The sequence below is a fragment of the Coregonus clupeaformis genome, chromosome 21 (assembly GCF_020615455.1).
Source record: "Coregonus clupeaformis isolate EN_2021a chromosome 21, ASM2061545v1, whole genome shotgun sequence".
Taxonomy (NCBI): domain Eukaryota; kingdom Metazoa; phylum Chordata; class Actinopteri; order Salmoniformes; family Salmonidae; genus Coregonus; species Coregonus clupeaformis.
In genome coordinates, this window is record NC_059212.1 from 57,964,345 (window position 1) to 58,247,963 (window position 283,619).

General features: G+C 43.8%; 18 protein-coding genes, 1 long non-coding RNA gene and 1 other non-coding gene across 43 annotated transcripts; 8 read left to right on the plus strand and 12 right to left on the minus strand.

Moving 5' to 3' along the window:
- Positions 1–376: 376 nt before the first annotated feature.
- LOC121535764 (sodium/potassium/calcium exchanger 2-like) lies at positions 377–20,434 on the minus strand. 7 transcript variants are annotated; one of them, XM_041843028.2, is made up of 11 exons: positions 20,334–20,434; positions 17,658–18,782; positions 16,326–16,388; positions 7,415–7,447; positions 6,459–6,567; positions 5,734–5,826; positions 4,962–5,032; positions 4,669–4,806; positions 4,422–4,511; positions 3,752–3,918; positions 377–3,487 (listed from the first exon to the last, which is right to left on the minus strand). In XM_041843028.2, exons 2-11 carry the CDS (start codon positions 18,597–18,599, stop codon positions 3,238–3,240), a joined length of 1,956 nt encoding a protein of 651 aa, XP_041698962.1. In that variant the 5' UTR covers positions 18,600–18,782; positions 20,334–20,434; the 3' UTR covers positions 377–3,237. The 7 variants fall into 7 exon arrangements, with proteins under 7 accessions (XP_041698962.1, XP_041698961.1, XP_041698960.1 ...); XM_041843027.2 differs by having other exon boundaries at positions 4,962–5,035; XM_041843026.2 differs by having other exon boundaries at positions 6,444–6,567.
- Positions 20,435–27,236: 6,802 nt separating this feature from the next.
- Positions 27,237–33,039, plus strand: LOC121535767 (DNA repair protein complementing XP-A cells homolog). The gene is made up of 6 exons (XM_045206030.1): positions 27,237–27,822; positions 28,109–28,394; positions 29,211–29,316; positions 30,425–30,590; positions 30,957–31,074; positions 32,311–33,039. Exons 1-6 carry the CDS (start codon positions 27,817–27,819, stop codon positions 32,463–32,465), a joined length of 837 nt encoding a protein of 278 aa, XP_045061965.1. The 5' UTR covers positions 27,237–27,816; the 3' UTR covers positions 32,466–33,039.
- tmem132a (transmembrane protein 132A) lies at positions 32,772–44,726 on the minus strand. The gene is made up of 9 exons (XM_045206029.1): positions 44,551–44,726; positions 43,754–44,300; positions 42,950–43,102; positions 42,424–42,619; positions 41,941–42,084; positions 38,783–38,985; positions 37,479–37,698; positions 37,043–37,234; positions 32,772–36,838 (listed from the first exon to the last, which is right to left on the minus strand). The coding sequence occupies exons 4-9, from the start codon at positions 42,550–42,552 to the stop codon at positions 35,960–35,962; spliced, it is 1,767 nt and encodes a 588-aa protein (XP_045061964.1). The 5' UTR covers positions 42,553–42,619; positions 42,950–43,102; positions 43,754–44,300; positions 44,551–44,726; the 3' UTR covers positions 32,772–35,959.
- Positions 44,727–53,964: 9,238 nt separating this feature from the next.
- Positions 53,965–61,120, minus strand: LOC121534747. 2 transcript variants are annotated; one of them, XR_006657204.1, is made up of 6 exons: positions 60,813–61,120; positions 57,111–57,517; positions 56,715–56,822; positions 56,154–56,204; positions 55,810–55,878; positions 53,965–55,634 (listed from the first exon to the last, which is right to left on the minus strand). It is a non-coding gene; the product is annotated as an uncharacterized LOC121534747 (transcript). The 2 variants fall into 2 exon arrangements; XR_006657203.1 differs by having other exon boundaries at positions 56,706–56,822; positions 60,813–61,119.
- A 4,416-nt stretch (positions 61,121–65,536) lies between these two features.
- vps37c (VPS37C subunit of ESCRT-I) lies at positions 65,537–74,673 on the minus strand. Of its 2 annotated transcripts, none has more exons than XM_041843036.2 (5): positions 73,839–74,673; positions 72,201–72,309; positions 70,558–70,729; positions 67,847–67,929; positions 65,537–67,483 (listed from the first exon to the last, which is right to left on the minus strand). In XM_041843036.2, the coding sequence occupies exons 2-5, from the start codon at positions 72,291–72,293 to the stop codon at positions 66,773–66,775; spliced, it is 1,059 nt and encodes a 352-aa protein (XP_041698970.2). In that variant the 5' UTR covers positions 72,294–72,309; positions 73,839–74,673; the 3' UTR covers positions 65,537–66,772. The 2 variants fall into 2 exon arrangements, with proteins under 2 accessions (XP_041698970.2, XP_041698969.2); XM_041843035.2 differs by having other exon boundaries at positions 73,541–74,488.
- Positions 74,674–74,816: 143 nt separating this feature from the next.
- si:dkey-9i23.16 (uncharacterized protein LOC571915 homolog) lies at positions 74,817–82,263 on the minus strand. The gene is made up of 6 exons (XM_041843038.2): positions 82,126–82,263; positions 80,036–80,129; positions 79,525–79,638; positions 75,778–75,834; positions 75,286–75,456; positions 74,817–75,152 (listed from the first exon to the last, which is right to left on the minus strand). The coding sequence occupies exons 2-6, from the start codon at positions 80,111–80,113 to the stop codon at positions 75,027–75,029; spliced, it is 546 nt and encodes a 181-aa protein (XP_041698972.1). The 5' UTR covers positions 80,114–80,129; positions 82,126–82,263; the 3' UTR covers positions 74,817–75,026.
- Positions 82,264–82,368: 105 nt separating this feature from the next.
- On the plus strand, positions 82,369–93,655 carry tmem176 (transmembrane protein 176). Its single transcript, XM_041843037.2, has 7 exons — positions 82,369–82,491; positions 82,826–82,968; positions 83,417–83,527; positions 83,758–83,814; positions 87,193–87,363; positions 87,735–87,851; positions 93,326–93,655. The coding sequence occupies exons 2-7, from the start codon at positions 82,843–82,845 to the stop codon at positions 93,383–93,385; spliced, it is 642 nt and encodes a 213-aa protein (XP_041698971.1). The 5' UTR covers positions 82,369–82,491; positions 82,826–82,842; the 3' UTR covers positions 93,386–93,655.
- Positions 93,656–94,838: 1,183 nt separating this feature from the next.
- Positions 94,839–97,654, plus strand: si:dkey-9i23.14 (L-asparaginase). 4 transcript variants are annotated; one of them, XM_041841329.2, is made up of 7 exons: positions 95,108–95,148; positions 95,483–95,619; positions 95,780–95,875; positions 95,976–96,136; positions 96,279–96,362; positions 96,594–96,756; positions 97,410–97,654. In XM_041841329.2, the coding sequence occupies exons 2-7, from the start codon at positions 95,485–95,487 to the stop codon at positions 97,560–97,562; spliced, it is 792 nt and encodes a 263-aa protein (XP_041697263.2). In that variant the 5' UTR covers positions 95,108–95,148; positions 95,483–95,484; the 3' UTR covers positions 97,563–97,654. The 4 variants fall into 4 exon arrangements, with proteins under 4 accessions (XP_041697260.2, XP_041697263.2, XP_041697262.2 ...); XM_041841328.2 differs by having other exon boundaries at positions 95,135–95,220; XM_041841327.2 differs by lacking the exon at positions 95,108–95,148 and adding an exon at positions 95,155–95,274.
- Positions 97,655–99,479: 1,825 nt separating this feature from the next.
- On the plus strand, positions 99,480–101,425 carry tmem109 (transmembrane protein 109). Its single transcript, XM_041843039.2, has 3 exons — positions 99,480–99,946; positions 100,128–100,230; positions 100,974–101,425. Exons 1-3 carry the CDS (start codon positions 99,746–99,748, stop codon positions 101,330–101,332), a joined length of 663 nt encoding a protein of 220 aa, XP_041698973.1. The 5' UTR covers positions 99,480–99,745; the 3' UTR covers positions 101,333–101,425.
- Positions 101,426–105,283: 3,858 nt separating this feature from the next.
- On the minus strand, positions 105,284–119,046 carry wu:fc21g02. The gene is made up of 10 exons (XM_041843043.2): positions 118,816–119,046; positions 114,434–114,479; positions 112,780–112,982; positions 112,416–112,497; positions 111,612–111,896; positions 107,271–107,470; positions 106,563–106,643; positions 106,247–106,381; positions 105,630–105,731; positions 105,284–105,535 (listed from the first exon to the last, which is right to left on the minus strand). The coding sequence occupies exons 2-10, from the start codon at positions 114,477–114,479 to the stop codon at positions 105,461–105,463; spliced, it is 1,209 nt and encodes a 402-aa protein (XP_041698977.2). The 5' UTR covers positions 118,816–119,046; the 3' UTR covers positions 105,284–105,460.
- Positions 119,047–123,106: 4,060 nt separating this feature from the next.
- Positions 123,107–131,349, plus strand: LOC121535774 (pre-mRNA-processing factor 19). The gene is made up of 16 exons (XM_041843041.2): positions 123,107–123,342; positions 123,670–123,819; positions 124,043–124,119; positions 124,813–124,954; positions 125,196–125,266; positions 125,506–125,574; positions 125,801–125,842; positions 126,082–126,156; positions 126,404–126,479; positions 126,718–126,827; positions 126,993–127,148; positions 127,298–127,367; positions 128,467–128,640; positions 129,721–129,803; positions 130,521–130,626; positions 130,940–131,349. Exons 1-16 carry the CDS (start codon positions 123,324–123,326, stop codon positions 131,035–131,037), a joined length of 1,518 nt encoding a protein of 505 aa, XP_041698975.1. The 5' UTR covers positions 123,107–123,323; the 3' UTR covers positions 131,038–131,349.
- Positions 131,350–132,120: 771 nt separating this feature from the next.
- tcirg1a (T cell immune regulator 1, ATPase H+ transporting V0 subunit a3a) lies at positions 132,121–157,273 on the plus strand. The gene is made up of 21 exons (XM_041843040.2): positions 132,121–132,466; positions 137,370–137,492; positions 141,319–141,397; positions 141,613–141,761; positions 142,029–142,124; positions 142,574–142,638; positions 143,499–143,625; positions 143,848–143,930; positions 144,086–144,179; positions 144,686–144,898; positions 147,427–147,580; positions 147,691–147,830; positions 148,168–148,325; positions 149,315–149,405; positions 149,849–149,967; positions 150,796–151,009; positions 151,654–151,767; positions 152,138–152,221; positions 152,470–152,590; positions 156,037–156,208; positions 156,635–157,273. Exons 2-21 carry the CDS (start codon positions 137,376–137,378, stop codon positions 156,717–156,719), a joined length of 2,475 nt encoding a protein of 824 aa, XP_041698974.1. The 5' UTR covers positions 132,121–132,466; positions 137,370–137,375; the 3' UTR covers positions 156,720–157,273.
- Positions 157,274–157,403: 130 nt separating this feature from the next.
- On the minus strand, positions 157,404–179,982 carry kdm2aa (lysine (K)-specific demethylase 2Aa). 5 transcript variants are annotated; one of them, XM_041843044.2, is made up of 21 exons: positions 179,821–179,982; positions 173,164–173,302; positions 172,833–172,911; positions 172,636–172,682; positions 170,220–170,398; positions 169,915–170,021; positions 169,654–169,747; positions 169,324–169,477; positions 168,198–168,313; positions 167,926–168,052; positions 167,348–167,589; positions 166,842–166,919; positions 165,225–165,476; positions 164,470–164,604; positions 163,876–163,959; positions 162,867–162,899; positions 161,501–162,699; positions 160,559–160,722; positions 160,210–160,356; positions 159,112–159,327; positions 157,404–158,973 (listed from the first exon to the last, which is right to left on the minus strand). In XM_041843044.2, the coding sequence occupies exons 1-21, from the start codon at positions 179,980–179,982 to the stop codon at positions 158,792–158,794; spliced, it is 3,936 nt and encodes a 1,311-aa protein (XP_041698978.2). In that variant the 3' UTR covers positions 157,404–158,791. The 5 variants fall into 5 exon arrangements, with proteins under 5 accessions (XP_041698978.2, XP_041698980.2, XP_041698979.2 ...); XM_041843046.2 differs by lacking the exon at positions 179,821–179,982 and adding an exon at positions 178,371–179,447; XM_041843045.2 differs by lacking the exon at positions 179,821–179,982 and adding an exon at positions 176,596–176,786.
- Positions 179,964–186,232, minus strand: zgc:165520 (uncharacterized protein LOC571872 homolog). 5 transcript variants are annotated; one of them, XM_041843052.2, is made up of 11 exons: positions 185,891–186,232; positions 185,174–185,248; positions 184,903–185,002; positions 184,633–184,707; positions 184,331–184,401; positions 184,054–184,162; positions 183,476–183,549; positions 182,920–183,054; positions 182,685–182,795; positions 182,020–182,111; positions 181,374–181,459 (listed from the first exon to the last, which is right to left on the minus strand). In XM_041843052.2, the coding sequence occupies exons 1-10, from the start codon at positions 185,918–185,920 to the stop codon at positions 182,034–182,036; spliced, it is 858 nt and encodes a 285-aa protein (XP_041698986.1). In that variant the 5' UTR covers positions 185,921–186,232; the 3' UTR covers positions 181,374–181,459; positions 182,020–182,033. The 5 variants fall into 5 exon arrangements, with proteins under 5 accessions (XP_041698984.1, XP_041698983.1, XP_041698985.1 ...); XM_041843050.2 differs by lacking the exons at positions 181,374–181,459; positions 182,020–182,111 and adding an exon at positions 179,964–180,059; XM_041843049.2 differs by lacking the exon at positions 182,020–182,111 and having other exon boundaries at positions 180,670–181,459.
- Positions 186,233–190,531: 4,299 nt separating this feature from the next.
- Positions 190,532–196,329, minus strand: LOC121535779 (GTP-binding nuclear protein Ran). 3 transcript variants are annotated; one of them, XM_041843054.2, is made up of 7 exons: positions 196,222–196,329; positions 194,321–194,379; positions 194,003–194,087; positions 193,317–193,442; positions 192,917–193,104; positions 191,086–191,256; positions 190,532–190,881 (listed from the first exon to the last, which is right to left on the minus strand). In XM_041843054.2, the coding sequence occupies exons 2-7, from the start codon at positions 194,345–194,347 to the stop codon at positions 190,837–190,839; spliced, it is 642 nt and encodes a 213-aa protein (XP_041698988.1). In that variant the 5' UTR covers positions 194,348–194,379; positions 196,222–196,329; the 3' UTR covers positions 190,532–190,836. The 3 variants fall into 3 exon arrangements, with proteins under 3 accessions (XP_041698988.1, XP_041698989.1, XP_041698990.1); XM_041843055.2 differs by having other exon boundaries at positions 196,210–196,306; XM_041843056.2 differs by lacking the exon at positions 196,222–196,329 and adding an exon at positions 195,641–195,713.
- A 434-nt stretch (positions 196,330–196,763) lies between these two features.
- LOC121534750 lies at positions 196,764–198,603 on the plus strand. 3 transcript variants are annotated; one of them, XR_006657207.1, is made up of 5 exons: positions 196,764–197,010; positions 197,258–197,877; positions 197,988–198,145; positions 198,253–198,364; positions 198,453–198,490. It is a non-coding gene; the product is annotated as an uncharacterized LOC121534750 (long non-coding RNA). The 3 variants fall into 3 exon arrangements; XR_006657206.1 differs by lacking the exons at positions 197,258–197,877; positions 198,453–198,490 and adding an exon at positions 198,574–198,603; XR_006657205.1 differs by lacking the exon at positions 197,258–197,877.
- An 11,023-nt stretch (positions 198,604–209,626) lies between these two features.
- On the minus strand, positions 209,627–213,608 carry LOC121534751 (C-type lectin lectoxin-Thr1). The gene is made up of 6 exons (XM_041841330.2): positions 213,518–213,608; positions 213,204–213,303; positions 211,675–211,799; positions 211,174–211,323; positions 210,744–210,852; positions 209,627–210,024 (listed from the first exon to the last, which is right to left on the minus strand). Exons 2-6 carry the CDS (start codon positions 213,280–213,282, stop codon positions 209,882–209,884), a joined length of 606 nt encoding a protein of 201 aa, XP_041697264.2. The 5' UTR covers positions 213,283–213,303; positions 213,518–213,608; the 3' UTR covers positions 209,627–209,881.
- Positions 213,609–257,353: 43,745 nt separating this feature from the next.
- On the minus strand, positions 257,354–263,067 carry ndufs8a (NADH:ubiquinone oxidoreductase core subunit S8a). The gene is made up of 7 exons (XM_041843057.2): positions 263,004–263,067; positions 262,038–262,082; positions 261,562–261,627; positions 261,194–261,283; positions 260,589–260,761; positions 258,514–258,642; positions 257,354–258,230 (listed from the first exon to the last, which is right to left on the minus strand). Exons 2-7 carry the CDS (start codon positions 262,078–262,080, stop codon positions 258,099–258,101), a joined length of 633 nt encoding a protein of 210 aa, XP_041698991.1. The 5' UTR covers positions 262,081–262,082; positions 263,004–263,067; the 3' UTR covers positions 257,354–258,098.
- Positions 263,068–263,312: 245 nt separating this feature from the next.
- si:dkey-9i23.8 (galanin receptor type 1) lies at positions 263,313–266,099 on the plus strand. Its single transcript, XM_041843058.2, has 7 exons — positions 263,313–263,598; positions 263,761–263,903; positions 264,236–264,425; positions 264,731–264,869; positions 265,185–265,349; positions 265,669–265,750; positions 265,885–266,099. Coding segments are annotated over exons 1-7 (933 nt in total). The 5' UTR covers positions 263,313–263,597; the 3' UTR covers positions 266,098–266,099.
- Positions 266,100–266,134: 35 nt separating this feature from the next.
- tmem187 (transmembrane protein 187) lies at positions 266,135–267,524 on the minus strand. Its single transcript, XM_041843059.2, has one exon. It carries the CDS (start codon positions 267,404–267,406, stop codon positions 266,642–266,644), a length of 765 nt encoding a protein of 254 aa, XP_041698993.1. The 5' UTR covers positions 267,407–267,524; the 3' UTR covers positions 266,135–266,641.
- Positions 267,525–283,619: the final 16,095 nt, after the last annotated feature.

The window sequence follows — 283,619 nt, forward strand, 5'->3', positions numbered from 1 at the left end:
TATTGACCAAATACTTATTTTCCACCATAATTTGCAAATCAATTCATAAAAAATCCTACAATGTGATTTTCTGGATTTTTTTCCCTCATTTTGTCTGTCATAGTTGACGTGTACCTATGATGAAAATTACAGGCCTCTCTCATCTTTTTAAGTGGGAGAACTTGCACAATTGGTGGCTGACTAAATACTTTTTTTCCCCACTGTACATATCAAATTTGTATTCTTGAGTAACCAAATCTACAGTGTATGCACCATTGCACCCTGTAATGAATATTTGTATATTATATTGTAGTGGAAAACATTTATTGGATAGTTTTGATTGGTTAGTTTTGGGTGATTTGATTCTGAAATAAAGCTATTGACACCTACATTTCAAACAAAGTTTCATTTAATATCATATGACATTTTATACAGAATGACTGATATGATTTTTACAATATTATACATGATTCAAGTATACATGATTATGATTCATATACATGATTCATACTTAAATATATGGTATGTAACAGAAATATAAAAGCCTTGCCATTCATTGTATGTTATGTATTATTATGATAGACTTCCACGCCATCCATATAGTTCTGTATATTGACAGTTTTTCCTTCCTACTCATCCATACATTAAATGTTACACATGCATAAGATCAATTGAAAAAATATCAAGAAATTACATACTAATTTATATGAAAGTGCTTTCTTTATTAATGCAATGTGGATGTCTAATGTTATGAAGTTATCTGTAAACTAAAAGTGTTCTATAGATATCAATAACATTAAACCCTAAAGCAGTGGAAGCAATATTGGTCTAAATATAAGATGGAATTATCATATTTTGAGTTTACATTACAGTTTTCAAACTGTTTGTATACATAAAAAGTGCATACATGAGAGAAAACCAATTGACAATGATGAAATTGGCTTAGAGAAATTGACAAAAAGTGACGGGGGATACAGTAATAAATGGAAAATTGTTTAACAAAGATAATCCATTATTTTAGTTGTGAATAAAGTAGCACATTTATTTTGCCTATTCAGTCTCAGATGGTTCAATTATTACTGTTAAAAATCACATTTAGTATATCCCAGCGAGCAAAACTGGTTCAAAAGACGTTGTTTCCATGGCAAAACTGTTCGAAAATACATATTTTCAACCAGTTTTGCCCACTAGAATGTGATAATATAACAAATCAATGTTATGGTACAAGTATGGCAAAATTGGGCTTGTCATCTTAAAAATGATTTATAAGAAAATGACTTAATTGTGGTGATGCACATACTGTATGCTTCATGCGCTAGAGCAGGGCTCTCCAACCCTGTTTCTGGAGAGCTACGGTCCCGTAATTTCTCGCTCCAACCTTAATCTAGCGCACCTGATTCTAATAATCAGTTGGTTGATAAGCTGAATCAGGTTAGTTACAACTGGGGTTGGATTGAAAACCTAGGTAGCTCTCCAGGAACATGGTTGGAGAATCCTGTGATAGAGATATGTTTTGCCATTGCCAGTCAAATGGTAAGCACCGTATAGTAATGGTAAGGTAAAAATTCTGAAGGAACTAAATAGTTTGACATTTCATTGTTTTATGATCGATCTTATAGTGGAGAAGAAACCTATCAATTTTTTTACAGAATAGAACTATTGATTATTTTGAGAATATAATTCAAATGCTATTTTGCTTTGGTCAATATGAAATCTTAAACCCCTATTCTGTTCAGTTGATCAGAAGTGAAAAAAACAGGATGTTATTCAGATATACATGTTACTGTTTGCTGTATTATACAGAGAAAACAAGCAAACAAATAATGTATAAAAAATATATATTTAGATGTTCCTTATATGATTCTGAAGTATACAAACTGTATCAAACATGGAAAACTGATAATTTGTGCAGAGTTCACAACCCCTTTACATGTTTTCCACTTCAAATGTTAAAGGGGTTGTTGTACACTGAAAGTGATTTAAAATAGTGTGTCCCTACATCATACGGTGTACTGAATTTCACACCTGTCGACCATTTTAGCTATTTACATTTGTCATGTTCCACAGCTGATTTGCATATAGAATAAGTGGAGTACTGTGTATATATATTTTACCAAAAAAATTGTATTGTTACATTTTCAACCATAAACATGTTGCAGCATTAGGAACAATAGATTTACTCAACTGGATTCACCTTAATATTAAGTGTCAACCAAGTTGTAAAATATGGGTTGGGGTTAAGAAACAGAAGATAAACTAACATTAGAAATACTATATTATATTTACTTAACAAAATTGTCCCAAACAAAAACAACCCTCTTCATATTACTACCATGTTCTCATCATATACATTTTTACCTTTCCAAACTTTGCAAATTCATACAACCATGTTCCAGTTATAAACCATATCAGAACTGTACAAATTCTAGATTGTGATTTGAGAACAGAAACCTTTTGGGTTTTGCAATTAAGCATTTGTAATATAAATACAACTGAAAACTAATTTACAAAAATCAAGAAAAAGACTTCCACTTGATCCATGCAATCTACAGACACTCTTATAGCAAGGACATGTGCAAATTGGTCTCGATTTGCTGCAGTTCAGTAAACTCGATGAAAGCTAAGGAGCCTATCTTCTCTTTGAACTACCTGTTGGTGGATCCAACCATGTTCATCATGCCTTGACATTTCTTGCATCCGTTGAACTTCTCTTCCATTTCTCTGCCACTTTCTGGTTAGGACATGCAGGACCTTTTCCAGAGCTCCACTTAATACAGTTATCAAAGTTTTTGAGCCCGATTGACAGTTGGACAGTTGATACCTGACTAATTCAAATATATTCTCTAATCATATCACAAAGTCCTCTGGATTGGAGCAACCAGACGTGGTCCCCTACTCTCCATCATGGGCGCGATTACAATCGCCTGTCTGTCAGTCAACGACGGATTTAAACCAATGGAAGCTCTCGGATGTGGTCATGTGACGCGGAGAGAAACCCATCCCATTGGGCAGTAGCATCATGAATCAATCACTCATCGACAGGTCCGTCTGCCCTGCTCAAAGTTCACGACTTATAATCCGCAGGTTGTGCTCAGACATTTTAAATGAATCAATCAAGTCAGGCTAGTTTTCTACTGCTCCTCCCAACGGAAGCCCCCATTGACAACAGGAGGATAATCTGAGTGTGTGAACTCTATGTGTGTGTGTGAGAAAAGGTGCGTTTGTGTTTCCAGGGGGTTGGTGTTAAAGTGGGGGCTTTCAGATGGAGATGGGACACACGATGACCTTGTCTTCCAGCATGACGCTGGTTACCAGGAAGAAGATGTACAGTAAGAACATGAGTCCTCCGAGCACCTTGCTCATCTTCCACTTGCAGGAGGCGATGGAGATGATGACGAAGAGTAACATGAGGAAGAGGAGCACGATGGCGCAGAACAGGCCATTGCTGCTCACCTGCACCTCCTTGAATTCATTGACTAGGCTGTAGATGAGCCAAGGGAACGGCAGGCTGGAAGGGTAGACAGCGGAACAGAGAAATCACATGGACTGTTACTGTCTAGAGTAGACTATATGGTGTTAAAGTGAAAACAGAGTTGCAGTTGATCCTTTGACTTCTAGGGTGACATTTTCATCAGACAAAAGAGCATAGATCTGTGCAAAAAATACTGTAACATTGCAAATGTAACCAGCTTGCCCGAGAAAACGTCAAAAAATGACTAATTCATGCAAACAGGAGTTGAAGCATTTTAAATGTGCTTTTGGACTGACTTACCCCACAGTAATGTCAAATATGTTGGAGCCCACTGAGCTGGACACAGCCATGTCACCCAGGCCTTTCCGTGCTACAATGACACTGGTGATTAGATCAGGGATTGAGGTACCAGCTGCTAATATGGTCAATCCCATGATCTCCTCTGTAATCCAGAAGGTCTCTCCAACCTGAGAGTTAAAATGGATTAACTACATTGTTCAAACAAAGACGAAGAATCAGATTTGGAGTTATGACGACTGGAAATAGACATGGCTGAAACTCAATGGAATGACTGGATCTTGTTTGGATTGGTTGGCTCTTGTTCTATAGTCGAGGTTAACGCTGATCTGACTGTGGAGCTAGTAGGTTTACTGGAGGTGGTTGCTTAGCTGTTAGGATTATGTGTCGTGGTCACACGTAGACTGATATGCTGCCACCATTATCAAAAGACCATAGGTGAGGTGAGGTAATGAGTGACACATTTTTGCCCTTATAACAGTCATCTCAATTCTAGAGTAAAGAATCATGTCAGCTCTATTCATGGCACTTCTACCTGCAACGTTCCACAACATTTTACTTTGGGCCCTCCTGAACGCAACCCTGTCCTGTATCAGGAGTCGAAACAATAAAAGCAAACCCTATGTTTTGATTGGCTCAGAATGAAAGTGACAGGTGTCAGAGAGGGGCTTACCTGATGAGCCCACCACACCATGAGGTAGGAGAAGGCAGCAATCCAACAGATGGAACCAATGAAAGTTATGGGGAAGAACTTTGTGGAAGTCTGAAAAAAAAAAAAGGATGTTTATGAAAACGTTCAATGTCTTTTTGAACCGTCATAGATTTTCACAAATCAATCAACCTACCAACCAATCAATCAACCAATCATAGCTACACCCCAAATGTTAATGTGGTCTGAGGAGTGTAGCAGCTCCACTTACCTCTCTCCTGACATCCGGCAGAGTGAGCCACAGAGGGAAGACGATGGGGAGGATAAGGAGATACGTTACTCGTTTGCGGTTCGTCGCCGGCCACTCCAAACTCAGAGGAGCATCCTCATCTTCCTCCTCCTCCTCAGCCTACCAAACAGAGAGGGGTGGGGGGGGGGTTAGAGAGTAACAGTGACAGAAATACCAAGGCTATAAAACATATTCGATTTCAATCCAGTGTGTGTTAGTTACTCTCTTGAACATCATGTCACTGATTTTGGAGGTATTTGGTAGACAAAGCATACCGGTCCTATATCGCCGTTCGCGGGCGAAGTGACTTCCACTGTTACGTTGGAACTGTTGGGGATGTTTTTGTCTGCTTAGCGAGACAAAAAGAGAGAGGCCAGGAGTTAGACTTGAAGGAGAGACAGTGAGAGGCTCTGGAGGATGCAATACAATATATATTATGTATATACAGTATATTTAAGCAATAAAGGCTGAGGGGGTGTGGTTTATGGCCAATTTACCACAGCTAAGGGCTGTTCTTATGCACAACCCAACGCGGAGCCCTTAGCCGTGGTATATTGGCCATATACCACAAACCCCTGAGGTACCTTATTGCTATTATAAACTGGTTACAAATGTAGTTTTATCATACCCGTGGTATACGGTCTCTTATAAACTGGGTGATTCGAGCCCTGAATGCTGATTGGCTGACAGCCATGGTATATCAGACCATATACCATTTGTATGACAAAACATTTATTTTTCATGTTCTAATTACGTTGGTAACCAGTTTATAATAGCAATAAGGCACCTCGGGGGTTTGTGATATATGGCCAATATACCACAGCTAAGGGCTGTGTCCAGGCACTCCGCGTTATGTCGTGCCCTAGAACAGCCCTTAGCCGTGGTATATTGGCCATATACCACACCTCCTCAGGCCTTATTGCTTAAATATACCATGGCTTTCAGCCAATCAGCATTCAGGGCTCGAAACACCCAGTTTATAATATAGTAGCTAACACATATAAAGTATTGAAACATATTTACGAACATTTAAAATGTAAAGCTCACCTGCGACACCGTTGGGTTTTTCCCCGTCCCCGCCATCTTGACATTTCTGTTTGGCCATCTTGTGAAGAATGGAGGCCTTCTCTTTGAATCGCCCTGAAACACAATCATTGCTATATAGAGTCAGTGATAAACCCCAACAATATGAACCTAGCTACGAATTCCCCACTAATGGAAACATATAACAAAACATTACAAATGATCAAGACTTCCGCCGAGGTTGCATCCCCTCCTTGTTCGGGCAGGCTTCGGCGTTCGTCGTCACCGGCTTACTAACCACAGCCGCCCCAATTATCATCATCACATTTGTCTTGTCCTTGTGGGTGATTGTTTGAATGTGAGAGTAGTGGAGCTCGGTGGAGCTACTCGTACCATTTTGTTGCCAGGGGAAATATTTCCCCTGTGCCTATGTATTGTATGGAGATACCGTTACAGTGTATTGCCAGGGTAGATAGTTTCCGCTGTGCCTGTTTCGTTTGTCGCTAATCCAGCGTATTTTGTGTAACGAAGGAATAAACTCTGTATTCGGTGAATACCCTCCTGCGCCTGACTCCTTCCATCACACTCAACACACATTATTTTATTTTATGTTTCCATTCATGAGAATTTATGAAAACATGCCTAATACAGAAACATATTGAAACAAATATATCAAATATAAATATTGGAAGTGTGTCTATATTGAAGGTGTGTCAAAAAAACCATTGTTTTACCACCCAGTCCCTCACCCTCACTGAGGGGGTCCAGTGTGTGGATCATGAGCTGGAAAATGCTATTCCTCATCAGGGTGTTGTGGAGGGAGGCCGATGATCCTCCTCTCTGGAGACGGGGCTTGGCCTGCAGTGGAGACCAAGGGCATTAGCTGCTTTAACATCTCTATACCAGATGATCATCTATAGCTTCAATACGATAATCTATGGCTGCAATACATAGCTCTAATCTTTAGCTTCAATACTAGATCATCTATAGCTTCAATACATAGCTCTAATCTATAGCTTCAATACATAGCTCTAATCCATAGCTTTAATACAATGCTTTAATCTATAGCTTCAATACATAGCTCGAATCTATAGCTGCAGGGGTGGAGTCAATTTGGTTTTCAATTCAGTCAAGTGAACTGAAATTCAATGTATGAATTGAGTTTCGATTTTACTTTCCTGGATTGACCCCAACCCTGAACTCACAATGCATCTGTGTCTTTGGTACAGAGTGGTGTAGCAATGATGCAGTTGAACACAGCGGTTTGCACAGTGAATGCACAGCGTGACATGTCAAGTGAGTGAGTGTCAATAATGAGTGCCTTGTAGTGCAAACCAGATCCATATATTTAGAGAGTTAGGCCAACTTTTGTTCTAATTCCAGACATTCAGTTACATAGCATTGTTTAAATATTCCCCATGTAATGTTAATGGGGAGCTAACATGGCTGCCATAGAATGTTGAAGTGTCATGTAAATGTGTCATAATGCAGAAACGGCATTGGCCCAACACTCTAAATACATAGCTCTGGTGCAAACTAACTGACACATTTGTAGACCTTTATATTTCATTGTATGCATGCAGCATTGCTTTCTATGGCAACATGCTTTCTGTGCTTGCTTAACAACACTGGATATTCAGTACTGTCAATATGACAGACACATACAAGTACAGATTAAAGATGCCACAACAGAACATAAACATACCGTCAACTTGTTCTCGTCGTCACCCGTGCTTGCCTTCAAAGGAAAGAAGTAACAAGAAAAAGAGACAGACGTGCATGTATGAAGTCACACGAAAACAGAAAATATAATCTGCCAAGAAATGCTAGTTATTGACAACACAATGTAGCCTAATGAATGAAATAAAAGCAGCCATCATGCTAAATTATCAGGATATCAAACTGTCAGTAGGCAAGACAGTTTCAGAATGATCCATAGAGAATGTAAATGTTGTAATGCAGCTGGGAAGACATGGCGGCTCAGGGTGTTGCCAACACAAAACCTACAGATGCAGCTCCTCTAATCTAAAGCCAACAGTTCTTCAGAGGACATATACAGGACAGTTGTGGAGACAGAATCCCATCTACACAACAGTTTGAGAGAGAAATTAAATTGAGAAAGCATACTGCTTTTATGTTTGGAATGGAAGGTACAGTATGATACCATAGCAAGCAGTAGGTTTCCCTGTCTAAAATAGGACAGCCATTTGTGAAGACTCATTTGAATGGGATACATTGATGAATAGTATGGGACATGTATAGCAAAACATGCTAAGATGACATGGCGTGTTGGGAATGCACGAAGCAAAATGCAAAATATCCTATGATTGTATGAGAACATTGGAACATTTGGTTTGTGCCGTGTGGCGTACCTACATACACACCACTGTTGCACAACGTAACGTGCCCTTTCTGTTAACTTCTATAGAGGATTGCTTTTGGATTCCTTCTAATGATATATTTAGAGGACTGCATAGTCTTCAATAGTTAATAACTGTAGACACGATGAGTAGACTAGAGGGTAGGGTGCTGCGTATACTGGTTAAGGTAACGTTTGAATTTATAATGTACAGTGCAGTCAGAAAGTTTTCATACCCCTTGACTTATTCCACATTTTGTTGCGTTACAGCCGGAATTCAAAATTGATTAAATTGTTTTTGTTTTTTCATCCATCTACACACAATACCCCATAATAAAGTGAAAACGTGTTTTTAGAAATGTTGGCAAATTTGTTGAAAATGAACTACAGAAAAATGTAATTTACAGAAATATTTACATCCCTGAGTCAATACTTTGTAGAAGCACCTTTGGCAGTGATTACAGCTGTGAGTCTTTCTGGGTAAGTCTCTAAGGGCTTTCCACACCTGGATTGTGCAACATTTGCCCATTATTCATTCAAAATTCTCCAAGCTCTGTCAAAATGGTTGTTGCTATACAATCATTTTCAGGTCTTGCCATAGATTTTCAAATAGATTTAAGTCAAAACTGTAACTCGGCCACTCAGGAACATTCACTGTCTTCTTGGTTAGCAACTCCAGTGTAGATTTAGGTTATTGTCCTGCTGAAAGGTAAATTCCTCTTCCATTGTCTGGTGAAAAGCAGACTGAACCAGGTTTTCTTCTAGGATATTGCCTGTGCTTCGCACTATTCAGTTTCTTTTTTATCCTCCCCAGTCCTTAATGATTACAAGCATACCCATAGCATGATGTAGCCACCACCACGCTTGAAAATATGAAGAGTGGTACTCAGTAATGTGTTGTATTGTATTTGCCCCAAACATAACACTTTGTATTCAGGACAAAAAGTGAATTGCTTTGCCAAATTCTTTGCAGTATTTTTTTTGTGCCTCGTTGCAAACTGGATGCATGTTTTTGATTTTTTTTCTTCTGTCAATTAGTAACTACAATGTTGTTGATCCATCCTCAGTTTTTTCCTATCACAGCCATTCAATTCTGTAACTGTTGTAAAGTAACCATTGGCCTCATGTTGAAATCCTTGAGCGGTTTCCTTCCTCTCCAGCATCTGAGTTAGGAAGGACACCTGTATCTTTGTAGTGACTGGGTGTATTAATACACCATCCAAAGTGTAATTAATAACTTCACCATGCTCAAAGGGATATTCAATGTCTGCTTATTTTGTAATTTTTTTTTTTATCTACCAATAGGTGCTCTTTTTTGTGAGGCATTGGAAAACCTCCCTGGTCTTTGTGGTTGAATCTGTGTTTGAAATTCACTGCTCGGCTGAAGGACCTTACAGATAATTGCATGTGTGGGGTACAGAGATGAGGTAGTCATTCAAAAATCATGTTAAACACTATTATTGAGTCCATGCAACTTATTATGTGACTTGTTAAGCACAGTTTTACTCCTGAACTTATTTAGGCTTGCCATGACAAAGGTGTTGAATACTTATTGACTCAGGCATTTCAGCTTTTCCTTTTTAATTAATTTGTAGAAAAATTGGAAAACATAATTCCACATTGACATGGCCAGTGACAAAAAATCTCAATTTAATCAATTTTAAATTCAGGCTGTAACATAACAAAATGTGGAAAAAGTCAAGGGGTGTGAATACTTTCTGAAGGCACTGTAAATCATGTTTTTACACTGCTGCTACTCGCTGTTTATTATCTATGCATAGTCACTTTACCCTTACCTACATGTACAAATTACCTCGACTAACCTGTACCCCTGCCCATTGACTCGGTACCGGTACCCCCTGTATATAGCCTCGTTATTGTTATTTTATTGGGTTACTTTTTATTTTATTTTTTACTTTAGTTTATTTAGTAAATATTTTCTTAAGCCCCCCGTGTAGCTCAGTTGGTAGAGCATGCCGTTTGCAACGCCAGGGTTGTGGGTTCGATTCCCACGGGGGGGCAGTATAAAAATGTATGCACTCACTAACTGTAAGGCGCTCTGGATAAGAGCGTCTACAAAAATGTATTTCTTAAACTGCATTGTTGATTAAGGGCTTGTAAGTAAGCATTTCACGGTAAGGTCTACACCTGTTGTATTTGGCGCATGTGACAAGTACATTTGGATTTGATTCGAATAACTTCAATACAACCCTGTGCAAAGACAACAGAACTGTGCAACACCTCAGGAGCTTGCTGTGCTCAGACACATTGTTATACTATAGCTAACTATGTATCTTCACACCACAAAACAAGAGAATAGGAATGCATGACAATCCTAGTAACATGTACCTTTTAAAACGGAAGAAGAAACATCTTGAATTATAGGAGCTAAGAGTTTTGAGTTACAGGAGCAATTTGACTAACCAGACATAGGCCAAGTATTAGCCACACTGTAGTCAACTACTGTACGTTTCAATTCTAAAATAATAGATTATGATTACCAATAAAAAATACTGAATTTCAACTATTTTCTTGAATTAGCAGAGTTAAAAACCCTGAACAGCCCTGTTATTTGTCTACCAGAAAATGGGACAATTACACAACCATTTTGTATCAATGTAGACTGAGTCATGTAGTCTAGTTAGTGCTTTCATTGGGGTTAGGAGGATCCATCCATAGGCACTAGTAGCTGTCTCTCAAAGTGTTAGCGGATGAGCGTTAGCCATGTGAACGCCCAAACTAACTAAGGCTTTTCCAGTAAGGCAGGCTAAGGCCCTGTGCTGTGTTTGATTCCCGGCGGTTGGCTGTTGCCTAATGCTCACATGGCCCTAAGGGTTATTTATTAGGCATTGAGCCTAATAACCTGCAGAGCATCTGCTGCCGGAGCTTAAGGTTAGGAATGGATGGACTGACAAGATGGAGAGCTGCTGGAGGTTTGCATTGTAGCCTGGTGTACTGTGGCAGGCAGGTAGCCTAGCAGTTAAGAACATTGGGCTAATAACCGAAAGGTCGCAGGTTCGAATCCCCGAGGCAACTAGGTGAAAAATCTCTCGATGTGCCCTTGAGCAAGGCAATTAACTCATTGCTCCTGTAAGTGGCTCTGGATAAGAGTGCCTGTTCAATGACTAAAACGTCAAATGTACAGACATGGTGCTTTTTATCCACTCTGAAACCACCGCCAAAACACTTTCACATTTCCAACCGGTCCCGTTCTCACCACACTGACCAGTTCGCTTAACAGTTGGTCTGCTGTGTCTAATCTGATCTGAAATGGGCACCATTATCATCACTAGCACATAAGCATTTCACTGCACCTTTTATACCTGCTGTAAACTGTGTATGTGACGAATACATTTGATTTGATGTTGACAGGACATTAACACTGACAGTACGAAAATGGATTCTTAACAGAACTCCCACCTAGGTCAGGAGGGGAGTGGGTTTGGAGAATAGGTTGCTTAGTTTGCAGAAACTTTAGGTTTTCGTCATAGCCACAAATAGGGTAGCAACAAATTGGGTAGCTGCAATACAAATATAGCAATAATATTTAATAAATCCATCTTTGTTCAACTGAAAAGTCATTGGCCTTATACTATTCTATAGCTTATAGCAGTAACCCTTTACTGCAGTGGGCTAAATCAGGGTCACACCGAGTATTTCTTGGTAGTCTTAAACAAATCTACGTTGAAACAAAGGTATACACCTAACACACATGGTTATGGGCTTAAAAACAAGAAGACACCTGTATCATGTCAGAAATAGAGTTGAAATGTATTCAATTTTCAGTTTGCGTCCCAATATTACACTTTATATACATCACAGAAGACTTAAATATAACAAAACCGTTTGACAAGCTTATTAATTATGAAATTATGAACAAAAAGTACATTCCACCCATGAGGCCACTAGAGGGCGATTTGGTCATTTGACTGCAGGAAAGTATATATATATATATTAAAGAACAAATCATGACTCGACAAATTCTGTAGGCCTATCTAGACAAACATTTTATGAGGTGAATTATGTATGAGTCTACATATAAAAACTAATACCAAAAAGATACCAAAAAGAAAGGAGCACAGGATGAACTGTGATTAACATAATCATAATAGAACCTCATCAAGTTGATAGTTATTAACTTTTGACAAAATCATAGCAGAGGCATAGATGTCTCTAGCTACAGAATATGGGATTGAGTAAACAAATAACTAATAGGTGATCCATTTGATCCACAAACAGGGTAATTGAAGTTAATTAAAGTTAATTGAATAATAGGGATCTTTTTCACTGCCATTGTTTTTATATAAAGTAGCTTGGGCTCCCTAACTAATTTTATACCTCTGCAATAACCATGGAAACATACGTATTTGTTTTACTTTAAGTACTATTTTCCAGAAAGTGTTTTTGCTATAGAAGCGCATTCAAACACTAGACATGTCCTCCTAGCTAACACCATATTTACAAAAATCCTGGGGAATGGCTTGGAGAGGGAATTTGCAGGGTTTTCATACATAAACATACATGCAAACACACAAACTGGACATACATACATACATACATGCACACACTGTACTATAACAAATATCTGGAAGAGAAAATCAACATATATATCAAATGCATATTATTTACTTCTTTCAGGACGTCAATAACAGGAAATAGTCTGGAATTCAATCAAACTTGCACTGCAGAGGGGTAACTGCACCATTGGAAAGTGCTTGTTATGTAATGTGATTAATTAAAGTGTAATCAATTCAAACTGCCAATCAAAATGGTATTTAAGTTCTTTATAAGGAACATATGAAGCTTTTGAAATAAGTATAATTCACAGTATACTGCAGCCAGAAGTGCCAGAAGGCTGACAGCCAGCCAGGGCTCTCTGCAAAGCCGGGAGTTTTTGCAAGGCTCCTTGCAAGGCAGAAGTCAATTGTGTCCACCTGACCCACCAAGCTCCCAGACTTAGAGAGGATTAATCCACAGAGATAACCGTATTTAGAACGGTAATTTCAAACCCTTCATGGGAACTCTCACAACAACCTTCACATGTCACAACGTGACATTTGATTCACACCTCACACTTTTATTACACTTATTTTATATTGGTTGAATATTGGTTGTTACTTGGGTGGGGTTACAACCCTTAAGGGTCACAGTGTCCATCAAGATATTGGATATAGAATAAAGTTTTAAGTGTATTACCGGTACCCTTTCTGCATGGGAAAGAAGTTAACCCAATCACAATACAAGTACCCTTTTAGTTATAATTAATAATAAAGACTGGAGCATAAGCAATGTAGACAATACAGACATCAGCTGTTTTTATGGTCTTCCCTATTTCTGAGCCAATGAAACACACTGTAGCATATTGGTCAATTGTGGCCCTGGGGTTTAGCACAGGAACAGGAAGTGAACCCTCACAATAAAGGTAAACATTATACTAAAGCAGGGCTCTCCAACTCTATTCCTGGAGAGCTACCCTGCTGTAGGTTTTCGCTCCAACCCCAGTTGTAACTAACCTGATTCAGCTTATCAACCAGGTAATTATTAGAATCAGGTGTGCTTGATTAGGGTTGAAGTGAAAACCTACAGGACAGTAGCTCTCCAGGAACAGGGTTGGAGAGACCTTTACTAAAGATTAGGGAAGCATGGCCATTTACAACATGGTCCACAACCATTTACATGTGATTGAGAGGCATGATTAAAAGGAAAATGTTGATGGAAATACGTGAACACTGGTGGATGCTTTCTATTTAAAATGTCAGTGAGGATTTTGCCCTGCAAAATAAGCATGTAGTTTTGTCTCTTGCAAAAAATCTCAGGCAAATGCTTAGATATTCCAATTCCTAGTGCAGTCAGATCATGCTGGTTAAAAGCTCTTACATGTGAGTTCCAATGTCCATACTAGCATACTATTTAGAATGCATTCCCAATACATTGCTTAATTCTAAGTACTGTATGCTAGTGTATTATACTGAACAAAAATATAAATGCAACATTAAACAATGTCTACGATTTTAATGCTGTGTTCATAACCAAGTGGGAAGGACATAATTACCAGTTGTGAAGTCATAAATACCAGTTGGATGCATTCATGTGCTTTGAACTTTGTTAAGAAACGCTGATTGGCTAGTGGCCAACAAGATGCAACAACCATGAACTAAAAGTACAGCTATCATGCTTGTAAACAAATGATAGTGTTCGAAAACCATGTTAATAGATTGCTAAGGAAAACAATGTTTAGTTGTTACATTTAACTGCCGAAAATGCTGTTATTTAGGTATTTTCCTTAGTAGGTGACGTCAGAGGTCAGCATGTGGGAGAAGTTGGAGCTCAGGGATGATAGACAAGTTTCCCACTACTAATTACGAGTTGGAGGGTCATATGTGGTAAATACCACCTTCCCATTTGGTTATGAACGCAGCATTAAGCTTAGGAGCGTTTTAACGATGCATCGTTCCTATAACAGCTGAAGATCATGCATTTCTCAAAACACCACATAGAGAAAACGTTCAGGAAGTGTGTTGTTGGATAATGTGTCGATACTGATAGGATCGAAAGAAATCAGCTTTCTCCTTTCAAGTCATTATAATTATTCCACAGTACTGACGACAGATCAGCTTCTATAGAGATATTATCACTTATGGCTGCAAATATTGAGGCAGCTTATTCTAACGCTAACCCTATAATAATGCACTAGATCACAAATTAAGTATTGCGCACGTTGTTACACAACATTAAATATAGTGAGGCAATTACATACAGTCGCCTACAATTAGCAAAAAAACTCAATTGATTGAACATTACATTTATTTTAAGATGATTTAAATATATAGGCCTATGTAGCCTATACTATACTTATATTTTATTGCAGTCATCTCTTTTAATTTGAAGAATATTTGTATCCCTTGCTTGTTTGTAACAATTGCAAAAACATTGGCTAATTTGTTCTGAAGTTCTGAAGTTATCGGCGGCCGGTCACAGAGATACAGATAGGCCTAAACAATCTTGATGCTATGTTAAGATTTTCTGTGTATAAAGTGATGCAGAAGGGCAAATAAGCATCTAATGACACACTTAGCTCTTCTACGAGTGGTCTGGAGGCAGTTGGTAAATAGTGAGCGTTTTCAAGTGCAACTTTACTAATGATGGTTTTGGGAAACAGCTCGGAGCTTTAACGATGCTCTAACGATAACAATGAACTTAGCCTTGAGATGCTTTTGGGAAACCGGGCCCAGCCCAGGAGTCAGTCGCTTTATATTTGCTGTCGTCACAAATGGTTAGATAAGGGTTTAAGAAGGATTGGAGTCTTAGAATAATCAAGTATGGTGAGTTCTTCCTGACTTCCACCATGTTACATATCTATACATCTCTCTCTCTACACACATATATATATATATATGGCTTGGGTTAAAAGCACAGACTTTACTTTGAATGACAAAACGATAAACACATTTTTTTTTTTTTTTTAACGTTTACAAAGTGTTGGGTGAGTTTTGCTCTCCACACCAGCAGTATCACCTTGCTAAAATTAGCTGTGGTAAATGGATTGGAGGATTTGCAGAGGGATTACTTAAGAACTACAGACATATGAGGGCAAGCAAGTCGTACATCATGTGCCGGCTGGTTAAAAAAAAAAGCCCCAAGGAGTCAGACCAGTACAAGGATGAGAGAATCCTTGTGAACAGGGCAGTTTTCTCAGAAGGACAGAATACAAACAGAGATTCTATATCCCCTCGATGATAGAAATAGTAACTTGCTCTTCAAGTTTGGTTTAATAATGGCACTTGTATCTCAATGTTAAAATCCGAGGTGTAAACTGAACGTAGCACACATCAAATAACTACTGATCAAATACTGTATGTTGTGTAAAGATGTAAGAGAAAAGTTTTCTGCTACCCACTAACTGTTGCTGTCACTCCAACATTGGTCCTTACATAAAGAAAACAATTTGGCTCGTAATTTAGTTATCATGAATTCATGTAAATGAATTGAAAAGTACTGCTTGCTGGAATCATATATCAAACCTCTTGCTAGATATTTCTTTACAATATCTAGTGTGTCTCCATGTGTGACGATGATAATAATTAGTACGTATGGATATTATTTTCTTCTAAATGCCAAATACAGGCCTATAATTTAGTACAAATTGTACAGGAGTATTAAAGTATAAACCCCTGAAGATCTGTAATTGGGATGCAATACAGGTAAAAAGCTACAGGTAAGCCCTAAGATTCACAGTCAACATCCAGCTAGGGTTCACCTGTGCTCCGTAAGAGTGTGACTCTGAGTATATAACATCTGAGAGCAATGAATCAGACTCCAACTGAAGACAAAGACAAGAACACAGCAGGTTGGACACATGTAGGAGATATGCCACAACAGTAGAGTTTTGAATGATAATGATACATCTTTTTTATTTATTCGATCTATATCTATGCACATCAATTTATTTGCTGTGTCTTTTGGGGTTGGCCCTAAATATTTTATCCCATGTAAATGTATGTATAGCCTCCTTAAAATCTGAAGTTGGGTTGTTGTTGTTTTTTTTACATTAGGGCCAGCATTTCTGGAAAAATACTAGCTAGCCGATCTTGATAATAAAGTAATGATGTTTTGTACATGTGGGAGTTTTAAGAAAACGGTGAATGCTCAAGCTACTTTAGCCTACTGTCTTTATCTCAACTCTGGTCATGAAGAGATATTTAATGAATACAGTTGTTGAGAAGTTGGTTCAAGGGGACACACTGTGCGGTGCACATTATTGGGCCTATCCACTCAAACATGTCTATCCTTTGAAGAAATGTGGCCGCACCAAACTACCCTCTGGAGCCATGTTGATAATAAGAATTGGAATCTCAAAACATTGAGAGACCTTGTCATAGCAACCACCCTCCCCCATTTGTAGCCCATTACAGAAATTGACAATTCCTGGTATAAGTCGATAGTTGGTTCGTTCCAATGTTTAAAACTCCCTCAGATAACCACAGACCACTGAATTCAGTAAACCAGTTAATGTGTAACCGATTTCCTATAGGTCGATGAATGTCGAAGTTAATGACAAAGTTAATAAATGGTGTGTAATTACAGTATCTATCATCAAGAAGATCAAAAGTCAACATATTCAATACTTAAATGTCATATAAATATATCTTAAACATTGGTTGTGTAAATGTGTCTTGTGTGTAGTAGTATGTTTAAAACGTTTAAGGGAAAACTAGAGTGCGTAAAGTTAGTTGACTGGCTACTGCGACTACTGTATGTATGGTGAGACAGCTTTGCAAAGGGATCAGAGGCCTGGTGTTTAATATGGGAGTGGATGGAACATTCCATGGAGCCACCTGCTTGGCGGTTTGACTTAGTCAGCACGAATAGGGAGGGCCATCTCTGTGTGGCCATGCACAGGTGACATGCAGCTAAACCCAATGTTAATCCCTGGGCAGGCAGAGGTTTGGTATCTGTCTGTCTACCTGGCCTGCAGGGCGACTTTTAAATACCCTTCCCTTACACTGCATGCGTGCAGCCTCCTGCTAAAGATGAAAGGAACGTGAGTCAAGAATACATCTGTGGACGAAAAGGTGGCGGCAAAACTCACCTTAGGAGCGGCCTCCAACTCATCCACTTGGTTCTGGCCCAATTTACTCTTTATGAAGGTCTCTACATCTGCATTGAACTTCATAAATGTCACATAACAAACGTAGCACATCAGCAAGCCGATACTTTCCCACAGAAGGATCTGGTTATCCAAAAAGAATATGATGAGCATCAACAGGCCAATGATGTAGAAGGAGACATCTCTAAAGAGGGGCCACCAGGTCAGCTGGAGAACCTCCTTGGAGAACAACGCGCACATCCCGATGACAAACAGGATGTTGAACACGGCCGAACCCACAATGGTTCCTATGCCCACATTGCTGTGGGAGATGAACACCCCGATGACGGAGGTGAATAGTTCCGGCGCAGAACCCCCGGCTGCCATGAAGGTTGCCCCGGCAACGTCATCCGAGATCTGTAGTTTCTCTGTGATCACAGTCAGGGCCGGGACAAAGAACTCGTCGCACACAATGGCTAAGGCGATGAACATGTACAACATCCCAAACATGTGCAGACACACGGCCCCCTGCCTTCTCTGCTCCAGGTCGAAGAGATCTGTGGGGTAGTCCCCCTGGTTCATCTCGTCCATGGAAGACTTCATGGCCACGGGCATGTCCTCCATCATGGAGACATTATGGCCTCCCTGGTGCTTGGTGGTGAGCAGAGTTCTGTGGGGGGCCGACTGCAGTAGGTCTCCCTCGGACATAGCAGCGGGGGAGGAGGAAAGTAGATCACCTCCATTTCCATCAAGCCCCATAGAAGAAATAGTCCACTGGAAGGCACCCAACGAGAAGACTGTGCTGAGGGTCACGATGCTGAGGACGAACGCTAGAATCCTTATGGGCCTCAGTTTTCTCCGGACGTGGAGGTAGTGATGCCTTCTGCTCAGGGGGAAGGAGTCCTTCTGGGACCACATGTCAGCACCTGGGAGCATCAGTTCCATCGCTGTTGCATAGGTGGAGGTTGAGGCTCAGGCTGGCGGTGAGGCTGCTCTGACTCTGGCTGGTTTAGCACTAGCGCTTGCCTTACGGTGTCGAGGAGAGCATAGTCCTCTAAACACAACAACTGACGGGGCCCTGACGTTCTCCAGGATCTGGGGCATATAAAGGTTTCCTCATATTAGTATCTGGAAAACACAAATGGGGAAGAGAGAGGATTATTACAAGGCAAATCATCACATCACTCACATCTATAGAAATATAAATAGGCCCAATGTGAACCTTAGTTTAGACTAAGTTATAGGCCTAGATTTATATACACTGAGTGTACAAAACATTAGGAACACCTGCTCTTTCCATGATATAGGCTGACCAGGTGAATCCAGGTGAAAGCTATGATCCCTTATTGAAGTCACTTGTTAAATACACTTCAATCAGTGTAGATGAAGGGGAGGAGACAGGTTAAATAAATATTTTTAAGCCTTGAGACAATTGAGAGGTATGGTAGTAGGTGTCAAGAACTGTAACGCTGCTGGGTTTTTCACACTCAACAGTTTCCTGTGTATCAAGAATGGTCCACCACCCAAAGGACATCCAGCCAACTTGACACAACTGTGGGAAGCATTGGAGTCAACATGGGACCAGCAACACCTTGTAGAGTCCATCCCCCACAAGTTGAGGCTGTTCTGAGGGCGTGCAGTGCAATATTAGGAAGCCCTGTATCTCAACATTTACTGTACACCTACCAAGGATCAGTAAGCTATAGGCCTAGTCCTTCTTTCTTGGAGGGCCGCTTAAATAAAAATTGGCACGTTACTACGGGCTAAATCGGTTTCAGGGATTGTTCAGCAGTATCTCAGGGACCGGTGCCGCTCACGGACCAGGGGTTGAGAAACACTGCGATAGATCACTATTTTCTGTCCAATCTAATGTATATCCTCTAGTTGGTGTGTTTGTACATTGGCCTAACCATAAATTAAATAATTCTGCATTACTTTACAGATTAATCCTACCCGGCTATGTTTAATACTTGTAAACTCGCTGACTTTAAAAAGCCTGTCCTGTCCTGTCCTGTTGAAAATCAAATCTCAGCAGCTCTATCGCTGAATGGCATTCTCACACAAATCAATGCCATTGCTTGATCAAACATAATAGATATTGATTTCGAAATATGAATACTTTGCATGAAGCAAATTATTAATATACATTTGGTTGACTTGATTACAGTTTGATTTCTCCATGTACCTGTATCAGTGCCCACGAGCTAAGCTTAACCAAGCTTAGACTAGGCTATTATGGTTATCAAAACCCTGGGAAAGTATCTTGAAAATCTTTCCAGTATCTTTCAAACGTGCATCTATTAGTGAAGTTATGACAGAGCAGACATCTAAAAACAGAAGTGTTAGGTGAGGTGATAGATGATAGATGCTTATAATTGTTAAACCAATTAGGCTAATTTAGAACCAGCAAGCTTACAGTTCACATTTTTCACTGGCAATTTCCTCCAACGATAAGACTCAAAAGGAATGTAAAACCATTGTAAATAGCAAAGATATCATTAGATCAACAATGTGCCCTGTTCTCTTGCATCTTTGCATAACCCAGACCAAAGCCAATCAACTTATCACCTAGTCCACCTTGCAAACCATCATCCAAACCAATGCAATATCAAACCAAAACAACAAAAATAAATAATCACAAAACAATGCATAACAATTGAAATAAAATTAATAATTTACCACACTTGCATTCTACTGTCGGACGCTGTATAGAAGAAAAGAAGGTAGGTGGTGAGGAATTTGCCAGTAAAGCCAATCCTGAGTGACAAGTTCCTGTAGGCTCCAACTGTAGATTGTGTATAGCTAATGGAAATCTGCTCTAGAATTTCCTTAGCACCGAAGGGGTGGAGCTTACAGACACTAACAGTCAAACCTATGGTGAGGTGACTCCTCCCCCTCTAACTTGTGTACCTGCCTACCTGCCACGTGACATGAATCAACCTTACCTAAGGTCTTCTTCTGTCTTTATTTGACTTGAGGTGAAAACATGAGATCATGTTGCTTGAAAGACCAGAACCCAACCCTATTGATAGGCCTTATCCTACCAGGCCATTGTATTGTAGCCTGGCCTCAAAAACTAGACGTAACATAGTAAACTTTGGTATGGTTACATAAGACAGTTTGTATAGTGTACTAACCAAAAGATCTCTACCGGTAGGTTGATACACATACACTACATTACCAGTATGTCACCAGTATGTGGACACCTGCTCGTCAAACATCTCATTCCAAAATCATGGGCATTAATATGGAGTTGGTCCCCCCTTTGCTGCTATAACAGCCTCCACTCTTCTGGGAAGGCTTTCCACTAGATGTTGGAACATTGCTGCGGGGACTTGCTTCCATTCAGCCACAAGAGCATTAGTGAGGTCGGGCACTAATGTTGGGCGATTAGGCCTGGCTCACAGTCGGCGTTCCAATTAATCCCAAAGGTGTTCGATGGGGTTGAGTCAGGGCTCTGTGCAGGCCAGTCAAGTTCTTCCACGCCGATCTCAACAAACCATTTCTGTATGGACCTCCCTTTGTGCACGGGGGCATTGTCATGCTGAAACAGGAAAGGGCCTTCCCCAAACTGTTGCCACAAAGTTTGAAGCACAGTCTTGAATGTCATTGTATGCTGTAGCGTTAAGATTTCCCTTCATTGGAACTAAGGAGCATTTTGTATATATAGTGTATCTAGATAAGTAAAGGTCTTTGTTAACTACTGTTGATGGTATGAAAGTTGGACGCCATTTCTGATGTTAAAGGGATACTTCGGGATTGAGTCAATGAGGCCCTTTAGCTACTTCCCCAGAGTCAGAAGAACTCGTGGATACCATTTTTATGTCTCTGTGTTCAGTATAAAGGAAGTTAGAGGTAGTTTCACGAGCCAATGCTAACAAGCATCAGCACAATGACTAGCATTAGCACCATGAAAAACAGCCCCAGACCATTATTCCTCCTCCACCAAACTTTACAGTTTGCACTATGCATTGGGGCAGGTAGTGTTCTCCTGGCCTCAGATTTGTCTATCGGACTGCCAGATGGTGATGCGTGATTCATCACTCCAGAGAACGCGTTTCCACTGCTCCAGCCACTCCAACCGATGCTTGGCATTGCGCATGGTGATCTTAGGCTTGTGTGCGTCTGCTCGGCCATGGAAACCCATTTCATGAAGCTCCAGATGAACAGTTATTGTGCGGACATTGCTTCCAGAGGCAGTTTGTAACTCGGTAGTTAGTGTTGCAATCAAGGACAGACGATTGTTACGCGCTACGCGCTTCAGCATTCGGCGGTCCCATTCTGTGAGCTTGTGTGTCCTACCACTTCGCGGCTGAGCCGTTGTTGCTCCTAAACGTATCCACTTCACAATAACAGCACTTACAGCTTACCGGGGCAGCTCTAGCAGGGCAGAAATTTGACAAACTGACTTGTTGGAAAGGTGGCATCCTATGACGGTGCCACATTGAAAGTCACTGAGCTCTTCATTAAGGCCATTATACTGCAAATGTTTGTCTATGGAGATTACATGGCCGTGTACTCGATTTTATACACCTGTCAGCAATTGATGTGGCTGAAATAGCCGAATCCACTCATTTGAAGGGGTGTCCACATACTTTTGTATATATCGTGTATCTAGATACAGTGGGGGAAAAAAGTATTTAGTCAGCCACCAATTGTGCAAGTTCTCCCACTTAAAAAGATGAGAGAGGCCTGTAATTTTCATCATAGGTACAAGTCAACTATGACAGACAAAATGAGAAAAAAAAATCAAGAAAATCACATTGTAGGATTTTTAATGAATTTATTAGCAAATTATGGTGGAAAATAAGTATTTGGTCAATAACAAAAGTTACTCAATACTTTGTTATATACCCTTTGTTGGCAATGACACAGGTCAAACGTTTTCTGTAAGTCTTCACAAGGTTTTCACACACTGTTGCTGGTATTTTGGCCCATTCCTCCATGCAGATCTCCTCTAGAGCAGTGATGTTTTGGGGCTGTCGCTGGGCAACACGGACTTTCAACTCCCTCCAAAGATTTTCTATGGGGTTGAGATCTGGAGACTGGCTAGGCCACTCCAGGACCTTGAAATGCTTCTTACGAAGCCACTCCTTCGTTGCCCGGGCGGTGTGTTTGGGATCATTGTCATGCTGAAAGACCCAGCCACGTTTCATCTTCAATGCCCTTGCTGATGGAAGGAGGTTTTCACTCAAAATCTCACGATACATGGCCCCATTCATTCTTTCCTTTACACGGATCAGTCGTCCTGGTCCCTTTGCAGAAAAACAGCCCCAAAGCATGATGTTTCCACCCCCATGCTTCACAGTAGGTATTGTGTTCTTTGGATGCAACTCAGCATTCTTTGTCCTCCAAACACGACGAGTTGAGTTTTTACCAAAAAGTTCTATTTTGGTTTCATCTGACATTCTCCCAATCCTCTTCTGGATCATCCAAATGCACTCAAGCAATCTTCAGACGGGCCTGGATATGTACTGGCTTAAGCAGGGGGACACGTCTGGCACTGCAGGATTTGAGTCCCTGGCGGCGTAGTGTGTTACTGATGGTAGGCTTTGTTACTTTGGTCCCAGCTCTCTGCAGGTCATTCACTAGGTCCCCCCGTGTGGTTCTGGGATTTTTGCTCACCGTTCTTGTGATCATTTTGACCCCACGGGGTGAGATCTTGCGTGGAGCCCCAGATCGAGGGAGATTATCAGTGGTCTTGTATGTCTTCCATTTCCTAATAATTGCTCCCACAGTTGATTTCTTCAAACCAAGCTGCTTACCTATTGCAGATTCAGTCTTCCCAGCCTGGTGCAGGTCTACAATTTTGTTTCTGGTGTCCTTTGACAGCTCTTTGGTCTTGGCCATAGTGGAGTTTGGAGTGTGACTGTTTGAGGTTGTGGACAGGTGTCTTTTATACTGATAACAAGTTCAAACAGGTGCCATTAATACAGGTAACGAGTGGAGGACAGAGGAGCCTCTTAAAGAAGAAGTTACAGGTCTGTGAGAGCCAGAAATCTTGCTTGTTTGTAGGTGACCAAATACTTATTTTCCACCATAATTTGCAAATAAATTCATAAAAAATCCTACAATGTGATTTTCTGGATTTTTTTTCCTCAATTTGTCTGTCATAGTTGACGTGTACCTATGATGAAAATTACAGGCCTCTCTCATATTTTTAAGTGGGAGAACTTGCACAATTGGTGGCTGACTAAATACTTTTTTTCCCCACTGTAAGTAAACAGTTAACTACTGTTGATGGTATGAAAGTTGGACGCCATTTCTGATGTTAAAGGGATACTTCTGGATTGTGTCAATGAGGCCATTTAGCTACTTCCCCAGAGTCAGAAGAACTCGTGGATACCATTTTTATGTCTCTGTGTCCAGTATGAAGGAAGTTAAAGGTAGTTTCACGAGCCAATGCTAACTAGCATCAGCACAATGACTGGAAGTAACTTCTAGTTAGCAACTTCCTTCAAACTGCGCGCAGATACATAAAAATGGTGTCCACAAGTTCATCTGACTCTGGGGAAGTAGATAAAGGGCCTCATTGCCAAAATCCCGAAGTATCCCTTTAAGTAAGTAAGCCTTGTCTGAGGCTCCTGCCCTTTGGGCCGTTCTGGCTATCTCCTGATTTCTTTGTCTACCTTTAGTTGAAAGCACTGACTGTAAGTTGCTCTGGATAAGAGTGTCTGCTAAATGACCAAAATGTAAATGTACTACACTTGTTGCACATTTTCAAAGACATAGCTTTCGTTAAAGGAAATGTTTATGACGTCTACTGTGGTAACGTCAGTGAACTTTAAAGCCATTGAGATGCTTTTTTAATTTTTATAAACAAAAATAAAAGAATATCTGGTTTATAATACAATGTCACCAAGACTCAAAAGCCACACTGTGTTCGCTATAGGCCTACAGTACTAGTCCATGTGTATAATTGGGCTTCTGTCAAAGACCTGTCCTTACGGAGGCTCATCGTCATATGGCGCTGTAAGTAAGCACACTCAGGGATGGACAGAGGGCAGGAGTGTGGGGGGGGGTATTAGAATCCTTCCAACAGCTTTTTCTTCTTCTTCTTCTTCTTCTGGAGACTAAAGCTGGTGGTGGTGAGGTCAGGCTAAACACGTGAGCCATTAGCGCTGTAATGCTCTGCTGCCTCTCTGCTGAAGGTGAGCTCAACTTATCTGACATGCTCTGGCTCTCTTTAGGTCTCTCTCTCTCCCCCCCCGCCTCCCCTTGGCCGGAGGCCACTTACATAGCTAGGCCGTGAGGCAGCAGTTAGCCATCACCTGTTAGAAAGGTAGAATGAGGTGGAGAAGAAGGGACATACCTTTTTGTTCTGCTGTGTGCCTGGTCTTTGGCTGTGAACCTGTTGGCTGTACAATGGCATGCATATGGATTTCAGTACAGGAACCGTGAGCCTTTTGACACAGAAATCTTTACAGAATGAATACAGTACATGGTTTTCAAACCTGCGCCAAAGTAATGAACATCATCAAATGCTCTTGTCCAATAAAAATGTCCCGGTCCTCCCCTTTATGTCAACCAGAGATTACAGTACCAAAGACAACAGTCAGCAGTGCTCTCTATTACCATGCCGAGATAAAATAATATGCTCCTGACTTTTATAACTGTAAGAAGGTACTGTATAGCAGAAGTATAGGATAGAAATGTAGTAGAGAAGGGCAGTAGTCACAGGAGGCTGGTGAGGGGAGGAAGGCTCATAATAACATCTGGAATGGAGTGAATGGAATGGTTTCAAATACATGGAAACCATGTGTTTGATACCATTCATTCCATTCCAGCCATTACTATGAGCCCGTCCTCCCCAATTAATGTGCCACCAGCCACCTGTGCTACTAGTATACAGTATAAGGTAGTGTCTTTGCCCTTTGGCCCTAGATGACATGGGGTTGTGTGGGAAAGCAGCTAGGCTACTTTACAGGTTAGGTTACTTTGAAGCTGACCTTGGTTAGGCCTATGTAACCACGCCATCACGGCTATATTAAGAAGAACCAAGGCAGGCTAAATATATTACATAACGGCTAAATTGTCATTTAAGATAGAACTCTTATAATGTGCAAAATGAGGTGTTATAAAAAACAGGATTCTTATTTTCCTTTAAATGTGAAATTATATTAATTATTTTTTTAATAATTGTGTTTTTAGAGGCATGTAAGGTCAATGCCAATTTGTCAATCAAATCAAATCAAATGTTATTTGCCACATGCGCCGAATACAACAGGTGTAGACATTACAGTGAAATGCTTACTTACAAGCCCTTAACCAACAATGCAGTTTTTTAAAGAAAAATGTAAAATAAAAAAGTGATCATTAATAAAAATTAAAAATTAAAGCAAATAGCTAAAGAGCAGCAGTAAAATAAAATAGCAGTAGGGAGGCTATATACAGGGGGGTACCGGTACAGAGTCAATGTGCGTGGGCACCGGCTAGTCGAGGTAATTGAAGTCATATGTACATGTGGGTAGAGTTAAAGTGACTGAATAGTAAACAGAGTAGCAGCAGCGTAAAAGAGGGGGATGGGGTGGGGGGGGGGGCAGTGCAAATAGTCCGGGTAGCCATGATTAGCTGTCCAGGAGTCTTATGGCTTGGGGGTAGAAGCTGTTGAGAAGCCTTTTAGACCTAGACTTGGCGCTCCGGTACCGCTTGCCGTAATCCCAAGGGTTCAAAAGTTACTGCATGAAGCAATGATGTCATTGACATTGGGACCACAAGCATATGGAATACCAATATACCCTACAGTAAGTCTCTATTTAACACTCTGAATTGAACTGTCTTCTATTCGTGATCCCATATTAAGACTGTGTTGTGCTTCTAATATATGGGGGGAAGATAGTCTCTATTCCAGTGTATTGGCAGTGCTCACCGTGATACCCTGAAAAGAGCAATAGATTAATGCAACTCTGTGAAAATGAGATTAAGATCGGTAATGACTAAAGCTCCTGTGCTGCGCTGCTTTAAATAGATGCTAAGCATTGTGTATGGACACCCTTAATGGGTTACTGCAGTGGTTTTTCAAACTTTTTCAGCGGGGACCTCATTTTTTCCGTCAGAATTTCTGGGGACCCCATTCCACCCCAAATCTCATGACACAACCTAAAATCTGTATATTTTGATTTTTACATCAACAAATAACCTTTGATTCAATACATTTTCATCTCTTATCAAAATGAAATACATTTACTCAATAAATGTAATTTTTCAAATTATCTTTCTCAAAAACGTTTCTATATTGTCCCATACAATAATCTATACTCTTAATGTTTTGTTCCTTAAAAAAATATAAAAGTGTTTTTTTGGGCCACCCCACTGCAGTTCCCCCAGTGGGGTCGTGACCCCAACTTTGGGTTACTGTGAGAATGACCCTATGTTGCTAGGTAGGAACCATTACCATATTAGCCTATCTATGTGTGGACTACCTGATAAGAGTCTCTGGAAGGAAAGAGAACATGGTGGGTCATGGTAGAATAGAATAGAATAGAATACAATTTAACTTGATTGTATTTGTATTTATTATACCTACAATAATTATTTAAAACATCACATCATACACAACGTCATGTCTACTCGATGACACATTCCGTTAACTTAACTTGGTCTTTTCAATAAATTGTCTCGCATTCATGAGCACTAGTTTAAAACAAAGAATAAACATTTATAATGAACAAGACAACAGCCAGGTAACACTGCAGGTAGAGTCAGAGTCCTATGTTTAGCGCTTTACCAAGCAGAGTTATTGCTACAGGAAGCCAATTACATCGGATATGGCACATTGCCACTGGATCTTCCAGGATATGGACCAGCATTGAGGACATGGACAATAAAGAACAGGAGAAAGCTGTGAAGACCTAGTGGTTCTGGGTGAGGATGGTATATGTCCACTCTCCGGCGACACCTCGCGGTCACATAGAGAAGCAGTAGCAGTTTCATAACAGGGCTTTTATTTTGACGTGATAAAAACCCGGAAGTTGGTTGTGCAACCGACGAATGGCAGCCGCCAACATCTCGAACACACCGCTGTGTCCACGGGTTAAAAGTGAAAACACAAACAATTGTACCCCTCTTAGAGCTATGCCATCTGTCTTGCTGCTAAAAAACGTTTCTTATTTGCAATTTCTAAGACGCAGGAGATTTTAGCCTACAGCTAAGTTAGTTAGCGATGGATCTGTTGGAGCCCCCCTCGCGGTCACATAGAGAAGCAGTAGCAGTTTCATAACATGGCTTTTATTTTGACGTTATAAAAACCCGGAAGTTGGTTGTGTATCCGACGAATGGCAGCCGCCAACATCTCGAACACACCGCTGTGTCCACGGGTTAAAAGTGAAAAAACAAACAATTGTACCCCTCTTAGAGCTCTGCCAGCTGTCTTGCTGGTAAAAAAAACGTTTCTTATTTGCAATTTCTAAGACGCAGGAGATTTTAGCCGACAGCTAAGTTAGTTAGCGATGGATCTGTTGGAGCCCCCCACGCCGGTGAAGGATCATGCTGCTTCTCCTTCGGAGTCCAAAGCCAAGAACTGCGATCTGTCCCCCGCTATGAGAGCCAAGATCGAACGAAACAGACAGCGGGCTCTGATGCTGAGGCAAGCCCGACTGGCCAGCAGACCGTCAGCAGGAGAAGGGGGTGGAACCTCGGCTAAAGTCGCCAAGACAGTCGACTCTGGAGGAGGGTTCTTCATTGATGAAGAAGAGGAGGGACAGGAGGAGCAAAGGACAAAGAAAGTGGTGCATCAACCAGGTATGTGCGTTTATAGTCAATCAAATACGGAAGGGGGCAGTATTCATATTTGTTGCATGATGTAAACATTAGAATTAATCTTATCTGCAGATCCTCTGCATGTCTGGTGTAGCAGAGAAAGATGCATTGTTGGTTCACTTGCGGCCCTTTGTGGATTCATGTAATACCACATGCCAGTTGCTGAATGGAGTCAGTTTCTTTCAATCAGGTATTACAGACGTCCCCTACTATAAATTATGTCCATAATACGTTATTCATTGCACAGTGACAACCAACCAACCACTATCTGAATGACTAGTAGATCCGTTTTTACTGACAAGACACCTTGGCTGACCTCTCCTCCTAGCACTCTCTCTGCACTGATTGTGATTCTGGATACGTGTGTGCTCATTTCATATGTATATACTGTATTTTACTGTATTTTGCTGTATTCTAGTCAATGCCACTCCGACTTTGCTTGTCCTAATATTTATATATTTCTTAAGTCCATTCTTTTACTTTGAGATTTGTGTGTATTGTTGTGAATTGTTAGATACTACTGCACTGTTGGAGCTAGGAACACAAGCATTTCACTACACCCGCAATAACATCAGCTAAATATGTGTATGTGACCAATACAATTTGATTTGATTGGCTAAAATGACTCAAATGTAATAATTTAAATATACAAGTAGTGTGTAGACAGTGTTGAGCCTGGGTGCCAGTCTTCTTGCCATGACAATTCCACAAGTCGTTTTCAAGAGAGCAGAGACTAACTGGCATTCAAGCTAGTGCTGAGCTCTACTGCTCTCTCTGACTCTGTCCTCCTCTTCCTAGCCCCGGTGATGGAGGCCGACTATCTGCTGTGTGATGACTGTGACAAGCCGTTTATGGATTCCTACCTCAGCAACGGCTTCGATCTGGCAGTCTGTGACAGCTGCAGGTAAAGTCTTACTACTTGTGTCAATGACAACAAACACAAATAACTATATTGTAATATACTGAACAAAAATATAAATGCAACATGTAAAGTGTTGGTCCCATGTTTCATGAGCTGAAATAAAAGATCCCAGAAATGTTCCATATGAACAAAAACCTTTTCTCTAAAATATTGTGCTCAAATTTGTTTAGATCCCTGTTAGCGAGCATTTCTCATTTGCCAAGATAATCCATCCACCTGACAGGTGTGGCATATCAAGAAGCGGATTAAACAGCATGATCATTACACAGGTGCACCTTGTGCTGGGGACAATAAAAGGCCACTCTAAAATGTGCAGTTTTGTCACAAAACACAATGCCATGGATGTCTTCAAGTTTTGTGGGAGCGTGCAATTGGCAAGCTGACTGCAGGAATGTCCACCAGAGCTGTTGCCAGAGAATTGAATGTTCATTTCTCTACCATAAGCCACCTCTAAGGTCGTTTTAGAGAATTTGGCAATACGTCTAACTGGCCTCATAACCGCAGACCACGTGTAACCACGCCAGCCCAGGACCTTCACATCTGGCTTCTTCACCTGCGGGATTGTCTGAGACCAGCCACCTGGACAGCTGATGAAACTGAGGAGTATTTCTGTGTGTAATAAAGCTCTTTTGTGGGGGAAAAACTAATTCTGATTGGCTGGGCCTGGCTCTCAAGTGGGTGGGTCTATGCCCTCCCAGGCCCACCCATGGCTGCGCCGCTGCCCAGTCATTTGAAATGCATAGATTATGGCCTAATGTATTTATTTCAATTTAATGATTTCCTTATATGAACTGTAACTCTGTAAAAAAATAAAATAATGTTGCGTTTATATTTTCGTTCAGTGTATATATCATTGTACAGTGTGCTTCTCATAATAGTGTTCACATATGTCCAGGACAAGTGGATCAGCATAACAGGTTGATTGCTATTACCACATTCACTATAAACTGAGTGCACTGCAGTATTACATACAGTACGTGCATTGTATTGCATTGTGCCTTTGCATTGTGCTTCAATGGTAAGAGGATGCAAAAATGCATCTGAACAAGTATTCTATCTTGTCTTCCCTCTGTTAATGTCCCCCCATCAGAGACAACGAGGTGAAACACAAGCTGATGTCCCGTACGGAGGCTAAGCAGCTCTACCTACTGAAGGACTGTGATCTGGACCAGAGGGAGCCAGTGCTGAGGTTTGTCCTGAGGAAGAACCCACACAACCCTCACTGGGGAGACATGAAACTCTACCTCAAGCTGCAGGTAGGACGAGCTAACCGATACCAACCATCACTGGTTCTAACCGGCTGCTTTTCCTTAGCCTGGTTAAACCAGACTGAACACGCTGCTCTCACCAATATTGTTTCAATCAGTTTGAATGCCAGGCTAGCTTTCCCTCACCTTGTCCTCAACTGACTGCCACTGTATCAGTTTCCCCCTACTATTGTTTGTTTACCTCTACCCCACAGTGCGTTCCTAGGTCGTGTTCATTAGGCACCAAACGGAAGAAAACTGACTGTATTCAGTTTCAAAATGTCGGATGCATTTCTTAATGATGAATGCGTATTTAATGGTAAATATGTATTTAGGTTATCTAAGTAAACATGATGTTGTGCTGTGTGTTTCCAGGTGGAGAAGCGCTCCTTAGAGGTGTGGGGCTCCGAGGAGGCCCTGGAGGAGGCCAAGGAGTCCAGAGAGGAGAACAGGGAGGTGCAGAAGCAGAAGCGCTTCAACAAAAAGGTCAAAGGTCAGTAACACTGTTTTCTAATCCTCACTCAGACACAATGCCATCTCAATAAATAAGTCACTGTAATAGGAATTCCCAGATGAGCAATTGTTGGTAAAGTTAATTTTAGGGGAGCAGGGAGCCACCACCTAGCACAGAAGCAGAGGAAATGTCTAACTGACCTCTTGGAGACAGGTCCTTTATATCCTAATCAGACAGAACCAAATGTTCTGTAAACACCAGCCCGAGAGGCTTGTAGTCTAAACAAAAAGGCAGTGACTGGGTGTGTTCGTAAATTAAATCTGGAGTGCAAGAGTGCCCTCTGGGCGTTCATAAATTCAGAGCGTTGTCAGATTGTCCATTTGTAAATTCAGAGCATTTCGCTCTCGGAGCGTTCAGAGCGCACACTGGACACTCTGGCCCGAGGAGTAGGGTTGATCTGAGCGTTCTGGCCTCACAAAGGCAGTCAAGCACCCAAGCTAACTGGCTAACATTGGCTAGCTTGCTAGCTCCTGCCAGACACATGAGAGAACACCTCACTCTGAACATTTTACTCGCCCTAGCAAAGCTGGTTAGGCTGTTTTCGTGTTATCCAGAGCGTTGGTGACTGTAACTGTGCTGCTGGCAACAATTTAATTACACTTTTTTGCCGACGTTTACTGACACCGGCCATATTCAACGGGTGTTGAGTGTTGTAAATTCATCAGTTATTCTGCGCTCTGGCACACTCAGATGAAAGTGCTCTGAAATCGGAGTAGATAGCCAGAGTGAATTTACGAACGCACCCACTGTCAGCTGCCCAGAATAACAATACAACAGTGAATAATCAGTGTGTCCTCGGTCCTTGTACATCCAGTCTGGCGTCAACCACTATCAACAGATATGAGAATAATCCATAACATTCAGTATCAAGTCTAGTGACCATCAACCTGCACCTTGAGTGTCACAAATAGAACACAGGAAATCATGTGTATTCCAGAAAGGGAAAATACATTTATATGCTACACATTGTATTAATCACTCTAAACTGAATATGAACATTACTTCATTATTGACTTAAATAAAAAAGCTACACACCGTGCTTGCCATTATATGTGTGTTTACTGAGGTTATGTATCAGAAGGCTGTAAACACAAAAACACAAGTGATACCGGCAAACACAGTGTGCAGGCTTTTCTTTTGAAGTCATTATTGAATAGTTCCCACACACCTGTTATTGATAATTTATTGGATTGTTCTTTTCTCTGTTGTGACCAGAGCTCCGTCGTGCGGTGAGGAGCAGCGTGTGGACAAAGGACACCAGTGCTCACCAGCACGAGTACGGCCCTGAGGAACTAGTGGATGAAGAGGAGGATCTCTACAGGAAGGTCTGTAACACCTGTGGACATGAACTGACCTATGAGAAGATGTAGCCTGGTGTCCTTTAAACCTTATCCCGGAGGCTCACAGGGTGAGTTATTTTTTTGTGGACCACTGGTAATACACCCGACATGTAAACTGAGATTCAAATGACTGATGCCTCATACTTGAGACATGCCTTGAAGCTGCAGCAAGGAGGCCTACCTGGAATCGTCTCGGCACATGCCATAAACAAAGCCACCACAACACTCAAACAACATGGATGTACTTGAGTCTATCTACAACACCATCAACACATTTCTACAGTGAAGTGTTGTACTCCTCAGAAGCTGTTGATAGCTGTTGTTATCTGTTATCTACTGTTTAGCATGTTAACTTCCATTTTGTATTGACAATTTCTAAGATCATGTTATATGTAGAAGGATCTGCATGTGCAAAATAAATATATTTTTCCATAATGTGATCACTTTTTTGCATCTGTACTTGACTTGTTTTAGATCTGTAAACAATCTCTAAAACAAATGTGCCGTGTTGTGCTCTTGGTTAAGATAGATTGATAGAGAATGATTGTATTAATTCAAAATCAAGAAATTGATTTCATTTGCATTAAATTAATAGAAAATGGTAGTCCAAACTTTCTTTTTCTTTCTGCTGTAAAATCACGCTGTAAATAATGGGGTCGTTTTATGATCTGCATTGTTAGATTTTGATCGCATGCTCCAAACCGTGCTCATACTTGAATATTTGTGGTCCATCCCAAGCTTCTGAAGCAACCTCTGGTCATAACTACCTGCACGTAGTTCATCTAATGAGTCAAGGACTCCATTGTCCAGACATCACTAAAGGGAGCAACTGAAAAGGTACAATATGAAAAAATTTATGCACTCACTAACTGTAAGTCGCTCTGGATAAGAGCGTCTGCTAAATGACTAAAAATGTAAATGTAAATTACGCCACCATTTAATTTGAATTGTACTATTTTTGTCCAACAATATAGTTACTGTAACGTATCGTCTGACATCTATGCAAATGAAATCTGCTATACAGTAGTTATTGGACGCAACTCCGCATGTCACACTATATCAATTCAAATGCGGTGCTTCATGGTTTACTTTCTAGTAAGGTGGGAATGGGTCTAAAGCAGGGATCATCAACTACATTCAGCCGTGGGCCAATTATTTTTCTTGAGCGGTTTGTCGTGGGGCCGGAACATAATTACAAATAATTTTGGAGACTGCAAATTGACCGCAAGAAGCCCAAACAGATCTATTTGACTGAAACATAATCATTTCCAACATTCCTTACATTTGTATACGATCACGTCTCTCTATTATGCGTGGGAATACTTGGGAACAGATTTCCAAAATTAAAATCACTTTTTGCACAGAAAACTTGGGGGGCCAAATAAAACCACCCGTAAGCAAAATTCGGCCCGCCAGTTGGGGGATCCTTGTCTAAAGGCTACTGTAGGTCTATATCCTACCTAAAATGTGGGTACAGGCTATAGACTTGTACTGAATTGTTTCAAAGAGATGTCCTGTTCAGAATAACAATCTGTAAGCTATGATATTGATAATGTACTGTAATGACATGAGCTTTTGCTAGACTGGCTTGTTGGAAAGATCATTATAATTATTTCCCCATGCGGTCAGTCACATCAAGCCCATGGCAAATTGACCATCATATTTCTTTAGGGGCTACATGAATGTGAGGTTTAAACTACTGCATTCACATCTTCAACGCTAGTGCAATACACCTAGACAATTTAATACATGTTCCAAACTGACAATGTGGGTTCATAGCCTCACTCATGCAAAGTTAAGACTAGCAAGTCAAACACTTACCCAGCAACTAATGAGGTAGTATGCCTGCAGTGTGGGTTCAGAATGGGGGCTCTGGCCCCCTGGGAAAAGTGGGGAGAGGGGTGTTATAACAGAAAAGAGATTGGGGAGTGGTGTGCCGGCCAGAAGATGGGCAATAAGTGGGGGCGGTTAAATCCTGGGGTTCCCCCCATGGTTCCAGAACAGTCACCAGCAGCGGTTATGAAGGGAAACCTACGGTAAACGTTTTTTTAATAGGCAAAAATAGCGATTAAAACACTAATTGTCTACTCTTTCCAGAAGTTTCCCTCCATCACCACTGGTGTTCACAGGAAGGGGAACCTCAAATATTAAACCTTCATCAGTTGTCACAGTCCATCAATCATCAGTGTCAACACAACCACAGGCTCTACCTGGGATTGAACCTTACACTTGAGCCAATTCTCATTCACACTAAGTGGCAACATGGGAGCTGGAAATAGTGCTCTGTTAGTGACCTCTACTGGTCAGGTCCATAATCCAAGAAACACCTTGAGACTGGCGCTTGAGGCAGACAACCCACATGGGGTGGAACTAGCTGGAGAAGACTGCCAGGAACAGAGTGCTCTGTGCCACCCAGCATCAGTTCGAGGTAGCTGGAGTTGGATACATAACATCTCTAGGCCAGCCATATGGGCCAGCCAGCTCTCCCCCAGACACTTGTCTGGAGGTCTGGCCAAACACAGCTAAACTCTGGACAGATTGACTGATAAATTAGGCCAGATAAAAAATAAAAATAAAAGGTTGATCAAGGAATCAAACTATTTCCTAATTAGCACTAAATCAAACGCAAAAATAAATATTGTATTACTAGGAAATCATATTAAGTTAATTTACAACCTTTGCCAAGCAGGAGAATAACATGTTTCACATGAGTTATTCTATAACGTCTATTTACAAGTGGGTTTTCCTTTTGGTTGATGAGATCAACCAGAACACTAGAATGTGCAGGACTAGGGTTGCAAATTCCAGTAACTTGCCCCAAATTCCCAGTTCTTACAGAAATCCCAGTTGGAGAATCTCTGGAATCAGGAGGGAACAATCATGTGTATGGGAGTCATCCCGGCGGGGAATTTGGGGAAAGTTACCAGGATTTTGCAACCCTATACTATTCCGTCAATAGGCCTAAGGGCTTGATTCAATCCGTATCACCAAAGTTCAGCGCTATAGCGTGCTTGAAATGTAAAGGTAATTTCCGATTGAGCTGACATATGCAGCGTTTACCGTGAATTCAGTCTCTGCGAACGTGGGAACATTGCCTTTAAAATTCAATTGCAATATAAGGGTGAACTTAAGCTATACGGATTGAATTGAGCCCTAAATCGAAAAGATATGACAACAAATTGTACATGTGAAATAATACCAATCAAATAAATGTGGCAGATGTGTACGTGCATTGTTTCTGCACACATAATTAACTTCTGTTGGATAGTTACTGTAGATGTGCGATGGTAGATAGACAAACATTCAGAAATAAATAACTGAGAAAAAGACTAGCCTTATACAAAGATGACATTAAGATACATTGTTGGTGAAACAGTGACAAGAACATATAGTACATTTTCCAAAGAATGTTGATTTTATCAACAACCTTTCTCTCCTGAAAAAAATGGCACCCTATTCCCGACACAATGCACTACTTTTGAGCAGGGCTTTTAAAGGGATTAGGGTGCCTATTCGGAGCAGCCTTAATGGTCAATGCTTTGATCTGGCTGCTCCTCTTTCTCTGCTGGAATAGTCTCAGGAAGTGATATTACCCTGGGGTATGATGTTATTTTCTCGTTCTTTTCTGCAACATCCTTCTCCTCCTCCTTCTCCTCTTCTCCTTCCTCCTCCACCCCCTCCACGTTCATGTCCTTCCTCCTCTTCCTCTCCCTCAAAGCGCAGGGCAGACAATTCACCAGGAAGAGGAGTGCGGAGAGGCAGAGGAGGGAGAGAACTGCCCCGACACCCAGTTCCAGCTCTTTATCCCCCAGTTTCTCCTCCCTCTCTCTCTCCACCCCGGGAGAGAAGTACACAGCGCTCTCTTCGTGATTCGGGGTCAACACCGCTCTCTCCAGGTCGTTCCTGGCGACCATCCCATCGCCGGCCTTGTCATAGTAGTCGTCACCGTTGACGGCGGTGACATTCTCTATGATGATGTCATTGTCCGGGAAGTTGCTGTACTGAACGTCCCTGTCCGACGACTCCACCAGCATGTCCGAAATATCGAGCAGCTGAAAGTCTGCCTCCTCGCTCCCCATTGGATGAAGGTCAGAGTCCAGGTTCACCCTGATCCAACCAGATCCTTTAGCCAGACTCCTGGTCTCGGTTCCTTCCCTCGGATTGGCCAGGTCCCCGTCGACGGAGTTCGCCATTGGCTTGCAGGTGGTGACCAGGAGTTCTGCTTTCAGTAAAGGCCCGCCCCCTTCACCCTGGGCGACAACACGCAGCGACGGACCGGGCGTCACGGCAACTACGGTCTCGGCCAATGAGGAGAGGCGAAGGCCGAATGTACCACGGCTGAAGGCGGAGAGCAACGTGGCGCTATCATCACTGAACTGGAGCCAGACACTGATGGACGCTTCCTGAAGGAGAAAGAAGGGCAAGGGAGCGAGAGAGAAGCAGAGAGAGAGAGGGTGAGAGAGAGAAAGAGAGAAATGTTCAGTGTCATCTCATACTGAAGCACAAATGTCCTACCATTGAAGCAAAAACGTCCCACTGAAGTTACTGTTATGTAAAACTAAAACGTTTCAGTGAAGTTAGTGGGTCAAGAAAAACACCCGACTCACCTGCCCATGGTTGTAGAGAACGTTGTACGCTGTCACTGTTGCTGTGACAACAGCAGGATGGGCAGGGCTTGCATTGATTGACATACCGAGTCCTCCCACAACCTGCACTGAGAGGTCACCTGGGGTCACGGGTTCAGAGGTCACGATGACATCACAGCTACCCAGCACACCATCCCATTGGCTTGATATGACCTGAGAGACAAGAGAGGGGCATCAATAAAGTTATTGGCTGTTTGTATCTTGTTCGAGTTTACTTTCCTTAGGTAATAAATATATTTGAAATCTTACTCCTAGTCTCATGGGACCTACTCCCATTTGGTCAGATCTCATCATTGATAATGACCATCCCTCAACTAAAATTCACCATGCTATTCAAAATACCGTCAACTGTAGAGTTACAACATCATATTACTTGTTCGTATTATATGATACTCACATGAACTGAAGTTTTCCCTGGGTGTAGACCAATCAGATTGCTCTGCTTGTCGAGGACCGCCACACGAGGATTCTCTACCCTCAGCCAATTACGGACCATCTCTGTGGCATCCACGAACCAATCGGAGGAGCCCAGCAGGTAGGTCAGCTGACCCTGGCCCCCCTGAGCACTGAACTGGGTCAGAACCTGAACCGTGGACCTCTGGTACACTGGAGAACAGCTGGGGAGCAGGGAAAGAAAGGGAGAAGGGAGAGAGGTAGAGAGAGGGAGGGAGGGATAGATGAGGAGAAGAGAGAGATATTACACAAATCAGAAGCTGGGCAAAACCAGAAATGGAGACATCATAATCTTAAATATGTTAATGGTATAGGGGTAAATTCCATTTAAATTCCAGTCAATTCAAAAAGTAAACCAAACTCCAATTCAAATTTTGCTTCATGAAAAGCATTGAAGATATTTAAAATTGGAAATCTCAAACCTGGTTGAGATGTGACAGCAAGTCATAATGTTAGCGTAAAATCTTTTGAGCAGGTGCCATCTAGGAATAACATGTGGATAAAGCAGAGAGCTTATTTTAAGGCTCTGGGTTAGGGAATTAGTAGTCTCCTCTACCAGCTGTGTGCCTGTAGTGTTTGTATGGTGAATGGAGCTTTTTGGCAGTAGACCTTGGGTTTGTCTCAAATCGCACCTTATTTACATTTACATTTTAGTCATTTAGCAGATGCTTTTATCCAGAGCGACTTACAGTTAGTGAGTGCATACATTTTTCATACTGGCCCCCCGTGGGAAACGAACCCACAACCCTGGTGTTGCAAGCACCATGCTCTACCAACTGAGCTACACGGGTCGTGTTGGGCCCTATATAGTGCACTACTTTTGACAAGGGTCCATATGGCTCTGGTCAAAAGTAGTGCACTATATAGGGAATAGCGTGCCAAGTGGGACACAGCCCTTCACTGTTCCACCAGCCATTCCTGGTTTGGTGTTTCAACTTCCTGCTCTGTCTTGAGCCAGATAAAGATGGATTAGAAAAGCAGCTTATGCTAAAGGGAGACCAGGAAGTAAACTGGAAACACATTGCCAGGCCGTCATTGTAAATAAGAATTTGTTCTTAATTGACTTGCCTAGATAAATAAAGCCGAAATAAAAATACGTACAAATGTGAGTTCCAACTGTTCCAATCCCCATCATTCTATCAGCTGCTTTAGGAATCTTGATGTTAATGACATGACCGTGTCTAATCCTTCTTTATGTCATTCCTGCTCAGTGTGTCTTCATCTTTCTCTAGAGGCACTAGGACTCACCCGTTCTCCGTGTAGTGGTTCCAGCCCTCGATGGCGCTCAGCTCGTTGTCGGACAGTGAGACGCGCAGCGGGACGACAGGAGCCCACACGGACAGACACAGGGACCCACTGAGCGTGCCCAGGAGAAACTCCACCCCCACACAGGTGCTGCCCACCCCTGATTCACTTCCATCGACGAAGAGGGTGGAGCAATCGCTTGACACCTTTTAAATCAAATCAGAGTGTGATAAAGGGAGTGGAGGAGTGGGTGTGCTTGTGTGTCAAATCAATCTAAACAAATCTAATTTAATTTGTCACAAGCTTCGTAAACAACAGGTATAGACTAACAGTTACGGGCCCTTCCCAACAATGCAGAGAGAAAGATAGAAAAATAATAACACGAGGAATAAATACACAATGAGTAATGATAACTTGGCTGTATACACGGGGTACCTGTGGACAGTTGATGTGCAGGGGTACGAGGTCATTGAGGTAGATATGTACATATAGGTAGGGGTAAAGTGAGTAGGCAACATGATAGATAATAAACAGTAGCAGCAGCATATGTGATGAGCCAAAGTGTTAGTGCAAAAGGAGTAAATGCAGATAGTCCAGGTAGCTATTTGGTTAACTATTTAGCAGTCATGGGTTTGGGGTAGAAGCTGTTAAGGGTCCTGTTGGTTCCAGACTTGGTGCATCGGTACCGCCTGCCGTGCAGTAGCAGAAAGAACAGTCTATGACTTGAGTGGCTAGAGTCTCTGACAATTTTTTAGGCCTTCCTCTGACACCGCCTGGTATAAAGGTTCTGGATGGCAGGGAGCTTGGCCCCAGTGATGTACTGGGCTGTCTGCACTACCCTCTGTAGTGCCATGCGATCGGATGTCAAGCAGTTGCCATACCAAGTGGTGATGCAGCCAGTCAAGATGCTCTCAATGGTGCAGCTGTATAACTTTTTGAGGATCTGAGGCCCCATACCAAATCTTTTCTGCCTCCTGAGGGTGAAGAGGCGTTGTCGTGCCTTCTTCAGGACTGTGTTGGTGTGCGTGGAACATGTTAATTCCTTAGTGATGTGGACACCGAGGAACTTGAAGCTCTCGACCTGCTCCACTACAGCCCCGTCGATATGGATGGGAGCGTGCTCGGCCCTCCATTTCCTGTAGTCCACGATCAGCTCCTTTGTCTTGCTGACGTTGAGGCAAAGGTTGTTGTCCTGGCACCACAATGCCAGGTCTTTGACCTCCTCCCTATAAGCTGTCTCATCATCATCTGCAAACGTAATAAAGGTGTTGGAGTCATGCGTGGCCGTGTAGTCGTGGGTGAACAGGGAGTACAGGAGGGGACTAAGCACGCACCCCTGAGGGGCCCCTGTGTTGAGGGTCAATGTGGCGGATGTGTTGTGGTCTAACCTCACCACCTGGGGGTGGCCCGTCAGGAAGTCCAGGATCCAGTTGCAGAGGGAGGTGTTCAGTCCCAGGGTCCTGAGCTTAGCGATGAGCTTGGAGGGCACTATGTTTTTGAACACTGAGCTGTAGTCAATGAACAGCATTCTCACATAGGTGTTCCTCTTATCCAGATGGGAAAGGGCAGTGTGGAGTGCAAAAGAGATTGCGTCATCTGTGGATCTGTTGGGGCGGTATGTGAATTGGAGTGGGTCCAGGGTGTCAGAGATGATGGTGCTGATGTGAGCCATGACCAGCCTTTCATTGTTGCATGGTTCAGTGTTGCTTGTCTCAATGCGAGCATAGAAGGCATTTAGCTCGTCTGGTAGGCTCGCGTCACTGGGCAGCTCGCGGCTGGGTTTCCCTTTGTAATCCGTGATAGTTTGCAAGCCCTGCCACATCCGGCAAGCGTCAGAGCCGGCGTAGTAGGTTTCGATCTTAGTCCTGTATTGACGCTTTGCCTGTTTGATGGCTCGTTGGAGATCATAGCGGGACTTTTATAAATGTCCGGATTAATGTCACACTCCTTTAAAGTGGCAGCTCTAGCCTTTAGCTCAGAGCGAATATTGCCTGTAATCTATGGCTTCTGGTTGGGATATGTACGTATGGTTACTGTGGGGATGACGTTGTCGACTCATCGATGCACTCGTTAATGAAGCCGGTGACTGATGTGGTAAACTCTTCAATGTTATCGAATGAATCCCATGAACATATTCCAGTCTGTGCTAGCAAAACAGTCCTGTAGTTTAGCATCCGCTTCAGTGGACCACTTCCGTATTGAGCACGTCACTGGTACTTCCTGTTTTAGTTTTTGCTTGTAAACAGGAATAAGGAGGATAGCGTTATGGTCAGATTTGCTAAAGGGAGGGCGAGGGAGAGCTTTGTATGCGTTTCTGTGTGAGGAGTAAAGGTGAACAGGAGTTTTATCACCTCTAGTTGCACAGGTGACATGATGGTAAAAATGAGGTAAAATGGATATCAGTTTCCGTGCATTAAAATCACCGGCCACTAGCAGCGCCGCCTCTGGATGTGCATTTTCTTGTTTGCTTATGGCCCTATACAACTCGTTGAGTGCGGTCTTAGTGCCAGCATCGGTTTGTGGTGGTGAATAGACAGCTAGGAAAAATATAGATAAACTCTCTTGGTAAATAGTGTGGTCTGCAGCTTATCATGAGATATTCTAACTCAGGCGAGCAGAACCTCGAGATTTCCTTAACAATAGAGATTGCGCACCAGCTCTTGTTAACAAAAAAACACACCCATCTTATTACAGTTCTTCAGGTCCCGTTGATAGGGTAATCTCAGACGGAGCCCATCCAGTTTGTTCTCCAGTGATTGTACGTTCGCCAATAGAACGGAGGGTAGAGGCGGTTTATTTGCCCCCCAACGTAGTCTCGTCAGGATGCAGACTCATTTGCCTCTCTTGCGCCGTCGCTTCCTCTTTCCAGTCCCAGGGATTACGGCCTGGTCCAGAGGTGCCGACATCCAGAAGTGCCGACTCGTTGATGTAGAAATTGTCATCCAAATCGAGGTTAGTGATTGCAGTTCTGATGTCCAGAAGCTGTTTTCGTCATAGGAAATGATGGCGGGACATTATGTAGTTAAAAAAGTTAATATCAGCGTAAAAAAACACACAAAATAGCAGAATTGGTCAGGAGCCCGTAAACCGGCTGCTATCCACTGCAGCGCCATCTTGTGTATGTGTGTGTGTATACAGTATGTACAGTCGTGTCTGGTTACCTTGATGATATCATCATTTGACGACTGACATTTCACCGCTGCGGTGACATCAGACACCTTCCCATCATGCCCCACTGCCAGCACAATGACAGGAAGCGACACGGGCTCGCTGGTCAAGATGGCCGTGTTGATGATCGTGCCACTCTGTGTGTTGATGACAACAAGTTCAGATTATTGGCCTTATTTAGGAATAAGCATATTGAGCTTTTTAAGGCAGAAACAGTCCACCAAAACACTAAGGGATCCGTAGATGTATGGAGATGTACTGTAGCTATCACGTAATCCAGTATTCTACGGCATTGTCCATACATACAGACAATGTAAACAGAAGAAACAAATACACTGTGGGCCAATTTCCCGGACTACAAGTTCTGGGTTAAGAGGCATGTTTTTTTCGGAGTAAGAGTTTTGGACTAAGAGGCACGTTCAATGGAGATTCTGTGTGCCGGAAAACTGGCTCTGATTGAATAAAGTTCTACCTACCTCAGTAATGGGAGAGATGCCCACTATGTCTCTGTCAGTGAAGCAGAAGCTGCTCACTACTCCGCCGTGTGGTGGCGGAGGGTTATTACGGCCTGAGTACTCTACCCACCAGCTAGCCGATACAGTCATGGCAACCCCGAAACTCCTTCGCAAGCCGTCCACTGACAGACAGGCAACCTGCTGCAGAGCAGACAGACTGAGGGAGAGGAGGCGAGAGGACGGCGACAGGAGAAAGAGGGAGGGAAAAGGGTGAGGAGAGAGAGAGAGAGAGAGAGAGAGAGTAGGGAGAAGAGTGGGGAGGGTAAGAAAAAAGGGATTTGATAGAAAAAAGCACAAATGTTGGAATATTTAATAGAGTAATATTCTCTCACATATGTTGTATCACTTGCATGCGATTTGAATAATGTATCTAGTCAAAAATGTAACCGACAAGTCACAAACCGGTTAAATTGAATAGGTTCCCTCACTGAGGTAATATTTTACCAGAGTAATATTTTGTACAGTAATATATATGATAAAGTAATACCTGTTGCTGTCAGTGTGTCCGGCCAGTTTGTGGCAGATGATGGAGATGACATCATGTTTGGAGCCCTGGGTTCTCTCCAGGGTCACAACCCAGAGGTCAGAGTTCAGAGAGCGCTGGGCAACCAGAGACAAAAGGCCTTTCTTCACCTTCAGTCTGGAATAGATACATACAGATAAAGTGCGAGAGTAAGTGCAACTGAATGTTTGATAAGAGTGTCTGCGAAATGACTAAAATGGAAATTAAGATTACTTTATTGTTCAACCGAAATTTGACTTTTAACCCAACCCCTCTGAAAGACACATACAGACACACACATATACAGGTTTTGGAGAGGAGTGGGGGGCTGTCACACTAGGTGCCCAGGGAGCTGTTGTTGTGGGGTGTTACGTGCCTTACTCAAGGGCACAACGGCAGACAATGGCATCTAGGATTTGATACCAGCAACTCTCCAGTTGCCAGCTCACTTCCTGCCAGATTTTTCCCATCGGACCCAGGATTCGAAGTGGCTGGTTTGCCTCTCTAACCGCTAGGCTACCTGGCGCCCCCAATGTAAATGTACGACAGACTGTATACATACTATTCATACTAGACAGATACAGTGGCAATGAGAGAAATGGTTTGCGAAAAGTGTCGAAAATATGAGCATCCAATGGCTTTGTGCTCGATATCCAATTATAAATACAGTATTTATCAGTAAAAGAAAATAATCTGCACGCTGCTATGTTCCTAGATGTGCTTAGGTCATGATCAGGTCTCCCTTTTCAGTTTGCTGGATTATCACTTACATCAAAGAGCATCACTTACCGGATAACAACAAACTCTGCACTGAAATTGGCCCTCAGGTTCACAGAAACCCCTATTGGCTGTCCCGTGCGGACCGGTCCCCTGCGATAGCGAATCAGCACGTTGGAATCCAACCGTAGCTCCTCCTCTTCCTGTCCGTTGGAACAGCCTATTTCCTCTTTGGTCCTGTTGGAGTCTTTCCCCTTGTTGTAGAGTCCCTCAGAGTCACAGCTCCTATATAAAACAACTGTCTCTGAGACTGTGGTAATTTGTCTTCCACACACCTAGGGGGTGCTAGTTTGAGGTTGGATGCTGTGCCGAACAATGAGTAGTACAGCTGGATGCGGTCTCTGGCGTGGGCGGGGCTGTATCTGAGGGCGCCCGGGAAGGGGATGCCACCGGCTCCAACGACGACAACAACCTCGTGCCGTCGTCCCCGATTACGGGTGCGGTGTCGGTGTGTGTGCCTGGCGGGCTGGTTGGGGCCGAGGTAGGGCTGGCTGGTCTGGTCCGCCTCAAACCAGTTCTTAGGTAGGGTCAGGGTCACCACACATAGACCCAGTGGAGGCTGGGAAGGAGAGAGGAGGAATGGATGAAGAGAGTGATTGGTGAGCGTTCGGTGTCATACTTTACATAGAACAGGACATCTCAGTGTATTGGCCAGGATAACAAACACACAATACAACACATCCATCATTTAGAGTCCCACTAGAGTTCCAAAGATAACTTTCAGTCAGGTTTCAGTCTTTTGAATGGTCACAGGTGAAGGTGGCTAAATTGTAGAGTGTGCACGTACGCACGCGCACGCTCCCACACACCTGTGTGATACACGAAGCCTTCTGCTCCTCGGTCTCTTTGAAGGCGTGGAGGGTGATACAGCTCCCTCTGCTGGTGCCCCCTCGTACATGGAACAACACCCGCACCCTGTACCTCTCCTTCCCTCCTTCATCCTTCTCTCTCTCCACGTGTTTAGAGAGGAGAGACGCAGACAGAGGAGGGGAGAGGGGGAGGATGGACCCAGAGACCAGCTGAGGAACGAGAGAAGGAGAGAGAGAGAGGGTTACACTGTTAGAGAGAGGGTTGGAGGGAGATCTATGCGTTAAATATTATCTTGCAACTTCTTAACCTGAGGACACACAGGAATAATATAAAATCTATGGAACTAAGTCTCAAAATGTATAAGCAGAGATCTACAGCCTTCTGCTGCTTGACGTTGATCCCAATCCCCATTGATTTACCTGGGTGACAGAGTAAGGCCCGAATGAAGCCCGGACCCCCGCTTTGGAGGCTGCCCCAGCCGGAGGCACCAGGAGCAGGGACTGGGAGAAGGCGAAGGGGCTGGAGTTGGAGAACAGTGGGCCCAGATCAGCCTGCGACAGGGGCAGAGCGTGCCAGGGAGGGGGGACCGCGATTTTGGCCGGGAGGGAGAGAGGGAGGGGAGGCTGGGCATGGGACGTGTGTACTGGTGGATGAGAAAAAGAGAAAGACAGAAAAAGAGAGGAGAGAAATATAGACGTATAGATGTCTGTATCTCTTCTCTTTGGTATATGAGTATTTCACATCAATTGTTAGGCCTACACCTACTATAAATCACAAATATCAGCTATTTTAAATACATGAAAAGGGTATCAACTAAATTGTTGGTATATATACAATAAACCAGTGGAGGCTGCTGAGGGGAGGACGGCTCATAATAATGGCTGGAATGGAGTCAATGGAATGGTATCAAGCACATGATACCATTCCATTGACTCCATTCCAGCCATTATTATGAACCGTTCTCCCCTCAGCAGCCACTGTTGTACACTCATACAAAAAGAACCTCACTCACCAAATACTAGGAGCCAATAGAGCACAAGCACCTTCACACCCTCTCTCCCCCACGATACACTGGGGCAGCTGAGCTCACCCATCACTGCACCCCTGAAGGACCCCAAAAACCACACAACCCAAAAAGTGTCATAACATCCTTACAGCTCTGAGGCGTTGAGAGGTGTTGTGATGGTTCAGGTTCACACGCATAACAAATCACTGGTCATTCATAAACCAGTAGGTCCTATATCATCAATATCCTCATGAAACGGTAGGCTTTAGTTTGAAGAGTCTCTCATCTCTTTAGTGGTTGACAAAACAGTGTCCTACTACATGAACCACATGTACACTGACAGCGCCTCATGTAATTACAACTATCAAAACTGAAACGTGAAATATTATATTTTACATAATTCTGTTATATAGTTATTTACAAAACTGTCCCCAGCTGTCTGTGCTTAACAACAGAACTCACCTGGCAGGTGTTGTCCTCTCATCGGTGGGTGATGAGCCAGAAATAATATACTCTCTGATGCGTTCCTTCTCACCTCTTTTTTTCTCTTCAATCCCTTCTCTCTCTCTCTCTCTCTCTCTCTCTCTCTCTCTCTCTCTCTCTCTCTCTCTCTCTCTCTCTCTCTCTCTCTATCTCTTCACTCCCTTCTGTCTCTCTCTCTCTCTCTCTCTCTCTCTCTCTCTCTCTCTCTCTCTCTCTCTCTCTCTCTCTCTCTCTCTCTCTCTCTCTCACTCCCTTCTGTCTCTCCCTCTCTCTCTCTCTCTCTCTGTCTCTCTCTCTCTCTCTCTCTCTCTCTCTCTCTCTCTCTCTCTCTTCTCTTCTCTTCTCTTCTCTTCTCTTCTCTTCTCTTCTCTTCTCTTCTCTTCTCTTCTCTTCTCTTCTCTTCTCTTCTCTTCTCTTCTCTTCTCTTCTGCACCTGTGTCCAGGCTGTTTCTCTTTATTTCAATCCCGTGATTGTTCGCTTCTCTTTCATGTTCTGTTATTGTATGTTCAGGGCTTCCGTTCCTGTCGCTGTTCCAAAGTTTATTTTAAAGTGAAGTCATCTTTAGTTGGTTGGTATGTGGTGGTTGGAACTGCAGAGAAGATAATTCCAAGTCCAATGCAGAGAGATTTTAGATCATGAAAACACTTTTTTTATTCAATTATTGTTCTTCCCCTTTTCTTGGCAGTTGAGAATTATTTCTCTAGATTTTTGCGAATCTCTTTGATCTTTAGGTCTTGTCGATGTGATGCAGTCTCTTTTCCTCCCTCGCTGTGTGTGCCAGATTCACACAATACGGATTTATTCATTTAAAACGGTGAATAATCCCTCTCTCCCTCTCTACCGCATCCCTCCCCCTCCCTCCCCCTCTTCCAATCTTTCTTCTTCTACCCTCTCTCTTACGTACTCCCCCCTTTCTCTGCAAGATTGATTCACCTTCAAGTTTTAGCTGAGCACTCCCCCTCCCCCACTCTGTTTCTCTCCATCCATCCTCTCTTCTCGTCTCGGAGTGATTTCAACTCTGTTCAGAATCAGATGGTCTATGTATCTGCTGTATTAAGCCGCTCATGTTTAATAGTTTAATAATTTTTAGGCTTAATTCTAAATGCGGTGCATCAGGGGTTGAAACCACTCTCCTCTACCCAGTCAGTCTCTTAAAGTAAATAAATCCCTTTCAACTTTTCTTTTTTTTCAGCTAGTGGCCAGATAGTTGTATATCTTTATATGTTATCTGACTCTCTCTCTCTGTGACATTGACACTTCCATACCCTGACTGCGTCCTGAACTATTTTCTGGTCAAAATTAGTGCACTATGTAGGGAATAGGGTGCTATTTGGAATGCAGGCCCTGTGATGTTGTTTGCTGCAGAACACGGATATGCCTGTTTCTCTCCCTCTATCTAGCTCTCTATCCTTCTGTCATCAACCCATCCAACCTTTATCCCTTGTTAACCCTCTCTACTTACCTCTCACTATCCTAAATGAACTCTCTCCCTCTCTGTTGATCTCGCTCGCTCTCCCTCCCTCCCTCTCTCCTTTCATAATCATGGTTTGATTAAATGACAGATCTGTAAGTGAACCCGCTAAACCTTTCTCCCTGTGCCTTTCCCCCACCTCTTCTCCTCTCCTCCTTGCTTCCCCCAATCCCTCTCTCCCCCACAACTCTCTCTCTCTCCCCCACCACTCTCTCTCTCTCTCTCACCCACTACTCTCTCTCTACCCCACCACTCTCTCTCTCTCCCCCACCACTCTCTCTCTCTCTCTCACCCACCACTCTCTCTCTATCCCACCACTCTCTCTCTCTCTCTCACCCACCACTCTCTCTCTACCCCACCACTCTCTCTCGCTCTCCCCCCACTATCTCTCACTCCCCCACCAGTCTCTCTCGCTCTCAATTCAATTTCAATTTAAGGGCTTTATTGGCATGGGAAACATATGTTACAGTTTTTCTCGATTGCTAATACACATTTCTTGAAAGCTGCTCTCTTTTTCTCTTAACTGTGAACACAAAACCCAATTTTCAAGCTACATTCACAAAACCTCAGACTCTTCTTGCAAAACCAAACTTTCACCTCAAAACAGTTCAATCTGTGCTCAAAACTGAACTGTTGTCAAATCGTGCCCCGAGTCAATCAAAATAAAAAACACTACTGAACAGTCACTAAACACTACGTAGAAAAATAGAAAACACAATGCTCAGGACATGAAGCTGGAGAAATAAATGTTTATTGTTCACTGTAGGCTAAATGCATGTTGCAAAACAAAGACAAACCTGTGCATTTAGCACTTGTACAAAAAGACAAAACAGAAATCGTGTGCATTTACATGTAGCACATTTTACAGTAAGCCCAAATATACAAATAAGTGCATTACTCAGCCACAGCATCATGTCTCCATACTGGGTCAGGCCACAGGACTTCATCCACATCACAGGCCACATTTTGTCTGGCCAGGCAACGGGGGAAAAAACCCCTGGCATGCCGTATCCAGGCTTGGCATGCCTCCACACCTATGTCACCACAGGCAAGTCCCATGGCTTGCAGGAGATTTACCCTGGTGTAAGGTTGGTGTTCATATACCTTCCACCGCCATGAGGAGAATAATTCCTCAATGGGGTTTAGGAAAGGGGAGTACGGTGGAAGGCAAAGATTGATAAAACCTTGGTTCATATTGTACCACTCTCTAACCTGGAGGGGCTCTGTGAAAACTCACATTGTCCCAAACAACAACATAGATGGGATGCTCATCCTGCTGCCCTAACAAAGCATCTCGCATGTGATTGAGGAAAATGAGGAGCTGGTGAGTGTTGTAGGGCCCCAGGTTGGCATGATGGTGGACAACCCCATGATTGCTGATGGCAGCACATAATGTGACATTGCCACCACGCTGCCCAGGAACACCAACAATGGCCCGATGGCCAATCACATTACGGCCTCTCCTTCTCCTTTTGGTGAGATTAAACCCAGCTTCATCCATGTAGATGTATTGATGGGGGTCTTTCCATTGCATCCAGTTGAAAAACCCTCTGTAGAAATAGATATAGTTTTGTAAGTGATACGGAAAAAAGTGATTTAGGCCACTACATTAAATCACTACTTAGAGTAATCAACATTGAATGTGTCTGCATATATGCCAACCTGTACATACTGGAATCTTTGCTCTTTGACTCTGTCTGAGTTGCGATCAAAGGGCACTCTGTATAGCTGTTTCATGCGCAGTCTGTTGCGCTTGAGGACACGATCAACAGTAGAGAGGCTGACACTGTTGATACCCTCAAAATTTAAATGGTCCTTAATGATCTTCTGCTGAATTTCGCTCAGTTTAATGGCATTGTTCTCACGGACCATATCAACAATTAGGGTCTCTTGGTGTGGGGAGAACATACCTGTCCTCCCACCCCCATGTGGCAGTCTTTCAATTCTACAAAAAGAGAACATGGAGTTACAAAAAATATACATGGAATACTAGGCCTACAAACAGTTAGACCAACCCTCCATTACAATACTACAGTACATTGGTACAGTGATGTACTGAAACATATATTTACTTACAGTATAAAGTATGTCATACAGTAATTGCTGTCAACATTTACATACTGTACTATAATGTCAAAAAAAGGTAATTACCTGTTCTCTTCTCTAAATCTTCGGATTATGGTGGACACAGTGAATCTACTGATGTTTGGTTGTACCCTTTGTCCAGCCTCCCTCATGCTCATACCATGGACAAGAACATGGTCAATCACAGTAGCTCTGATTTCATCAGATATTACTGTTCTTTGTCTTCGCTGACCACCTCGACCACCTCGACCTCCTCTTACACGAACTCTTCCTCTCAGATTTCTATCCATTGTAAGGCCTCACAAACCAGTGCTCTCTGAACTGGCTTACTCTATATGTTCCCTCACATCATTAGCCACAAGTGTGATCAATTTTGAGTTGTTGTGTTCAAGTGGTGACACCTGTGCTCTAATTGTGTTTGACTTTTGTCACCTGTGCTCACCATTATGCAGCACGGGTGCATCACAATGAAAATGTGTTGGCAAGTTATGTCTAAACAGGTGAAAAGTGCTTATGGTTTTGCCAAAAGAGTGATTGATTCAATCAGTGGGTTCAGGCAACTGAGCATGTGGTTCAGACAATAGGGTTTAGTGTTTTAGCAATTGAGAAAAACTGTAAAATTGTCAAAGCAAGTGAAGTAGATAGTAAACAAAAGTGAAATAAACAATAAATATTAACATTAAACATTACACTCAGAAGTTCCAAAAGAATAAAGACATTTCAAATGTCATATTATGTCTATATACAGTGTTGTAACAATGAGCAAATAGTTAAAGTACAAATGGGAAAATAAATAAACATGAATATGGGTTGTATTTACAATGGTGTTTGTTCTTCACTGGTTGCCCTTTTCTTGTGGCAACAGGTCACTAATGTTGCTGCTGTGATGGCACACTGTGGTTTTTCACCCAGTAGATAAGGGAGTTTATCAAAATTGGGTTTGTTTTCGAAATCTTTGTGGATCTCTGTAATCTGAGGGAAATGTGTCTCTAATATGGTCATACATTTGGCATGAGGTTAGGAAGTGCCGCTCAGTTTCCACCTCATTATGTGGGCAGTGTGCACATAGCCTGTCTTCTCTTGAGAGCCAGGTCTGCCTACGGCAGCCTTTCACAATAGCAAGGCTATGCTCACTGAGTCTGTACATAGTCAAAGCTTTCCTTAAGTTTGGGTGAGTCACAGTGGTCAGGTATTCTACCACTGTGTTCTCTCTGTTTAGGGCCAAATAGCTTTCTAGTTTGCTCTGTTTTTTTGTTAATTCTTTCCAATGTGTCAAATAATTCTCTTTTGGTTTTCTCATGATTTGGTTGGGTCTAATTGTGTTGTTGTTGTTGTCCTGGGGCTCTGTGGGGTCTGTTTGTGTTTGTGAACAGAGCCCCAGGACCAGCTTACTTAGGGGACTCTTCTCCAAGTTAATCTCTCTGTAGATGATGGCTTTGTTATGGAAGGTTTGGGAATCGCTTCCTTTTAAGTGGTTATAGAATTTTACATATTTTCTGGATTTTGATAATTAGCAGGTATCGGCCTAATTATGCTCTGCATGCATTATTTGGTGTTTTTCGTTGTACACAGAGGATATTTTTGCATGCAGAGTCTCAATTTGGTGTTTGTCCCATTTTGTGAATTCTTGGTTGGTGAGCAGACCCCAGACCTCACAACCATAAAGGGCAATGGGTTCTATAACTGATTAAAGTATTTTTAGCCAGATCCTAATTGGTATGTCAAATTTTATGTTCCTGTTGATGGCATAGAAGGCCCTTCTTGCCTTGTCTCGCAGATCATTCACAGCTTTGTGGAAGTTACCTGTGGCGCTGATGTTTAGGCCGAGGTATGTATAGTTTTTTGTGTGCTCTAGGGCAACGGTGTCTAGATGGAATTTGTATTTGTGGTCCTGGCAAGACTTTGCCTTTGTTTTGGTTTGTTTGTTTGTCAATTAGGGTGTGCAGGGTGAATACGTGGTCTGTCGTACGGTCATTTGGTAAAAAGCCAATTTGACATTTGCTCAGTACATTGTTTTCACTGAGGAAATGAACTAGTCTGCTGTTAATGATAATGCAGAGGATTTTCCCAAGGTTGCTGTTGACGCATATCCCACGGTAGTTATTGGGGTCAACTTTGTCTCCACTTTTGTGGATTGGGGTGATCAGTCCTTGGTTCCAAATACTGGGGAAGATGCCAGAGCTAAGGATGATGTTAAAGAGTTTAAGTATAGTCAATTGGCATTTGTGGTCTGTATATTTGATCATTTCATTGATGATACCATCAACACCACAGGCCTTTTTGGGTTGGAGGGTTTGTATTTTGTCCTGTAGTTCATTCAATGTAATTGGATAATCCAGTGGGTTCTGGTAGTCTTTAATAGTTGATTCTAAGATTGGCATTTGATCATGTATATATTTTTTGCTGTTTGTTCTTTGTTATAGGGCCAAAAAGATTGGAGAAGTGGTTTACCCATACATCTCCATTTAGGATAGATAGCTCTTCATGTTGTTGTTTCTTTAGTCTTTTCCAATTTTCCCAGAAGTGGTTAGAGTCTATGGATTCTTCAATTACATTGAGCTGATTTCTGACATGCTGTTCCTTCTTTTTCCGTAATGTATTTCTGTATTGTTTTAGTGATTCACCATAGTGAAGGCGTAGGCTCAGGTTTTCTGGGTCTCTATGTTTTTGGTTGGATAGGTTTCTCAATTTCTTTCTTAGGTTTTTGCATTCTTCATCAAACCATTTGTCACTGTTGTTACTTTTCTTAGGTTTTCTGTTAGAGATTTTAAGATTTGATAGGGAAACTGAGAGGTCAAATATACTGTTTAGGTTTTCTACTGCCAAGTTCACACCTTCACTATTACAGTAGAACGTTTTGTCCAGGAAGTTGTCTAAAAGGGATTTAATTTGTTGTTGCCTAATAGTTTTTTGGTAGGTTTCGACACTACTTTCCTTCCATCTATAGCATTTCTTAATATTATTCAGTTCCTTTGGCTTTGATGCCTCATGATTGAGTATTGCTCTGTTCAAGTAGACTGTGATTTTTCTGTGGTCTGATAGTGGTGTCAGTGGGCTGACTGTGAACACTCTGAGAGACTCTGGGTTGAGGTCAGTGATAAAGTAGTCTACAGTACTACTGCCAAGAGATGAGCTATGGGTGTACCTACCATAGGAGTCCCCTTGAAGCCTACCATTGACTATGTACATACCCAGTGAGTGACAGAGCTGCACCCGTTTGTGTTGTGACCCGTTTTTGTTGGTTATGTTGTCGTAGTTGTGCCTAGGGGGGCATATGGGGGAGGGAATGCTGTCACCTCCAGGTAGGTGTTTGTCCCCCTGCTCTCTCTCTCTCCCCCCCACTCTCTCTCTCTCCCCACCACTCTCTCTCTCTCCCCCACCACTCTCTCCCCCACCACCTCTCTCTCTCTCCCCCACCTCTCTAAGTATGGTATTACCAGCATTCCCCAGCACCATATAAACACCCCCTGCTCCATATTTTCATGTGACTTCTCTCATTCCCCCACAACAGTTAAAATGGTGTCTGATGATGATGTCACACTGAGATATCATACCTGAGACATCATCATCTGACGGCAACCATTACAGAACACAGATACTGTACACACAAACAAAAGTGTAGGTGGGTGTTGAATATTTGGCTCGAAATATGTTGAGATGAGAGGAGGATGGATCAAAACTAAAGGGGGAGAGAGGAGGATAACAAGATCGAGAAATATGGAGAGATTGAGAGTACTCCGAGAGAGGCGGAATATTCATTTAATTCTGGGTAGTTTTGATCCCTCTCACTGCATTTCTGTGCAGTGATACACCAGTAATAGGCCAACAGAAGGAGCTTAGGGACAAAGTCTACACCCCAAATTGCACCCTATTCCCTACACAGTGCACTATATAAGGAATAGGGTGACGTTTGGGACGCGACCCATGTCCCCGACACGGACGGATTAATGTAAAACCTATAGCATTCCATTTCACAAAGCATTCCCTACACTCATATTACTAGTATAACTGGAAACCCTCCCAGTCGTCTTCCATCTCTTTTTCTCTTCTTCATTCTGCCTCCTTTCTTTTACCTGGCGTCCTCAAGCTTCTTCATTTACTTCACTAACTTCCTTTCTCTTTTTCTCTCAGTCTCTCTTTTCTTACCGTTTAAAAAAAAAAGTGTATTATCTTGGTCAAATCAAATTTGATTTTGTCGCGTACACAGATTAGTCGATTTTAAAGCAGGTCCAGGAAATGCTTCTGTTTCTAGCTCCAGCAGTGCAGTAAGTGTCTAACAGTACAATACTAATACACAAATAATCATACAGAAAAAGAAGTCAAAAACAAGACATTAAGAAATTTCAGAATGAGCCATATCAGATGAATGATGGTGAGGTATTATTACATTTTAACAACTTAATAATCTTTATTTACATGGACTGGACTTCACTGAGTACAGTTATTTCAGTTTGTGCATGCTGCATGTGTATCTGTATCTGAGAGTGAGAGCTATTTTAATATCTGTATGCCTGTTAATGCGCATCATGCGTGTTGCATTTTATGTAGTCACTCACTCAATGTGTCAAAGTGACTAGATTTACAGCCGGTTCACTTGATCATACTTTTGTCGCTCCATCCTCTCCTCTCTCTCTTCCCTCTCTCCCCTCTTTCACCCTCTCACTCCACATCTCTCCCTCTTTCTGAGATAATCTCTGTGCGTAATCTGTTGTCATCTGTCATTGTTCCTCTGATGGGAAAGATGTAATCCTCTAGTCTAGCGTGACCTGACAGAGAGGAAGACAGAACTACGCCCACACACTCTCGCTCACAGACACACACACGTCACACACTGCCCTGCATGCACTCACATGTACACACACACACACAATGTATAGTTGTCTTCCATGCCAAATCGTGTGTGTGACTCACGCACGCACACACACACACACATGCCGTGACCCCACTCTCCAAGGGTGCCTCATGTGGAGTGGGATGTGCAAAATACATTTCCATTTCACCACACCCGCTACAGGTTATACACTTGTACATGTGTGAAACAGGACAGATATAATCACCCCGTATTTGACCTCTTGACTCACACAAACACACACACACACACACACACACGTGGAAGACTGACTGAGGCTCAGTTTGCCAAACAGTGTTTTTCTACAATAAGATGGCGTCGGCACAATCTTCTCCACTTCAATTCCAGACAGAAAACATTCTTTCATTCAACTCAAAAGAGAAGTGAAAAGATACGGAAGAACAATCTCCTCCACAACAATAGTCTTACTTTGAGAAAATAAATTAGAAAAATGTTGACACGACAGCCAAATGAATAGAGGACAGGAAGATGGAGATGGAGAAAAAGAGGGGGATTATGAAGAAAGGAATGACGGATGGAGGAAGAAGAAGAACACAAAAGGGTGATGGAGGTTGTTCGAGGATGAGAAGCGAGACACAGGGGTAAGATGAACATAAATTTAGAACGAGAGAATGAGGGAATGAAAGTGTGACAGAAATAACAGAAACAGGATGTTGGTGTCAATGGTACAGGAAGCCACATCGTTGCAGAAATCAGAAGTTTGTGTGTGAGTGCGTGTGTGTGTGCGACCACTCACTCGTCATTTCCCCCGTCTCTACATAACCCAGTTTACATCTTTTTTTATCCCCTTTCTTTCTCACAACATTACCTTCTCTCCCTCTTTCGCTTATCCTGCTTTTCATGACCTTTCTTTCTCTCACTTTCAACATTCTGTTCACTTATCAGTATGAGGAACAAAAGTTTTATTCAACAACAAGCTTTACGTTTATTCAATAAAATAAGTCAATTATTGAATTACATCTGTAGAAAACAAAGGATATTATGTGCGTAAAAATATATACAATTTAGCATAAAGAATATAGCAAAATAAAAAAAAATACATGTACAGTATTTTGTCATAGTGGCTGGAGGATGATGATGATGAAGATCATACGTTATAAGAGTCATAATCACTGTTTCTGTTAGATGAAGGCTCTCGGCTGTTGTTCACTGTCAGTCTCTCCAACCCTGGGAGAACAAGAGGAAATGTAACGCTTCAGGGTCCAATACTAGCTTGAGATACCTATGCATGCGTCATTCCAAGTTTGTGTAAATCACACAATTCTCAGGTTAGGCTTCCGCCCATAATAATAGAAGAGTGTGAGTGTGAGTGTGTGTGTGTGAGTTTGTGTGCGTGCCTCACCAGGGTAGGAGTGTCTCTTGTCTGTGTTGTCGTTAAGTTGGAGTCCAGCCTTCCCTCTATGGTAGGAGACTGTGTGTGTGTGTGTGTGAGAGAGAGAGAGAGAGAGAGAGAGAGAGAGAGAGAGAGAGAGAGAGAGAGAGAGACATGTAGGAGGGGGAAGAGGTGGTTATGGATTACAACGCTTGCCAAGATATTGTATTATTTGAGAGAGAACAACCTAAATCTGTGTGTGTGTAACATGAACTCATCAACTCAATGCATTATTCAACGATTCCACGTCTCTCCTACTTAGGCCTGCAACTTGGCCTGGTGGGTGTGTGTGTGTCTAGGAGTCATTGACTCACCACTTTGACTCTGTGTAGGTCCAACCCACCGACTCTGTCTCTTGTCTGACACTGAATCACAGACATGAACGTGTTGATTAGAGGTCATGTTAGAATGTTATATTACCAACACACAACGCCAAGATAACATGCCTCAATGACACAGTTGTGACAAAATCCCATACTTGATCCATAACTGACAAAATATGAATAAAATAAATGCCACATGCCACAATACCGACCCTGGTATCAATATCCTTTTCTTTTCAGCAATGACCTTGTGACACATTATTTGATCAAATGCTATTGGATTGGCTTAAGTACTGTGGACTTTTTTCTTTAAGTACTTAATTGCAGTAATTTAAGTACTTTATTCTCATCTTAAATGTGCGTTCATATGTTAAGTGTTTAGATCTGGGCCCGTTACCACACCACATCTCAGAGTAGGAGTGCTGAACTAGGATCAGTTTTGCCTTTTAGATCATAATGAATAAGATGATATGGAAAGATCCTAGATCAGCACTCCTACTCTGAGACTCTTTGTAGATACAGGCCCAGGTCTCTGGGACTCACGTCTCTTACGGAGGGCCTTGAGGGAGGGCTGCCCGAAACGCACCATCAGCACCACCAGCACCAGAACACACAGGAGACCAGTCACCACCTTATAGCCCACTAACTGATCTGGGACGACTGGAGTCGAGAGGAGATGAGATTCAAATTTAACCATGATATTACTAGGCTGGTCCCAGATCTGTTTGTGCTGTCTTACCAACTCATATGGTCATTTGGCAAGACAGCCTAAACAGATATGAGATCAGGCTATTGTTTAACAGCACCTTATAAAAAATTTACAAAGATATATATAAAAAGTGTACTTACAAAGAAATTCATGAACTTGTATGCGTGTGGTATTTAAACCCACTGTCAGTCACTTAGATAAATATATGCAGAAAGGACGCACAAACATACAGTACTCACCTTCGCACTGGATCCTCAGTGTTGTACAGGAGTTTTTGGTAACCCTTCCATCCCCTACTGAGCTGGTAACCCATAGAGCTAGCAGGGATCTCAGTCCACATTTGGGGAGCCCTTGCAGCCCTTCCTCTCACACAACACTCCCAGTGTAAGGTTATGATGGTACCTACTTTTAAAGCAGAGTGGTAAGGAACGGGGCGAGAGGAGGGACAGGCGTATCTCCCCCTGACAGGACTCTTTCCATTTGACCTTGAAAACACCCAGCGCAGGTGGCGGAGACTCGGGCTGGGTTGGAGAGGCACAGGCAGTGGGGATATTACACACACATGAGTTGGTGGGAGCGGGAGTACTGGAGGTAGCAGGAGTGGAGTTGGATGGTGTGGGATGTTGGGAGGTGGATGTCTCGCTTACTACATGAGAGAGAGAGAGAGAGAGAGAGAGAGAGAGAGAGAGAGAGAGAGAGAGAGAGAGAGAGGAAAAAAATGCTTCACACCATGGAAACAACAGCAAAGAAAGTAAATTGGTATCTTGGAATCTATATTTACAAAATAAATGTGATTTGATTTTCAGAAATATCAATATTACGTGTCATGCGGTAGCCACTAATCACCATGGCAGTTTTTCAAAAGACTAATGTTCAATGTTTGGCCGCCTGCAGCGAGGACTAAAACTGCCCTGGATTAGACTAAACCCTCTCTAATCTATCAATTAATCCAACAAATTAAGGAAACAGAAATGCTCACCCTCTACTGAGAGATGAGGTCATAAGGGTAATTATCAGATCAATGGATGATACTCAAAGGTTTACCCCAGTTACTACTACTACTACTACTACTACTACTACTACTGCTACTGCTACTGCTACTGCTACTGCTACTACTGCTAACACTACTACCACAACAGCAAAAAATAGGGTTGTCTCAGAAATGGCATCCTATTCCTTATAGTGTACTAGCTTTAACCCGGGCCCATAGGGAACAGGGATGGGCAACAATTACAAAATACAATTACAAAATACCATAAAGATCAATGTATCAAAATAAATGACAAAATACTTGTATTTTGAAATGTATTTAATTAAAAGTACATGTACTTTGTATTTTAAAATACAGAAATACATTTGCAAGTAGCCAGCCCGAACAGCAACAGGCAGGGATGGTCTCTGGACAAGGTGGTCGACCCGGGACCACCCATACAAAATGATGCACAATGACGTGGGGAGTGAATGGCATATATTTATTATTATAATATTCTCAGTAACAGTTACAGAACTGTTTTACGTGCTATTATCGTGATCCTGTTGCCTAGTCACTCTACCTACATGTACATAACTACAGTGCATTCGGAAAGTATTCAGACCATTTCCCTTTTTCCACATTTTGTTACGTTACAGCCTTATTCTAAAATGGATTAAATAAATACAAATCCTCATCAATCTACACACAATACTCCATAATGACAAAGTGAAAACAGGTTTTTAGAAAGTATTTGCTATGAGACTCGAAATTGAGCTCAGGTAAATCCTGTTTCCATTGATCATCCTTGAGATGTTTTTACAACTTGATTGGAGTCCACCTGTGGTAAATTCAATTGATTGGACATGATTTGGAAAGGCACACACCTGTCTATATAAGGTCCCACAGTTGACAGTGCATGTCAGAGCAAAAACCAAGCCATGATGTCGAAGGAATTGTCCATAGATCGCCGAGACAGGATTGTGTCGAGGCACAGATCTGGGGAAGGGTACCAAAACCTTTCTGCAGCATTGAAGTTCCCCAAGAACACAGTGGACTCCATCATTCTTAAATGTAAGAAGTTTGGAACCACCAAGACTCTTCATAGAGCTGGCCGCCCGTCTAAACTGAGCAATCGGGGGAGAAGGGCCTTGGTCAGGGAGGTGACCAAGAACCCAATGGTGACTTTGACAGAGCTCCAGAGTTCCTCTGTGGAGATGGGAGAACCTTCCAGAAGGACAACCATCTCTGCAGCTCCACCAATCAGGCCTTTATGGTAGAGTGGCCAGACGGAATCCACTCCTCAGTAAAAGGCACATGACAGCCCGCTTGGAGTTTGCCAAAAGGCACCTAAAGGACTCTCAGACCATGAGAAACAACATTCTCTGATCTGATGAAACCAAGATTGAACTCTTTGGCCTGAATGCCAAGCGTCACGTCTGGAGGAAACCTGGCACTATCCCCACGGTGAAGCATGGTGGTGGCAACATCATGCTGTGGGGATGTTTTTCAGCGGCAGGGACTGGGAGACTAGTCAGGATTGAGGGAAAGATGAACGGAGCAAAGAACAGAGAGATCCTTGATGAAAACCTGCTCCAGGGCGCTCAGGACATCAGACTGGGGCGAAGGTTCACCTTCCAACAGGACAACGACCCTAAGCACACCACCGAGACAATGCAGGAGTGGCTTCGGGACAAGTCTCTGAATGTCCTTGAGAGGCCCAGGCAGAGCCCGGACTTAAACCCGATTTAACATCTCTGGAGAGACCTGAAAATAGCTGTGCAGCGACCCCATTCAACCTGAAAGAGCTTGAGAGGATGGGAAGAATGGGAGAAACTCCCCAAATACAGGTGTGCCAAGCTTGTAGCGTCATACCCAAGAAGACTCGAGGCTGTAATCGCTACCAAAGGTGCTTCATCAAAGTACTGCGTAAAGGGTCTGAATACTTATGTAAATGTGATACTTGTGTGTAGATTAATGAGGGAAAAAAATCGATTTAATCCATTTTAGAATAAGGCTGTAACGTAACAACATTTGGAAAAAAGTCAAGAGATCTGAATACTTTCCGAATGCACTGTATCTCAATTATCTCGAACCCCTGCACATGGACTCGGTAATGGTACTCCCTGTATATAGCCTTGTTATTGTTACTCATGATTGTTATTTACTGTGTATTTATCCCTCGTGTCACTCTTTATATATATATTTTTATATTTCTTAAATCTTTAACTCTGCATTGTTGGAAAAGGACCCGTAAGTAAGCATCTCACTGTTAGTCTACACCTTTTGTTTATGAAGCATGTGACAAATACAATTTTATTTTCTTGGATATGTTGTTGTTTATCTACTTTAGTTGAATGCACTGACTGTAAGTTACTCTGTATAAGAGTGTCTGCTAAATGACCAAAATGTAAATGCATATGTGAAAATGAACATACCAAAATGAACTGCAAAGCACGCTGAGTATTATTATTGGCATTGTTTGGGGCGGGACTTCATTAGAATAATACTCAGCATCCTTTGCAATTGTACAATTTTACATGTACATTTATATTTAATTAATTTAGCAGATGCTCTTATTACACCATAGTGCCATCAAACTTCTGATACCAATGCAGGGAGAAAGGGGGGGCACAAAATTGTGAACCGCTATAAAAAAAAATATATTTTGAAAATGCAAATTACAGCGCTCGAAAGTATCGTGTTACAAAATACATTGTAGTTTAGCCCAGTGTAATACACATTTTAAAATTCTCCGAAGTAATTCAAATACATATTTCAAATACATGTAACAGAAATACTACCCATCTCTGATAGGGTATAGGGAGTAATTGTGGATGCAGCCAATGACTACAATTCTGCTGCTTCAAGTTCAACTACCAGTGTCAGTATAGAATATCAGAACATGAGAACGTTGTGTATCATAATGGACTCACAGAAAACACGAGACTGTATTTAAATAAAGACTTACCAACATTCATTACACACAGGGCCAGGATGGTAAGTACAAGCCTTTTATCCATTCTGGAGATGAACAGGTTGAGAATAACAGGGGAGAGAAGAAGAGAAGAGAGACAATGCATGCCAAAACGACACAAAGACTGAAGCGAGAGGAAACGGTGCAGAAGTGTAAAGTCTCCTTTCTCCCCACCCTCTCTTTTTCTATCCATCCATCTCTTCATCTTAAGCATTTGCTGCTTTCTTTCTGCAAAAGTGTCTGCACACTTCCTCACTTCAAAGACAGGTACAAAAAGAAAATAAAAAAGAAATAAGTGAAGTGAGAAGAGTGGAGGATAAGTGGGAGGGAGGCAGAAAGGAAAATGATTATTTTTCACATTTAGACTGTGTGTGTGTTTTCACTCCCGGGTGTGTGTGTGTGTGTTTGCACGCTTGTGTGTATGTGTTCTCCAATAGGTCATGGTACACACCAATGCCAGGCACACCAGTTGTTTGCAGCAAATCAAATCACATTTTATTGGTCACGCGTGTTTAGCAGATGTTATTGCGGGTGTAGCGAAATGCTTGTGCTTCTAGCTCCAACAGTGCAGTAATATCTAACAAGTAATCTCTAACAATTTCACAACATATTCCCAATACACACAAATCTAAGTAAGGAATTAATTAAGAATATATAAATATATGAATGAGCGATGTCGAGCGATGTCAGAGCGGCTTGGACTAAGATACAGTAGAATAGTATAGAATACAGTATATACATATGAGATGAGTAATGCAAGATATGTAAACATTATTAAAGTGACAAAGAATAACTCAGGAACCATCCTGCGTGGAAGCACCTGCTTTCAATATACTTTGTATCCCTCATTTACTGAAGTGTTTCCTTTACTTTGGCAGTTACCTGTACACTATGTATGAATCATATATTGCTTGGGAATTTAGAAAATGTAAGGGGGATATTATAAATCAGTTGTTAGTTTGTGTATATTGTTGTGTACAGCCATCCCTTTAACTGTAACTTAATACAGTAGCTGTGGATTAAAGCGTTTGCTAAATGACCATATTATATTACTTAATATCATATTTAATAACCATATTATTATTATATTGTTCGTTATCCTACAGTGCCTTCAGAAAGTATTCATACCCCACATGTTGTTGTGTTACAGCATAAATTCAAAATTGATTTTTTAAAATGTTTTAATTTATCTCAGCCATCTACACACAATACCCGATAATGACAAAGTGAAAAAATGTTTTTAGAAATGTATGCTAATTTATTGGAAATGAAATACAGAAATAATCAATTTACATAAGTATTCACACCCCGGAGTCAATACTTTGTAAAAGCACCTTTGGCAGCAATTACAGCGGAGAGTCTTTCTGGGTAAGTCTCTAAGAGCTTTCCACACCTTGATTGTGCGACATTTGCCCATTATTTAAAAAATTGCTAGACAACCATTTTCAGGTCTTGCCATAGATTTTCAAGTAGAATTAAGTCAAAACTGTAACTCGGTCATACAGGAACATTCACTGTCTTCTTGGTAAGCAACTCCAGTGTAGATTTGGTCTTGTGTTTTAGGTTATTGTCCTGCTGAAAGGGGAATTAATCTCCCAGTGTCTGGTGGAAAGCAGACTGAACCAGGGTTTCCCTCTAGGATTTTGCCTGTGCTTAGCTCCATTCCGTTTATTTTTTATCCTGAAAAGTTCCCCAGTCCTTAACAATTACAAGCATACCCATAACATGATGCAGCCACCACTATGCTTGAAAATATGAAGAGTCATACTCAGTAATGTGTTGTATTGAATTTGCCCCAAACATAACACTTTGTATTCAGGACAAAAAGTTAATTGCTTTGCCATTGTTTTTTTCAGTATTACTTTAGTGCCTTGTTGCAAATAGGATGCATGTTTTGAAATATGTGTATTCTGTACAGGCTTCCTTCTTTTCACTCTGTCAATTAAGTTAGTAATGTGGAGCAACTACAATGTTTATCTATCTTCTGTTTTCTCCTTTCACAGCCATTAAACTCTGTAACTGTTTTAAAGTCACCATTGGCCTCATGGTGAAATCCCTGGGTGGTTTCCTTCCTCTCTGGCAATTGAGTTAGGAAGGACGCCTGTATCTTTGTAGTGACTGGGTGTATTGATACACCATCCAAAGTGTAATTAATAACTTCACCATGCTCAAAGGGATATTCAATGTCTGCTTTTTATTTTAACCCATCTACCAATAGGTGCCCTTCTTTGTGAGGCATTGGAAAACCTCTCTGGTCTTTGTAGTTGAATCTGTGTTTGAAATTCACTGCTTGACTGAGGGACCTTACCGATAATTGAATGTGTGGGGTACAGATATTAAGTAGTCATTCAAAAATCATGTTAAACACTATTATTGCACAGAGTGAGTCAATGCAACTTATGTGGCTTGATAAGCACATTTTTACCCCTGAACTTTAGGCTTGTCATAACAAAGGGGTTGACTACTTTGACTCAACAATTTCAGCTTTTCATTTTTTATTAATTTGTTTAAAAAAAGAAAGAAAAACAATTATATTGTGACATTATGGGGTATTGTGTGTAGGCCAGTGACAAAAAAAATCTAAATGTAATCAATTTCAAATTCAGGCTGTAACGCAACAGAATGTGGAAAAAGTCATGGGTTGTGAATAGTTTCTGAAGGCACTGTACTTAAAGTTTTATTTTCTTCTCTTAATTCAACCATTACTCATCTTTTCTGTTCGTTCACACCCCTCCACTCCCTCCCTCCATCGCTCTCGTTTTCTCTCATCTTTAGTCTCTGGTTTACCGAGCCGTAGATATGTAGAAAGCCCCGTAAAAACTATCTTCCTCCTCTTTTCTCTCTCTATGAGACACTTCTCGCCATACTTTGACTGAATATTCAAAACAGCCTCGGACCATCCCGCCGTCCCCACCACCTTCTAGTTGCTTGACAATTATAATTTAAAAAATTAATCTAATTTCTAAATCGTACTGTAACAGTATGGGTTTGAAATTATGTGTGTGCTCCGTTTGTCTATCAGTAAATGTACAATTAAGCTTACATACACCTACTGTACATTATGGTAGATTAGTGACTACTACACTTTAATTGACTTCACATACATTTTAGGCTACAGAAATCGTTCAACAACAATTGATTGTGCTTGATCAAAATAATCACTTTTTATGAATACTTGATAGGTTAGGTGGGAGTTTTTCCTCCACTGAAGTCAGCTAATATTTCAGTGCCCTCCTTTCCCCCAGAGGTCCGTCGCTCTCTCTCTCGTCTCTTTGTCATCTCCCTGGTTCGGTCTTCTCGGCCCACATCAGAAAAAGATAATCACAATCAGAAAGTGGGAAGGAAGGCCTGATCGTAAGCTCTTTTTGAGAGAAGAGAAGAACACAACACAAGTAGACAACACAAGCAAAGCCCACGCCGTTTAGAACAAATCAATTCAAGTCAATCAAGTTCTATCCGACTTGAATTGTTCTTGAAGCAATTGGAGTAAGAACAGTCAAAACTAACATTCACTCCGCATCAGGCAGTTTCCGTGGTATTTTATTTTCTCCCCACGAGAGAAAATAAAAAAATATAAGATAAAAAAGAAAATAGATTTTCTTAGATCAAGTGCAGTGTTTAATAATATTCACACAAAAAATAATAAGAAACTTAAAACAAGCTCCAAGCTTGTATTTTGATTTCCCCTTTATTAATGCTGCGTATCTCCTTTGTGCTTCTAAAACACCATTTCTGATTTCTCTTTTCTTCCTTTAATACGGAAGTGTGCGTCCCAAACGGAACCCTATTCCCTGCCCATAGGGCTCTGGTCAAAAGTAGTGCATTCTGTAGAGGGTAGGGTGCTATTTGGGACATACATACTTTTAGTGTGATAATACCAGTAAGACACCAGTCAGTACAACCAGTTAACCTGATGAAGAGGCCCTACATAGGCGCTACATAACTACATAGAAGCTTCATAACACCTTCATAATGCCTTCATAAGCCTTCATAGGGCACAATGACAACCAATGTAGTAATGCTCTGTTTAAAACCACTAATTAGGGTTGCAGATGAGTCCCAAATGGCACCCACTTCCCCATATAGTGCACTACTTTGGACCAGAGCCCTAAGCGAATAGGGTTCCATTTGTTGTGCACTCTATTAGTCCCTTGTTTTAATGTCATGTCACCCGTTATCAATAACATCTCTTTAATAATTTATACAAATAACATATTCTCATTGAAAGTGAACTTATAGAAATAAACTATTTCCTCATTGTAATCATTGTCAAGCATCAGTTCATGTCAACAGGCAGATTATGGAGAGGAGAGAGTGAGGTGAGAAGGAAGGAAGGAGAGAATGATGAGAGATGAGTTGAGATGAAACGGAGTGTGAAGCGATAGAGTGTGGGAGCGAGAGAAAACAGAGAGACCAAAGAGAAGAGAAACAGGCATGATCCTCAACAGACAATACAGATATGATTCTGTAAACAATGACATCACTGTCAATAGGCATCACAATGCCTAAACAACCAACCAATACATCCTGTCAAGAAAGGACTTGGAAGCTAAACTTGGAGGACATACAGATGTAGGATCTTAATTTGATCACCCTGCTGTTGCAGGACAGGAAATGCAAACTTGTAGTATAATATAATATAAATGTAATATGCCATTTAGCAGACACTTTTATCCAAAGCGACTTACAATCATGTGTGCATACAATTTTACGTATGGGTGGTCCCGGGGATCGAACCCACTACCCTGGCGTTACAAGCGCCATGCTCTACCAATTGAGCTACAAAGGACCACTAGTGTAGTCGAGGTTGAAAAAAGGCTTCTAAAATTTGTAATTTCAGACTTGATTTGCCCTGACAATTTTCTTTAGCAACCCCTACAAAAACCACCATTAATTATAACCCACACAATAATTCAAATTTCCTGTTGATGCAGGATTATTTTCCTGTTGAGAGAAACAGGTCAAATTAAGGTCCTACACCTGTAAAGATGTCCAGATTTGGCTAAGATACAAACATCATACATGCAAAGCCAGGTGAATAAGAAAGAAGATAGGGTTATTGAAGTCTCCAAAACGACCATTGATCAGGGCCCGCATTCATAAAGCCTCTCAAAGTAGGAGTACTGATATAGGATCAGTTTAGCCTTTTAGATCATAATGAATATGATTACATGGACATATCCTAGAGTTGCTATGATTTCATATGATTTTTCTTCTTAAGTACTTCCTAACCAGTACGAAGAGCAACAAAGACAGTTTACAGAACAACAGAATTCCTGAACAGAACTGCACCTGTAAAACGTTTTGGTTCGGGTGGGTATTAAGTTAACATCGTGTACGAACTAATATGATCAACACATGTAATCTGACACCGGTGTAGAATGATATGGGTGTTAGAACGAGTCAAATGTATTCCAATGCATATACCGAACACAGTGCCACAAGGAACGTGTGCTACAGGGTGAAACCAGTGATAAGGAATACATGATGTGTAGACATATTTTATGTAGAACATGGCTCTCTGACATGTAGAATAAGGAGTCACGTCAGCTCCATTTCTATCTGAAACGTACGTGGCCAAGGTCTTGTTGATTGGCTCAGTATTCCACAAAGGGAGGGAGAAGAGTGAAAGGGCCAACAGCCAATAGGAGAGAGAGGGGAGAGTGAAGGGGCCGACAGCCAATGGGAGTGTGTTTCTGACAACACATTGGAACACAAGGGGAGGTCCTGAGACAGTTATGCACTTGAGAATGACAGGAGGGGAGGGGGGAGGAGAGGAGGCAGCTCAAGAGAGGGAGGAAAGTGAGAGAGAGAGATGTAGTGTGCGTTAGACAGATGTAAAGAGTGAGAAAAAAAGAGCGAGAGAGAGAAATGAGAGCGAGACTGGAGAATGTGTGGTGGGAGACGAGTGACGGGGTGAGACGTCGAGGGAGCGGGTGAGAGCAGAGGGTGGTTCAGGAGTAGGGCTGTGGCACTCCAAACCCAGGCCTGTACAGCGGCCTGCCTGTGGGGGACTGAGAGTTGGGCAGAGTGGGGCCTGTGGGGTAGCTATACCCCCCAACCCCGCTGTAAGGGTACGCAGAGGGGTAGGGGGCGCTGTTGGGGGCGCTGTACTGCCCGAACGCAGACCCTGAGCCGGGGACGCCAGGGAACGTGGGCTGGGTGGGGTACGGGCAGGAAGTGGCCGGAGGCCCAAAAGCAGGACGGGCTGAGTAGCCCGCCACTGGGGTGAAAGGTGAGCCGGGGCTGGGGTAGGGAGGAAATTGACCTGGGGGAATGGACGGGCCTGGGCCTGATGCTGCGGCGGTGGCTGTCGGGTTAAGAGGGGAGACGGGGTAAAGGGTGTAAGGTAGGGCGGAGCCGGGGCCGTTTTGGAAACTAGCGTGGTTGTTGGGATTGGAATCCTGCTGCGGTTGTTGTTGCTGAGGGGTTTGTTGATGAGGATTCCATGGCTGTGTTGTCGCTGGGTCTTGATTGGCGCTCATTTGTGATGCCATGGAGCCGGCGGAGGCGTCGTCCGCGGCGGTCTCCTTCTTCTGGCGCAGGATCTCCTGCAGTTTCTCTATCCGCACTCGTCTTTTGTGAGCGAGGGAGCGGAGGGAGAGGAAACGGTCAAGGAACGAGTCCAGAGACAGCTGGCCGTCCAGAAACTCATCTGCCAGAGACTGAAGGAGAGAGGGGGAAAAAGAGAGAGCCAGAATTAAATAAAGGGAGATAGGGAAGAGGGTAAATATGGACAAGCAAAATTCCGTATTCAATGATAATCTCAGCCTCTTACTTTCTACCCTCACTTTATTCACAATGTCTGAAAATGCAACTAACAAAGTTATTATGATTTATTATTATTATTATTATGTCTTATTCCAACTGCTGGTCCTCTGTACGGAGTTGAATAGAGTAAGAGATATGTAGATCATTTTGTCGTCATTGGCCCTGTGTTTTAGGATATATATTCCCCCATACTCATCAACAATATAATCTGTCTGTTTCATTTTCCACCTGAGTAGTCCGTCATTGTGGCCTCTCACCTCTGACTCTGTCTCTGTGCTGGCGCCCTCTGTCTGGAGTCTGGAGAACAACCCCTCTGGTGACGCCTGCCCCATGATGCCATCTGGGAGAGAGAGAGAGGCAGAGAATGGAAAGAGAGGGAGAGCAAGAGAATAAAAAAGAGACGGGGCAGAAATGGGGAGCGAGAGTGAAAGAAATGGAGAGTAAGAGACCAATGTAGAGGGAGGGAGTGTAAGAGAGAGGACAAATAAACCCCTCCCACACTTCAATGTCAACGCCAAGCTTGTCAGTGCCAGTAGGAACACACAACACTGACAGCACAACTCTTCATGCCTGTTGTTAAACACTAGTTATGGGCGGTATACTCTCCCGAGTGGCGCAGTGGTTTAAGGCACTGTGTCGCAGTGCTAGCTGTGCCACTAGAGATCCTGGTTCGAATCCAGGCTCTGTCGTAGCCGGCCGCGACCGGGAGACCCATGGGGCGGCGCACAATTCGTCCAGGGTAGGGGAGGGAATGGCCGGCAGGGATGTAGCTCAGTTGGTAGAGCATGGCGTTTGCAACGCAAGGGTTGTGGGTTCGATTCCCACGGGGGGCCAGTATGAAAAAATAAAAATAATAATGTATGCACTCTAACTGTAAGTCGCTCTGGATAAGAGCGTCTGCTAAATGTAAAAATGTATACTGTCTGTACCGGGGTACTTGAAAAAAGCCACGGGATAGTTTTTCAATAGCCTCAAAACTATTTATTTGAAGTTTTTAAATAAATGTGAATATTTGTAGCTACTTTAAGTAAATACCTGCAGTCACCTTGTGCAATACGTTAGGAGATAAAGCAGATCGCGTTCTTCATCTCACCGGTCACATTATTTTACATTACGGAGCTTACCGTAGTTCCCCAGAACAGTTGAACCAGTCACGTGTTTGTTTGTAAATAGCACAACGGGAGAAAGCGAGCTGGTGAGTCCATAGCGTTCGATATCTATCGGCGAGTCTCTGTTGTGCGGCGCACAAGAGGTGATGAAGTTACAATTCACTACTAAATGTTTGCAATATTTTTTCCCAGTGCTTCCTACTAGCGGTTTTTTTCTCCTCCATTCTTCTCCCATCTGCTCAATGTAAACATGCTGCTCTTCCTTCAGAAAAGGCATGCACCACAACTTTGTTCATTTGCACAATTTCCCTCTTTCACTTTCTCTTGTAAAGCCTATTAAACCACAGGAAGTTGGTGGCATCTTAATTGGGGAGAACGGGCTCATGGTAATGGCTGGAGTGGAATGGTATCAAATACGTCAAACACATGATTTTCATGTGTTTGATGCCATTCCATTTGCTCCGTTCCGGCCATAATTATGAGCCGTTCTCTCCTCAGCAGCCTCCTGTGTATTAAACACATTTAAAAATGAGAACGAACGAATCTCATGAAGCTCAGCCATGAAGCTCACTGTTCGATAAACGTGGATATACACGTAACAGGACAATCTACCTTCATGCATCTTCAAATACCTCTTGTATACTTCTCATTGAGGGCAAGCTCGCACCATAATGCTGGTAGAGTAAAGGTTAACACCCAGTCAAAATGAATCACTAGGAGGACTGGTTTAGGGGTGAAATTACAATGCATTCCACATGACCTAATCACCTTTAGGAAAAACATATGACATAACTATAATAGCAGATACATCATTACAACAGGCGTGCACATGCAAACAGACAGGGGTGGAAATGGGAAAGTCACCATGTAAAAATGCTCCGTACCCAATTCCAACCCTGCGAACGGACACCACCACAAACACAGCTTCTCATGAAAAGCTTACAAAACAAGGCTGCAGGAGCGTATGTGTGCATGTACACAGATCACAGGCCTGCTCTGCTTCCTGATAAAGTGCTGACGGCAGTGGAATGGGAGCTGATGCGGTGGTATCCAGGGAGACCCTGGCAGACAGACAGACACACATGACAGATCTGGAAGCCTGGGGAGCTCTGTCTGTCTGTCTGTCTGTCTGTCTGTCTGTCTGTCTGTGTTTGACCAGTAGAGACCAAGGCTGAGTCCCAAATGGCACCCTATTTCCTATATAGGCGAGAGAGTGCTATTTGGGATGCAGACACTGTGTTTGACTAGTAGAACCCAACTGACTGTCCAGGATCTGAACAGACCAGACAAGATATATCCCTACACTACACTACACTACACTACACTACACTCTCTCTCAAGTCTGTTCCTGCCATCTGTCTGTCTCCCTCATTCTCATGTCGCTGTCATCTCTCCATCATGCTATTCCCATATCCATATCCTCGCTCTTCCTCTTTCTATTATGTTGCTTTTCTTCATCTCTCCTTCCTTCCTTCCTCCCTCCCTCCCTGGGCACAGTGTTGTCTGTAGGTCTCTCTGACTCCCTCCCTCCATCCTTCGCTCCCTCCCCATTCTATCCATCCCTCCCTCACCTGTCTGGTCACAGTGTTGTCTGAAGGACTCTCTGACTTGACTCCTTCCTTCCTTCCTTCCCTTCCTTCCTTCCTCAGTCCATTCCTCAGTCCATTCCTCAGTCCATTCCTCAGTCCATTCCTCAGTCCATTCCTCAGTCCATTCCTCAGTCCATTCCTCAGTCCATTCCTCAGTCCATTCCTCCCTCCCTTACCGGTCTGGTCACAGCGCTGTCTGTAGGTCTCTCTGACATCCTCTGAACTGGAGGATCTCTCCATTAGGTGTTCTCTCATCCTTCTCTCCCTTACCTTTCTGGTCACAGTGCTGTCTGTAGGCATCTCTGACTCCCTCCAGTTCAGAGTATCTCTCCACTAGATGTTCTCTCTGTCTCTCCAGGCGAGGCTTAATGTCCAGGTTCTGCTCTGCCAGGCTACGGTTGGAGGCCAGCGCCATCTCCCTCTCCAGCTGGATGTTCTGAATCTATATACGAGGAGGAGGAAGAGGAGTCAATAACACTCAACTGTATTTTTTTAATGTGATTATTTGACAGTGACCATGTACAACAGACATTGTACACTAACTTACATAGCTAGCTAATTCTCATAGCGATCGTAATGACCCTAGCCTCGATAAGCGTGTTATGATCGCTCCCATTTGGGATAACGTTATTGGGATTGTGGATAGTGCGTTTGTCTTGGGGTCAGGGGACCTGGGTTCTAGTTCTGCCCAAGGCACTACTCTCTCCCCCTGTACGTGACTATGGTTGGGATATCATGGCAATACGCTGAATGATGACATTGCCATACAGTATTAGTCCGTTGGACAGAAGCTGCCAGGTCCTCCCTTCTGAGACCAGTGTCCCGGCTATGCTAGTGTAACAGAGATAAGAACGTGCCGTGAGCTTTACTCCACAGCTAGCTCGAAATGTCGCCAATGGTGCTATCGAATTGGATCCTTTTCTATAGCTCGACTGGTTCATATGTTGTCAAGCCGGCGGTCACGTGTGTTGGTGAGGTAGTGGACCCTGGTTCAAGCCCAGTCAGAGGGTAGTTCAGGGAGGCAGAGCTATATGCTAAGCTAGCACTGACACTGTTTACACTATGATAAGGACAGGTTTGCCTGGTGACGTGTTTATCGCTATCAATGTTCTTATCTCAACTTGATTTAAACAAGGAAGTCCCTGCTAAACATGGCTTAACTAACAAGACGAGTTGGGCCAGGGACAGGTCATTTGCATCTAGCGAACATAACTCCCCACGTGAAGAGGGGTCCTCTGTAGCTCAATTGGTAGAGCATGGCGCTTGTAACGCCAGGGTAGTGGCTTCGATCCCCGGGACCACCGATTCGTAAAAATGTATGCACACATGACTAAGTCGCTTTGGATAAAAGCGTCTGCTAAATGGCATATTATTATTATTATAAGAGCGAAGACAAACAAATTAACCTCAATGCAAACTCAAAGGTTACTGTTTTGGATCTATGGACAAAGATGGAAGAGAAGTAAGTCAATATGTCCTTGTAAAAAAGAAACTGTTGATGGCAGGATGAGGCTGGACATCGCTACTAGTCAGAGTGAGACGAGACCTAGATGACCATCCTCAGATTAATCATTCATCTAGGGCCTACTCTGAGTAATAGACAAGCCGTGTGACCTGACAGAAAAAACAAGGCCTCAGCTCAGAGATAGGCCTATAGACAAGCTTGGCTATTCATTATCCCTTACTCAGATACAAAACACTGGAGGTATTTCAGTAAGAGAGGCGCATCTCGACTAGCCTGGTCCCAGATCGGTTGTGTGCCGTCTTGCAAACTCCTGTGGTCATTGTCACGCCAAACATGATGACCATAGGTGTTGGTTAGAGCACAAACAGATCTGGGACCAGGCTACATCTCAATCTATTTAAGACACAATAGACAGACAATAAGACAAAGCAAAGACGTGATTGCTTACCTCATCAGATTCCAATGCCATGGACTCCACCCGCTCTGTGTTGTTCAGCAAATCCTCCAACTCGGATTGGCTAAGGTCCTGAAGCTTGTCCATTGATTTGCCAGGACAGCTGTCAATCAGATGGGAGGAGAAAGTGAGCTGTCAATGTCAAATGTCATCAGTTTACTGAACATAGATAATTTGAGAAATTAAACTTGAAACTAACTGACAGGATACAAAATGGATCCACACAAAATGATAATTGAACAGGCAGGCTGATCAAATATGAAATGGGAAATCATCATTTTCTAGACTATAATCTAACGTTATCATACACAACAGAATTGGCAGTTATATGTGAGCACTAAAATGTTGCATTGTTCCACCATGATGCTACATACTAGAGACTGGCAATATGAACAAAAATCAATATCGCAATAAATTGCCTGAATTGATGTGATAATGATAAATAGAACGATACATTTATAACATTAATTTGCACCACAGTTTTTTTGAATGATCCTTTAAATGACCCATATTAGCAAACGTATTTAATTTCAAACTTCACATTTCTCTAGTATAGGCTACTTATCGTAATGAACGGTATCAGCAAAATGGCTGCGATAAGTGATTGGTATGATCGGTGTTAAAATTTCATATGTCTATGATTTTCGGTTTATCGTCCCAGCTCTACTACATACATCTTATGCTTTGATAAACCAGACCCAGGCTAAATCCTGGTCAGGCCTAAGTTACTTCATCTGCCAAGTCATTAAACATGGGCCACATTCAGTAGGCAAATGTTGTGGAACGTTGCAGTTAGAAATAACATTAATAGATCTATTTTTATTGTTTTATTTTTTATTTTGCAGACGCTCTTATCCAGAGAGACATACAATTAGTACATTCATCCTCAACATACCACAGTGGTAGAAAGTACATTTTCCCTCAATAAAGTCGTTATCAGAGAAGTCAGTACTAGCAGGAAAAGACAAGTGTAGGGAATTGTTTTATTATTTAAGATACACTTTTGATGAGGTAGGGTTACAGATACATTTGCAGAAGATGGGCAGAGACTCCCCTGTCCTGACATTAGGGGGAAGCTTGTTCCACCAGTGGGGTGCCAGGACAGAGAATCGCTTTGACTGGGCTGAGTGTCGTGGTTCCTTATTCTACATGTCAGAGAGGCATGTTTGTAACGTTCCACAACATTGTGCCCTGCTGAACGCACCCTAGCTATCTTGATTGATGGCTTGCCATCAGCTGACCAATACTAATACTGTTGTCAACAAGCTATAGTTAGCCACAGCAAGCATACAGACTATCACATTATAGGCAAGTTAGCGGGCAAAATTACTTACGTTATGCTGCTAGCAAATCAAGAAATTCGTTGCAACAGGGCACACAACATTGACGAGCATCAACCTATGGTTGACGGATGACGTAAAACGGCCACCGGAGCCCTGACCCCGATTTACAAACAAGGCAATCTGGTTGAGAAAAAATAGCCGGTAAAAGAAGAATCCAACGTAATTTAACGGGCTAGTTAGCTAGCCTTAACGGGTTGTCCGAGTTCCGTGTAGGGATGACAACAACAATCGTTATGATCACATTCAATGAAAGGCACTCTTGCTACCGTCAACTTTGAGGAAAGCCCACCGTTCGCGATCTCAAAATCCTCAAAACAACGATGTCATTCGATCGTGTTGCTTGACGTCAGGTACAGCAGTAATCCAATCATAATTGCTTCAATATCTGCTCGACGATAATCATTCAAATGGATTAAAGAATAGCTATGTTTTATCAGCAATATTTGGAAAGTTTCACTTCACACTAACAGAACCCGCCGCCATTTTTGGAATGACCCATATTCTGCTTCCGTGCGGGGTGATTAAATGCAGTGTCAGTAATGACCTTTCTAACTAAAGAAAATGAAAATATATTGTGATCATGTTGCTGATTTTACCACAGAAATGTTGATTTCTTGAACCTGAAAGCAAATCTTTAGATAGTTTGAACAGGTTTCTTTTACAGTTTATCCATTTCTTGGGGCAATGGTTTCATCCAGCGCGCAGCTGATTTGAAGGGAAACCCACCCCTACGTGACAGGATTATTCCATGAATGCCAGTATTGTGGTAACCAGTAAAGTAAACGAAGTCTGGTTGGAAAAAGTGGAACATTATGTCAATGCCCAATACCTGTCATCATGACTCTCACTATAAATGCTTACTAATAAAAACATATTGCCAGTAATGACTCACCACAAGTGAAACATTCTAACAGTATGGAAAGAATATGTTGTTCCTGATATTTCTAGGTTATTATAAAAAGCCAGCAGTGACCTTACACTAAACACACAATCCTGAATCTAAATAAGCATCAGAAGTCCACAGAGTTTTTACAAATTATTTTATTAATAACTCCCGAGTGGCGCAGTGGTCTAAGGCACTGCATCGCAGTGCTAGCTGTGCCATTAGAGATCCTGGTTCGATCCAGGCTCTGTCGTAGCCGGGAGACCCATGGGGCGGCGCACAATTGGTCCACGGTAGGGAAGGGAATGGCCGGCAGTTGGTAGAGCATGGCGTTTGCAACGCCAGGGTTGTGGGTTCGACTCCCACGGGGGGCCAGTATAAAAAAAGAATGTATGCACTCACTAACTGTAAGTCACTCTGGATAAGAGCATCTGCTAAATGACTAAAATGTAAATGTTTCTCAAACAATTGTAAAGCTCGAAAGGAACAAACAAACCCCTGAAATGAACAAACTTGGTCACCGATATTAAACAATATTTTTCTAAAATAGGTTTTTCAACTAGAATCCATTAGTTAATCAGTTTGAGTAATTGATTAATTGATCATTCGGCACAGTCCCACTCTGAGTCCCTTGAGTGCGGAGAAGGAGAGGAGAGAGTGGAGGATAAGAGCCCCCAGGTCATAAACGATGAGCAGGACTGTGACACTTCTGAAGAACCCCTGGGACAGAGAAAAACACAAGGAAGGATCAACAACAACCCCAAAAAAACACAGTGCCACACAATACATGGCACTGAAATAGCATAGGGGCAAACAAGACAAACTGGCCACATACCCACAAATCATTCCTTACCTCCAGGTACTCTCCTGGGCACTTGTGTGCAGCCCCTGTGTACAGGTCTATGTTTGGCAGAGTGCAGGGTTCAGCAAAGCCCTGGACGGAGTGTAGGGAGACGCTATACATACACAGAGCCAGTAAGCCTGCCACCAGGCTGGCCACGTTAGTGTAGGCACAGCCCATCAGCTGGGGAGGAGGACACAACACAGATGATAGAGTAAATAGAGACTGGAAAATATCCTGGCCCCAAAAATGAAATACGATCAACTTTATTGTTCCTAAGAAAAAATGGTGTTGGACCAAAATGTTGCTATATAAATGGATGTATCTTATTTTTATGCACGTAATAGGGTACATACATTGCACAGTAGCCTATGGGCAACATGTTCAGCCCAACAAGTGGTCTACTGTACAGGTGGACCGAGGTGGACTTTTCAATAATGGAATAGATTATTATGATCACACCAGTTCATTCCAATGTAACACGTGACTGTTGTAATTTCTTACCAGATTTCTGCTGGGAGACTTCTCACAGGCGATGGCGAACGATCCTGCCGTCACAAACTTTAAAAGAAAGTATAAACAATATGTTGTTTCAATTGCTACAGATGTGAAAAAATAAAACCAAACACTCCAATGATGTCCCCTATATAACATATAGCCTATGCATAAAATACACAGAAACCTCAGGAAGCTTGGCACCTTAATTGGGGAGTGCGGGCTCGTGGTAATGGCTGGAGCGGAATGGTTCTAATGGTATCAAATAAAAAAAATTTAAATATTGGCAAAATGTATTGCTGATAGAATAAAAGACGTGCTACCTGACATTATTCATCACAATCAGACGGTTAAAAGGAAGGTCTATTGGAGACAACATTAAACAACTACTAGAAATAATGGAAAACTATGAGAATTAGGGAAACCAGGTATAATCTTTATAGCAGATTTTGAGAAAGCATTTGATACAGTACGCCTATAATCTGTTTATAAGTCCCTGGATTTTTTCAACTCTCTCATAAGATGGGTAAAAGTCATGTACAACAATCCTTTATGTAAAATAATAAATAACAGTTACTGCTCTGAGAACTTTGAATTGTCAAGAGGCGTAAAACAAGGTTGCCCTCTGTCACCATACCTATTTATAATGGTCACCATACCTATTTATTATGCCCATTGAATGGTAAATAATGTATTGTGTCATTTTGGAGTCACTTTTATTGTAAATAAGAATAGATTATGTTTCTAAACACTTCTACATGAATGTGGATGCTACCATGATTACGGATAATCCTGAATGAATCGTGAATAATGATGAGTGAGAAAGTTACAGAAGCACAAATATCATACCCCCCCAAAAGTGCCAACCTCCCCTGTTCTTGTAATGGTGAGAGGTTAGCATGGGGTATGATATTTGTGCGTCTGTAACTTTCTCACTCATCATTATTCACGATTCATTCAGGATTATCCGTAATCATGGTAGCATCCACATTAATGTTGAAGTGTTTAGAAACATATTCTATTCTTATTTACAATAAAAGTGACTCCAGAATGACACAATACATTATTTACCATTCATTTCTATTAGACACAAAATAATCTGAAACACAACCAAAACAAACAGCAAATGCATCCAACAAATTTGTAGAGTCACAAGCTTGATGTAGTCATTGCATGCTATGAATAATTGGACCAAAACTTTTTCCCCCTGATCAATCTACACACAATACCCCATAATGACAAAGTGAAAACAAGTTTTTTTTACATAAAAAAAAATACATGAAATATCACATTTACATAAGTATTCAAACCCTTTACTCAGTACTTTGTTGAAGTGCCTTTGGCAGCGCTTACAGCCTTGAGTCTTCTTGGGTATGACGCTACAAGCTTGGCACGCCTGTATTTGGGGAGTTTCTCCCGCTCTTCACTGCAGATCCTCTCAAGCTCAGTCAGGTTGGATGGGGAGCGTCACTGCACAGCTATTTTCAGGTCTCTCCAGAGATGTTCGATCTGGTTCAAGTCTGGGCTCTGGCTGGGCCACTCACGGACATTCAGAGGCTTGTCCCGAAGCCACTCCTGCGTTGTCTTGGCTGTGTGCTTAGGATCATTGTCCTGTTGGATGGTGAACCTTCACCCCAGTCTGAGGTCCTGAGCGCTCTGGAGTAGGTTTTCATCAAGGATCTCTCTGTACTTTGCTCCGTTCATCTTTCCCTCGATCCTGACTAGTCTCCCAGTCCCTGCCGTTGAAAAACATCCCCACAGCATGATGCTGCCACCACCATGCTTCACCGTAGGGATGGTGCCAGATTTCCTCCAGACATGACGCTTGGCATTCAGCCTAAAGAGTTCAATCTTTGTTTCATCAAACCAGAGAATCTTGTTTCTCATGGTCTGAGAGTCCTTTAGGTGCCTTTTGGCAAACTCTAAGTGGGCTGTGATGTGCCTTTTACTGAGGAGTGGCTTCCGTCTGCCCACTCTACCATAAAGGCCTGATTGGTGGAGTGCTGCAGAGATGGTTGTCCTTCTGGAAGGTTCTCCCATCTCCACAGAGGAACTCTGGAGCTCTGTCAGAGTGACCATCGGGTTCTTGGTCACCTCCCTGACCAAGGCCCTTCTCCGCCGATTGCTCAGTTTGGCCGGGTGGCCAGCTCTAGGAAGAGTCTTGGTGGTTCCAAACCTTTTCCATTTAGGAATGATGGAGGCCACTGTGTTCTTGGGGACCTTCAATGCTGCAGACATTTTTTGGTACACTTCCCCAGATCTGTGCCTCGACACAATCCTGTCTCGGCGCTCTACGGACAATTCCTTCGGCCTCACGGCTTTTGCTCTGACATGCACTGTCAACTGTGGGACCTTATATAGACAGGTGTGTGCCTTTCCAAATCATGTCCAATCAATTGAATTTACCACAGGTGGACTCCAATCAAGTTGTAGAAACATCTCAAGGATGATCAATGGAAACAGGATTCACCTGAGCTCAATTTCGAGTCTCATAGCAAAGGGTCTGAATACTTATGTAAATAAGGTATTTGTATTTTAATTTTTGTACCTATAATTTCTAAATACCCATTTTCACTTTGTCTTTATGGGGTATTGTGTGTAGATTGATGAGATATATATATATTTTTTAATCCATTTCAGAACATGGCTGTAACGTAACAAAATGTGAAAAAAGTAAAGGGATCTGAATACTTTCCGAATGCACTGTAAGTGTATTTGTCCCAAAACTTTCGTCCCCCTAAAATGGGGGGACTATGTACAAAAGCTGCTGTAATGTCTAAACGGTTCACCCGAAATGGATGAAAACACCCTCAAATTAAAGCTGACAGTCTGCACTTTAACCTCATAGACATTGTGTCACATCTCATCCAAAGCACTGGAGTACAGAGACAAAACAACAGAAAATGCGTCACCGTCCCAAAACTTTTGGAGCTCAATGTATAAAACAACAATTGACACATCAATCCCTTCGTTTCAATTTAAGCTATTATATAAATACATGCTACAAAAAGAATGCTCAATTCAGTATATGGGGCATTGAACAGTCAGCCTTGTGCAGACTGCCACGAGGAAACAGAATCAATAGAACATATTTTCTGGTACTGTCCATCGGTGGCTCGCTTTTGGAATCAGGTCCAGGAATGGTTGTTATGTCATAATATCAGGGTTCAGATGGACCTACAAACTGTATTGTTAGGGGATCTGAAAAAACACAATCAGTCAATGGGAAATATCATTATACTTTGAGTAAAGTATTTATTTTTAGGGCAATATCGGTAGAAATGTTATAAATAGTTAGGTTCAGGACCCTCGTAAGACATCATAGTAAAATGGAGGGATGTATTACAAAAGGAAATAGCTAAATGCATTATACTGGGAAAGATGTGGATCTGTGCATATCGGAGGGTTGGAGTTAAGATCAGAATGAATGGTGGATTGGCCGCTGTGGGTGGAAATCCAGCACTTGAAGAAAGAAGAAATGTGGAATGTAGAATTATTTAACTACAGGTACGGTAGATGTGAGCGAAATAGCTGTAAGTAGGAGTAGAAGTATTGTTGTCCATTAGTTTACCTCAATTAGGGTAGGGATGGTATGGTCAGGGGGAAAAAGTATATAGAAAAAAAAAACATGGTTTCCATGTGTTTGATGCCATTCCATTTGCGCTGTTTCAGACATTATTATGAACTGTCCTCCCCTCAGCAGCCTCCTGTGACAGAAACAAATATATTTATGGCTTTATCAAATTAGGATCTTACCAGGAAGCCAATAAATAAAGGGAGCATGAGTTGTAGTTTGGGTAAGCCAACGTCCATGTAGTACACAGGCACAGCCAACAGCACCTGGAACAGACCCAGGAGTATCGACACCACCTGGTGGAAAAAAGAGAGAACTGCATCTAAAGGAACTGTGATGATAATTACAAAACTAAGCTCTGTGGTCCGATTCTATCCTTCTCCCAGTTCCATTCAGTCTTGCTCATGAGAAATTACAAGTGCAAAAAGTATGATGAGGACAATCGGTCCTTCTAGCCCTTGCTTTCACCAGTCCAAAGGTTTTAAGTCCATGAGGGGGAGTGAGTAAGTGTGTACTCCGTGGAGCAAGTGTCTGATGCATGGTGACTAGACAGATATATGAATTCCACTATTAAGACAACAGAATGGTACAACCGGGAGGGAGAAAGCAGTCTGGTAGATGTATTGACTATCTATATGTATGAATGTTTAGTAATCATTCAATTCATGTCCATTACTCATTCAATTCTCTTACCGCTACAACCTCTGGGTCAAACTTGATGAAGAGGCGATGTAGTTTAGGAACACCTGTTCCTGACTCAGCGGACGACATCGTCCTGAATGAAAGTCTTTGGTCCAGGAGAGAGGAGAGGAAAGAGAAAGGAGAGGAGAGGAGAGAGGAGAGGAAAGAGAAAAGAGAGGAGAGAGGAGAGGAGAGGAAAGAGAGGAGAGAGGAGAGGAAAGAGGAGAGAGGAGAGGAGAGGAAAGAGAGGAGAGAGGAGAGGAAAGAGAAAAGAGAGGAGAGGAGAGAGGAGAGGAAAGAGAAAAGAGAGGAGAGAGGAGAAAAGAGAGGAGAGGAGAGAGGAAAGAGAAAAGAGAGGAGAGAGGAGAGGAAAGAGAAAAGAGAGGAGAGAGGAGAGGAAAGAGAAAAGAGAGGAGAGGAGAGAGAAAAGAGAGGAGAGAGGAGAGAGGAGAGGAAATAGAAAAGAGAGGAGAGAGGAGAAAGGAGAGAGGAGAGGAGACATGCTTATCAGAATCAACCACAAAACGTAACCAATGCAAACACAAAATGTAATCACAGGCACTGGAACGTAGACAAACAGTAGAATGCATGTTTGCAATTTTGGGTTAAAAGGTTTGACTGACGATTCACAAAGAGTTCTATGCTTTCCAGCATGGTATTTGAACTCTGCTTATTAAAGGGATACTTTGGGATTTTGGCAATGAGTACCTTCACCAGAGTCATTGCCAAAATCCCAAAGTATCCCTTTAAGCATGTGCATGTTTATGTTGAGCTGAAACTGCAAGAGGGGAGAGGTGCATTTTACCTAACAAGGATTTGGATTGTGGTGATGAGTGGTGTGAATGATTGGAAGAGAGAGAGAGAGAGAGCCATAGAGCAAGTGAGAGAGAGAGATTGAGAGAGGGGGAGAGCGAGAAGGAGAGCTAGAGAGACTGAAAAGGAGAGGGAGGGAGGGAGGGAGGGAAGGAGGGAGGGAGGGAGGGAGGGAGGGAGGGAGGGCGGGAGGGAGGAAGGAAGGAAGGAAGGAAGGAAGGAAGGAAGGAAGGAAGGAAGGAAGGAAGGAAGGAAGGAAGGAAGGAAGGAAGGAAGGAAGGAAGGAAGGAAGGAAGGAAGGAAGGAAGGAAGGAAGGAAGGAAGGAAGGAAGGAAGGAAGGAAGGCGCAGGGAGGGAAGGGGAGAGAGAGTCAGAGAGAGACAGAGAATGAGAGAGAAAAGGAGAGGCAGGGATGGAAGGAAGGAAGGAAGGAAGGAAGGAAGGAAGGAAGGAAGGAAGGAAGGAAGGAAGGAAGGAAGGAAGGAAGGAAGGAAGGAAGGAAGGAAGGAAGGAAGGAAGGAAGGAAGGAAGGAAGGAGGCAGGGAGGGAGGGAGGGAGGGGACAGAGAGTCAGAGAGAGAGAGAACGAAAACCACATGTCAGAGTAGGCCTAGTCCCCATTGGATATAGTGGAATGTTGCTGCTGGATGAAAAGCAGATGTGCACAGTGCACTTGAAGAGGGAAGGGGCGGGGAGGGAGAGTTTATTACAATTAAATTAAGATATGGGGGCATGGGAACATTTCATTTCCAGACCAGAGACACCAAACATTATTCCAGAGCATAGAACGCTCTTCAAACACAGATCTCACTGCATGCACTCTGCGCTCTACTGGATTCGAAGTGGGGAAAGGTTTGCTTGTTTAGGCCAAGCAAACGAAAGAAGAGGAGGGGAGAGAGGGAAGAAAAAACAAAACAGGGGAAAGAGCAATGAACTACGGTCCAGCCGACTGGTCTGTACTGTATTGACGCAACATGACATTCACGGACAAGTGAATGTGAGGGGGGTTTGGGCAGGGCACCATGCCCAGATATCCGCCATAATAGAAAGATAGTCGTCTTTTATTTATTTAATTAGCCTACATTTGATTAAACATTTATTTAATGAGACAAGTCAGTTAAGAACAAATGTATACGACCTATTTACCATTCTTAATTCTCAATAATCTTGTTACGTTGCCTACACATCGATAGGGCTAAACTGCCATATTCTCTCGATTCCCCCTGAAGGACAACGCAACTTCATCCACCATTTATGTAAATTCATCAGCTATTTAAAAAACTAACTTACCTTGATGAAAACAGCACCTGTTGTATGCACAATGTCCTTTTTTTGTTGCAAAATGACCGTGGAGGTCCAGACTGTCACAAAAACGGTTGCTACCAATGTTTATATTGACTATTGTATCACTGTCTCCCAAGACGAGGGGTCTGCCTCCGGGTAGGGCTAGGGGTGGAGGCTCGCACCAGTGAAAGTTAACTACTCTACTCATTTTTCGTTCGTGCCAAGAACAGGCGGAGACAAAAAAAGTTTAAAGGAACTGACTCGGACTGGCTATGTTGCGAAATCTATTTTTCTCATTTGTGGATTAGGGAACAAGAAGTTGTGTTTGTGGAATTAGGCATACTAACGTGATTTTATATTTGAAAGGAAAAGGTAAGATATGTCGATTATCCTAATAGGCTTTTTGATTGTATAACGGTCCACCCTGGAGATTTCGCTATTGTTGTCTAATTAATAATAATTTAAATAAAGGTAGGTTATTTAGCCCACTTTCTAACTATCCCATTGAATTTTATCATGGAATAGCAACTTCAAAGACCACTTGTATAGCCAAACAGATTTGTTTTAAACAGAAACTAAAATCATGATTTTTTGGGGAGTTATTATTTTCATTAATGACAAATATTGGTAAAGTCAATCTCTTTAATAGTCTAACAATTAAACACACATTGCGTATCGTGCATTTCCTTTATCCCCATTGCCAAAGGACTCCAGAGCGCGAGGATGGCTGTGTTGGTCTCGAGGGACCTGTCAGTAAGCGTGACGACGGACGTCAACGCGGCTAAACTGACAGACAGACGGCAGGCTCTGCGCGAAAGCATCCAGAAAGGCGAGGCGAAGGCATTGGGGGTGAACATCAAATGTCAAAGACTATTTAAATTTTTTAGATAGAGATGCTACAATAGGGGAAGGTTATTATAGCATGTTGTGTTCAGCCCTGAGCATTTAGTGTCCTGTTTTTTTTTTCAGTCACATTATGTTTGACTGACGCATTTAAGAGTCAAAATGTATTTGTACATGACTCATTATCTTTACTGTCTCTATAAAGATGTCAGACTGTCAGACATTGGTTTGTGGTGAACGCCTGGAACCTAATGTGTTTGTGTCAATAAGTCAATCATATTATAAAGCCCTTTTTACATCATCAGTTCCTACAAAGTGCCTTTACAGTAAACCAGCCTGTGTGTGTGTGTGTGTGCTTGCTTCTGTCTGTGTGTGTAATTGTGTGTGTTCGTCTATCTATCTATCTAGTGTGTGTGTGTGTGTGTGTGTGTGTGTGTGTGTGTGTGTGTGTCAGGTGTCCCAGGTAATGATTGGGGTAATGGTGATGTCCTACTCCATCCCCCTCCTCTCCACTGAGTTCACAGAGGTCGTGACCTTTGGGGTGCCTTGGTGGAGTGGCCTATCGGTAACCTAGTAACCTAACCTTCACTCATACTCAATCTCTGTACTGAATGATTTTTGGATGATAGTGAATTACGTTTTGGGGTGGTTATTGTAATTACCAGGTTTTTTAAAAGTGTTGCCATCCAATTTCATTATTATTTTATCCGATAATGCACTCATTCTTTTATATAACCATTGGTTATGATATTTGATTGACAATTGGGAGTTTTTGTTTATATCTGCTGTGCCTAGTTCATAGCAGCAGGAGTCGTTGCCATAGTGATGGAGAAACAAAGCAGTATGAAATCGGTGAGTATGAATACCACCACACGGCATGCTCGCGTACACACACTAACACTAGTGATGCGTGGGGTGACTCATAACCCGCAGTCTCCGCAGGTTTAGGGCAATGATGTATATACATTCTGGATTGCTGATGCTATGTATTGGCCAATGAGATGCTTTGAAGCCACCAGTCGGCCATATTGGCACTCCTCAGAAAAGCAGTCATCTATGGAGAGAAATAGTAATGGCGTCTTTTTGTAGGCACTAACTCCGCCATGGTTCATTCGACAAAGCCTATGGGGAAAATGAATGCCGTTTTTGGAGGGTTTTTGGATACATGTCGAAAATAAGGTCTGTGGTAAACACAGGCTTAGGAGATCTTATACGTTTTGTTCTATGAGATAATCTTCATCAGCTAACGTCACCTTTTGTGAATTTTGAAGAATTTATGTAATTTAAAAAGCACAAAAAGCACATAAAGGCTTCATAATTCATAAAGGTCATGTTAACTGACTGCTATTATCTCATAGAACAAAACATACGAGATCTCCTAAGCATGTGTTAACCTCAGACCTTATTTTCGGTGTTTATTCCAAAACCCTATTCTTTCCCCACTCATTTTTCGCATAGGGATGGCTGAATCATTTCCGGGTTTTAGGACTACAAGCTGGCGAGTTCTATAGGAATTGATGCAATTCTACATTATTTCATTTAAATGTTTCAAGGACAAAATTGCATGTATTTAAGTATTTTAGTTGTTTTAGTCGGGACAGAAACATTAATACTTTCAAATAATTATACTTTAAGGAAAATATTTTAATATTTTTATTTATTTGTATGTTTAGCTCACATAATATCATTTAAAAGTATGCATTAAGGTGTCTGTAATAGAATAAACGTGGCAAAAACTAAAGTAAATATTTTTTTACAACAGTGGTGGAGTGCCAAGATGGAGGCACGGTGGCTTCAAAACAGCACCCCCAATCATCTAGTGTTTATATATAAATCATTGGTTTAGTGTTATGAAATATTATGCAGTGAAGGGCAGGTAGGTGGCAGTCGGGTTGAATAAAGAGAAAATAATACATTTAAAAAATCTATACATGTATAATTGTTGTACAATTCATATCTAGGTCTATAGGCTACATTGAGGTTTTCCTTTCATGTTTTTGGCATTAGTGCGTAAGCCTAAACTTTAGGGCCTAACTTTACGCGTGCCAAATAGTCTACAAGCCAATCGCCAAACGCTTTTGGGAACAGGCAGAAAAAGTTAACATCGATCCACGGAGGCAAAAAGGACAATGCCGGAGTTTAATTCAATAAGAGAAAAGCTGTGAAATGGAGAGTTAAAAATACAGAGAAGGGAGGACAGAAAAGTAATGTTTGGGAAAGATTTGGTGAAGTGGTAAAAGTGGATGATAACAGTGACTATGTTATGTGTGATGATTGTGAGGCGCTATACGACGGGGCTGTAGTGGAACAGGTTGAGAGCTTCAAGTTCCTTGGTGTCCACATCACCAACGAACTATCATGGTCCAAACACATCAAGACAGTCGTGAAGAGGGCACGACAAAGCCTATTCCCCCTCTGGAGACTGAAAAGATTTGGCATGGGTCCTCAGATCCTCAAAAAGTTATACAGCTGCACCATCGAGAGCATCCTGAGTGGTTGCATCACCGCCTGGTATGGCAACTGCTCGGCCTCCGACCGCAAGGCACTACAGAGGGTAGCTGCTGCTACTCTGTTAATTATTTATGCATAGTCACTTTAACTCTACCCACATGTACATATTACCTCATCTACCTCAACTAGCCGGTGACCCCGCACATTGACTCTGCACCGGTACCCCCATGTATATATAGCCTCCCTATTATTATTTTATTTTACTTCTGCTCTTTTTTTCTCAACACTTTTTTGTTGTTGTTTTATATTACTTTTTTATTTAAAAAAATAATGCATTGTTGGTTAAGGGCTGTAAGTAAGCATTTCACGGTAATGTCTACACCTGTTGTATTCGGCACATGTGGCAAATAACATTTGATTTGATTTGATTTAGTCACAAGGTGGGGACTTCAAATAGGCCTATGCAGTGGTGGAAAAAGTACTCAATTGTCATACTTGAGTAAAAGTAAAGATACCTTAATAGAAAATGACTCAAGTAAAAGTGAATGTCACCCAGTAAAATACTATTTGGTTTTAAATATACTTACACCTACCGTTCAAAAGTTTGGGGTCACTTAGAAATGTCCTTGTTTTTGAAAGAAAAGCAATTTTTTTGTCCGATAAAATAACATCAAATTGATCAGAAATACAGTGTAGACATTGTTAATGTTGTAAATGGCTATTGTAGCTGGAAACGGCTGGGTTTTAATGGAATATCTACATAGGCGTACAGAGGCCCATTATCAGCAACCATCAGTCCTGTGTTCCAATGGCACGTTGTGTTTGCTAATCCAAGTTTATCATTTTAAAAGTCTAATTGATCACTAGAAAACCCTTTTGCAATTATGTTAGCACAGCTGAAAACTGTTGTGCTGATTAAAGAAGCAATAAAACTGGCCTTCTTGAGACTAGTTGAGTATCTGGAGCATCAACAATTGTGGGTTCGATTACAGGCTCAAAATGGCCAGAAACAAATAACTTTCTTCTGAAACTCGTCAGTCTATTCTTGTTCTGAGAAATGAAGGCTATTCCATGCGAGAAATTGCCAAGAAACTGAAGATCTCGTACAATGCTGTGTACTACTCCCTTCACAGAACAGCTGGCCATTTTGAGCCTGTAATCAAACCCACAATTGCTGATGCTCCAGATACTCAACTAGTCTCAAGAAGGCCAGTTTATTTCGATACACCAAATGTACATTTTGACTTGGGAACAAGAGTGGAGAAATATGATTTATTTATTTCAGCATCTTGAGAGAATGCGAATGCGCAGTTAGTCTGTAGAGGTGCGATCTTTATCAGTGTCATACAAGCTGATAGTATTTCAACCACATAAAATATGCATCCAAGCCGAACTGAAATCTTATCAGCAACATGTTGGGTCATTTCACAGCTTTTTTATTTCCTTACTACCGGTCAAACTGATTCTGGTGAACAAGGGTTTATTTCAAGTTGACTCACAAATAGCCTAACAAAATTATTAGCAGAATCCTGCACCCCCTGTCAAACAATCGTTCCGCCATCTCTGACTATAGCCTACAGCGCATTTTTTATATATTTGTGGGTTAGGGTCAGGTGCAGGCCTCAGATTTTCACTTTATCACATATAGTCACACACACAACACACCCTATATTACAAAAATGTGCATGATGATCAATGAGGTCTGGCCCCTGACTCCCACCCCTATCTCTTTCTCCTCCCTCCCCCTCTCTCTCTTTCTCTCTCCCTCCGCCCCTCCAGCTGAGTGTGTGTATGGTGGTGACACTGGTGGTCAGTTTGGTTTCTCTCCTGGCCCTCATCTTCTACTTCATCGATCTCCACAACAACCCTGAGACACAGTGTAACCACCCCACGGACCACCCATCATACTACATGCAGGAGTTGGAATGTGACCACCAGCACTACGCCACTGTCAGTATCTCTTTCATCATTGGTCTATGTGTGTGTGTCGCCACTGTGTACTGTCACCCCAACATGTTTGTAATGCATCATGTGTATGACTCATGGAGAAATTATATTCATTCTGAAATGATATGTCCCTCATATTCAAATTATCTGTTTCATCACAATGCAATATTACAATTTATGTGTGAAAAATGTTCTTCCAAACACATTGTAATGTTGTGGTATTGTGTATTTTATATTGTAAATTTGTAATAATAGAGTAATAATGTATTTTATGCTGTTGTGTTTTACTGTGATGTCATTACTTGCTCTCAGTTTAACTTTCACTCTCTCTGTCGCTCCCCCCCCCCTCTCTCTTGCTCCTTTCTTTACCTCAGATGTTCAGTTACGGAGTAAAGTCATGCCTCCTTCTCTTCACCATCATCCAGATCACCATCTCCTCAACGCTCTCTTACATCCTGTACAAGGAGAGGAGGAGTTACGGACCCTACTCAGTAAGACAGACAGGAAAATACATTAAAGGGGAACTTCAGTATTTTACTCAATTTACAGATGTAGATTACTAGATTACCATGAACATTATATTTAGTATTTATTAGGATCCCCATTCAGCAGCTACTCTTCCTGGGGTCCAAACAGAGAGAGGGGGGCAGCGACAGAGGGAGCGAAAGTTAAACTGAGAGCAAGTAATGACATCACAGTAAAACACAACAGCATAAACAATACATCTTAAAATACATTACAAATTTACTATATAAAATCCACAATGTGTGTTTATGTGTGTAAAGTACATGTAGATTACAGATTACAGTGTCTCCTGGCCCATAGACTACTTTCCGGGTGAGGAACCATCTAACTTCAAGTTGTAAAATATTTCCCTTTTCATATTTTTTTTATCACTGTCATATTCATTATTATCTGGGGTATTAGAATGGTGCTGGAGGAGATGGCTGCCGTTTTATGGGCTCCTAACCAATTGTGCTATTGTGTGTGTTTTTTCGCGCTATTTGTAACGTCTCTTTTGACCGAAAAGAGCTTCTGGATATCAGGACAGCGATTACTCACCTCGTACTGGACAAAGATTTTTTCTTTAACGAGTCGGACGCAAAGGATTTTCTTCAGACACCCGACAAGGCCCAAATCCCCGTCATTCGCATGAGAAAGAGACAGAGATATCGAGGATGTAGGTCGTGGTGCCTTGTAAGGATCCAATGTCAAGTGGGTAATCTGCCTCCACCATCAGTCCTATTAGCCAACGTACAATCATTGGATAACAAAATAGATGAACTACGATCACGGATATCATACCAACGGGACATTAAAAACTGTAATATCTTATGTTTCACTGAGTCGTGGCTGAACGACAACATGGATAACATACAGCTGGCGGGATATACGCTGCATCGGCAAGATAAAACAGACAGGGGGTGGCGGTCTGTATATATTTGTAAACAACAGCTGGTGCACGAAATCTAATATTAAGGAAGTCTCTAGGTTTTGCTCGCCTGAGGTAGAGTATCTCATGATAAGCTGTAGACCACACTATTTACCAAGAGAGTTTTCATCTATATTTTCGTAGCTGTCTATTTACCACCACAACCCGATGCTGGCACTAAGACCGCACTCAATGAGCTGTATAAGGCCATAAGCAAACAGGAAAACGCTCATCCAGAAGCGGCGCTCCTAATGGCCGAGGACTTTAATGCAGGGAAACTTAAATCCGTTTTACCTCATTTCTACCAGCATGTTAAATGTGTAACCAGAGGGAAAAAACTCTAGACCACCTTTACTCCACACACAGAGACGCGTACAAATCTCTCCCTCGCTCTCCATTTGGCCAATCTGACCATAACTCGATCCTCCGGATTCCTGCTTACAAGCGAAAACTAAAGCAGGAAGCACCAGTGACTCGGTCAATAAAGAAGTGGTCAGATGACGCAGATGCTAAGCCACATGACTGTTTTGCTAGCACAGACTGGAATATGTTCTGGGATTCTTCCGATGGCATTGAAGAGTACACCACATCAGTCACTGGCTTCATCAATAAGTGCATCGATGACGTCGTCCCCACAGTGACCGTACGTACATATCCCAACCAAAAGCCATGGATTACAGGCAACATCTGCACTGAGCTAAAGGGTAGAGCTGCCGCTTTCAAGGAGCGGGACTCTAACCCGGACGCTTATAAGAAATCCCGCTATGCCCTCCGACGAACCATCAAACAGGCAAAGCGTCAATACAGGACTAAGATTGAATCGTACTACACCGGCTCTGACGCTTGTCAGATGTCTAAGGGCTTGCAAACTATTACAGAATACAAAGGGAAGCACAGCCGCGAGCTTCCCACTGACACGAGCCTACCAGACGAGATCCCAACAGATCCACAGATGATGCAATCTCTATTGCACTCCACACTGCCCTTTCCCACTTGGACAAAAGGAACACCTATGTGAGAATGCTATTCATTGACTACAGATCAGCATTCAAATCAAATCAAATCAAATTTTATTGGCCACATGCGCCGAATACAACAGGTGCAGACATTACAGTGAAATGCTTACTTACAGCCCTTAACCAACAGTGCATTTATTTTAAATAAAAAAGTAAAATAAAACAATAACAAAAAAGTGTTGAGAAAAAAAGAGCAGAAGTAAAATAAAATAACAGTAGGGAGGCTATATATACAGGGGGGTACCGGTGCAGAGTCAATGTGCTAGTTGAGGTAGTTGAAGTAATATGTACATGTGGGTAGAGTTAAAGTGACTATGCATAAATAATTAACAGAGTAGCAGCAGCGTAAAAAGATGGGGTGGGGGGGCAGTGCAAATAGTCTGGGTTGCCATGATTAGCTGTTCAGGAGTCTTATGGCTTGGGGGTAGAAGCTGTTGAGAAGTCTTTTGGACCTAGACTTGGCACTCCGGTACCGCTTGCCATGCGGTAGCAGAGAGAACAGTCTATGACTAGGGTGGCTGGAGTCTTTGACAATTTTGAGGGCCTTCCTCTGACACCGCCTGATATAGAGGTCCTGGATGGCAGGAAGCTTGGCCCCAGTGATGTACTGGGCCGTACGCACTACCCTCTGTAGTGCCTTGCGGTCCAAGGCCAAGCAGTTGCCATACCAGGCGGTGATGCAATCAGTCAGGATGCTCTCGATGGTGCAGCTGTAGAATTTTTTTAGGATCTGAGGACCCATGCCAAATCTTTTCAGTCTCCTGAGGGGGAATAGGCTTTGTCGTGCCCTTTTCACGACTGTCTTGTGTTTGGACCATGATAGTTCGTTGGTGATGTGGACACCAAGGAACTTGAAGCTCTCAACCTGTTCCACTACAGCCCCGTCGATGAGAATGGGGGCGTGCTCAGTCCTCTTTTTTTTCCTGTAGTCCACAATCATCTCTTTTGTCTTGGTCACGTTGAGGGAGAGGTTGTTATCCTGGCACTACACGGCCAGGTCTCTGACCTCCTCCCTATAGGCTGTCTCATCGTTGTCGGTGATCAGGCCTCCCACTGTTGTGTCGTCGGCAAACTTAATGATGGTGTTGGAGTCGTGCCTGGCCATGCAGTCATGGGTGAACAGGGAGTACAGGAGGGGACTAAGCACGCACCCCTGAGGGGCCCCCGTGTTGAGGATCAGTGTGGCAGATGTGTTGTTACCTACCCTTACCACCTGGGGGCGGCCCGTCAGGAAGTCCAGGATCCAGTTGCAGAGGGAGGTGTTTATTCCCAGGATCCTTAGCTTAGTGATGAGCTTTGAGGGCACTATGGTGTTGAATGCTGAGCTGTAGTCAATGAATAGCATTCTCACATAGGTGTTCCTCCCGTCCAGGTGGGAAAGGGCAGTGTGGAGTGCAATAGAGATTGCATCATCTGTGGATCTGTTGGGGCGGTATGCAAGTTGGAGTGGGTCTAGGGTTTCTGGGATAATGATGTTGATGTGAGCCATGACCAGCCTTTCAAAGCACTTCATGGCTACAGACGTCAGTGCTATGGGTCGGTAGTCATTTAGGCAGGTTATCTTAGAGTCCTTGGGCACAGGGACTATGGTGGTCTGCTTGAAACATGTTGGTATTACAGACTCAGTCAGAAAATGAAAATGTCAGTGAAGACACTTGCCAGTTGGTACACGTCCTGGTAATCTGTCTGGCCCTGCGGCCTTGTGAATGTTGACCTGCTTAAAAGTCTTACTCTCATCGGCTACGGAGAGCGTGATCACATAGTCATCCGGAACAGCTGGTGCTCTCATGCATGCTTCAGTGTTGCTTGCCTCGAAGCGAGCATAGAAGTGGTTTAGCTCGTCTGGAAGTCTTGTGTCACTGGGCAGCTCGCGGCTGTGCTTCCCTTTGTAGTCTGTAATAGTTTTCAAGCCCTGCCACATCCGACGAGCGTCAGAGCCGGTGTAGTATGATTCAATCTTAGTCCTGTATTGACTCTTTGCCTGTTTGATGGTTCGTCGGAGGGCATAGCGGGATTTCTTATAAGCGTCCGGGTTAGAGTCCCGCTCCTTGAAAGTGGCAGCTCAGTGCGGATGTTTCCTGTAATCCATGGCTTCTGGTTGGGGTATGTATGTACGGTCACCAAAGTGCCCACAAAGCTCATCACGAAGCTAAGGACCCTGGGACTAAACACCTCCCTCTGCAACTGGATCCTGGACTTCCTGACGGGCCGCACCCAGGTGGTAAGGGTAGGTAACAACACATCTGCCACGCTGATCCTCCACACGGGAGCCCCTCAGGGGTGCGTGCTCAGTCCCCTCCTGTACTCCCTGTTCACCCATGATTGCATGGCCAGGCACGACTTCAACACCATCATTAAGTTTGCCGACGACACAACAGTGGGAGGCCTGATCACCAACAACGATGAGACAGCCTATAGGGAGGAGGTCAGAGACCTGGTCGTGTGGTGCCAGGACAACAACCTCTCCCTCAACGTGATCAAGACAAAGGAGAGGATTGTGGACTACAGGAAAAGGAGGACCAAGCACGCCCCCATTCTCATCGACGGGGCTGTAGTGGAGCAGTTTGAGAGCTTTAAGTTCCTTGGTGTCCACATCACCAACAAACTATCATGGTCCAAACACACCAAGACAGTCGTGAAGAGGGCACGACAAAGCCTATTCCCCCTCAGGAGACTGAAAAGATTTGGCATGGGTCCTCAGATCCTCAAAAAGTTATACAGCTCCACCATCGAGAGCATCCTGACTGGTTGCATCACTGCCTGGTATGGCAAATGCTTGGCCTCCGACCGCAAGGCACTACAAAGGGTAGTGCGTACGGCCCAGTACTTCACTGGGGCCAAGCTTCCTGCCATCCAGGACCTCTATACCAGGCGGTGTCAGAGGAAGGCCCTAAAATTTGTCAAAGACTCCAGCCACCCTAGTCATAGACTGTTCTCTCTGCTACCGCACGGCAAGCGGTACCAGAGCGCCAAGTCTAGGTCCAAAAGGCTTCTTCACAGCTTCTGAACCCAAGCCATAAGACTCCTGAACAGCTAATCAAATGGCTACCCCCTTTTTTACGCTGCTGCTACTCTCTGTTTATTATCTATGCATAGTCACTTTAACTCTACCTACATGTACATATTACCTCAATTACCTTGACTAACCTGTGCCCCTGCCCATTGACTATGTACTGGTACTGTATATAGCCTCGGTACTGTTATTTTACTGCTGCTCTTTAATTATTTTTATTTTTTAGCTATCTATTTTTTACTTAACACTTATTTTTCTTAAAACTGCATTGTTAGTTAATGGCTTGTAAGCATTTCACTGTACGATAGAATCAAAACTAAATGAAAGGGGGATTAAAACAACACCCATATTTTTGGAGAGATTGTTTCCATACAAATAAAATATTTACAAGATAGTGTAAATACACAGAGAATGCCACAAGTCAGGCAATTGAGTAGTTAATCTATCTATTTTCTCCTCTCCCTTCCTCCTTCTCCTCTTTCTCTCTCTTTCTCTCTCTTCCAGTCTCTCAATCAAGATGTTGCCTCGACTCCCATAATGGTCACTGCCCCCGACTTCAACTGACCAATAACAGCTGCAGACAGATTTCCACCAATTCCCCTGTTATGATAATGATGATTTGTCCGCCACAGATGGTTTGTTTAAGTTTCTACCATTGTGGCTTGATGTTATGTCTTTGAATGTGTAACATGAAATTGTGGAATTGATATGGATGCAATTCCATAGTATGCAGTGTTTACTACAATGCAGTGCTAAATATTGGTTTAATTTTCCCTAAATTCCTCATTTGTTTTGTATATTTTTACCTAAATAAAATCATTTATATCAAAAATACTGTTCTTCAAAATGCATTTGTAACATAACTTGTTCTGATAGTGAGTCCCGCTCATCTCCTCTCCGGATTTTCAGGACAAAGTGTTCTCTCTCTCTAGAACACAAATAAGCCTTGTCCGAGCCAGAACGGCCCATAGGGGCAGAAGCCTATCTCCTGTTTCTGCAGCGTGAGGCAGCTTGATGTACAAGTACACCCCCTGGACAGGAGGCTAGAATACCTAGAATGATAGAAAAACATGAAGAAGGTTTAGACAGCAATGTCATCAAAAGGTCATCTTAAGATTCTCCAGGAAGTGTTTCTGTAACCAGGTTATGTATCAGCTCTGGGAGCTAGATGGAACCTCAAGTGAATGGATGGAACTGAATGAAACCATTTGGAACAGTTTGGCTTCATTTTCGTTGGCTCCCATGTACAGGACACTTTCTGGTATCTTTCGAATCTAAGCCTTTTCTCCCATTCTAGGCACTAGGCCAGAGAGGTTCCACTCTCTCATCTCCATCCATTCGAAACACACACACACACACACACTGTGACTGGGCCGTCCAGCTGCCGACCTTCTGACCTCCCTCATCTCTTCCTGTTCTGTTCCCTCACAGTCTCTCCTTTCAGAGACATGGGATGTGGCCCAAATGGCACCCTATTCCCTATATAGTGCACAACTGGTCAAAAGTAATGCACTATATAGGGAATAGGGTGCCATTTGGGAGGGAGACAGGGTTTCAGGGTAGTGGAGTGGCTGAGCATGAACGGCAGCGTTCACTGCTTTGATGGAGTCTGACTCCAGATGATCCAAAAAATGAACTAATTGTTTTGTTCCTCCCTGACCCCCTCTTCCATTCCATCTCACACTCTCCCTCCCACACAGACACCCACACACAATCCACCTCTCTCTCTTTTTCCATCCACCCTCCCTATCCTCCTTTTTTCCCCCTATCCTTCTTTCACGCTCTCTACATTGACGTACTTACTTATTCACTACATTCCTGCATTTGTTTTGATTTTTGATGGACAAATATTAAAAGCTCTTTATAAATAAATACACATAATTGTTTTCTCTCCCTCCCTCTCCTCTATCCTCTCTCTGAACATCTCCCCGGTGTCAGAAGGGCAGACGTCTTTATGTGTAATTTGAGTAGCCTAGCTACATATCTATCTGTTCTTTCTGCCAATGAATTTTCAGTCCACGGAAGACTTCTGCCTAACGGCCACAAATATACCATCATCATGGTCGTCAACATCCCATTGCTTTCACTGACAATTTACAGCAACAGGGTGAGCTTTTGTTTTCCTGCCTAAACAACCCAAGGTCTTTACAAATAGTGAATTGAATCTACTGTATCTGGTGTTTGCACATTTGTCATTTTGTGCCCCCAAAAGAGGCTTGTATTAGATAAATATAAGGCTTTGCTACCACCTAGTGGTCATGATCAGTTATAAGACAAAAGCAACAAAAACATCTGTCTGTCTCGCGCGCCGTCCAACGGTTGTATTGGTTGGTTTGACAAGCTCTAATAACTTGGATGAGCAACCTAGTTAGCTACATGAACTGTTCATTGTTTAAAGAGTAATTACAACGAATTAAGTCCATACAATACATATCTGCTGATACTATAGAAAGGTGGCTAGCTAATTTAGTTTGTTCACCACTTCAATATGCAGAGGGAACATAGCTAAGTGCTGCAATTATCTAGCTACCTGAACTTGATGTGCTACTGTAGCTAGCTAGCTAACGTTAGCAGAGTAGCTAGATAGCCCGGTAGCTTTTATATTTTACCCATTCTGCGTGTTTATCTATCATAATACACACCACCCGCTCTTTGTCACAGCTATGGAGAGAACCCCAGCTACGGATCTCAGCCTAAAACCCATCGTGATCGCAGGCCCTGTGATCCGGGACAAGAAGTTTTTGCAATGGCTGGGCAAGGTCCTAGAGCTCAGCTGGCTGCGTAACAAGGACATAGAGGAAAGGCCATAGATTTTAGCTAGCTAGCTAACTGCCCAAACATGAGTTTACCTATCATTTGGATATACCCATTTGCCCATGTCTCATTGATGTTACACCTGACTTGAACACCTATTCCATGATGATAAACACCTGGTTCAACTCTTTGTGTTTCCTTCAGGAGCGAAAGGGACTGTTGGGAGAGTTGCTGCCCTCCTTCGCTAATGGAGCTGTCGAGAGCAACGACTTCCTCTCGCTCCAGGAGATCCTAGAAAATGTGGGCAGTAGTGTGTGTGTGTTTTTATTTCGGTACATTTTCTTCTCTCACACACACTTGTCTTGCATACACTCCATCTCCTTCTCTCCCTCCTTCTCAGATGGATGTGAACTGTGGGGACTATGACGGCACCAAGCCCCTGCTGAAGGCCTGTGAGATCGGTAACCTGGACATGGTCAAGTACCTGCTGGCCAAAGGAGCCTCCCAGCATTTGAAAGACCGCTTCGGAAACACACCCCTGCGCCTGGCCATCATCAACAGGTAGCCCACTAACCCTACTCTACTTTGTCAAAGCGTCATTGTAAGTAGCCTGCCTGGAATATGTCTAGAAGTGGACTAATATAACAACATTGAAAGCACACACATTAAAGCCAAATAATGGTGGCTGACATTTGCATCTCAGGCATTATGAGGTAATAAAGTTCCTGAGGATGAGAGAGGCGTCGCTGGCTATGCCTGCAGTGAGGATCGGAGTGGAGCTGCTGCAGTGAGTAACTCCTCCTTATTCATTAACATGAATCATTTTGAGTCCTGCTTTCATTATAAAAAAATAAAATGCCACTCTTGTTATAGAAATATTGATCCATGTCTCTCTCTCTCCCTCCCCTCCTCCCTTTCCCACCATCTCCCTCCCTCTCTCTCCCACCCCGCCCTCCCTCTCCCTCTCCCTCTCCCACCCCCTGCCTCCTCTCTCCCCCACCCCCTCCCTCTGTCTCAGGGTGGTGGCAAAGAAGGACTACCAGCTGCTACATGCCTGGGCTCTGTCTGGAGTGGACATGGACTCTAAGGACTACAACGGACGCACGGCCATGCACCTGGCTGTCAAGATGAGGGACACAGTCATGGTCCAAAGGCTGCTGCAGTATGGGGCAACCCCGCTGGTAAGAACCAGGGTCATATTAGTTTGTGAAAAACATAGCAAAACTAAGCAACTGAAAACGAAAACAAACATTTCTTATTGGACAAGTTCATGTAGTCCCTCCCAGTTCCTCAAAGTTTCGTCCCGTTTGCTTCCATTTTGGGCCTAGTGAATACAGCCCTGATGTATTCAAATGGGGTAGACAGAAGGAGTGGTGTGAGGTATAAGAAGCCCTGGGGGGCAGTATGGGGCCACCCTCTGGTAAGAACCAGGCACTAAACGGAAGCAAACAGGCCAAAACGGGGAGGTACTATCTGAACTTGTCCAATAAGAAACACTTGTTTACGTTTTCCATTGCACAATGTTTTGAAACATTTTGCTACAGTGCGACCCTGCTCATCTCAGGGTGGGGTAGGAGAGGTAGAAGAGGTAGTAATTGAATCTTCACCAAAGCACTGTAGCAACTGGACTGTTATGCATCCTACATGTTTTTACTCTACATTTAGGGTTTCAGCAGCATCCTCAACATACCACCACTAAATCTGACAATTGAAATGAATGTCCTTTTTTCCAAATTCACCTACCAGCTCGATCCACTCCTCCACCTTACCTCACCTCTCTTCTCGTGTCCTTCTCTCTCTTCTCCTCTCTTTCCTCTCCTCCCCTCCCACCCAGGAGATAGATATCTGGGGCCAGACTCCGGTGGACGAGGCCCGTAAAGGCAACATAATGGGGATCATGCTGGCGTTCCACCCCCTCTTCACCGAGCAGCTCACCACCAAGCTGGCCTACCTGACCTGCAAGGCCCAAGCCCAGAGGAACAAGTAAAGGAAGAAGCCCCTGATTTGTGTTCCAAATGGCACCCTATTCCCTACATAGTGCACTACTTTTGACCAGGGCCATAGGGAATAAAATAAACTACTTTTGACCAGGGCCCATGATAACGCTTGAATAAATAAACTTTGATTTGACTTATTTTGTTCATACAGTTATTTTAGTTATTTTGTGTGTCATATATAGTCCTGCAATAGCCTACTACTAATACATACGTTGAAGTGGTCGAACAAATAGACAACAACAGAAGATGAGGGTATGAAAATAAAGGTTGGTATAAAATAAAATACATTTGGGGCCGTCAACTGCCAAATGTTGTCGAACGTTGCAGATATAAATGCCATGAATAGAGCTGATGTGAATCCTGCGACCGGGAGACTCATGGGCGGCGCACAATTGGCCCAGCGTCGTCCAGGGTAGGGGAGGGAATGGCCGGCAGGGATGTAGCTCAGTTGATAGAGCATGGCGTTTGCAACGCCAGGGTTGTGGGTTCGTTTCTCACGGGGGGCCAGTATTAAAAAAATATATATATGTATTCACTAACTGTATTTCGCTCTGGATAAGAGCGTCTGCTAAATGACTAAAATGTAATGTCATGTTATTCTGCATGTCAGGGGCATGTTTGTTCTACGTGGCCTATTTCGTTCCAAAACGTTGCGTCCTGCAACGTTCCAAAACGTTGCGTCCTGCTGAACGTGCCCCAGGATAAGCTATTTCATGTCGACTTCTTGACAATAGGTGGCGCGCGTACTCTACTTCCCTTTTTCTACCCCGTGGGCAGGTTTTACGGCGTCTACGTTTCAGGAATCCATCCAGTCTAAGCAAACCCTCATTTAAATTGCAAATAGAAGGCTAGGGCAAGGTAACTTGATTTTAGCCTGATGGAAGAAAATAAACAGTGGTGTGAAGAAGATAATGTAGGATGTGAAGAAGATAATGTAGGAATAATTGTGGATCAATATATTAGTAATCCGTTTTATTCTTGTCTTGCAGTGTATACATATGGTTCAGAGGATCCGATGAATGGGAAGACATGAGCATGTGTATTAATTTCTAAAATCGATGTTAATCTATGCAAGAGTCTAACAAATGATTTGTCTGTATATTCAACAGAAAACGTTGCGATAATAGTTGGATTGTAATGGATAGAGGAGATGCAACCAAGAAGAGTAGTAATATGTTCGGACTCTGCATCAGTGTTGTGTAGTTTAAGATCTGGAATGACGTGAGGATTAATGGTTAGAAATAATGATGCAGTTGTTGGGGTTACAAAGAAATGGTATTGAAATTCAGTTCTGTTGGATTATGGCTCATACAGGTGTTTATGAAAGTGAAATAGTAGATATAATAGCAAAAAGAGCAGTGAAAAATAATATTGTGGATATACAGGTGCAGTTGGGTAGAGAAATTAAAACATTGATTCGGAAAAATGGGTTAGATTGCTGGCAGAGGCAATGGGATGAAAGTAGGAAGGGCATACATTTTTATAATACAAGGAAATCTGTACGGGAGATAGTGTCATATAATGGGAACAGAAGGGAGGAGATTGTGTTGTGTAGGATGAGATTTGGGCATACGGGATTGAATTCATTTTTGATATTGATAGGTAAACATGGTACTGGATTGTGTAATGGCTGTATGGTAGAGGAAACGGTTGAACGTGTATTACTATTTTGTGAAATGTATGTAGAAAGGGAGAGGTTGTTTGACAGGGGCAGAGAAGTTGGACGGGAGTGGGTGGTATTTTGGGTGGGGGTGATGGGAGTAGTGAGGTTTGTATGGAGGTATTGCATTTGATTAGAAATCCAGGGTTAGTTAAGATAATATAGTGGTTTAGAGAGGTCGTCACACTCCAATACACTAGGTGGAGGTGTATGCACTTGTCAGTTGGTTGCGATTCGCTAATAAAACTTAAAAAAGAAGGGCGAGGCAACTACTGTAGCACATTTTGAAGTGGCCTGCCTACTTTCTATAGCCTGGAAACTATGACTATGGGTTTTTTTCCTTACCATATTGTTAAGACATAGGCTACATTGTAACCACGATGTTTCTGTCCGTAGAGTGTCTAATTTAGATTGTTGCAGCATATGTTTATGCAGTCATACCATATTCAACTAAATTTAAAGACGTGAGATGTTTTTTAATTGTTTGACTTTACATAAGGCGAGTGAAAAAAAATGAAAGTGTGTTTCGTCGTGTGTGTGCTGAGCAGCATGGTAGTTTCTTGTTTGGGAGAAAATAGTCGTTTCGAGAAGTCATTCAACTATTCCCCGGGAATGGTGCAAGTCCTCCGGGAGACACTCACGGATTTGTCCGAGGAGGCGCACGGTTACCTGGTCCACCTTGTCGGGGCGCGGTCCGTTGAAACTGCACAGAAGGTGAGGAACAAAGAATAGCCTGCTCTAAGTTCAACTTAACAGTAGTTCGAATCATAAATTCTTAGGCTAATGATGGCAGTTCTTTTGTCGAATTAGGTAGGTGCATGTAACAACAGGTCGGCCTATACGGGAACCCTTTAGTGACCCTCTAGCAATTCTCTGTTCTCTCCCCTCCTTTCAGTGTTTCTTTCAGGTGGTCAGGTATCTGGCTGAGGCAGCGGCCATTGGAGCGAATGTGGTTATGAAGTACCTCACCCAGTTCCTGAGGGCAGCAGGAATCGATGGTAAAGAGCTGCTCTAGGATCATTCATGACAATCTAAAAGACAAAACCGATCCTAGATCAGCACTCCTATTCCCACTTTATGAATACAGGCCCGGAAAGCTATTGCAATACTCCAGTCAGTCACCAATACTGTTCCCAGAGAGCTAAAGCATGTCTTGTGCAGGCTTTTGTCTCAGCCCAGCACTAACACACCTAATCAATGTCTTGATGAGCAGTTGACTAGTTGGATCAGGTGTGTTAGAGCTGGGCTGGAGCAAAAACCTGCACAACCTGTAGCTCCCCAGGACCAGGGCTAGTACCAGTGCACTATTCAATAATGGAACAGACAGTTGTCTATTGTGTCATCTATTGATTGATCTCATATCGTGCAACATCAACACAAAACCCATGTACAGTACAATGGTACACTCATGTTGTAATTTACTGTAATTGTTCTCTGTAGACACACACACAACACAAAACTGGATGAAAGTCTGACCTGCCAAGGGAGCACTTTACCCACCGACAGACATGCCCTATATTAGGTGTGTGTGGGCCAGATGGGAAAACCATTTTCTCCACATTGCCAACAGTAACCTACTAGGCTTTGACTATAACTACCGGTACAATAATTACATAGCAACGTACTACAAAGACTACGTTTGTGCCACGTCTTGGAATGGAGACAAGTAAAGGGAGCATTTTAAGAATGCTAGGACAGAAAATGCACTAATATCATGTATCTCTCTCTTTCTCTCCTCCAGTTGAAATGCCTGTTAACAGTATCACCCCAGATGCTGTGGTCTATATCGGTCAATGGCTTCTGCTGGCTCTCATTGGCTACTGGCTGCTGTCTCTGGCCTTCCGATTGGTGGCGTCCACTCTGAGGAGGGTCCTGTGGCTACTGAAGCTGGGTGTGGTTTTAGGACTGTTCGGCCTGATCCTAAGTGACCGCAGCGCTGGAACAGAGACTACTGCGCTGCGTTTGGCCGGCCTGGTGAGCGTCTGCGTCCTATTGGGTATCGGGCATTCTGACACCGGGGGTGACAAGACCGACCTGGAGGATCAAGTAAGGGTGCTAGAGAGACGAGTGAGAGAAATGGAGAGGAGGAAAGAGGAGTGAGGGAGGGAGTGAGGGATGGAGAAGGTGGATGGATGGGAACTGAAAGGCCTTGTTTTGTATATAATCTAGGTCTAGGATTGTAATAATGACTTTGTACATAAAGCATTGTTTTGTTTGAAAATGTTTTCGTATCGTTTTGCATAATAAATTTGCCAATTATTTTGTGTAGGTAGCCTAGCGGTTAAGAGGTTGGTCCAGTAACCGAAAGGTTGTTGGTTCGATTCCCCGACTAGGTGAAAAATCTGTCAATGTGCCCTTGAGCAAGGCACTTAAACGGATAAGAGCGTCTACGAAATGACTAAAATGTAAAAAATGAAAACAGAATTGACAGCAGATGTGATTAGCTTGTTTAAGGAAATAGACAGACAGAGTATGGTGTTTTCTGTTTATTGAGGTGGATATGTGCATGTCCTACAAACTATAGTACTATAAATGCTATTGATATTCATAGAATAAAAACAAATGAAACATTCCATAAGGTCTAATGATATGGCATTGGAAATCATATTTGTCATGTCTACAGTGATCTTTCATTCTCACTCCTCTCCAGTTATGGATAAGAGCGTCTGCTAAATGACTAAAATGTAAATGTAAATGTTATGGCGGCATTCAATGCAAACAAGTTATCAAATACAACAAACGGATACATACGTCCTATTACCTACATTTGAGATTGTTACATTCCTTTAAAGCGTGTTTGTAGGGGGGAATGAGACAGTTAGTGAGAAAAGCAGTTCTGTAAGAACGTTTTAAGTGACTCCAAAAGGTCGAGCTGGATCAAGCGGCATCTGACCTTCTCCTATTGAGATACTCCCCTTGTCCAACTAGGGCCAGGAGTTTTTCCTGTTCTGGTTACATGGTCTGGAAATGCCCCATCCCTGAATATAATGTAGAATTCATTTTCCTCACCCCCTGACCTTACCAGGGAACCTAACTGAAGCAACCAGGTCGAAACGGGTAGGGACTAACTACATTTGTCCCAAAAATAAATGCTTATTTCCATTGTAAAATGTTTTGCTACGGTTTTCTTCATTGTGCACTTATGAATACACCCCAGGAAAATCTCCCCTTGGTAGAGGAGATGAAGGCACTGGGTGCGTTTGAGTGGTAAGGCTTAAGCAAACGACTGTAGAAAGTTGAGGAGTGAAGTCGGGGAGGTGAAACTGCGACAGCCAAAAGTTGGACACATGGTTTTACAACAAGGCTCAGATGAACATAGCAGTGTTGCCATTGTTATGAAAGTATTTCTTGATCATGTTAAAATAATCTAGTGTCCAACTCTCATATCACACACTCATAAATTGAAATCACGTGTGTATTACATTCATTTAGTATATATCCACTGTATACATAAATCGAGGCAAAGTTGGTTCCTGTTTCAGTCATGTCTTTGGTCACGTTCGCGTGGGTCAAATAAAAACACCCTGATGATTGGTTGACAATAGAGCCTCCCACAATGCAGGTGATGGCTACAGGATGAAGATGGTGAAGAGCAACTGCAGTAACTTGCAGTCGACTGCAGTGAAAACTTCATGATCTTTGATCACATAATTTTTGTAAAGTTCATGCAGTCGACATGTAGGCACAAGTCGGACAATTTTTATCAAGATAATGCAACAGACTTTGAAAGGGGGTGATCAACGGTGGTCACCGACTTGACAAAAGTGATCCACTCTAACATGTCCACTGTCTGTAAAACCTTCAGGAGTACTTCATTGTTTAAAAGACAACAAAAAAATGCATTAAATAGGATTTGATATTTAAATACCAAAATGTGCCTTATTTTAGGGGGATGCAGACGATATATATACAGTTGAAGTCGGAAGTTTACATACACTTAGGTTGGAGTCATTAAAACTCGTTTTTCAACCACTCCACACATTTTTGGTTAGTCGGTTAGGACATCTACTTTGTGCATGACACAAGTAATTTTTCCAACAATTGTTTACAGACAGATTATTTCACATATAATTCATTGTATCACAATTCCAGTGGGTCAGAAGTTTACATATAAGTTGACTGTGCCTTTAAACAGCTTGGAAAATTCCAGAAAATGATGGCATGGCTTTAGAAGCTTCTTATAGGCTAATTTACATAATTTGAGTCAATTGGAGGTGTACCTGTGGATGTATTTCAAGGCCTACCTTCAAACTCAGTGCCTCTTTGCTTGACATCATGGGAAAATCAAAAGAAATCAGCCAAGACCTCAGAAAAAAATGTGTACACCTCCACAAGTCTGGTTCATCCTTGGGAGCAATTTCCAAATGCCTGAAGGTACCACGTTCATCTGTACAAACAATAGTACGCAAGTATAAACACCATGGGACCACACAGCCGTCATACCGCTCAGGAAGGAGACGCGATCTGTCTCCTAGAGATGAACATACTTTGGTGCGAAAAATGCAACTCAATCCCAGAACAACAGCAAAGGACCTTGTGAAGATGCTGGAAGAAACAGGTACAAAAGTATCTATATCCACAGTAAAACGAGTCCTATATCAACATAACCTGAAAGGCCGCTCAGCCAGCAAGGAAGAAGCCACTGCTCCAAAACCGCCATAAAAAATCCAGACTACGGTTTGCAACTGCACATGGACAAATATACTTTTTGGAGAAATGTCCTCTGGTCTGATTAAACAAAAATTGAACTGTTTGGCCATAATGACCATTGTTATGTTTGGAGGAAAAAGGTAAAAAAATAAACTGTCACATCTGATCTGAAAGGCCCCAGAGTCTACAACACCACTAAGTAAGGGGCACCACCAAGCAAGCGGCACCATGAAGACCAAGGAGCTCTCCAAACAGGTCAGGGACAAAGTTGTGGAGAAGTACAGATCAGGGTTGGGTTAAAAATAAATATCCGAAATGTTCAACATCCCACGGAGCAACATTAAATCCATTATTAAAAAATTGAAAGAATATGGCACCACAACAAACCTGCCAAGAGAGGGCTGCCCACCAACTCACGGACCAGGCAAGGAGGGCATTAATCAGAAAGGCAACAAAGAGACCAAAGATAACCCTGAAGGAGCTGCAAAGCTCCACAGCGGAGATTGGAGTATCTGTCCATAGGACCACTTTAAGCCGTACACTCCACAGAGCTGGGCTTTACGGAAGAGTGGCCAGAAAAAAGCCATTGCTTAAAGAAAAAAATAAGCAAACACATTTGGTGTTTGCCAAAAGGCATGTGGGAGACTCCCCAAACATATGGAAGAAGGAACTCTGGTCAGATGAGACTAAAATTGAGCTTTTTGGCCATCAAGGAAAACGCTATGTCTGGCGCAAATCCAACACCTCTCATCACCCCGAGAACACCATCCCAACAGTGAAGCATAGTTGTGGCAGCATCATGCTGTGGGGATGTTTTTCCATCGGCAGGGACTGGGAAACTGGTCAGAATTGAAGGAATTATGATGGCGCTAAATACAGGGAAATTCTTGAGGGAAACCTGTTTCAGTCTTCCAGAGATTTGAGACTGGGACGGAGGTTCACCTTCCAGCAGGACAATGACCCTAAGCATACTGCTAAAGCAACACTCGAGTGGTTTTAAGGGGACACATTTAAATGTCTTGGAATGGCCTAGTCAAAGGCCAGACCTCAATCCAATTGAGAATATGTGGTATGACTTAAAGATTGCTGTACACCAGTGGAACCCATCCAACTTGAAGGAGCTGGAGCAGTTTTGCCTTGAAGAATGGGCGAAAATCCCAGTGGCTAGATTTGCCAAGCTTATAGAGACATACCCAAAGAGACTTGCAGCTGTAATTGCTGCAAAAGGTGGCTCTACAAAGTATTGATTTTGGGGGGGTGAATAGTTATGCCCTCTCAAGTTTTCAGTTTTGTCTTATTTCTTGTTTGTTTCACCCCAAAAAATATTTTGCATCTTCAAAGTGGTAGGCATGTTGTGTAAATCAAATGATACAAACCCCCCACCAAAAAAAATCCATTTTAAATTCCAGGTTGTAAGGCAACAAAATAGGAAAAATGTCGAGGGGGGTGAATACTTTCGCAAGCCACTGTAAGTGGTCACAGTCAAGGAGATGAGAAAAGGAAGCCATTGAGCTGTATTGGGACGGAGCCGTGGCAACATTACTAAGGCCGCTCCTGATTGGACCGTTGGGAGGCGTTCTACAGGAAGTTGGTGGTGGCGTTCTTTCCTGTGTCAATGTTGAACTGGTAGGCGGGCGCGAAGGGCGACGAGGCCTGGGGATGGGGAGGGGGTTGAGGACGACAATGTCAGAGAGGGTGTATGTGTATGTGAGAGGTTGTGTGTGTCAGAGTGTGATTGAGGACTGACCTGGGGTGGTGGATGGGCAAGGAGGGGATCAGCAGGAGACATGTTCTCCATCTTTATCTCCACCTTCCCTGAGGGGGCGCTGTACATCACCGGAGCATACCCCTGAAACACACACACAGTTACGCAAGCTTGCCCAAACACACACACACACACACACACACACACACACACACACACACACACACACTAACTACATTCTGAGATGAGAAGGTTCAAAACCAGAGGAAAAGAGTGAAGTGGTGGAGTGAGAAGAGATACTATGCAACAGTTAAGTAGAGTAGAGGTATACCATCAGAGTCACAGGGTACTGGTTGGGCTGCCCACTCTACTGTTAGTGGTCAGAGGAGCCACAGGGTACTGGTTGGGCTGCCCACTCTACTGTTAGTGGTCAGAGGAGCCACAGGGTACTGGTTGGGCTGCCCACTCTACTGTTAGTGGTCAGAGGAGCCACAGGGTACTGGTTGGGCTGCCCACTCTACTGTTTGTGGTCAGAGGAGCCACAGGGTACTGGTTGGGCTGCCCACTCTACTGTTAGTGGTCAGAGGAGCCACAGGGTACTGGTTGGGCTTTTTAAGAGTGTAGAGTAGAGGAAAGTAGAGAAGAGTATAAACGCCTACCATCGGAGGAGCACCAGGATTGTACTGTGGCTGGTTGGGCGGCGGGCCATTCGACTGTGGGGGCTGGGCAGGGGGGTAGATAGGGCCCTGGGGGGGGTACATAGGGTCCTGAGGGGGGTAGCCTGGGTTGAAGGCCTGAAACAAACCACAACAAAACAACACTGGTCACACACGTTATCTTCCTTGTTTCTTCTTCTGAGGAGGAGTTTCAGACCCGACAGGGGGACTGGGAGGGTTTCCTAACAATAACCAGACCAACCATTGATATTGAACAGATGAGCGAGAGAGAGAGAGATGGACGGACGGACAGACTCACTGGTTGAGGTGGGGGTCCGGTCCATTGAGGCTGGCCTGGCATCCCAGGGTTGGGGGGAGGGTGAACCTGAGGGTAACCTCCCTGTACATGGAGGAGCACCACAGTTCCCGTAATTAGACAGACCGACTTAAATATACTAAGATAGACAGAAGGACCTCTGTCTACTCAAACACATTATGGTACATGAAAAGACCAAGATAAGAAAATGACACACACTGCCTATAATAACACACACACACACTTATATAGAATCGCTACCAACTCCAATGACATACAAAACACAAGGCATGCACAAACCAACCCACCACAGTATGTAGCTAAATTAATAAGAATACATGGATCATATACAATGTTAGGATCTGGGCCACGATAGAACGTCTGCAATAATCACAGGAAAAAACCACACGTCATGTTATTACCGTTCAACTATAAACTATCACTGCAACAATGTCATTATGATAGTAGTACATTTACATTTACATTTTAGTCATTTAGCAGACGCTCTTATCCAGAGCGACTTAGTAGTACAGCATAGGATAAGAGGGAGGAACCTAAGGGCCACTTCTACAAGGGATTTGTCCCAAAGGGCACCATATTCCCATGTCCACTAGTTTTGACCAGAGACCTATTGTGAGAAGCAGTGCGCTAAATAGGGAGAACAGGGTGCCATTTAGGTCGTTGCCAAGCCACCATCTAACTATCCCTCACCGGGACACCAGGTCCTCCTCCGGGCATGTTATAGCCGGGAGGGGGGTGCAGAGTCTCGGGGTTGTCCACTTGGATGGCGGTGGTGGGGGGGGCTTTCTTCTTGAAGATCTTCTTCCGGTAACAGCAGCAGATACTGGCAGGGATACCAAGCAGGAGGAGGAGGGCCATAAGGGGGTTGCCTGCTTCATACTCATGTTTGTCTGGAGGGGGATAGGGGGAGGAGGGGGGAGGAGACAGAGAGGGAGGTAAGGGGGAGGAGGAGGGGGGAGGAGGAGGGGGGCGAGGAAGAAGGAGAGAGACAAGGGAGTTAATTTGGGAGACATTGCAAAGCCAGGGGAACAGGAGGGAGTGATTGACAGATGACATGTGTTTCACTCTATGCAGGTTGTATGTATATCCCTCTCACCCCACCCCCTCCTCCCCACTACCCCATAGCTTACTGAGCGGCCCTGTAGTCCTACAAATAACCAACTAATTAGTAACAGACTGAGACATATGAGCCGCGAGCCAAACAACGTGTGTCCCAAATAGCACCCTATTCCCTTATAGGCCCTGGTCAAAAGTAGTGCACTATATAGAGAATAGAGTGCCATTTGGGACGAAATGCCAGTAAACCAGACCGTTGGGAAGGGATCCTGATGCAGTGCCTATTTCCGGTACGTACTTACACTTCAACATGACCTAACAGAAGTCATAGAATACAGCCAACTCCACTTGTCTCTATGCAGCCAACACCACTTGTCTCTATGCAGCCAACACCACTTGTCTCTATGCAGCCAACACCACTTGTCTCTATGCAGCCAACACCACTTGTCTCTATGCAGCCAACACCACTTGTCTCTATGCAGCCAACACCACTTGTCTCTATGCAGCCAACACCACTTGTCTCTATGCAGCCAACACCACTTGTCTCTATGCAGCCAACACCACTTGTCTCTATGCAGCACCAATTTGTATCTCTCTGACTTGTGTTACTACTTACAATGTGTTACTACTATGTACTAAGCATACTTGCGTATTTGTGGACTAGTTTTGACCAGAGCCCAGTGTACTAAATAGGGTGCCATAGGGTGCTTATCACATACTCTGCGGCTACTGTTAATGATCTATCCTGTTGCCTAGTCACTTTATCCCTACCTACAGTTGAAGTCGGAAGTTTACATACACCTTAGCCAAATACGTTTAAACTCAGTTTTTCACAATTCCTGACATTTAATCCTAGTAAATATTCCCTGTCTTAGGTCAGTTAGGATCCCCACTTTATTGTAAGAATGTGAAATGTCAGAATAATAGTAGAGAGAATGATTTATTTAAGCTTTTATTTCTTTCATCACATTCCCAGTGGGTCAGAAGTTTACATACACTCAATTAGTATTTGGTAGCATTGCCTTTAATTTGTTTAACTTGGGTCAAACGTTTCAGGTAGCCTTCCACAAGCTTCACACAATAAGTTGGGTGAATTTTGGCCCATTCCTCCTGACAGAGCTTGTGTAACTGAGTCAGGTTCAAAGGCCTCCTTGCTCGCACACGCTTTTTCAGTTCTGCCCACACATTTTCTATAGGATTGAGGTCAGGGCTTTGTGATGGCCACTCCAATACATTTACTTTGTTGTCCTTAAGCCATTTTGCCACAACTTTGGAAGTATGCTTGGGGTCATTGTCCATTTGGAAGACCCATTTGCGACGAAGCTTTAACTTCCTGACTGATGTCTTGAGATGTTGCTTCAATATATCCACATCATTTTCCTTCCTCATGATGCCATCTATTTTGTGAAGTGCACCAGTCCCTCCTGCAGCAAAGCACCCCCACAGCATGATGCTGCCACCCCCATGCTTCACGGTTGGGATGGTGTTCTTCTGCTTGCAAGCACCCCCTTTCTCCTCCGAACATAAATGGTCATTATGGCCAAACAGTTCTATTTTTGTTTCATCAGACCAGAGGACATTTCTCCAAAAAGTACGATCTTTGTCCCCATGTGCAGTTGCAAACCGTAGTCTGGCTTTTTTATGGCGGTTTTGGAGCAGTGGCTTCTTCCTTGCTGAGCGGCCTTTCAGGTTATTTCGATATATGACTAGTTTTTCTGTGGATATAGATACTTTGTACCTGTTTCCTCCAGCATTCTCACAAGGTCCTTTGCTGTTGTTCTGGGATTGATTTGCACTTTTCGCACCAAAGTACGTTCATCTCTAGGAGACAGAACGTGTCTCCTTCCTGAGCGGTATGACGGCTGCGTGGTCCCATTGTGTTTATACTTGCGTACTATTGTTTGTACAGATGAACGTGGTACCTTCAGGCATTTGGAAATTGCTCTCAAGGATGAACCAGACTTGTGGAGGTCTACACATTTTTGTCTGTGGTCTTGGCTGATTTCTTTTGATTTTCCCATGATGTCAAACAAAGAAGCACTGAGTTTGAAGGTAGGCCTTGAAATACATCCACAGGTACACCTCCAATAGGCTAATTTGACATAATTTGAGTCAATCAGAAGCTTCTAAAGCCATGACAATTTTCTGGAATTTTCCAAGCTGTTTAAAGGCACAGTCAACTTAGTGTATGTAAACTTCTGACCCACTGGAATTGTGATACAGTGAATTACATTTACATTTTAGTCATTAATAACCTCCCGAGTGGCGCAGTGGTCTAAGGCACTGCATCGCAGTGCTAGCTGTGCCACTAGAGATCCTGGTTCGAATCCAGGCTCTGCTGTAGCCGGCCGCAACCGGGAGACCAATGGGGCGGCGCACAAGTCGTCCAGGGTAGGGGAGGGAATGGCCGGCAGGGAGGTAGCTCAGTTGGTAGAGCATGGCGTTTGCAACGCCAGGGTTGTGGGTTCGATTCCCACGGGGGGCCAGTATGAAAATAAAAAAGAATAATGTATGCACTAACTGTAAGTCGCTCTGGATAAGAGCGTCTGCTAAATGACGTAAATGTAAATGTAAAGTCATTTAGCAGACGCTCTTATCCAGAGCGACTTACAGTTAGTGAGTGCATACATTTTTCATACTGGCCCCCCGTGGGAATCAAACCCACAACCCTGGCTTTGCAAGCGCCATGCTCCACCATCTGAGCTACACGGGAATTATAAGTGAAATAATCTGTCTGTAAACAATTGTTGGAAGAATTACTTGTCATTCACAAAGTAGATGTGCTAACTGACTTGCCAAAACTATAGTTTGTTAACAATATATTTGTGGAGTGGTTAAAAAACTAGTTTTATTGACTCCAACCTAAGTGTATGTAAACTTCCGACTTCAACTGTATATGTACATATCCACCTCAACGACCTCGTACTCCTGCACATCGACTGGGTACTGGTACCTCGTGTATATCCTATATTAACTCCTGAGTGGCGCAGTGGTCTAAGGCACTGCATCGCAGTGCTAACTGTGCCACTAGAGATCCTGGTTCGAATCCAGGCTCTGTCGCAGCCGGCCGCGACCGGGAGACTCATGGGCGACGCACAATTGGCCCAGCGTCGTCCAGGGTAGGGGAGGGAATGGCCGGCAGGGATGTAGCTCAGTTGATAGAGCATGGCGTTTGCAACGCCAGGGTTGTGGGTTCGATTCCCACGGGGGGCCAGTATAAAAACAATATGTATTCACTAACTGTAAGTCGCTCTGGATAAGAGCGTCTGCTAAATGACTAAAATGTAAATGTATATAGCCAAGTTATCGGTACTCATTGTGTATTTATTCCTTGTGATATTATTAATTACTTTTTTTCTGTTTTTCCCTCTGCGTTGTTGGGAAGGGCCCGTAATTAAGCATTTCACTAGTCTACACCTGTTGCTTGCGAAGCATGTGACAAATAATATTCCATTTTGTTATTATGATTTGGGATGCAGACAGCATCTGTGCAGACCAAGGTTTGGAGTGAAGTGGTATCCCTCCCAACACACACATGGGAATGAGTGATTCAGCAGAAGTGAGTATGACAGTTTAGACTAAAAACCTAGCAGTAGACAACCACAGCTGAACATTCTAGTGAAAACTAAACTTGAGCACAGCAAAGCAGACCCCACAAGAAATGGGTGAAAATCGTTCAAGGGGAAAGCATCAAACCCTCGGATAGCCAGTAGCATCTGTGCAGTGCACACGCTTTTGAACAAAGTGGTATCCTGACACGTGGGCGATGTAATGAGACATTTGCGTAACTTTGATTTAATTTGAACTAATCCCTGTTTTTCAATCCGGGATTCAGCAGAAGTGAGTGACACTTCAGAGCTAACTAACAACGTATGGAAACACAGCGAAACCAAAACCTGTGAGGGTGGCAAAGCTAAGCGGTTAAACTCAATTACACACAGACACAACTCACCCCCCAACCCCCCACACACACACCTGTGAGTTCCATCCTGACGATGGAGACCACCCTGTCTCTCGTGTCCTTCAGCGTGTAGTAGCCCACGTCCGAGGTGTTGACGTTCTGGATGCTGATCTTGGTGGAAAAGGTCTTGACCCGGTTCCAGTAGTCCGGGAGGTCCTGTGCCAACACTGCCCCATCATGCACCAGGGTGACGTTGGCGTCTGCGCCTGAGAAGGAGAGCGTGGCATCGGCCTGGTTGATGCCCTCCAATGAGATGTGGAGATCCTCGCCCGCCACACACTTCGTGTACTCACGCCTGGCTGGGGGGGGGGGGGAGTGAAATGTTGTATTAGAGGGAAAGAGTGCGAGAAAGAGAGGGGGAGGGGGTACCTGAAGGGGTGAGAGGGAGGGGGGTGGGTGGGTGAGAGAGAATAGGTGGAAAGAGAGAGAAGGAAGGAGCGAGCAAGAGTGAGAGAGACAAAAAGGCCAAAAGACAAAAGGATCTGTCCACTAACCAACAACAACAAAGGACAATAATTAAAGAGATAGCCGTAGCCCCAGAGTCAGATGAACTCATGGATACCATGGATGTCTCTCCGTCCAGTATGAAGGAAGTTAGAGTTAGTTTTGCGAACCAATGCTTACTAGCGCTAGCGCATACTAGCTGTTCCCATAGACTTCCAGTCATTGCGCTAACACTAGTGAGCAATTGCTCTAGCACTAGTTAGCAACTTCCTTCAAACTGAACGCAGAGACATAAAAATGGTATGCACGAGTTGGTATGCACAAGTTCATCAAAATCCCGAACTATGCCTTTAAATAACATGCAAAGCACTCACTGGTCACGGCCACTTTGAGCGAGGAGATCTCCTTGTTCCAGTAGTCTCTCTGGACATAGGTCCCCTGGTCCTCGTAAGTCACCTTCAGGGAGCAAAGGTCAAACACTTAACAGGGACGATCAAATCAAATCAAGCTTTAAAATCTCTTCACACAAAAAAAATACAATTAAATGAAAGAGAGGATGGTAGGTGCATCGGTGGGACGGGACGGGTGTTAAGTAATATTAATAGTAACGGTCAAAACCAAGTAGTGTTCTTTGTCAAATCCCCCCTCGATGACATCTGGTGGTATGATATGATTTGATATACTTTATTATCCCTGAGGGGAAATTTGACTTGGACAATTAAAGAGACAGTCACTCACTTTGTCCAGATACCAGCTCCTGTCGGTTCCTGTCCCAGACACCTTTCCCTTGGTGGTCCGGACGCCACGGTCCCAGTACAGGTAGGTCTTCAGGGGCTCTGCAGCGGGGGTGAACTCCAGCTTCTCAGCACTCTTTGGGAGGTCGATCTTCAGCTGTTTCCCGTGAGACAGACGCTTGTGCAGGTCGGGCACCACGTAGCCATCTGAGTGAGTGAGTGAGAGAGAGAGGATTAACACATTTCATTCCACATTATCTGAAGCAGTGGTACATACTAGGGCTGTCAAAAATAGCGCGTTAACGACGTTAATTAGTTGTTTGCTGTTAATTACGTCAATTTTTTTAACGCATTTCACGCATGCGCAGTGTGACAAATTATTCAGGTCAGGAAAGTGGTTGGGAGCTAGAGGCGAGATGGAGCAAGGTGAGCAAAGTGGGCCTATTGACGGATTTAAATATAAAAAGAATGATGATGGTACAGTTAACAAGTACAAGGTTATTTGCAAGATTTGTAAGAAGGAGTTTCAATTTCACCGGAGCTGTTCAAGCTTGAAGTACCATGTCAACGCCAAACATGCGTTTGCTGGGCCGTCAGATTCAGCAAGTGGTTTGCGCCAGACCACGCTGAATGTTTGCAGGCAATTAACAAAATCAACCTCAGATAATTTGACCAACACAATAGCAAAATGGATTGCAAAGGATTGTAGCCCCATTAGCATTGTAGAAGACTCAGGTTTCCTTGATGTTTTGCAAGTGGCGTCTCAAGACTCATTCTATAAGCCACCGTCAAGAGCCACAGCCAAAGACAAATATTATGGTGTGTAGTATGTTTCAGCTTGATTTAAAACACCATTATTTGGCTGTGTTAATAAACAGACATAATATGAAAATTATGTATCTGTGTCCTGTTATTTATCTTTTGGTATGCATTTCAGAAAAAAAATTGTTAGGATTCAGGTGTAATTGCAAATAGTGATTAATCATGATTAATCCACTGAAAATTCTGATTAATTTGATTAAAAATTTTAATCATTTGACAGCCCTAGTAAATACGGATAATGTAGATTGAAACCCTTTTAACAACTTTTATAAATCCTTGACATCTGCTGTCCCAAATGGCATCTTATCTTCACTATAAAGTGCACTATGGGCCCTGGTCAAATGTAACGCCCTATATGGGGAATAGGGTGCCATTAGGGATGGGCCCTAGGTTTCTGCTGTTGACTAATGCAGTTGATGGTGTAGGAAGATATGGTGCATGAGCTGTTACAGGTACAATAATGGTGGAGGAGTACTGGCAGTAGTATGCCCTACCTACACAGCAGTTTACTTTTGAACAACGCCGTCCATTCATCTTGAAATGTCAACCGAATCCTCCTCCAGGATTTCATTTGTTCATAAATGTGTTTGCACACGTTTTTGTTTCTAGATGACCTTTTCAATGGAATGTAAAGCGCTAATACAGTGGAAGAGCCTTAGTGTAGTGGTGACACTCCCTGCTCGCAACACACATGCAAATCCCGGCTGGAGACCGGGTTAAATCATTGTCATTCATTCCAGCTTTCTCCCCTCTCCACCCCTGTATCCTTTTGTCATTTCTAAACTGTCTTTTCTGTCCTTTAAAAAAGAGGGAATACAAAGTAAGCTCCAACTCACCCACACTGAGAGCAGTGCCCAGCAGGATCCAAAGACTCCACATCATCTGTATTGGCATAGACAGTATTGGCATAGACATAGTCTCATACAGAAAATATGATAAATGGCATTATGAACAGCTTGGGGGGTATAAGACAGACACACACCAAATAATAAACAACAAAGTAACTAAATGTTGAATAAATAAATACAAATGTAATAAAAATGTCATAAATTAACAATTTACATTGACACTGATCATTTAAACAGTACAACTACAACAAAAATGTATTTTATGCAATCTCAACAGCGTGCGAAGCTGGTAAAGGGTGGCTATTTGAAGAATCTCAAATATAAAATATATTTTGATTTGTTTAACACTTTTTTGGTTACTACATGATTCCATATGTGTTATTTCATAGCTTTGATCTCTTCACTATTATTCTACAATGTACAACCCTGGAATGAGTAGGTGTGTCCAACCTTTTGACTGGTAATGTATATTTTTATGTTCCTCTCCCACACAGCACAGTCACCGTGGAAAAATTCTCTGGAATTTACGCGCTTCAGAAGTGTGGGAGCCACAGTGTGGAATGCGATGCATTGCATTTCGTGATCCTCTGGCAATCTGGCTATGTGATAGGCTATAATAGTTCTATAACTTTGTGTAGCCTAATCTAAAACAATCTCTGAAACTTTATTTTAATCATTGTCACACAGAAGGTGAGCAATTTAATCATAGGCACTTGAAATGATTACAGAGAGGCTATGATGACACTGATCATTTCTATGCATAGGCTACATCAACCATTCCACAACAGGCCTGTAGCCCATAGCATGCAATTTATAATATGAAAAATGTTTATAAATGATTTATTATAATTTATTATTCAGAAAAAAATCTGCCAGCCATATAGCCTATTCTCAGGCATCTCTCAGGCAGAGAACTGGCAGTTCACATGGGGCTGTATAATCTACGAAGAGTGACGCTTTTCCTTTGGGAGTGGGACGATGGCATTTCAGCAAACAAATTTTAAAAAGAACAAACAAGGATGAACCAGAACCACATCAAGCAGATTTATAGGAATGAAATAAATCTACTATTTGATATTTTCTTTAAAGGTTCACGTTTTTATCTCAATGTCAAATCATTTCTGGGTAACAATTAGGTACCTTACTGTTATTGTTTTCAATTTAAATGTTACATTTTTTAAATTAAATAGCTTCTTAGCAAAGAGACATTTCTCAAGCAAAAATGTTGCTAGGACTGTCTGGGAGTGGTCTGAGTGGGGAGGGGAAAACTGAAAACTAGCTGTTATTGGCAGAGAGGTTTGGAGAGTACGGGGAAGGGAGGGAAAGATTAGTTAATAGATCTCTCTCATTGGTCTATAAACTAATTTGCTGTGTGGTGATGTCACGAAGCAGGCCAAAACTCCATCCCACCAAAACAGGCTAAAATTTCAGGCTCTTTTTTCAAATAGCTCTTCCACTAAAAAGGGCATTTATCATTTTCACAGTAATATTCCAACCACATAGTGTGGAAATTAAGAGTTTATTTCCAAAATACTAGATCCACCGATTTTTCATATTTATGTTTTTTCATCAGATATTCTTGATTATGGGTACCTTCCTGTGTGTATATTATATTATTGTTCTCAGATTAATAATTCATAGATGTGTATAAAAAAAACGCTATATATTCATTGTTTAGCTGGAATGGAATGTTCATATCCTGTATATTTGACTGTGATATGTGGTTGTCTCATCTAGCTATCTTAAGATCAATGCACTTACTGTAAGTCGCTCTGGATAAGAGCATCTGCTAAATGACTAAAATGTCAAATGTAAATGTTTGCATACAGATCTCATATTACTGTATTGAATTATTTTTGTAAAACATTTTTTAATATTAAATGTCACAAATGTATCATTTGTACAGTTATTTATAAAAAATGTAGTTATTTGTTACATTTGACTGTGTAAAACCTAGCAGTACTACTTATTTATTTGAGTGTGAGGCGGATATAGCCTATAGTATTACAAAAAATACAGTTGAAGTCGGAAGTTTACATACACCTTAGCCAAATACATTTTAACTCAGTTTCACAATTCCTGACATTTAATCCTAGTAAAAATTCCCTGTCTTAGGTCAGTTAGGATCACCACTTTATTTTAAGAATGTGAAATGTCAGAATAATAGTAGAGAGAATGATTTATTTCAGCTTTGATTTCTTTCATCACATTCCCAGTGGGTCAGAAGTTTACATACACTCAATTAGTATTTTGTAGCATTGCCTTTAAATTGTTTAACTTGGGTCAAATGTGTCGGGTAGCCTTCCACAAGCTTCCCACAATAAGTTGGGTGAATTTTGGCCCATTCCTCCTGACAGAGCTTGTGTAACTGAGTCAGGTTCAAAGGCCTTGTGTGCTTTGCGCTTTTTCAGTTCTGCCCACACATTTTCTATAGGATTGAGGTCAGGGCTTTGTGATGGCCACTCCAATACATTTACTTGTTGTCCTTAAGCCATTTTGATTTGCCACAACTTTGGAAGTGTGCTTGGGGTCATTGTCCATTTGGAAGACCCATTTGCGACCAAGCTTTAACTTCCTGACTGATGTCTTGAGATGTTGCTTCAATATATCCACATAATTTTCCTTCCTCATGATGCCATCTTTTTTGTGAAGTGCACCAGTCCCTCCTGCAGCAAAGCACCCCCACAGCATGATGCTGCCACCCCCGTGCTTCACGGTTGGGATGGTGTTCTTCGGCTTGCAAGCCACCCCTTTCTTCCTCCAAACATAACGATGGTCATTATGGCCAAACAGTTCTATTTTTGTTTCATCAGACCAGAGGACCTTTCTCCAAAAAGTACGATCTTTGTCCCCATGTGCAGTTGCAAACCGTAGTCTGGCTTTTTTATGGCCGTTTTGGAGCAGTGGCTTCTTCCTTGCTGAGCGGCCTTTCAGGTTATGTCGATATAGGACTCTTTTTTCTGTGGATATAGATACTTTTGTACCCGTTTTCCTCCAGCATCTTCACAAGGTCCTTTGCTGTTGTTCTTGGATTGATTTGCACTTTTTAGCACCAAAGTACATTCATTTCTAGGAGACAGAACGTGTCTCCTTCCTGAGCGGTATGACTGCTGCGTGGTCCCATTGTGTTTATACTTGCGTACTATTGTTTGTACAGATGAACGTGGTACCTTCAGGCATTTGGAAATTGCTCTCAAGGATGAACCAGACTTGTGGAGGTCTACACATTTTTGTCTGTGGTCTTGGCTGATTTATTTTGATTTTCCCATGATGTCAAACAAAGAAGCACTGAGTTTGAAGGTAGACCTAGAAATACATCACAGGTACACTGACTCAAATGATGTCAATTAGCCTCTCAGAAGCTTCTAAAGCCATGACATCATTTTCTGGAATTTTCCAAGCTGTTTAAAGGCACAGTCAACTTTGTATGTAAACTTCCGACCCACTGGAATTGTGATACAGTGAATTATAAGTGAAATAATCTGTCTGTAAACAATTGCTGTCATGCACAAAGTAGATGTCCTAACCGACTTGCCAAAACTATAGCTTGTTAAAAAAGAAATTTGTGGAGTGGTTGAAAAACTAGTTTTAATGATTCCGACCTAAGTGTATGTAAACTTCCAACTTCAACTGTATATTTGTCTCTGAAATGAAACCATCAAGTGATTTTAAACAAATACATGTCTGTAATTGAACAACCCCATGCCATGATTAGATAGTGAAAAAACATTTTTCATAATTTCTTTAAACAATAAAAGCTAATTTACCAACATTTCTGAACATGGATATATAGCGTTTTGGAATTAAACTCTTCAAATATACATAAAACACAGAAAAATCACGTTCTTGACCGCACTGGGCCTTTAACGCCGATAGTGCGGATCACTGTGTTAACAGGAAAAGCGAGTCCGACACAAAACAATATGCACATACTCACAACCCACCCCTCTCCTTGCACGAGACAGGGAGGCTCGCACGCAAGCGACCAGACGCCATGGATCACAATACAATAAAAAGAACAAGACTCTCCAAAGCAAATTCCAAACAAACATCACTGAACAAGGCAAGGGAAGTAAATCATACAAACAGTGTCAATCGTCAATGTAGTAAAGAAAACAGGCTGAATAAACTAAAAGCCGCAATGGAACATTTCATTTTGAGCTGTGAACATGGCCATCACACACACTTCTTGTTGTGCATTTTTTATTATTTTTTATTTAACCTTTATTTAACCAGGTAAGCCAGTTGAGAACAAGTTCTCATTTACAACTGCGACCTGGCCAAGATAAAGCAAAGCAATGCGATAAAAACAACACAGAGTTACATATGGGATAAACAAAACGTACAGGATATATACATAGGCTACATACCTTGATAGGAAAGAATACAGGTGACTATTTTGCTGTTTCTCATAACAGTGTCTCTCTCTATTTGCAGGGAGAGCTTCACGCGGTGACCGGATAGATGGTAGAGCTAAAAGGGTAGTCTGAGCGAAGTGAAAAGAACTCGCGGGCGTGGTGAGATCAAAGGCTGAGATTGCGAATGACAGACCCGCAGCAGAAATTCCTCAAGGATGTATGCCGTGTTCACATCAACTGGGAACTCGGAAAAAAAACGAGCTCCGACTGGGAAATCGAAACATCGATTTGAATTCCAACTCGGGAACTCGTGCCTCTTTCTAGAGCTTCGACTTTCCAACCTGAAGATCACTGACTTCATGATTTGACGTCGTATTTTTCCGAGACCCCAGTTGTTTTGAACGCTGCATTAACCCTGTGAAGCCCATCCAGAGCACAAGTGACTTCCCAATTTGACTCATCAGTAAATAAGGGTCCCAAATGGCACCCTGTTCCTTAGTGCAGGGTTTCCCAAACTTGGTCCTGTCCTGACTTCTTCACCACGGTGTCCGTGTGGTTTGACCATTTCAGCTCCTCGGAGGTCTGAGGAATTTGACGTTTTTGACCGTCTCCATGGCAGCCCCGTTGATGAGGAAAGGGTCGTGCCCAGCCTGGTTTAATTTATAGCCCTCTTGTCTAGACTAAACATTTACATTTTAGTCATTTAGCAGACGCTCTTATCCAGAGCGATTTACAGTTTTTTAGTGAGTGCATACATTTTCATACAGCCCCCCCGTGGGAATCGAACCCACAACCCTGGAGGTCTACTTCTTCTGAGTTGCCATGAATGGTGAAAGCAGATTCACACAAATTTCATTTATTTTATTTTAATTTTTTTCACAACTGCCTTTGACACATTTTAATAATAATAAGCCATTTAGCAGACGCTTTTATCCAAAGCGACTTACAGTCATGTGTGCATACATTTTTACGTATGTGTGGTCCCGGGGATCGAACCCACTACCCTGGCGTTACAAACGCCATGCTCTACCAATTGAGCTACAGAGGACCATATTGATTTTTATTTTTTATTTCACCTTTATTTAACCAGGTAAACCAGTTGAGAACAAGTTCTCATTTACAACTGCGACCTGGCCAAGATAAAGCAAAGCAGTGCGATAAAAACAACAACACAGAGTTACATATGGGGTAAAACAAAACAAAGTCAAAAATACAACAGAAATAAATATATATACAGTGTGTGCAAATGTAGCAAGTTATGGAGGTAAGGCAATAAATAGGCTATAGTGCAAAATAATTACAATTAGTATTAACACTGGAATGATAGATGTGCAAGAGATGATGTGCAAATAGAGATACTGGGGTACAAATGAGCAAAATAAATAACAATATAGGGATGACGTAGTTGGGCGGGCTAATTTCAGATGGGCTGTGTACAGGTGCAGTGATCGGTAAGGTGCTCTGACAACTGATGCTTAAAGTTAGTGAGGGAGATAAGTGTCTCCAGCTTCAGAGATTTTTGCAATTTGTTCCAGTCATTGGCAGCAGAGAACTGGAAGGAATGGCGGCCAAAGGAGGTGTTGGCTTTGGGGATGACCAGTGAGATATACCTGCTGGAGCGCAGACTACGGGTGGGTGTTGCTATGGTGACCAATGAACTAAGATAAGGCGGGGATTTGCCTAGCAGTGATTTATAGATGGCCTGGAGCCAGTGGGTTTGGCGACGAATATGTAGTGAGGACCAGCCAACAAGAGCGTACAGGTCACAGTGGTGGGTAGTATATGGGGCTTTGGAGACAAAACGGATGGCACTGTGATAGACTACATCCAATTTGCTGAGTAGAGTGTTGGAGGCTATTTTGTAAATGACATCGCCGAAGTCAAGGATCGGTAGGATAGTCAGTTTTACGAGGGCATGTTTGGCAGCATGAGTGAAGGAGGCTTTGTTGCGAAATAGGAAACCGATTCTAGATTTAACTTTGGATTGGAGATTCTTAATGTGAGTCTGGAAGGAGAGTTTACAGTCTAACCAGACACCTAGATATTTGTAGTTGTCCACATACTCTAGGTCAGACCCGTCGAGAGTAGTGATTCTAGTCGGGTGGGCGGGTGCAAGCAGCGTTCGGTTGAAGAGCATGCATTTAGTTTTACTAGTGTTTAAGAGCAGTTGGAGGCTACTGAAGGAGTGTTGTATGGCATTGAAGCTCGTTTGGAGGTTTGTTAACACAGTGTCCAATGAAGGGCCAGATGTATACAAAATGGTGTCGTCTGCATAGAGGTGGATCTGAGAGTCACCAGCAGCAAGAGCGACGTCATTGATATACACAGAGAAAAGAGTCGGCCCAAGAATTGAACCCTGTGGCACCCCCATAGAGACTGCCATAGGTCCAGACAACAGGCCCTCCGATTTGACACATTGAACTCTATCTGAGAAGTAGTTGGTGAACCAGGCGAGGCAGTAATTTGAGAAACCAAGGCTATTTAGTCTGCCAATAAGAATGCGGTGGTTGACAGAGTCGAAAGCCTTGGCCAGGTCAATGAAAACGGCTGCACAGTACTGTCTATTATCGATCGCGGTTATAATATCGTTTAGGACCTTGAGCGTGGCTGAAGTGCACCCATGACCAGCTCGGAAACCGGATTGCATAGCGGAGAAGGTACGGTGGGATTCGAAATGGTCGGTGATCTGTTTGTTGAATTGGCTTTCAAAAACTTTTGAAGGGCAGGATGGATATGGGTCTGTAACAGTTTGGATCTAGAGTGTCACCCCCTTTGAAGAGGGGGATGACCGCGGCAGCTTTCCAATCTCTGGGGATCTCAGACGTTACGAAAGAGAGGTTGAACAGGCTAGTAATAGGGGTTGCGACAATGTCGGCGGCTAGTTTTAGAAAGAAAGGGTCCAGATTGTCTAGCCCAGATGATTTGTAGGGTCCAGATTTTGCAGCTCTTTCAGAACATCAGCTGTCTGGATTTGTGTGAAGGAGAAGCGGGGGGCATGGGCAAGTTGCAGCGGAGGGTGCAGAGCTGGTGGCCGGGGTAGTGGTAGCCAGGTGGAAAGCATGGCCAGCCGTAGCAAAATGCTTGTTGAAATTCTCGATTATTGTAGATTTATCGGTGGTGATAGTGTTTCCTAGCCTCAGTGCAGTGGGCAGCTGGGAGGAAGTGCTCTTATTTTCCATGGACTTTACAGTGTCCCAAAACTTTTAGGAGTTAGTGCTACAGGATGCAAATTTCTGTTTGAAAAAGTTAGCCTTTGCTTTCCTAACTGCTTGTGTATATTGGTTCCTAACTTCCCTGAAAAGTTGCATATCGCGGGGGCTATTTGATGCTAATGCAGTACGCCACAGGATGTTTTTGTGCTGGTCAAGGGCAGTCAAGTCTGAGGAGAACCAGGGGCTATATCTGTTCTTAGTTCTGTATTTTTGAATGGGGCATGTTTATTTAAGATTGAGAGGAAATTACTTTTAAAGAACAACCAGGCATCCTCTACTGACGGAATGAGATCTATATCCATCCAGGATACCTGGGCCAGGTCAATTAGGAAGGCCTGCTCGCTGAAGTGTTTTTGGGAGCGTTTGACAGTGATGAGGGGTGGTCGTTTGACCGCGGACCCGTTACGGACGCAGGCAATAAGGCAGTGATCGCTGAGATCCTGGTTGAAGACAGCGGAGGTGTATTTAGAGGGTAAGTTAGTCAGGATGATATCTATGAGGGTACCCATGTTTACGGATTTAGGGTTGTACCTGGTAGGTTCGTTGATAATTTGTGTGAGATTGAGGGCATCTAGTTTAGATTGTAGGATGGCCGGGGTGTTAAGCATATCCCAAGCAGTACGAACTCTGAGGATAGATGGGGGGCAATCAATTCACATATGGTGTCCAGGGCACAGCTGGGGGCTGAGGGGGGTCTGTAGCAAGCGGCAACAGTGAGAGATTTATTTCTGGAAAGGTGGATTTTTAGAAGTAGAAGCTCAAACTGTTTGGGCACAGACCTGGATAGTGTGATAGAGCTCTGCAGGCTATCTCTACAGTAGATTGCAACTCCACCCCCATATGATAACCATATAATATTTATGCTATCTCTTTTATTTATCTATGGTTTGTTGGTCGTTGCTATCCGGAATCTTTGGGATGTCCTTACACCCATTGAAGTTGACATTTTAAATGGTTACGGTTAGGGTAGCTAGGGATTAAGGTTTAGGGAATGGATGTCCCAATGATTCTGAATAGCACTATAGTTTGTTGGGGACTACAGACTAGGGGCGGGGTTGGAGGACTCGTGCTATCCCAGCATGCAATAGTTGGAGCGGCACCATGACCCGACACGCGCAGCCGCGGACCAACGTGCGTGAATACGGAAAGAAAAATTAATCCATCAACATTTTATTTAGTCGGATTATTATTATATGAGAATCAACACAATAATAGACTACAGTTGGATCCGAATAACATTAATTTATCAGTACTGATACGGTGATCTTGGAGGGAACGAACGACCGAGGGTTTAGCTAGCTACTGAAAATGTCCCTGGTTTGTGCAAGTAAGTTCAAATGAATGAGTCGAGTTGCCCTTCCGTAACGTTAGCAGTACGTTACACAGACGGCAAATATCACGTATGTTTGTGTATAAGAATGTCTCTAGAACCTTCCCTTATTATTGTCACCCTATGCATGTTATACATTTCAATTCGCAAGCATCCCTTTTCAAACATTGTATACTGGGTCAGCTTGACATCGGTATTATAACGTTATATCTGCAAAGTACACTTAAACGGTAATGTGTCCTTCTGTCTAAAGTTACGTTTTCCGTATTTATATTGTAATTTAGGGCCTACTAATTTACCCCTCTCTCTCTACCTTCCATCCAGTCTCAAATGAGGTCCCGGAGCACCCGTGCGTGTCGCCGGTGTCCAACCAGGTGTTCGAGCGGCGGCTTATTGAGAAGTACATCGCCGAGAATGGAGCAGACCCTATGAATGGGCAGCCTCTGTCAGAGGAACAGCTGATAGACATTAAAGGTGAGGGAGACATGGAGGAGAGTGTGTTCAGATCTGATGCTGAGCTGCAGTCAACACAATAAGGGTTATCCATATTATTTCACTTCCAACTATTCCTGCATGGTGCTCAGTAATCTCTAGGCTAGAGTGTATTCTGCCACTTCAACAACAATGATAACCCCACTAGTCAGGGGTCAAAAGATATCTCACTACATTAAGCTATTTTTGTCTCCCCCTGCCTCAGTCTCTCACCCCATCAGACCCAAAGCTCCCTCATCCACTAGTATCCCAGCCATCCTCAAAGCTCTGCAGGATGAGTGGGTAAGTCCATGTATACTCTGCTAAACTCCCCTTCACTGTGTCTGAACTGAGACACACACTGTTAAGTTGCGTAATTCGAATCTGGTATCATAACAGAATTTAACACTAAGTCACTGAATATATTCTCAGCTTTTTTATTAATATAATTAGTCAAGCGAATAAATGGTAAATGCAATTTTCGTATATACGGGTTCACGGTAACACCTCGCAGGGCAAAACAGAGAACTAACTGTCCCAACCCAAAGTTATTATTTTAATACTCTGGCAGAGATAGTTCCCGTTCAAAGCGGGCCTGTCAGAGTAGAGGCTGAGCGTGGTTTAAACTTACTCAGCCTATCGTTGGCGCACAGGCTGGTCCCAGCCCCTTGGCTCGAGAGTCAGCAACCCTCAGACATAGTTTCCTCTTCTTCATTGTTGCAGTACACATGTCCTTGAGCGGTTTAACAAAGAGGCAGTGTGTGTGTGTGTGTGTCACAAGTCTATCTCAGCCTCGCCCCTAACGGTTCCTCACATTAATCACAGCTTGTTATGTTAAACAATCTATATCAGTACAGCACAAACCTATTATGTTTAATCATTAATGTATTCTTTTTAAGCTAGGCATAACATCTAATTATAAGAAAATAGATCCCAACAACACACACACTCCTCCTTCTTACCACACACTCTTCTAAAACACTCTCTCTCTCCCAGGATGCGGTGATGCTCCACAGTTTCACCTTGAGGCAGCAGCTGCAGACGACGCGTCAGGAGCTAAGCCACGCCCTCTACCAGCACGACGCCGCCTGCAGGGTCATCGCCCGTCTCACCAAGGAGGTCACTGCCGCCAGAGAGGGTGAGAGACATATACATGTGTACACACACTTATATGCATACACATTCTTGTACACTCAACACACATGATTATACATACATTGTAACACACACACACACAGTATTACGGACGGACACACGTGCAAGCATACTTGCACACACTTTTGTGTTAATCTGGATACAGCTTTGGATGTTAGTGGCCATGGGGCCTCGCTTCTTATTTCTCCTCTGCTATGTTTGATCCCTTCTCTCTCTCCGTGTAGCTCTGGCCACTCTGAAGCCACAGGCGGGATTGGTGGTGGCTCAGGCAGTCACTTCCCAGCCCTCTGTCACGGTCAGTGATTGGCTCAAAGCCCTCAGTCAATATGTTTCATTTGATAGTTAACTGGTTTGATGGTTAACTTTGCATGAGCTCAAAAAGTATGTTTCTTGATTGAAGTCTTTGGTCTAAGTGAGACCTTTAAAGTTGTAGTATATATAAAAATAATTTTGGACAGCTGACACAAACACACATTTTCTAATCAGAAATGTACCATTCTAGTTTGTTATTCATTTCTGTATTTCATCTCACAGGCTGGAGGAGCAGGAGAGCCTATGGAGGTCAGTGAGCAGGTGGGAATGAATCCAGAGATCATACAGAAGGTAAGAGATGATACGTGACCTCACATACATTCACATCTACAGTACCAGAGAAATGATACCACACTGTTATACTAGACTATCATGTGCATTCATTGCAAATAGTGCCATATAAGGCTGTGATGTAGAAAACCTTGAAATAATCAATCAACCAATCAGCCACGCTTTCACTCAGTCACACTACACAGCACAGAGTTACCTATACTGAGATGTCCGCCTCTCTCCACAGCTGCAAGACAAGGCCACTGTCCTCACCACAGAGAGAAAGAAGGTAACTATTCAAACGCCAAAGAAGTCATTTTCAAACAACTTCCCTGATCATAGAATAACCGACCTAATGTCGAACCAATTGTCAGCTGAGTATAAGCTATGGGCTGTGTCTCAAATGGCACCCTGCTCCCTTCTTAGTGCACTACTTTTGAACAGGGTCCATAGGGTGACATTTGGGACGTAGCCATGCCAGGAGACATTTTTGTCCAAACCTCACCTCTACCATCTCTCTTCCCACAGAGAGGAAAGACAGTTCCAGAAGAGCTGGTCCGAACGGAGGACCTCAGCAAGTACAGACAAGTGGCCACCCATGCTGTGAGTATGTGTGTGTGTGTGTGCGTGTGTGTGTGTGTGTGTGTGTGTGACATCTAGCTATGGCTGGTGTTGGAACACTAATTCTTCAAACCTTGGGCAAGTTCAGAAAAGTTCCTCCCTGTTTCAGACCGTTTTTCTTCTGTTTCGTGCCTACTGAACACAACCCTAAATGATGTTTCTATGTCTCCCTCGCTCTCTGTCTGTCTGTCTGTCTGTCTGTCTGTCTGTCTGTCTGTCTGTCTGTCAGGGTCTCCACAGTGCCAGTGTGCCTGGGATCCTGTCTCTGGACCTGTGTCCTTCCGACACCAACAAAGTGCTCACTGGTGAGACACACACACACTGTCCACTGCTCATTGTAGATATACATGCATATTGTTTCTGTGTGAATTCCATCAAAATGCTCTCTCCCTTGTGGAAACAAAAAATACTATGGCTGTCCCAAATGTCACCCCACATTTCCTATATAGTGCACTACTTTTGACCAGAAGGGTGACATTTGGGATGCAGACCCAGATACAACCCCTAACCTCTCTCTCTCTCTCTCTCTGTCTCCCTCTACAGGCGGGGCTGATAAGAACGTGGTGGTGTTTGATAAGAAGGAGGAGCAGATCATCGCAACCCTGAAAGGACACACCAAGAAGGTCACCTCTGTCATCTACCACCCCTCTCAGGTGAGACACACACACTTTCCTTTACCCCCCATTTACATAGTCAGCAGCAATCCCTTGCACTGGAAATACTCTATAACTCTAATATCCCTTACCTCAACAATTTCTCTCCCTCTCTCCCCCCTTTCTCTCTCTGCGCGCTCTCCTCCTCTCCCTCTCTCCCTCCAGTCGGTGGTGTTCTCGGCCTCTCCAGACAGCACTATCCGCGTGTGGTCCGTTACCGGGGGCAACTGTGTCCAGGTGGTGCGGGCTCACGAGGCGAGCGTCACCGGGCTCTCCCTCCACGCCACCGGAGATTACCTGCTCAGCTCCTCCGAGGATCAGGTAACACACACATGCATTTACATGCACACACACACACACATGCACACAGACACACACATACACGTAACACATATACACATTCAGAAACACACACATGGATTTGGACGGTATTGTTATGTAAAAAAAAATTTTTCTTCTCTCTCCATCAGTACTGGGCCTTTTCTGACATCCAAACAGGTCGGGTTCTCACCAAAGTCACTGATGAGGCTGCAGGATGTGGTGAGTGCTTCTCTCTCCCGCTCTTTTTAAAATGGTCTTTTTATTGAGGAGATGGGACAGTGGTGGAAAGACATGAAAGATAGGAGTAAGTAAGTAGCCTTGTCCAAGCCAGAACGGCTCATAGGGCAGGAGCATATGTCCTGTTTCTGTAGTGAGGCAGCTTGATGTATAAGTTCACCCCCTAGACAGGACACTAGTCTACCACAGGGATGTAGGAGGAGGGTGAGTGAATGGGCAGTGGGCCGGATTCGAAGCCATGGCCACTGTTGCAGCTCTAATCGCTGGACCACACCTTTGGACCTCTCTCTCTCTCTTTGTCTTTGTTGCTAGGGACAATATGTTTTATTGACCACATGTTGCTAGGGACAATATGTTTTATTGACCACATGTTGCTAGGGACAATATGTTTTATTGACCACATGTTGCTAGGGACAATATGTTTTATTGACCACATGTTGCTAGGGACAATATGTTTTATTGACCACATGTTGCTAGGGACAATATGTTTTATTGACCACATGTTGCTAGGGACAATATGTTTTATTGACCACATGTTGCTAGGGACAATATGTTTTATTGACCACATGTTGCTAGGGACAAGACGTTTTATTGACCACATGTTGCTAGGGACAAGACGTTTTATTGACCACATGTTGCTAGGGACAAGATGTTTTATTGACCACATGTTGCTAGGGACAAGACATTTTATTGACCACATATAGCTAGGGACAAGACGTTTTATTGACCACATGTTGCTAGGGACAAGATGTTTTATTGACCACATAAGGCTAGGGACCAGCTTCCTCTCATTGTCTGTCAGTATCCAAAAGTAGCACTTCCTAAATGTGGGGTCAGCCCACCAACTAATTTCCCACATATTATGCCCCTTAAATGCCAGGTTGTCTTTCATATGTAGATAGGTAGACAAATAAACAATAACATTTAACCAGCCCTCCCCTTCACCCCCAGTGAATTGACTGACCTAGTACCTGAAATAAAATACAACATTTCTAACCACCCTGTCCCTTGTACTCACTGAAAGCACAATGATACATTGCAAATGCATGTTCTTTACACATCCTGTCCCGTACCCCTCCAGCTCTAACCTGTGCCCAGTTCCACCCTGACGGTCTGATCTTCGGGACGGGAACGGCCGACTCTCAGATCAAGATCTGGGACCTGAAGGAGCGCACCAACGTGGCCAACTTCCCCGGTCACACCGGCCCCGTCACCTCCATCGCCTTCTCTGAGAACGGATACTACCTGGCTACAGGTGAGAATGCTGTGTGAGAGAAGACTCTCTCTCTCTTTCTCTGTGTGTGTGAGAGAGCACGCGTACGCGTGAGAGAGAAGACAAGCTTGTTTGTGTCAAGTCTCTGTTACTGTCTGTAAGTGACTGTGTGTGAAAAGTTGTCTTTTTTCCTGTGTGTTACACACTGTTAGACATTATTACTCACCTCCAGGGCTTAAAATGAACACCCGCCAAATGCGGGTAGATTCTGGCATTGGTGGGTAAGATGTCCATTTCACCAGCCACGTTGGCGGGTGGTCAGGGCTCCACAGTGCGAGCATTTCACTCGCAGTTGTGAATACAAATAGTCAAGTATGATCACATCTATAGCAAAATAAATTCTGCAGTAGCTGTTTTCAAAGTATTTCTGCCGTTTTTGTTTCATAGCTGGTAAATTAATCGCACAAAGTCAAAGAACTACAAATCCTATAGCCTATCCCACCTCGTGCTGCAACACTCCTGGCTTGGGGCTGTGCGCATGTGAAGAGCGGGGTTGAAAGATTCATTTTTAGAAGCACTGCACACAGGCATAGCTGTTGGTCTAATTTACTTGAAACGAAAGTCTACTGAAGTGAGACTTTGTCCTTGTGTTTTTTGGCTATTTACATTGTTTTATTCACAAGCTAGGTTTTTTTTTTAATGTTTGCGTTTCAACTGCTAGGGAAGAGAAGACAATGCAGCTACTAGTCACTCTCAATCTCACTGGCACAAACATGACTTGAGTCACGTTACCACGGTAACCTCCCCCCTTAAAGAGGCAGGTGAAATGTTTTGTCTCATCTGTGATATTTTGGTTAAAAGACTCAGGTCACAAAATGAAATGAAATTAAACAATATACCACTACTTACTAGTTATACATTTATTGTTTTAGAAACATTACAAAGCATGCTCATCTGCTTTTTTTGTTTTGTTGGTGTAATTATTGGCGGGGGAAAAATATTTTAGCTGGTTAACAAATCTGAGTTGCTGGTAGATTTTGTTATCTACTTGACACAGTGGCTGGTGGACCAAAAAGTAGATTTTAGGCACTGCTCACCTCACCTCCTCTCTCTTCTCTCCAGGTGCCCAGGACAGCTCAGTGAAGCTCTGGGATCTGAGGAAGCTGAAGAACTTCAAGACCATCACCCTGGACAACAACTATGAGGTAAGAAGATAATTAGTTTACATCTGAAATTACCCCTACTTTTGGCCAGAGTCTAGTGCACTATCTAAGAAATACGCTGCTATTTGAGACATAGTCATTGTAGACTGTACACTGCACATTCAGAAACTATTTGTATTGCCCCCCCCCTCTTTTAGGCTGCTGCTACTCTCTGTTTATTATCTATGCATAGTCACTTTAATAACTCTACCTACATGTACTAATTGCCTCAATTACCTCGACTAACCGGTGCCCCCGCACATTGACTCTGTACCGGTACCCCCTGTATATAGCCTCGCTATTGTTATTTTACTGCTGCTCTTTAATTATTTGTTACTTTTATGTCTTATTATTTTTATTTATTTAATGTTTTTTTTGTATTTTTTTTTGTTGGTATTCTTTCTTAAAATTGCATTGTTGGTTAAGGGCTTGTAAGTAAACATTTCACTGTATGGTTCACCTGTTGTATTCGGCGCATGTGACAAATACAATTTGATTTGATTATTCATGCTACAGTCTAGCCTGGTCCCACATCGGTTTGTGCTCTTGCCATCTCCATTTATGTCACTGGCATGACAATTCCATAAGCAGTTTGCAAGAGAGCAGAAACAGACTGGCACCCAGGCTAGCAACAGTCTGTATGAATACTGTAATCTCCTTGTACTGAATTACACTGTACATTTAGATAAATGATATGTGAGCCTCTTTCCTCTCCCTCAGGTGAAGTCCCTGGTGTTTGACCAGAGTGGGACGTATCTGGCTGTGGGTGGCACTGACATCAGGGTCTACATCTGTAAACAGTGGTCCGAGGTCCTCAACTTCACAGGTAAGAGAATGCACAGTGTGTGTGTGTGTGTTATACTGCTGTGCTGCTAGAGATGAAGTGGCGAGGGGTGCTGAGTTAGCCTGGGACAGAAACAGTGGTCTAGAGGTGGGTCTTCAAATTGCCTGGATGGATGATAATAGCAAATGTGTATATACAGTACCTTATGAAATATCTTCTTCTTTTTTATCTGTGAAGTTTACTATTCTGTTTATCAGCACCTCGACCAACTTTATTAGGTGTGTCAACTCATGCTTTTGAGTTGATTTCAAGTCTAACATTTTTGCCTGTTATTGTTTTGTTTTTCTTTACCCAGAACACACTGGGGTGGTGACTGGCGTGGCGTTTGGGGAGCACGCCCAGTTCCTCACTTCCACCGGAATGGACAGGAGCCTCAAGTTCTACAGCCTGTAACAACTGGGATCAAAGGTCATATGAGCAGAGAGATGGATGGCTCTGATTGGCTGACCTCTTTGAGGTCACACTGATGATGTATGCATGGGAAGAGACTTTGGCTGTGTCCCAAATGGCACCCTAGGGAATAGGATGCCATCTGGGACACACACAGATTCTGCAGCAGTTGATCAGAAGGGAAATGCAGCCTGATTGGATAATAATCTTAGGCTAGAATGTTAGAATGGATTTTTAACTGAGATGCTCCAGTAACAATGGTGAAACCGAGTGTATCAATTTGGATTCCAGTTTGGATACCCAAAATATGTCATACAACAATCCTACTGTATATGACCCATACTATACGAAGAGCCATGTTGTGTGTCCCGAATGGCACCCTATTCCCTATATAGTGCTGCACTACTTTTGACCAGAGCCCTATGGGCCATGGTCAAAGGTTGTACACTATAAAGGGAATAGTGTGCCATTCGGGACACATACATGGACTGAATCACACCAAGAGCCATGTAAGCATATTGTAGACCATGTCCTTTCATCAATGTGTATATAGTACCTTGTAAGACCACCCATACCACACACACACACAAGGCAGCACAAACACAGAGGTAACTTCAGAGTGAACATTGTTGTTGTAGATAGATATATTTGAAGCTCAGTGCCACTTTATTTTGATTCATATCATAACATTATGTGGTCCTGATCTTTACAGCTTGTGAATTTCATGTTGATTTCAAGGCCTTCTATTTGTCCTCATCCATTTGCCCCTGTGTGTGTGTGTGTTGTTGATTTTGTTTTACTATCCATTATGTTTCCTGTACAATGTGAATGATTGTGATTCGTTGGTAAGTGATGCTATTGATTTGAGGAAATTCTAATATTTGTATTTTTTTAAACCCTCTGTTCCATTTTACTGTTTTACTTATCCTATATTATTTCTCCCTTCATGAAATGCCTGTTTTATGCATTTTTCCTTTACACATATTTTGCTAGGTGAAGACTTTGTTTGTTTTTGGATCATCAATCAATAAACATTCAAATAATCCAATCCGCTCTCATTGTGTGTTGTCTGTTACATGCTTATTACACATGCCCTCTTGTTATACAACGCAATTACCCGTGTGTGAGAAGAACAGCACTGTCCCAAATAGGACAGTTCCCGAAATTTAAACCGGTTGGGGACATGTCACGTGAGTTTGAGAGTGGAACGGCGTAACACAGAAGAAAGACAGAAAGGAAAAAACCGACCTCAAATCGGTCAAATAGTTTCAGCCGTCTAACTTCGTTATCTAACGGTCATCTGTACTGTAGTCCCTTTGTTTACATCTCTGCATAGTGTGCACATTGCACCATCCCACTGGCTAGAAGGAGAAATGCTGGGATAGCATGCCCCAGCTAATAGATATTAAACCGGCGAGCTAGCTAGATAACGGTAAGTTACAAAGAAGTTCATTTTCGTTTCAGGTAGCTAGCTATCACCCTACGATGAAGACGTTTCGATGAGATTGTTAACCATCTCCATTTGACCGGCATGTGTACAGCTATGCTAGCTATCAGCTAACCAACGTCAGCTAGCATGTCTTTACTAGCTAGGTTACTGCTATCTGTTTTGATGCTGATGACAGCTAGTCAGCTTAGCGTCTCATTCTGCGACGATTCGGGACAGTGTTGCATGACTCAAAAGAGAGTAGTTAGCGAAATTGCCTTGTGGTGTGTCTAATTGTATCCTTCTAGCATCGTAAACTAGCAAACTATGCTGAATCCGATTAAACTAAAACTAGCTGCCCAAGGATTTCAGAGCTCTAGAGTCTGACGGTAGTTCCAGCTTTGATGTACATGTACTGTCCCCGCCTTCTAGATGGTAGGGGGTGAACAGGCCGTGGCTCGGGTGGCTGAGGTCCTTGATTATCTTCTTGGCCTTCCTGTGACACCAGGTGCTGTAGATGTCCTGGAGGGCAGGCAGTGTGCCCCTGGTGATGCGTTGGGCTGACCTCCCCAGCCTCTGGAAAGCCCTGTGGTTGTGGGCGGTGCAATCGCTGTACCAGGCGGTGATACAGCCCGACAGGATGCTCTCAATGGTGCATCTGTAGAAGTTTGTGAGGGTCTTAGGGGCCAAGCCTAATTTCTTCAGCCTCCTGAGGTGGAAGAGGTGCTGTGTGCCTTCTTCACCATGCTGTCTGTGTGAAGGGACCATATCAAATCAAATACAATTGTATTTGTCACATATGCCGAATACAACAGGTGTAGACTTTACTGTGAAATGCTTACGAACCCTTTCCCAACAATGCAGAGTTAAAAAGTAAGAAAATCAGCACACAAAAAAGAAAATATTAACACAATAAATAACAATAAACCAGGCTATATACAAGGAGTTATATATATATATATATATATATATATATATATATATACATGTAGGTAGGGTAGGTAGGTAGGTAGGTAGGTAAGTTACTAGGCAATCAGGATAGATAATAAAGAGTAGTAGCAGCGTATGTGAAGAATGTGAAAGTGTGTGTGTGTGTGTGTGTGTTTTGTGTGTGTGAGCATATGTAGTGTGTGTGTCTGTGTGTGCATGTGTGTGTTGGAGTGTCAATATACAGTGGGGGAAAAAAGTATTTAGTCAGCCACCAATTGTGCAAGTTCTCCCACTTAAAAAGATGAGAGAGGCCTGTAATTTTCATCATAGGTACACGTCAACTATGACAGACAAAATGAGGGAAAAAAAATCCAGAAAATCACATTGTAGGATTTTTTATGAATTTATTTGCAAATTATGGTGGAAAATAAGTATTTGGTCAATAACAAAAGTTTCTCAATACTTTGTTATATACCCTTTGTTTGACACAGGTCAAACGTTTTCTGTAAGTCTTCACAAGGTTTTCACACACTGTTGCTGGTATTTTGGCCCATTCCTCCATGCAGATCTCCTCTAGAGCAGTGATGTTTTGGGGCTGTCGCTGGGCAACACGGACTTTCAACTCCCTCCAAAGATTTTCTATGGGGTTGAGATCTGGAGACTGGCTAGGCCACTCCAGGACCTTGAAATGCTTCTTACGAAGCCACTCCTTCGTTGCCCGGGCGGTGTGTTTGGGATCATTGTCATGCTGAAAGACCCAGCCACATTTCATCTTCAATGCCCTTGCTGATGGAAGGAGGTTTTCACTCAAAATCTCACGATACATGGCCCCATTCATTCTTTCCTTTACACGGATCAGTCGTCCTGGTCCCTTTGCAGAAAAACAGCCCCAAAGCATGATGTTTCCACCCCCATGCTTCACAGTAGGTATGGTGTTCCTTGGATGCAACTCAGCATTCTTTGTCCTCCAAACACGACGAGTTGAGTTTTTACCAAAAAGTTATATTTTGGTTTCATCTGACCATATGACATTCTCCCAATCCTCTTCTGGATCATCCAAATGCACTCTAGCAAACTTCAGACGGGCCTGGACATGTACTGGCTTAAGCAGGGGGACACGTCTGGCACTGCAGGATTTGAGTCCCTGGCGGCGTAGTGTGTTACTGATGGTAGGCTTTGTTACTTTGGTCCCAGCTCTCTGCAGGTCATTCACTAGGTCCCCCCGTGTGGTTCTGGGATTTTTGCTCACCGTTCTTGTGATCATTTTGACCCCACGGGGTGAGATCTTGCGTGGAGCCCCAGATCGAGGGAGATTATCAGTGGTCTTTTATGTCTTCCATTTCCTAATAATTGCTCCCACAGTTGATTTCTTCAAACCAAGCTGCTTACCTATTGCAGATTCAGTCTTCCCAGCCTGGTGCAGGCCTACAATTTTGTTTCTGGTGTCCTTTGGTCTTGGCCATAGTGGAGTTTGGAGTTTGACTGTTTGAGGTTGTGGACAGGTGTCTTTTATACTGATAACAAGTTCAAACAGGTGCCATTAATACAGGTAACGAGTGGAGGACAGAGGAGCCTCTTAAAGAAGAAGTTACAGGTCTGTGAGAGCCAGAAATCTTGCATGTTTGTAGGTGACCAAATACTTATTTTCCACCATAATTTGCAAATAAATTCATTAAAAATCCTACAATGGGATTTTCTGGAATTTTTTTTCTCAATTTGTCTGTCATAGTTCACGTGTACCTATGATGAAAATTACAGCCCTCTCTCATCTTTTTAAGTGGGAGAACTTGCACAATTGGTGGCTGACTAAATACTATTTTTCCCCACTGTAAGTATGTGTGAGTGTTTGGGTCGAGTCCAGTGAGTGTGCATAGAGTCAGTGAAAAAAAGGGTAAATTAAATTCCAGGTAGCCATTTGATTAACTGTTCAGCAGTCTGATGGCTTGGGGGTAGCTTTTCAGGAGCCTTTTGGTCCCAGACTTGGTGCTCCGGTACCGCTTGCTGTGCAGTAGCAGAGTGAACAGTCTATGGCTTGGGTGGCTGGGGTCTTTGACGATTTTCTGGGCCTTCCTCTGGATGGCAGGGAGCTTGCCCCCAGTGATGTGCTGGGCCATCCGCACTACCCTCTGTAGCGCCTTGCGATCGGATGCCAAGCAGTTGCCATACCAAGCAGTGATGCAGCCAGTCAAGATGCTCTCAATGGTGAAGCTGTATAACTTTTTGAGGATCTGAGGGACCGTGGCATTTCAGGTTGACAGTGATGTGCACACCGAGGAACTTAAAACTTTTTACCCCTCCACCGCGGCCCGTCGGTGTGGATGGAGGCGTGCTCTTTCCGCTGTCTCCTTTTGTGCACCATCAGCTCCTTCCTTTTGTTGACGTTGAGGGAGAGGTTCTTTTCCTGGCACCACTACACCAGGGCTCTCACCTCCTCCCTGTAGGCTGTCTCGTCGTTGTTGGTAATCAGGCCTACCACTGTTGTGTCGTCAGCAAACCTGATGATTGAGTTAGAGATGTGCAGCCATGGGTGAACAGGGAGTACAGGAGAGAGCTGAGCACCCACCCCTGTGGGGCCCCAGTGTTGAGGATCAGTGTGACGGAGGTGTAGTTCCCTACCGTCAGGAAGTCCAGGACCCAGTTGCACAGGGAGGGGTTCAGACCCAGGGGCCCCGAGCTTAGTGATGAGCTTGAAGGGCACTATGGTGTTGAAGACAGAGCTGTAGTCGATGAACAGCATACTTACATAGGTATTTCTCATGCCCAGGTGGGATAGGGCAGTGTGTAGAGCAATGGTGATTGCGTCGTTCGTGGATCTGTTGTGGTGATATGTGAATTGTAGTGGGTCTAGGGTGTCGAGTAAGGTGGAGGTGATATGATCCTTAACTAGCCTTTCAAAGCACTTCATGATGACAGAAGTGCTACGGGTCGATAGTCATTTAGTTCATTTACCTTCGCTTTCTTGGGTACAGGAACAATGGTGGACATCTTGAAGCAAGTAGGGACAACAGACTGGGATATGGAGAGATGGAAGATGTCTGTGAACACTCCAGCCAGCTGGTCTGCACATGCTCTGAAGATGCGGCTTGGGATGCCGTCTGGGCCGGCAGCCTTGCGAGGGGTTAACACGCTTAGATGACTTACTCACATCGGCCACGGCGAGCGAGAGCACACAGTCCTCGTCAGCGTCCATCACTATTTAATACAGCCTATGTATCCTTGCTATGTCTTCCTCTATGTAGGCCTAAATACTTATTTATTACAATGTAATCAGATGGTAACTAGCTACTATTTATATTAGTAGTAATAGTACTTCCATAGATACTAAAGTGTACTACAGCTCTCTGATTTCCTTTTCTTATTTGCAGTACATACATCTGTGTGTGTGTGTGTGTGTGTGTGTGTGTGTGTGTGTGTGTGTGTGTGTGTGTGTGTGTGTGTGTGTGTGTTTTCGGAGGGCCCCGTAGGCCTCAGCTGACTTTGATTTAGGTTTGAGTGACTGTAGTATCCTCTCTTCTCTCTCTCATTACCATCTCTCAATCACATGGGGTCGTGTCCTGTTCTCTTTCCCTCATCCTAAACGTAATTACTGTCCCCGAGTCACATTTCGAGAAATTAACTTTTCTGTGTTCAGTAGCTCGCTACACTCCTCCTGACTGGTTCTATCGCTCCTTTCTCTCCATCTTTCCATGTTTCTCTTGATGCTCACAACCCTCTCCGGACTGTCTATATTAGCTTTTATTTTTAGATTTTTAAAATCGTTATTAACCATCCAGCTAGGTAAACTTGAGAAGAAACACCTTTTCTTTTTAGCCTGGTCCCAGATCTGTTTGTGCTCTTGCCAACTCCATTGCTCATTGTCAAGCCGAACATGACACTCAGGCTATTCTCATTTTACAATAATGAATCTATCTGAAGTTTTGAACAGGTAATTTATAATATCTTTTAAAGTTGATTGTTTATTTGACACTCATTTCTACAGGTCGCCATGGGCGCGTTCTTTCGGAGCGAGGAGGTGTGTCTTGTGCAGCTCTTTCTCCAATCAGGGTCGGCCTACAACTGCGTCAGCGAGCTTGGAGAGCTGGGACTGGTCGAATTCAGAGACGTGAGTTTTTAACTTTGACATTTTAGTATTGAACATCTATTGTAATGCTGATGATAGACTAATTAGACAATAAGCTTAATTAGCTAGGCTTATAAATGTATAATTAACGTCAATACCATCGATATCTTATTAAATTACTAGAGGGGCTATGTCATAAATCCTCAAAGTTCCAGAATGGGATGAAAATGGCAGCCATTGTGGTCAGGGAGAAATCCAAACCAGTCTAATTGGAATGAATGGTGATGCATTTCCTGCTTAAGTAAGGCATGTAGTATAACATATATTGTGTAATAGAAGTATTGTCATCCTAAGATATGGTTAAATAATTATATATACAATTGAAACCGGTTTCATACACATTTTCTGTATAAATAGCCTCTAAAATATATGTAAACAGACCATAAATGTCTACATTTTTGTTTTCTAGGAAAGCTGTGTGTTATTATATAGTACAATATCAGTAATTGTTGCATTAACAACTTGTCTAAGTCCTATCATCAACTGATTTCAGCCAGTGTATGGCTGTGGATAGGCCCTTTTCACGTGACGTCAGACAACTTCCGTTCTGCCGCGATGCAGGTTATGTTTACATCCGGTGTCGCTTAGGAACGCTTAGCTAGTAGCACTGTGATGTAAATGTCGACATGTTTTTCTTTAACTGCAAATGAACTTAATTGTGTTATATACTGTATATCTATGTATTGAAATACAAATTTTGAAAAGGATTGCGATGTTGTAAATGCTCTTACCAAAATCAAAAAGGATTGGAAGCAGTTGCTTGCAAACATATATTTAATAGTTCCATCAGTGCCATGACACATAAGCACATAACATGGTTAATAGTTGGATATTTTTACAATATATCACATTAGGTTCATTAATAGCTATGAAAAAGTTATTACCCTTAACAAAAACATACAGTATAACATTAGATCAATTAAATTACCAACAAAGTTAATTCATATTTACATTTTTTTGTACATACAATACAGTAATATAAAAGTACTTCTATTTACAGCCCATCTAGCTTACTCAGGAAATATACAACTTCCAGTTGACAAAAACATCAGACTGGTTTGTCTCCTTTAATGTCAAGAGGTCCCTGATAGTTCGACATGAGGCAGCAGATGGCCCACAGCTGATTCACTGAACCCACTGTGGAAAGAGGAACAAGCCCATCCCAGATATGGTACTCCTTCACCCTCCGTATGGCCCTCTCGACTAAAATCCTCAGCCGGGCGATGGCCTGGGTCTTAAGAGTGTCCTCCCTGCTGAGCTGAGGAGATTTTTTCAGTGGAGGGATGACGAGTGTTGCCCCCACTTCTGACAACATCCTCTCGATCAGGAAACCCTTGTCCGCCATTAATTCATCTCCGGGCTGAAGTAAATGCAAGATCTGACATTTCCGTGTTATTTCCATGTCGGAGATGGAGCCTGTGTAGAGCTTTGATACAAATGTGATAACACCACATGGAGCTACACCAATCAGCCCTTTAAAGGTGGTGTGATTTTTGTAGCTCGAAAAGGTTTCTGACTGTAGTGAGAGGGAGGATGGTGTTTCACAGCGGATCTCGGTGCAGTCTACTATAACTCTCACCTGAGGGCAGTAGAGCTTGAACTTATCAGGCATTGTGGCCTGCACCTGCTCTCTTGTCATCCACACCGGCAGTGAGCCAAGAACCTGGTAAAGGTAGCTAGTCCATGTTAAAATGATGCGGCTAACTGTGGACAGGCTGACCTCAAAGATGGTAGACAAGGTTTTCTCCTGAAGCCCAGCTGCAACCACGACACAGAAACATAAATAGTTCATCAATAAGTGGAAGTTTTCGGTGAGGGCTAGGTGTCACATGTGCCGTTTGCTGTGCCTTAGACCAGTATACAAGCCGTGAAGCAGAGGGATAAACAGAATCCCAAAACACAGTGAAGACCTCCTTTGAGCTGAATCGTGTGTAGTAGCGATAGTCCTCATCTGTGACACAAAAATTAAAAAGGAGTGGATGCTGCTTCTTAACTGTCAGGTGCTGGATCTCAATTTCTAGGGACAACACTTGCAGCTCCAACTCTCAAATTCTTTGAGTAGCACTGTCCAGTTTACCTTAAGGGGAAGAAAAAGCATACATGTTGGTAGGTTAGTTATTACTCATCTATCCCATCCCATTTTCAATAAATAAAACTGAAGAAGCTTCTAAGATGGATGAGGTTTAAAACGCCAAGTCTTTTCACAGAGAGACCAGTTACTCCAAATCGTAGTATAAAATAGTATTTTTACTTAACTGCCATATACTTTTACTTTTTTTGCCAAACAGATACATGGTTACTCTTATTTGTAATACTAACCAGGAGAAGGACGGCAGGCATAGTCGTGATCGTTTGTCACTGCAGGCAAAGCACCCTCTGTGCTGTCAGGCATCTCATGATCAGAATCATCCAGGACAGCAACACCAAGACGCTTTCTTGCTCGCTGGTAAACTGACTCCCGAGCTTGTGAGCCGCCTCCTATATGTGTGAAATTAACCATATGCTTGTCATGATACATTTTGGTAATCACTTTTCAGTCCCTAAAATGACAAAATGTAGCAGCTATATTGCATCAGGATTAAATTATTAAACATTTTGTACAAGTAATATATTATTGGATTACAGTAGTATTACGTTTAACGCTGTCTACCTATCCTTACCCCAATCATTCCAGTGGAATCTAGACGGCACTGATCCCTGTTTAATACGGATCCGTCCACTGGCCGATGTGTATCTATCCTCAGGGGGAAAGTGCTGACTGCAAACAAAGGTGCTCCCACGAAGAATCTTAAAACTTGGTCCCTCATCTCTCCTGATCGCCCTCACCCAACGGGCACGTATTTCTCCATCAACAGGGAAATCGTGAAAACTCAGATACGGGAATTTCTGTTTGTTGTTTGAACAAAATGGTACACTGCAATAGCATCTTCTCGAAGATTGTGCCATGCTTCGGTGTTGGATGGGATACTGTTGCGATACAGACACCGGGAGAAAAGAAACAGCTAAATTAACATTCAGCTTTGACCAGGAATCAATATTTATCTAGCTATCATGCACAACAGTATTTGAATAGGTGAGTTACTATACATTCATGAATAAACTAACTGTCTAACAAAGGGTTAGATAGCTAGCTAAGTAAACTTGTTACATTACAGCCAGGCAGCAATGTAACGCTACCTTTTAACGTTATCGGTATCTGGTACTAAGTTGTTGTTAGCTAACGTTAGCCCACTTTTAAGTAACTAAGGCAGTGAACAATTATGAATTAACAATAACGTTAGCAAGTTACAAACCATTGCATATACGTAAACATTATTACTCTTAACTTTACTAATTTAACTTAAACGTACCTTTTGGAATTTCTTCAAGTAGCTAGCTTGCTAGTTAGTGGTCAACAGTTGTATTTTCGTTGAGAAGTCTCAGGTTACGGGCGAACGGAAGTGAAGTTAACCTGCTACGCGGAAAGGCGGAAGTTAGATGACGTCATCGTGAAAAGGGCCTATTGACTGCATTGTTTGAATAGAATGTTGGCATATTGGCAGTTAATTTGAAAAAAAATGGAATCATTCCTCTAAGACTGTATGTCTAGCTAGCTAACAAACATACAGTGCAGATTATCTTCACATTCATTGTTTTACACAATTATCTTATTACAGCACTGGCAAACCATGGTTGACCAACTCCCTTACCAAAATGGCTGACCTTTTAATCCGTCATAAGAAGGTTCATGTCCATTCTAGTATTGTAATTCCTAATTCTTCTCTTCCTCCTTCTCCTCCTTCTTCTTCTCTCTTCTTCTCCGCTCCAGTTGAACCCCAATGTTAACTCGTTCCAGAGGAAGTTTGTGAACGAGGTGCGGCGCTGTGAGGAGATGGAGAAGACCTTCAGTGAGTCTCTGACCTTTGACCTTCACACCATACAATCAGAGAGCATTCTCATATGGGATATTCATTTACATCAAGCCTCCTCCTCCACACATCCTCTTTGATCATCTGCATCTGATATCAACTTGCTCCCTCATTCCTCTTCCACTCTTCTTTTCATCATCCCTTCATTCATCTCGCCACCTCACCTTTCCTTCTCTTCATCCTTCTCTCCCCAGCGTACCTGGAGCAGGAGATCAGTCGGTCCCTGTTCCCCCCGCTGACGGATCCTCTCCCCATCCCCAGCCCCGTGCCCTCCGCCCCCCAGCCCAGAGAACTCATGGCCATCGAGGAGGAGAGCGAGAGGCTGGCCAGGGAGCTACGAGAGGTGAGGAGGGGAGAAAGAGAAGCGAGGAGGGGGGAGAATATGGGAGAGGAGTGAGGAGGAGAGAAGGCGGGGAGGTACTGAGAAGGAGAGAGTCACTGTTTGACTACTTTGAAAATATATCCCTCCTTAGACATTCCGGTTGAAACGTTGCAATTTACTCTACGGGACCATATATAACTGTACTCCAGGTTATTTTTATTCCTTTCATTATTTGGGCTATTCATACTCTGACCACTGTTCTGCTGTGCTGCTGTCTGATTGGTCCAGGTGTCCAGAAACAGAGACAGCCTGATGGACCAGCTGATCCAGCTCAGCCAATACAGAGGGGTTCTGATCCAGACACACTCCCTCACCGTCTCACAGGTAGGAACTACAGCTCCCAGCATGGTTTCTACCCACCTCACAGGTATGAACTACAGATCCCAGTATTCTCTCTGCTGCTCTGTGGTCGGCCATTGTTGCTCTTGGAATGATTAGTTTCCAATGTCAAAAATGATTCAAGTTAACCTCTAAGTTATTTTCCAATGGGATGGGCCAAGTTTCCTAGGAACTCAAGAACACAGCAGATGTGTATGGAAAAGCATTGATTTCTTTAGCTGAAGCTTTGATTCCCCTTTCATTCTGATGAAGGCCATTGACGGCCGAAACGTCATGATTTGACCTCGAATTAGATAAATAAAGGATCAAGATTTGAATATTTAAGCGAGAGTTGCACCTATTCCTTCCAAATGTTCTTATGATTTTTGGTTGTACTTAGTCTCTCATTGGTTTAGTGCCTTGTACTCTTCTCCTATCTCCCTCTCTCTCGTCAGGCTCCGCCTCCCTCTACTCTGGAGACTGCTGCCTTATTGGACAACAGACAAGACATCAGGCTGAGGTGACAGATTGATATATATATATATATATATATTAAGAGGAAGCTGGTGGGAGGAGCTATAGGAGGATGGGCTCATTGTAAAGACTGGAGTGGAATTAATGGAACGGTATCAAACACATCAAACATATGGAAACCACGTTTGACTCTGTTCCCTTTATTCCATTCCAGCCATTACAATGAGCCCGTCCTCCTATAGCTCCTCCCACCAGCCTCCTCTGATATCAATCGCTTCATTGTCAATGGCTGTGTCTCAAATAGCACCCTATTTCTTATACAGTGGTCTGGCTCTGTTCAAAAGTAATGGACTAGAAAGGCAATTGGGGGCCATAGGGTGCCATTTGGGAAGAACACAAGACTTTCCCTACTGGCATGACAAGCAGCCTAAATATAGTTCGCATTGCAATATATAAAAGACAATATGTGATAAGCAAAAGTGGTTGCGTCCCAAGTGGCATCCTATACCCTATGGGCCCTGGTCAAAATAAGTACACTATATAGTGAATAGGGTGCATTTGGGACGCAACCAGTGTCAAGAGGAGAAAAGATGAAAGATATTTGGTCACACTTTACTTGTATAGTCCAGATTTTCCATCTGTAGATGCTCTACAGATGGTCATACTATCAACAAACTATCTGTTGATAAGCAACCGCTTACTAAGGTTACGGTTAGGGTTAGGTTTGAATAAGGTTAAGGGTTAAAGTAAAGGTTAGGATAAGGGTTAAGGTTAGGGTTAGAGCTAGGGTTAGGGTTAGTAGATAGTTGGTTGAAATGTTACTGATAGTCAGTAGCTAGATGGACTATCCAGATAAAGTGTTACCAGACATTTTCCCTCACTTGTCGTCTTCCGTCTCCTTCCTAGTTTTGTGGCTGGCGTGGTCCACCCGTGGAAGGTTCCGTCGTTTGAGCGGCTGCTATGGCGAGCGTGCCGCGGTTACATCATCGTTGACTTCAGGGAAATGGAGGAGAGGCTGGAGCTTCCTGAAACGGTAAGAAATGAAAGGATGAAGATAGAGGGATGAATACAGGGAGGGAAGGAAATAAGGAAAAATGATGGATGAGTAAAGGAAAGAATGTTGGAGGGTCATATCATTATGAGTGTGCCATTATGAAGAATGTACGTTTTTCCCTTTCTAGACAAATAAGCAAAAATATGTATTTTTTCCTTCTAAATCCCACTTCCTTACTTCATTCTCTTCGACCAATCACAGGGCGAGATGGTCCAGTGGACAGTCTTCCTCATCTCTTTCTGGGGCGAGCAGATTGGTCAGAAAGTCAAGAAGATCTGTGATTGGTTAGTGAGAGCAGATCCAAAGCTTCTAACAATTTTCAGTTACATGTTGTTGGAATGTTGAATTGATTGTCTATTCTAATGGTTCTTGGCCTCTTCTCTATCTCTATCTCTTTCTTTCTTTCCTCCGTCTCTTTCTTCTTCTGTCCCTCTCTCAGCTTCCACACCCACACCTTTGACTACCCAGAGGGCACGACGGAGAGAGAGAAGTTTCTGCACAGGCTACAGGGAAGGATAGTAGACATCAAAACGGTGAGAAAGAGAGAGAGATGGAGACAGCGACATTGGAGAGAGAGAGAGAGAGAGAGAGAGAGATGGAGACAGCGACATTAGAGAGAGAGAGAGAGAGAGAGAGAGAGAGAGAGAGAGAGAGAGAGAGAGAGAGAGAGAGAGAGAGATGGAGACAGCGACATTGAGAGAGAGAGAGAGAGAGAGAGAGAGAGATATGGACAGAGACTAACAGATCATTTTGAGCTGGAACAATCATTATCTCTTAGTTTTCGGTGTCTTCGTCAGTCGTCAACAATGTTGGTTGGATATCAGGCTACGTCTGTTCTATCTGTTCTACTTCTATGGCACCACCCTGGGTTGAACCCTTTCCTCCTCTCCATGATTTATTTCAGGTCTCCCAGACAGGAGGTTCTGCCCCAGTGGAAGGTGTTCTATCCATAGAATTAGAATGGTTCTATTCTATTTCTACGGATTCGATCTATCCTGTGTTTATTAAACCCCTTCCTTCCTTCCATGGTTTCCCTCAGGTCCTCTCCCAGACGGAACATTACCTGCAGCAGCTGTTGTGTCGCTCGGTGGCCGTGCTGCCCCAGTGGAAGGTGCGGGTCCAGAAGTGTAAGGCTGTCCAGGCCGTGCTCAACCTCTGCAGCCCCTCCGTCACTGACAAGTGTCTGATCGCTGAGGCCTGGTGTCCCGTTAGGAAACTGCTACTGCTGCAGAGCGCCCTGATAGAGGGAACGGTGAGAGAGGAGGAGGGAGGGGATGAGAGAGCAGGGATGGGCAACTGTAGGCCCTCAGATACATTTTTTAGGAACTCAGTCGGGGTCTCAACTTACTGCTGAGAGTTAGAATAGTAGAATATACAAGGTGCAATTTCTAAATTTGGTTGTGCATCAGCAGTTTTTCTCTTGTTATTTCAGTCACTGACAGTTACTCAATTAGCCGTGCCAGCTAACAATTTTTAGATTGGTAAGTTAGTCTAGCCAACTATCTAAACTTGTAGTAATCATGGCTGAATACCGACCGGGCATGCAGGGCACGTGCCCAGGGGCCCTGACCTCCAGGGGGCCCCCATTTATTTTGTTAGTCAGTCTCACTCAGATATCATATTAATATGGCATAAGTCATGTCAAAATGTGCAGAATTGCCAGAAGATTGCTTTAAAACTGCAGAAATTTCTCTCCACCCCATGGAAAAAGGGATAGAACTGAAGGAAATTAGCTGTAAAACTTTTTTAAATGTATCTCTGCACCCTTGCCAGAATGGGTAGAATAGCATGAAATGTGTTATAAAACTTCTAAATTTCACTCCGCCCCATGGCAAAACGTGTAGAATTGCAGAAAACAGAAAACAACATTTTCGCTAGGTCCAATGGCAAAATTGCAAAATGTACATTTTTCTCTCCACGGTCAAATACTAAACTCGCTTAGGGCCCTCAAAAGGCTAGGGCTGGCCCTGGCTACTGGTATAATGCATTTAGTTAAGATAATTAAGTATACTGAACAAAAATATAAACACAACATTTGTTTACATCCCTGTTAGTGAGCATTTCTCCTTTGCCAAGATAATCCATCCACCTGACAGGTGTGGCATATCAAGAAGCTGATTAAACAGCATGATCATTACACAGGTGCACCTTGTGCTGGGGACAATAAAAGGCCACTCTAAAATGTGATGTTTGTCACAAAACACAATGCCACAGATGACTTAAGTTTTGAGGGAGCGTGCAATTGGCATGCTGACTGCAGGAATGTCCACCAGAGCTGTTGCCAGAGAATTGAATGTTTAGTGTTCTACCATCAGCCGCCTCCAACGTCATTTTAGAGAATTTGCCAGTACTTCCAACCGGTCTTACAACCACAGACCATGTGTAACCACACCAGCCCAGGACCTCCACATCCAGCTTCTTCACCTGCGGGATCGTCTGATACCAGCCACCCAGACAGATGATGAAACTACTAACTTTGCACAACTGAATAATTTCTGCACAAACTGTCAGAAACCGTCTCAGGGAAGCTCATCTGCATGCTCATCGTCCTCACCAGGGTCTTGACCTGACTGCAGTCTGGCAGCGTGACCAACTTCAGTGGGCAAATGCTCACCTTCAATGGCCACTGGCACGCTGGAGAAGTGTGCTCTTCATGGATGAATACCGGTTTCAACTGTACCAGGCAGATGGCAGACGGTGTGTATGGCGTCGTGTGGGCGAGCAGTTTGATGATGTCAACGTTGTGAACCGAGTGCCCCATGGTGGCGGTGGGGTTATGGTATGGGCAGGCATAAGCTACGGACAATGAACACAATTGCATTTTATCGATGGTAATTTGAATGCACAGAGATACCGTGACGAGATCCTGAGGCCCATTGTCATGCCATTCATCCGCTGCCATCACCTCATGTTTCAGCATGATAATGCATGGCCCCATGTTGCAAGGATCTGTACACAATTCCTGGAAGCTGAAAATGTCCCAGTTCTTCCATGGCCTGCATGTCACCCATTGAGCATGTTTGGAATAATCTGGATCGACGTTTACGACAGCGTGTTCCAGTTCCCGCCAATATCCAGCAACTTCGCACAGCCATTGAAGAGGAGTCGGACAACATTCCACAGGTCACAATCAACAGCCTGATCAACTCTATGTGAAGGAGATGTGTCACGCTGCATGAGGCAAATGGTGGTCACACCAGATACTGACTGGTTTTCTGATCCACACCTTTTTTTCAAGGTATCTGTGACCAACAGATGCATATCTGTATTCCCAGTCATGTGAAATCCATAGATTAGGGCCTAATGAATTTATTTAAATTGACTGATTTCCTTATATGAACTGTAACTAAGTCAAATCTTTGAAATTGTTGCATGTTGTATTTATATTTCTGTTCAGTGTAGTTTAACTGTACAAATGGAGATTGATTGTACAAAGGGAGATTGATTGCACAAATCAGTTGACTGCATGTGTGGGTATGGACGTGGGTATTCAGACCCGCAAGCCACTGCGGCCCCTCATGACGGGTTAAGATTTGGTGTGGCCCCCACCCCCATCAAAGTTGCCCTGAGATAGAGGGAGGAATAGAAGGGGAGGATCAAGGTGAAAGAAATTAGGCTTTTGGTTAGGTAGACACAACATAAGAATGTGGAAACATAGATTTTGTTGTTATGATTACTTTAATTTCTAGGGAATAACAGGAATCTCTCTCTCTCTCTCTCTCTCTCTCTCTCTCTCTCTCTCTCTCTCTCTCTCTCTCTCTCTCTCTCTCTCTCCCACAGAGGAAGAACGGTGGTGGTGTGGACTCGTTCTATAACCGCCTCCCGGACCCCAGCGCCCCTCCTCCCACCCTCTTCCACACCAACTCCTTCACAGCCGGCTTCCAGAGCATCGTAGACGCATACGGTGTTGCCAGCTACAGAGAGGTCAACCCGGGTATAGACACACACACACACACCAGCCGACTCAACAGGCATCCCCCAACTCTGTCAACCCTAACTCTCTCTCTCTCTCTGTGTTTTGTGTGTTTGCGTCTCCGTCCATAGCCGTGTACACCATCATCACCTTCCCCTTCCTGTTTGCGGTGATGTTTGGGGACGTTGGCCACGGCCTTCTCATGACCATGGCAGCCCTCTGGATGGTTCTGCAGGAGCGAGACCTCAAACTCAAGACCAACGACAATGAGGTATACACACACACCTTACAACTCTCCTTGTGGATGATACTACAGGAGAAAGACCCCAAACTCAGGACTAACAAGGTAAACAGGAGGAGAGGAGAGCCCTCTAGTGCAGGGATGGGCGACTCCAGAGTGTGTCTCTAATCAGCACCAGAAGACTGGAGCTAATGCTAGAGCCTCTTCCCAAACACACAATAATCCCAGTTTCCTGTCTCTAGTTTGTCTTCATGTAAAATCAGTGTTGGAAAGGAATGTACTTCAACTGGCCCAGCCACACACTGTACCCCTCTTGACCTCATCCAATTGAAGAGCATCTCTCTCCCTCTCCCTCTCCCTCCCTCAGATCTGGCAGATGATGTTTGGTGGCCGGTATCTGATCCTGCTGATGGGTCTATTCTCTATCTACACCGGAGCCGTCTACAACGAGTGTTTCAGTAAAGGCCTCAGCCCCTTCCCCTCGGGATGGCACCTACAACCTATGTTCCAGCACTACAACTGGAGGTAAATGGATACACACATGTATGCCTACATACGCACGTACGCACACACAAGACAAAGGAGATGATTGTGGATTACAGGAAAAAAAAAGAGGACTGAGCACGCTCCCATTCTCATCGACGGGGCTGTAGTGGAACAGGTTGAGAGCTTCAAGTTCTTTGGTGTCCACATCACCAACAAACTATCATGGTCCAAACACACCAAGACAGTCGTGAAGAGGGCACGACAAAGCCTATTCCCCCTCAGGAGACTGAAAAGATTTGGCATGGGTCCTCAGATCCTCAAAAAGTTATACAGCTGCACCATCGAGAGCATCCTGACTGGTTGCATCACCGCCTGGTATGGCAACTGCTCGGCCTCCGACCGCAAGGCACTACAGAGGGTAGTTTGTACGGTCCAGTACATCACTGGGGCCAAGCTTCCTGCCATCCAGGACCTCCATTCCAGGCGGTGTCAGAGGAAGGCCCTAAAAATTGTCAAGGACTCCAGCCACCCTAGTCATAGACTGTTCTCTCTGCTACCGCACGGCAAGCGGTACCGGAGCGCCAAGTCTAGGTCCAAAAGGCTTCTTAAAAGCTTCTATCCCCAAGCCATAAGACTCCTGAACAGCTAATTATGGCTACCCGGACTATTTGCATTGTCCCACCCCACCCCCTCTTTTACGCTGCTGCTACTCTGTTTATTATCTATGCATAGTCACTTTAACTCTACCCACATGTACATATTACCTCAATTACCTCGACTAACCGGTGCCCCCGCACATTGACTCTGTACCGGTATCCCCTGTATATAGCCTCCCTACTGTTATTTTACTGCTGCTCTTTAATTATTTTTATTTTTTACTTATCAATTTTTTTCTTAAAACTGCATTGTTGGTTAATAGCTTGTAAGTAAGCATTTCACTGTATGGTCTACAACTGTTGTATTTGGCGCATGTGGCAAATAAAATGTGATTTGATTTCACTAATATTGTCCTTTCCATTCCGTGTCAGTGATGAGACTCTGAGGGAGAACCGGTATCTTACTCTGGACCCAAACGTGACCGGAGTGTTCCAGGGACCCTATCCATTTGGCATCGACCCGGTAACTAACTCTAAACTACATCCATCCATCTTTTCATCTGTATCGGTTGAGCCTATTTTCCCATTCAACATATTCATTCCATACTGAATGAGCCGGCACTGGAAACCCCCATGCAACATGTATCCAAGCTCTCTCATACACAGCTTTGGAGTGAGAAGCCTCTGGAAACAATGATGCACAGTGATGTAGCATCAACGTTTTTCAGGACTGAGTCAAAGGAAAACATGGCGTTAACATTTCGCAATTCCATTTCCTTTTATTGTAATGTAATGGCGATTGCTAACAGTTATAGGCCTAAACCATACAAATACGTTAGGTACTGTGCTGGTTTAAAAAAGAAAAGAGAAACAAACTAAATGTAAAGAAACATTCTTGTTTACGGAATACTTGAATTCGACACATTCCAAAACAATGTCTATTGTCTTCTGACCTATGACCTGTAGATCTGGCGGCTGGCCAACAACCACCTGACGTTCCTGAACTCGTACAAGATGAAGATGTCCGTTATCATCGGGGTGGTCCACATGACTTTCGGAGTCTGCCTGTCCTTCTTCAACTATATGTACGTCTCCACTTCCACCCCGACACGCACACACACTACTACCCTAAACCCATACCGTAACAATCATCTGGGATTTACGGATAGTCTACATCTTTTGGCACTATATCTTCTAACCCTATACTTAGTTGTTTGTATTATAATGAACCCTCTCTTTTCCAAGGAGACCTTAGTAACACATCTGATCATAAAGTCATGTTCTTTGTCTCTCTCTCTCTCCCTCCCCTCTCACCCTCCCCCTTCCCCTCTCACCCTCCCTCCTTCCCCTCTCACCCTCCCTCCTTCCCCTCTCACCCTCCCTCCTTCCCCTCACCCTCCCTCCTTCCCCTCTCACCCTCCATCCTTCCCCTCTCACCCTCCCTCCTTCCCCTCTCACCCTCCCCCTCTCACCCTCTCACCCTCCCTCCTTCCCCTCTCACCCTCCCTCCTTCCCCTCTCACCCTCCCCCTCTCACCCTCTCACCCTCCCTCCTTCCCCTCTCACCCTCCCTCCTTCCCCTCTCACTCTCACCCTCTCACCCTCCCTCCTTCCCCTCTCACCCTCCCTCCTTCCCCTCTCACCCTCCCTCCTTCCCCTCTCACCCTCCCTCCTTCCCCTCTCACCCTTCCTCCTTCCCCTCTCACCCTCCCTCCTTCCCCTCTCACCCTCCCTCCTTCCCCTCTCACCCTCCCTCCTTCCCCTCTCACCCTCCCTCCTTCCCCTCTCACCCTCCCTCTCTTCCCTCTCACCCTCCCTCTCTTCCCTCTCACCCTCCCTCTCTTCCCTCTCACCCTCCCTCTCTTCCCTCTGACCCTCCCTCTCTTCCCTCTCACCCTCCCTCTCTCCCTCCAGTCACTTGAACAAGCTTAGCAGTGTATTCCTGGTACTGATCCCAGAGCTGTTGTTCATGCAGTGTCTGTTTGGCTACCTGGTCTTCATGGTGGTGTTTAAGTGGCTGGCGTTTGGCCCCCAGGACTCAGACCGGGCCCCCAGCATCCTCATACACTTCATAGATATGTTCCTGTTCACTCAGAATGAGGATAATCCGCCCCTCTACCACGGACAGGTGAGGAGCACATGCATACAAGCACGTGTGCTGGCAGACAGACATGACTGTGGATAGGTGAGTGGACCTGTCCTGTCCATCTAGCTGCATTAAGTTCTAGTAATGGACAACTTTACTGAATGTCTGTTTCTCTTCTATCCCTCTCTCTCTCTCTATCTCTCGCTCTTCCTCTCCCTTCTTCCCTCCCCCTTTCTCTCAACCCACTACCTCTCTCTCTCCCCCTCTCTCTCTCTCCCCCTCCCTCTCTCCCTCCCCCCTCTCCCTCTCTCCCTCCCCCTCTCTCTCCCTTCCCATCTCTCTCCCACCCCATCGCTCTCCCTCCCCATCTCTCTCTCTCCCTCCCCCTCTCTCTCTCTCCCCCTCCCCATCTCCCCATCGCTCTCCCTCCCCATCTCTCTCTCTCTCCTCTCTCTCTCTCAATTCAATTTAAGGGCTTTATTGGCATGGGACACATATGTTTACATTGTCAAAGCAAGTGAAATAGATAATAAACAAAAGTGAAATAAACAATAACAAATTAACAGTAAACATTACACTCACAAAAGTTCCAAAATACATTTCAAATGTCATATAATGTCTATATACAGTGTTCCCTCCCCATCTCCCCCCCCTCTCTCTCTTCCTCCCCCTCCCTCTCTCTCTAGATGATAGTCCAGAGGGTCCTGGTGGTGGTAGCTCTGGCCTCAGTGCCTGTCCTGTTACTAGGGAAACCACTCTATCTCTACTACAACCACAGAAGAAGGGCCAACACCAGAGCGGTAAGGGTGGGTGGGTGTGTGTGCGTGTGTGTGTGTGTGTGTGTGTGTGTGTGTGTGTGTGTGTGTGTGTGTGTGTGTGTGTGTGTGTGTGTGTGTGTGTGTGTGTGTGTGTGTGTGTGTGAGAGAGTAGAGAGAGAGAAAGACAGAAAGAAAGAAAGAATGAAAGAAAGAGACAGGGATTGGAAGTGAGTAACAAAATGTTTGCTTGTAAGCGAAGGAGTCCGACAGCATTTGTAACATGTGTGAACCGTTAAGTGTGTGTGTGATTGAGACATGAAGTCTGTTTACCCTACTGAGTCATCGGTTCTAGACCTCAGCCCTCTGATTGAAAGTTATAGATACCACATGTCTGTGTGTGTGTGTGAGACAGGGAGAAGAGCGTCCCCTTGTGACGGACACCAGCTCCATCAACGCACTACAAGGAGACCTGGAGGAAGGAGGAACCAGAGAGGAGGTGAGGGAGGTAGGGGTAGAATGTAGGAGGAAACAGGGTCGTGTTCATTAATGTAAGACGTACCAAAAGGTTTTTCAACTGAAAATGAAAATGGGTTTTTATTGGACAAGGTAGTCCCTCCTGGTTTCGGTCTGTTTTTAAAAAATCTTCATTTGGTGTTTAGTGAATACGGCCCAGGTAAGGGCTAAGTGTTGATGTGGGATTCTGGTTTGAACTGTTGTTAAAACCCTTTCTCTCCTCTCCTGCAGGAGTTTGATACAGTGGATGTGTTCATGCACCAGGCCATCCACACTATAGAGTACTGTCTGGGCTGCATCTCCAACACTGCTTCCTATCTACGACTCTGGGCCCTCAGCCTCGCACATGCACGTGAGTCTCACACACTGTCACACGCATATTCACACACACAAACGTCACTGGCACATTGTCACATGCACGCACACACACACACACAAACAAACGTCACTGGCACATTGTCACATGCACGCACACACACACAAACGTCACTGGCACATTGTCACATGCACGCACACACACACAAACGTCACTGGCACATTGTCACATGCACGCACACACACACAAACAAACGTCACTGGCACATTGTCACACGCACACACACACACACAAACAAACGTCACTGGCACATTGTCACACGCACACGAACGTCACTGATACATTGTCACACACAGCCACACACACCCAAACATCTAACACACACAAACTTAAATCTAAGTTTCCTACCTTATCTATTCACGTCTCGGGCTCTTTCAAATCCGTCCTTCATGGCACTGATCTGAAAGAACTGACCAGGTGAAAGCTAGCCTAATGATGAGCTTCCATCATATGGTTTTCTTTGACCTGTCGTGTATTTTCTAATCAGAATTGATGAAGGCCAGGAGACAAGGAGAAGACTATGTTTTAAAAAAAAAACAGGAAACCCTTTGACTATCACCTTTAAGCAATCGAAAGAGAGCCCACATTCTATTCCCAAGTTGACCCCAAATGTGAACGATGCCAACATAACACTGCAGCTCATGGACATACAGTATGTTCTGGTTGTGTCCAAAACTAAAAGGCTGTTGAGAGGCTATTTTGAATGCAATATCCAATATAACATAAGTATCTATAACTCCTGACCCGCTGATAGCTATCTTTGGGATAGCTGCTGGTAGTTCTTAAATAGTAAATGCCTTGCCATATGCTTGTCTGATTTTGACCCACTGGAAAAACCCAAACCTACCATCTTACAGTCAATGGGTTAATAGCATGTTGCAAAGTCTCACTTTGGAGAAAATGAAATGTACACTATGTGGATCCACAACTTTATTTTAGAAGACATGGCAACATTTTCTTTCTTTTGTTGAAACCAATACCAGTATTTGATTGATTATGTACCTGAGTTTACATTTGTACTCATGTGTATAGATATGTGAACCTCAATATGAGGATATCAATAAAATAAAATAAAATGTTGGGTGGACGGGGAGGGATTTGGACACTGTGTAAAAAAAGTATAAAAACGATATATTGCTGGTATTTTTAAACTAATGCTCTGTCATAAGTGACTATCCTGTCTGCTAAGCCATCTTGGAACGTATCAGTTGGGCTGCGTTTGAACGTGTGACCTGGTTCTGTTAGTTTTTTCCCGCTGGTTGGTCTTTTAACCAATCAGATCAGCTCTGAGAAAGATCCGATGTGAAAATGTCTGGTGTTGTTGGTCGGGGAACCGATTGGTGGAGGGGATATAATAATTGGGCTACCTATGTAAATGCACGTTGATATTGTACATATACAGTGCCCTCCACAATTATTGGCACCCCTGTTTAAGATGTGGTCGAGGACTTCCAAAAATTCTCATTTTTTTAAAACAACATAGAACCCAAATGCAAAAAAAGAGAAAAATCCAAACTTTTATTTAAGTACATTACTTTGGTGTAAAAAAAAATAATCACACATTTAGAAAAAAAAAAACTTGAAATCATGTGTCCCACAATTATTGGCACCCCTGATGTTAATACTTTGTACAACCCCCTTTTGCCAACAAGACAGCACTTAATCTCCTCCTATAACATTTCACAAGATTGGAGAACACAGAGAGAGGGATCTTTGACCATTCTTCTTTGCACAATCTTTCTAGATCATCCAGTGTCCTGGGTCCTCTCTTATGCACTCTCCTCTTTAGCTCGCCCCACAGGTTTTCGATTGGGTTGAGGTCTGGGGACTGAGATGGCCATGGGAGGACCTTGAGTTTGTGACTGCTGAACCATTTTTGTGTAGATTTTGCCACATGTTTTGGATCATTATCCTGCTGAAAGACCCAATGACGACCCATCTTCAGCTTTCTGGCAGAGGCCATCAGGTTTTTATTTAAAATGTCCTGGTAGTTCAAAGCGTTCATAATGCCATGCACCCTAACAAGGTTCCCAGGGCCTTTGGAAGAGAAACAGGCCCACAGCATCACAGATCCTCCACCATACTTCACGGTGGGCATGAGGTGCTTTTCGGCATACTCATCTTTTGTTTTACGCCAGACCCACTTAGAGTGTTTGTTGCCAAAAAGCTCAATCTTAGTCTCATCTGACCAAAGCACACGATCCCAGTTGAAGTCCCAGTGCCGCTTAGCAAACTCCAGACGTTTACGTTTGTGAGTGTTAGTGAGAAAAGGCATTTTCCTTGCATGCCTCCCAAACAGCTTGTTGGCATGTAGAGAGTGTCTGATGGTGGTTTTGGAGACTTTGTGACCCCAAGATGCCACTCTTTGATGCAATTCTGTGACAGTGAGCGTATGACTTTTTTTTACTTCTCTTACCATCCTCCTCACTGTACGTTGTGGCAAGATAAACTTGGGACCTCTTCCAGCCTTGTTTGTCACTGTTCCAGTTGTTTTAAACTTCTTAATGATTCCTCTGACTGTAGATACGGGCAAGTTAAGGCGAGTGGCTATTTTCTTGTAGCCATTGCCTGACTTATGAAGGTCGACACACATCTGCCTTACTTGAATGGTGTGTTCTCTTGTCTTTGCCATGTTGACAGATGGGTAAGAGAATTAGGCCTCTGTGTCACGTCATATTTATACCCCAGGGAAACAGGAAGTCATGAATTACTAATTAAAAGTTCCTAGATACCTTGACCAACTTTAGCAACTACAGAAAAATATATTTAAAAAAAAAATCAATTAAAATTTTCAGCGGAATTGTTAGGGGTGCCAATAATTGTGGGACACATGATTTCAAGTTTTTTTATTTCTAAATGTGTGATTTTTTTTTTACCACCAAAGTAATGTACTTAAATAAAAGGTGGGATTTTTCTATTTTTTTTTGCATTTGGGTTCTATGTTGTTTAAAAAAAAAAGGAGAATTTTTGGAAGTCCTCGACCACATCTTAAACAGGGGTGCCAATAATAGTGGAGGGCACTGTATATATATATATATATATATATTAAGCCGCTCTTCTACATACGTACAATAATGTATATCTTTGTAAGACCTAGTGATCAAATAAAATGTATAAAAAAATAAAGAGCCCACATGTATTTGTATGCTTTTTGCTAAATGGAAAAGTGACAGACGACTAATGGTGCTTTCAAGACAACTGGGAACTCTGAAAAAAATGAGGTCAAATCATGACATCAGTAATCTTCAGGTCGGAACTCTAGAAAGATGCCTGAGTTTCCGACTTGGAATTCCAAGTTGGATGACCATTCAAAATAATTTTCCCCCAGAGTTACCAGTTGTCTTGAACGCACTGAAGTCAGAGATTTCAGAGTTCCCAGTTGTTTTGAATGTGGCATAATACCAGTTGCGTGTGTGTTGCAGAGCTGTCGGAGGTGCTATGGGTGATGGTGATGCGTATCAGCCTGTCGTGGCATGGCTACGTGGGATCTGTAGTTCTAGCCGTCATATTTTCCTTCTTCGCCACGCTCACCGTCTCCATCCTGCTCGTCATGGAGGGGCTGTCCGCCTTCCTGCACGCGCTCAGATTGCACTGGTGGGTCAAACACACAAACATCCTGCAGCCACTATTTTTTCCCCCATCTCTCTTAGTCATTCACATACCAAAACACAAACTGTTGCCCCTCAATGTCTTCCATCTCTCACCCACACAAGTACAAACACATTAAAGTATGCACCCACAACCAGTTGATTTTTATCCCACGCACGCACAGCACACACGGGGATGTGTGAAACTCCTCAGCCTGAAGTGTCGCAGAATTGTGAACGTTTCGGGTGGCGCCGACTGGTAAGACGCTTCGAAAGGGCAGTGACGTGTGCTAGCAAAGCAGAGGTCCTTGGTTCGCGCCTCAGTGTGAGTCGTATCAGGAGGAAGTGGTACTCGTTAAATAAGCAGCGTGACGTCCTTAACACACACCACACCATTCTCCATCCCTAACATTCCCATTTTCTTTCTTCCCAGGGTGGAGTTCCAGAATAAGTTCTACAGTGGAACGGGATACAAGCTCAAACCTTTCTCCTTCTGTTCTATACGGAACCCACTATAGGCTTTCAACACAGGACATTGTTACAGAGGCAGATATAGCCCAATGTAAGCTTGTATGAAGTTGTTTTATACCGCTTTCAACACAGGACGTTATGTTACATATGAAATACTGACAGATATAGGGTGTCTGAAATGGCAACCTATTCCTTATATAGTGCACTACTTTTGACCAAAGCCCTATGTACCCTGGTCAAAGGTAGTGCACTATATATGGAACCCTAGGGAATAGGGTTCCATTTCAGATGCATCCATAGCCTAATATCAGCTGATACATTTTTTTTACTTGAATTTTTATCTTGCATATGGTATCCTTCTTAAAAAATGAGAGGAACTTGTGTATATAGTTAGCGTTTAGTTTTGCTCAGGAAGCGGTTTTTGACTTGCAGTTTCTCTTTAATGATGAGCCTACAACAGAGATGGCTACTGTAGGAGTGCACTACGTTTCCCAGGGACCACTGGGGCACCATTTTGTGGATGGGAGCTTTCCATGCTATGACCACTAATAAATGAATGCCATTAAATAATTGTTTTATAATCCCTGAAAGCTTGTGGATTGTCTCTACTTTACTGAAAACCCACTACAATGTTGAGTATGAACACTGCAGCCAACATACATGTTAGCTTATGTGGCAAATGACCTCAAAACTTAATTTCAATCAAGATGTGCGGACACTATTCATTTTAGGTTTTTCTTGTTTTAATTTGATATTATTTTCTTGTAAAAACCACAAATGAACAAAAAACAATTTCTGCAAAACATTTAAGAAAATAATATATAATTGATTGCAATGCTACAGGCATGTTACAGTCCCATTGAGACTGCAGTAGGGCAACCAAAACAATTCACCAAGAGAAGGTCTATGTCCCAAATGGTATCCTATTCCCTATATAGTGCACTACTTTTCAAAAGTAGTGCACTATATTGGGAAAAGGGTGACATTTGGGATGCATCCCAAGAGCCCTCCGGTTCAACATTATTAACAACAACATTATGGGGGACAGAGACAGTGGGATGAACAAAACTTTACACCTGTAAAAAGACTGACAAAGGAAAGACAAATGACAGGAGGAGGAAAATATTCTGTCAAATGAGGGAATTCAAAGAAACGACAACGTTTTAAGACCTGTAGTGGCTGGTAGTGAGAAAGGGGAGTCAAGTAAAACTGAAGAAACTATGTATTCGTCCCAAATGGCACCCTATTCCCTATATAGTGTACTACTTTTGACCAGGGACCTGGTCAAAAGTAGTGTACTATATGGGGAATAGGGTATCATTTGGGATGCGACTAATGAGAGATACAGTACGGTTTTCATGGCTGTGAGCGTATTGAACGGAGAGGTGAGGATGGAGGAAAAAGAAGGAGAGGGATGGAGGAGGGGGGAGACGATGCATTTGAGGATGAGAGCTGAAACGGGGGGGATTTTCTAGAAAAGGGTTGGCACTCGTTTGTCCTCCTAAATGCATATCACCACCATCCCCTCTTCTGTGCTTCAGAGTCCCAACGGCTCGGTTTTCCAAGGAGTCCAAGGATGTGTTGGAAAGCTAGGTATAGAGTCCAGACCTAGTGGGACACTCCAGTCAAGTCTGAGTCTTCTCCAGTCCCCTTCCCTCTCAACCCCCTCCCAAATCTAAACCCCGATTCACTCTAGTTCATCTCCACAGCTTTGTGAGACCATACAAACACCCACATTCAACCCATAGGGTTCCCATTCTCAGCCCTGTAGCGTGAACCCCTGGTGAACAACACTAACAAGTGTCTCTGTGCTGTTCATATCACTCCTAACCCTCCTAATAAACACATGATGCTGCAACAGCACATTCTACCCTCTCCTTCCTCCACCCCCCCCTCTCTCCCTCTCCATGTCTTCCTTCCTAAGTGAGGAGTGTGAACGTCCTCTTTTCACCTTTTTTGCCCATCCTCCTTTTTCTGGAGCGCTTGTTCTCCGTTTCGAGGGAGGGGTGTTTGCTGCTCCCGTGCTCCCCCTCTCGCCCCCCTGCCTTGCTGGCTGGTGTGGGGGTCTCTACGTGCCCCTTGCGTAGGGGTACGGTGTTGGGGGTACGATATTGGTTTTTTACGATATCCTCTGGATGAGTTTCTCCTCTGTCATACAGAACAGGACGCAGTGAGAGAGGTCTGAGATGAAGCCCTCGCAGCCCCGCCGCGACACACCTTTACAGCCCCGCAGGTCTAGCAGCGCCAGGCCAGACGCCCTCTTCAGGTACGCCAGACAGCCATCCGTCAGCTTGTTACAGCCTGGGGGACGAGGAGAGGGGAGGGCTTAGAGAGAGGTGAAGGTCTACAACCTGTATGAGGGAAATGTGTGTGTGTGTGTGTACCTTCCAAGGTTCATCTCTATGTATTTCACAGGAGTGTGTGTATGCGCGCGCCTACCTGCGAGGTTGATCTCGGTGAGTGTGTTGCGTGTGTGTGTGCCGGCGGCGGTGAGCAGGCAGACGGACTGGTCAGTGAGGTCTCTGCAGTGGGCCAGGTCCAGCCTCTCTAGCAGGGGCATGTGTCTGAGGATCAGCCTCAGGGTGGAGTCACTGATGTCCAGGCCGGCTAGACGCAGCACCACACAGCCACGCAGCCGAGACCGACTGTCACAACCTGCAGGGAGAGAGGAGGAGGGGGGTTAGATACGCACAGTACCGTAACACACACACACCAATAACAATACTTACTTGCCAACCCAACCACCAGATTAATTTATCATGAGGCAGCTACATAATTCCCCAAAGACAAACTACCATATTTTCCGCACTATAAGGCGCACCGGAGTATAAGCCGCAGCAGCTAAATTGAATGATGTGTACATATATAAGCCGCACTGGACTATAAGCCGCAGGTGTTTTAATGTTTAATGACCATATGTAAGGGTTCGTGCACAGAGGGGATTGTCGGGAAAGAGATGGCTGCTTGAGGGCTACGTGCAGCAGCTCTATTTCCTTCTTTTACAGCCAGATTGACTGCCTTTAACTTAAAAGCTGCATCATATGCATTTCTACGTTTGTTTTCCATAATGAGGGTTTGTGCATGAAAACTTCCTTTGCACAAACTGTCTCGCTCTCGTAATGTCTGTCTGTCTTGCTCTCGTTCGGTCTCTCGTTCTGTCTCTCGTACCACTCTCGGTTCCACTTTTACTTTTGCGCGCTACCGGTCTCACTCTTTTCCGGCCTCCAGCTTTTCCTGCTGGAGCCCGCCGCTTAAAGGTGGGGGGCGCGGACCGGTCATAGAGCCCATAGAGTTAAAGTTGGTGGACTGTAACCTGTAAAATCCATAGATTTAGGAGGTCTGCTAGTGGCCGTTAGCTGTAAAAATCCATAGATTAGCCGCACCGTTATATAAGCCGCAGGGTCGAAAAATGGGGAAAAAGGCGCGGCTTATAGTCCGAAAATTACGGTACTACAGTCAAACACACACCAGTGGCCTGCTGCAGTACTCCTTACAACCCCTAACACCTTAGTTAGTCAGTTAGTATTGACTAGTGACCTGGTGGTGTGACCAGGTCCCTGATCTGGGTGTCTTTGACCCCCTCTGCCCAGCGCAGGTCCAGGGTACGGAGGCACGGCAGGCTGGGGGTGGACAGGGCTGACATGGACGACCAGGAGCAACCTGCTATCATCAACTCCTTCAGACCTGAGAGAGGAGAGGAGGAGGGGAGAATAGAGAGAGAGAGAGAGAAGGGATGGAGGAGGTTTTAATTCATCTTGCAATGGTAAGATGTGTGTGTACCAGACAGGCGGTGGGTTGAGTTGTGTGTTTGTGTGTGTAAAGGTAGGCCGTTGCGGTGGATGTTGTTGTTGTGTGTGTGTGCAGTATCTATATGCGTGTGTCCTACCTGGCAGGCGGTGTATGAGCAGGGTGATCTGTTTCTTGGACACGGGGGTCCAGGAGAGGTCCAGGGAGGTGGGCTGGCGTTTGATGATGCCCTGCAGGGCCTGGGAGGAGAGGGAGGGACACCGCGACACATCCACACCACTCCACAGACGCTTGTCACAACTCCTACAGAGGGGAGAGGAGAGAGATGGAGGGAGGGAGGGGGAGGAGCGGGGGAAGCAAGCAGGGGGTAAAGAAATTAGGATCTGGACACAGACTAAGCCTTGTCCTGTTAGATAAAGGATGTTTCCTGTTTCAACAAAGCTTGAGTATTTTTCATCCATTAAAATTACATCACTGTCTCATCCTCTGGTCTAAAAACCATGCTTTATGGAGAAGCTCCATAGAAAGTGCCCTTTAGTCCACAGATTAAGGAGACAGTCATGCAATTTTAATGGACGAAACATACTAAAGCTGCGTTGAACCAGAAACAGGAAACAAACTCCTTTATCTATAATAACAATAAGTAGCGCTGGTAATTGCCAGGGACCTCATGATATAATATTATCACGATACTTAGGTGCCGATACGATATGTATTGTGATTCTATATGTAACGCGATTCGATACTGTGATTTTATTGCGATGTTCTAAACATATTTTCTGCTGCAGAGGGACAAGAGAGAGACGAAAACGAGTTTTGATCAGTCATGGAAATAAAAGTGCTGAAAACAAACTGGCTTCCCATTTAAAAAGAAGATGGAGAACAAACTATGAAATAAAAAATGGCGCAGGTACAGCCAACTAGCGCAAAAATAACATTGCAATATTGTTAATACGATATAGCGGTAAAAATAATCTCTCGATATGCAATTGTATTGATTTCCCCCCCCAATCACTAACAATAAGCCATGCTAATGGCTGTGAATGAGAATCTAATAACAGACGGACGGACAGTGACTCACCATTTGTACCAGGCCTTACAGACAGTCATACAGCTAGCCAGCTCGGCTCTGCGCAGGTAACGGAACACCGCCACCCACACCTCCTTCTCCCCTCCCTTCTCGTTTCCTACATCCTTGAAGGAGGGCAGCGACAGGAGCGAGGAAGGAGAGTGGGAGGAGTGGGGAGGAGGGGTGGGGGAGGCGGAGGAGTCAGAGGAGGACAGAGAGGCAGTGTCCCTCTCTCTCTCCCTGTCTGCTGTGTCGCCGTGGGGATTGTTGATACGGTGACGAGGCGGCCGGCCGACTGGATTCTTGGCGGGCTGGGCCAGGCCGTTGCCGGCGGCGCCCGTGCCATTTTTGTGCCGCGTCTTCCCAAGGTTTTTACGCTGGATGTAACCTGGACCGCCGCCGTGGGTTCTGGGAGACATGGCGGCCTCCAGCTTGGGCACGATGGAGCCCGGGTGGCGTTTCGCCCTGGGGGGGCGCTGTAGGGTCACTGTCAGGTACGAGCCGTTTAGGAGGTCGTCGTTAAGGTCAGACACCAAGAGGACGGGAGGCTCTGGTTCGGAGTCTTCTTCCTCATCCTCGTCTTCATCGTCCACGTCGTCCATCTCCTCATCCTCCCCCTCCAGGTCCCGGGCCGAGCTGTCTTCCTCTTCTTCATCATCGTCTTCCTCGTCCTCCGTTCTCCTCCGCCTACGGCGTTGCCGGTGGCGATGATGCTGCTGATCTTCCTCGCTGTCGTCATCTTCATCATCGTCATCATCATCATCGTCATCATCATCGTCCTCCTCTGACTCGTCCCTGCGTCTCTGCATCCTGGTGCCGCCCCGGAGGCGCACTCTCCCGCCCCTCTCCCTGCGCCCCCCCTCTCTGTCACCTCGCCCCACCCCCAGCCCTCCTCTGCCGCGCCTCATCTTAAGGGAGGAGTGAGGGGCCAGCCCGCTCCCGCGGCCCGCCCCTCTGTGGGAGGAGCCTCTCCAAATGCCCCGCCTCCCAGTCCCGTAGCCTCTCCGAGAGGCGGAGCCACTGCCGCGGGGGTGTGGCCCGGACATCTTCCGTCCCGCGCCTCCTCCTCCGCCCCTGGAGCCATCATCATCATCGTCATCATCATCATCATCATCGTCGTCGCTGCCCGAGTCGTCGTCGTCTCGGCTGTGACCGCGGCGACGGTAGATCTTGGCGATGCGGCCGTCGAGAAACGAAGAAGACTTGCGTTTCTGGAAGGAGGGAGGGAGGAAAGAAGAGAGAGGAGAAAATGAAAGAGGGAGGAGGAAAGGAGACAAGGAGGGAGGAAAGGAGATATGGAGCAAAGTATAATTTAGGGAAAGGATGAAAAACTGTCTTCGGTTTAATTTAATCAATTTTTATTGACTGGCATACTTACCGCGTGTAACATTTTATTCTTGTCCCCTTTCACCTGAAATCAAAAAAAGGGAAACGTCAATAGAACAGATATGAGCTGTTCATTGAGTCCTGTAACACTTCTTTGACATGAGGCCTGCTGCACTGTGAAGACAGACAAGCACATTCACATCACAAGCCGCCGTTTCTCTCACTCAACCTCCGCATGCATTGGGCTTTCGTTCGGGCTACGAAGACCTTCTGCTCCACAAATACTGTCTCACAAATACATATCGGCTAGACCTGGGTTCAAATAGTTGAAAACCCCTTTAAATACTTTGAACGTTTTCTTGAGTCTGCCTGGAGTGCCAGATGTACGGGATTTGCAGTTTTGGGACTTTGCTATTGGGCCATTAAGCCAGGCACGCTCTAACAGTCACAGATCAAGTATTTTAAATGATTTAAAACTCAGGTCTGATATCGACCCCAAAGCAAAAGGTTTTGCATTCGCCCAGTATTTGTGGAGCCCAAAGCCCCACGTCTCCCCCAGCTCCTCCCCTCATCAGTCAGAGCAGCGAGAGGCGCGTGATGATGATGTAACGGGCGGGGGAAGGACGGCGGCGGGGGATGGCGGGTAGGTAGGCGGAGCGGCGACAGGCCTCTCACCCTCTTCCTGCGCCCGCTTGCCCATTTCCCCGCCCGCTTGAGGCCGCGCTGCTGTAGTAGTAGCAGGCCCTGGCCAGGGGAGGACCAGGAGGAGGAGAGGGGGGTGGGAACCAGCCCTGTGTGTAGCAGTACCGCCCTGCCCCAGCCCTCGTCCCCCAACCCTAGAGCAGACCCTGGCTCCATGGAGACCCCTAGAGGCCCCTGGGAGGAGGAGAGGGCGGTGGCGGTGAGGGGGCTCACGCCAGCACCGAGGCCAACGGACGCCCCGCTGTCGTCATCATCGGTGCCCGAAGACTGACACACAGCACAGGGAGAGAGTCACGGCCGTTAGCTAGCCGGGACACTGTTTGTGTGTGTGTGTGTGTGTAGATAAGAGGAGGGTCTACCTCTGTGTCGGTGATTCCCAGAACACATTTGGGACACTCCCAGCAGCTGGGCAGATCTGTATTCACCACACCATCCCCTGTTACCTGGAGAGAGAGATGGAAGGAGAGAGAGAGAGAGAGATGGAAGGAGAGAGAGAGAGAGATGGAAGGAGAGAGAGAGAGATGGAAGGAGAGAGAGAGAGAGATGGAAGGAGGGAGAGAGAGAGAGAGATGGAAGGAGAGAGAGATGGAAGGAGAGAGAGAGAGATGGAAGGAGAGAGAGGAGAGAGAGAGAAGAGAGAGAGAGAGATGGAAGGAGAGAGATGGAAGGAGAGAGAGAGAGAGAGAAGAGAGAGATGAAGGGAGAAAAGGATGGTTAGAGAAGTATAGAGCATTTTGTTTGAGAACAAAAGGAGAGAGGTAGACGGAGAGTAACCTCCATCTGTACTAATGTCATCAGACTAAAAAAGACAAGTCATTTAATGTGTGGTCATGTGTGTTTTAATGCTGATTTGATTGTGAGAGCTCTGGTGAGTAAGACTTCAACATGAATTTATTACATATAGCAAATTAACCTGAAACCAGGGTATAGTTTGAGGAGTGTGTCGTGGTTACCTTGAGGCAGGCGGGGTGGGCTATCTGGGCACAGTTGGAACACTCCATGAGGGTGAGGGCGAAGACAGGCCCCTCTCCTCCCTCCTGGTTCCCCTCTCCACAGATCTCACACACCACTGACAGGGGCAGACCCGGCTGGGGGAGAGAGAGAGAGGAGTTAATACACTCACAGACTAGTATATTCTGTCAGAATGACTCAAAACACACACAGTATACTAGCTGGGAAAAATAGATAAAGAGTAAGGACACACAGAGCTAGCAGAGAGGGAGACAGTGATAATGCTTCTACTGTACGGATGAAACATCGAACCCCCCCCTTCTCTCTCTCTCACCCCCCCACACACCCTCTCTCTCTCTCACCCCCCCCCTCTCTCTCTCTCACCCCCCCCACACACACCCTCTCTCTCTCTCACCCCCCCACACACCCTCTCTCTCCCTCTCACCCCACACCCTCTCTCACCCCCCCCCCACACACCCTCTCTCTCTCTCACCCCCCACACACACCCTCTCTCTCTCTCACCCCCCACACCCACACACCCTCTCTCTCTCACCCCCCACACACTCTCTCACCCCCCACACACACCCTCTCTCTCTACCCCCACACACACCCTCTCTCTCTCACCCCCCCCCCACACACACACTCTCTCTCTCTCTCTCACCCCCCCCCCACACACCCTCTCTCTCCCTCTCTCTCTCTCTCTCACCCCCCACACACACCCTCTCTCTCACACACACCCCCCCTCTCTCTGTCTCACCGCCAGACACTGTCGGAGCACGCAGGTCTGTTTGAGTTTCCCCGGCCCTCCGAACTTCTTCATGTCCCTGCAGAAGTTACAGTCCCCGCACTCCGTCCTGACGCACGCCTCGCAGCGCTTACACCGGACACGCCGCCGCCGCAGCACGGACATGGAGGAGGCGGGCTTCTGGGGTCGCGGGGTCACCACCGTGGCGGACAGCTTGGGACGAGCCACCGGGGGAGGAGGGGGAGGGGGCTGGTACCACGACGGCTGGAGGGGAAGAATTATTGGGATAAAGGTGAATTCAACGTTTTAAAAAAAATCTAACATTGGGGAGGACGAAGGCAAAGAAGAATGAGCTTTTCAGTCCAGCACTAGGCTTAATCTCTGTCTGGGAAAGCATCCCTCTGTGGATTAAACTACCCTTTGATTTAGGAGTCAGAAAAGTACATGGATTTAAAGTGTTTGAGGTGTGTAGCAGTCTATGAATGTGGCATGATTTGCACTCATCTTATGACAATGTACAGTATTGTGTGTGTTAACCCTTTACACTCGTGGGAATTAGCCTATATGGACAGGGCCAAATTGAAATATTTCTTACAGAAGAACTATTAAAAGCATATGCATAAGCATGGTAGCCACAGGAAATTATGGGGAAAATTATTAAACCAAACTTAAGGACTGGCCGCATTTGTAGATTATGAAATCTGAAAATCTGGATACATTCAGTAAATCAGTAACATTATAAAAATATTCATTTCAATACACTTTTATGTGAAGAGTCTTCAACTATAAGGTGCGTTTTTGAGCTCTCCTAGCTGTGTCATTGAGGAACTAGAGCAAGCACACTAGTAGTTGTTTGGTTTGGAACACAACCCTGCATCCCCGCCATCACACAATTACTATTGTTGTTTACGCAATCCAAAAACAGCTCATTATAAATCGCAATCTGGGTCAGGTGGGCATCATTTGAAAGCTTGTTCTATTGCCAACATGACTACCTAAGTTATAAAATACAATCTTACAGTGTTAGGCTTTCACAAGGTGCGCATAGAATGGAGTCCTGAGTGCATTCTGGTGCGTGTTCCGCAGAAAATCTTCTTCACAATAAACAAACATAGGCTCATTCTGTTCAGAACAGGGTATGTCATCTTGTAACTGTACATCAAACATCGTGATCATAAACGTTGACACTGTATAGACATTCGTTTTATGATATGGAAGTGTGAAGTGCACATTTGGACTCACAGTGTTTGGCTTGCTTGTATGACATAAAAGCTGTATTTATTTGTCATCCACAACGTTCCATCTTTCAAAATAGATAGAGTCCTCTTAATCTAAAGCATTTCCCTCTCAGTCAACAAAAAATGTACCCAATTAGCAGGAGGGATGGGGGCAATTTCTTGTCGCGCGGTGCTCAAGTTTATAACGGCTGTCAGTTCAAACCCATACAGAGCTGTGAAGCAGAGAACCTGAGCTCTGACGTCAGGTATAGCATGTTACTGTACAGCCACTGCGTCCCAATTAAGGCGCTTATCAGTGCCCAAATCGGCCCATTTTTACCCGTACATGGGTAGGAGTGTAAAGGGCTACTATGAGCATGTGTGCAGACTGAATGTGGTGTGTCCTTCTCACCCTCTTGGGCCACTTGACGATGGGCTTTCCAGTGTAGGACAGTTTGGGGATGTCATTAGCATGCTCCTTCAGCAGGGCCTTAGAGAGGACAAGAGAAGGTTAGACAAGTACATGAAAAAAACACATGCACACACACACACACGCACACTAAACCTTTATAATATATGCCATTTAGCAAATGCTTTTATCCCAAGTGACTTACAGTCAGTCATGCATTTTGATATTATGATATTTAATTATGTCAGACACACCCATCCCTACCCACCCAGCCCTACCCACCCAGCCCTTACCACCCAGCCCTACCCACCCAGCCCTTACCACCCATCCCTACCCACCCAGCCCTAACCACCCAGCCCTACCCACCCATCCCTACCCACCCAGCCCTTACCACCCATCCCTACCCACCCATCCCTACCCACCCATCCCTAACTACCCACCCATCCCTACCCACCCAGCCCTTACCACCCATCCCTACCCAAGCCACACCCTACCCACCCAGCCCTTACCCTGATGTCGTGCAGCAGTGCGGGAGCATTGTGTATGCCTGCCGGGACACAGTTCTTCTGTGAGGGCAGAGACTCCAGCTTCCCCAGCAGGTTCCACAGCCCCTCCAACTCGAAGGGCGTCAGGTGAACCTTCACCCCAGGCATAGAGCCCCGGGTTGGGGGAGCCTCCTCTTCATCCTCCTCTGCCTCCTCCTGGGTGTGGCCGTTGACTGACTCGCAGGTGGAGGGGTCTCTCATCAGACCTGGAGGGAGGGAGGGATGGACGGAGAGATTGAGAGGTGGAGTTGGAAAGAGAAGACACTTCACAAAGCAATTCAAGGTTTGTAGTCTAACGTAATACAGAGAACGGACGTCTCAAGTTATAGATCTTGTGTTGTCATTCAAACGTAATCACCTAATATAGAGTAATGATGATGGTTAGGAAAGGGTTGAGCTGCTTGCTGTAAAGCTGGAATAGTAGAGGTGGAGTGGAGACAGACAGAGAGGGAGGGAGGGGGTGAGAGAGAGAGAACAGAGGAACAAAGATGGAGAGAGAGAGAGAGACAGAGAGAGAGGGTGGGGGTAGTGTTGGCACTGACCGATGCCCAGGGAGTGTTTCTGGAACTCAGGTGTGAGGTAGGAGGTGTTGGTCAGACTGAAGAGGTATCTCTCCAACACGTACCAACACATCTCATAGTAGAACGGGTAGCGGAACTTAGCTGGTACCTGCAGAGACACCAAGTTCAAGCTTGTATTTATTTGCCATTTTAAATTCAAGTACATACATTGGAACTTCTCTTCTACGAGTGCTCAGGAATACAAAATATGAGTACATTTAGGAGCGAGAGAAGAGTGTGTGTGTCTGACCTACCCGTGTCCTGTCCTCGATGCTGTAGATGTTGAGTTGCATGGGGATGTTGAAGCTGTGGAGGAAGTTTCCCCCAAACACCAGGGTGTCCACTGGAGTGTAGACCGCATGGATCCAACCTGACAAGACACAAATAAAGACAAACATTAGAAACAGGTAGGAGGAAAAGGAACACACGACACTAGGTTGAAGTTCAACTAACTTTTAAACGGTTAAATATCTGTATGTGTGTGTGTGTCAAAGTCCGAGTAGGATTTTTTTAAGTGTGTGTGTACGTCGTGTGTGTGTGTGTCTTTGTCTGTCTGCGAGTCGGTGTGTGTGTGTGTCTGTCTGTCTGTCTGTCTGCGAGTCGTGTGTGTGTGTGTGTCTGTCTGTCTGCGAGTCGTGTGTGTGTGTGTGTGTGTGTCTGCGAGTCGTGTGTGTGTGTCTCTGTCTGTCTGCGAGTCGTGTGTGTGTCTCTGTCTGTCTGCGAGTCGTGTGTGTGTGTGTCTGTCTGCGAGTCGTGTGTGTGTGTGTGTCTGTCTGTCTGTCTGCGAGTCGTGTGTGTGTGTGTCTCTGTCTGTCTGCGAGTTGTGTGTGTGTGTGTCTCTGTCTGTCTGCGAGTCGTGTGTGTGTGTGTGTTTGTCTCTGTCTGTCTGCGAGTCGTGTGTGTCTCTGTCTGCGAGTCGTGTGTGTGTCTGTCTGTCTGCGAGTTGTGTGTGTGTGTGTCTCTGTCTGTCTGCGAGTCGTGTGTGTGTGTGTGTGTGTCTCTGTCTGTCTGCGAGTCTTGCGTGTGTGTGTGTCTGTCTGTCTGCGAGTCTTGCGTGTGTGTGTGTCTGTCTGTCTGCGAGTCGTGTGTGTGTCTGTCTGTCTGTCTGCGAGTCGTGTGTGTGTGTGTCTCTGTCTGTCTGCGAGTCGTGTGTGTGTGTCTGTCTGTCTGTCTGCGAGTCGTGTGTGTGTGTGTGTCTCTGTCTGTCTGCGAGTCGTGTGTGTGTGTGTTTGTCCCGTCTGTCTGCGAGTCGTGTGTGTGTGTGTGTGTGTGTTTGTCTCAGTCTGTCTGCGAGTCGTGTGTGTGTGTCTCTGTCTGTCTGCGAGTCATGTGTGTGTCTCTGTCTGCGAGTCGTGTGTGTGTGTGTGTGTGTGTGTGTACCTGAGGGGATCATGAAGGTGTAGCCCTGCTTCAGCTCTATCCTCTGACAGTCCTGGGCCTTGTCTCCCAGGAAGATGTCTCCCTGTTTCCCTGACAACACCCAGTCCTCATACAGCTCCAGGTTCTGAGGCGTGGGCGGGATCAGCCAGAACACCTGACAGGAAGTAAGGGGTCAGAGGTGGGAAGTGAGAGGAAACCAGAGTCACTCTTATTCAAGTCCCAAGTCTCAACTCATAGGGTCTGAGTCTTAAGTCGAGTCCCAAATAGAACGGGTCGAGACTCGAGTCGAGTCCATGTCGTGCCTTGTAAAATCAAGTAGTGCGTTCTCACCTTGCCTCCCCGCAGTATGTGGTACCAGACTGAGGAACCTCCGAAGTCTATGTGGAAGTCTGTATAGCAGCCCTGAACACTCATTAGACAGTACCTGGAACAGAGGAGGAGGAAAAGAGGGGGAAGGAGAATACAGTTGATGAGGAAGAGGGTCTCACTTCTGCATGTCTGTGATGGAGTTGGTGGAGCCTACAGACCCTGGTCAAAAGTGGTGCACTATATAGGGAATAGGGTGCCATTTGGGACGCAAGTGAGCCTTACTTCTGCACTTTGGGGTACTGCATGTCTGTGATGGAATTGGTGGAGTCTCTCTGTCTCTCCTTTAGGTGCCGAGGCCACATGTTGTCCACCCAGTCTATGATGTCCACCTGATAGAATACACAGGAGGTAAGTAAGTACAGACAGGAGGATGTGTGGGTGTGTCTGCGTGCCAAAATGTGTGTGCGCCGATATGTATGTGTGTGTGTGTGTATGTGTGCCGATTTATGTTTGTGTGTCTGTGTGCTAATATGTGTGTGTCTGTGCCGATTTGTGTGTGTGTGTGTGTGTGCACATCTCAGACTGACCGATGCGGGCCTCTGGACCAGGTTCTCCAGCTTGGTGTGGCTAAACTCCAGGCTGATGACGTTGTAGAGTTTGTCCCTTTGGGAGGGGGGCGTCTCGTAGTAACGTCTCCACTGGGCCATAGACATCTCTATACCCTTCTGAGTGCTTACATCCATCACGTCGATCATACGCCTGCTGCCTGGAGGAGCCAAGGAGGGGGAGAGAGAGACAGGGGAGTGATACGGGGAGGGAGGGACAAAGGAGAGAGAGAGAGGAGGAAGGGGGAGGGAGAGAGAAAGGGTGAGAGGAGGAAAAGAGGAAAAGAGAAGGCAAGAGAGTATTTAGTATTTTATTGGGATCCCCATTAAAGTGTTGCTGAAGCAGCAGCTACTCTTCCAGAACATAAAACATGACATAACATCAATAGACAAGAATAGTTCAAGGACTGAGCTACACCAATTTCAAATGAGAACAATAGAACCAAAAAAGGTCCTACTGACAGTTACCCACACATCAGTGCATGTGCAGTGCATTCAGAAAGTATTCAGACCCCCTGACTTTTTCCACATTTTGTTACATTACAGCCTTATTCTAAAATGGATACAATTATTTGTTTTCCTCAATGTACACACAATACCCCATAATGACAAAGCAAAAACAGGTTTTTAGAAATGTTCGCATATTTTTATTCAAAATAAAAAAACAGAAATACCTTACTTACATAAGAATTCAGACCCTTTGCTAGGAGACTCGAAATTGAGCTCAGGTGCATCCTGTTTCCATTGATCATCCTTGAGATGTTTCTACAACTTGATTGTAGAAACGCCTGGCCAAACTGAGCAATCGGGGGAGAAGGGCCTTGGTCAGGGAGGTGACCAAGAATCCGATGGTCACTCTGACAGAGCTCCAGAGTTCCTCTGTGGAGATGGGAGAACCTTCCAGAAGGACAACCATCTCTGCAGCACTCCACCAATTAGGTCTTTATGGTAGAGTGGCCAGACGGAAGCCACTCCTCAGTAAAAGGCACATGACAGCCCGCTTGGAGTTTGCCAAAAGGCACCTAAAAGACTCTCAGACCATGAAAAACAATATTCTCTGGTCTGATGAAACCAAGATTGAACTCTTCGGCCTGAATGCCAAGTGCCACGTCTGGAGGAAACCTTGCACCATCCCTACGGTGAAGCATGGTGGTGGCAGCATCATGCTGTGGGGATGTTTTTCAGTGGCAGGGACTGGGAGACTAGTCAGGATCGAGGGAAAGATGAACGGAGCAAAGTATAGAGAGATCCTTGATGAAAACCTGCTCCAGATAGCTCAGAACTTCAGACTGGGGCGAAGGTTCACCTTCCAACAGGACAACGACCCTAAGCACACAGCCAAGACAGCGCAGGAGCGGCTTCCTTGTGTGGCCCAGCCAGAGCCCGCATCCCCATCCAACCTGACAGAGTTGAGAGGATCTGCAGAAGAAATATGGGAGAAACTTCCCAAATACAGGTGTGCCAAGCATGTAGCGTCATACCCAAGGGTCTGAATACATATGTAAAATGTGATATTTCCATTTTTTATTTTCAATAAATGTGCAAAAATGTCTAAAAACCTGTTTTTGCTTTGTCATTATGGGTTATTGTGTGTAGATTGATGACGGGAAAAAACGATTTAATCCATTTTAGAATAAAGCTGCAACGTAACAAAATATGGAAAAAGTCAAGGGGCCTGAATACTTTCTGAATGCACTGTATGGCTATCAGTTAATTAGGTCAGATAGGGAGAGGCATTGTTCTGTGAGGTGTTGTTTTGAAGCTATTTTTACTGTTTGCTTGAGTCATTTGAGATGGATGGGTGTTCCATGTGATTATGGCTCTACAGAATATTGCGCATTGCCTTAAATTTGTTCTCGATTTGGGGACTGTGAAGAGACCCCTGGTGGCATTTCTGGTGGATAAGTATGTCTGTCAGAGTTATATGTAAGTTGATTATACAGACAATTTGGAATTTTCAACAATATTTCTCACAAAAACAAGAATTGATGCAGTCAATCTCTCCTGTACTTTGAGCCAAGAGAGACTGTCATGCATACTGTTGACATTAGCCCTCTGTATACATTGAAGAGCACGACATGCTTCTCTGTTCTGGGCCAGCTGCAGCTTTTCAAATTCCTTCTTTGCAGCACTTGACCATATCACCGGGCAATACTGTCAAGATTAGATCAAACTAGAGCCTGCAGGACTTGTTTGGTTGACTGTGGTGTTAAAAATGTGAGGGAGGGAGAGAAATAAAGGAGATGTAAATGAGGGAGTGAGGGAAAGAAAAAAGAAAGACAAAAGAAATGGAGGAAGAGAGTTAGCATAGAAGTAGAGTGTGGGTGAAGAAGGAGAGAAATTGGAAAAGGGAAGTGGCATGTTTGGATAGAAGCACTGGAGGGGGAGGGAATCTTACCGACAAATATCTTCACGTCGTTCACACTGAAGTCTGGATCTGGCATCCTTTAGAGAGCACAACAAATCATAACAAACCAGGGTTACATATTACTCATGGAGATTTATAAACTCTAATACAATTCTAGCCGTTCAAATAAATAGAATAAAGTGAGTGGGTTTCCAACAGAGTTTGTTGAGGGGAAAAGGAGGACGTACTTGATGCCCAGTCCGTCTGGCTTCTCAAAGATGATCGGGTCCCTCAACCCACCTCTTTGGATGTACTCAAACGTGAGGTCTGGAAAAACACACACACGATAAGCCATAAACTAAACAGGAATCCTCAAAGCTACTCAAGTTTGTAACCAACGCCCAAATGAGACCCTATTCCCTTCTCTATAGTGCACTACTACTGTCAAAATAAGTGCATTATAGAGGGAATAGGGTGCCATTTCAGACGCAGTCAATGTCTCCAATATTTAGCTACAGCAAAACCCTCCACCGTAGAATGACATATAGATATAGGATTACGATGACCCCCAACACTGACCTTTCCCCTCCATGCGTTTGACCCTGTCTGAGGTGAACCTCTCGCTCCTCAACTTCTCCTCCAGGTCAAAGGTCCTCTTCCCTTCGATCTCGTCGTCCGAGATACCATCGTCATGGTAGCGCCGCCGCGTGCCCGACCGCTGGAGAGAGGAGGAAGAGGGAAAGAGAAGAGGAAGAGGGAAAGAGAAGAGGAAGAGGGAAAGAGAAGAGGAAGAGGGAAAGAGAAGAGGAAGAGGGAAAGAGAAGAGGAAGAGGGAAAGAGAGGAGGAAGAGGGAAAGAGAGGAGGAAGAGGGAAAGAGAGGAGGAAGAGGGAAAGAGAAGAGGAAGAGGGAAAGAGGAAGAGGGAAAGAGGAGAGGTAAGAGGAGAGCGGGGGCGCAAAAGAAAAGAAGAGGAAAGAAGAGGAATGTGAGGAGGAAGAGAAAAAAGGAATAGAGAGCAGGGATTTACCTCAATGTGTTCAGCAGCTGTCTACCCTTTAAATCCCATCGAGCACTATTCTAGGTTCTTTAAGGTATTTCTGTAACATGTAATGCTACTTAAAGACAGCAGCGTTTGGCTGTGTTAACAATGCTCCCACACACACACAGTACTTGACCTGCTCCTCCCTCCTACAAAAAGAAACTTGCTCTTCTGCCAAGAGATTGAAGTATCTCAGTCTCAATACAACACACACTGGGGCAAGGAGGAATGAACATACCCACACAAACCGATATCAACACAGAACACACACAGTACATTGATGTTTAGGCCAGGGTATCAATTATCTCTAATGTAGCCTATCATGTTAATTTCCCCTCACACTTCTCTCAGGGATGGAGGGAGTGGGGGATAAAGAAAAGAGGGAGAGAAAGAGAGAAGGTGGGGGGTTACTTGGAGCCTTTCTTTACCCAGTGCTTCCAGGGCACAACAGATGAAAGAAGGATAACTCCCCTCCCCTCCATCCTAGCCCCCATAAACCTGACTCGCGGCCCATTCTCCTTCCCCCTGCTCAATATTGTCCCCCATCCCCCCTACTTATTCATTACCCCTATCTGTCAACTGGAGGCTTGATGTTTCATTGATGGTGGTGCTCCTTCATCTTTCCACTCCTGGACAACAATAGCCAGGCTAACTGGTTGTTGTTCCAATCTAACCATCAAGAAAATGGAAAGTCCAATGAGATTTCAACCTAGGTTCATAAGATATAAGGTAGAAGTAAGTCCATACATTTTAGGTTTGTAAAGCGGCTGGCTGGCAATGCAAGTTCAAGACGACACAAATCAAATTTGGCTAAATATGAGCAAAAAATAAGCTAGTTATCCAATGTCCACCCCTACTCATCATCCTCAAGAACACAAGCTAGGTTATGGTGAAGCCCCTTTGTGTCCATCCATTCTCACACCCTTTCATTGGGTTGACAAGTTTCCAATTATTTAACTCACCATGCTTTTTTAAAGGGACCTTTAAAAAAAAGAAAAGAAACCTAGGTAGGTCAAAAAACAAAAAAATAAACGCAATCTGGCTGACATGTAGGGCCCTAGAAAAGTGTTTATTTTTTGCCTGATTCCGTTTTGTTTCCCCCCAAATTCCAATTTCTCTGTTTTGTTTTTCCAGGTTTCCGTTTGTCAAAGTTTTTTCAGGTTTTCCCTCTCAAAATCACACATTTTTTATAGAAAAACAACAAAGTTGGATGTTCTAAGTCCACAACAATGGATATACACCACATCAGGAGACCACTTTTGAGGTCTTGGAAAAATCTAAGAAATGTTTAATTATTGGTGTAGTTACCCTTTAAAGCAAGTGTGCACACCCTTTGTTTGGTTAGCAGTGTTTCTGTAGCGCTCATGTGAGTTTGCCAAACAAATGGCCACTGGATTGATCCAAATAATCATGATATCATTCTGCCAGGTAGGCAGAGGCTAATTTTTACTTAACATTTAACTGAGAAGGTTTTTGCGAAAGCCTTTCCATCAACCAGCAGACGGTTATCATTAGCATTATCGCTAACGGCTACACAAAGTGGACCAGGGAGTGGACCGGGGTTGCCATGGCAATGCACCAGCTGACCCAGGGAGGGGGTGGGGGATCCAGCAGCCCAGTGACAACAATAAGAGATGTCTGAGAACGCAATCTCTCTCCACCCGTCTCATACACACACACCTCTAAACATCCTCAGCTTGAACACACACACACACAGCAGAGTTCTTTAAATATTCTCCACCTGAACACACACTAGCCTCCTTGCAAACAACCCACAATGTGAAACATTTACATTTTAGTAATTTAGCAGACGCTCTTATCCAGAGCGACTTACAGTTAGTGAATGCATACATTTTCATACTGAAACAACCTCACTGTACTGTCCGCCAATCAGCCACAAGCCAATGCCACTCTACAGCACGACATCAAAGAGCGCTAGTATCCACCGCTGTAGCAGCGAAATCAGTAACGCGAGAAGCAGCACGAGGCACCAGCCGATAGTACCATCCCTACCTCCAATATCTCACTGCCCATCTGCCAGCTAGCTAGCCAGCCAGCCACCGCAATCCTCCCTGGCTCCGGGCAACCCTTCAAAAAGACAACCCTGTCCCAGTAAATTCAAAATCCATTATCCATCTTTAAGCCAGGTTTGACGATAGATCTTTGTTCCATTCAGGTGGTTTGGTATAGGAGACGGACACAACTGCGTTGCAGTGACTTGCAGTGTAATGCAGTGCGCCAGTCCGTCTGTCGGTCTGCGCTCCCCTGGGCCGGTGCAAAAGTGCAGTGGACAGTGGCTGCGCGTACCCAATGGCTCCCTATATAGTGCACTATGTAGGGAATAGGGTGCTATTTGAGACACAGACAGTGACACAGCACACTGTCTCTCAGCAACGCACTACGCTGCTGCAGCACCCGGTGAAACAAACAACCTTTAACGGAGACATCACAGACCAGCTGCTGGCCACACACATTCTGCTTGCGTGACAACAGACTCTAGAGAAAACAGTCTGGATTGGAGCACCATGCCAGGGACAGGGAGTGGATCCGTCTGGGAGACGCCTTGGCTGGGGAACGACGGACAGCCAGCGCCCCTGTCTAGATCACCTCCTCGGTCTCCTGGTCGCCCACTCAATCAGCTACTGAAGAAACAATAGACGACCCTGAGCTACACAATCAACCACGACGGCTGAGCAACCAGAGTAGGTAAGGGCAGACGCCAGATGCAGTATCTAACCGCATTGTTTATTATTAAAGATCATCACCAAGAGACAGTGGGTCTCGGAGCCAGTACCAGCAGGGTTTCAGATGCTCTCCCTCCCTCCCTCCCTCCCTCCCTCCAGCAGTCCAGTATCCTCTGTTTTTCTCCTCCATTATATTCTATTTCTCTCCTTTTCTCTTGCCCTTTCTCTCTCCTGCAGTGCACCTTGGGGAATCCTGTGGGATGCAGAGAGACGCTACACACCTCGCACCTTCAGTGTTGCCGTTACATCCCTCCTCCTCTTCGTCTCTTTATCCTTCTTCCTCCTCTCTTCCCACATCCCTTCATAGCCGGCGTAGTGCAGCAGCATCTCTCCTCCGTTCGCCATCCTCCACTCCCCCTCTCCAGAGAGAAAAAGAGGCCTGCGGTCTATCCAGCTCTGACATCCTTTCGCCTCTGCAGTGTCTCACTCCCTCCCTTCCCCCCCTCTCTCTCTCCATCCGTGTTTTCCGCATTTCTGCTCACATGGCCAGTCAGCCTCTCCAGTAACTTCTCCTCTCGCTTCACACAGAGCAGACAGCGTGCTCTCACCACAGTGTCCTCTCCACTCACACACATCCCCCCTCCAATCCCCTTCTCTCTCGCTTCTCCTGTTTCATCACTTACACTGACACTTTTGTATTGCATGCAATACGTCTTCTGGAGATGCATCGCTCAAAGTACAGGCAAAGAAAAAGAGCTCCCTCTCCTTAACAGACCAGAGACTAAGAGATGTAGTGCTGACCACTACTGCCTAAATCTCACCCTATTCATAATTGATAAGACTTTATCTCTGCATCAGAGGAGTGATGCTGCCTGGCTACTGCTCTGAGAGATACATGTTCTGCTTCTGCTCCTACAAATGTTACTATCGTTTGAAACTCAACTTTAACAATCACAACACACACATACCTCCATTGTACAGTATAAACATCATGTCCACGATCCATTGCCTAGTAACAGCCTTTTTCGTGTCACCTCAGCTGTAACTATTCAGATTCTACACAGTCAGGTAGGCTGGAGACCCTGGTCACCCTACTAAACCCTGCAGTACAGGTTCAAATTCTCTCAACAGGTGTGACGCAAAGGATACTCGTCTGATACCCTGAACAAACCAGAAATGCAATTACAATCACATGCAGAAAAAAAGGGAACTCACCTCAAACACGTCAATCAATAACCTTATCTGACATGTTGGACCCTCAATCAAAAATGTACCATGTAACAAAAACGTACAATATTGCTTTCCAAGGATTTAGCTAGCTCTTACACTAATCCCAGCCATAGCCCAACCTAACCCTGTATTCACTCCTCCAGACATGGTTGATCCGGTCCTCTTTAAACAAATGTCTTCCGCTCAGTTTGCTTTTCCAATGTTTTGGAGCGACTGTGACATGATGCATACTCCTTCTGGCAGGGTTTAACCCCCCAAACTATTAACCTGGCTGCATCTTAAATGGCACCCTATTCCCTTTATAGAGCACTACTTTTGACCAGAGCTACATGTGGACTTTATAGTGCACTACTTTTGACCAAAGAGCCTATTTTCCGTACTCTCTCAAGTTACAGTCAACAGGGCCAATCTGACTACATGACGCCATCAAGCAAGGCAAGTCAGAGACATAAGCGTCTCAGCTTTTTGGTATTGGAAATAAATTAAATTGTTACTTAGGGAAAGAACACTACAGTTATTCCCATAACCTAAATTAAGAGGTACAAGTCTTTGAGCCAGTCTTGGAATTGAACCGCAGACTAGTAACGTTATAACTCACTTCCTCTCTCTGACTGTCTTTATAATTCCAACATCTCAATATATTTGCATAGTTTAAGAATAAAGTAAAATAAAAATCCATACTACGAACCTTTCAATATAATTAGTAACTACCGGTAGGCCATGCCATTTCATATCGTTCATCACCATCAACGTGTAAAGTAACGTTAGCTAAGAATTGACTACAGACAAAACAGGGAGACATTGTAATAACGCTGGGTCAACTAGTTACTTACCAGTCGTTTGCTGAATCGTGGTCGACGAGTATCTTCCATTTTTTTATGACTGTCACTTGAGACAGTGGACTGCTTATTTGGTAGGCGGTTCGCCGATACACGTGGGTACCTGACTGACTGCGCTGTCAAGCTGCTGAACACCGGTTGAAGTTCGCACAACTAGATCGTGATTGGAAATGTAGCTTAACTCGTTATCTATTTACTTGACAGAGCTAAATTAGCTCATTTCTAGTAGTGTAATGTTTAAGTTATGTCCACTGTCACTTGCGGGTTAAAATAGGCCTTCAAATCTGACAAACTACATCTAAAACAGTCAACGTAGCCAAGTTAATACATTGATTTGATTAAAAACACCGTATAAATAAAGAGCGTTTACACATTGTAACGTTATGTTATTTACAGCTAGATAATCACCACTAGGACATAGCTAGTGAAATAGTAATGAGGCTAGCATCTTTGGCTATCTATCCCCCACTAAAGGGAAACATTGTTGTCGATCACCAAAACAAAACCCTACCGAGAGAATGGGATTAGCTATCTTTAGTTTGTCTTTATCGCGCCAATATTGTATTTGGGATAGCAGTGTGGTTCATTATATGACGGTTAGCGTGTTATAGCTAACGTTAGCTATAGTGTATCTTACTATTGATTCAATACTATACATACCATTTAGACACACTTGTCTGGCTAGTTTTAGGGGGCTGAGGGGGGGTTACCAGTCCTGGGTTATTTGCGGCAAGTAGTTCACACACATTTTATTATGCTGAACAACAAACTGTTAGCTAAACTAAAACGAACACAGAACGTCCAAGTTTAAAATGCAACGGCAGACAGCGAGCAATCTATTATTTTCAAGGGAACTTTCCGCTTTGTCTTTTGGAAAACTCCAATCAACCAAAGAGTTTTCTAGAAAATCCTTAAAATCGGGTTATATTAAATGACATTAAGTTCTGTAAAAAATCGACAGAGAACACTGGTTTAAATCGCAGGTTTATATGTATAATATCCGATAAAGTCGGCGGTCAGCCATCCGCCGCCATTTTCATCTCGTCACAAATCCCCACTAGTTTTTCTCAAGACCCGCCTACAACAATAAAATCGTCCAACTACAGCAAAGCCGGCGAGGCACTAAATGGTCGGTAATTATGTCACTCAGAAATACATTTTGTCGATAAGGATTGGACAAACATACAACAAAAAGTGAAAACGACACGTGAATGACCAATTACATTGCAAGTTATTGGACGAACCGAAATCCAATTGGCGACCATTTCGCTACTATCTTCAAAGGAGAATAATAATTGGTCAACATACAAAGGGGTCAATAAAGCAGCCAATGAACTATCACGCAATTCAGACATCGTGTTACCCAACTCAACCTTCCAAAAATTGCCAGACCTGCCATACAATTTATAAACCCATAAAAATAAAATGTATTTCCGTTACACACCACCATGATTGAGCAGAACTGTTCAAGGACGGTCGACGGTGCCAGTCTGCGTAGTCTGCCTCCTGGCTTCTGCTGTGTCTTGACTCCCGGAGCTTTGCATTGCTGAGACACGTTTTCTGGGTAGCTACTTCGGTCTTGGGTTGCTACAGCAAAGCCGCCCATTCATGGCAGTTGTAATCCGGAAGCGGCTGTCTATTGGTCCCACACTTGGGTGGATGGCAGCAATTGGAGGATTTGGCCTGTCAATTAAACAATACAGACGGTGAGCGATGTCAAAGCCAATTCGTTTCGTTTTATTCCTATTTCTCAAAGCAGTTTAAAATAATTGAATAATGAAAACTTACAAATAAAAACACTTGGCAAAGGGCGATTCTTTATTTTATTTTTTATTTGTCAACAGAGGGGAAAAGCTACAAAAGCTGAAATCTGACCTTACATTTTGATCAGATAACATTTTCCCATATAAATGCCTACAAAATCACTACAAACGTATGCGACTGAAAACACACACATTGGCTATTCACTTGATACTGCTTGCTTGCTTGATCACAACAAAAATACTATCCTATCTTTAATTAGAGGGGGTAGAGAGCAATGACTTATATAAATTAACCCTGGACTGATGATGCTATGTACAGGCCATTGAGATGTTTTGAAGCCACCGGTCGGCCATATTAGAACTCCCTAGAAGGAGCAGTCCTCCATAGGAATGAATGGAATTCTACAGTATTTCAAGGAAAACATTTCATGTATTGACGTTTTTTTTTGTAGTGGGGACAGTAACATTAGTACTCTCCCCATTAAAAAAAATGTTTAGCTCACATAATATAATTTAAAAGTATGCATTAAAGTGTCTGTAATAGAATAAACTTGTCAAAAACAAATGTAGACGTTAATAAATGTATTTCTATAGCTTCCAAAATCTTTTTCACGATTGAGGAGGATTACCAAGATGGCTGCACGGTGGCTTCAATACAGCGCCCCCTGACAGTCATCCAGGGTTTACACACATCATATGTAGAGAGCGCCTGTGACAGTTTTATGACACAGGCATGCCCCCTGGTGGTACATGCGTCGACACACATGTATGATAAAAATGAAATGAGTACAATATTACGCAATAACTTCAACACACAATAATACAATAATACATAAAAACGTGCCATTTTGGGGTCATTTCGATTACTAGCTGTTAATAGGGCAGTGAGAAATTGTATTTTTTTCAAACAATCTTCGTTTTATCATCGTATTATTTTGTTTACCAATATCTTTAGGTTACTTGACTTGATTACACAGTGTTATCGTTGACCTGTCTTGGCTTAGATTATTAAGGAACCACACTACCAAAGCTAATTGACACATATCCTTGAAGTGGGAAAAGGAGCTGTGGGGGTCAGCATGCCTGAAAAGAGGAATGAGAGAGAGAGGGAAAAGAGGGAGAGAGAGAGTGTGTGTGCGTGAGAGAAAAAGAGAGAGAGAAAGACGAAAGACAATGTAGGGTGGAAGGCCTTTAGCCGGACTGAAGTGTATCTCCTCTGAGTAGCGCCTTATGTATCTCTTGACAGACAGAGTGATCACTGTGGATCCACCCACCCAGGTTAGACTGGGGGTAATCTGGGACACTCCTCTTCAACTTCACCTGAGGCCAGAGTCATAACTGATTATCTCGTTAAGAGGCCAATAATAAAGCCTAAGTCTACATCCCAAATGGCACCCTATTCCCTATATACTACAAAGGGAATAGGGTGTCATGTGGGACACAGACTAAGAATAACCTGGATCTAACATTTTCTAATCTGGTCCCGTATTCATAAAGCATCTCAGAGTAGGAGTGCTGATCTAGGATCCCGCCCCCCCTGTCCATGTAATCTTATTCATTGTAATCTAAAAGGTTCAACTGATCCCAGATCTGCACTGATCATTTGAAAGGCTTTATAAATACAGGCCCTGATCCAACTTGGAAATCTTTTGCACACATCTGCATCCTTCTAGCCTGAGTTGTTTGTGCTATCATGCCAACTCCTTGTCACTGATTGTCATGCCACACATGTTTGGCTTGACAGGGACAGGAATGGAGTTTGCAAGAGTACAAACAAATCTGGGACCAGGCTAACATCCTTCTGCATCAATACATGATTTAAAAGTTGAAGTTGGGAGTTTTGAACACATCTCTGTCAACAGTTTTACAACAAGTTTTACCCGGACGGTATTTCCTATTTGATAAAGCTGTAGAGGAAGGACCCGCCGATGACACAGAGAATGATACAGCAACACATGATCATCATCTGCTTCTAAAGGGCGGAAGACAGAAAGAAAGAGGCAAAGAAAGACAGAGGATGCGAGAGAGGAAGAGGACACAGAGGAGGAAGTGGAGGAGGAAGAAATATAAGGAAACAAAGAAGGGAAGGGAGAGAAGAAAGAGAACAAGAAAAAAATTAGAAAAATGAAAGGGAAAATTGACCTGAGCATAGAGAAAACATAACCCAAGATAAATATTTAGACACTAAATGTGCCATTGTAGGTTCTGAAGTTTTAAGAGATTCTTTGCATCAGTGAGAATGCTGAACCCCCTTTAGCAAGACAGTATATTTACTGTGTGTCCCAAATGGCACCCTTTTCCCTGTATAGTGCAGTACTTTCAAAAGTAACGCACTATGAAGGTAATAGGGTGCCATTTGGGACGAAGCCAATGTATCCCTTCTCCTGTATGAACAAAGGTGATAGGTAATAGGTCTAGGGTCTGGAGTGGACCTATAAACAGGACGTTTCAGCCGTAGAAATAGAATCCCCTATTATGGCATCATTGACCTGAATGGGGACGGCCATTCTACTCATCCTAATTCTATGGTTTCAGCCCCACTCACCCTACGGGCCTCCTGCTGAAATTTGGCTGCTTTCTTGGTGTCGGCAACCGCCCGCTCTACGAAGCCCACCGATTGGTCCATGTTGTTCTCAATCTTGTCAATCATACTGCCCTTTGAAGGGGGTGGGCGGAGCGGAGTGTTGGGTGAAGCACACACAAACAGCGGTCAAAAGCAGTGCACTATGTAGGGAATAGGGTTCCATTTGGGATACAGCCTTAAAGGTGTGAAGGGTTACCTGGTTCTCCACCAGCATAGCAATGTCCACAAACATGTCATGAAGCTCTTTGATGCTGCTCTCCAGCCTCACAATGTCTTTGTGCCGTGCCTCGATCTCATTCAATGCCTGCTTCGATATGCCCGACTCCATGATCTACAAAACACATAGGAGAGGATATACACAACGGTTTAACACCCACACTAGGAGAGGATATACACAACGGTTTAACACCCACACTAGGAGAGGATATATACAACAGTTTAACACCCACACTAGGAGAGGATATACACAACGGTTTAACACCCACACTAGGAGAAGATATACACAACGGTTTAACACCCACACTAGGAGAGGATATACACAACGGTTTAACACCCACACTAGGAGAAGATATACACAACGGTTTAACACCCACACTAGGAGAAGATATACACAACGGTTTAACACCCACACTAGGAGAGGGTATACACAACGGTTTAACTCCCACACTCGCAAGCATGCACATACACACACTCACAAGCCATTCTCGCTTGTACACATGCACACATACGCACACACACACACACAGAATTACCCCTGCGGAGAAGACGGCTGCGTTTCCTCCTTCCAACATCTCCTCCAGCTCCTCGTCGGTCGTTACTTTTCCCGCTGTGGAGTGGAGAGTTCACAGAAAAGGGTTAATAACATGTATGAAAGGGTTTTAATAACAGGCCCTTAATGCTGGCACAGAATATACTAATACATTCCGTCAACAGCAGATCTGGGTTTCAAATACTTAAATATTTCAAATACTTTATCTGTGTCTATTTGTGCTTGCCTGGCTTAATAAACCAGAAAAGAAAAGTCCCAAAACTGCAAACCCTGCCCAACTCCAGGCAGATTCAAGCAAACGTTCAAAGTATTTGAAAGGATTTTCTAAGTATTTGAACTGGTAAAGAGCACGGTATTAGCTTGAGTCTATCTGTGATAGGTTGAAACATGCACTCCTGTCTACGACTTAATGCAACTTGGGCCTGGATTTTTTCCTGACAATTGAACCCTGGCCGCAGTTATACCAGGTATCTTGTCTCTATGACTGGTTATGACATGGTTATGGCATGGTTATGGCATGGTTATGGCATGGTTATGAAGCATCATAGGCATCAGACTCACTGATCTCCAGCTGCCGGGCGATGCGGCCTTTGCTCTTGTCTCTGAAGTCCGTCTGAGCCTCGTTGTACTTGGTCATCACCTCCACAAACTTCTTGGCCAGGATGGCATGCTGGGAAAAGGTGGAAGTGGGTACAGGGGTTGTTATGGTAATCAGTGGGGAGGGAACCCGAGTCTCCAACCCCGGTTTCCAACAGGAAAAAACAAAGGGGACATGATTGACGTGCAAACCGATAGAGTTAAGGGTTTGGTTGAGGTTAGTTTGTTTCTTAAGGGTTACCTGGGACTTCCGTATCCTCATGTCTGCTGACGACCGTTCCTCTGTGTTTGTCTCAAGTTGCTTCTCGATACCTGCCAGGGATGGAACGCGCAACCATTACCATGACTACGGCCATCGACAACAACAAATAATTACTACGGTATTGCAGTAGATGGCATTCAAAAACACGTTATCTTGACACAAAAACTAAGTTTATACAATTGAATGATAATTGTGTTGGTCGTCAGAATACGGTTGGTTGTCAGAAAGACTATGGGTAAGATATGGTGCGTCTAATATTTATAGGGGCAGGAAGGACCGACTCTTGAGTTTGTTGCGAGCGGTGCCGGCTGCTTTCTTGATGTCGTTGGTGACTGCCTCCAAATCATCTTGAATCTCTGGTGAGCACAGTGAAAGACAAAAAAGAGTGGTTGTAACATAGAAGTATCAACAAGCCACAAACGATGAAAAATATGGAATGGAAAGAAAGGGAAAGAAAGTGGGGTGAGATAACAAAGAGATGAAGAGAGAGAGAGAGAGTGAAGGAGAGAGAGGGGGACAGAGAGAGAGAGGGATTGAATGCTGATGTTTACTCTGATCTGATGTAGGGGCGGAGAGGATGGTAGAGTACAGCTTCTTTGCTTGCGCCACACTCTCATCTATCTTATCAATGCTGCTGCGAATCTCCTCAATCTGAGACAGAGACAGGCAATGATGACACACTGGTGAACATACATACACACACACACACACAAACACACAAACACACAAACACACACACACACACACACACACACACACAGTATGGTGAACGCGCCCACACACACAAACCCACACACACATCAGGAGTATGGTCAGAAATACCTGGGCGAAGAAGTCATCCATAAAGGCTTGGTTCTCCACTGGAATCTCCACATCGTCCCCAGGCACATCACTTTTCTGTTGACACACACACACACAGACAGCCAGAGTTGTTGTGGTGGTGAGTTTGTGGTTAGATAATCACACTCACAGGTTTTTTAGCGGTTCTTCCATCACTGAAACAATGTGTTTTTAATCCACTATAACGTTCATTTTTTTACCAGACACAATAAGGCCTACATGGATGACCTTGAGACCTTGGAAGAGGTGCAGGAAATTAGGAGAAAACATTTGTAATCTTTCCTTAAATCAACCCTTTTGTTCCTCTCTCTGTATCCATCCCCCTCCATTTGTAACGCACCACCAATAAACAAGTGTACAGCCTAAATATCATCACACCCCAATTAAGCCTACCTACTTCCTAGAATAACTTCATGCTCTAATGTTTATTATCCCAGTGTTCAACTAGGCTATTTCTATTTCCGCTTTTCTAGGCCTGAAAATGGGATCAAACAGCTGATCGAATGTTGTGGACCAACCGCATCTAGTGCCTGAAAACAAATGAGTAAATCAGATAGGTCCCCAAAAACAAATGAGTAAATCAGATACGTCCCCCATCCCTTTTATACAATTCTATATGATTAGCAACGGTTCTATATTAAACTAATAGCAAGCAAGGCCAAGAAAACACGAACAAGTGTACAGAATGACAAAGCTTACCGCCTTCAACTGTTCCAATCGGTCCTTCATCTTCAAAACTGTGTTGTCACTGTCACAATATCTGAACTATCAAAAAGCGATATATTCTCATTTACAACTACTAAGAAAACGGTTACCAAATTAGACCATTACAATTTATTAGCCTACTGATTAATCCAGTGACTTCGACGAAAATACGTTTCAAAGTTAGTTGTAAAAATATTTAGTAGGCTAAATGGTCATTAGAATATGGTCATCAAATAAAAAAAGAACAATCTTTTTTTTACAAAATGTCTGTTCAATATGGCTGCAGCAGCGTCTCCAACCTGTAGTTTTACTAAGCCTATCCTCTCAAGAAGGATTAGAGCAACAGTTGTGTAGAGTGCGATTTATCTCTCTCTCTCTCTGATCAATAGCATGCGTAAAAACGCATGCAAAGTAAATATCATGCTTGCTCGCTGTTTTGGGCGCACTATTCAAACAGGGCACTGAATGGAAAGGTAATACATTAAATTCTAAATCTGTAAAGTCAACACACTAGGTTGTCCATCTATAAATAAAATAAAATGAGGGTGTATTTGTATTGTTATTTCTTGCAGGGGCGGTGTGTTCAATAGTGCGATATGGGCGACGCACTGCCAAACGGGAAAAGGAAGGGATTTTTTTTCTAATCAATTATATCACGGCAACAGTAGTTATCAGTGTTGTAATCTAGACGTCTGATCTGCCACAGTGCCACTAAATGTCCAATCAGGCTAAAGTCGTGCTTCAAATGCCCCCCCCTTTTGGGGCGATTTCAGTCAGGTTGAAAATCGCCCAGAAGTCTGTCATAGACTCCCATGTAAAATCTATTTTTTTCAAATATCAGAGCTTTCAATACAATCTCTATGGGTTTCTGAGGGCTTGCACTTACGCGCTTTCGTCATACGTAACATAACCATGAACGTAACTAAGAAAAGAGCGGGTAGCCTCGTCAATCAATTCACTACTACTATCAAAATGGCTAGGCTTCAGTGCAACTCGATTGTGTCTTTGAAAGAAGTTCCTTTTTGTCGGCGAACAAATGAAGATAAATTGGCAACGAAACAATTAGGACCTCCCAGACCAAATTTAATAATTCAACAGGTTTCTACTAAAGGGGGAAGTCCTACACCCGAGGATTTTCCAAAAATTGGTGTTACGAACGAAAAACCTGGCTAGCAGGCTGCGATGTAGCTAATGCAGTCTTCTGCTACCCCCCGCTTACTCTTTCACCCTGAAGGCGGCACGGCAGACAGCACCGCTTGGACAGCGACTGGTGTGTAACGGACATGCACCATCTTTCAGGAAAGATTAAGAAACATGAGCTGTCAAAGACCCACATGGATAGCTGTTTGAGATTGTCTGCTTTGGGGAGAGTGAACATTCCCACTCAACTGGATGAGGGATACAGGCTAGCTGTCCGCCGCCACAACGATGAGGTTAGTGTTGATAATCACAAGTTTACTGGAGAACTGAAACTAACAAGGCTGACAAGATAGGACCCTTTTGTCCATTGTTATTGGATAGGAACAGAACTTATAACCAGCTCCTGACCTAAATAGATCTTAGCACAACATTTTACTCAACATATCATATTCCATATTCACTATAACAAATATATTTACTCACGACATTAGCAAGAACCGCCACATCCTCAGCCGGCTAATCCAGTGTGTGAAGTTTTGCGGAGTGTTTGAGTTAGCTTTGCGAGGCAAAGATGAAACTGAGGGCTCCACCAACCCTGGTAAGCCAACACTTTTGAGATCAGTCAATAAATGCTTCTGGTATTGACTTATATGCTGCCCCTGTCTTCATGTTGTTGCTGGACATATCTTTTTTAAAATGTGTGTAGGTCACCTAAATCATCAGAAAAATTGCCCCCCCCTGAGAATTTTTTCAGGAGCCGCCACTGATTTCTTGACCCCATCTGCTTGTAAATATAGCTAAATAAGGCCAGGTCAACAAAAGAAAGTCATGCAATGATTATTGATTAAGGAATATATTTTTGTATTCCTTTTTTATTTGCAACACCATTCCCCCTGAAAATAGATGAGGTTACACAGGTTTCTGACAATAGGCCTAGATAGAATTCTCAAATGCAATGTGTTTAGAAGTTGCTAATACAATCAGTTGTTTCATGAAATCTTACTTTGGGCAGACTGAAACTGACTGTGATTGTGAGAACTTTTAGCTGACAAAGGCTTAGTCTTTGAGCTGTGGGTTTTCTCTAACATTTTACAGGGTCCTGGTGTCGTGATATCTGAGAAAGCTATAATGCAAAGTTTATCTGCCAGGTAGTATATACTACTATACTGCTCATCTTTCATCTACTTTAAATAATAAACCCCCCACTCCCTTTTTCCACCATCCCCTCTTCTTCTTCTCCTCCATTCAGTTCCTCTCTTTCCTCAGGTTTGAAGGCACACAGAAAGTAATTGCTTTGGCTGCACGTTTTATCATTCCATTCCTCTTAATCTCCATCCTAATCTCAGATATATTTCCTATTTTCTGCTGTCTCAACCTCTTACACATTAAAAGTTGCAAACCCTTCGTGTTTGTCTAGAAGGTATGTGCAATCCCCTGGGTACATTTGCAGCCTAAAATGTTGTCACCCTTGCACTTCTCAACAACAAAAACACTCCAGTTATTTTTTTACTTTTCCCGTTGAAAAACGATATCCCAAGTATAACTACGGTAATGTATGACCAAATTAAGAATTCAAAGAAAAGAACACCCTCCCTAAAATCAAACATGGGAGAGTTTTGATAATACTGTGGGGTTGCTTTGCTGCCTATGGTACTGGAGGCCTTCAACATGTGCAAGGCATCATGAAATCAGCAGATTATCAAGGGGTTTTGGAGTGCAGTGTTCAGCCCTGTGTCCAAAAACTAGGTCTCCGTTGAAGGTCGTGGGTATCCAGCAGGACAACGACTCCAAGAACACATAAAAAAGCGCCCAGGGCTGTTTCAAGAAGAAACACTGGAATGGAATGGTCAGCAATGAGTCCAGATCTGAGTCCCATCGAAAACCTACGGCGAGATCTGAAAAAAGCAGTTGGTCAAAGGCACCCATCAAACATTGAAGAATTGGGAGCAGTTTACAGCTGAAGAGAGGGCAGAATTGCCAGTAGAAAGGTACAGCAAGCTCATCGAGGGCTACAAGAAGCGTTTGCCGGCAGTTATGCTGACCAAAAGCTGTGCAACCAATTACTAGTACTGGGTGCTAATAATTTTGTCAATGCTATTTGTTTTTATTTTCTCAAATTAAATATTTCTCAAATTGTAGTTTCTCCCCCCAAAAAATTGGTTCTGCAATGTTGAAAATCGAATAACCAGGTGTGGAGACAAAGTTATTTTCAATTTTAATTTATTTTAGACAGAATTATTTAAGAAAAGTGCAAGGGTACCAATATATTAGGCCACAAAATGTACATCTGTCTGCTGGTTGTTTCTCAAGAGAGCAACTTGTCAAGACAACTTTTCATGACAGAACACAACATGAGGAGAAACGTACTACAGTGCCTTCAGAAAGTATTCACATCCCTACACTTTTTCCACGTTTTGTGTTACAGCCTGAATTTAAATGGATTAAATTTAGATTTTGTGTCACTGGCCTACACACAATACCCCATAATGTCAAAGTGGAATTATATTTTAGAAATGTTTACAAATTAAATAAAAATGAAAAGCTGAAATGTCTTGAGTCAGTAAGTATTCAACGCCTTTGTTATGACAAGTCTAAAATTCAGGAGTAAAAATGTGGTTAACAAGTTACATTACATGGACTCACTGTGTGAAATAGTGTTTAACATGGTTTTCGAATTACTACCTCATCTCTGTACCCCACACATACAGATAATTGTAAGGTCCCTCAGTAGAGCAATGAATTTAAAACACAGATTCAACCAAAAAGACCATGGAGGTTTTCCAATGCCTTGCAAAGGGCACCTACTGAGAAAAAAAAAAGCAGACATTGAATATATCCCTTTGAGCATGGTGAAGTTCACTGGAAGCTGCTAAGGGGAGGATGGCTCATAATTTCTGGAATGGAGCCAATGGAATAGCATCAAACACATGGAAACCATGTGCCTGATGCATTTGATACCATTCCACTGATTCCGCTCCAACCATTACCACAAGCCCGTCTTCCCCAATTAAGGTGCCACCAACCTCCTGTGGTGAAGTTATTACAGTTTGGATGGTGTATCAATACACCCAGTCACTAAAAAGATACAGGCATACTTCCTAACTCAGTTCCCGGAGAGGAAGGAAGCCGCTCAGGGATTTCACCATGAGGCCAATGGTGACTTTAAAACAATTACAGAGTTTAATGGCTGTGATAGGAGAAAACTGAGGATGGATCAACATTGTAGTTATTCCATAATACTAACCTAAATGACAGAGTGAAAAGGAAGCCTGCACAGAATAAAAATATCCCAAAACATGCATGTATTTATGAATTTACTATACAATTTTATGTTGTGGAACCTGTACATTTTCAATCCCTGTCAACCAAACCACAGGCACCTCTGAATAAAATGCTGTCAAACATCAGCCAGGTAGTCCCACAGGCAAGTGAAATTTGCTTTTTGCTCAATTCCAGTCACACACCTATTTTGTTCACCTGAATTGACACAGCAGATAGTTTATATTCAAATACTTTTTATTTAGTGTGATTTCATATCACCCTTAGTCACTATCGTATAGCGAGCGTACAAAGTCTTTCATTTGTGTGTGTGTGTGTGTGTGTAATGCCTACTGTGAGCAGTCAAATTCTACTCCCGTTTGTCTCTACTGAAATCTTCACGCTACGAGAGACACATTTTCAATTTGAAACACAAAAACAAAACATCGGGGAGGGGGGCTTTTACAATTAAAGGTCAAGGGTTAAGGTCAGCAATAGGCCACACCCCAAGAACACTGGAAAGGCCAGCGAAAGTTCACAGGTTAAAGGTCGTCGTCTTCATCTGGGAGCGCAGTTTCTGCGGCAACCTGGAGTGGTGAGGAAAAATAGAGTATTCATTATTTGTCACCTGTAAAATTAAGTTCCTGAAATAAATAACACTTCAAAACACTGACCCAGCCTGTGTGTGTACGGTGTATAGCGTGTGCGACTTCTGCATTTGTGTGTGTTCTGCATGCGTGTCACCTGCATGTGTGTGTGTGTACGTTCTCTGCACGTGTGTGTGTACTCACTTTAAGGTCGTTCTCGTACTGCGCGGCCAGGGAGGCATCCATGACGACTTCCGGGGGGGCAAGGGCGGGCATCTCCACAAACTCCAGGTTGGGGTCTCCTACCAGCTTCCTGGCCAGCCACAGGAAGGGCTTCTCAAAGTTGTAGTTACTCTTGGCTGAGATGTCGTAGTACTGATGGGGAAGTGGAGAGAGAGTCAGTCAACTAGGTATCGTCTTATCTATCCAGGCTCGCTCTCATTCACACACACAGTACCAGTCAAAAGTTTGGACACCTACTCATTCAAGGGTTTTTCTTTATTTTTACTATTTTCTACATTGTAGACAAATAGTGAAGACATTAAAACTATGAAATAACACATATGGAATCATGTAGTAACCAAAAAAGTGATAAACAAATCAAAATATATTTTATGAGATTCTTCAAAGTAGCCACCCTTTGCCTTTGCACACTCTTGGCATTCTCTCAAGAAGCTTCATGAGGTAGTCACCTGGAATGCTTTTCCAACAGTCTTAAAGGAGTTCCCACATATGCTGAGCACTTATTGGCTACTTTTCCTTCACTCCGCGGGTTGAGGTCAGGTGATTGTGGAGGCCAGGTCATCTGATGCAGCACTCCATCACTCTCCTTGGTCAAATAGCCCTTACACAGCCTGGAGGTGTGTTTTGGGTCATTGTCCTGTTGAAAAACAAATGATAGTCCCACTAAGCACAAACCAGATGGGATGGCGTATCGCTGCAGAATGCTGTGGTAGCCATGCTGGTTAAGTGTGCCTTGAATTCTAAATAAATCACAGACAGCACCCCCACACCTCCATGCTTCACGGTGGGAACCACACATGCGGAGATCATCCGTTCACCTACCAGACCAAAGGACAGATTTACACCGGTCTAATGTGTTTCTTGGCCCAAGCAAGTCTCTTATTCTTATTGGTGTCCTTTAGTAGTGGTTTCTTTGCAGCAATTCAACCATGAAGGCCTGATTTACACAGTCTCCTCTGAACAGATGATGTTGAGATGTCTGTTACTTGAACTCTGTGAAGCATTTATTTGGGCTGTATTTTCTGATGCTGGTAACTCTAATGAACTGATCCTCTGTAGCAGAGGTAACTCTGGGTCTTCCATTCCTGTGGCGGTCCTCATGAGAGCCAGTTTCATCATATGGCTTGAGGGTTTTTGCGACTGCACTTGAAGAAACTTTCAAAGTTCTTGAAATGTTCCAGATTGACTGACCTTCATGTCTTAAAGTAATGATGGATTGTCGTTTCTCCTTGCTTATTTGAGCTGTTCTAGCCATAATATGGACTTGGTCTTTTCCCAAATAGGGCTATCTTCAGTATACCCCACCCCTACCTTGTCACAACACAACTGATTGGCTCAAACGCAAAAATAAATTCCACAAATTAACTTTTAAGAAGGCACACCTGTTAATTGAAATGCACCTCATGAAGCTGGTTGAGAGAATGCCAAGAGTGTGCAAAGCTGTCATCAAGGCAAAGGGTGGCTACTTTGAAGAATCTCAAATATATTTTGATTTGTTTAACACTTTTTTGGTTACTACATGATTCCATGTGTGTTATTTCATTGTTTTGATGTCATCACTATTATTATACAATGTAGAACATAGTAAAAATAAAACACCCTTGAATGAGTAGGTGTGTCCAAACGTTTGACTGGTACTGCATATCTGATCAAATCTATTAAAAAAGGAACCAGGAAGGGAGAAACACAGCACTCCAGCTGAGGAATATAGACTTGTACAGACAGTGTTTTTTACCTGTCAACTACCACTCCTATCTAAACAAGTGTGTCAGGCTGGTGTTGCCATGGTTACCTGAAGGTTCTTCTTGCGGTGGAACACAATGCTCTTGGCTTTGACCTTCCTGTCCTTGATGTCCACCTTGTTGCCGCACAGGACTATGGGTATGTTCTCGCAGACGCGCACCAGGTCGCGGTGCCAGTTGGGCACGTTCTTGTATGTGACGCGAGATGTGACGTCGAACATGATGATCGCACACTGGGCTGGAGAGAGGTAGGGGAGAGAAAAGTGGAAGGGGGAGAGTGATCGAGTGTATCAGATAATCATTAAATGTGGTGCCCGTACCCATCCGAGTCATTTTGCACCAGAGGGCTCATAATGTGGGCAAGATTGTGTAGAGATCTGAGGAAAGGATTTGACCTACTCTGCATGTACTACAATACACAAACATGTGACCCACACAACTGTGACGTACCCTGTATGTAGTAGCCATCTCTGAGCCCCCCAAACTTCTCCTGGCCGGCTGTGTCCCAGACGTTGTACTTGATGGTCCCTCGAGTGGTGTGGAAGACCAAGGGGTGCACCTCTACCCCCAGAGTCGCTACAGGGGGAGAAGGGGGAGCGAGGGGCAGGTCAGCCATGGTTCAGGGATCTAGAAGGGTTTAAACTCTATGGATTGCGTTTTTTTTTATCACACTACCCACCTAGCTAAAGTTAGCCACAATAAAAATTGTAATTCGTAACCTATACGTTTTGCAAATTACATATACGAATTTTAATTCGTAACATATCATGCGAAATGAATTTCCTTCCCTTACAAAATGTAACATATCCTACCAAAGGGATCCTACCTCAGAGTCCAGGTTGAAAAACAATGATGAAGCATAGTATCTAAGACAGGCAGAAACTGCTTTTCCAATAGAAATCCCAGATTATGCTTTTAGGCGATGTCATGGCGACGTTGGCTAGCTAAGCTCATGCCAGAAACACGTCATCGTGTCTTTTTTTGTAGATAATTATAAAGTTTGCCTGCAAACTAAATTTCCTTATGGAGAGAATTAAGACTGATTATTGATTGGTGGGGTTATAAAGGAGAATAAGCAGAAGACGAAGAAGAGGTATGTAAAGCTGAGAGAAGACTATCGGGACTAAGAAACTCACCAACGTATTTCTTCTCAAACTCTCCCGTTAAATGCCTCTTCACGAAGGTAGTTTTTCCTGTGCCTCCATCACCGCACAACACTAGCTGAAACATGGATAGTAATTAAATAACACATTGGTCAAAAGGAATAGCAACTAAACACCAATGTAGTACTGGTTAGTGCTAGACAAAGGAACAATTCCAACCCAAAGGGTGTATCCCAAACGACACCTATATAGGTCTAGTACACTACTTTTGACCAGAGCCCTATGGGCCCTGGACAAAAGTAGTGCACTATATAGGGAGTAGGGTGCAATGAGACACAGTCAAAGACTCACCTTAAATTGTACATCTGGTTCTGCCATAGCGGTCTGTTCTCTGTGTTAGTGATTATATGCTGAAATAACAAGAGGACAAGATGAACATGTTAACAATTGGCAGTGTTTCTGTCCCAAATTGCACCCTTTTCCCTTTATAGTGCACTACTTTTGACAAGTATTAATCATCAAAAGACAGTATCAATCATCAATCAAGAAGCCACAAGTGGTGCTGCTGGTGTGATGCGGCTTCACAACAATACCTGCCAAAAGTGACTACAGACACCATGTCCTATTAGTGTTAACTACTTGAGTAATTCACATATTATTCAGTTATTGATGCTTGGTTGACATGACTGTCTTGACACTAGGAAAGCAATTTGAATGCGTTTTGTTTTTGACATGGTGGAGAGAGGCCGAAAAACCAGCCTGGTCTCAGACTAGGCGTAACATAGTAAAAATAAATCCAGGACACTCAAATTAGTGTAATATGTGACGTTTGGCATGGTTAAATAGACAGAAAGTTACTTAAGGCAAACACGAAAGGAGGTTGGTTGGTCAGGGTGGATGGGTAGGCGCATAACGCGAACGTCTGGAAACCCAAAAGTTGAGCGTTCGAATCTCATCACCGACAAATTTAGTATTTTAGGAAACACTTACTACTTTTTAGCGACTTTGCAACTACTTAGCATGTTAGCTAAACCTTCCCCTAAACCTAACTCCTAAACTTAACCCTAACTTTAACCCCCAACTAATGTTAGCCATCTAACTAACGTTAGCCACCTTACTAAAGTTAGCCACAATAAATTGTAATTCGTAACATATACGTATTACAAATTACATATACGAGTTGTAATTCGTAACATATAATGCGAAATGGATGACAGACATCCACAAATGAATTCCCTTCCCTTACGAAACATATCCTACCAAAGAGAAGGAGACACATTTACATTTACCATGTCTACCCCAGAATCCAGGTGGAAAAACAATGATGAAGCCTAGTATGCAAGACAGGCAGAAACTGCTTTTCCAATAGAAATCCGAGATGACGCTTTTAGGTGATGTCATGGCGACCTTGGCTAGCTAAACTCATGTGCAGGAACACGTCATCGTGTCTTTTTTTGTCGACAATTATAAAGTTTGCGTATAAAATATACTGAACAAAAATATAAACGCAACATGCAAAATTTTTAACGATTTTACTGAGTTACAGTTAATATAAGGAAATCAGACAATTTTTATAACAACTTGAGCCCCCCCCCGTTAGATTAAAGAAAACTCCCCCCGTCATACGAATACAAATGTTGTCGACCTTTAGAAAATGTCCATTATATTTACCGTTTCCATTACATGTTGCAATGCCTTTATTTGCGACATTCCATTTGTCGAAAAAACCTTGGCCAATGGAAACCTGCCTACTGTAGCCTAATGGAAGTGGTCCAACTGTACACACCGTATTGCTGCAGTTATAGCGTGCTATAGTTTCAGCACATGTGCAATCCAATGGGAAGTCCAGTCAACCCGCCTACCCCCATATTTAGCGAGCTACAGCACTTTTTCATGAGGCTTCGCGTTACACATGGTCCAGTAGCTAATAATTTGTTTTACGAAAATGTACCAAAACAAAAGTGTTGCATTTACAACTCTGCATGACCATGATACACTGAAGTTGCAGCTCGAACAAAACAAGTTGATATCTCTAGCTCGCGCCACTGGGAACCAATGTCCTGTGACTATGTTAACAAGCTATCAAACGTTAGCTAGCTAGCTAGACAGCTAAACTTTGTTTAGGACGAGGCATGAGTGTCAACACAATACAATAACGCTAATCCTGTATTCAGCTCTTTGAATTGATGTCTGTGTTTTGACATGGCTGAGTAAATTTGTAATATTTTCTAAACTCTTACGTCCACACTTACCCCCACGGTTTCGGATGGAATAGCAAGCTAGGCACTAAAGGTGCTATGGGCCTTCAAGCACCTTCGATGAATTTGGCTAATGTGGTGACGTTCTTTTTGCCTTTATCACGTGATCTCTGACATGGTCGAGAGAGAAGGTTGTTGATGGTTTTATCAAAGACAGTACTACATGTATATGAATATAGGCAGAAACTGTTTCTCCAATAGACGGGTTGGTTGTTTAGCAACAAAACTGACAGGTGTGCAACTATGGGGCAAAACAGACGGGGTTGGCTTAGATTGTTGACAACATGTAAACTACAATGAGTGAGTGTACAAAACATCCGGAACATCTCTTCCGATTACAGACTATCCAGGTGAAAGCTTTGATCCCTTATTGATGTCACCTGTTAAATCCACTTCAATCAGTGTAGATGAAGGGCAGGTTAAAGAAGGATTTTAAAGCCTTGAGACATGGATTGTGTATGTGTGCCATTCAGAGTGTGAATGGGCAAGACAAAATTCAGAGCTGCCAACTCTCACCCTTTCGCCGTGTGACACACGTTTTTGCCTGTTTTCACACGCACTCACGCCACACATCCAATTTCTCACGCAAAAAAAATCGGCCCAGACTTTCGTTCCTTTTTTCAAACTCCCCGACGATAGATGGCGCTGATGAGCGCCACTGAACCATATGCGCTGCACCTTGAAGTTAGCGACAGAAGAAGAGATACTATTGCCGCGAAAGACAACATGAGAAGAAACGGTCGCTACCTCAAGAAGTCTGATAAGAAGCTGAGCTGAGACTAGGTATGTAACAATGAAATGTCGTCCAATTGAGTACTCACTCTCTTAAACTTTAAATCTTGAAATAAATTATTTGTTTGTGCGTGTGAACATGATTTAGTGTGGTGAGTGTAAACTCAGCTGATTTCGAACAGGTAAGATGTATTCCAAAGAATTTAACATAAATACAGGAAATGTGTGCAATAGAAGTAGGTATGTTTTTGTAACTGAGAGTAGAGTTATTAAACCAACATGACCATTGTTGTTTAAGGTTTCAAAGATGTCCCGTAAGAGACCTTTGCCAGGACAAAAGCGAAACCTTTTATTTTATTTAAAGAACCAGCCAAGTGAGAAAAGACAGACAAACACACTGACAGAACAGCCAGAACGATTGATAGAAACGACAGGACAACAGACAGAGGAGCAACACAAAGGACAGAGAGAGCAGGAGACAGGACAGACTGACAAACAAGCAGAGGAGCAACAGACAGGACAGATTGACGCACATGCAGAGGAGCAACAGACAGGACAAATAGAACAACCAACAGGGCAGATGGAAGGAGACACAGAGGGACAGACAGTAGAGACCCCCCCCCCAATCCAACAGCAGGGCCAGAAGAGTCATGCTCTGGCTGGAGCAGCAAGATCCATTTTTAAAAATGAGTGGACCTCTTCATGGCCATTTATTACCAGAGGGAGCCTCAACACGCACTACTGGTGTGCAGTCTGCCGTATTGAAAACTCATGTTGCCACCAGGGTGTGACAGATGTAGTGCGCCATATAAAAAACAAAGGCCACCAAGATAAGAACTGTGTTGTACAGATAAGAACGTTGTGTGACCAAGATCCTGAGGCTGTATGAACCTCTGGCCAGCTACTACAAATCTGCTAGTATGGTCATCAATTTTCAATGTCATTATGCAGCAACTACATGGATTGTTAGTCACATACTTGTATTAATGACAACCTCTTGTTTTGTGTTATTTATTGATTGATTCAAGATGAAAATCAGGCCAGGTTCAAGAGACTTGTGCAGACATTCACTGACCCCATGACAGAAGTGTACCTGCTGTTCTTCCAAGCCACCGTACCAACGTTCACTTCTTTCAACTTGCTGCTTCAGAGAGAGCAGTCATCAATATTTTTGTTGCATGATGAGGTGGGATTGGATTTTGCTGTTTTTTTCCATTCTGTGTTTCTTGCTGATATCTGCAGGGATCCTCTAAAACAGGTTTCACCTACTATTTTTGTAAATGTCTGTTATAGATGGTGAAATTCGTATGCAAGCTATGTTCCAAGTTTATGGTTCCAGCAGCTCTGCAGTGCCATGGGGAGCCTTGTGAAATTGCCTTTAAAGAAAAGGCAAACCATTTACCAGGTTAGTATTTGACTATTATTATGATCAAACACTGTGATATGTGATATTTAGCCTTGTACCTTATACCGATATGCTGTATCTGTGACAGGAAGAAAGTTGAACATTGGGTTCACAACCAGGGCTAAACTTAACAGATTACTCGACGAGGGTGACATCACACCACAGCAGGTGGATTCATTCCATTAAGCTGTGTTGTGTTTCCTGACAAGTGCTGTGGACTATGCATTTAAGAAGCTGCCACTGGAAGAGCCACTGATCAAGCACGCACAATTTGTAGATGTACGGCAGAGGGCTGAAAGTGACATCGAAGATGTCCTGTACTTTGTTGAAAGGTTAGTTTTTTTTCTCTAATTATTGTCTATCATCTTAGCTAAAATACCCTGTGTTTTATGATGAGGTGTGTTCACTCCTAAACTGCACATGAGATATTCTTATGTGGCTTCTCCTCAAAGATGTGTATGAACTGCTGCTGGTTGATGACTATATACCTAAAACGTAACAACTTGTAACTCTACTTTCATAAATAGGTTTCCCCATCTCCTCCCATACCATGGGCCAGAGGAGCATGACCTTCTGGGTGAGGAGTTCCTAAATTATCAGACCATGCCAATGATATCCCTGCAGGACGAAACTGAAATGGAAAACTTCTGGGCTGAAATGGCAACCTGGAAGCATAAGGTACAATTTTTTTCCTTTTTTGTCTTTCCTTTTGGCAGGTGTGGCTTGTCTACATCTGTTGCTTAAAATTGTTGCATGCATATATGTGTCATGCATGTTGCAAATTATGCATGTTTTTATCTGAACTTTGTTAATGGATCAACCTACAGTATACTTACAGTATTAATCAATCAAAAATCAAGGTATGTTTTTCCATTGTGTTTTGGTGCATTTTCCATAGGTGACAGGAGCCAAAGAATTTGAGAGGCTTGCTGCCATCGCCAAGCTTGTCCTGGTGTTGCCCCATGCAAACGCAGATGCTGAGAGGGTGTTTTCAGTTGTGGGACTGAACAAAACCAAGAGAAGAAACAGCCTAGCATTGGATGGCACCCTGTCCTCAATAATGACCATAAAGATGGCCAATCTGGAGCCCTGCTTCAAATGGGAGCCCCCCTCCGATATCATCAAGGCCTCCAAGAAAGCCACAGGCCAGTATAACCATGCCGACAGATCATAGACAAAAGGCTCATTTGAGATGAGCCAGGTCTGCGCAGAATCGATCACCGGCGATCACCGCCCAATGCATGCTGGTTAGATTTGTGTCCGACTTGATCCCGACTTTCTCTGATGTCATGCACACGTGGGCAACGATAACCTCATGAGATCAGGGCGGCCGCAGTTCTGAGACGCAGGCAGTGCAATTGCTTTTCACCGACTGCAGGACCCAGGCGGACCCAGGACAAAATCTCACTCCAAGGTTTTTTTGAAAAGTTGGCAGGTATGCTGTCAGTAATGAACGTTTCTATAGAAAACTGAGTGTTTATCCCGCACAGGTGTTTCAAAGGGATATTAGTTCAAATCTGGAGCAAGCCCTATTAAACAACCTTATCTCAAAACCTGAATATGAATACATTTGCTGCAAATGTGCCATATGTCCATGCCTGTACATTTTGCCTAATTTACACAAACCTAAAACACAAGGCAATTATCCAGGCAGACCAGTGGTTGCAGGAATAGGCTCAATGCTGGAGCCATTGTCGAACTTCGTAGACTCTTTTATTAAATCTCATGTGCAAAGCATTGCCATCATATGTGAAAGACTCTATAGACTTCATAAATAAGATCTCACCAATAACAGGATTAACAGAAGACTGTATTTTGGTCACATTAGATGTCGAGAGTCTTTATACCAGTATTCCCGACATGGGGGGTGTGGCAGCCCTAGGTCACTATTTGAGAGAAATACCCACCAACAAACTTGATTCTAGAGCTGGCTGAATATGTTTTGATGTAGAACAATTTCAGGTTTGATGATGAATACTACCTCCAAAGGAATGGAACATCGATGTGCTCCACATTCGCTCCAAGCTATGCTAACCTTTATGTGGGTCAATTTGAAGAACGTTTTGTTAAAAATGAACATTCAAATCCATTGTTGAATAAAATCCTGAATTGGTATCGATATATTGACAACATTTTTTGCATATGGGGAGGAACAGGAGAAGAGCTGTCAGACTTTATGGCATTACTCAATGACATTGACCCTAATCTCACATTCACTATTGAATGTGACAGGTAACGTGTTGATTACCTCGATATGTGGATTGAGAAATCAAATGGAACCCTGTTTACAACTCTGTACAGAAAAGAAACGGACATAAATACTCTAGTACAGGGGGACAGCTTCCACCCTGAGCCATTAAAAACAGGACTTCCAAGACTGCGCCGTATATGCCACTCCACAGAGGACTATCTAGAAAAAGCAGCGGGGATGCGCAATAGGTTTCTAAGAAGAGGCTACTCTCCACAATATGTGGATGAAGCTCTTAATTTGGCATTAGGGAAAACAGGAGATGAACTGCTACAAAAAAGACCCACTAGAGCTAAAGAAAACTCTGTAATGTTCACCTCCACATATACTTTGAACTCGCGCAAAGCGGGAGATGCTGTCAATAAACACTGGCATGTTTTATCATCGGACTCAGCTCTGACAGCTGGATTGAAGAACTCACCACTTATTGTAGATAGGAGAGGTCGCAATTTACTCGACAGATTGGTCCATGCCAACTGCCAGCCATAAAAGAAAATGAGCCAGGCTCTTTTACGCCCTCTTCCGAATGGTAGCTATAAATGCAGAGGCTGCGCACGGTGCAACAATATGATGAAGTGTGAATATTTCCGCCTCCCACATACAGGAAAACGGTTCCAAATAAATTCCATTATTACGTGCTCCTCCACCCATGTTATCTACATGATTAAATGTCCATGTGGGCTGTGTTATGTAGGTAAAACCTCTCGTTCTCTCAAACAGGGAATTTGTGAACATAAAAGTTCAATCAGGAGAAACGACAGGGATTATCCAGTCGATGCACATTGTTATATTTGGTAACACATGTTTATTTTCTCTAGACTCCAACTCCATTTGATGCTTTGAACGGATGTGGGTGGAGCAATGTCTACATAAGGGTGTAAAATAAAAACGCTCGCAAAAGCTCTGAGAAATCCTTGAGGCCGATACATAATAAAGAGCAGCGATACTAGCAAGAGCAGTGTGCGGGTTTCATCTATTTTTTTCTCATGTTATTCAATTGTTACCTTGCACCTGCAACAAAGATAGCTCAGATGTGAGAGTGCCTTTTGAATGATTATTTTAACAAATAAAAATAAATCAGCTATGCAAACATTGCATAGGCCTACAAAAGAACATGAGTAAACGTCCAGAAAACGTAACACATGGCGAACATATAATGCAAACACTTATAGTGCATTCGGAAAGTATTCAGACCCCTTGACCCTTTCCACATTTTGTTAAGTTACAGCCTTATTCTAAAATTGATTAAATAAATGTTTTTCCTCATCAATCTACACACAATATCCCATAATGACCAAGTGAAAACAGGTTTTTAGACATTTTAGCAAATTTATAAAAATTAAAAACAGAAATACCTTATTTACATAAGTATTCAGACCCTTTGCTATGAGACTCGAAATTGAGCTCAGGTGCATCCTGTTTCCATTGATCATCCTTGAGATGTTTCTACAACTTGATTGGATTCCACCTATGGTAAATTCAATTGATTGGAAATGATTTGGAAAGGCGCACACCTGTCTATACAGTGGGGGAAAAAAGTATTTGATCCCCTGCTGATTTTGTACGTTGCATCAGTCTATAATTTTAATGGTAGGTTTATTTGAACAGTGAGAGACAGAATACATTTTAAAAAATCCTGAAAAATGCATGTAAAAAATGTTATAAATTGATTTGCATTTTAATGAGGGAAATAAGTATTTGACCCCTCTGCAAAACATTACTTAGTACTTGGTGGCAAAACCCTTGTTGGCAATCACAGAGGTCAGACGTTTCTTGTAGTTGGCCACCAGGTTTGCACACATCTCAGGAGGGATTTTGTCCCACTCCTCTTTGCAGATCTTCTCCAAGTCATTAAGGTTTCGAGGCTGACGTTTGGCAACTCGAACCTTCAGCTCCCTCCACAGATTTTCTATGGGATTAAGGTCTGGAGACTGGCTAGGCCACTCCAGGACCTTAATGTGCTTCTTCTTGAGCCACTCCTTTGTTGCCTTGGCCGTGTGTTTTGGGTCATTGTCATGCTGGAATACCTATCCACGACCCATTTTCAATGCCCTGGCTGAGGGAAGGAGGTTCTCACCTAAGATTTGACGGTACATGGCCCCGTCCATCATCCCTTTGATGCGGTGAAGTTGTCCTGTCCCCTTAGCAGAAAAACACCCCCAAAGCATAATGTTTCCACCTCCATGTTTGACGGTGGGGATGGTGTTCTTGGGGTCATTGGCAGAATTCCTCCTCCTCCAAACACGGCGAGTTGAGTTGATGCCAAAGAGCTCCATTTTGGTCTCATCTGACCATAACACTTTCACCCAGTTCTCCTCTGAATCGTTCAGATGTTCATTGGCAAACTTCAGATGGGCCTGTATATGAACTTTCTTGAGCAGGGGGGACCTTGCGGGCGCTGCAGGATTTCAGTCCTTCACGGCGTAGTGTGTTACCAATTGTTTTCTTGGTGACTATGGTCCCAGCTGCCTTGAGGTCATTGACAAGGTCATGCCGTGTAGTTCTGGGCTGATTCCTCAACGTCCTCATGATCATTGCAACTCCACGAGGTGAGATCTTGCATGGAGCCCCAGGTCGAGGGAGATTGACAGTTCTTTTGTGTTTCTTCCATTTGCGAATAATCGCACCAACTGTTGTCACCTTCTCACCAAGCTGCTTGGCGATGGTCTTGTAGCCCATTCCAGCCTTGTGTAGGTCTACAATCATGTCCCTGACATCCTTGGAGAGCTCTTTGGTCTTGGCCATGGTGGAGAGTTTGGAATCTGATTGATTGATTGATTGCTTCTGTGGACAGGTGTCTTTTATACAGGTAACAAACTGAGATTAGGAGCACAGTGCTCCTAATCTCAGCTTGTTACCTGTATAAAAGACACCTGGGAGCCAGAAATCTTTCTGATTGAGAGGGGGTCAAATACTTATTTCTCTCATTAAAATGCAAATCAATTTATAACATTTTTGACATGTGTTTTTCTGAATTTTGTTGTTGTTATTCTGTCTCTCACTGTTCAAATAAACCTACCATTAAAATTATAGACTGATCATTTCTTTGTCAGTGGGCAAACGTACAAAATCAGCAGGGGTGAACATACACATGCGCACAGACACACACATCAGGAGTATGGTCAGAAATACCTGGGCGAAGAAGTCATCCATAAAAGCTTGGTTCTCCACTGGAATCTCCACATCGTCCCCAGACACATCACTTTTCTGTTGACACACACACACAAACAGACAGAGTTGTTGTGGTGGTGCGTTTGTAGTTAGATAATCACACTCACAGGCTTTTTAGAGGTTCTTACATCAGTGAAACAATGTGTTTTGAATCCACTATAAAGTTCATTTTTTTACCAGACACAATAAGGCCTACATGGATGACCTTGAGACCTTGGAAGAGGTGCAGGAAATGAGGAGAACACATTTGTCATCAACCCTTTTGTTCCCCTCTCTGTAACCACCATTTGTAAAGCACCACCAATAAACAGGTGTACAGCCTAAATATCATCACACCCCTATTAAGCCTACCTACTTCCTAGAATAACTTATTGCTCCAATGTTGGTGTTCTTGGGGTCATTGGCAGAATTCCTCCTCCTCCAAACACGGCGAGTTGAGTTGATGCCAAAGAGCTCCATTTTGGTCTCATCTGACCATAACACTTTCACCCAGTTCTCCTCTGAATCGTTCAGATGTTCATTGGCAAACTTCAGATGGGCCTGTATATGAACTTTCTTGAGCAGGGGGACCTTGCGTGCGCTGCAGGATTTTAATCCATGACGGTGTAGTGTGTTACTAATGGTTTTCTTTGAGACTGTGGTCCCAGCTCTCTTCAGGTCATTGACCAGGTCCTGCCGTGTAGTTCTGGGCTGATCCCTCACCTTCCTCATGATCATTGATGCCCCACGAGGTGAGATCTTGCATGGAGCCCCAGACCGAGGTTGATTGACCGTCATCTTGAACTTCTTCCATTTTCTAATAATTGCGCCAACAGTTGTTGCCTTCTCACCAAGCTGCTTGCCTATTGTCCTGTAGCCCATCCCATCTCACAGTTGAAGTGTACCTATGATAAAAATTACAGACCTCTACATGCTTTGTAAGTAGGAAAACCTGCAAAATCAGCAGTGTATCAAATACTTGTTCTCCCCACTGTAATAGCAAGCAAGGCCATGAAAACATGAACAAGCGTATAAAAATACAAAGTTTACCGCCTTCAACTGTTCCAATTGGTCCTTCATCTTCAAAACTGTGTTGTCACTGTCACAATATCTGAACTATCAAAAACCAATATTCTAATCTACAACCACTAATAAAACAGTTACCAAATTAGACCATTACTGTCATGACTTCCTCCAAAGCTGCCTCCTCTGCTTGTTCGGGAAGGCTTCGGTGTTTGTTGTCACCGGCTTTCTAGCCACTGCCGCTCCTCATCTCATCATTCCATTTGTTTTGTCTTGATTATAACACACACCTGTATAAGTGTTCCCTCTGCCCCCTTGTCTTTGTGTGTGATTGTTTATTGTGGAGGTTATATGAGCTCGGTGGAGCTCCTTGTACTTTGTATCGACTTATATACGGAATAAACCTTTATTCTGTGATTTACCCTCCTGCCTCTGACTCCGTCCAAATCACACGCCACAGAATCACACACCCGCCATGGAGTCAGCAGGAGAAGAGCCCATGCCCGGAGTCGTGGCAAAGGGTCCACGAGCATTCCAGGATGCTAGCCAGCTTGGGAGAAGCGATGGATCGGGTTCTCCAGGTCGTCCAACACCTGTAGAGGAGGGGACATGACCCGTCGGAACCAGCTGAGCAACCGGATCCGGCCACCCACACTCCAGCACCCGCGGGATTCATCTATCCCGACCGAGGGAGTTTGACGGGACGGCTTCCCGCTGCCAGGGATTCCTCCTGCAGCTGGACCTCTACTTCGTGAACATCAGCCCGGCTCCATCGGAGCGGGAGAAGGTGTCTGCCCTCGTCTCCTGGCTCTCGGGGAATGCCCTGGAGTGGGCCAACGTGGTCTGGAGAGGAGGAGGAACCGCGTTGGACAACTACGGGGAGTTCGCCCTCTTCTGGGCAGTCATCGACCACCCGCCCAAAGGAAGAGAGGCGGGCGAGCGTCTGGTCCAGGTGAGGCAGGGGACGAGGACCGCGCAGGACGATGGTTACCCAAAGGTTCCATAGAGAGCACGTCACATTTTTTATTATTTTGTCCCACGATTTCCCTGTTGTGTTGGGTCTCCCCTGGTTAGCACTGCACAACCACACCTTTTCATGGCACAGAGGGTTCTGACATGGTGGTCGTGAGAGTGTAAGGGTAGGTGCCTATCTGTTTCCATTGGTACAACCACGGTGGAAAGTCCAGACACTTCCTCCACCGTGCGAATCTCCCCAGAATACCTTGATTTGGCGCAAGCGTTTTCCAAAACGCAGGCGACCAAAATACCACCTCATCGGGGCGGGGGGGTTGCGCTATAAATCTACGAGTAGACGCTGTGCCTCCCAGGAGTCATGTATATCCCCTGTTGCAGGCTGAAACTGAGGCGATGGAGACATACATCTCCAAGTCCCTGCGCCAGGGGTTCATACGTCCCTCCACTTCGCCCTCCTCCTCGAGTTTCTTTTTTGTGAAGAAGAAAGACGGAGGTCGGTGCCCGTGCATTGATTACCGAGCAATGAACAATGGGACAATACGTTATAGTTATCCTCTGCTCCTCATCCCATCTGTGATCGAGTCAATGCATGGGGCGCGCTTCTTCACAAAATTAGATCTCCGGAGTGCGTATAACCTGGTGCGTGTCCGAGAGGGGGACGAATGGAAGACATCATTCAGTATAACCACGGAGCATTACGAATACCTGGTGATGCCGTACGGTTTGATGAATGCTCCATCCGTTTTCCAGTCCTTTGTGAACGAGGTGTTTCGGGACATGCTTGGTCACGGTGTAGTGGTTTACATCGATTACATTCTGGTGTATTCCACTACACGCGCCGAGCATGTGTCCCTGGTTCGCAAAGTTCTGGGCCGACTGTTGGAAAATGACCTTTATGCCAAGGCAGAGAAGTGTCTGTTTTCCCAGCAGTCCGTCTCCTTCCTCAGATACCGCATTACCACCTCAGGTGTGGAGATGGAGGGAGATCGCATTTCAGCCGTGCGTAATTGCCGACTCCAACCACGGTAAAGGAGGTGCAGCGCTTAATTGGCTTTGCCAACTACTATCGGAGGTTTATCTGGGGCTTTGGCAAGGTCGCAGTTCCCATCACATCTCTGTTAAGGGGTGGGCCGTCCCGGCTCCGCTGGTCTGCTAAGGCTGACAGGGCCTTCAGTAACCTGAGGGTTCTGTTCACCTCAGCCCCGGTACTGGCCCTTCCTGATCCATCACTACTGTTCATAGTGGAGGTGGATGCGTACGAGGTAGGGATAGGCACTGTCCTGTCTCAACGCTTGGGGATGCCACCCAAGCTCCGCCCCTGTGTCTTCTTCTCCAACAAGCTCAGCCCAGCGGAGCAGAACTACGACGTTGGTGATCGGGAACTGTTGGCTGTAGTCAGAGCCCTGACATTGTGGAGGCACTGGCTCGAGGGCGCGAAACACCCTTTCCTCGTCTGGACGGACCACCGTAACCTGGAGTACATCCGGGCAGCGAGGAGGCTGATCCCTCGCCAGGCCAGGTGTGCCCTATTCTTCACCCGGTTTTTGGTTTACTCTGTCATACATCCCGGGTACGAAGAACATGAAGGCAGACGCGCTGTCACGACTGTATGACACAGAGGAGAGGCCCATAGACAACACCCCAATACTCCTGGCCTCCTGCATTGTGGCGCCTGTAGTATGGATGCGGACATAGAGTGGACGGTACGCACAGAGCCATCTCCACCTCAGTGTTCAGCTGGGCTGCAGTACGTGCCGTCTCTTGTCCGTGACCGTCTGATCTGTTGGGCCCACACGTCTCCCTCCTCTGGTCACCCAGGTATCGGTCGTAGAGTGCGCTGCCTGACTGGAAGGTACTGGTGGCCTGCATTGGCTAAGGACGTGAGGGTGTATGTCTCCTCCTGCTCGGTGTGCGCCCAGAGTAAGGCACCTAGGCACCTCCCAGCGGGTAAATTACAGCCCTTACCAGTTCCACAACGGCCATGGTCCCACCTGTGTATTGACTTTCTAACTGATCTTCCCCTCTCTCAGGTAACACCACCATCCTGGTCGTTGTGGACCGCTTTTCAAAAGCCTGCTGCCTCCTTCCTCTGCCCGGTCTCCCCACGGCCCTGCAGACGGTGGAGGCCCTGCTTACTCACGTTTTCCGGCACTACGGTGTGCCAGAGGACATAGTGTCTGACCGGGGTCCCCGGGGCAGGTGGAACGGGTGAATCAAGATGTGGGTAGGTTCCTGCGGTCATACTCTTGCCATGGGCCGAATATGCCCATAACTCTTTTCGCCACTCCGCCATTAACCTAACTCCCTTTCAATTTGTCTTAGGTTATCAGCTGGTTCTGGCACCGTGGCATCCGAGCTAGACCGAAGCTCCTGCGGTGGATGACTGGTTTTGGTGCACGGAGGAGACGTGGAACGCTGTTCATGTTCACCTCCAGCGCGCCTTGCGTCGCCAGAAGGCCAACGCTGCCCGCCACCATACTGAGGCCCCGGTTTTTGTACCGGGTGATCGGGTCTGGCTCTCGACCCGGAATCTGCCCCTCTGCCTGCCCTGCCGTAAGCTGAGCCCGAGGTTTGTGGGGCCGTTCAATGTCCTGAAGAGAATCAACAAGGTTACATATCGGTTACTAATCCCTCCCGATTACCGTATTAACTCCTCGTTTCATTTGTCTCTCCTCAGGCTGGTGGTGGCTGGTCCGCTCCAGGAATCGGAGGAGCGGGAGGTCCCTCCGCCCCCTCTGGACATCGAGGGGGTGCTGGCGTACTCCGTCCGTTCCATCCTGGATTTGAGGCGTCGGGTGGGGGGCCTTCATTACTTCGTGGAGTGGGAGGGGTACGGTCCGGAGGAGCGGTGTTGGTTCCCGATGAGGGATATCCTCGATCCCTCCCTGTTGCGGTATTTCCACTGTCGCCATCTAGCTTGCCCTGCTCCACGTCCTCCTGGCCGTCCCCGAGACTGGTGTCGGCGCGCTGCTGGAGCTGCATGTCAAGGGGGTGGGGTACTGTCATGACTTCCTTCGAAGCTGCCTCCTCTCCTTGTTCGGGCAGGCTTCGGCGTTCGTCGTCACCGGCCTTCTAGCCACTGCCGCTCCTCATCTCATCTCATTATTCCATTTGTTTTGTCTTGATTATAACACACACCTGGTTTCAATTCCCCTAATCAGTACCTGCATAAGTGTTCCCTCTGCCCCCTTGTCTTTGTGTGTGATTGTTTATTGTGGAGGTTATATGAGCTCGGTGGAGCTCCTTGTACTTTGTATCGACTTATATACAGAATAAACCTTTATTCTGTGATTTACCCTCCTGCGCCTGACTCTGTCCAAATCACACGACACAATTACAATTTATTAGCCTACTGATTAATCCAGGGACTTGGCCGAAAATACGTTTCAAAGTTAGTTGTAAAAAGATTTAGTAGGCTAAATGGTCATTTAGAATATGGTCATCAAATAAAAAATAACAATCCTTTTTACAAAATATCTGTTCAATATGGCTGCAGACGCATCTCCAACCTGTAGTTTTACTAAGCCTTTTCTCTCAAGGAGGATTAAAGCAACAGTTGTGTAGAGGGTGATTCATCTCTCTCTTTCTCTCTCTCTTTCTCCTTCTCTCTCTCTCTCTGATCAATAGCATGTGTAAAAGCGCATGCAAAGTAAATATCACGCATGCTCGCTGTTTTGGGCGCACTACTCAAACAGGGCACTGAATGGAAAGGTAATAGGTTAAGTTCTAAATCTGTAAAATCAACCCACTGGGTTGTCCATTTATAAATAAAATGAGGCTGTATTTGTATTGTTATTTCTTGACCCCATCTGCTTGCTAAATATTGCTAAATAAGGCCAGGTCAACAAAAGAAAGTCATGCAATGGTTATTGATTAATGAAGATATTTTTTTATTCCTTTTTTGTTTGCTATTCAAGCAATGCTTAATGTTTAATAGTACAAACAAGTGAAGCAGAAAAGCAGATAGTGAGAACTTTTAGCTGACAAAGGCTTAGTCTTTGAGCTGTGGGTTTTCTCTAACATTTTACAGGGTCCTGGTGTCGTGATATCTGAGAAAGCTATAATGCAAAGTTTATCTGCCAGGTAGTATATACTGCTATACTGCTCATCTGTCATCTACTTTAAATAATAAACCCCCCACTCCCTTTTTCCACCATCCCCTCTTCTTCTTCTCCTCCATTCGGTTCCTCTCTTTCCTCAGGTTTGAAGGCACACAGAAAGAAATTGGTTTGGCTGCACGGCTTATCATTCCATGCACCTTTTCCTGAGATGGATAGATAAAATGAAAAAAGTTAGTTTTATCCATTATTAATCCCTTTTAGAGAGTATTGAGCTATATGAGTAGCTAAGTAGTCTTGTCCAAGCCAGAAAGGCAGGAGCCTATCTACTGTTTCTGCAGCGTGAGGCTTTTGATGTAGCGTTTAATACACCCCCTGGACACTAGACTATCGCAGGCCCTTACCCCCAATCCTTCTCTTTAATGCTGAGTGCCAAGCAGAGAGGAATCTGGCCCCTTTTCGTATGACTCAACCTGGGATCGAACACCCAAACTTCCAAACTCAGGACAGTCACTCTAACCACATGGCCACTGAGCTATATAATACAAAACTTGTGAGATCTGTCATACTTCAAATTATACCTCCCACTCCCTTTTCCACAATAGTTAACACAATTCAGAATACATCAGCATACTGGGTTTGGTGTAGCTGGTAGCCTAGCGGTGAAGAGCGTTGGTTCAAATCCCAGAGCTGACTAGGTGAAAAACCTGTTGATGTGCCCTTGAGCAAGGTAGTTAACCCTAATTGCTATTGTAAGTCGCTCTGGAAAATGACTAAAATGTCAAATGTAATTTCAAAATATTTTCATATCGACTCTTTCCCTTGCCCCCTACTCCCTCCCTCCCTCCCTATCTGCCCACCTTCCTCCCTTCCATCCCTCCCTCCCCTCCCTCCCCTCCCATTATCCCTGCTTTCTCTTGCTTACTCTGCCAGTTCATTTCCATGCAATTTCCGTCACCGGATGGTTGCTTGGGGTTCTGAAGCCAGGAAAAGTAGTCCATGCTGGACCCATCAGTCCAGAGATATTGGTGAGGCTATGAGAGAGGGAGCAACAGAGACAGAGAGAGAGAGAGAGAGAGAGAGACAGATAGAGAGGGACAGAGATAAAGAGAGAGAGACAGCGATCAATCATAAGGACAGAAGGAGTTGGGTGGCATGAACACGGTTGCCCACCTGTTTTTTTATAATGATGATCAATTTAAATGGTGAACACTATGGGCGGTTTCCTGGATACAGATTAAGCCTAGTCCTGGACTAAAAAGCAGACTCAATAAAGAATCTCCATCAATAATTATTTTTAGTCCAGGACTAGACTCTGTCTGGGAAACTGCCCCTATTCAGTCTAAAATCGTCACCTGCTTGGGGTTGGATACTGCAAAACCACCGAGCCAGATGCGAGGGGAATTTCTGCTGAAAGTCTGAGCAAAAACATCCACGTCCTTGTTCTCCTGGCTGGAGTGGATTGATATCAGATGAGATTTGTCCTTTTGAGAGCGGCAGTATGCCTGTGTGTGTGAGAGAAAATGAATGAATGAATGAATGAGAAAGCGAAAGATAGAGAGTTGTCTTCATCATAATAGATTTAGAGTTAGGGTTAGACACTAATGCACAACACTGAAAACTTGTTTAGACAATAGTGTAGATACCCAGAACTAGAGTGCTGCTTTGAGAGTTAGTTATGATGGTAATTTAGATAATTCTGCATATCATGCAGAGAAAAAGAGGTACACTACAGTTTCTCTACCTTTAACGAAAAGAGACCTTGGTCTCAATGGGACTCTCTTGCCTAAATAAAGGTTAAATAACTGAGAGAACATGGGTCTGTAGACTAAAACCATAGAGAAGTCTGAATTCACCTCAGCAGATGTAAAGTCCAATTGTTCCTGGAAGTGCTTAGCACATTTGGACCCCAGTTCATACCAGGTAGAATGGCCAGGACATGGGAGAAAGTTCTTGAACTTCCCAGAAACCCGCTTAGGTTCTTAAAGAAAAGGGGAGAACAAGGGAGAGATTAGAAGGACGGATATGAGAGGCTCCGTCCATATACTCTCAGGGCTGGTTTCCCACCCACATGGGAAAATACTCCAGTTAACTAAAGAATATTACAGTACTTACTATAGAATTCCATAGTAAACTGTAGCATACTGTAGAATACTATACTACACACTGTAGTATCCCACGGCCATTTGTAGTACTTACTATAGAATGTTGTAGTATACTGTAGAATACTATGGTAAATACTACAGTATTATCCACACAAAAACACAGTAGTAAATATTACAGTAATTTCCGCAAAAACACTACAGTCTGCAAAAACACTACATTTTTTAAAACTATAGTAAATACTACAGTATCTTATTTGCATATACCCTGCCCATTCCCCTCGCCCATATCGCAATTTGTTCCACCCATAGGTGAGAAACCGACATGCCAAGTATAGACCTTAAATTGTGTTTCCTACAGATTATAGAAAAGAGCTGAAGCGCTGGGGTCTTTTCAGACCTACCTACAGGCTATGGAAAATTAGCTCTTAGTATTTCTCCAGTAGGTTTCCTGAAGGAGAAAGCCTCGACTTCTATGTCAAAGATAATAAAACAAATACTACAGTAATATCCACAAAAAGACTGCAGTAAGTACTGTAGTATTGTCACGCTTGTTTAATGACGGGACAGACCAAGGCGCAGCATGATATACGTACATGTTTATTAACGTAATAAACACTCGACTAAACGATACAAAACGTGAAGTCCAAGGTAGCACACACAACATACCTTACAAGGAACAAGATCCCACAACTAGACAGTGCCAATAGGCTGCTTAAGTATGGTCCCCAATCAGAAACAACGAGCGACAGCTGCCTCTGATTGGGAACCACACCGGCCAACATAGAACTACACATACTAGAACACAAACATAGAAAACGCACAACAAAGAATATACACACCCTGACTCAACATTTAAGCGTCCCCTGAGTCAGGGCGTGACAAGTATATACATTTACATTTTAGTCATTTAGCAGACGCTCTTATCCAGAGCGACTTACAGGAGCAATTAGGGTTAAGTGCCTTGCTCAAGGGCACATCGACAGATTTGACTACAGTTATAATTTACACAGTATTTATACCATAATTAACTGTAAATACTACATTAAAATCAGCAAAAACGGTACAGTGAAAACTATAGTATTTATATGTATACTATAGTATATATGTTTTTATGTGGGCAGACACAGAACTTTACATGAAGATTCTCATTTGATCATGCTTTTCAGTCCAGTACTAGGCTTAATCTGGGTCAGAGTAACCGGCCCTCAAAATATATCTTCTATTGAGAGAATCTACATCAGTCACTGTGGTGTTGAGATGATGAGGGCAGGCTACTGTACCAGTGGAGTTTAGGCCATTGAGCACCATGGCAGACGCCCCGAGTAGCATCATGGCCAGAATGGGTAGAACCTTCATCATGGGATCTTCACTTCTCTTCAACTGTTGGGAAAAGAGCAAAGTTATTATACATATATTTTTAAAGGAGACCGGGAGTTCTGACCTGTGGGGGCACGTGACCAGACTCCGGCACACTCAGAGACAATGAGAAATACAGATAATATAGAGACAAAGGAGAAAGCAAACAGAAAGAGGTGGAATAACATTGGAGAAGAGGTGCATTTTCTCATTACAGAATCGAATATTTTGGTTTTACCTTGGTGTATGGAAATGTCAACGTCTTTTTCCTATATTCTTGCTTCTTCTCCTCGCCTCATATGCTCTCTTTCACTCAGCTCTGCCTCCTTATATACTTATTCCATACCTCTTAATCTCCTTTGTATTTCCTCTTTTCTGATGTCTCAACCTCTTACTCATGAAAAGTTGCAAACCCTCTGGTTTTGTCAAGAAAGTATGTGCAATCCCTGGGTACATTTGCAGCCTAATATATTGTCCCCCTTGGTCTTTTCAACAACAAAACAACTCTATATCCCAAGTATAACTACAGTAATGTATGACAAAATTAAGAATTCAAAGAAAAGAACACCCTCCCTACAATCAAACATGGGAGAGTTTCGATAATACTGTGGGGTTGCTTTGCTGCCTCTGTTACTGGAGGCCTTCAACATGTGCAAGGCATCATGAAATCAGCAGATTATCAACAGGTTTTGGAGTGCAGTGTTCAGCCCTGTGTCCAAAAACTAGGTCTCCGTCGAAGGTCGTGGGTATCCAGCAGGACAACGACCCCAAGAACACATAAAAAAGCACCCAGGAACGGTGCTGCGGAACACTGGACTGAGCTTATTATGACAGTGGTCCACACAGACCTGGTTCTGGAGAGCTGTGGCTTCCTGCCATTTATTTGTCCCATTCAATATTTTTGCAGTGTAGATATATGCAATATAGGAAAACGGTGCTGTCTGGATCTCTGGAAACAGGTCTGAGTGTGAACCACTGATCTAGATCAACTGTTTGGCTGGACGCGTGTGTGTGTCAGAGAGGCTGTCGAATATCTACACAATGTGTGTGTCAGTCTATCAAACTGCATCTGTTTAGAACCGAAATGTGTGTGTGTGTGTTTTATGGTGATCTGCAAAGTATGGTCGGTCAGGCAGTGTTCTGCTTGGCCCCTAAGACCCTCACAAACTTTTGTCGGGCTGTATCACCGCCTGGTACGGCAACCACACTGCCGGCAACTGCAGGGCTCTCCAGAAGGTGGTGCGGTCTGCCCAACGCATCACCGGGGGAACACTGCCTGCCCTCCAGGAAACCTACAGCACCCGATGTCACAGGAAGGGAAAAAAGATAATCAAGAACATCAACCACCCGTGCTATGGCCTGTTCACCCCGCTATCATCCAGAAGGAGAGGTCAGTACAGGTGCATCAAAGCTGGGACCGAGAGACTGAAAAACAGCTTCTAACTCAAGGCCATCAGACTGTTAAATAGCCATCACTAGCCGGCCTCCACCCAGTACCCTGCCCTGAAATTAGTCACTGTCAATAGCCGGCTACCACCAGGTTACTCAACCCTGCACCTATGTACATAGACATGGAATCACTGATTACTTTAATAATGAAACACTGGTCACTTTAATAATGTTTACATACTGTTTTACTCATTTCATATGTATATACTGTATTCTACTGTATTCTAATGAATGCCACTCCAACATTGCTTGTCTTAATATTTATATATTTCTTAATTCCATTGTTTTACTTTGAGATGTGTTTTTATTGTTGTGAATTGTTAGATACTACTGCACTGCTGGAGCTAGGAACACAAGCATTTCGCTACACCCGCAATAGAATCAGAAAAATATGTGTATGTGACCAACAAATGTGATTTCAAATCAAATCAAATCAAATGGCATTTGTCACATGCGTGGAATACAACAGGTGTAGACCTTTCCATGAAATGCTTACTTACAAGCCCCTAACCAACAATGCAGTTTTAAGAAAATAGAGTTAAGAAAATATTTACTAAATAAACTACAATAAATATATTAAAGTAATACAATAAAATAACAATAACGAGGCTGTATACAGGGGGTACCGGTACAAGTCAATGTGCGGGGGTACAGGTTGGTTGAGGTAATTGAGGTAATTTGTACATGTAGGTAGGGGTAAAGTGACTATGCATAGATAATAAACAGCGAGTAGCAGCAGTGTAAAAACAAAGGGGGCGATCAATGCAAATAGTCCGGGTGGCCATTTTATTAATTGTTCAGCAGTCTTATGGCTTTGGGGTAGAAGCTGTTAAGGAGGCTTTTGGAACTAGACTTGGCGCTCTGGCACTGCTTGCCATGCGGTAGCAGAGAGAACAGTCTATAACTTGGGTGACTAGAATCTTTGACAATTTTTTGGGCCTTCCTCTGACACCGCCTAGTAAAGAGGTCTTGGATGGTAGGAAGCTTGGCCCCAGTGATGTATTGGGCCATACGCACTACCCTCCGTAGCGCCTTACGGTCGGATGCTGAGCAGTTGCCATACCAGGTGGTGAACGGCTCAGGATGCTCTCTATGGTGCAGCTGTATAACTTTTTATGGATTTGGGACCCATGCCAAATCTTTTCAGTCTCCTGATGTGGAATAGGCGTTGGCGTGCCCTCTTCACAACTGTCTTGGTGTGTTTGGACCATGATAGTTTGTTGGTGATGTGGACACCAACGAACTTGAAGCTCTCGACCCGCTCCACTACAGCCCCGTCGATGTGAATGGGGGCGTGTTCGGCCCTCCTTTTCTTGTAGTCAATGATCAGCTTCTTTGTCTTGCTGACGTTGAGGGAGAGGTTGTTGGCCTGGCACCACACTGCCAGGTCTCTGACCTTCTCCCTATAGGCTGTCTCCTCGTTGTCGGTGAACAGGCCTACCACCGTTGTGTCATCAGCAAACTTAATGATGGTGTTCGAGTCATGCTTGGCCACGCAGTCGTGGGTGAACAGGGAGTACAGGAGGGGACTAAGCACGCAACCCATGAGGGTCCCCCGTGTTGAGGATCAGCGTGGCAGATGTGTTGTTGCCTACCCTTAACATCTGGGGGCGGCCCTTCAGGAAGTCCAGGATCCAGTTGCAGATGGATGTGTTTAGTCCCAGGGTCCTTAGCTTAGTGATGAGCTTTGTGGGCACTATGGTGTTGAACAATGAACAGCATTCTCAAATAGATGTTCCTTTTGTCCAGGTGGGAAAGGGCAGTGTGGAGTGCAATTGAGATTGCGTCATCTGTGGATCTGTTGGGGTGGTATGCGATTTGGAGTGGGTCTAGGGTTTCCGGGAGGATGTTGTTGATGTGAGTCATGACCAGCCTTTCAAAGCACTTCATGGCTACCGACGTGAGTGCTATGGGGCGGTAGTCATTTAGGCAGGTTACCTTTGCGTTCCTTGGCACAGGGACTATGGTGGTCTGCTTGAAACATGTAGGTATTACAGACTCGGTCAGGGAGAGGTTGAAAATGTCAGTAAAGACACTTGCCAGTTGGTCCGCAGATGCTCTGAGTGCACGTCCTGGTAATCCGTCTGGTCCTACGGCCTTGTGAATGTTGACCTATTTAAAGTTCTTGCTCACATCGACTATGGAGAGCGTGATCACACAGTTGTCTGGAACAGCTGGTGCTCTCATGCATGCTTCAGTGTTGCTTGCCTCGAAGTGAGCATAAAAGGCATTTAGCCCGTCTGGTAGGCTTGCGTCACTGGTCAGCTCGCGGCTGGGTTTCCCTTTGTAGTCCATAATAGTTTGCAAGCCCTGCCACATCTGACGAGCGTTAGAGCCAGTGTAGTAGCATTCAATCTTAGTCCTGTATTGACGCTTTGCCTGTTTGATGGTTCATCTGAGGGCATAGCGGCATTGTGTCCCGCTCCTTGAAAGCGGCAGCTCTAGCCTTTGGCTCAGTGCGGATGTTGCCTGTAATCCATGGCTTCTGGTTGGGATATGTACGTATGGTCACTGTCGGGACGACATTGTCGATGCACTTATTGATGAAACCGGTGACTGAGGTGGTATACTCCTCAATGCCATTGGTTGAATCACGGAACACATTCCAGTCTGTGCTAGCAAAACAGTCCTGTAGCGTAGCATCCGCGTCATCTGACCACTTCCGTATTAAGCGAGTCACTGGTACTTCCTGTTTTTGATTTTAATTGTAAGCAGGAATAAGGATATATATATATAATTATTTTCAGATTTGCCAAATGGAGGGTGAGGGAGAACTTTGTACATGTCTATGTGTGTGGAGTAAAGGTGGTCCAGAGTTTTTTTCCCTCTGGTTGCACATATATATATGCTGGTATAAATTAGGTAAAACGGATTTAAGTTTGCCTGCATTAAAGTCCCCGGCCACTAGGAGGGCCGCTTCTGGATGAGCATTTTCTTGTTTGCTTATGGACTTATACAGCTCCTTGAGTGCGGTTTTAGTGCCAGCATCGGTTTCTAGTGGTAAATAGACAGCTACGAAAAATATAGATAGATTGGTAGATAGTGTGGTCCACAGCTTATCATGAGGTACTCTACCTCAGGCGAGCAATACCTTGAGAATTCATTAATATTAGACTATGCACACCAGCTGTTACAGTGGGGAAAAAAAGTATTTAGTCAGCCACCAATTGTGCAAGTTCTCCCACTTAAAAAGATGAGAGAGGCCTGTAATTTTCATCATAGGTACACGTCAACTATGACAGACAAAATGAGGAAAATAAATCCAGAAAATCACATTGTAGGAGTTTTAATGGATTTATTAGCAAATTATGGTGGAAAATAAGTATTTGGTCAATAACAAAAGTTTCTCAATACTTTGTTATATACCCTTTGTTGGCAATGACACAGGTCAAACGTTTTCTGTAAGTCTTCACAAGGTTTTCACACACTGTTGCTGGTATTTTGGCCCATTCCTCCATGCAGATCTCCTCTAGAGCAGTGATGTTTTGGGGCTGTCGCTGGGCAACACAGACTTTCAACTCCCTCCAAAGATTTTCTATGGGGTTGAGATCTGGAGACTGGCTAGGCCACTCCAGGACCTTGAAATGCTTCTTACGAAGCCACTCCTTCGTTGCCCGGGCGGTGTGTTTGGGATCATTGTCATGCTGAAAGACCCAGCCACGTTTCATCTTCAATGCCCTTGCTGATGGAAGGAGGTTTTCATTCAAAATCTCACGATACATGGCCCCATTCATTCTTTCCTTTACACGGATCAGTCATCCTGGTCCCTTTGCAGAAAAACAGCCCCAAAGCATGATGTTTCCACCCCCATGCTTCACAGTAGGTATGGTGTTCTTTGGATGCAACTCAGCATTCTTTGTCCTCCAAACACGACGAGTTGAGTTTTTACCAAAAAGTTATATTTTGGTTTCATCTGACCATATGACATTCTCCCAATCCTCTTCTGGATCATCCAAATGCACTCTAGCAAACTTCAGACGGGCCTGGACATGTACTGGCTTAAGCAGGGGGACACGTCTGGCACTGCAGGATTTGAGTCCCTGGCGGCGTAGTGTGTTACTGATGGTAGGCTTTGTTACTTTGGTCCCAGCTCTCTGCAGGTCATTCACTAGGTCCCCCCGTGTGGTTCTGGGATTTTTGCTCACCGTTCTTGTGATCCTTTTGACCCCACGGGTGAGATCTTGCGTGTAGCCCCAGATCGAGGGAGATTATCAGTGGTCTTGTATGTCTTCCATTTCCTAATAATTGCTCCCACAGTTGATTTCTTCAAACCAAGCTGCTTACCTATTGCAGATTCAGTCTTCCCAGCCTGGTGCAGGTCTACAATTTTGTTTCTGGTGTCCTTTGACAGCTCTTTGGTCTTGGCCATAGTGGAGTTTGGAGTGTGACTGTTTGAGGTTGTGGACAGGTGTCTTTTATACTGATAACAAGTTCAAACAGGTGCCATTAATACAGGTAACGAGTGGAGGACAGAGGAGCCTCTTAAAGAAGAAGTTACAGGTCTGTGAGAGCCAGAAATCTTGCTTGTTTGTAGGTGACCAAATACTTATTTTCCGCCATAATTTGCTAATAAATTCATTAAAAATCCTACAATGTGATTTTCTGGATTTCTTTTCTCAATTTGTCTGTCATAGTTGACGTGTACCTATGATGAAAATTACAGGCCTCTCTCATCTTTTTAAGTGGGAGAACTTGCACAATTGGTGGCTGACTAAATACTTTTTTCCCCCACTGTATTGACAAAAAGACACACACCACTACACCTCATCTAACTGGAGGTAGCTGTTCTTTCTTGCTGATGCATGGAAAACCCAGCCAACTGCATTTATCCGTGTGGTCGTTCAGCCACAACTCATTGAAACTTAAGATATTACCATTTTTAATGTCCCATTGGCAGGATAGTCTCGAACTGAGCTCATCCAGTTCTCAGTTTATTCAGTTGATTTGATTAGATTTGTGTGTGCGCACACGCCCGAGTCCGCCAGCATGTCTGTCTATCGATAGAGATAATCAGCTTGTATTTTGGCAAAGACCTCGGCCTCCCATTTGTCAAGCGGTTCCTCTTTGTTGTAGAGCTCCTTGTCGGTCTCTGCAGAAAACTACAAGTTGAGGAGAGAGAGAGAGAGAGAGAGAGAGAGAGAGAGACTCACTTTTTACTCCAGTCTAGAAGCATTTTGCCTCTTCTATTAAAATGCAGATAACGATTGTAGGCGATGCCATGGCGATGTTGGTTAGCTAAGCTTATGCATACAAAAATGTCATGGAGACTAATGGTGGTCTTGTGCCGAACTGCGCATGTGCAGGCCGTCAAATCAAAGGCACTCCTTCTATATAAAGTTGTTTTGACAAATGAAAACTTGTCAGTTTCACGAGGTTGGAGTAATAACATGTTCAAATACTGAAAACATTGGCTCGACTCTAGGTTGTGCCTTTAGATTGAAAAAATGAACAACTAAGGAACCATTTTTCAGTTACCTCATTGACTTCTCAAACCGCAAACCCTGTCATGGTCTGCTTGGTCTGTTTCGCAAGCATTCTCAGAAGTCTCATGATGTTGCGACTCTGGGTTTACAAACTCGGTGCTGGTATAGTATTCTAAAATGACACTGTCGGCCTCTACAAGTAAACATTAGCTCTGTTAAGAAATGTATTATAGGCCAGCGCTCTTACATAAGACATGTTGGAAGTTGGGAGAGTTATATTTGGGTGTTGTGGTGAGGGAGGCCCTGCTCTCTCCTTTCCCAGATGTTTAGTTCATTTCATTTCGATTTCCTTTGCATTATTGTAGCCATTTTCTGCAGCCTGTCAACTATGCCTCTGTCTATCCCTGTTCTCTCCTCTCCGCACAGGCTATACAAACGCCTCACACCGCGTGGCTGCTGCCTCTCTAACCTGGTGGTCCCTGCACGCACCACCCACGTGGAGTTCCAGGTCTCAGGCAGCCTCTGGAACTGCCGTTCTGCTGCCAACAAGGCAGAGTTCATCTCAGCCTATGCTACCCTCCAGTCCCTCGACTTCTTGGCGCTGACGGAAACATGGATTACCACTGAAAACACTGCTACTCCTACTGCTCTCTCCTCTTCTGAACATGTGTTCTCGCATACCCCGATAGCATCTGGTCAGCGGGGTGGTGGCACAGGAATCCTCATCTCTCCCAAATGGACATTCTCTATTTTTCCCCTGACCCATCTGTCTATCTCCTCATTTGAATTCCATGCTGTCACAGTCACTAGCCCATTTAAGCTTAATATCCTTGTCATCTATCGCCCTCCAGGTTCCCTTGGAGAGTTCATCAATGAGCTTGACGCCTTGATAAGTTCCTTTCCTGAGGATGGCTCACCCCTCACAGTTCTGGGGGACTTCAACCTCCCTACGTCTACCTTTGACTCATTTCTCTCTGCCTCCTTTTTTCCACTCCTCTCCTCTTTTGACCTCACCCTCTCACCATCCCCCCCTACTCACAAGGCAGGCAATACACTTGACCTCATCTTTACTAGATGCTGTTCTTCTACTAATCTCACTGCAACTCCCCTCCATGTCTCCGACCACTACTTTGTATCCTTTTCTCTCTCGCTCTCCTCCAACACTACTCACTCTGCCCCTACTCAGATGGTAATGCGCCGTCGCAACCTTCGCTCTCTCTCTCCCGCTACTCTCTCCTCTTCCATCCTATCATCTCTTCCCTCTGCTCAATCCTTCTCCCTCCAATCTCCTGATTCTGCCTCCTCAACCCTCCTCTCCTCCCTTTCTGCATCCTTTGACTCTCTATGTCCCCTATCCTCCCGGCCGGCTCGGTCCTCCCCTCCAGCTCCGTGGCTTGATGACTCATTGCGAGCTCACATAACAGGGCTCCGGGCAGCCGAGCGGAAATGGAGGAAAACTAGACTCCCTGTGGACCTGGCATCTTTTCACTCCCGCCTCTCTACATTTTCTTCATATGTTTCTGCTGCTAAGGCCACTTTCTACCACTCTAAATTCCAAGCATCTGCCTCTAACCGTAGGAAACTCTTTGCCACCTTCTCCTCCCTGCTGAATCCTCCTCCCCCTCCCCCCCTCCTCCCTCTCTGTGGATGACTTCGTCAACCATTTTGAAAAGAAGTTTGACGACATCCGATCCTCGTTTGTTAAGTAAAATGACACTGCTGGTCCTGCTCACACTGCCCTACCCTATGCTTTGACTTCTTTCTCCCCTCTCTCTCCAGATAAAATCTTGCGACTTGTGACGGCCGGCCGCCCAACAACCTGCCCGCTTGACCCTATCCCCTCCTCTCTTCTCCAGACCATCTCCGGTGACCTTCTCCCTTACCTCACCTCGCTGATCAACTCATCCTTGACCGCTGGCTTTGTCCCTTCCGTCTTCAAGAGAGCGAGAGTTGCACCCCTTCTCAAAAAACCAACACTCGATCCCTCTGATGTCAACAACTACAGACCAGTATCCCTTCTTTCTTTTCTCTCCAAAACTATTGAGCGTGCCATCTTTAGCCAACTCTCTTGCTATCTCTCTCAGAATTACCTTCTTGATCCAAACCAGTCAGGTTTCAAGACTGGTCATTCAACTGAGACTGCTCTTCTCTGTGTCACGGAGGCTCTCCGCACTGCTAAAGCTAACTCTCTCTCCTCTGCTCTTGTCCTTCTAGACCTGTCTGCTGCCTTTGATACTGTGAACCATCAGATCCTCCTCTCCACCCTCTCCAAGCTGGGCATCTCCAGGGCGGCTCACTCTTGGATCGCGTCCTACCTGACCGGTCGCTCCTACCAAGTGGCGTGGCGAGAAGCTGTCTCCGCACCACGTGCTCTCACCACTGGTGTCCCCCAGGGCTCAGTTCTAGGCCCTCTCCTATTCTCGGTATACACCAAGTCCCTTGGCTCTGTCATATCCTCACATGGCCTCTCCTATCATTGCTACGCAGACGACACACAACTAATCTTCTCCTTTCCCCCTTCTGATAACCAGGTGGCGAATCGCATCTCTGCATGTCTGGCAGACATATCAGTATGGATGACGGATCACCACCTCAAGCTGAACCCTGGCAAGACGGAGCTGCTCTTCCTCCCGGGGAAGGACTGCCCGTTCCATGATCTCGCCATCACGGTTGATAACTCCGTTGTGTCCCCCTCCCAGAGTGCGAAGAGCCTTGGCGTGACCCTGGACAACACCCTGTCGTTCTCTGCTAACATCAAGGCGGTGACCCGATCTTGTAGGTTCATGCTCTACAACATTCGGAGAGTACGACCCTGCCTTACACAGGAAGCGGCACAGGTCCTAATCCAGGCACTTGTCATCTCCCGTCTGGATTACTGCAACTCGCTGTTGGCTGGGCTCCCTGCCTGTGCCATTAAACCCCTACAACTCATCCAGAATGCCGCAGCCCGTCTGGTGTTCAATCTTCCCAAGTTCTCTCACGTCACCCTGCTCCTCCGCACACTACACTGGCTTCCAGTTGAAGCTCGCATCTGCTACAAGACCATGGTGCTTGCCTACGGAGCTGTGAGGGGAACGGCACCTCCGTACCTTCATGCTCTGATCAGTCCCTACACCCAAACGAGGGCATTGTGTTCATCCACCTCTGGCCTGCTGGCTCCCCTACCTCTGCTGAAGCACAGTTCCCGCTCAGCCCAGTCAAAACTGTTCGCTGCTCTGTCACCCCAATGGTGGAACAAGCTCCCTCACGACGCCAGGACAGCGGAGTCACTCACCACCTTCCGGAGACATTTGAAACCCCACCTCTTTAAGGAACACCTGGGATAGGATAAAGTAATCCTTCTACCCCCCCCCAAAAAAAACTGTCTATAAGGTGAATGCACCAATTTCTAAGTCGCTCTGGATAAGAGCGTCTGCTAAATGACGTAAATGTAAATGTAAATGTAATGTTGAAATATTCTAGCAACTTCCAACTAAAGTGTGGTCCAGACAACCCTGCTCGCTACAATGTGCAAACGTCCAAAATTACCTGAGAAATAACAAAGTGAATGCGTGTCTCTACTCTTTCAGGTGCTCACAAGCTCATTTCACAACAAAGTCATTACATTGTACCGGCTACTGTACAATAAAGAAAGTATCTCCTCGTTGTAACAATAGCTATGTTTCCATTAACTTGTCCAGTGATTTGTCGACATTTAGAAAGTTTGCATAGAAAATAGATTTGACTAATTGCCTTGTCTCGATATAAACAGCTGGACGTAATGACGTCACACTCAAAAAATTTAAATAAACTAGTGTCGAATAAACATGAAGTGGTTGAAGTGTTTCCATTACCCATTTAGGCAAATTGTGCATTAATAAATTGGCGACAGCCTGTATGTTCTCCCACCTGCAGTGCCTTCAGAAAGTATTCACACCCCTTGACTTTTTCCACATGTTGTTGTGGTACAGCCTGCATTTAAAATGGATTAAATTGAGATTTTGTGTCTCTGGCCTACAGACAATACCCCATAATGTCAAAGTGGAATTATGTTTTCAGAATTTTTTTGTGCAAATTAATACAAAATGAAAAGCTGAAATCACTTGAGTCAATAAGGATTCAACCCCTTTGTTATGGCAAGCCTAAGTATGTTCAGTAGTAAAAATGTACTTAACAAGTCACATAATAAGCTGTATGCACTCACTCTGTGTGCAATAACATTGTTTAATATGATTTTTGAATGGCTACCTCATCTCTGTACCACACACATACAATACCTATAATATTCCTCAGTCGAGCAGTGAATTTCAAACACAGATTCAACCACAAAGACCAGGAAGGTTTTCCAATTCCTCGCAAAGAGCACCTATTGGTAGATGGGTACAACAATTGAAGTTGGGTGGTGTATCAATACACCCAGTTACCACAAAGTGTGATGATGTGATTTGAAGGAGTCAGGCACAGGAGGGTAAATCACAGAATAACAGGTTTATTCCGTTGACACAGCGGTACGCAGCAATGCGTCAAACACTCCAGTGCGGAAATATACAGCGCACTGGAAACAACAAGGCACACAGTGAATATCCCGGCGATACAAATACAAGAGCTCCACCGAGCTAAACTAAACTCCACAATAAACAATCACACACAAAGACAAGGGGGAAGAGGGAACACTTATACAGGTACTGATGAGGGGAATTGAAACCAGGTGTGTGTAAAAAACAAGACAAAACAAATGGAATGATGAGATGAGGAGCGGCAGTGGCTAGAAGGCCGGTGACGACGAACGCCGAAGCCTGCCCGAACAAGGAGAGGAGGCAGCTTCGGAGGAAGTTGTGAAACAAAGATACAGACGTCCTTCCTAACTCAGTTCCGGGAAAGGAAGGAAACTGCTCAGGGATTTTGCCATGAGGCCAATTGTGACTTTAAAACAGTTACGGAGTTTAATGTCTGTGATAGAAGAAAACTGAGGATGGATCAACATCATTGTAGCTACTCCACAATAGTAAACTGTTAGGTTCTGAACAAACAGAGTAAAGACTCAACCGGACAACTAGAAAAAGCTCAAACCAAGTTTATTCACCCCACTGGGTGTCTTAGCTGCAAGCACATGTTGCACATGATCAAACAATCATTTATATGTCAAGATGAGATTAGGGCTGTAACATCTCAGATCTGTTGCTCTATACTGCCTAAATGTTGCGCTGTGGTCTTCGCGGTCGAGCAGTCTGCTAGCAGTTCCTGTTTATCTGGTCCCTTCTCCGTGATGTTTATCAGTGACCTCCTGTTCACCATACTCGACAGAACTGGGTCATATACTCTGTTTCCCTTTTCTCTCACAGTAACTTTCCACACACCTAGTTCCTCCTTACCATTCCTTGACCCCTAATATATACATTCCTTATACATGTAAAGTAATCAATAAGTTTTAGTATGGTAACATGAATAAGTATATTTCAAGCTAGAATCCAACAAAACTAAAAAAAGAAGGAAGCCTGTATAGAATAAAACGATTCCAAAATATACATCCTGTTTGCAATAAGGCAATAAAGTACAACTGCTAAAGAATTGCCAAATTAATTGACTTCATGTCCTGAATACAAAGCGTTATGTTTGGGGCAAATCCAACACAATACATCACTGAGTACCACTTCACATTTTCATGCATGGTGGTGGCTGCGTTCAGCAGGGGCACAGCGTTGTGGAACGTTCAGATAGAAATATGGTATGTAGAACAAACATTCCTCTCTGACAAGCAGAATAAAGAATCATGTCAACTCTATTCATGTAATTTCTTTCTGCACATTTCCACAACGTTTCCCTATTGAATGTGCCCCAGGGCATGGTCTGGCTGCTGGTACAGGAGACTGAAGGCGCTTCTCTCTGTGGGTGAACTGAGCTTATTATGACAGTGCTCCACACAGACCTGGTTCTGGCTTCCTGCTGTTTATTTGTCCCATTCATCCAAGTCACATTCTATATTTATGCAGTATAGATATATTCAATATAGATCCACTGTGTTTTCTGGATCTCTGGAAACAGGTCTGGGTGTAACCCACTGATCTGGATCAACTGTGGCTGGACGCGTGTGTGTGTCAGAGAGGCTGTCGGATATCTATACAATGTGTGTGTCAGTCTGTCAAACTGCATCTGTTTAGAACTGAAGTGTGTGTGTATTTTATGGTGATCCACAAAGTATGGTCGGTCAGGCAGTGTTCTGCTTGGCCCCTAAGACCCACACAAACTTTTACAGATGCACCATTGAGAGCATCATGTCGGGCTGTATCACTGCCTGGTACGGCAACTGCACCGCCCGCAACCGCAGGGCTCTCCAGTGGGTGGTGCGGTCTGCCCAACGCATCACCGGGGGCACACTGTCTGCCCTCCAGGACACCTACAGCACCCGATGTCACAGGAAGGTGTGGTGTCCAAGACAACGTTGCTAATTATGCTGTGATGATAAGAAGTCCGCTTACACTGTTCTTTGATTATAAAGACTTATTGTATCAAAGTTCACAGTATTAATTTACAGATATCTGCAGTTATATCTGGAGAGAAACGGCCAATCTGTTGATCCCATATGTTGTCTCTCCCTTCTTTGTTTAAGACATGGTATTTATATCCTATGTGACATAATATGGCGTGATTTTAATAAACCAATCCCTGGCTTTCCACATATCTCCCCATATCCTCTATTCCAAGAAACCTATGTAGTAATGCTTTCCAGATGTTTCCGAAAGCAGAGCCAAGTTTCCTCTAACACACTTTTTGCAAACCTCAGCAAAATCATAGACCCTCAGACACTACAAAGGGAAAAAATATCATCAAGAACATCAACCACCCGAGCCACGGCCTGTTCACCCCCCTATCCAGAAGGCGAGGTCAGTACAGGTGCATCAAAGCTGGGGCTGAGAGACTGACAAACAGTTTCTATCTCAAGGCCATCAGACTGTTAAATAGGCATCACTAGATGGCCTCCACCCAGTACCCTGCCCTGAACTTCGTTACTGTCACTAGCCGGCTACCACCCAGTTACTCAACCCTGCACCTTAGAGGCTGCTTTACTATGTACATAGACTTGGAATCACAGGTCACTTTAATAATGTTTACATACTGTTTTACTCATTTCATATGTATATACTGTATTCTACTGTATTCCAATCAATGCCATTCCGACATTGCTCTTCCTAATATTTACAGTACCAGTCAAAAGGTTGGACACACCTACTCATTCCAGGATTTTTCTTTATTTTTACTATTTTCTACATTGTAGAATAATAGTGAAGACATCAAAACTATGAACTAACACATTTGGAATCATGTACTAACCAAAAAAGTGTTAAACAAATCAAAATATATTTTATATTTGAGATTCTTCAACGTAGCCACCCTTTGCCTTCATGACAGCTTTGCACACTTTTGGCATTCTCTCAACCAGCTTCATGAGGTAGTCACCTGGAATGCATTTCAATTAACAGGTGTGCCTTGTTCAAAGTTAATTTGTGGAATCTCTTTCCTTCTTAATGCGTTTGAGCCAATCAGTTGTGTTGTGACAAGGTAGGGGTATACAGAAGATAGCCCTATTTGGTAAAAGACCAAGTCCATATTATGGCAAGAACAGCTCAAATAAGCAAAGAGAAACGACAGTCCATCATTAATTTAAGACATGAAGGTCAGTCAATACAGAACATTTCAAGAACTTTGAAGGTTTCGTCAAGTGCAGTCGCAAAAACCGTCAAGGGCTATGATTAAACTGGCTCTCATGAGGACCACCACAGGAAAGGAAGACCCAGAGTTACCTCTGCTGCAGAGAATAAGTTCATTAGAGTTACCAGCTCAGAAATTGCAGCCCAAATAAATGCTTCACAGAGTTCAAGTAACAGACACATCTCAACATCAACTGTTCAGAGGAGACTGCGTGAATCAGGCCTTCATGGTCGAATTGCTGCAAAGAAACCACTACTAAAGGACACCAATAAGAAGAAGAGACTTGCTTAGGCCAAGAAACACAAGCAATGGACATTAGACCGGTGCAAATCTGTCCTTTGGTCTGATGAGTCCAAATTTGAGATTTTTGGTTCCAACCGCCGTGTCTTTGTGAGACACAGAGTAGGTAAACGGATGATCTCCACATGTGTGGTTCCCCCCGTGAAGCATGGAGGAGGAGGTGTGATGGTGTGGAGGTGCTTTGCTGGTGACACTGTCTGTGATTTAATTAGAACTCAAGGTACACTTAACCAGCATGGCTACCACAGCATTCTGCAGCGATACGCCAACCCATCTGGTTTGCGCTTAGTGGGACTATCATTTGTTTTTCAACAGGAGATTGACCCAAAACACACCTCCAGGCTGTGTAAGGGCTATTTGACCAAGAAGGAGAGTGATGGAGTGCTGCATCAGATGACCTGGCCTTGACAATCACCCGACCTCAACCCAATTGATATGGATTGGGATGAGTTGGACCGCAGAGTGAAGGAAAAGCAGCCAAAAAGTGCTTAGCATATGTGGGAACTCAATCCCAGAACAACAGCAAAGGACCTTAATATAATATGCCATTTAGCAGACACTTTTATCCAAAGCGACACACAGTCATGCGTGCATACTCTGTAGCTCAGCGTGCATACAGCTGAGCTACAGAGGACCTTGTGAAGATGCTGGAGAAAAGTACAAAAGTGCAGGTACAAAAGTATCTATATCCACAGTAAAACGAGTCCTATATCGACATAACCTGAAAGGCCGCTCAGCAAGGAAGAAGCCACTGCTCCAAAACCGCCAAAGAAAAGCCAGACTACGGTTTGCAACTGCACATGGGGACAAAGATCGTACTTTTTGGAGAAATGTCCTCTGGTCTGATGAAACAAAAATAGAACTGTTTGGCCATAATGACCATCGTTATGTTTGAAGGAAAAAGGGGGTTGCTTGCAAGCTGAAGAACACCATCCCAACCGTGAAGGACGGGGGTGGCAGCATCATGCTGTGGGGGTGCTTTTCTTTAGGAGGGACTGGTGCACTTCACAAAATAGATGGCATCATGAGGAAGGAAGATTATGTGGATATATTGAACCAACATCTCAAAACGTCAGTCAGGAAGTTAAAGCTTGGTCGCAAATGGATCTTCCAAATGGACAATGACCCCAAGCATACATCTAAGGTTGTGGCAAAATGGCTTAAGGACAACAAAGTCAAGGTATTGTAGTGGCCATCACAAAGCCCTGACCTCAATCCTATAGAATATTTGTGGGCAGAACTGAAAAAGCATGTGCGAGTAAGGGGGCCTACAAACCTGACTCAGTTACACCACCTCTGTCAGGAGGAATGGGCCAAAATTCACCCAATTTATTGTGGGAAGCTTGTGGAAGGCTATCCGAAACATTTGACCCAAGTTAAACAATTTAAAGGCAATGCTACCAAATACAAATTGAGTGTATGTAAACTTCTGACCCATTGGGAATGTGATGAAAGAAATAAAAGCTGAAATATATCATTCTCTCTACTATTATTCTGACATTTCACATTCTTAAAATAAAGTGGTGATCCTAACTTACCTAAGACAGGGAATTTTAACTAGGATTAAATGTCAGGAATTGTGAAAACTGAGTTTAAATGTATTTGGCTAAGGTGTATGTAAACTTCCGACTTGAACTGTATTTGCGGAAAACAACATACAGTGAGGGAAAAAAGTATTTGATCTGATTTTGTACGTTTGCCCACTGAAAAAGAAATGATCAGTCTATCATTTTAATGGTAGGGTTATTTGAACAGTGAGAGACAGAATAACAACAAAAAAATCCAGAAAAATGCATGTCAAAAATGTTATAAATAGATTTGCATTTTAATGAGGGAAATAAGTATTTGACCCCCTCTCAATCAGAAAGATCTCTGGCACCCAGGTGTCTTTTATACAGGAAACGAGTTGAGATTACGAGCACACTCTTAAAGGGAGTGCTCCTAATCTCAGTTTGATACCTGTATAAAAGACACCTGTCCACAGAAGCAATCAATCAATCAGATTCCAAACTCTTCACCATGGCCAAGACCAAAGAGCTCTCCAAGGATGTCAGGGACAAGATTGTAGACCTACACAAGGCTGGAATGGGCTACAAGACCATCGCCAAGCAGCTTGGTGAGAAGGTGACAACAGTTGGTGCGATTATTCGCAAATGGAAGAAACACAAAAGAACTGTCAATCTCCCTCGGCCTGGGGCTCCATGCAAGATCTCACCTCGTGGAGTTGCAATGATCATGAGAACGGTGAGGAATCAGCCCAGAACTACACGGTAGGATCTTGTCAATGATCTCAAGGCAGCTGGGACCATAGTCACCAAGAAAACAATTGGTAACACACTACGCCGTGAAGGACCGTGAAGGACTGAAATCCTGCAGCGCCCGCAAGGTCCCCCTGCTTAAGAAAGCACATATACAGTGGTGAGAACAAGTATTTGATACACTGACGATTTTGCAGGTTTTCCTACTTACAAAGCATGTAGAGGTCTGTAATTTTTATCATAGGTACACTTCAACTGTGAGAGACTAAATCTAAAACAAAAATTCAGAAAATCACATTGTATGATTTTTAAGTAATTAATTTGCATTTTATTGCATGACATAAGTATTTGATCACCTACCAACCAGTAAGAATTCCGGCTCTCACAGACCTGTTAGTTTTCCTTTAAGAAGCCCTCCTGTTCTCCACTCATTACCTGTATTAACTGCACCTGTTTGAACTCGTTACCTGTATAAAAGACACCTGTCCACACACTCAATCAAACAGACTCCAACCTCTCCACAATGGCCAAGACCAGAGAGCTGTGTAAGGACATCTATGATAAAATTGTAGACCTGCACAAGGCTGGGATGGGCTACAGGACAATAGGCAAGCAGCTTGGTGAGAAGGCAACAACTGTTGGCGCAATTATTAGAAAATGGAAGAAGTTCAAGATGACGGTCAATCACCCTCGGTCTGGGGCTCCATGCAAGATCTCACCTCGTGGGGCATCAATGATCATGAGGAAGGTGAGGGATCAGCCCAGAACTACACGGCAGGACCTGGTCAATGACCTGAAGAGAGCTGGGACCACAGTCTCAAAGAAAACCATTAGTAACACACTACGCCATCATGGATTAAAATCCTGCAGCGCACGCAAGGTCCCCCTGCTCAAGCCAGCGCATGTCCCGGCCCGTCTGAAGTTTGCCAATGACCATCTGGATGATCCAGAGGAGGAATGGGAGGTCATGTGGTCTGATGAGATACAATGTGATTTTCTGGATTTTTGTTTTAGATTCCGTCTCTCACAGTTGATGTGTACCTATGATAAAAATTACAGACCTCTACATGCTTTGTAAGTAAGAAAACCTGCAAAATCGGCAGTGTATCAAATACTTGTTCTCCCCACTGTACATGCTCGTCTGAAGTTTGCCAATGAACATCTGAATGATTCAGAGGAGAACTGGGTGAAAGTGTTGTGGTCAGATGAGACCAAAATCGAGCTCTTTGGCATCAACTCAACTCCCCGTGTTTGGAGGAGGAGGAATACTGCCTATGACCCCAAGAACACCATCCCCACTGTCAAACATGGAGGTGGAAACATTATGCTTTGGGGGTGTTTTTCTGCTAAGAGGACAGGACAACTTCACCGCATCAAAGGGACGATGGAAGGGGCCATGTACCGTCAAATCTTGGGTGAGAACCTCTTTCCCTCAGCCAGGGCATTGAAAATGGGTCGTGGATGGGTATTCTAGCATGACAATGACCCAAAACACATGGTCAAGGCAACAAAGGAGAGGCTCAAGAAGAAGCACATTAAGGTCCTGGAGTGGCCTAGCCAGTCTCCAGACCTTAATCCCATAGAAAATCTGTGGAGGGAGCTGAAGGTTCGAGTTGCCAAACATCAGCCTCGAAACCTTAATGACTTGGAGAAGATCTGCAAAGAGGAGTGGGACAAAATCCCTCCAAAGATGTGTGCAAACCTGGTGGCCAACTACAAGAAACGTCTCACCTCTGTGATTGCCAACAAGGGTTTTGCCACCAAGTACTAAGTCATGTAATAATTGCGCCAACAGTTCTTGCCTTCTCACCAAGCTGCTTGCCTGTTGTCCTGTAGCCCATCCCAGCCTTGTGCAGGTCTACAATTGTATCCCTGATGTCCTTACACAGCTCTCTGGTCTTAGCCATTGTGGAGAGGTTGGAGTCTGTTTGATTGAGTGTGTGGACAGGTGTCTTTTAACTTTATCTTAACTTGTAGTTTAGGACAAGGCTAGGATACTTCATGTTTAGTTATTTAATTGTAGAATGTCTGTCAATTATGCTACAATTTGATGAGCAAGTACTAAAACCATTGTAGTAATTTCCAATTTTTTTTAGGTCACGGTGATATATTATGAATAGCGAACGAGGGATCAAGCAACTTTGACTTTGGCTTTATTCATTCAGTGGTGCTGAAAGAAAATTGCTACAGGTGGCTAAATCGGTCCGCTAATACAGGAATAGTAAAGGACCAGTGCAATACTCTTGTTGGAATTTTTTTAAAAATTATTATTATTTGAAGAAGAAAAAAAGAAACCTGCACACTGCTCTTGCTACTATTGCTGCTCTTTATTAAGCTTTACGTATCGGCCTCAAGGCTTTCCTCAGAGCTATTTTGAATATTTTCACTCACATCCGTTCAATGCATAGAATGGGGTTGGAGTTGAGGGAAAATAAACATGTGTTACCAAATATAACAACACATTTGCTAAAATGTCTAAAAACCTGTTTTCGCTGGGTCATTATGGGGTAGACTGATGAGGAAAAACATTTATTTAATCAATTTTAGAATAAGGCTGTAATTTAACAAAATGTGGAAAGGGTCAAGGGGTCTGAATACTTTCCGAATGCACTGTAAGTGTTTGCATTATATGTTTGCCATGTGTTAAGTATTCTAGACGTTTACTCATGTTCTTTTGTAGGCCTATGCAATGTTTGCATAGCCGAAGTATTTGTTAAAATAATAATTCAAAAGGCACTCTCACATCTGAGCTATCTTTGTTGCAGGTGAAAGGTAACAATTGAATAACATGAAGGAAAAAAAAGACGAATAGGACGTACCAAGTAGTCAATTGATCCACTACGAGAGATCAAATCACTTACCACGCACTGTGCGAGTACCCTCTCATTCACACAAGACGCCAATAAGATCCTCTTCCCTACCCCCAACATGGACAACCTATCTCCACACTCTACTGGAGAACTTAAAATCCAACTTCAGAGACTCAGAGAGAAATATACTTGTTTGTTCCTGCATGGCACTGCTCTTAGTGAGTATTGGCGCAACAAGCGCATTCCAAGAGGAATGAGAATACAGAAGGAGCCCACAATAGGGAAAAACGACGAAACCCCAGAAATGGGGTGAACTCCTAAACAAATGTTCCTTAGATTTAATGCTACTTATTGTTGAACATGTGTCGAAGTAAGTAAAAAGGGTTGAAGTTAAGATCAGTGAACATGAGGTTATAATGAAGGAGATTCTAGGCCCAGACTTCACAGCCATTGACGACTCAATCAACCAGTCCATTGGGAAATACAGAGACCTCCTACAAGCAGAGGACTACCAGCTCAATCAGGTCTACGCATTGGAAGTCCCAAGGACGGGAGCACCAAGAGGCCGACTTAGGGACGCACCACTGACCAGGGGACGCAGTTACGCAGCAGCTGGGAGACGCGGACATAGAGGCATCCACTGAAAGCGAATTCCCTACAGACAGCGACTCCAGCTATCATCGCACACAAACTTTTTTTTAGCCCGAAAGCAGTACAACCAGGCTCCACGAAAGAAAATAAATTATGTAGGAAAGGCAAGCAGTCAAAGAGTGGACCAGAAACACAGGCCTTGGACACGGAGCTACAGCAGGAAGCTGTAATTAACCACTCCAAAAACAGCTCACTGACGCACAAGTCTCAGTCTTATCTAAGGGCCTGTCTTTTGTACCTACATGTATAGACAAACCATTTGATACGAAAGTAGATCTGTTTAAATTCTTTCGCAAGATTAACCTTAAAAACGTGCTTTATCAAAATACTGTTTCTGGCATAGAAACCCAACAAAGATGTGTTACTCATTTTAAGCCCAAAAACTAATTATGTCCTATGGTTAACAACTCCTCGATTAATACCTATTGTAGGTTAGTCGAACAAAAGCCATGTCTGTATATACGAGAAAAACAAACCATATTCAGAAGAACCTCACCAGGACAGAAGAACAGGCACTTAATGAACTAATTAAAGACTCATCTTCATCAAACCTGCAGACAAGGGGGGTGCTGTGGTCGTTTTTACACTAGGCCTATGAAAAATACAAAGAAGAGATTCAGAAACAACTCAGTAATTAACGTTTGATCCCACACAGGTGTTCCAAAGGGATATTAGCTGAAATCTGGAGCAAGCCCTATTAAACAACCTTATCTCAAAACCTGAATATGAATACCTTTTCTGCAAATGTGCCATATGTCCATGCCTGTACATTTTGCCTAATTTACACAAACCTAAAACACAAGGCAATTATCCAGGCAGACCAGTGGTTGCAAGAATAGGCTCAATGCTAGAGCCATTGTTGAACTTTGTAGACTATTTTATTACATCTCATGTAAAAAGCATTGCCATCATATGTGAAAGACTCTATAGACTTCATAAATAAGATCTCACCAATAACGGGATTAACAGAATACTGTATTTTGGTCACATTAGATGTCGAGAGTCTATATACCAGCATTCCCCCCATGTGGGGTCTGGCAGCCCTAGGTCACTAATTGAGAGACCGAGATACTAACCAACAAACTTTATTCTAGTGACGGCTGAATATGTTTTGACGTATAACAATTTCAGGTTTGATGATGAATACTACCTCCAAAGGAATGGAACATCGATGTGCTCCGCATTCGCTCCAAGCACCTTTATGTGGGTAAATTTGAAGAACGTTTTGTTAACAATTAAAATGAAAATCCATTATTGAATAAAATCCTGAAGTGGTATCGATATATTGACACCATTTTTTGAATATGGGGAGGAACGGGAGAAGAGCTGTCAGACTTGATGGCATTACTCAATGACATTGACCCTAATCTCAAATTCACTATTGAATGTGACACGTAAAGTGTTCATTACCTCGATATGTGGATTGAGAAATCAAATGGAACCCTGTTTACAACTCTGTACAGAAAAGAAACGGACAGAAATACTCTAGTACAGGGGGACAGCTTCCACCCTGAGCCATTAAAAACAGGACTTCCAAGACTGCGCTGTGTATGCCACTCCACAGAGGACTATCTAGAAAAAGCAGCGGGGATGCGCAATAGGTTTCTAAGAAGAGGCTACAAATTAAGATGAAGCTCTTAATTTGGCATCAGGGAAAACAGGAGATGAACTGCTACAAAAAAGACCCACCAGAGCTAAAGAAAACTCTGTAATGTTCACCTCCACATATACTTTGAACTCGCGCAAAGTGGGAGATGCTGTCAAGAAACACTGGCATGTTTTATCATCGGACCCAGCTCTGACAGCTGGATTGAAGAACCAACCACTTATTGTATATAGGAGAGGTCGCAATTTACACGACACAATGGTCCATGCCAACTGCCAGCCTCTTCCGAATGGTAGCTATAAATGCAGAGGCTGCGCACGGTGCAACAATATGATGAAGTGTGAATATTTCCGCCTCCCACAGACAGGAAAACGGTTCCAAATAAATGACATAATTACGTGCTCCTCCACCCATGTTATCTACATGATTAAATGTCCATGTGGGCTGTGTTATGTAGGTAAGACCTCTCGTTCTCTCAAACAGGGAATTTGTGAACATAAAAGTTCAATCAGGAGAAACGACAGGGATTATCCAGTCGCAGTACATTTTAATGACCAAAAACATGACATTTCTACCTTTAGATTTTGTGGCATAGAGAAAGTCAAGATATTAGACAGGGGAGGTGATATAAATAACACAAAATAGAATGTTTCGGATTTTCACCCTCCAGACATTATTCCCAAAAGGTCTTAATGATGAAATGCCCATGCATGTTATGTTGTAAATGTGAACATGAACTAATGCCACCACTTCAGTCTACTCTGACGTTTTTTCTTGCACTCTACCCAATGATTTATGAAAACTTACTTGATAGGTCGATGTCCTCATTGTGGTTTTACAGACGTGTTTAATACGTTTTATGTACACACTTTATTATAATATTTATGAAATGCACATTGTTATATTTGGTAACACATGTTTATTTTCCCTCGACTCCAAACCAATTTGACGCATTGAACGGATGTGGGTGTAGCAATGTCTACATACGGGTGTAAATGAAGAACACTCACAAAAGCCTTGAGGCCGATACGTAAAATAAAGATCCGCGATACTAGCAAGAGCAAGAACAGTGTGCGGGTTTCTTCTTTATTCTCATGTTATTCAATTGTTACCATGCACCTGCAACAAAGATAGCTCAGATGTGCGAGTCCCTTTTGAATTATTATTATTTAAAATAAAAACATCAGGAGGTGCTGCAGCAGCCTCAGCACCCCTTCTTCGGCTATGCAAACATTGCATAGGCCTACAAAATAGCATGAGTAAACATGTAGAATACATAAAACATGGCAAACATATAATGCAAACGCTTAAATACATAATAGGCTACAGAACCTTTCTTCTCTTGATGGGAAAACTGTATTGTGTAAAAATTTGATTTAAAAAATGACTTTGAATAAATGTAAGATCTACAGCGAGCTCTTTAGCCTATATATTCAGGAATCATTTTCAACATGGGACAGCTCCTGTAATGACACAGTTAAGTTTCAGTTTGTAACGAGTGCACTGAGTGGTGTTTTGGGAAAGGGTTGTGACATCTTCGGCCGTTATTTTTAAGATGCATCGTTAAAACACTTGTAGGCCTAAACCTAAATTCAATCGCTATCGGAAACCTGGCCGTGGTCTGTTTCGAAAGCGTTCCCGGGAAGTCTCGCGATGTTGCGCCTCTGGATTTTCACAATAAATGAACAATTGGTTGTCAAATAACTATAATATCTTTATTTTTCATAAAGGTGCTGATTCGAAGTATTAAAAAAACAATTGAAATTGTATACAATATTTCAACTTTTCCATCTTACATCATATGGACTGAAATTGATGCTTCAACTGGTCACAGGTTCTTATTGAAATGTACTGAAATTGATGTTTCAACTGGTCACAGGTTCTTATTGAAGCCTGCTATGCACCCTGGTCAAAAGTAGGGCACTATATTGGTAATAGGGTGCCATTGTACTGCACTGAGCCAATCCACTAAACACACTCGAACACATCATCCACAGATACTGGCACACATATATCAATGGCATGAACCTAAACAATAAATCAACCAAGTTGAGGTCCAATGCAGCTGTTTTATCTCATTTCTGGGTAACAGTTAACTACCTTACTGTGATTGTTTTCAATAAAAAAATAAAAAAAACCTTAGCAAATAGCTATTTCTCAAGCAAGAACTTTGATAGGACTGTCTGGGAGTGGTATGAGTGGGGAGGGGAAAACTGAAAATGATCTGTTATTGGCAGAGGCTTGGAACGCTCTTTCTTATTGGTCCATTAACTGGTCCTGTATGGCTCAGTTGGTAGAGCATGACACTTGCACCATCAGGGTAGTGGGTCCGATTCCTGGAGTCTCTCATACATAAAATGTATGTACATTGGATAAAAGCGTCTGCTAAATGGTCTGTATATATAACTAATCTCCCACCTGAAAAACAGGCAGTCTTTTCAAACAGCTCTTACACTAAAAGGGAATTATCATACATTCCACAGTATTCTTCCAACCTCATAGTGTGGAAATATATATAAAACACAGGAAAATCACATTTTTGACTTTAAAAGACAACACTGCAGGCCATTTGAAAACTTAGGACAGAACAATATTTATTCTTCATAACTTGAAGTCCACAAGTATTTAACCTTTGTACAATTCTCATGACAACAAACCCCCATTTAACTTTGTGTTTGCAGCGGGCTAATATCTACTAGATTGAGGATAATAATTATAATAGAGCCTGAGTCTCTCATGTGCCAACTGGTTGTGTAACGCTTTCTGACAAAATGATAACCCTCCGCCCCCTTAAAAAATTAACTGAGTAGGACTGCGTCCCAAATGGCACCCTATTCCTTATATAGTGCACTACTTTTGACCAGTCTTGTCGGCCCTGGTCAAAAGTAGTGCACTATATAAGGAATAGGGTGCCATTTGGGACACAAAGTAGGTAGTTGTCCCTAACCACTAACACATGGAAAGATTTGTTTGGTTAGGGACAATATCTTACCTCAAATCAGATAGACAGTACTGTTGAGCATAGAGACATCACGGGTGCGTTCACCAGGGCACAGCGTTGTGGAACGTTCAGATAGAAATATGGTATGTAGAACAAACATGCCTCTGACAAGTAGAATAAATAATCATGTCAACTCTATTCATGTCATTTCTTTATGCAACTTTCCACAACGTATTCCTATTGAATGTGGCCCAGGATAGGCATCTGTGGGCTGGCTGCCGGTACAGGAGTCTGAGGGTGCTTCTCTCTGTGGGTAAGCTGAGCTTATTATGACAGTGGTCCACACAGACCTGGTTCTGGAGAGCTGTGGCTTCCTGCTGTTTATTTGTCCCATTCATCCAAGTCCCATTCTATATTTATGCAGTATAGATATATTCAATATAGATAATACTACGCCATTTAGCAGACGCTTTTATCCAAAGCGACTTACAGTCATGTGTGCATACATTTTTACGTATGGGTGGTCCCGGGGATCGAGCCCACTACCCTGGCGTTACAAGCGCCGTGCTCTACCAATTGAGCTACAGAGGACCACATAGATCCACTGTGTTTTCTGGATCTCTGGAAACAGGTCTGGGTGTAACCCACTGATCTGGATCAACTGTGGCTGGACGCGTGTGTGTGTCAGAGAGGCTGTCGGATATCTATACAATGTGTGTGTCAGTCTGTCAAACTGCATCTGTTTAGAACTGAAGTGTGTGTGTATTTTATGGTGATCCACAAAGTATGGTCAGTCAGGCAGTGTTCTGCTTGGCCCCTAAGACCCACACAAACTTTTACAGATGCACCATTGAGAGCATCATGTCGGGCTGTATCACTGCCTGGTACGGCAACTGCACCGCCCGCAACCGCAGGGCTCTCCAGTGGGTGGTGCGGTCTGCCCAACGCATCACCGGGGGCACACTGTCTGCCCTCCAGGACACCTACAGCACCCGATGTCACAGGAAGGGAAAAAATATAATCAAGAACATCAACCACCCGAGCCACGGCCTGTTCACCCCCCTATCCAGAAGGCGAGGTCAGTACAGGTGCATCAAAGCTGGGGCTGAGAGACTGAAAAACAGTTTCTATCTCAAGGCCATCAGACTGTTAAATAGGCATCACTAGATGGCCTCCACCCAGTACCCTGCCCTGAACTTCGTTACTGTCACTAGCCGGCTACCACCCAGTTACTCAACCCTGCACCTTAGAGGCTGCTTTACTATGTACATAGACTTGGAATCACAGGTCACTTTAATAATGTTTACATACTGTTTTACTCATTTCATATGTATATACTGTATTCTACTGTATTCCAATCAATGCCATTCCGACATTGCTCTTCCTAATATTTACAGTACCAGTCAAAAGGTTGGACACACCTACTCATTCCAGGATTTTTCTTTATTTTTACTATTTTCTACATTGTAGAATAATAGTGAAGACATCAAAACTATGAGCTAACACATATGGAATCATGTAGTAACCAAAAAAGTGTTAAACAAATCAAAATATATTTTATATTTGAGATTCTTCAACGTAGCCACCCTTTGCCTTCATGACAGCTTTGCACACTTTTGGCATTCTCTCAACCAGCTTCATGAGGTAGTCACCTGGAATGCATTTCAATTAACAGGTGTGCCTTGTTAAAAGTTAATTTGTGGAATTTCTTTCCTTCTTAATGCATTTGAGCCAATCAGTTGTGTTGTGACAAGGTAGGGGGGGGTATACAGAAGATAGCCCTATTTGGTAAAAGACCAAGTCCATATTATGGCAAGAACAGCTCAAATAAGCAAAGAGAAACGACAGTCCGTCATTAATTTAAGACATGAAGGTCAGTCAATACAGAACATTTCAAGAACTTTGAAGGTTTCTTCAAGTGCAGTCGCAAAAACCGTCAAGGGCTATGATTAAACTGGCTCTCATGAGGACCACCACAGGAAAGGAAGACCCAGAGTTACCTCTGCTGCAGAGAATAAGTTCATTAGAGTTACTCAGAAATTGCAGCCCAAATAAATGCTTCACAGAGTTCAAGTAACAGACACATCTCAACATCAACTGTTCAGAGGAGACTGCGTGAATCAGGCCTTCATGGTCGAATTGCTGCAAAGAAACCACTACTAAAGGACACCAAAAAGAAGAAGAGACTTGCTTAGGCCAAGAAACACAAGCAATGGACATTAGACCGGTGCAAATCTGTCCTTTGGTCTGATGAGTCCAAATTTGAGATTTTTGGTTCCAACCGCCGTGTCTTTGTGAGACACAGAGTAGGTAAACGGATGATCTCCACATGTGTGGTTCCCCCCGTGAAGCATGGAGGAGGAGGTGTGATGGTGTGGAGGTGCTTTGCTGGTGACACTGTCTGTGATTTAATTAGAACTCAAGGTACACTTAACCAGCATGGCTACCACAGCATTCTGCAGCGATACGCCAACCCATCTGGTTTGCGCTTAGTGGGACTATCATTTGTTTTTCAACAGGAGATTGACCCAAAACACACCTCCAGGCTGTGTAAGGGCTATTTGACCAAGAAGGAGAGTGATGGAGTGCTGCATCAGATGACCTGGCCTCGACAATCACCCGACCTCAACCCAATTGATATGGTTTGGGATGAGTTGGACCGCAGAGTGAAGGAAAAGCAGCCAAAAAGTGCTTAGCATATGTGGGAACTCAATCCCAGAACAACAGCAAAGGACCTTAATATAATATGCCATTTAGCAGACACTTTTATCCAAAGCGACACACAGTCATGCGTGCATACATTTATGTGTATGGGTGGTCCCGGGGATCGAACCCACTACCTTGGCGTTACAAACGCCGTGCTCTACCAGCTGTGCTACAGAGGACCTTGTGAAGATGCTGGAGAAAAGTACAAAAGTGCAGGTACAAAAGTATCTATATCCACAGTAAAACGAGTCCTATATCGACATAACCTGAAAGGCCGCTCAGCAAGGAAGAAGCCACTGCTCCAAAACCGCCAAAGAAAAGCCAGACTACGGTTTGCAACTGCACATGGGGACAAAGATCGTACTTTTTGGAGAAATGTCCTCTAGTCTGATGAAACAAAAATAGAACTGTTTGGCCATAATGACCATCGTTATGTTTGGAGAAAAAAGGGGGTTGCTTGCAAGCTGAAGAACACCATCCCAACCGTGAAGCACGGGGGTGGCAGCATCATGCTGTGGGGGTGCTTTTCTTTAGGAGGGACTGGTGCACTTCACACAATAGATGGCATCATGAGGAAGGAAGATTATGTGGATATATTGAACCAACATCTCAAAACGTCAGTCAGGAAGTTAAAGCTTGGTCGCAAATGGATCTTCCAAATGGACAATGACCCCAAGCATACTTCTAAGGTTGTGGCAAAATTGCTTAAGGACAACAAAGTCAATGTATTGTAGTGGCCATCACAAAGCCCTGACCTCAATCCTATAGAATATTTGTGGGCAGAACTGAAAAAGCATGTGCGAGTAAGGGGGCCTACAAACCTGACTCAGTTACACCACCTCTGTCAGGAGGAATGGGCCAAAATTCACCTATTGTGGGAAGCTTGTGGAAGGCTATCCGAAACATTTGACCCAAGTTAAACAATTTAAAGGCAATGCTACCAAATACAAATTGAGTGTATGTAAACTTCTGACCCATTGGGAATGTGATGAAAGAAACAAAAGCTGAAATATATCATTCTCTCTACTATTATTCTGACATTTCACATTCTTAAAACAAAGTGGTGATCCTAACTTACCTAAGACAGGGAATTTTAACTAGGATTAAATGTCAGGAATTGTGAAAACTGAGTTTAAATGTATTTGGCTAAGGTGTATGTAAACTTCCGACTTGAAATGTATTTGCGGAAAACAACATACAGTGAGGGAAAAAAGTATTTGATCTGATTTTGTACGTTTGCCCACTGAAAAAGAAATGATCAGTCTATCATTTTAATGGTAGGTTTATTTGAACAGTGAGAGACAGAATAACAACAAAAAAATCCAGAAAAATGCATGTCAAAAATGTTATAAATAGATTTGCATTTTAATGAGGGAAATAAGTATTTGACCCCCTCTCAATCAGAAAGATCTCTGGCACCCAGGTGTCTTTTATACAGGAAACGAGTTGAGATTACGAGCACACTCTTAAAGGGAGTGCACCTAATCTCAGTTTGATACCTGTATAAAAGACACCTGTCCACAGAAGCAATCAATCAATCAGATTCCAAACTCTCCACCATGGCCAAGACCAAAGAGCTCTCCAAGGATGTCAGGGACAAGATTGTAGACCTACACAAGGCTGGAATGGGCTACAAGACCATCGCCAAGCAGCTTGGTGAGAAGGTGACAACAGTTGGTGCGATTATTCGCAAATGGAAGAAACACAAAAGAACTGTCAATCTTCCTCGGCCTGGGGCTCCATGCAAGATCTCACCTCGTGGAGTTGCAATGATCATGAGAACGGTGAGGAATCAGCCCAGAACTACACGGGAGGATCTTGTCAATGATCTCAAGGCAGCTGGGACCATAGTCACCAAGAAAACAATTGGTAACACACTACGCCGTGAAGGACTGAAATCCTGCAGCGCCCGCAAGGTCCCCCTGCTTAAGAAAGCACATATACAGTGGAGAGAACAAGTATTTGATACACTGCCGATTTTGCAGGTTTTCCTACTTACAAAGCATGTAGAGGTCTGTAATTTTTATCATAGGTACACTTCAACTGTGAGAGACTAAATCTAAAACGAAAATCCAGAAAATCACATTGTATAATTTTTAAGTAATTAATTTGCATTTTATTGCATGACATAAGTATTTGATCACCTACCAACCAGTAAGAATTCCGGCTCTCACAGACCTGTTAGTTTTCCTTTAAGAAGCCCTCCTGTTCTCCACTCATTACCTGTATTAACTGCACCTGTTTGAACTCGTTACCTGTATAAAAGACACCTATCCACACACTCAATCAAACAGACTCCAACCTCTCCACAATGGCCAAGACCAGAGAGCTGTGTAAGGACATCTATGATAAAATTGTAGACCTGCACAAGGCTGGGATGGGCTACAGGACAATAGGCAAGCAGCTTGGTGAGAAGGCAACAACTGTTGGCGCAATTATTAGAAAATGGAAGAAGTTCAAGATGACGGTCAATCACCCTCGGTCTGGGGCTCCATGCAAGATCTCACCTCGTGGGGCATCAATGATCATGAGGAAGGTGAGGGATCAGCCCAGAACTACACGGCAGGACCTGGTCAATGACCTGAAGAGAGCTGGGACCACAGTCTCAAAGAAAACCATTAGTAACACACTACGCCATCATGGATTAAAATCCTGCAGCGCACGCAAGGTCCCCCTGCTCAAGCCAGCGCATGTCCCGGCCCGTCTGAAGTTTGCCAATGACCATCTGGATGATCCAGAGGAGGAATGGGAGGTCATGTGGTCTGATGAGATACAATGTGATTTTCTGGATTTTTGTTTTATATTCCGTCTCTCACAGTTGAAGTGTACCTATGATAAAAATTACAGACCTCCACATGCTTTGTAAGTAGGAAAACCTGCAAAATCGGCAGTGTATCAAATACTTGTTCTCCCCACTGTATATATATATACAGTGGGGAAAAAAGTATTTAGTCAGCCACCAATTGTGCAAGTTCTCCCACTTAAAAAGATGAGAGAGGCCTGTAATTTTCATCATAGGTACACGTCAACTATGACAGACAAATTGAGAAAAAATAATCCAGAAAATCACAATGTAAAAATTTATATGAATTTATTTGCAAATTATGGTGGAAAATAAGTATTTGGTCACCTACAAACAAGCAAGATTTCTGGCTCTCACAGACCTGTAACTTCTTCTTTAAGAGGCTCCTCTGTCCTCCACTCGTTACCTGTATTAATGGCACCTGTTTGAACTTGTTATCAGTATAAAAGACACCTGTCCACAACCTCAAACAGTCACACTCCAAACTCCACTATGGCCAAGACCAAAGAGCTGTCAAAGGACACCCGAAACAGAATTGTAGACCTGCACCAGGCTGGGAAGACTGAATATGCAATAGGTAAGCAGCTTGGTTTGAAGAAATCAACTGTGGGAGCATTTATTAGGAAATGGAAGACATACAAGACCACTGATAATCTCCCTCGATCTGGGGCTCCACGCAAGATCTCACCCCGTGGGGTCAAAATGATCACAAGAACGGTGAGCAAAAATCCCAGAACCACACGGGGGGACCTAGTGAATGACCTGCAGAGAGCTGGGACCAAAGTAACAAAGCCTACCATCAGTAACACACTACGCCGCCAGGGACTCAAATCCTGCAGTGCAAGATGTGTCCCCCTGCTTAAGCCAGTAATTGTCCAGGCCCATCTGAAGTTTGCTAGTGTGCATTTGGATGATCCAGAAGAGGATTGGGAGAATGTCATATGGTCAGATGAAACCAAAATATAACTTTTTGGTTCGTCGTGTTTGGAGGACAAAGAATGCTGAGTTGCATCCAAAGAACACCATACCTACTGTGAAGCATAGGGGCGGAAACATCATGCTTTGGGGCTGTTTTTCTGCAAAGGGACCAGGACGACTGATCCGTATAAAGGAAAGAATGAATGGGGCCATGTATCGTGAGATTTTGAGTGAAAACCTCCTTCCATCAGCAAGGGCATTGAAGATGAAACGTGGCTGGGTCTTTCAGCATGACAATGATCCCAAACACCCTGCCCAGGCAACGAAGGAGTGGCTTCGTAAGAAGCATTTCAAGGTCCTGGAGTGGCCTAGCCAGTCTCCAGATCTCAACCCCATAGAAAATCTTTGGAGGGAGTTGAAAGTCCGTGTTGCCCAGCGACAGCCCCAAAACATCACTGCTCTAGAGGAGATCTGCATGGAGGAATGGGCCAAAATACCAGCAACAGTGTGTGAAAACCTTGTGAAGACATACATAAAACGTTTGACCTGTGTCATTGCCAACAAAGGTTATATAACAAAGTATTGAGAAACTTTTGTTATTGACCAAATACTTATTTTCCACCATATTTTGCAAATAAATTCATTAAAAATCCTACAATGTGATTTTCTGGATTTTTTTTCTCATTTTGTATGTCATAGTTGATGTGTACCTATGATGAAAATTACAGGCCTCTCTCATCTTTTTAAGTGGGAGAACTTGCACAAAAGGTTTTCACCTGCACACTATTGTTTCAGCCTCAATTACACTGGAAAGACGTTAGACTTCTTCACTGAGAAAATAAAAGCTTACACAGATTAATTTTGCTAATTGGCTACTCTGTGACTTGACCCAGTGCAATCACCCTACCTGTAGTTGATCGATCACAGCCTTGAACCACGTGACTTCCGTCTCGCTTCCGCATTGTCTCCGTGCTGCTGTGCTGTTTGTTGCTACTTGGCTACCTGCCAAACTATTCACGTTTTACTTTTAATAAACGTTTAATCAATCTCTGTGTTCAACAAATTTACCAACTTTTTAGTTTTGTCCTCACTCATCTTTTTTCGTTAAACTTTTTCACCCCGGACGTTTTATCCCGAGACAGAAGAGTCATTTTCCTGTGCGTTTTAGCTGCCAATTTTACTTTATTTTCCATTTTTCCATCGCAACTTTTTTCCCTTATTCAACTTTTTCACTCCGGACGCTTTATCTGGACATGGTTCGTCAACATCTTCAACAGCCGAAGCTAAGTAGTAACATTAACATGATGTCTTCTAATTGCAGTCGCTGTACTCATAATATACAGGAGAACGATCGCCTTACGGCGAGAATAGCTGTGCTACAAGCCCAGCTTCAGACGCAATCGTTAGGCAAGGGTAATGTCAGTGTAGGAAAGGAAGAAACAGCGTCTGTGCCACCAGTAAGTACAGACAGTAACGTTAGTATAAATCCCCCCGCACAGTCCCCGCAGCCGGACAACTTTCTCATGGCTTCTGGAGGGAAATACTGTTGGAATGCTCAACCGGTGTCGCTCATTCAGCCGACAGAAACCTTCAACCGGTTTTCCCCATTATGTAGCGAGTCGGAGTCTGAGTCTGAGTCTTCTCTTGTCTCTACTCCTCCCGTTACGGGGTCTGAGACGCCGAAGGCTCCCACCATTAGCTCTGACAAATTGAAAACCCTAGTCATTGGCGACTCCATTACCCGCAGTATTAGACTTAAAACGAATCACCCAGCGATCATACACTGTTTACCAGGGGGCAGGGCTACCGACGTTAAGGCTAATCTAAAGATGGTGCTGGCTAAAGCTAAAACTGGCGAGTGTAGAGAGTATAGAGATATTGTTATCCACGTCGGCACCAACGATGTTAGGATGAAACAGTCAGAGGTCACCAAGTGCAACATAGCTTCAGTGTGTAAATTAGCTAGAAAGATGTGTCGGCATCGAGTAATTGTCTCTGGCCCCCTCCCAGTTAGGGGAAGTGACGAGCTCTACAGCAGAGTCTCAGCACTCAATCGCTGGTTGAAAACTGTTTTCTGCCCCTCCCAAAAGATAACATTTGTGGATAATTGGCCCTCTTTCTGGGACTCACCCACAAACAGGACCAAGCCTGACCTGCTGAGGAGTGACGGACTCCATCCTAGCTGGAGGGGTGCTCTCCTCTTATCTACCAACATAGATAGGGCTCTAACTCCTCTAGCCCCACAGTGAAATAGGGTGCAGGCCAGGCAGCAGGCTGTTAGCCAACCTGCCAGCTTAGTGGAGTCTGCCAATACCATAGTCAGTGTAGTCAGCTCAGCCATACCCATTGAGACTGTGTCTGTGCCTCGACCTAGGTTGGGCAAAACTAAACATGGCGGTGTTCACCCTAGCAATCTTATTAGGATAAAGACCTCCTCCATTCCTGCCATTATTGAAAGAGATCGTGATACCTCACATCTCAAAATAGGGTTACTTAATGTTAGATCCCTCACTTCAAAGGCAGTCATAGTCAATGAACTAATCACTGATCATAATCTTGATGTGATTGGCCTGACTGAAACATGGCTTAAGCCTGATGAATTTGCTGTGTTAAATGAGGCCTCACCTCCTGGTTACACTAGTGACCATATTCCCCGTGCATCCCGCAAGGGCGGAGGTGTTGCTAACATTTACGATAGCAAATTTCAATTTACAAAAAAAAAAAGGCGTTTTCATCTTTTGAGCTTCTAGTCATGAAATCTATGCAGCCTACTCAATCACTTTTTATAGCTACTGTTTACAGGCCTCCTGGGCCATATACAGCGTTCCTCTCTGAGTTTCCTGAATTCCTATCAGACCTTGTAGTCATAGCAGATCATATTCTAATTTTTGGTGATTTTAATATTCACATGGAGAAGTCCACAGACCCACTCCAAAAGTCTTTCGGAGCCATCATCGACTCAGTGGGTTTTGTCCAACATGTCTCTGGACCTACTCACTGCCACAGTCATACTCTGGACCTAGTTTTGTCCCATGGAATAAATGTTGTAGATTTTAATGTTTTTCCACAAAATCCTGGACTATCGGACCACCATTTTATTACGTTTGCAATCGCAACAAATAATCTGCTCAGACCCCAACCAAGGAGCATCAAAAGTCGTGCTATAAATTCTCAGACAACACAAAAATTCCTTGATGCCCTTCCAGACTCCTTCTGCCTACCCAAGGACGTCAGAGGACAAAAATCAGTTAACCACTTAACTGAGGAACTCAATTTAACCTTGCGCAATACCCTAGATGCAGTTGCACCCCTAAAAACGAAAAACATTTGTCATAAGAAACTAGCTCCCTGGTATACAGAAAATACCCGAGCTTTGAAGCAAGCTTCCAGGAAATTGGAACGGAAATGGCGCCACACCAAACTGGAAGTCTTCCGACTAGCTTGGAAAGACAGTACCGTGCAGTACCGAAGAGCCCTCACTGCTGCTCGATCATCCTACTTTTCCAACTTAATCGAGGAAAATAAGAATAATCCAAAATTTCTTTTTGATACTGTTGCAAAGCTAACTAAAAAGCAGCATTCCCCAAGAGAGGATGGCTTTCACTTCAGCAGTAATAAATTCATGAACTTCTTTGAGGAAAAGATCATGACCATTAGAAAGCAAATTACGGACTCCTCTTTGAATCTGCGTATTCCTCCAGGGCTTAGCTGTCCTGGATCTGCACAGCTCTGCGAGGGCCTGGGATCGGGAGAGACACTTAAGTGTTTTAGTACTATATCTCTTGACACAATGATGAAAATAATCATGGCCTCTAAACCTTCAAGCTGCATACTGGATCCTATTCCTACTAAACTGCTGAAGGAGCTGCTTCCTGTGCTTGGCCCTCCTATGTTGAACATAATAAACAGCTCTCTATCCACCGGATGTGTACCAAACTCACTAAAAGTGGCAGTGATAAAGCCTCTCTTGAAAAAGCCAAACCTTGACCCGGAAAATATAAAAAACTATCGGCCTATATCGAATCTTCCATTCCTCTCAAACATTTTAGAAAAAGCTGTTGCGCAGCAACTCACTGCCTTTCTGAAGACAAACAATGTATACGAAATGCTTCAGTCTGGTTTTAGACCCCATCATAGCACTGAGACTGCACTTGTGAAGGTGGTAAATGACCTTTTAATGGCGTCAGACCGAGGCTCTGCATCTGTCCTCGTGCTACTAGACCTTAGTGCTGCCTTTGACACCATCGATCACCACATTCTTTTGGAGAGACTGGAAACCCAAATTGGTCTACACGGACAAGTTCTGGCCTGGTTTAGATCTTACCTGTCGGAAAGATATCAGTTTGTCTCTGTGAATGGTCTGTCCTCCGACAAATCAACTGTACATTTCGGTGTTCCTCAAGGTTCCGTTTTAGGACGCAGACTCGGTCTCAACCTTTAAGTCTTTACTGAAGACTTATCTCTTCAGTAGGTCATATGATTGAGTGTAGTCTGGCCCAGGAGTGTGAAGGTGAACGGAAAGGCTCTGGAGCAACGAACAGCCCTTGCTGTCTCTGCCAGGCCGGTTCCCCTCTCCACTGGGGTTCTCTGCCTCTAACCCTGTTGCAGGGGCTGAGTCACTGGCTTGCTGGTGCTCTTTCATGCCGTCCCTGGGAGGGGTGCATCACTTGAGTGGGTTGAGTTACTGACGTGATCTTCCTGTCTGGGTTGGCGCCCCCCTTGGTTTGTGCTGTGGTGGAGACCTCTGTGGGCTATACTCGGCCTTGTCTCAGGATTGTAAGTTGGTGGTTGAGGATATCCCTCTAGTGGTGCGGGGGCTGTGCTTTGGCAGAGTGGGTGGGGTTATATCCTTCCTGTTTGGCCCTGTCCGGGGTTTCTTCGGATGGGGCCACAGTGTCTCCGGACCGCTCCTGTCTCAGCCTCCAGTATTTATGCTGCAGTAGTTTATGTGTCGGGGGCTGGGGTTAGTTGGTTATACCTGGAGTACTTCTCCTGTCTTATCCAGTGTCCTGTGTGAATTTAAGTATGCTCTCTCTAATTCTCTCGTTCTCTCTTTCTCTCTGAGAACCTGAGCCCTAGGACCATACGTCAGGACTACCGGGCATGATGACACCTTGCTGTCCCCAGTCCGCCTGGCCTTGCTGCTATTCCAGTTTCAACTGTTCTGCCTGCGGTTACGAAACCCCTACCTGTCCCAGACCTGCTGTTTTCAACTCTTAATGATCGGCTATGAAAAGCCAACTGAGAGACCTGAGCCCTAGGACCATACGTCGGGACTACCGGCCGTGGTGACTCCTTGCTGTCCCCAGTCCGCCTGGCCTTGCTGCTATTCCAGTTTCAACTGTTCTGCCTGCGGTTATGGAACCCCTACCTGTCCCAGACCTGCTGTTTTCAACTCTTAATGATCGGCTATGAAAAGCCAACTGAGATTTATTCCTGATTATTATTTGACCATGCTTGTCACTTATGAACATTTTTGAACATCTTGGCATGGTTCTGTTATAATCTTCACCCGGCACAGCCAGAAGAGGACTGGCCACCCCTCATAGCCTGGTTCCTCTCTAGGTTTCTTCCTAGGTTTTCGCCTTTCTAGGGAGTTTTTCCTAGCCACCGTGCTTCTACACCTGCATTACTAGCTGTTTGGGGTTTTAGGCTGGGTTTCTGTACAGCACTTCGAGATATTAGCTGATGTAAGAAGGGCTATATAAAATAAAATTGATTGATTGATTGATTGACTAAATACTTTTTTTCCCCACTGTATATATATATATTTTTTACACCCCCCTTATTTTTGGGGGCACATAACTACCTCCATACTTCCACTCGTTTAATACACCATCATGTTCATCGTGTAGGCCAAACCGTTTGGACACTACAGACATTACGTGAGAAGACCGATTTTCGGGATGTCTCATTGTCTGACAAACACCGCTGTAGCTCGGCCACCTGTCACCGCAGATGGAAGGCCAACATAGACATAGGCAGATGCTGTGGATTGAGACAAAGGCCATGCAAATATCTCTAACTTAAACTGACGTATTTTAATGGTGATTAAGACATTTATTTTCATTGTTAGAGCGGCGACTAGAGTATCTGGTCAATATAATGAATAATCTGTGGCTAAGTGTCACCACTTGCCTTCCGAGTCACGTTACACACAGAAGATCTCTGCTAAACATAGAATGAAGATGATTATCTGTTTCTCTGTGGTTGCTGAAAACGTCATAGTTGAATATAAATAGCCTAAACATTTTTGCAATGTTATAAAGAAGTGTAGCAAGGATGCATTTTTGTTGATGAAAACCGAGATAACCTAATTATATGATAGCTAGATTATGCTACACATTGACATCACTTTCATGGGCAATCGATAGACCTAGGCTACGTAGTATTAAGCCATTTGGCTACACCTGAGCCACTTCAATATTCGCTGTAGCCTAACCAATCACCAAAAGGTCAACATATTAGGTCTGACAACGTCGCTTAACTTGTAGTTTAGGACAAGGCTAGGATACTTCATGTTTAGTTATTTAATTGTAGAATGTCTGTCAATTATGCTACAATTTGATGAGCAAGTACTAAAACCATTATAGTAATTTCCAATTTTTTTAGGTCACGGTGATATATTATGAATAGCGAACGAGGGATCAAGCAACTTTGACTTTGGCTTTATTCATTCAGTGGTGCTGAAAGAAAATTGCTACAGGTGGCTAAATCGGTCCGCTAATACAGGAATAGTAAAGGACCAGTGCAATACTCTTGTTGGAAAAAATGTTTAAATTATTATTATTTGAAGAAGAAAAAAAGAAACCTGCACACTGCTCTTGCTAGTATTGCTGCTCTTTATTAAGCTTTACGTATCGGCCTCAAGGCTTTCCTCAGAGCTATTTTGAATATTTTCACTCACATCCGTTCAATGCATAGAATGGGGTTGGAGTTGAGGGAAAATAAACATGTGTTACCAAATATAACAATACATTTGCTAAAATGTCTAAAAACCTGTTTTCGCTGGGTCATTATGGGGTAGACTGATGAGGAAAAACATTTATTTAATCAATTTTAGAATAAGGCTGTAACTTAACAAAATGTGGAAAGGGTCAAGGGGTCTGAATACTTTCCGAATGCACTGTAAGTGTTTGCATTATATGTTTGCCATGTGTTAAGTATTCTAGACGTTTACTCATGTTCTTTTGTAGGCCTATGCAATGTTTGCATAGCCGAAGTATTTGTTAAAATAATTATTCAAAAGGCACTCTCACATCTGAGCTATCTTTGTTGCAGGTGAAAGGTAACAATTGAATAACATGAAGGAAAAAAAAGACGAATAGGACGTACCAAGTAGTCAATTGATCCACTACGAGAGATCAAATCACTTACCACGCACTGTGCGAGTACCCTCTCATTCACACAATACGCCAATAAGATCCTCTTCCCTACCTCCAACATGGACAACCTATCTCCACACTCTACTGGAGAACTTAAAATCCAACTTCAGAGACTCAGAGAGAAATATACTTGTTTGTTCCTGCATGGCACTGCTCTTAGTGAGTATTGGCGCAACAAGCGCATTCCAAGAGGAATGAGAATACAGAAGGAGCCCACAATAGGGAAAAACGACGAAACCCCAGAAATGGGGTGAACTCCTAAACAAATGTTCCTTAGATTTAATGCTACTTATTGTTGAACATGTGTCGAAGTAAGTAAAAAGGGTTGAAGTTAAGATCAGTGAACATGAGGTTATAATGAAGGAGATTCTAGGCCCAGACTTCACAGCCATTGACGACTCAATCAACCAGTCCATTGGGAAATACAGAGACCTCCTACAAGCAACAAAGATCAAGAAATATCAGCGAGACACAGAGGACTACCAGCTCAATCAGGTCTACGCATTGGAAGTCCCAAGGACGGGAGCACCAAGAGGCCGACTTAGGGACGCACCACTGACCAGGGGACGCAGTTACGCAGCAGCTGGGAGACGCGGACATAGAGGCATCCACTGAAAGCGAATTCCCTACAGACAGCGACTCCAGCTACCATCGCACACAAACTTTTTTTTAGCCCGAAAGCAGTACAACCAGGCTCCACGAAAGAAAATAAATTATGTAGGAAAGGCAAGCAGTCAAAGAGTGGACCAGAAACACAGGCCTTGGACACGGAGCTACAGCAGGAAGCTGTAATTAACCGCTCCAAAAACAGCTCACTGACGCACAAGTCTCAGTCTTATCTAAGGGCCTGTCTTTTGTACCTACATGTATAGACAAACCATTTGATACGAAAGTAGATCTGTTTAAATTCTTTCGCAAGATTAACCTTAAAAACGTGCTTTATCAAAATACTGTTTCTGGCATAGAAACCCAACAAAGATGTGTTACTCATTTTAAGCCCAAAAACTAATTATGTCCTATGGTTAACAACTCCTCGATTAATACCTATTGTAGGTTAGTCGAACAAAAGCCATGTCTGTATATACGAGAAAAACAAACCATATTCAGAAGAACCTCACCAGGACAGAAGAACAGGCACTTAATGAACTAATTAAAGACTCATCTTCATCAAACCTGCAGACAAGGGGGGTGCTGTGGTCGTTTTTACACTATGAAAAATACAAAGAAGAGATTCAGAAACAACTCAGTAATTAACGTTTGATCCCACACAGGTGTTCCAAAGGGATATTAGCTGAAATCTGGAGCAAGCCCTATTAAACAACCTTATCTCAAAACCTGAATATGAATACCTTTGCTGAAAATGTGCCATATGTCCATGCCTTTACATTTTGCCTAAATTACACAAACCTAAAACACAAGGCAATTATCCAGGCAGACCAGTGGTTGCAAGAATAGGCTCAATGCTAGAGCCATTGTTGAACTTCGTAGACTATTTTATTACATCTCATGTGAAAAGCATTGCCATCATATGTGAAAGACTCTATAGACTTCATAAATAAGATCTCACCAATAACGGGATTAACAGAAGACTGTATTTTGGTCACATTAGATGTCGAGAGTCTATATACCAGCATTCCCCCCATGTGGGGTCTGGCAGCCCTAGGTCACTAATTGAGAGACCGAGATACTAACCAACAAACGTTATTCTAGAGACGGCTGAATATGTTTTGACGTATAACAATTTCAGGTTTGATGATGAATACTACCTCCAAAGGAATGGAACATCGATGTGCTCCACATTCGCTCCAAGCAATGCTAACCTTTATGTGGGTAAATTTGAAGAACGTTTTGTTAACAATTAAAATGAAAATCCATTATTGAATAAAATCCTGAAGTGGTATCGATATATTGACAACATTTTTTGAATATGGGTAGGAACGGGAGAAGAGCTGTCAGACTTTATGGCATTACTCAATGACATTGACCCTAATCTCAAATGCACTATTGAATGTGACACGTAAAGTGTTCATTACCTCGATATGTGGATTGAGAAATCAAATGGAACCCTATTTACAACTCTGTACAGAAAAGAAACGGACAGAAATACTCTAGTACAGGGGGACAGCTTCCACCCTGAGCCATTAAAAATAGGACTTCCAAGACTGCGCCGTATATGCCACTCCACAGAGGACTATCTAGAAAAAGCAGCCGGGATGCGCAATAGGTTTCTAAGAAGAGGCTACTCTCCACAATATGTGGATGGAGCTCTTAATTTGGCATCAGGGAAAACAGGAGATGAACTCCTACAAAAAAGACCCACCAGAGCTAAAGAAAACTCTGTAATGTTCACCTCCACATATACTTTGAACTCGCGCAAAGTGGGAGATGCTGTCAAGAAACACTGGCATGTTTTATCATCGGACCCAGCTCTGACAGCTGGATTGAAGAACCAACCACTTATTGTATATAGGAGAGGTCGCAATTTACTCGACAGATTGGTCCATGCCAACAGCTAGCCTCTTCCGAATGGTAGCTATAAATGCAGAGGCTACGCACAGCGCAACAATATGATGAAGTGTGAATATTTCCGCCTCCCACATACAGGAAAACGGTTCCAAATAAATGACATTATTGCGTGCTCCTCCACCCATGTTATCTACATGATTAAATGTCCATGTGGGCTGTGTTATGTAGGTAAAAAGTTAAATCAGGAGAAACGACAGGGATTATCCAGTCGCAGTACATTTTAATGACCAAAAACATGACATTTCTACCTTTTAGATTTTGTGGCATAGCGAAAGTCAAGATATCAGACAGGGGAGGTGATATAAATAACACAAAATAGAATGTTTCGGATTTTCACCCTCCAGACATTATTCCCAAAAGGTCTTAATGATGAAATGCCCATGCATGTTATGTTGTAAATGTGAACATGAGCTAATGCCACCACTTTAGTCTACTCTGACGTTTTTTCTTGCGCTCTACCCAATGATTTATGAACACTTACTTGATAGGTCGATGTCCTCATTGTGGTTTTACAGACGTGTTTAATACGTTTTATGTACACACTTTATTAGAATATTTATGAAATGCACATTGTTATATTTGGTAACACATGTTTATTTTCCCTCGACTCCAAACCAATTTGACGCATTGAACGGATGTGGGTGTAGCAATGTCTACGTATACGAAGAACACTCACTAAAGCTCTGAGAAGGCCTTCGAGGCCGATACGTAAAATAAAGAGCGGCGATACTAGCAAGAGCAAGAACAATGTCCGGGTTTCTTCTTTATTCTCATGTTATTCAATTGTTACCATGCACCTGCAACAAAGATAGCTCAGATGTGCGAGTGCCTTTTGAATTATTATTATTTAAAATAGAAACATCAGGAGGTGCTGCAGCAGCCTCAGCACCCCTACTTCGGCTATGCAAACATTGCATAGGCCTACAAAATAGCATGAGTAAACATGTAGAATACATGGCAAGCATATAATGCAAACGCTTAAATACATAATAGGCTACAGAACCTTTCTTCTCTTGATGGGAAAATTGTATTGTGTAAAAATTTGATTTAAAAAATGACTTTGAATAAATGTAAGATCTACAGCGAGCTCTTTAGCCTATATATTCAGGAATCATTTTCAACATGGGACAGCTCCTGTAATGACACAGTTAAGTTTCAGTTTGTAACGAGTGCACTGAGTGGTGTTTTGGGAAAGGGGTGTGACATCTTCGGCCGTTATTTTTAAGATGCATCGTTAAAACACTTGTAGGCCTAAGCCTAAATTCCATCGCTATCGCAAACCTGGCCGTGGTCTGTTTCGAAAGCGTTCCCGGGAAGTCTCGCGATGTTGCGACTGTGGAGTTTCACAATAAATGAACTATTGATAGTCAAATAACTATAATATCTTTATTTTTCATAAAAGGTGCTGATTCGAAGTATTAAGAAAACAAGATAAATTGTATATAATATTTCAACTTTTCCATCTTACATCATATGGACTGAAATTGATGCTTCAACTGGTCACAGGTGCTTATTGAAATCGACTGAAATTGAGGCTTCAACTGGTCACAGGTTCTTATTGAAGCCTGCTATGCACCCTGGTCAAAAGTAGGGCACTATATTGGTAATAGGGTGCCATTGTACTGCACTGAGCCAATCCACTAAACACACTCGAACACATCATCCACGGATACTGGCACACATATATCAATGGCATGAACCTAAACAATAAATCAACCAAGTTTTGAGATTCAAGAGCAACCTTCATGTCATTGTAACCTTATTTAGATAGAAAGCTAGAAAGTAATGCGTGACTTTACGTTCTTGAAGGTCCAATGCAGCTGTTTTATCTCAATATCAAATCATTTCTGGGTAACAGTTAACTACCTTACTGTGATTGTTTTCAATTAAATTTATTTCTCAAGCAAGAATTTTGATAGGACTGTCTGGGAGTGGTCTGAGTGGGGAGGGGAAAACTGAAAATTATCTGTTATTGGCAGAGGCTTGGAACGCTCTTTCTTATTGGTCGATTAACTGGTCCTGTATGGCTCAGTTGGTAGAGCATGGCACTTGCACCATCAGGGTAGTGGGTCCGATTCCTGGAGTCTCTCACACATAAAATGTATGTACACATGACTATAAGTCGCTTTGGATAAAAGTGTCTGCTAAATGGTCTGTATATTTATACAACTAATCTCCCACCTGAAAAACAGGCAGTCTTTTCAAACAGCTCTTACACTAAAAGGGAATTATCATACATTTCACAGTATTCTTCCAACCTCATAGTGTGGAAATATATATAAAACACAGGAAAATCACATTTTTGACTTTAAAAGACAACACTGCAGGCCATTTGAAAACTTAGGACAGAACAATATTTATTCTTCATAACTTGAAGTCCACAAGTATTTAACCTTTGTACAATTCTCATGACAACAAACCCCCATTTAACTTTGTGTTTGCAGCGGGCTAATATCTACTAGATTGAGGATAATAATTATAATAGAGCATGAGTCTCATGTGCCAACTGGTTGTGTAACGCTTTCTGACAAAATGATAACCCTCCGCCCCCTTAAAAAATTAACTGAGTAGGACTACGTCCCAAATGGCACCCTATTCCTTATATAGTGCACTACTTTTGACCAGTCTTGTCGGCCCTGGTCAAAAGTAGTGCACTATATAGGAAATAGGGTGCCATTTGGGACACAAAGTAGGTAGTTGTCCCTAACCACTAACACATGGAAAGATTTGTTTGGTTAGGGACAATATCTTACCTCATATCAGATAGACAGTACTGTTGAGCATAGAGACATCACGGGTGCGTTCACCAGGGCACAGCGTTGTGGAACGTTCAGATAGAAATATGGTATGTAGAACAAACATGCCTCTGACAAGTAGAATAAATAATCATGTCAACTCTATTCATGTCATTTCTTTATGCAACTTTCCACAACGTATTCCTATTGAATGTGGCCCAGGATAGGCATCTGTGGGCTGGCTGCCGGTACAGGAGTCTGAGGGTGCTTCTCTCTGTGGGTAAGCTGAGCTTATTATGACAGTGGTCCACACAGACCTGGTTCTGGAGAGCTGTGGCTTCCTGCTGTTTATTTGTCCCATTCATCCAAGTCCCATTCAATATCTATGCAGTATAGATAAACGTTTCTGTCTGGATCTCTGGAAACAGGTCTCGGTGTGAACCACTGATCTGGATCAACTGTACAGTATGGATGGATGTGTGTCTGTGTCAAAGAGGCTGACGGATATCTATACAATGTGTGTGTCAGTCTGTCATACCGAATCTGTGTGTTTTATGGTTATCAGCAGAGTATGGTCAGTCGGTCGGTGTGGGTGTGTATGTGCGCGCGTCAGCCAGCCTGTCTATCGATAGAGGTAATCAGCTTGTATGTTGGCAGCGATCTCGGCCTCCCACTTGTCTCCGTTGTTGAGCAGTTTCTCTTTGTTGTAGAGCAGCTCCTCATGGGTCTCTGTGGAAAACTCAAAGTTGGGGCCCTGAGGGAGGGGGAACGAAAAGGGAGAATAAGAGTGGGGGGGGTTTCAATCAGAGACACCAGACCAAATAGTTTCACAGGTCCTTTACGCCAACATCATTCTCTACAGGAATCTGAACGTCCAGACATCTACAGAGGAAGCTATGCTAGAGGGGGTTTTGTGCCAAATGGCACACTATTTCCTACATAGTGCACTACTTCTGGTCAAATGTAGTGCACTACGCAGGGAATAGGGTGCCATTTGGGACACCGACCACAGTAGTGAGGTAGAAGGTCCTGCTCACCTCCACGATGGCGTCAACAGGACAGGCCTCCTGGCAGAAGCCACAGTAAATACATTTGGTCATGTCGATGTCGTAGCGCGTCGTCCTCCTGCTGCCGTCCGAACGGGGCTCTGCCTCGATGGTGATGGCCTATGCATATGGGGGGGGTAAATCATGTTTAGGGCAGTGAGCTTGAAGGTGTTGTAGTATAGCAGACATAGGATGTGTCCCAAATGGCACCTTATTCTGTAAATGATGCACTTCTTTTGACCAGGGCCTATAGGGTGCACTATGTAGGGATCTATGCATGTGTGCCATTTGGGACACAGACATAGAGGTATTTACGTTGCAAAGTGCAAGTGTTTTAATGCCCTGGGAGTGGTAGGGATATGCAGATGTGAATAGTACAGGCGTTTAAACACTATAGGGGCCGGTTGCACCAGTTGGTCGTACCTCTACATCCAACATAAAATGCGCTCAACGCCGGATAAAAAAATTATACCCGTTGCACCACCTGGGAGTAAGCCTACTATGAGCCGTCTAGTAGGGAGCAGGCCTAGGGTGTTAAATTGAGCCTATCTTCATCATGATACCGATAGAAAGAATAGCAATCTATTTCTAAAAGCATGTGAATCTCGCGTTCATATTTCACAACCTCCACTGACTTTTGGAGTTGCCTATGCACGAGTCATCAGCAAAAAAATACTGTGGTTTAGGCAACGTTATAGCACACTAAATGTTTCTGATCAGTGATAAATGAGTTGCCAACTCCACTTATTTGCCAAGCCAGAGACCAATTAACCAAATATACAGACAGAGATTCAGTGAAACAAAATCACGTCAGACAAGAGTAAGCTACTATGCGAGTAAACAGCAAAATCATCCACTTGTTATAGGCTACATAACATGCTAGCAAAATGTTCTGATCAGTGCTAAAGAAGAGAGGAGTAATCTAGACTAAAGATAGGTTTCCCGCTTATAAATATCTGGGCATTTGGATTGACAAGGATTGAACGTTTTAAAAACATACTTTAAAGTGGGCTTCGTTTTTTAGAAATAGATCTTGCTTCTCCCTAAACAGCAGGAAGCAGATTGTACAGTCAACTTTCCTGCTAATTCTTGACTATGGTGAGTGACACCATTTACCAGAATGCAGCAGTCACTACTCTTAAACCTTTAGATGCTGTCTACCATAGCGCCCTTCGCTTTATCACAGATGACAGTTTTAATACACATGACTGCATCCTGTATCAAGAGAATGGCTGGTCCTTATTAATGTCCCGTAGATCACTTCACTAGTCCCTTTTTGTTTAAAAAAAGCTCTACTACACAAGCATCCGACTTACCTAACTTTGTTGTTGAAGTATAAAAACATGAGATACCAAACCCGTTCACGTCGAGGTTCCTCGGGTCTCTCCACCGGATTAGGTAAATCCGCCTTCAGTTTTAATGCCCCCCGATTTTTTGGAATAACCTACAGATCTCCCTGCGTCTTGATTCCCTGGTGTCGCTAGGGCAGTTTAGGAGTCTACTGTTGAATTTGTTAAATGAGAATTGCATTTGTTTTGATTGAATGTAAAAAAAAAAAAAGTTGAATTTGTATTGTTATATATATATATAAACTTTTTTGGGGAATGTTCGTGTTGAATTTGTTGTCCTCAGGGCACTATTGAAAATGAGACCCTTGTCTCAATGGGCTCCCGATTTAAATAAATATAATATTAATTCCCACAGTAATTCTTTATGGATCCATCCAGTTGTGGTTAAGAAAAGGTTAATGCATAGTGGTGGGCTATGCAAAGGGATGGACTGTTCTATCTCTATGGAAGTGACATGCCTCGCAAAGTTTAGAACTGCCACGATGATGGTAACAGCCTAGTAACGGGTGCTGCCTAGCAACCATCATTATGAAGCATTAAATCTCATGAACGCACATTGCTTACACCAGACTTAGCTGTGACTAGTCTTATTTTGGGTTGGTGCAACAGGTGTAAATTCTGATCACAAAGTCTGACGTAGCTATGCCCGACCTAACATTTTAGACCACGTTTTAACACCCAACTGGTGCAACAGGCCAAAGGTGTGTTTCTATGTACCTGGGCGGGGCAGATGGCTTCACACAGCTTGCAGGCGATGCAGCGCTCCTCTCCAGAGGGGTACCTGCGCAGGGCGTGCTCACCGCGGAAACGTGGCGACAGGGGCCCCTTCTCAAACGGGTAGTTTATAGTGGCCGGCTCTCTGAACAGGTAGCTCATGGTCATGCCCAATCCTGGGGGAGCAGGAAGTGATGTTATACACTGCACTGGCTGCATCCAAAATGGCACCGGAGAGGTACAGATTTCAGGTAAAGACTACTTTGACAGCATGTAGCCTTTATTTTACATTTTGGTCACTTAGTAGACACTCTTACCCAGAGCAACCTACAAGTGCATTCAACTAAGGTAGGCAAAACAACCACATATCACAGTCATTGCAAGGCTGGTTCCTGATCTTTTGGTGCCCACAAAAGTTGTCATAGGAGTTGGCAAAATAGCAACAACAAAAATCTGGGACCAGGTTATTCAGTGGCTGTGTCTGAAATGACACCCTATGGGCCCTGGTCAAAAGTAGTGTGTTATATAGGGAATACAGCGCCATTTCAGACATGGCGGTCGGTGTCATGTGGAGGTCAGTGTCATGAAGAGTCAGGAGTGAAACTGACCTCTGAAGAGCTCCGTCCACAGCAGAGTCTGAGCGGCTCGGTCTGTTATGGACTTCATGTCTGTGGGCAGATCCTGAGCATTCACATACTCTACAGAGAGAGGGAGAGAAAAAGACAGTGAGAATAATGTTGAGTGCGTGTCTAAACATTCATACTAATCAAAGGCAAACAAAGTGCAGCTGTGTGGGGATCACAGTGGTAAGGTGTTTATGAGAGACACTGGGTGTGCTCGTTTTGAATTTCCCGGTGCCCCGGATGGGTGGGGATTTCCCTTTAGGACTAATATGATGTGCAAATGCCGCCCACCTGGGGCACCCGGTGATGCAAATCGAACGTGCCTTGAGAGCCGGGGAAGAGGCAGTACTTACTGAATCCCTCTCTCTGGGCTGACAGACTGATTGGACGCACCAGAATGTGTCCAGCCGCAAAGGTGCCTGTGAAAAAATAAAGGAGTCAAATTATGACAAGGCAGAGGATGGAATGGATCTACCAGGGAAATGTTTACCACAAGTGGTCAACAATTAGCAAGTAGACTTCAATGGCAGATAACAAATAATAGCATTGACTCATCTTCCATTTAGGGCATTTAGCAGACAGTCTTATCCAGAGCAACTTACAGTCAGTATCTTCATAGATACTTGAGATGGGCTTTGGCTATTTGTAACCACTGTTTACCCCAAATAACTGAGTATCGCCTACATTTTCTCTTGAACTGTTGCCTGCAGTGATAACCAGAGTGACTTTTCTATCAATAAAGTAGTGCACCACATCATCAATATCCATCCTCCAAACATCCATTCATTCATTTATCCGTCCATCCCTCCCTCCTCAGGTGAGGTCTTACCTGGCCGGGATACGGAATATAGTACACGCAACGCCGCAGACATGCCTGGAACATGCCAACAACACACGAAGAAGAAAGGGGTAGAGAAATAAAAACAGAAACATGTTATTATTAATCATGTGACATGCAACAGGTGCAATACAGGGTATGTGCATATAAATTGGCCAATGGTTTTTTTGAGGTCACTGACCTATTAAACAGACAATGTGAAATCTGTTGATACATGCACTCATTCAGAAAACCTGTATTGGTCTTACTTTGTTTGTCATGACATAATGTAAAAATCTGCCTTATGTTATCATCCAATATCTTGTCTGTTTTTCAACAAACAAACCATAGGTAGCTAGCTAACTAAGTTCCATAGCTAAAAGGTTAGTATATGTGCTTGTTACGAAAATCGTTAATGTGTGATGATCATTACGACCCTTATGTCAGCGCTCAGCTGGTCCTTGTGATGACAACATGCGATGCGAGAGAGAAGAAGCTACACTGCTGAATATCTGTTGACTGCATAGGTTAGTTAGGTTAACGTTAGCTCGCTAGTTGAGGACATGAGTGTTCTAGCAAGACAACTGTGTTCCCCGAAAACAAATGCCAACCGTCTACCCAGGTGTCCCAGGCTCCGTTCAACGCTATTTTTACTGCGTGACTTGATATATTATAGCAAAATGTATTACTTCCAAAAAGCAAAATACAATAACGCTTTACACTATGACAATTGCATGTTGTTAGATAGGTAACGTTACTAGCTAGCGTTAGCGAGCCGGCTAGCAACAACCGGCTAGCCATAAAATCCTCAAGGACTTTTCCAATGACTGACGTTATGTCGCTTTAGCTGTGAAAGCAGCGGTCATACAAGCACCAAAATACAGTAGAAATATCAACAAAGATATGATGTGTAGTAAAATATATTTTAAACCATTGCTAATAATAATGTAGTTGATAAATAACTTGAAACTCACTGACCTGTCGCTATTTGGCCTTCTAAACCAGAACAGCGGACGATTTGGGAAGTGCAATTTGCGTGGGCAGGAAGTGAAAGAACGTTATGACAGAGATCTCGCGTTGGACGTCAAAAAGTCGCCATGTTTGATGTGGCGCAGGTGGTAAGGTCAAAAGGTTGAGAATATTTAACATTTACATTTTAGTCATTTAGCAGACGCTCTTATCCAGAGCGACTTACAGTTAGTGAGTGCATACATTTTCATACAGGCCCCCCGTGGGAAACGAACCCACAACCCTGGCATTGCAAGCGCCATGCTCTACCAACTGAGCTACAGGGGACCTGATTTTCTATCCTAAAATACAGTGCTACATAAAATTATTAAATGTATTGTTGTTGTTTTGAATTGATTGTGCTTCATTCAGTATTTAGTAGTGCTATTTTAAACACACACACACAATGCTTGATAAGGGATTTGCCAGTGACAAATGAAGCAGGATAGTTTTAATTGGAGATGGTGTTTTTGATGATGCTCTCGCTTTGTGTAATCTTCACTCTCCCATTCATAATCCCCTCTTATCTCCTCATGGTTGTGGACTCTAACCATTCGTCTTAAAAGTAAGTACGGTACTGTATTACAATGACATTCATTATTCTATAATATCAATGATTTTCTACAGGTGAGGCTTTCAAGATTGTATAATTTCACTAACCAACAGTAATTGACTGCATTCAGTTATATCTTTAAAACTTATAATCACTGATTTTTCTCTTCTTCAGTGAACGAGTGGGCCAACAGCACAGCAGTAATGATGGAGCAGTCCTGGACGAGGGTTGAGAGGTCAGTGCTGGTGGCACTTCTGAGCGTGGAGATGGTGTTGGGGGTCATTGGGAACTGTCTGGTACTACTGGTAAAAATCATGGTAGGTAACTGTTATTATTTCCAACTGAGTGTGTGTGTGTGACTTCTCACACACACACTTCTCTCCCTGACCTACTGTTAGGATATCTAACCAAGTACTCGTATATCCTCGTTATAACCCAGTGTTCTGACTGTAGCTTACTTCTGTGAGTGTGTTGTAGTTTACATATGCCTGCCTGATTGTGGCACTCTTTTACAAAATGTTGTAGTGCAAACAAACTCTATCTGCTGATAAAGAGGCACTGAGCAATGCCAATGAGTAGAGCCTATGTAACAAATTAAATTAAAAAAGAGTATGAAATAGAATAATCTCTCTCTCCGTCTCTTTCTCAGTGTAGGGGTCGGTTTCCCTGTAGATACTGGGTCCCCTTCGTCAGTCTGACCCTCTCCGACCTTGGCTCCTCCCTGCTCATCATCTCTGGCTCCTTATTGGCTATACTGACTAAGGGTCAGAGGTCACCATTGTGCGAGGTCGTCAGCTTGCTCAAATTCGCCTTCATCACTTCCTCAATTGGAAGCATAGGTGAGACTCTCCTGTGCCTGGGTTGTTGGCGTTTTGAATCCACATTTCACATGGAGAAACAACAGTGTTACAGGACTGACTTTGAGGAACACTTACTGCGTTAACCAACTTCTCTTCACACACACCTTTTACCTTCCATTCTCACTATTCACTTCTAAACACCCACTCCTCTTCTCACACATGCATCTTTTACATCTAATTCAACAATCTTCAATCCTCTTACATATATTCTGTATCCCAAATGGCACTCTATTCCCTATGTAGTGCACTACTTTTAAAAACACTCATTCCTCCCCTCTCCACAGCGATTCTCTGCGTCCAGCGAGCCAAGGGCATGGCCGCCACAGGAAGTGGCGCCTCTGTTGTCGTGGCGCTGGCTTGCCTGGCTTCCTGGTTGACAGGGGCGGTGTTTGGGAGCATCCCTGTGGTCTACAATTGGATCAGGTGAGGGAGGGGTGTGGTGAGGGTCTTGTCGTTATTTGGGTCATACTAGACATACAGTGTGGAAGGCTAGGTCATTTATCACTTCTCTTCTCTTCCATCAATGTACTCGGGTCCATCTTTAGCCCAGTTAGCCAATCTAAATTAGGGGTTTTGCACAGAATTATAATTATTTGGGAAATAATGGGGGCCCAAGGAAAAATGGGCTGGTGTCAGGCCCTCAAGGAAAAAAATTGTCCGGTCTGTTAGAAATGTCCAGGCCGAATTTGGTCCAGTCCGTCCCTGCCTCTGAACTCTCTGTCTCTCTCTAACTCTCAGGTACGACCCTGCAGAGATGCTGTGTGCAGTGTTCTGGGACAGCAGTTACTCTGACATGCTGGTCTACATCCTCTGTGCTTTCTCCATCTGCATCTTCCTCCCCTTCCTCCTCATCCTCTTCTGCTCTCTCTTCACCGCTGCTGGCTGTGGGAGGAACTGCGACAGGTATGTGTTGTGATTTGTGAGCATTTGGGTGCATCGCAATAGCCTGAAATGGTCTCCTCCCCCTCGTCTCATTTACATCATCTGCATTTATGTGAAATAACTGCACATCAATTTCCTGATGCATTCACACCATTCTTGCGATACCAAAGTATCTTATTCAAGCTGGAAACAGAGGTTCCATTCACATATACTAGAAAATGACAGATCAGTGCAGATGATGGAAAGGCGATTAAGAGAGAAGGCAACCTCCGATAGAATGAGAGGCACCCAGATTAGTACCTTCCTCAGTAATGGCTCTCTTTCCCTCTCTCCTTCATAGTGACCCAGATGACCTCTCCTCTGTCACTCCTCTGATGGTGGCCTTCTACCTGTTCTGCAACACTCCCTTCGCTGTGTCTGAGGTGACACACGCACACAAACGACACACACACACACACACACACACACACACACACACACACACTCTTCAGATTAATCTTGTCATGCTCCCCCCTGAAGCCAATGGTTATTTTTGACCTCTCTCACTTCCCCACAGCTGATTCTCCTGGGTAGACTGGACCTATCCCCTGCACCTAATTGGCTGAGAACCCTGTCGTCCGTGATGTCCTACCTAGACTGCGGGTTGAACCCAATCATCTACTGTGTCAATCAGAACTTCCGGGAGGCGGGACTTGCTCTGTTCTGGACCAGTAGGAAGTTGTTATTCTCTGAGCCTGTGCTGACAAGCGTGACAACGTTAGAATTGTAAAGATTGACCACAAAATAAATTCTGTAAAGTTGGTGGCTAAAATATTTATCATAAAACAGATTTAATTCCTCCAATTTGAGATATTATGACAATGACTAGAAATACATGTTGCACTGATCTTGATATTGCTTATGAGACTAGATGTTAACGAACGGGACATCATGCATTGGTTGAAATTACAAAGAAAAAACTAATATATATCTTCATCAATCTTAAATCATTGGCTGACTCAGTTTTCTGAATTGTTGTTTTGTTGCTGTCTTTTCCCCTCTGCATTTTATCAAACCAGCCTACCTACACCTAAATATTTTAGTTTTTTTCCCCAAATCTGAATTAGGTGTGATTGGCCTACTATCTAGAATATAACTTCAGTGAATTACAGACACAGTTGTCATTTGCCCTTGAAGTGGGCTGTTTCTTCTACACAATTTCTGCTCCCTTAAGTTCATGAAGACAATTGAATGAATTAACATACATTAGTTGCGGCCAGACTCAGACCTATTGCCCCATGATATTGATTGCCATTGACAATCCATGGATAGACCTATTCAGTCCGTTTTGGTGCTATGCTTGTGACGTGCGTGAGAAAGCAGAAACTGTAGTGGAACTGCAGAACGTCACACACTTTGGACCAGAAGTGTCCGGTGAGATGTTGGAACGGTTGGTACCGGGCCAGGGTGTGATCCATCAGTTTCAGCAACACGAACCCACAGCAGGACAGCACGGCGAGACCCAGGTATCTCTGGGAGTGGCAGTCTCCATGGTTACGGTTTACCCCGACACCTTTGATGACCGCGAAGGCCACGTGACACCCGAGGGCCACCTCGAACCCATGGTCGTGCACCAGCGAAAGGCCATAGCTGAGAATGGAGCACAACTCGACCGTTAACGCGTACCGTGGCCGCCAACCGTGCTCTATAAAATGGCACCACACCGGCACCCACGCGAAGATGGGAAGCGTGAACCACTGGTCCAAAACAGCGGGTGCGCGAAGGAGCGTCGCGAGGCGCACCCACTGCACAGGTGCGTAGGCAATGGCCATGAGTGCGAACATGTCTTTGACGTAACCTGCCCTAGTGTCTCTTTTACCGTCCGTCCGTTGAAGTAGCCAGTAAAGGCCCATGAAAATGTATCCCAAATTGACCAATGAGTTGAATGGCATTGCCAGGTAACAGGGTAGGTAGTCAACTGTCTTCTCGGCGTAGTGATCATAGCTCATGTCGACTAAAACACTGTTGAATAGACCAGTGTTCGCCAAAACGATACAAATACAAAAGGGCACTAAAACGTGTATCAATGCAGACTTCATTTTTATATCATATATTCCATCGCATTGGTGCGATAATTGTTTTAAAAAAAATGGAAATGGAAATATTTTGACAGAGCAAGTTGCGACTCAAACTTTTTCTGTTGTTTTTCCGGTGGAATCACATGATGGCGCCAATGATATATAAATACACTAGATGACAACCAGGGCGCTGTTTTAAAGCCACGGGTGCCTCCATCTTGGCACTCCCCCACCGTTTAATAAAAAATATGTAGGAAGCTATAGAAATGCATTTATTAATGTCTACATTTGTTTTTGCCACGTTTATTCTATTACACACCCTTAATGTATACTTGTATATATTTTGAGCTAAACATAAAAGTAAAAAATTAGAAAATATATTAAAACATTTTCCCTAAAGTAATTTTTTTTTTTTTAAGAAATTGAGGTAGCTATTTACTGTACATATAGGTAGGGGTAAAGTGACTAAGTAACAGGATAGATAATAGACAGGAGCAGCAACGTGTGTGTGTGGCGTCAGTATACGTGTGTGCAGGTTATGTGTGTGTTGGGGTGTCAGTGTACGAGCCAACTTATGCTTGATCCGAAAATGTGGTCGTAGACTTCGTATGGAGAGTGTGCGCAATTCCGGAGCCTCCGGAGGCACGCAGAGGCCAACTTGAGCTCTGTACCGCATCGCTGTGTGCCTCCCAAATTTTGTAACAATGCGGAGGGCTCCGAATAGCTCCGCATTGACATGATTGGTTGACGGCAGGTAGGGGCGGGAGGTCCTGTATAAACACAAACTCACTTCCTTGATAACTTACTTCACAACAGCTATGCACTGCGCCACGAAGCGCAAGAAGTATGAATGCCCTGACTTCTGCAGAGGCCATACCACCGTAAATGCTGCACGGCCAATGCAGACAGTGGATTGACCATGCAGCGCCTTTAAGTGTGTGTGGGTAGAGTCCAGTGTTTGTGCAGTGTCAGTGCAAAAAAGGTTCAATGCAGCTAGTCTGGGTGCCCATTTCATTAGGTATTTAGCAGTCTTGTTTAGAAGTCTTATGGCTTGGGGTTAGAAGCTGTTCAGAGTCCTGTTGGTTCCAGACTTGGTGCATTGGTACCGCTTGCCGTGTGGTAGCAGAGAGAACAGTCTGTGGCTGGAGTCTTTTACAATTTTTTGGGACTACCTCTGACACCGCCTGGTATAGAGGTCCTGGATGGCAGGGAGCTCAGCCCCAGTGATGTACTGGGCCGTACTCACTACCCTCTGTAGCGCCTTGCGGTCAAATGCCAAGCAGTTGCCATACCAAGCATTGATGCAGCCAGTTAAGTTGCTCTCGATGGTGCAGCTGTATAACTTTTTGAGGATCTGAGGGCCCATGCCAAATATTTTCAGCCTCCTGAAGGGGAAAAGGTGTTGTCGTGCCCTCTTCATGACTGTATTGGTGTGTTTGGACCATGATAAATCCTTCGTGATGTTGACACCAAGGAATTTTAAGCTCTCGACCCGCTCCACTACAGCCCGGTCGATGTGAATGGGAGCGTGCTCGGCCCTCCATTTCCTGTAGTCCACGATCAGCTCCTTTATCTTATTGACATTGAGGGAAAGGTTGTTATCCTGGCACTCATTGGCGATTTTAGCATGTAAATCTTGGTGGGGGATGCATGCCAGCAAAGCCACTACACAACACTAAACAATACATTAATTGCAATATAATGGTGACAAACGGTGCCCACAAAATGTTAGGGCCTACATAAAGCTTTCCCAACACCAGAGCTTTCCTTTCAGCACCATGGAGTGAATCCTTACCACCGCTACACCTGGCTATCAGCGGAGCCTTGTCTGGCAGCGAAACAGTTAATTCAGCCTCATTTACTGCCTTTTTAAAAACCATAGCTGATATAGGTGACATTCTTAAACAAATGTGGTTACTACTGACTCCTTGTGGATTTGTGTAAGTCGATAAGAACCACATTCTCCTTCAATAATAACGAACGCCAAAATGAGTTTTGACTTATGAACCATACACAAACTTCATTACATTTATGTTCAGTAAATTCATAATGTTTGTTCTTATATCATTGACACTTAGCTCTAAGTATAAGCAAGTGTAAGCAAACGATCTGCAATGAGGTAGGCCTATTCGTTCAGCACTTTCAAAATGGACACCGACAGAAATTCAGATGTTAGTTGGATAAATTCAGCAAGATGTTGAGGCCTTAACTTTACTCTTCTTTAAGTCACCACACAGACAGAGAGAGAGAGAGCGAGAGACACTTGGTTAGTCTACCATTTGAAATATTTTATTAGGCCTATGTGGTCTAAAAAGGAAGGAAAATACAATCATGAGGATCCACTTTTATAGACAATATACCGACATAAAGACAGAGCATTGCGCAAACAAAACAACCCTCGCAATATCAACTGGAATTAGATGGGTCTATTACTGAACTTTTTGTTGAAAACAAATATTTGAATGGGAAGAGACTGTCACTGGCAAACATTGTTACAGACCCAACAACATTATATAGTATCTCCTCCTCGTCAAGAAAAGCACATGAGCTAATTATAATACACAAAGTAAGCAAAACAATGAAATCATTCCAGCATTGCCTAAAATGATGAATAAGATACTAATGAGATAGACCTCTATAAGCAATAGACCTATAACAATTGTGATGTACAAACTATGGCATAAGGGAATGATGAGTGGATGAGGCAATTCGTAATTCCGATTAAGACATTAATGAGCGAGCTAAGACGGACGTAGTCAAAATAACTAACTATTTGTTCAGCACTTTTGAAACGTACAGCGACAGTATTCAGAACATGGGCGGTTCTTACAGTATTCTCCCTGTACACCAAGTCAGAACCGTAGGATAAATAAAAGGGGGCATATAAGCAGACAAAAAAAGCTCTTACAATGTTCGATGACATTTCTCTAAAACAGGCTATAGGCTACATGTGCACCACCAAGTCAGAACAGTAGGCTATGTTATGAGGGGGAAAGGGACCAAATTATTAGGGTGAGGCACATGGGCTACTAACAGCTTACTACAAACATACACTTAGTATTACTTTCTTAGCTACAGTGGCTTGTGAAAGTTTTCACCCCCCTTGGCGTTTTTCGTATTTTGTTGCCTTACAACCTGGAATTAAAATATATTTTTTGGGGTTTGTATCATTTACACAACATGCCTACCACTTTGAAGATGCAAAATATTTTTTTTGGGGAAACAAACAAGAAATAAGACCAAAAAACTGAACTTGAACGTGCATAACTATTCACCCCCCCAAAGTCAATACTTGGTAGAGCCACCTTTTGCAGCAATTACAGCTACAAGTCTCTTGGGGTATGTCTCTATAAGCTTGGCACATCTAGCCACTGGGATTTTTGCCGATTCTTCAAAGCAAAACTGCTCCAGCTCCTTCAAGTTGGATGGGTTCCACTGGTGTACAGCAATCTTTAAGTCATACCACAGATTCTCAATTGGATTTAGGTCTGGGCTTTAACTAGGCCATTCCAAGACATTTAAATGTTTCCCCTTAAACCATTCGAGTGTTGCTTTAGCAGTATGCTTAGGGTCATTGTCCTGCAGGAAGGTGAACCACCGTCCCAATCTCAAATCTCTGGAAGACTGAAACAGGTTTTAGCGCCATCCATCATTCCTTCAATTCTGACCAGTTTCCCAGTCCCTGCTGATGAAAAACATCCCCACAGCATGATGCTGCCACCATCATGCTTCACTGTGGGGATGGTGTTCTCGGGGTGATGAGAGGTGTTGGGTTTGCGCCAGACATAGCGTTTTCCTTGATGGCCAAAAAGCTACATTTTAGTCTCATCTGACCAGAGTACCTTCTTCCATATGTTTGGTGAGTCTCCCACATGGCTTTTGGCGAACACCAAACGTGTTTGCTTATTTTTTCTTTAAGCAATGGCTTTTTTCTGGCCACTCTTCGGTAAAGCCCAGCTCTGTGGAGTGTACGGCTTAAAGTGGTCCTATGGACAGATACTCCAATCTCCGCTGTGGAGCTTTGCAGCTCCTTCAGGTTATCTTTGGTCTCTTGGTCACCTCTCTGATTAATGCCCTCCTTGCCTGGTCCGTGAGTTTTGGTGGGCGGCCCTCTCTTGGCAGGTTTGTTGTGGTGCCATATTCTTTCCATTTTTTAATAATGGATTTAATGGTGCTCCGTGGGATGTTCAAAGTTTCAGATTTTTTTTTATAACCCAACCCTGATCTGTACTTCTCCACAACTTTGTCCCTGACCTGTTTGGAGAGCTCCTTGGTCTTCATGGTGCCACTTGCTTGGTGGTGCCCCTTGCTTAGTGGTGTTGCAGACTCTGGGGCCTTTCAGAACAGTGTGTATATATATATATATATATATATACTGAGATCATGTGACACTCAGTTTTGCACACAGGCAGACTTTATTTAACTAATTATGTGACTTCTGAAGGTAATTGGTTGCACCAGATCTTATTTAGGGGTTTCATAGCAAAGGGGTTGAATACATATGCATGCACCACTTTTCCGTTAATTTATTTTTTAGAACTTTTTGAAAGAAGTTATTTTTTTCATTAACTTCACCAATTTGGACTATTTTGTGTATGTCCATTACATCAAATCCAAATAAAAATCCATTTAAATTACAGGTTGTAATGCAACAAAATAGGAAACACGCCAAGGGGGATGAATAGTTTTGCAAGGCACTGTACATTATACATATCTCCCTGGCATATTACATAATTTATGCAGCAGCATGCAAGACATTTTTGGAATCACCGTTGTGCTGTGCTCACTTGAACAGGAAGGTGGCGAGGTGGTCCTTCTTGTGTGCAGATTTTATCTTAAAACTTTGTCATCAAAGTCTGGCATTATCTGGATTTATAGTGCTTTCAAGAGAACTAATGAACTCTGAAAAAAACAAAGTCGAATCATGGCGTCAGTGATCTTCAGGTCGGAGCTCTAGAAAGAGGCCCAAGTTCCTGACTTAGAATTCCGAGTTGGATGACCGTTCAAAACGTATTTTCCAAGTCGGAGCTCGTTTTTTCCAGAGTTCCTAGTTGTCTTGAACTCAATGAAGTCTGAGATTTCCCAGTTCCGAGTGTCCAGTTGTTTTGAACGCGGCAGATGTCGTGCTGGATTGACAGCATGGCCAATGTATTCAACCTTTTCTGGCCCATGGTGTTGTGCGTGAATGTTTATCCGTTTAAGCTTGGAAAAGAGACCCTTCCAGACAGATGTTTTAAATCATTGAACCCAGACTTGGACCACACACCCTCTCCACCGAATAGCAGGCAGGGGAAGCAAAATAGTGATTGCTTTTCAACACTTGCAGTTAGCCACTGATTCCTTCCAAACCACTCATTGTTGAATTTGCAATTTCCGACTTGTTGTGTAATGTTTATGTCCAATGGCCGATGAGCACTGATACGTTTTATGTATATTTTCTCTTCATATAACAAGGATTGAAAAGGATTTGCCAGTAGATTGTTGATGTGATTCATGATGATGACTGCTTGTCTAGCTTGCTAGCTAAGATTTTGAAAGTATGATGTTGACATGATCAGTCCAATCAAAGCTACGGTAGATATAACGTGATTTGATATAATTTTATCTGTGGCCAATGACCTTGTGCCTTCTTGGACGGGAACTTCTAATCTATGGCAGCACCCAAAGAGGGCTTGAACTGCTTAGCTCTCCCTGTAGATTCTGCGATGACGTAGTGTCCCCATGAGTGGCAGAACACTGAGCCAATCACGGCGCAACTAGAGAAGATTACCAACGCCTACGCGCTGTATTTTCCGCTGGCTGCCCCTCCACCACAGAAAGCGCTGAGCTAGGCTGAAACAACTGCATTTTGGAGCTGCCTTACTCAAGAAAGCAAGAAAGAGACCATGTTTGTATGCAGCTTTATTCACTCAATACCTTTGTTTTTACATTGTTTGCGAACTGATATGTGACACGAATTAATGCCAAAATAACAAGCAAAACAGGCAACAAAACACTGTCCCACCTGCCCTGAATGACGGGTCGCCACTGCTGGCACCACACTGCCAGGTCACTGACCTCCTCCTCTCTTATAGGCTGTGTCATTGTCGTCTGTGATCTACCACCGTTGTCTCGTCTGCAAACTTAATGATGGTGTTGGAGTTGTGCATTGCCACACAGTCGTAGGTGAACAGGGAGGACTAAGCACGCACCCCTGAGAGGCCCCCGTGTTGAGTGTCAGCATGGTGGATGTGTTGTTGCCTACCCTCACCACCTGGGGGTGGTCCGTCAGGAAGTCCAGGATCCAGTTGCAGAGGGAGGTGTTAAGTCCCAGGGACCTTAGCTTAGTGATGCTCTTCGAGGCACTATGGTCTTGAACGCTGAGCTGTAGTCAATGAACAGCATTCTCACGTAGGTGTTCCTTTTGACCTGGTGGGAAAAGGCAGTGTGGACTGCAATAGATATTGCGGCATCTGTGGATCTGTTGGGGCGGTATGTGAATTGGGGTGTGTCCAGGGTGTCTGGGATGATGGTGTTGATGTGAGCCATGACCAGCCTTTCAAAGCATTTCATGACTATAGATGTGAGTGCTACGGGAAGCACAGAATTGTCTAGAATGTCATTGTATGCTGTAGCGTTAAGATTTCCCTTCACTGGAACTAAGGGGCCTAGCCCCAACCATTAAAAACAGCCACAGACCATTATTCCTCCTCCACCAAACTTTATAGTTGGCACTATGCATTGGGGCAGGTAGCGTTCTCCTGGCATCCGCCAAACCCAGATTTGTCCGTCGGACTGCCAAATCGTGAAGCATGATTCATCACTCCAGAGAACACGTTTCCACTGCTCCGGAGTCCAATGGCGGCGAGCTTTACACCACTCCATCCAACGCTTGGCATTGCGCATGGTGATCTTAGGCTTGTGTGCGGCTGCTCGGCCAACTCATTTCATGGAGCTCCAGACGAACAGTTCTTGTGCTGACGTTGCTTCCAGAGGCAGTTTGGAACTTGGTAGTGAGTGTTGCAACTGAGGACAGACAATTTTTACGTGCTACACGCTTCAGCACACGGCGGTCCCATTCTGTGAGCTTGTGTGGCCTACCACTTCGTGGCTGAGACGTTGCTCCTAGATGTTTCCACTTCACAATAACAGCACTTACAGTTGACCAGGGCAGCTATAACAAGGCAGAATTTTGCTGAACTGACTTGTTGGAAAGGTAACATCCTATGACGGTGCCACATTAATAGTCACTGAGCTCTTCAGTAAGGCCATTCTACTGCAAATGTTTGTCTATGGAGATTGCATGGCTGTGTGCATGATGTTATGTAACGGTTGTGGCTGAAATAACCGAATCCACTAATTTGAAGGGGTATCCACATACTTTTGTATATATAGTGTACTATTGGACAATGATGCAGCGGAGGAGAGTGAGTTGGACCATTCCAGACCCATATCTAAGGACATCCATGACTCTGTTGAATCATGCAAATCCTCCATAAGGAACCAATCAAAGGAACTTCTTGACTTCTCCTGTGTTGAGGTGAGTCCATAATGCCGGAAGATCTGTTGGAACAGGACCTCAGCGACCTGGAGAGCAGAAGGAAGACCAGTTAGTGGCAAAAAACGGCATGATTTGGAGAACGGATGTACGACCACCATGACTGTGGTGAAACCGTCAGAACGTGGAAGGTCGGTGACAAAGTCTATGGACAGGTGTGACCAAGGTCGCTGAGGCACTGGGAGAGGAACTAGTTTGCCTGCCGGGGCGTTCCGAGGTGTCTTCTTTTGGGAACATACGGAACAGGAGTTGACACAGCGGGACACATCAGAAGCCAAGGTGGGCCACCAGTATTTTTGGGCTAGAGAATGCAGGGTGCGCGTAATACCAGAGTGCCCTGCCATAAGGGTGGTGTGCGCCCAGATCAGCAGGCGGTCACGGACACTGGTGGGTACATACACGCGCCCCGGAGGGGCGTTGGCAGGCGCCGGGTCCTCCTGAGCCGCCAGGCGGATGTCTTCGTCCACATCCCAGATGACAGGTGCAACGATGAGAGACGAGGGTAGGATAGGACCCCACAGATCCTTCCTTTCTCCGGTATGGTGCATCCTGGAGAGTGCGTCAGCTTTCACATTCTGGGATCCTGGGCGGTAGGACAGAATGAATTGAAATCGAGTAAGAAATTGGGCCCACCTGGCTTGACGAGAGTTCATTCGTTTCGCTGCCCGTATGTGCTCCAAATTCCGGTGGTCAGTAATAATCCGGAATGGATGTACTGCGCCCTCCAGCCAGTGTCTCCATTCCTCCAGAGCGAGGACCACCGCCAACAGCTCCCTGTCTCCAACTCCATAGTTCCTCTCTGCGGGGGTAAGCTTTTAGAGAAAAAGGCACAGGGATATATTTTCTCTGGCTTACCGTGCCGCTGGGAGAGGACCGCACCCACGCCCTCCTCCGATGCGTCCACCTCCAGGATTAAAGGACGAGAGGGCACTGGGTGTTTTAGGATGGGCGCTGTGGTGAACCTCTCCTTCAGCCTCTTGAAGGAATCATCAGCCACAGGATTCCAGGTCAGCTTCTGAGGCCCACCCTTAAGGAGAGAGGTGAGCGGGGCGGCTATGGAGCTGAAGGACCTGATGAAACGCCGGTAGAAATTGGCGAAGCCCAGGAAGCTCTGTAGGCCCTTGTTGATGGTGGGAACTGGCGATGACCTGACGGCGTCCGTCTTCACTCCTTCCATGAACACCCCCTGAGGACTGATCCTGTATCCTAGGAAGGAGATGGCCTGTTGGTGGAATTCGCATTTCTCCCCCTTTCACCAACAGGTTGTGTTCCCGGAGGCGGAGTAGGACAGCTCGGACGTCCCTAACGTGTTCCTCGAACGTAGCCGAGTAGATCAGGATATCGTCGATGTACACCACCACCTGTCTACTCAGCATGTCCCGGAACACGTCATTGACGAAGGACTGGAACACAGATGGTGCGTTGGCGAGGCCATAGGGCATGACGCAGTATTCATAGTGGCCTGAGGTATTGCTGAATTCCGTCTTCCACTCGTCTCCTTCCCGGATTCGGATCAGGTTGTAGGCACTCCTCAGGTCCAACTTGGTAAAGTACCGGGCCACTCGTAGCTGCTCGATGGCCGACGGAACCAGAGGGAGGGGGTACCGGTACTTGGTGGTGACTGCGTTCAGCCCCCTGTAGTCGATGCATGGTCTCAGTCCTCCGTCTTTTTTGTCCACGAAGAAGAAGCTGGCAGAGGCAGGAGAGGTAGAGCGTCTGATGAACCCCTGTGTCAGGGTCTCTGCCACATACTTCTCCATGGCCTCAGTCTCCGCCATGGAAAAGGGGGTAAATGCGACTCTTTGGGGGGTGTTGTCCCTCCAGTAGGTCAATGGCGCAGTCCCAGGGCCTGTGAGGAGGGAGACATGTAGCCTTAGATGACATCGGAGAGATCTGCGTACTCACGTAGAATGTTGGGCTGGAGGGCGGACTCCGGACAAACCACCGGCAGGCAGGTCTTCCGGGATGAGGTGGACCAGGCTGTGATCCTCTTGGTGATCCAATTGATGGTGGGGTTGTGTAGTCTGAGCCAGGGCAATCCCAAGACGATCCGGTGAAGAGGTGACGTGACGATGTGGAATGACAGCTCCTCGTGGTGCTCCGGTAGTGTTGGAATGGTGATGGGAATGGGGAGAGTGACGTGCGTAATGGTGCCTGACCCAAGGGGTTTATTGTCCAATGAGGTGACGTGTAGCGGAGATGGCAGTGGCACGGTGGGCAACCCCCATTCAGAAACCAGCTCCCTATCTATAAGGTTCCCTGCTGATCCGTAATCTATCATTGCAGTAGAAAATGGAAGATAAGGAATAACCAGTCACCGTTATGGGAACTAAAAACAATGGTTTTGTGATAGGAGATCACGTTACACTCACGGCGCGGCGACGGGAGCTGCCAGGAGATCTGTGTGCTGTGGGGGTGTAGGGGGTGCTGCCCACCTCCATGGGTGAGGACTCGGAATCAGAGCGGCTTCCATAGCTTAGATGGGGTGAGCGTCAAAGCTCCAGGAGGTGTTGGGAGCGTTGTCTCTCTCGCAACATTTCGTCAAGACGGATGGACGTGGTGATAAGGGTATCAAGGTCCATCTCATCGTCCCGACATGCGAATTCCGTCTTAATGTCCTCCCGTAAGCCTCTTCTGAAGGCCGTGCCCAGAGCACGCTCATTCCAGCCAGAAGACGCCACCACCGCGCGAAAGCTCAGAGCGTACTCGGAGGCGGGCCCCTCGCTCTGTTGTAGATGGAGGAGACGCTCACCCCCGTCCTTTCCCTCCGTGGGATGATCAAACACCGCCCTGAACCAAGCGAGGAAGGTGGGGTAGGGTAGTGCCACTGCCTCCTCTCCTTCCCAGACTGCTGTGGCCCGATCCAGCGCCTTTCCCTTAAGTAGCAAAATCACCAGCGCTATCCTGGCTTGGTCAGATGGATATGCCCCAGGCTGACGCGCCAGATAAAGTGAAACCTGTAGCAGGAAGCCTCTACATTTAGTAGTTTTACCGTCAAAGTGCTCCGGTAGGGCGAGGTTCGCGCAGAAGTGGGTGATAGCCCAGGGACAGGTGGATTGGAGGCACTCGTCGCTCCCTGAGGTAGAACCGGAGCGCTGGGCAGATTATGCAGAGTTTGTAGCACATCCTGCATGGCGACGTTCAACTGGGCAAGCTGCTGCTGGTGCTGGTCGAGGCACTGGGAAACTCCTGCTGCATCCATTTTCGTTTGGTGTGTGATTCTGTGACGAGTACTGAGTATACGAAGAGGCAGGATGCAGACGCAGGAATTAACAAGGTCAAGGTTTACTTAAACAATGACAAAGAGAATTAACAAAGATAGAGTACATGACATGAAGCAAAACAATCACACACAACATCCTACAGAACAGTCCAGGGCTAAATAGGGGTAGTGATGAGATGATGAGGTGCTGGTGCGCTGGAGGTAATTAGGGTGCGTTGGATTTCCATTCCGGTGTTGCCGAGGTGGTGCACTCAGACCGGTGGCTCAGTAGACCGGTGAATCAGAGCGCCGAAGGGGAGCAACGGGAGGAGACGTGACAAGGTGTAGTGGGACATTTGTGTTTGAGGCTACTGTACTATGATAATGTACACTAGAAAGTAATTTCAGTGTGGACAGAATGTTAATAAATGGTGAGTGTGTGGTAAGGTGCAGTAGTCAGCCCAGGGTTCAGCTGTTGGAATAGTATTGTGGCTTGGGGGTAGATGTTGGCTTTGAGACAGGTGGTCCAAGACTTGATGTTGATAATCAGTCAATTGAAATAAATGAATCAGGCCCTAATCTTTGGATTTCACATGACTGGGCAGGGCTGCAGCCATGGGTGGGCCTGGGAGGGCATAGGTCCACACACTTGGGAGCCACGCCAAGCCAATCAGAATGGGTTTTTCCCTACAAAAGGGCTTTATTACATGATGTTGATCCTCAGTCAATCAGCCAATTGAAATAAATTAATTAGGCCCTAATCTTTGGATTTCACATGACTGGGCAGGGCTGCAGCCATGGGTGGGCCTGGGAGGGCATAGGTCCACCCACTTGGGAGCCACGCCAAGCCAATCAGAATGGGTTTTTCCCTACAAAAGGGCTTTATTACAGATAGAAATACTCCTCAATTTCAGCTGTCCGGGTGGCTGGTCTCAGATGATCCTGCAGGTGAAGAAGCCAGATATGGAGGTCCTGGGCTGGCGTGGTTACACGTGGTCTGCTGTTGTGAGGCCAGTTGGACGTACTGCCAAATTCTCTAAAACGACATTGGAGGCGGCTTATGGTAGAGAAATGAACATTAAATTCTCTGCCAACAGCTCTGGTGGACATTCCTGCAGTCAGCATGCCAATTGCACGCTCCCTCAAAACTTGAGACATCTGTGGCATTGTGTTGTGTGACAACTGCACAGTGGCATTTTATTGTCCCCAGCACAAGGTGCACCTGTGTAATGATCATGTTGTTTGATCAGCTTTCTTGATATGCCACATATCAGGTGGATGGATTATCTTGGCAAAGGAGAAATGCTTACTAACAGGGATGTAAACAAATTTGTGCACAAAATATGAGAGAAAAGGTTTTTGTGCGTATCAAAAATGTCTGGCCTTTTTTATTTCAGCTCATGAAACATGGGACCAACACTTTACATGTTGCGTTTATATTTTTGTTCATTATACATTTGTGACAGTCTATAAAAACATTTAAGTTGGTAACAGTTATGTTCTTACCTTAATTTCTGCAGACCAAACTTGGCACCCTTGGCCTGTTGTATTGTCTCTCTACTGGCCCTGTTTGAAACAATAACGCTACACTGAAATGAAGTAAATACTGTGCAAGAAAAAACAAATAGGCAGAGTCTCATCTGGGCTAAGTGAATGTAACGTTACATACCTCCATGGCTAACACATCCACATGGTGCTGTGGTGAATACGAGGCTGGTGCTGGCCATTGCCCTAATTGAAAGACACCAGAGTAGCAACATGAATAAAGGGGCTTTTTTCTCCTCTGAATGTGCATATAACGTTGGTCAATGTTGTTAGCTAGCTAGCTAACTTATGTTAACAAACCATCTAACGTTAGCAAGCTAGCTAGCTAAGTAACTCTGCTTGCAAGGGCACAACCAGATAGCAATCTAGCGAATTTAACAGCATTTACCCCATCATTTAGCTAGCTAGCAACTGCCAAGTTCATGTTTCTAGCTAGTTAAGTAGCTAACATTAGCAAGCCATCTAACGTTAGCAAGCTAGCCAAGTAAAGTTAACTAGCTAGGCTAGCTAGCTTGCGTTATTGTCGTTGTTGATGTTAACACGTTACACAAGTAAAACTACACACAAATAAGGGAAAGCAGTAACATGACTTACTTGAGAAAACAAATTTAGCATTCCAGTCTGTCGCATGAACAGATGAGAACTAAAAACAAGAAAATTGTTCAAACGCGTTGGTTACATGTTTGAACATTTCAAATGAGGTCTATTTTCTCCGGTGAACTATCTACTCTAGTCGCTCCATGCATGATCCAAAATCCAGGCTAGCGAATTGGTGCTCCATCTACACTACATAACCAAAAGTATGTGAACACCCCTTCAAATTCGTTGATTCGGCTATTTCAGCCACACCCGTTGCTGACAGGTGTATCAAATCAAGCACACAGCCATGCAATCTCCATAGACAAACATATGCAGTAGAATGGCCCGTACTGAAGAGCTCAATGACTTTCAACGTGGCACCGTCATAGGATGCCACCTTACCAACAAGTCAGTTCGGCAAATTTCTGCTGGCCTGCTAGAGCTGCCCCGGTCAACTGTAAGTGCTGTTATTGTGAAGTGGAAACATCTAGGCGCAACAACGGCTCAGCTGCGAAGTGGTAGGCCACACAAGCTTACAAAACGTGAACGCCGAGTACTGAAGCGCGTAGCGCGTAAAAATAGTTAGTCCTCGGTTGCAACACTCACTACCGAGTTCCAAACTGCCTCTGGAAGCAACGTCAGCACAAAACAGTTCATCGGGAGCTTCATGAAATGGGTTTCCATGGCCAAGCAGCCACACACAATCCTAAATCACCAGGCGCAATGCTAAGCATTGGCTGTAGTGGTGGTAAAGCTCGCCGCCATTGGACTCTGGAGCAGTGAAAACGCGTTCTCTGGAGGGATGGGTCATGCTTCACCATCTGGCAGTCTGACAGATGAATCTGGAATCTGTCCGAATGCATAGTGCCAACTGTAAAGTTTGGTGGAGGAGGAATATGGTTTGGGGCTGTTTTTCCTGGTTCGGGCTAAGCCCCTTAGTTCCAGAGAAGGGATCCTAAAATCCTAGAGGAAAACCTGGTTCAGTCTGCTTTCCACAAGACACTGGGAGATTAATTCACCATTCGACAGGACAATAACCTAAAACACAAGGCCAAATCTACACTGGAGATGCTTACCAAGAAGACAGTGAATGTTCCTGAGTGGCCAAATTTTGAAAAGAATAATGGGACATTTTGTACAATCCAGGTGTGGAACGCTCTTAGAGACTTACCCAGAAAGACTCACAGCTGTAATCACTGCCAAAAGTGCTTCTACAAAGTATTGACTCAGAGGTGTGAATACTTATGTAAATAAGATATTTCTGTATTTCATTTGAAATACATTTGATAAAAAGTAAGAAACCCGCACACTGCTCTTCATTAAGCTTTGCGTATCGGCCTCAAGGCCTTCGTCAGGTGTTACCATGCACCTGCAACAAAGATAGCTCAGATGTGCGATTGCCTTTTTGAATTTTCAATACATTTGCAAACATTTCTGAAAACAGGTTTTCACTTTGTCATTATTGTATTGTGTGTAGATGGGTGAGAAAAACAATCAATTTCATCCATTTTGAATTCAGGCTGTAACACAACTAAATGTGGAATAAGTCAAGGGGTATGAATACTTTCTGAAGGCACTGTATATCGAATGGGTGCCGCTAGTGTATTATTGTTCGGTATTTGAAAACGTTGCGTGATGATAAATACAAACAATTAAACTGTTCTTTAATTCCAAAAGCCTGTGTCGTTTTATTTAATTTTTCTTCTTCTTCTTCTTCGTGTGGTTTTCCGGCAGACTAGACACTTTGTTGCGCATTGCTGCCTTTCACAGTTCGGAAAGTGCATTGCACATTTAGTTAACAATAAAGGCAAAAGGAAATGGGGAAAAAATTAATTGCACCAACATCTAACCCTAGATCCATACCTCTATCCCCAACAAACCCACCACCCCGACCCACTACTTTGGCCGTAACAGATCCTACACCAGGCCGTCAGCCTGGGAGGCTGGGATCCCTTTTTTCAAAACCCCCTGTAATTCTTCTGCACTAAAATCTCTGACACCCAAAAACATCTCTGCTGCTGCTATTACCAATTCTGCTGGGATTTCCTTTCCATATGTGCAGTACAATTAATTACCATAGCAATAAACACCAAGAAGCCAACCTTACTAAAGCACAAACTGTTCTTGTCACTCTGTACTGGCCTACTACTCACAGGGATCCTCTCAGGCTCACGTAGTGTGGGGTTCTATTTTCTTATAACTAGATGTGATGCCTAGCTTAGAAAGAATACATTAATGATTAAATATAATAGGTTTGTGCTGTACTGATACAGATTGTTTAACATAACAAGCTGTGATTAATGTGAGGAACAATTAGGGGGTAGGCCGAGACAGACTTGTGTCTCACATACACACACACTGCCTCTTTGTTAAACCGCTCAAGGACAAACTGTGTCTGGGGTTGCTGACTCGAGACAAGTTGTGGAGATAACAACTAATGCCTGGCAACAGTGAAGCGCCAAGGGGCTGGGACCAGCCTGTGCGCCAACGATAGGTTGAGTTTGAACTAAATTATGAATTATTATATTAATTATTATGAGTAGATAAGCACCATATTGTAACATGCAAACCTGTGGTGAATGTGATGTTAAACCATGGTACCATAGAGTATTGTTCCACCGGCAAGGTCCGTAACTACGGGGGTACGGCTAGGTTCGAAGATACAGGGAATAATTGAATTAGTAATTGCTATCGGCAAGGTCCGTAACTACGAGGGTACGGCTAGGTTCGAAGAATTACACCGGCAAGGTCCGTAACTACGAGGGTACGGCTAGGTTCGGGAAATTTTAGATAAATACTGGCGACTGGCAAGGTCCGTAACTATGAAGGTACAGCTACGTTCAGCTGAGTATTTTTTAGATAGGGAGGAGGATAGTAGGCGAGGTTGAGATTGAAAATAGAGGTAAAGATAATGAATAGTCAATATAACTAAATTAAAATGTATTGAACTGATACAATTAAACTGTAACGTTGGTGTTTGAAATAACATAATACTGGTTTTAAAGAAGAAATTAAGTTGAAATTTGATATATTATTCAACTTAACGTTGGATGTTCAACACAACATGGTATTGGCTTGATGTGATTAAGTTCCCAAATATAAATGTTTTATGTTTGATGCCACATTAATTTAACGTTTGATGTTTGACCCTGCAAAATACTGGTTAAATAATTAGACTGAAATAATTTGGTTTATCGTTGAAATATAAATATGCACCGACTTTAACTAATTAGGTGGGCATTTCGGTGGCATGGGGTGGGGTCTGTGTGTATGAGTGAATTCGGCGGCTGGTATGGGTGGTGACCGGATACTACTGAGTATTTGGTTTGTTGATGTTGAATGGAAGATTTGTAGCGTGGTTGGGGTTAAAT

Bases quoted from the DNA above. Each gene is read 5' to 3' on its own strand.
- si:dkey-9i23.16 (XM_041843038.2), bottom strand. From the start codon at position 80,113: ATGTCGTCCGCTGAGTCAGGAACAGGTGTTCCTAAACTACATCGCCTC. The intron at 79,639-80,035 runs GTAAGAGAATTG...TTTTTCCACCAG, and splicing joins TTGACCCAGAGGTTGTAGCG to GTGGTGTCGATACTCCTGGG. The intron at 75,835-79,524 runs GTAAGATCCTAA...TTTCTTTTAAAG, and splicing joins CTTTATTTATTGGCTTCCTG to TTTGTGACGGCAGGATCGTT.
- tmem109 (XM_041843039.2), top strand. From the start codon at position 99,746: ATGAAAGTGTGTTTCGTCGTGTGTGTGCTGAGCAGCATGGTAGTTTCT. The intron at 99,947-100,127 runs GTGAGGAACAAA...CCCTCCTTTCAG, and splicing joins CCGTTGAAACTGCACAGAAG to TGTTTCTTTCAGGTGGTCAG. The intron at 100,231-100,973 runs GTAAAGAGCTGC...TCTCTCCTCCAG, and splicing joins GAGGGCAGCAGGAATCGATG to TTGAAATGCCTGTTAACAGT.
- LOC121535767 (XM_045206030.1), top strand. The intron at 28,395-29,210 runs GTATGTGCGTTT...TCCTCTTCCTAG, and splicing joins GAAAGTGGTGCATCAACCAG to CCCCGGTGATGGAGGCCGAC. The intron at 29,317-30,424 runs GTAAAGTCTTAC...TCCCCCCATCAG, and splicing joins GCAGTCTGTGACAGCTGCAG to AGACAACGAGGTGAAACACA.
- tmem187 (XM_041843059.2), bottom strand. From the start codon at position 267,406: ATGAAGTCTGCATTGATACACGTTTTAGTGCCCTTTTGTATTTGTATC.
- kdm2aa (XM_041843044.2), bottom strand. From the start codon at position 179,982: ATGGGCGGCTTTGCTGTAGCAACCCAAGACCGAAGTAGCTACCCAGAA. The intron at 167,590-167,925 runs GTCAGTGCCAAC...CCCTCCCTCCAG, and splicing joins GAAACACTCCCTGGGCATCG to GTCTGATGAGAGACCCCTCC. The intron at 158,974-159,111 runs GTAGGCGCGCGC...CTCGTCCCCCAG, and splicing joins CACCGAGATCAACCTCGCAG to GCTGTAACAAGCTGACGGAT.
- LOC121535774 (XM_041843041.2), top strand. The intron at 125,843-126,081 runs GTAACTATTCAA...CTCTTCCCACAG, and splicing joins TCACCACAGAGAGAAAGAAG to AGAGGAAAGACAGTTCCAGA. The intron at 130,627-130,939 runs GTAAGAGAATGC...TTCTTTACCCAG, and splicing joins CGAGGTCCTCAACTTCACAG to AACACACTGGGGTGGTGACT.
- vps37c (XM_041843036.2), bottom strand. From the start codon at position 72,293: ATGGACAAGCTTCAGGACCTTAGCCAATCCGAGTTGGAGGATTTGCTG. The intron at 70,730-72,200 runs GTAAGCAATCAC...CCTCGTATATAG, and splicing joins TGGCATTGGAATCTGATGAG to ATTCAGAACATCCAGCTGGA. The intron at 67,930-70,557 runs GTAAGGGAGAGA...TCTCTCTCCCAG, and splicing joins ACAGCACTGTGACCAGAAAG to ATGGCATCATGGGGCAGGCG.
- LOC121534751 (XM_041841330.2), bottom strand. From the start codon at position 213,282: ATGATGAAGGTTCTACCCATTCTGGCCATGATGCTACTCGGGGCGTCT. The intron at 210,853-211,173 runs GTGACGATTTTA...CCTCTCTCATAG, and splicing joins CAGTATCCAACCCCAAGCAG to CCTCACCAATATCTCTGGAC. The intron at 210,025-210,743 runs GTAAGCAAGAGA...TATCCATCTCAG, and splicing joins CATGGAAATGAACTGGCAGA to GAAAAGGTGCATGGAATGAT.
- zgc:165520 (XM_041843049.2), bottom strand. From the start codon at position 185,920: ATGAAGGACCGATTGGAACAGTTGAAGGCG. The intron at 183,550-184,053 runs GTGAGTCTGATG...TCCACTCCACAG, and splicing joins CGCCCGGCAGCTGGAGATCA to CGGGAAAAGTAACGACCGAC. The intron at 181,460-182,684 runs GTGAGTGGGGCT...CTCTGGCCTCAG, and splicing joins TTCAGCAGGAGGCCCGTAGG to GTGAAGTTGAAGAGGAGTGT.
- ndufs8a (XM_041843057.2), bottom strand. From the start codon at position 262,080: ATGTCTGCGGCGTTGCGTGTACTATATTCCGTATCCCGGCCAG. The intron at 261,284-261,561 runs GTAAGTACTGCC...CTCTCTCTGTAG, and splicing joins AGCCCAGAGAGAGGGATTCA to AGTATGTGAATGCTCAGGAT. The intron at 260,762-261,193 runs GTCAGTTTCACT...CTGCTCCCCCAG, and splicing joins GTGGACGGAGCTCTTCAGAG to GATTGGGCATGACCATGAGC.
- si:dkey-9i23.14 (XM_041841329.2), top strand. From the start codon at position 95,485: ATGGAGAGAACCCCAGCTACGGATCTCAGCCTAAAACCCATCGTGATC. The intron at 95,620-95,779 runs GAAAGGCCATAG...TGTTTCCTTCAG, and splicing joins TGCGTAACAAGGACATAGAG to GAGCGAAAGGGACTGTTGGG. The intron at 96,363-96,593 runs GTGAGTAACTCC...CCTCTGTCTCAG, and splicing joins ATCGGAGTGGAGCTGCTGCA to GGTGGTGGCAAAGAAGGACT.
- tcirg1a (XM_041843040.2), top strand. From the start codon at position 137,376: ATGGGCGCGTTCTTTCGGAGCGAGGAGGTGTGTCTTGTGCAGCTCTTT. The intron at 149,968-150,795 runs GTACGTCTCCAC...CTCTCCCTCCAG, and splicing joins CTGTCCTTCTTCAACTATAT to TCACTTGAACAAGCTTAGCA. The intron at 151,010-151,653 runs GTGAGGAGCACA...CTCTCTCTCTAG, and splicing joins CGCCCCTCTACCACGGACAG to ATGATAGTCCAGAGGGTCCT.
- LOC121535779 (XM_041843054.2), bottom strand. From the start codon at position 194,347: ATGGCAGAACCAGATGTACAATTTAAG. The intron at 193,105-193,316 runs GTACGTCACAGT...ACCTCTCTCCAG, and splicing joins AGATGGCTACTACATACAGG to CCCAGTGTGCGATCATCATG. The intron at 190,882-191,085 runs GTGAGTACACAC...TCACCACTCCAG, and splicing joins AGTACGAGAACGACCTTAAA to GTTGCCGCAGAAACTGCGCT.
- tmem176 (XM_041843037.2), top strand. From the start codon at position 82,843: ATGGCTGTGTTGGTCTCGAGGGACCTGTCAGTAAGCGTGACGACGGAC. The intron at 82,969-83,416 runs GTGAACATCAAA...TGTGTGTGTCAG, and splicing joins GCGAGGCGAAGGCATTGGGG to GTGTCCCAGGTAATGATTGG. The intron at 87,364-87,734 runs GTCAGTATCTCT...TCTTTACCTCAG, and splicing joins ACCACCAGCACTACGCCACT to ATGTTCAGTTACGGAGTAAA.
- tmem132a (XM_045206029.1), bottom strand. From the start codon at position 42,552: ATGACTGTATCGGCTAGCTGGTGGGTAGAGTACTCAGGCCGTAATAAC. The intron at 37,235-37,478 runs GTGAGTATCATA...CTTGTCTCTCAG, and splicing joins CAGGGAAAACTTCAGTTCAT to GTCATATCAAGCCAATGGGA. The intron at 36,839-37,042 runs GTGAGTCGGGTG...TTTCTCCTTCAG, and splicing joins TTCTCTACAACCATGGGCAG to GAAGCGTCCATCAGTGTCTG.
- wu:fc21g02 (XM_041843043.2), bottom strand. From the start codon at position 114,479: ATGATGTGGAGTCTTTGGATCCTGCTGGGCACTGCTCTCAGTGTGG. The intron at 112,498-112,779 runs GTGAGTGACTGT...TGCTCCCTGAAG, and splicing joins GGAGCTGGTATCTGGACAAA to GTGACTTACGAGGACCAGGG. The intron at 111,897-112,415 runs GTGAGTGCTTTG...CCCCCCCCCCAG, and splicing joins GCTCAAAGTGGCCGTGACCA to CCAGGCGTGAGTACACGAAG.
- si:dkey-9i23.8 (XM_041843058.2), top strand. The intron at 263,904-264,235 runs GTAGGTAACTGT...TCTCTTTCTCAG, and splicing joins TACTACTGGTAAAAATCATG to TGTAGGGGTCGGTTTCCCTG. The intron at 264,426-264,730 runs GTGAGACTCTCC...CCCTCTCCACAG, and splicing joins TTCCTCAATTGGAAGCATAG to CGATTCTCTGCGTCCAGCGA.
- LOC121535764 (XM_041843025.2), bottom strand. From the start codon at position 18,599: ATGGAACTGATGCTCCCAGGTGCTGACATGTGGTCCCAGAAGGACTCC. The intron at 16,389-17,657 runs GTGAGTTTTGCC...CTTTGTCTTCAG, and splicing joins AGTTGGAGGCCGCTCCTAAG to TTGGAGTCTGATTCATTGCT. The intron at 6,568-7,414 runs GTATGTTTATGT...TCTCCACTGCAG, and splicing joins ACGACGAGAACAAGTTGACG to GCCAAGCCCCGTCTCCAGAG.